Source organism: Nelumbo lutea, chromosome 5 (genome assembly GCF_056320005.1).
Source record: "Nelumbo lutea isolate HS-2025 chromosome 5, American lotus-T2T, whole genome shotgun sequence".
Taxonomy (NCBI): domain Eukaryota; kingdom Viridiplantae; phylum Streptophyta; class Magnoliopsida; order Proteales; family Nelumbonaceae; genus Nelumbo; species Nelumbo lutea.
The window spans coordinates 9,540,997-9,815,443 of record NC_142688.1 but is presented as its reverse complement, the minus strand read 5'-3'; the positions used below and the strand labels follow the sequence as shown (position 1 = coordinate 9,815,443).

The 274,447-nt window shown below is 37.7% G+C and overlaps 8 protein-coding genes and 1 pseudogene across 19 annotated transcripts in view; 4 read left to right on the top strand and 5 right to left on the bottom strand.

Moving 5' to 3' along the window:
- Window positions 1-8,899: 8,899 nt before the first annotated feature.
- On the top strand, window positions 8,900-14,856 carry LOC148850244 (protein WVD2-like 3). Of its 3 annotated transcripts, XM_088945120.1 has the most exons (7): window positions 8,900-11,539; window positions 11,659-11,751; window positions 13,106-13,194; window positions 13,306-13,399; window positions 13,528-13,599; window positions 13,925-14,318; window positions 14,460-14,856. In XM_088945120.1, exons 2-6 carry the CDS (start codon window positions 11,692-11,694, stop codon window positions 13,994-13,996), a joined length of 387 nt encoding a protein of 128 aa, XP_088801246.1. In that variant the 5' UTR covers window positions 8,900-11,539; window positions 11,659-11,691; the 3' UTR covers window positions 13,997-14,318; window positions 14,460-14,856. The 3 variants fall into 3 exon arrangements, with proteins under 3 accessions (XP_088801246.1, XP_088801247.1, XP_088801245.1); XM_088945121.1 differs by having other exon boundaries at window positions 8,900-11,751; window positions 13,925-14,210; XM_088945119.1 differs by having other exon boundaries at window positions 8,900-11,751.
- Window positions 14,857-25,935: 11,079 nt separating this feature from the next.
- Window positions 25,936-33,335, top strand: TIC21 (translocon at inner membrane of chloroplasts 21). 4 transcript variants are annotated; one of them, XR_016099267.1, is made up of 5 exons: window positions 26,135-26,707; window positions 26,929-27,186; window positions 29,016-29,219; window positions 30,545-30,737; window positions 30,813-30,891. XR_016099267.1 is itself a non-coding variant. In XM_088944787.1 (4 exons), exons 1-4 carry the CDS (start codon window positions 26,414-26,416, stop codon window positions 30,656-30,658), a joined length of 870 nt encoding a protein of 289 aa, XP_088800913.1. In that variant the 5' UTR covers window positions 25,936-26,413; the 3' UTR covers window positions 30,659-30,891. The 4 variants fall into 4 exon arrangements, 1 of the variants encoding a protein (XP_088800913.1); XR_016099268.1 differs by lacking the exon at window positions 30,813-30,891 and adding an exon at window positions 30,893-31,208 and having other exon boundaries at window positions 26,152-26,707; XR_016099269.1 differs by lacking the exon at window positions 30,813-30,891 and adding an exon at window positions 32,639-33,335 and having other exon boundaries at window positions 26,265-26,707.
- Window positions 33,336-35,186: 1,851 nt separating this feature from the next.
- On the bottom strand, window positions 35,187-41,182 carry LOC148850242 (Reticulon family protein). Of its 3 annotated transcripts, none has more exons than XM_088945116.1 (6): window positions 40,926-41,182; window positions 40,618-40,798; window positions 40,385-40,526; window positions 40,220-40,289; window positions 39,955-40,129; window positions 35,187-35,491 (listed from the first exon to the last, which is right to left on the bottom strand). In XM_088945116.1, the coding sequence occupies exons 1-5, from the start codon at window positions 41,029-41,031 to the stop codon at window positions 39,963-39,965; spliced, it is 666 nt and encodes a 221-aa protein (XP_088801242.1). In that variant the 5' UTR covers window positions 41,032-41,182; the 3' UTR covers window positions 35,187-35,491; window positions 39,955-39,962. The 3 variants fall into 3 exon arrangements, with proteins under 3 accessions (XP_088801242.1, XP_088801244.1, XP_088801243.1); XM_088945118.1 differs by lacking the exon at window positions 35,187-35,491 and adding an exon at window positions 35,781-36,125; XM_088945117.1 differs by lacking the exon at window positions 35,187-35,491 and adding an exon at window positions 36,615-37,130.
- A 21,425-nt stretch (window positions 41,183-62,607) lies between these two features.
- LOC148850241 (transcription factor MYB44 pseudogene) lies at window positions 62,608-64,871 on the top strand (annotated as a pseudogene). The gene has a single exon (XR_016099054.1). The product of XR_016099054.1 is annotated as a transcription factor MYB44 pseudogene (transcript).
- Window positions 64,872-66,999: 2,128 nt separating this feature from the next.
- HMA1 (heavy metal atpase 1) lies at window positions 67,000-168,497 on the bottom strand. Of its 2 annotated transcripts, XM_088943810.1 has the most exons (13): window positions 167,647-168,497; window positions 155,015-155,165; window positions 154,753-154,937; window positions 152,768-152,914; window positions 135,952-136,147; window positions 131,260-131,372; window positions 120,321-120,562; window positions 93,089-93,194; window positions 77,521-77,685; window positions 75,586-75,802; window positions 71,898-72,085; window positions 71,726-71,812; window positions 67,000-67,379 (listed from the first exon to the last, which is right to left on the bottom strand). In XM_088943810.1, the coding sequence occupies exons 1-13, from the start codon at window positions 168,163-168,165 to the stop codon at window positions 67,200-67,202; spliced, it is 2,496 nt and encodes an 831-aa protein (XP_088799936.1). In that variant the 5' UTR covers window positions 168,166-168,497; the 3' UTR covers window positions 67,000-67,199. The 2 variants fall into 2 exon arrangements, with proteins under 2 accessions (XP_088799936.1, XP_088799937.1); XM_088943811.1 differs by lacking the exon at window positions 93,089-93,194 and having other exon boundaries at window positions 120,251-120,562; window positions 167,647-168,380.
- A 13,005-nt stretch (window positions 168,498-181,502) lies between these two features.
- Window positions 181,503-195,664, top strand: LOC148850239 (UNC-50 family protein). 2 transcript variants are annotated; one of them, XR_016099124.1, is made up of 11 exons: window positions 181,503-181,956; window positions 183,622-183,689; window positions 188,887-188,912; window positions 191,748-191,838; window positions 193,413-193,508; window positions 193,711-193,779; window positions 194,146-194,204; window positions 194,299-194,421; window positions 194,890-194,961; window positions 195,044-195,150; window positions 195,246-195,664. XR_016099124.1 is itself a non-coding variant. In XM_088944282.1 (10 exons), exons 1-10 carry the CDS (start codon window positions 181,870-181,872, stop codon window positions 195,097-195,099), a joined length of 747 nt encoding a protein of 248 aa, XP_088800408.1. In that variant the 5' UTR covers window positions 181,503-181,869; the 3' UTR covers window positions 195,100-195,664. The 2 variants fall into 2 exon arrangements, 1 of the variants encoding a protein (XP_088800408.1); XM_088944282.1 differs by having other exon boundaries at window positions 195,044-195,664.
- Window positions 195,665-197,288: 1,624 nt separating this feature from the next.
- Window positions 197,289-242,022, bottom strand: LOC148850238 (MRG family protein). The gene is made up of 11 exons (XM_088944587.1): window positions 241,673-242,022; window positions 226,668-226,721; window positions 226,210-226,223; window positions 221,327-221,472; window positions 214,923-214,958; window positions 207,441-207,481; window positions 206,208-206,312; window positions 203,514-203,593; window positions 200,515-200,684; window positions 198,024-198,108; window positions 197,289-197,723 (listed from the first exon to the last, which is right to left on the bottom strand). The coding sequence occupies exons 1-11, from the start codon at window positions 241,817-241,819 to the stop codon at window positions 197,636-197,638; spliced, it is 966 nt and encodes a 321-aa protein (XP_088800713.1). The 5' UTR covers window positions 241,820-242,022; the 3' UTR covers window positions 197,289-197,635.
- Window positions 242,023-253,781: 11,759 nt separating this feature from the next.
- On the bottom strand, window positions 253,782-255,843 carry LOC148850237 (putative cinnamyl alcohol dehydrogenase 1). Its single transcript, XM_088944586.1, has 5 exons — window positions 255,475-255,843; window positions 255,242-255,355; window positions 254,883-255,110; window positions 254,301-254,740; window positions 253,782-254,193 (listed from the first exon to the last, which is right to left on the bottom strand). The coding sequence occupies exons 1-5, from the start codon at window positions 255,561-255,563 to the stop codon at window positions 253,988-253,990; spliced, it is 1,077 nt and encodes a 358-aa protein (XP_088800712.1). The 5' UTR covers window positions 255,564-255,843; the 3' UTR covers window positions 253,782-253,987.
- Window positions 255,844-269,004: 13,161 nt separating this feature from the next.
- LOC148850236 (Pseudouridine synthase family protein) overlaps window positions 269,005-274,447 on the bottom strand; it is an 8,203-nt gene continuing 2,760 nt past the window's right edge. The window contains exons 6-10 of one of the 2 annotated variants that reach the window (XM_088944584.1): window positions 273,031-273,144; window positions 272,649-272,744; window positions 271,330-271,441; window positions 269,735-269,781; window positions 269,005-269,652 (exon numbers count right to left, since the gene is read on the bottom strand). In XM_088944584.1, the coding sequence (XP_088800710.1) occupies window positions 269,299-269,652; window positions 269,735-269,781; window positions 271,330-271,441; window positions 272,649-272,744; window positions 273,031-273,144 (723 nt within the window). In that variant the 3' untranslated portion in view covers window positions 269,005-269,298. The remainder of the gene's footprint in view (window positions 269,653-269,734; window positions 269,782-271,329; window positions 271,442-272,648; window positions 272,745-273,030; window positions 273,145-274,447) is intronic. The other variant, XM_088944585.1, reaches the window with a different exon arrangement.

Genomic DNA, 274,447 nt, shown 5'->3' with positions numbered 1-274,447 from the left:
ACTTTTTGTCTTGATCGATCTTCTACCCTAAATTTTCATACCATAACAGCGAAAACGATTACACGAAACATCATCTTATTATACTCTTGCTTCGGTCATCATCTATTTCGAATTTCGATTGGGTCAAACTTCAATTATTTTCACTCGGTTTCATGCTTTGTAAGTTTGTGTTTTATTTAATTCTTTATATATAGAATAAAGAATCAAGTAATCGCCCAGGTCATTAGTTAATAATAGATTAATTGATAATCAAGGATCGATGAAGGACTGATGATGATCGATTCACAAACGTCCACATGGCTGTATTAGTTTATCTTAATCTGATCAAGGGTCAATAATTAAACCACGTGTTTGTATTATGTCATAACCACAATTTTCTTTTACAGTTGCGTTCAAATTCAAAATAATTAATTTGCCTCATCAACGCCAACACCAATACGCCAAGTTTCTGTGTCAACTGTCAAGATTTGTATGCAAGAATGTGATTACGGAAACACCCGTTACGACGGTTCTAGATAGTAAATACAATGTGGGGGGGACGGGCTGGGTCATTCATTTTCATTTACCACATATTGACTAATGGAGAATGTACTAATTAAACCATCTAGACTCTAGAGTCCATGATGTTTCACTTGCATCGGGCAAGTACAGCAAAGGCCCGACCGAACAAGGAACAAATCCGTTAAAATATGGCCCCTGTAAAAGAATAGAGCCTGGTTCCAACTTGGCGAACCTGTTAAACCCGGCCAGTTAGCTATATATTTTGTGGACATCAAAAGTGAGCAGCTTAAATCCATTCCACGAAACTGACAACTGATACTCATAAATAGAACAGGTTGGGATTTCGTAGTCTTCGTAGTGCAGTCACACCTCTTTCTCGATCATTAATTCATTATATATATATATATATATATATTCGTTATCGTTGTTGTTAGGCTGCTAGTGCTAGGTTGCATTGAACTTCTATGAGTCGTATAGCCTGATAAGTAGTATACGTGAAATTAATCCATATAACCTATATATATAGCAATAACACATTAATAACACAGTTATTGCACATGTATAGGTTTTTGGAGTATTGGGAGGGTGGTGGCGTACGTGATGAGCCTTAAGGATTCATATCTGTCAACCCAACGTTTTAAAAATAGAGGGCCGGCCCGGGGACCACTGGACGGGGCACCGCCCTGGTAGCAGCTGCTTATCTTTCTCCATTCTCCAGTCGCCATTGATAAACTGGCTCCGCCCTCGGCATCGACGGCGACATCTCTTGAAGATGAACAAATTGAAACTTTAGTTTAGTACTACGCATCAACGGGTCATCAGCATACTTTCAATCATTCGTTTAATTTCGTCAATGAAGAAGGAAAAAAAACAGAACCAATCCTAACCCGATTATTTAAATATTACCCGGTTAAAACTGAAAAAAGAAGGTTGGTTATTTAAATATTACCACGTAGTTTTACACTTTTACTAAACTATTTAAATACACTCTATGGCCTCTGAAACTACTTAAATGTCCCTTTTTAACGCTAGGCAGTTGACAGAGTATATTTAAATAGATTTGGAAATCAAATGGTATATTTAAGTAATTAAATGAAAGTTTATATAAAAAAGTAATTAGCCCCCCAAAAAAAAGATATAGCAAGTCAAAGTCAAATCATTCGAGATGAACGGTCAAATTCTTTAACAATGAATTCTTCTCATGTGCCAACTCAAACTTGGGAATTCGGAAATCAGAGCAAAAAAAAAAAAAAAAAAAACTAATTTTGTAGATTCTCAACTCACAGCTATGCACCTAAGGCTTAAAGGCTCAGTTGGGAAGGAATACAAATATAAATATGTAGAGTATAAAGCCTTATATTTTATATTATTTTGTATATATTTGTACTGTATATCTTTGTTTTTTTTATTTGTACATGTTATATATTAGGCTCAAATTGGAAGGAGTACAAATATAAATATATAGAATGCTAAACCTTATATTTTGTATTATATTGTATGTGCTTGCACTCTATATATTTATATATGTATTCCTTCCAAACTGAGCCTAAGGCCGTGTTTGGTTGTAGTGCAATTTTATTTGCATTAGTACAAATGCATGAGAGTGTAAATGAAAAAAAATATATAAGTAATTTAATTTTGTTTTAGGTTTTACTTCACTGTTTTATGTTTTAATTTACTTCATTTATAATGCAATCAAATAAAATAAGCTAAAATTTGAAACAAAAATAGGTCAGAATTTATACTCAAATCATTTGCACTGTCATAATTGTACATCAATGCAAATGTATTTTCATTGCAACCAAACACAGCCTAAGGGATAGAAGAAATTAATTAAAATGAAGTTTCTTTCCTGTATGTCAGGAAAAAAAAACAACACCCAAATACATCCTTTGCACTTGGGGGCCAGGTGGGGGTGGGGCTAAAACTAGCTGGCTAACGGACGGATCTTACTGCAGATTCAATGTAATGTGAGCCTATTAGCGGCCTACTGGCCATACTGTTGAATTCATGACCTTGCTTTCTCTTTTATACACCAAATTGCACAACAAGGTGGTTCAACCGATCACTTAAGGGTCCCAGCTAGAGTGTGGCTATGTTGGTGCTGAATCAAATTAGTGTGTCAAACGAAGAACAAAAGTTGAAGCTTCCACATTATAAATATATATATATATATATATATATATATATATATATATATATATATATATAAGAGAAGAAGAACAAGAGACTTTTCATTAGGATGTGTCCTAGCTCTTCACCAAGGTAGTGTGGTCCCTATTAGATAATAAATTCCTGGAATTTAATTTAACAGCTTAAGCTTTTAGCTAGGTTAAGTAGAGGAATAAATATATGTAAATATATTCTTCTATTTATATATATTTATACTATATATTTGTATTTATACTTTTTCTGGATTCAATTTGAAAAAAGTATAAATACAAATAATATTGGGTTAAAACTTTATATTTTATATTATTTTATATATATTTATAATGAACATATTTGCATTTATACTCTTTTCAAACCGAGATTTACTACAATAAGAGGAATTAAGGAGATGCAATCATTTAATCAGTATCATAAAAAAATTGTGACCAATCAAATGGAATTTGTCAAAATTTCATAGGGGTTTTGATTGGTGCAAAACTCTTCACGTATCATGTCTTTTTGACAGAATATACTTTTTCATAATAAATTAAATAAATAAAATGAAGAGGATATTGGAATGTTCTTTGTTGGAGGTTGGCGGTCCTCCTTTTTGGCTTCTTATGAATTTTGCGCTATTTGCAGAGTTTTCTTGATCACCTCTCCTCTCCCACTGTTCATGGTTACGTCCTTTGTCAGCAAGTTTGAACTGCTTATTTACAGTTTCTCTCTCTCTCTCTTTCTCTTTGCTGATTGTGTTTTTTAGCTATGTAATATTTTGAGCATGTATTAATGGAATTCACCTTTTTTGCTTACGAAAATAAAACTGCAAGGAATTGAATTTCTTTGTCGGTGAATGAAACCCGCCACCTCCATTACTGTAATGTGCAGTGGAATGACCTAGGGTGCAGCTAGCTGTCCTTAATGCAGATGAATGGGGTTTGACTCAAGCGGGGACCAGATAGGCTTACAAGTATTATATGACGCTCTGATAATTGCCAAGACTTTCTTTCTGTCACAAAAAGCTCTATCCAATCACCCATCTGATTCGGGGACCACCTGGATATATATGCCACGTGTGCATATAATGTCAACTCTCTCTATCGTGCTTAATTTGGAGGTTTTGCTACATGAACAGTAGTTTTCCCTGAAAAAGAAAGGAAGGAGCACGGGTCTATCTTTTGCCACGTGACCATGATCTGGAGCATTTCCTGTTTTTATATTACTTTTGTTAAGAAAGAGCAACTGAACAAGGAACTAAAGTAGTAAAGTGAAAGGAAGGTTGGGGGAAGGGAACCAACCATGCAAATAAGAGAACACTTTTTGTTGTCTTTTTCCATGTAAAATGCGCTTCATTATTGAAGAGATGGCAACCCATTACGTTCAACTTTGGACCTACATCTACATAACCTGAGCTGGCCCGCCTTAATTCTGATGGAGTAACAGATAACAAATTTAAATGCTTCTGTTCTGTATGGTATGAGCCTGTGGAGAGAGAGAGAGAGAGAGAGTCGGGACTAACTAGGTATCCATTAAAACTCAATACATTGAGTTTCCACTCAATTCATGGGACGTGGAATCCGGGAACAAGTGATAAAGGAGGGAAACTTGTATAATACAAAAAAAAAATTCCTTGTAATATTTTGATGAGTTAGTATTAGAGCCATGATCCATTAATACACCTTTCATTAATTAAATAATTTTATTAAAATGATTTAATTAATAAAAATATTAAGCAATTAAAATAATTTAATAGTTAATAAAAAATATTTAAAAATATTCACATTATTAATTAAGTCAAAATTTTAATAAAATGAAATAAAAAATTAATAAAATTTTGAAATATTAATTATTGTTAATTAATAATTAACAATAATTAATTAAAAAAAGCATAACCATATAATAAAAATGATAATTATTTACAAATAATTAATATTAAAAAAGAATCAGCAATTTATTCATAATGAATATTAATAATACAAAATACAAAATATGAATTAAAATATTTATTCTTAATTAATAATTAATAAAAAATGTAAATAAGAAACAGTATTACAAATTACCAAATTAATTAATTAGTTATTGTTGTTGGAATTGATTTTCCCACTATTTTTCATTTTGCAATCAAACGATGGAACATGAAAAATTTCCACCCATTTTCTCTTTTTCATTCCATGTCATCCCATCCTTTTAACTTTCCACGAAAATCACTCCTAACCATGGTAGGATGGATGGCAAGTTATGACCCTCCCAGTTCTGAGCAGGGGTGATCATGGGATGGATCGAGCCAGGCTTTACACCTTTAATAAGGGCTATAGCCTGGGCCTGGGCTTAATTCCTAGCCTGTCTTTTATGTATGCAATACAATATATGCATAATATTTTATATTATATGGCATAAAACATGCACATAGAATTTAATATGTGTATTATATAATATAAAATATAAATCGTAAGTGTCAAAGTTATAATATTTATATATAGTATACAATGTAATATAAAGTAACATACTTACACACACATATAAGATACATGATAAAATATGTGTAGGATGGGCTGGGCCCAAGTTGGGTTTGAAGTATTAGGCCCAGGCTCATTCCTCAAATTTGTGGGTGTGATGCAGGCATGGTCCTAGGTCACAGACTTTGTGAGCTGGGCTGAAAATGATCACCCCTATTTCTTAGCTTTTTTTTTTTTTTTTTGGCTGAACAAATTAGTTAGATTTTAGAGCAAGGGTTCCAAAATCCAATTCTAAAAATTACTGATATTCCTGTTTTCCCACTTCCATGAAATGCAAAACGCCAAAATACTAGAAGGGTAATTTATTTATGCCTCCCTGAGGCTTAAGACAAAGTATTTTGTTCTGAAACCTATTTTGAAATTTTCATTCTTACCTTAGGTTCAGTATGGAAAGAGTACAAATGCAAATATAAACAACGTAAATACATACAAAATATAAGGTTTTGCATTCTACATGTACTCCTTCCAAACTCAATCTTAGGGGTGTTGCAGTGTTGCCCAATATAAATTGTGAATAGTTTACAAAACATAAATTTTGTTGATTAGAAATTTTTCTTAGAAAACAAAACCATTTATATTGACAAACACCCCCATAAACTCATGACAGCAAAAATAAAATGGCTTGCAAATATTTAGATTTTTATTTTGTTTTTGTGCTTAGATCTCTTTATGGGACAGATCATGTGTTAGCTTTAGCTTGTCATGGTGTTGGATTCTCTTTTAGGCTGTATTTGGTTTAAAAGTTTCCCTGACTTTCCTTACCATTTCCTTGAAACCGAATACAACTTGGAGTTTGACGGAGATCTCCTATCTTGGTTATCCAAGTCTTCGGACATTGATACGTTAGTTGTTGTTTCTTAGTTTGTGAGCTTGTTTATAAAACATATCAACCAACTTTTGAAACTTTATGGAAAAACTTTCCAGTTTCCATCATCAGTAAGTCAGAAAACTGAGAACTATTTTAATGAAGGAGGAGGAGGAGAACAAATAATAATTCAACCCCGAATAAAAAAAAAGGTATACATAACTAACTTAGCTATTCTAGATATTGTTACAGGTGGGTTTTATTTCTACTATCATGTAAACTTAGTTATTGCTTATGGTGGATAGCTCGGGGACCTCTTTTGTGTTAAGACTGTCAAATCATCCTTTTTTGGTTAAAAAGAAATATTAATTATGGAGTCTGCATCTAGAATCAAAATTAAATGTGTTGACTTCAAATCTGAAATTATACGAATGCCCAATTGCCCATCCTGCCATCCACTCCAATCTACAATATTGTGTGGCCCAATGGGTCAAGTAAAATTAATATTCCACTGGGCCCGCGGTGTGGTGGAGGTGGTTATTATGGCAGTGTTGTGACTAGACTAAGGATCCACACATTAATTATGTTACATTCCTCGCATCTTATCTCCCCCGTAGTTCATGTAAACCAAACAAAAATTTGTTATCAATTAGTGACTATTGACTAATGGGTGAAATACTTACATTTTGCCCAAAAAAAACTTACCTTTTGGTTCAGAATCCGGATCACTCTACCACTTTTAGCCTTGATCCAGTGCTAAAATATCATTTTCTTCGTTTTCATATCTAGGACTACCAAAAGAGTCAAGAGTCCGAAACCCAATAAAAATCCGATCCATTTAATTTGGATTTGAGTCATATTTTTTGTATATAAATGGATCAGATGCGAGTTTTAATGTTAAATTAAAATCGATTTATATCCATTCCGCATACCCGATCCGATTAAGATTCGAGTTTTACTAAAGTTCATATAATATAAATTAAGCTTACGAATACATTATTATTAATAATATTATTATACTACGTTTCTCAAAAATACCAATGCCAAATTTTCCCCGGATACTGAATATTTATTGTTCTTCCGGCTTTTGGGTGTGACTCAAGCCAACTTCGCCCAATTGGGGTGTCTTCTTTTTATTTTTATTTTTTGCTTTTATTTTTCTTTTTCTCTCTTTTAAGCTATATTTCTTTTGATAGAAAACCAAAAAATAAATAAAAATAAAGGCTAATGGAACGTTCTTAAGGCTTAGTTTGAAAGGAGTATAAATGTAAATTTATAGAGTGTAAAACCTTATATTTTATATTATTTTGCATATATTTATACTGTATACATTTTTACTCTTTTCGAACTGAGCCTAATGCTCAGATTGAGAAGAGTGCAAATAATAAATACTGCCATCCATCATGTACATGCATATTTAAACACATTTATATTTGCACTCTTTCCAAACCGAGCAAAAAGATTCAATTTATTTGTAGTTCAAATTTCATTTGCATTGGAATGTATAGGAGTGCAAATAAGGTAAGTTTAATTGTGTAAATTCAACATATTATTAATTCTAAATTTATATTGTATCTTTTCACCAGGCTCAAAGTATCCAAACTCTAGATACCCAAATCTAGAGTTTTGCTCTGATCAAAACTAACTCACTTCTATTATCTTTATGCTGTTAGATTTTGACAGGGGCATCACATCAAAGACTTTTAAACTTCATCACTATTGAGAGTGATTCTATGCTTATGGTGAAGACCCTAAACAACAAGGTTCGACCTCCGTGATCTATTCTTGGTTGGTTAGATTCAATTCAGCAGTTATTAAATGACACCTCACTGAATTTCGTCCACATTCAGCAATTTTAAGTGATGCTCGATCACTTATCTTCTCTTCCAAGGGACTGTTATAACTTTTATTTTAATGATCTCTTGTATATTCCTCAAATCAAAATTGATTAGTTTATTGTTTTTGTTTATGAATTTGAGAGGTAAGGATGGGGTTATCTTGTATATGGGCTTTGGGGCCATGTGGGTAAGTCCTCCCTTTTTATTTTATTGTCTTTTAATAATTTTTTTCATTATTAATCAAATACATATTGCAAAATCCAAAACTGATTGCATAAATACTTCATCCAAATATGTTATAAACAGATCAAATTGTGAAGTTTCAATTATCTTTGATAGGCCTACCTGTTTGGCTAGACTTTTCTTTTTGTAGTGTTTTATCTTTTTGATGTATCTTTTTTAATTTTGCTCATTTATCAAAAAAATATAAGATATAAATAGAAGGAATTAAATGAAGTGAAAAGTAGTAGTTCAATTTACAAATTAAACCTTATAATTAAATAGGGACTATATTTAAAAATGAGTATTTTAATCACTATTTCAAAAACCGAATCAGAATAGCTGGTCGAACTGTTTGGCTAACTCGATCGGTTTAATCATTAAAATGTTTGACCCAATTAATGGTTCTCAGGTTGCTTTGAAATTAATTCCAATTTTTTTTTTTATTTATTTTAAAATAAAATTTAAAAGATTTAAAATAAAAGAAAATTTCATATCTCATAATCTTATTCGATTATCTTCAATGGACAATAAGTTAGGGTTTTTAGTTTTTCCATTTTTATTTTGAGTTTTCTCATTATTTTGATTCTTATTAAGTTATAACAGCAAAAAAAAAAATGCAATTCTGATGAAGAAATAAAAATATCGATATAATATATAAAAGATTAACACTAATTTTATGTTGAAATACGAGATACACCAATAAAATAAATGATGATCCTGCAGATAACCGTCCTCCTCTTCTTCTTCTAAAAACAACTCAAAACAATACATGGGCGTTTGTATTTGTATCCGGTTTATAATTTTGAACCGGAGTTATCCGGTCTATACCCCTTTCTATTCCAGTTAGACATATTGACATCAAGAAAAACACCAAAAACATTTGGAAAAGATGACCTCTTCCTGCATTCGTTGTATTCATTCGCGCGTTTAACAAGGCTATTTTTTTTCTTTTGGAGAGGAATTCAAGATATCGTGAAGTCAAAACCTCTTCACAGAAGGAATCAAGAGATTGTGTAGTCAGAAGTGTTTTTCCAAAACCTTTTCCAAGGAGGGAATCCAAGAAATCGATCAAGAAGAAGAAGAGACCAAGAGCTCTTCTACTTCCCGCATTCCTAAAAGCTTCAAACGATTGTTGTTCGTCTGAGATCGACTGAGAAATCAACGAGATACTAGTATCGCCTATTTGAGAAGATTCCATTTTTCTGTGAATCGGTGATTGAGGGAGGGGAAGATTTGTTTTCTTCGATTGGAAAAGATCCAATATCATTCTTGCATTTGTTCGTTGTTTGACCAAGAGAAATCGACGACATTCTAACCCTCTTAATAGTTTTTCATTATGTATAATGGGTACTAGGGTTTTTTTTTCCCAATCCTCCCTCTTTTGGGGGTTCTATGTTTGATTTGGAGTTATTATTATTTGTGTTTCTGGGTTTGTTTTGTCTAGGTACTAGGGTTTTTGTCTGATTAATTGGAATAGTCGAGGATGTGGCAAACTCAAACTCAAGGATTTTGTCTCAGCTATCTATGTCTGAGTCGAGTCAAGAAATAAAATAATCTAACATTTTGACTTTCCCTCTAGAAGGCTTAGTTGAATTCTTGTTTTTAGAAAGCAAGGTTTTGACGTGGTAGTATGCGCTTTCTCAGAAAGTTATATTCTTTTATGTCAAATTTTGATCCCTTAATTTCCGTTGGTTTATGCTTTATGCACGATGAACCATATAAATCAAAAAGAGAAAATGTTTCTGTTGGATGCCAATGACTAGATTATGTCTATAAATCTGATTTTAATGTTTCTGCTCACCGATTTTAATGTTTGAAATGTGCCCACTGCCCTACCTGCAAATGAAGAGAAAAAGGACATTAATAAATCATACCAAAAGCTTCATCTACATATATGCATTATTGTGATATGCTGATTACGATGTACTACAGTTGTATTGAGCTGCATTTTTGTACTTAGCAAGTTAAAGATTGTCCACTCAGCAACTTGTTGTGCCTGCATGTATGAGCATGTAGCAGCCAATAGAGTTAAAAAACAGAGTCGGAGCTATAAAAAAAATAACAAAACCTGTAGTTCATAAAAAGAAACTCCCGTAACTCTTAATTCGTCAGTTTTCCACAATTAGTTTATTGAAAAGTTCCTCTTGAAAACCTCAGTTCAACATACCACGTTACCAACTCAACATATAATCAGATATACATGCTATTGCTAACATGTCCATGCTATTGAATTCTACATTTTCAAAGTTCGCTCAGCACAATAACACCAACTAGTTAATAAAGGACATTACCCAATGTTGGTTACATGATAATTCCAACAGAGAATATCCCAACAAAATTGCCACATAAACCAATAGAAATCTTTTTTAATTGATAAAAAAGTTTCTTATTAAGAAATTACCAAACTTTGTACATAAAGGCATCCCAAGAGGCCTGATTGAATTTTATGAATGAGCAGATTTAGATAGCATCCTAATGGCTGGTTGAATTTTAGAATCAAGATTCTAAGATTCAAACTCTAGAATTGAACCCTGAAAATCCCATCTATTCAAATTCTAGAATGGAGCAAGTACATGATCATTGTATGTTTTATAGTATTTTCCTACTGATTATTATGATGTTAGTTGCATTTGATAATTCGCATTTTGTTTAAATAATTTCTAATTGTCCAACTGGAGCTATTGTACATTTTTAGCATTACTATAACTTCTTTGTAGTCTATAGTTTACACTTTCTGTATGGTCATTTGATTAAACCATTAAATAAATTTCAATGGAAGCAATAGCCAGTAAGAACTCTTTATAAAGTGTTCTCAGCATCATTTTTTCAGTTCATGGTACTTAGTTAGGAGAAGGTCGGAAGGGGATAGAGGAGAAAGAAAGGCTTGGGAGGTTCACAGTGGAGCCCACTATACATCTTGTGAAATTCAGCTTGCTTCTTTGTGATTTTGAATATGGAGAGGTGATGAAGGAGAGATGCCTTAAGAGTGTTGCAACTAGTTCATTGTCATGTAGAATGTCACTATGGAAGTTCTTTGGTGTCCAAGTGCTGAAATTACATCAGAACTACTAATAAGGAATCTTGTTTCATTGGGACAAGGCTTGCCAGTATTTTTGCAGATTCAGGATATATAATTGGGAATGCATGCACTTTAGTTTCAGTGTCAGCCTGAAAACCACTATTGACCCATTGAATCTAAATATTATGATTGACTTTAGTTAACTCCATATCATAGGGACAAGGCTTTGTTGAATTCAGTTGAGAAAGTTTATTCTTTCATCAAAGGATTGTTTATAGCAATTAGGTACTCTTACTTGTTTTGTTAATTTTTGTATTTGATTTTTTGTAATTCTTCAGATTTCCATTTTCTCCTTGCCTAAGCATATTCAGCAATTCTATTTGCTGTTTGTCAACAAGCTTAAGCCCAGTAACAGGGCTATAGTTGTTGAGGGAAAGAGAAGCTGAACTTTCAACATTGCACAGTACATTGGCAATGAAAGGACAAGGTAATGTGCATTGAGTCAATATAACAGAAATTTTATACTATAGTCATGTTGGTGTTTATCTTTCACTAACTTATTTGTTATATTACTCATTAAACATGCAAATGGGCATCACCTGTCAGAAGACCAAGTTCTAACACTCTTTGACAGAATAAATGGGGTTGGAATCCTTTTTGCAGAGACAGAACTCAGAAACACAGAGACCCATTATTCAGGTCTTTCCTTATTGCGATGTTCTCTCTCTCTCTCTCTCCTACCCATGATTTCATTACAGTAGGAAAATCCCAATTTTTGAATCTTTTATATATGGTGACTTGCTTGCTGAATAAATAAATTATTTTTCTTCTGGTGGATCAATGATGAAGCTGATTGGTTGGTTAAAAATAGAAAAAGCTTGTTGATTGATCTTTTTTATGATTGATAAGTGTTGCTTGATGTTGGATATCCGATATTGTGAAATTCTCTGTTCCATCGGAATTTATCAAGGACAATACAAGGCATTATCACTAAATAGAAAGCACCTAACCAAGACTTACAACCCAGCTTAAAGCTACCCCTTTTACCTATAAACCAATCAGTTTTGATATGGCGCTCCTGGGATTGAAGTCACCTACACTACAGAAAAAATGAAACTTCTGCTAAAAGAAGGATGGAGTGATGGGACCAGTAAAATAACAGCTCGGGGATGCCATATAATCAATTTTCAATTTCAGCCTAGAGTTACAGATCCAGTCCCAGGCTTGGTATTTCCCCAGATAAGTAGAGCTAGCTCCCATGATTCTTCCTGTGAGAAGGATTCTGTGTTATTTTTAATAAGAAGATTTGATATCAAATCTTATGATTTCATATTCTTATTAATAAACTTATGATTGGTTACCATTCAAAACAAGATGTTTTTTTTATAGTATTAGGTTACCAAAAAAATGGTCATTCAACATAAAAGTATGAAGCATCCATTCTTAAGAAAATTTAAAGAAATCTCTTTAAGTTATAAACTTATAATTAACTCTTCCTGTCTTCCAGGGTAGTTACCTAAAATAAATTCCATTTGAGATGATAATGGATATTTTACCAAATAGAATTCAGATATGATCACAGTAACTTTTGATCAGATTTAGGTTAGGCAATATTGGTTTGGAATGAAGACAAACATCAATGTGATTGGGGACAACTGAGGATTTCAACCACTTGTGACACAAATGTGGCACAAAAATAGGGAACCCAACCTTGTCTTGGTTGGGGTTCTCCAAATTCTAGTGGAAGAGCCAAAAATGAATTGAGAACTGAAGATTGGCAACTGAAAGAGTGACCTATCAAATCACAGACATGGAAAGAATGGACTAAAGAAATAGATGGGAGTGGCTGGTGTGGAAATGATCAGCAATCTGACTTGGAATTCAAAAGGAGCTCATAGTAATTCATTCAGCGGCATGTATGCCCTGATGCATAGGTCATTGGATGTAAAAATATTGGATTAGTTAGAAAATATTTAATACTTACTACTGAGTACTGACTAAATGGGGGACTTTTTTTCCATTGCTGATGTTGAGAGTTTTGTATCTTGTGCAGCCTAGTACATCTTTGGTATCAAGGAAGCCACTGCGACCTGATAATAAAAAGCATATTGATGAAGAAGATGCTTGTTCTGTTGCTTCCTTGTATCCTTTGACCCTTCTCAACCTAAAGTCTAAATAATTCTCTTTTAGTTATCTGTTTATAACTTTTTTTTTTTTTGTTTCTGGATCTGGGTTATCCTTGGCCATACTTAGTACTGCAGCATCTGTTCAAGCATTAAAATCCAGGACAACAATTGCATCAGCTCCTAAATTCCGATGCACTGAGCATGCTGAAAAACGGAAGGAGGTACTTCAGTTTTTAGACTTCTGAATATGGAATTTCCTGCTTCAGTGACATTCTCGACTAATGGTTCTTAGTTGCAACCCATATTTAAATTATGTGCTGACTCCATTCTCATTTCGTTTCTCTTCCAGTTCTACTCAGAGTTAGAGGAGAAACACCAGGCTCTGGAGGCAGAGAGAGCCCAAGTTGAAGCTAGGACTATGGTACATTACTTTCTTTAGTTTTCCCTAAAGCATTAGGTTACATGATGATAGAAGAAGACATGGGTTTATTTAACAGAGGATATATATTAGTATCTATTGTTTATGGGGTATTTTCTAGATAACATTTACTTTTTCTCTAACCAGAAACTGATTTTCATGCCTCTTACTTCCCAACACTATTCTTTCTTTCCCTCTACATTTTTCTTCTATTACTTAATTCATCACCAACTCCTTTTTTTTTTGCAAGCTCTATTAATTTCACCAACTGCTATCTTTATCTTGTATATCAATGTCTTTTGCCCTATGTTTCTTGAAATGCAAACAGGGGAGAAGTCTATACTTGGGATTGAATGAAGTGTGTTCCCTTCGGAAAGGTGTTGGGAGATCCAGCTACTAGCAGAAGCATAGAAAAGGATGTACTTGAAAGACAAATTTTATTATTGATTGAAAGACAGATTTGTGATGCTAATATCATTCATCATGTGCCACCTTTTCTTTTCCCACATTCGAAACTGCGATTTTCATATTAGCTGATTCATTTTCTTAATCTTTCAGCTCCATTCTCTTTAACGGGTACAAATAGGTGGTTTCAAGCTTCCATCAGATCTGGGGTAATTTTTATTTGTCAAATCAAGTTTTCTTTGTCAGGGAAAAATCCATACCTCTTGTCTTGTTTCAAAGAATTGCATCTTCCCAAGTGTGAAGTTTGCCTTCAATTTGTAAGCAAAGTTTCAGTATATTTGAACTTCATTGCTTGTTTTTACTTTATTGAAAGAAAATGAATAAATTTCAACCCCTAAACCCAACACTGACAAATTAGCATAAACAAGTCTTCCTATTAACTATTTTGCTTTCTACAGTGTTGCTGCTTCTTCAATGTCTGCTTTGAAACAACCAACCATTAGAGTTGTGGCCATCGTAGCTGAAGGTGTTCCAGAATCAGGTACCATGCAGTTGATTGCATATGCATGGTTGAATAATAAGGTGAAAAGAGATCATGATAGAAGACTTCGATTCATTTAAATTTCTCTTGCATCACATAATGGAATTCCAATACTTGGACATAGAATAACTAAATGTCGGATGCTTCATTGAATGACACAGTAAGTTGGCACGGTGTTCTCTAGTTAGTCACAAGCCGTGAATGAGTTTAAAAAGATAGTTTTTAGATTCATTTAAATGTATTTTGCGTCACATGATCAAATTCCAATATTTTGACATAGAATAAATGAATGCTCGATGCTTCAACGAATGACACAATAAGTTGGCAAGTGTTCTGTAGTTAGTCACAAGCTTTGGCTGTGTTTAAAAAGACTGTTTTGGGTTGGTGTTAGGGATTTCTTTTAGGTTTCAGTTGCAAACTTACAATACACTAATAAATTTGCCATGTCTTGTGTCTGTTAGTTACTTGTAATTCAGTGGCATACAACATATAGTCATGATTTAGTGCTTAATGTTTTGCTGAATTAAGTATACTTAATTTTAATATTGTCCTTCAGCATGAAACAGTCCAAAAATGTGATGGCACTAAAGTGTTTTCTAAAAATATAAAGGAAGGGAGTGGGTTTATTAGTCAGGTTGTTCATTGAAGTGCATACAATTCAGAAATATTCCACATCACAAGATAATTTGGATTGCATTCCATTGAAGTGATCTGCCTCTGTTATTCTCCATTGAGGTGCGTAAATCAAAGATTCAAGCTTATAATTGATGGCTGAGCAACATGTAGACAAAGGGGAAATTTGCAGTCCATTTAAATTAAAAATACATAATTAGGGATATCAACATGTATTGGTTTTTACTTTTAAATTTATTGGAAGTGATTTTTACTAAACCATTTGGATCAATAAAGTTCTTCTGTGTTTTCAAAAGCTCAAGAGAATGTATTTAAAAATCTGACTGGGTCGTGGGTTAACAAATCCAACCATTTGGTTTGGTCTGAGTCTAACAAGTTTTGAACAACATTAGATATTTTTGGATGATTTTGATGGTGGGTTTGGTTGCATTTGATGTATTTTTTATTGTTTATTTTTTACCTTCTTGGCACTAGAAGTGAAACCTCTTCAAGACTTCCATAGCTTGTAGCTCTTTTTTTTTAAGTTAATGATTTTTTACTTTATTATGGAAAAAATCTTGCCATCCTCCCACATAAAGTTTCAAGTGTGATATTACTTGGTGAATCTACAAGAAATTAGAACCTCTGGGATTTTTCATTTTATTACATGTATGTCTAAAATCTGAAGATGTGGATAAAACAAGTAGGTGCCAATCCTTGAGAAGTCTATTTAAGATGTTTGATACTAATGAAACATTTGGTATGAATGATAAGCAATACTGGTTCTCTTTCTTCTCTATGTCAACAGTAGGTCATCTCCTGCTTACTGTCATCATCTTGTAAGCTTTCTTTGGTTAGCATTGCATCCTTAAACAAGGGAGAAGATTGTTTCTGAAATATTTGGATTGGCCATGTGTACTTGCTTGTTCAGTGGCACTGGCTTTAGGCCCAATACTTGACCTAGTGAGTGGCTATTGGCTACATCTTTATCCCTGATAACAGAATTGTAGTGGTGTAATTTATTATTAAAGACAAAGCACATGCCATGTTTGGGGCTTGTGGCTTGTGGGTGTTATCTTTTTTGTTACAACTTAGAATTACAATTGAGAGGGAAGAGTTACTTTTGATAAGACGAGCATCAAGCAGGCCCTATTTCTTTCATAGGTCACAAAGTTTTAAAATTAAATGCAGATGAAGAATCTCCCTTATTACTAGTTAGATAGCATCAGAGTAAAGTAGTAAATACAAACAAACCAGGAGTCCTCCATGGTGACCAACCAATACAAGATAAGTAGCTTCATCAGCATAACCTCTGCTGAGCTCTGGCAGCTTCTTCAGAAATTATTTAGGGGGGTGGGGGTTTAAACTTCAAAGTGTAGGTTTAGTGGTATGAGATGAGTTTTGGGACAGAAAGGAACAGACCCAACTTGTTTTTTTCCCCTCTAAAATTTCCTTGTTTAAAACCAGAATGCTCATTACTTTGGTTAAGATGGTGATTTAAAGTCATTACTTCGGTTAAGATGGTTGCAAATTAAGAGATCCAGACTAGATGTAGATGAATCTATTGATCACAATTTATGAATGTACCAACAGCGGGAGAACACTCAGCTATCTGCTTTTCCTCCTAATGAGTCCAAAACTATGTATATTCTATTCCATTTAGCATCTATAATATTTATTAAAAGAAATCCTAAATCTCTCTCTCTAAACTGCTCTTCATATCTTTTATTTTCAACAACAATCCATGCTTTTAAAATTTTTAACTTTATATTGAATATTCATTTTCCTTTATTAATCCTCTAATACATTTGGCCATCAAAAGAAAACTCTTTAAAATTTACTTTTTAATTTGTGATCATTGTTCCAATTCCAATTATAAGTGATGAATTGCGAATATGCCCATATGGATGCTATAGAACTACTATTGGTATTTCAATTCCTTGGAATTCAGCCCGTGTAAATTTTATTAACCATTTCTATCTTTGCAGTTAAAATACTTGAATATAATTTTAATATTTATATGTTTTAATTTGCATGTTCAACCAATATGTTAAGTGGATTTGCATCGGAAGATGAACTACATAATTAGAGAATTTGAAATTTTTTAAAGTTTTGGTACTATTGAATTGGATATTATATTTGAACAATTTCTTTTGGATGTTTTAATATCTAATCTTTGAATTAATAGATTTCATTTTAAATTGTTTTTTATTTAAGTTGTCTAAGTTTTCATTTATCAATTGTCAAATGATTTGTTGTATTAATCAATAAAAAAAAATTCAGGTACCACAAAAATGCTAAAATTAAATTGGGCATATATATATATTTTTTTGAAAAAAATAAGTCTATGCCGACGGTCGTGCTTAATAAAATGGCAGTTACATAGGACTAAGGGCAGCGGTCATGCCTGCCGCTTTAGTGCTTAAATAGGACCTAAGGCGGCAATTTTTTGTTTGTTGCCTTGCTATTAAAAGGACTAAAGCTGGTGGTCCATGTCCGCCGGCTTTAATCTTAACAAGACCAAAAGTGGCAGTCATGCATATAGGACCTAAGGCGATGGTCATAAATAACATGGACTGCCGCCTTAAATAGGGATAAGCACTTTAGGAGATTTTGAACAGCCTTGGACCAAGCGGCAAAGCTGGCGGTTTTGTCTGCCTAAGCTAGCAGTCTTCATCTAAGGTGACGGACGACAGTGCTTTAGGCTGCGGGTTGATGGTTGCCGCCTTAGATATAAGATGGCGGTCTAAAGGCCTAAGTCGGCAGTTTTTGGATAACCGACTTGGGCTGTTTTTCTTGTACTGACTTTACAACAACAATCGGTGAACATGGTGACAATCATTTCCGATGATACTTCCCTTCTTTGTTTTCTTTTTTTTCTTTCTTTTTTCTCACTTTTCAGTTTTAACCAATCACATCATTCTTAAAGTCTTGCACTCCCATCTCATATATATATATATATATATATATATATATATATATATATATATAGTGGACTTTGACCCGCTCAAACTGGATGGTTGAACCGTTGGCCAGAAATTAAAACCTAAATTAGTTATGTTTCTAGGTTGTTTTTAAAACCTTGATTTCTTTCAAAAGAAAGTTTCACAATTTCATTCATATTTTTAGTGTAAATATAGAATTATAGATGTGTTCAATTTTTTTCTATATATTTTTGTTGTATTTTTGTGTGTAAAAATAATTTATGTATTTTTTATTTTTATATTTTATTAAATTTTATATTTATAATGACATTAAAGGTTAACATGTTTAACCCAAAAGTTGAACTATTTACTATTAGTTTTTATATTTCATTTTTGGTTAGTTCTAAAATATGAATTTTATTATCATTATCAATAAAAATGATGATTGTTTATTACATTTATTTTTTAATTTGATTAATAAAAAATATCATAAAGGTGTCTAATTTTTTGTAATTTTACATATTTATTTATATTTTAAAAATTTTATTACCCAACTATGACTTCATAGGTTGATCAATTTAGTTCATATTGTTGAATTGCTTAGCCACCACTTGGGATAAATAATGATTTTGTTTTTGAACCAATTCTAAAATATGAGTTTATATTGTTAAAAATATTGACATAGATCTAATTAGTAGCATTTATTTGTGAAAAATAACTTAAAATATAGGATTTAATTAGACAAAATGAGATTTAATATCTCAAGTATAAGACTTAATGAGAGGGGATTAAGTGAGCAAAAAGTAATAACTAAAGTTATATTTTCAACCCTTACAATTAGAAATGGATTAAATACACAAATATGGCCGTTATAGTAGCCATTAAAATTGACATTAGAGTTATAATAAAATGACTTTTATACTCTTTCTCAAATAAAGAAATAAAGGATAATTTTAATCCAAAAAAAAAAATTTCACACTGCATCCACACTTTTATATATAGTATAGATATTAGGGACCCAATGATACGATACAATACACATAATATAAAACATATTATATTGATATTTTGAACCTTGCCCCTTGATATAAACTATTAAAGTGTAAATTTCAAATGTATTTATTCATACTTATTTCAACTATAGATTTGGTGTTATTGATATATTTGTTAGATTTCTAAAAGTCTCTTTAATACCATCAACATATCCATATATTTCCACTTTTTCTATGCATTTTTCCAAAGTGTATTTATATCTATATCTAAGATTCTTAATTAATATTTTTGAATCTCCGATAGAAGGGTTATTTGTTTGCCAATAACTGCAGTGAAACACAGTGCAAATTTTATATCAACCAGGAGTGCAAATCAAAATTACGAATAAAAAACTGAATTGGATGCAAAATCTGTGTTCAGTTCAAATTTTGCCTAAGAAATTTTTAAGTTTCCAAAAATTTTCCCTAAAACTTTTTCTTTCTCTTCTATCAAATGAAACATATATAGTAGTTCATCTTCTCCTATCAAACTTCTCTAAAAACTTCAAGTTTTGAATGAAAAATGTCAAAATTATTTACAGTCAGTCATACTAGTCAAACATGTTATTTAAGAAACCATAAACTAAACAAGTGTTTGGCTTCGGTGCTGGGAACATAGCATGGTGCTGGCATGTCTGGGTGCTTTTTTTTGGAAGTGGTGCTGCCACATAGGCTGTTTTTTGGGAAAATAGCATTGGTTTTGTTTGGTACCAGTGTTGTAGAATCGTTTTCAGTATGGTCATATTGTCCAACGTTTAAGATGATGCTACATTGATACCACATCATTGCATCATTAGCAGTAATGGGTTGTTTTTTGAGAAAACATCGAATTTGGCATTATTTCATACCACACTCTCTCGATTTTTAAGGGGTAGTCTGAAGCAATGTTTTTATGGAAAAATGGTACCAAATAAGATGTCGTTTCTGAAACATCGCTTTTTATGTGGTGACTATATAACGCCTTTTTGTCAGAAAACGACATTGATGCCAAACACTGCATAAACTTGGATAAGAAGAACCAATGAAACCGGGTAACTATGGTATAAATTATCGATTATCATCTATGAGACTATGACTAAAAAATTAAAATGTTTAACTGTGGTCTATACTTTATTTTTATCTCTTATCATTATCACACAAGGGTGGGAATCGTGGGTTTGCATACATGTAAGGGTCCGTGTGGTTTGCCAAAAATAGGGGTATGGAATCGGACCATTCCAATAATTTAAGGATGCTGGGTGGAGTTCGTGATTTCACATTTGCCACGTCGAAAATTCTATCTTCATTCACCCTTTACGAAATGACCCCACTAATAGGGGAAAACATGGCTGCTTGGAAAATGAGCCTGGGCTGTTTTGAAGCTATTTGGTAGAACTGGTTTTCTAATTACATGGAGTATGTTAAAAAGAGTTCGATCAACAATGCAGGCTGTTTTACGAGCTGATGAATCAATTTTTGGTGATGTATCAATTTTTTGTGCTAAGTAATTCGTCATTTGGTCTGCTTCCAAGTGGCCGATGACTTAGAGGCCGAAGTGAACTTTTGCTGGATGAGGACCTGGATGCCGAGCTGACCAGGCCAAGTTGGGGGCAGATTAGGTGCCGAGTTAACTGGGCCGAACTGGGCAGGTTAGGTGCCGAACTGACTAGGCCGAGCTAGGCAGGTTAGGTGACGAGCTGACTGGGCCGAGCTAGGTAGGTTAGGTGATGAGTTGACCAGAGTGATGAGCTACCTATTAGGTGACGAGTTGACCAGAGGGTCGAGCTGCCTGGTGGCGAGCTAGATTGATTGTTGAGCTTCGTAGTTCTTTAGAGACCTGTAAGGAATCAATGTTAGAGGACCCGGGGTGGCTAACCCGGCGATGTTGCTCTGAATCTTAAGTCAGTATTCTCATAGTAGACTACGAGCTAAAAATCACAAAGTATGAGAGCCAGAATATGCTTATACTTGCCCCCCCTCATGTCATTGGGGGTGGTGCCTTTATATAGGCATTGTTTGGCGTGGGATTCACGCACCATATCCGAGTTTCTAAGAGGTCGCCTAAGTGGTCTGAGATTCTTGGAGGCAACCGCCATGCACTTTGACCACCCTCCAGATCGTTCGGTATGTGGGCCAACTTCCAAGGATTGTGGGAGTGTTGGAATATGCATGCTGAATTTGTCAGCAAGCACGTCTCGCAGGTCGCCAGGTCGGCGCCTGTGCCAGGCCGCCAAGTCGCACCAGGGCCAGGCCACTAGGTGGGACACCACCAACTTGGCTAAGGCAAGTTGTTGTCTAAGTGGTTCCGGGTGTCACCTAGTTGTTTTGAGGTGCCATGTGCCATAATATCATTGGAGGGCCAAATCCGCCCTCATCACGAGCGATTCTTTCATAAGTGAGGCCCTGATTCAAAAGTGTTTCGTTTCATATAAATTTTTGAAAAAATTGAGCATTTAAAGTGATTTGACTTAATATTATAATATATTTATAATGATAATTATGTGACATTTCTCAATTTTTTCAAATTCCAATGTGCCATGTCAATGCAATTTTCTTGTCAATTCCATTTAATTGCTAAAATGAGATTTTCTTAGGGGTGTCAATTGGACTGAATTTGGTTCAATATGATCCAGTCCAATGTGAATCCATTATAAATGGACTAGATCCAGTCCAATCCAATGAATGTTTTAGACCAATTTGGACCAATCCAATTCAATGTCTGGATTGTCCAATCTATTCAAATTCATTTTGTTTTAGATTGGTTTCAACCCAAACCCAGTCCATTGACACATATATTCTTATCTTATATCAATGACCAGATATTGGCTTAATCCAACCTAATCAAATGTAAATTTGTTATGGATGGATCAGGTCCAATCCACTCTAATAAATATTTTGGACTGGACGGGGTCCAATCCAAAACTGGTTCATTGATACCCTTAGATTTTCTTGCCGATTCAGTTTAATTGCTGATGTGACACGCATGATACATCAACAGAAATGGAACACTTGTGAAACGCTCCAATGCCAAACACCCACTTTGTGTTCATGACAGCAAAGAAAACCCTTGTACAAAATGTTGATAGCCACAATTTTCACCTCTCAGCCCACAAAGTAAATGTATATAATCAGTTTGGGTTAGCCAAGCCTGGTAGCAATGGGCTTTGATCATTTAATCCCAAGTTTCTGCTATAATTAGCTAATGAACTTACCAATTGAACCACCATCAGTTGTAATTTCTGTGCCCATTTAGATTGGACCAAATCCAGGGAGTTTTTACCTTGCTGAAATAATGGCTGGTGAACGAAACCCTACAGCTACTCTTACTCCCCACTGATTCTCCTTTAATTCATACTCTTTAGCTATAGTGGATGGATCCTGGGACTCTACCACTCATACAGCTTCTACAGGTCTTTATTTATTATCTTACTCCACAATGTTTGCATTGGAGAAGGACAGCCATGCCAGTCAAATGATTCCTCAGAAACTGAGCTCTGGGCAATCATGCGAGGCCTAAGAAGACTGATTTCTCTAGGAATTTTAAAAGCTACACTCATATCTGATGCGAAGGGAGTTCTCTTGAAGATAAAAGGAGCCACTGAAAACATTAGATCGATGGAATGAAAAAGTTTTGCTGGATCATGTCAAATATCTTTTGAGTTTTTTGAAAGCATAAATCTGATATTTGTAAGTTGCTGTAGCGCATAATCTAGCAAGGAAAGCTAATGTACATAGAACGTAACTCACTCTTTTTGCACTCGTTCACCCCCTCACTCTCAAATCGTTATTGCTGTAAGAGATAGCTCCTTATGTACCCTTGATGATTTTAATGGATCCTTTTCATTAAAAAAAAAAAAACATACTGAATTAGGCACTTCATCTGTAAAGATAGCATGGTTTCAGGCCCAGTACTGCAAACTAACAAAAAACTGAAACAACTCACTATCTTTATTTTCTGAGCTGGAACATACTTTCTAATCTTCAAACCAGTCTTTAAAACTTCCATTTTGGTTCATACCTTCAGCCCTCTACCAAATCAAACACACCAAGCATGCTCACACCTGAAAAGAGCATGTTCTGGAGACTTACCTTCAAAAGGGGTTTTGAGACTTGTAACATCTGCTATGTAAAGAGAGAGCAAAAGATATTGGCTCGTAATATAGCAAAATAGTATGTAAGACGGTAAGAGGGGTGTAGATGTCTTTTCATTTACCTCTCATTGGATTGGATGTAAACATTTTTCAGGAGTTCGGATCACCTGCCAACAAAACACGTTACAACCCTCTACCAGCATGATTTTACACCCCACATCTCATAAATGGCAGGTCTCAATCTCATAGTGAGATGTCTGAATCACCTGCTTCTTATTATTAGTTTAAAAAATAAAAAAATAAAAATAAAAAGACCAAGGGACATGTCTTCAGCAGAACTGGTCCCTCCTTGAGTAAGAACCTTATGAGAACTGGAGCTTTTTTTTTTTTTTTCTTCTTCTTTTTCTTTTTCTTTTTGCCTCAAAATAAGAAAATCTCAAATTGAACTTGCCTTTTAAACTCGGCAACCAAATCAGGGCCAGTCACAAGCTAGAAGGTTGATGCTAAGAATCATGTTAGAAACTTGAAGGAAAAATTTCCCTAATGATACTCTTATTCCAACTCTTGCTATATATTTTCATACATTTGATCATTTACATAGTTCAAATCAAGGTTCAAAGTATCAATATGTATTGGCCTGTATCGACCGATATGTATCATTCTGGGACCCCTCTAATATGCCCCTATAGTGGGTGTATCGGGAGTCTGACCGATTCAGCAGGTGGAGGAGCCCTAAACCAGTCCCCCTGAATCGGTTTTAAAAAAAATAAAAAAAAGGGTATCGATTTGCCCGATACACCCCATATATCGATATTTTGAACCTTGGTTCAAATTAGGATTTTCGATCTTAACCCATAGATCTTATAGACCGGCAAACCTGCTAGAATCCATAGATCATTCCAAATTCCTAGTTGAGACCCTGAACCAATGCTCTAATAAGCACCTTCTCTAATCATCTCCCTTCCTATCAAGATACTCCTCCCACCTAGAACCCACTACTATTCGATTCAGAATTCAAAACCAAATTAATGATTGTTAACCAGAGGGTCTACTTCTAATCTCCAAGCCGGTTTGGCTGGTAAAAGCTTTGTTAAATAAATTGGGACTGCCATCCAAAATGTTTTTACTAATTTGGTTCTATCTAATGATCTAATGTTTTTTTCTTTTCTTTTCTTTTTTTTTACACTTTTATCAGCAGAACCCACCAAAAATCCCCGAATCTCTCTCAAGACTTCACAAAATGTTGTTTTGAAGTGCAAAGTAGGACATGCAATAAGGGTGGACAAATGTAACAACATTCTTTACAATTGTTGGAATAACACAACGGATAATATTATAATCTGTATGTGCATAGAAAAAAAAAAACAAACAAACATAGATATTAAGAAAGCCAAAGAAAGAAGGAAGAGAGAGAGAACAACAGATTTAACGTGATTCGACCAAATTGTTTATATTCACGGGCAGCAGCTCAAAACTTTTCTCATTCACTATAAACAAAAGAAAATACAATACTAAAATGATTTCATCAGATTCTCACTCGTACCCAACACCAAATTCCTCTCAACACACTGTATAAAATCAAGATGAAATTAAAACGAAAAGAACATAGGAAGGGACCTCTATTTATACTTATAGAAAAAAGTATAAAAGGAACCGCATATTTAAGCAGTGAAGATAATCTTCACAACTAAGTAATTAAATAGGTGGGCTCCTACCAGTGGGCCACCGATTGTGATATGGTGGCTCATTCGGTGAGACCGTTTGTAATTTGGTGGGTTCAGACTGGCCCACCGAATTTTCTGTAACAACAAGACTTCCCATCATGGGAGAGGAATTTACTTTGTTAGTTCCTTGTTTGTTCTCCACTCTATCTACAAGCTTTTCTAGTATCGCCTTTTCGGCATTATAGTTGAAATTTCAACCATCACAGTGAAGATATCATGTTCTACTTCATGATTCAGAAAATATATTTACAATTCACAATATATATTTATCATTAAACACTTAATCATTGATAAAGATTCAACTATTACATGTTCTTCATTCTCAAATTAATTTTTTGTTTCATGGTGTAGCTCATGCACCAAAGGTTTTAATTAGAATGAGCCATCCTATCAGAAAAAATCAGGATTATCTGATCCTATTTCTATAAATTTTACCAAAATAAGCCATAAACAATTTAATACAGTAAATTCACAATTCATCAATTCAGTCATTACCAAACTCTGTCGAGTGTGAGACCGGATCTGCTCCTCACACACAGGGTGCCTCACACCTACCTTACAAGTGCAATGTGTGAGGAGCTGATCCCAATTCGTGGAGTAGAGTCCACCTTCGGTTAGGGTAAAGCCCGTTCTAACCTTTACAGTCTTAGGTTGGAAATATTTCTGTAATTATATGATTTATTTCATGTGAGATATTTTCAATGCAAGTTTGCAAGGGGGTGTATGAACAGTGCAAGCATCATATTTCCAAGCGGAACTCAATTGTCGAATTGTCTGTCAGCGGATCTATCATAATTCTAGGCCCTTAACCCCTCATCAGCTTAATGTTTGGCTCTCAGTATGATTATGTTAGGCCTCAATAATGTTTTACATAATATCTCAACCATGTATTAAGAATATCTACTAGTGATAAATACGGTAGATGTTTTCAATGCATACTGAGATGTGCATGTGAGGCATTTTTGGGGCGCATTGTGGGTGCGGGGGGCAGATGTGAACTCCATATTAGTGAATGCCTGAATGAAACTAACTGTAGGGTGTAGAGCCATTCTAATGTTAATGTATGTCAAAGTGGATAATAAGGGAGGAGTAAAAGCATGGAGGTTTGATTGGTCTCACCAGATGTGAACTCCAAGGCACGTGATGGAATCTGTTCCTCACAAATGGGCGCCTCACAGACACATCTACCGTGGATTGAAAATATTTCCCGTGAATAATAATTAATAACCATGGAAGATGTCCCAATGCATGATAGGATGTGCGTGGAAGACGCTGTGAGGCGCCAGGTGTGAGAAGCTGTAGGCGGTAGGCAGTGGCGCAAGAAGCCTTGAGCAAAGTGTCGATTGTCCGCAGCGTTTTGGCTTACAGAAGCAGGAGGCAAAGTAAAGCCGCGAAGGTTTTATTGCAGAATCAGGAAGGAATCTTATCACAAGTGAAAGAACAGTCCACGCCACTGTTTAGTCGCTCTTCCTCTCTCCTGTTTCCGGACGCACACCTTCCCTCCCGCACAATGCAGACGTTATTACTACCTGGGGACCGAGCTGCAGCAGTAGTTGGACTTGGATCAGCATTTTCTTCTCATCGGACTCGTCTCCCCCACCGGACGCTGTCCCTGAATCGCAACCCCGTTCTTCCCTTATCTTTCCCCAAATCTTCTTCCTCATCTCTTCTGCCTTTCGTTGAGTCTTTTTCTATCCTTTCCGGCAAGAGAAGGGCCATTATCACCCCTACCTCCGCCTCGGCTTCTCTTTCCCCCTCTTTCCCTTCCACCATCGACGAGTCCGAAAGGGCGAAACTCGCTCAGGTTCTCTTTCCTTCTATCTCTTTATTCGCTTCCTTTTACCTTTTAAATTGACGAATGTAAAGCCAAATCACTCGAGTAATCATGAATTTTGTTTCGTTCTGACTAATTTAAATCCCTAATTCGGTAATGCGATTTGTTTGTTTCTTGGAATGCATTAGCTTTCTAATGTGTATGCTTTTTTCCCCAGAAGACTTAGATTGTCATTTGAATCTCTACTCCAGGTTGCTAAACGACTAGAGAACACTTCGAGATATTTCAGGCGGTTGGGTGGTCTAGGGTTTTGGAGTCAGCTAGTTTGCACCTTGGTGGCCGCTGTTATTCTCTCCTTCTCTGTAGTTATTACCGGGAAGATATCATCACCAATTACATTCTATGCTACTGCTGGTGGCATCGCTGCTGCATTTGTTTCGGTCTTTTGGTCGTTTGGCTATATCCGTCTTTCCGACAGGCTTAAGAGAACTGCCACCGAGCCTGCAAAGGTAACAGAAAATTCTGTTCGGTATTAAGGTTCTTGAAATTGACTGGTGGTGTATCTGAATGATAATTTGCATTTGACGTGATTCTTTGTTTATTCTGGAATTATATTTTTACATTGAATCTACAAAAAATGAAGTTTGCTCTCATTTAGGTTCAATTTGAGAGCTGCTTGCCTAAAGAACAGATTATGCATAGAGTATCGGAATGGGTTTTGGGAAATCAAATTCATGCATGCATTCATGTATCTCTCGATAAAAAAAAAAAAAGTAATCTAATTCATGCAATTTCTTTGTTGTCTTCTTTACCGTGTTGTAATTGTAGATAATGTATCAGATTGCAAGTTTCTTGATTTGATAGGTCGTGGTGGAATCTCCCTATCAAATTGCATTCATGCAATTTCTTTGTTGTCTTCTGAACCATGAAAATCTGTGTTCTCTGTTTCTCTTTTGATTTTGGGTGCCATTTGAATCTGTATTGCTGGGTTTTGTGCAACGATAAAAAATATTGATGTAATCCTGTTTTGGTATGTCATTGTAATTGGAAAACAGTTGGGGTTAGCACAATTCACAAGTTAACCAAATTGTATGGTTATAGGAAACAAAGGTCATGGTAGTATATTTTGTAGTCTGAATGGTGTAAGTGCTAGAAAAAATGGGATTTTTGTTTATTTCTTCCCCACTGTTGTCTGTAGCCTTCTTCTTTTCATTACCAAAAAATGAAAAACCATCTGGGTTACTACTCCTTGGTCTTGTTCTCATGTACATCCCTTTTTAAATCCTTGTCCTCTAGCCCATCTATCCAAAAGGAAAATCCCTTTTTCCTGCAAAGTAGTTTGGAGAGGACCCACCTCACCAAAGGTGAGGGCTTTTTGCTCAAGTGTAGTTCTCTTGAAAACAAATAGTAGTGAGAATCGTTAAAAGAGAAAATTTCCTATACTTTTGTGTCATGCATTTGGGAGTTTTTTCTCACTCTTTTTGGATGCAGGAGGGATCTAGGGGACATGAGAAGTGTTTTTAGTACATAATTTTTCTCGGGAAGCCCTACTGTGGACAGTTTGGAAGGAAAGACATAATAGAGCTTTAAAGGATAGAATTCAGATGAGAGATGCATTAGTAGAAAGTATTTCTGTCAGAGTAATCCATTTGATGAAAACCCTGGGAGTTTTTCAGCCATGCTCTACAAACTCCATCATCAGGAATTGGCAAAACATGGCATCTTCATCTTTGGAAAGGGTGCAGCTTGGCTGCTTGGGTAATCCTGGAAGGTCAGGTATTGGTTGGGCATTTAGAGACAAAGATGGAAATGTTTTAGCTCTATTTTCAGGCCCTGTTGGCATTGGGAATTCTATTAGAACAGAACTGATGGCAATTTTGCTACAACAATTTATTGGTAGAGGGGGATTGCAAGGTTATAGTGTACCGGGTAGCATGACAAGGAGGATGCTTGTAACTTCTGAAGTTGGGTAGCATTGCTATCCCATAATAGGGTGCCATGAATTACTTTGATTTTTCATGCATTAATCACTTGTACATATTTACCAAGTTTCTGACAACTATATACTTAAATGAGAGTTTCCACTAGGAAGGGTAAAGAAAATATGGTGTATTAGATGCACATTATTTCCCAAATACTTATAAGTGATTAAATGGCGTTTTCTGATTGTAAATCAGTTACTGTAAATATCATTTTCCCATTTCGTTCATAAAAAAAAAATCATTTTCCCATTTTGAAATTTCTTTTGCACAATATCAGTTTATACTTGATGCCTAATTCAAACTGCAAAATGCTGTTAATAGGTTATGTGGTGAATTATTTAAATGTTGTTTCCCAGGCTCCTCCTCGAGCTGAAGTAGTGAAGAGCTTGAAGAATGGTATAGTGTTAAACCTTCTGGGAATGGGTGCTTCTATTCTAGGCATGCAATCCAAGGTTGGGTTATTGGTTGCTAAGGCTCTTACATCCTCAGCAAATCTGTACTACCAGGGTGGCTCTCCGGGTTACAGTCCTGTGCTAGCATTGGATGTATTCTTGGTCCAGGTACACTTACTACTTTCTGTTTTTTTTTTTTTCCTTTTTTATAGAAATCCCATACTTAAATCTGAATAACAACCTTTACCCACTGTATATTTCTTTGAACTTCATTGGTCATATTCAATGCATATTGTATTTTACATCTTGGGAACTTGATCTATTTAACCACCTCTCAATGTTTCTGTGAAGACAATGGCCTTGAATGGAGGAAAATGTGAATATATAAAGAATGAAGCATTTCAATTACCATTTAGCTTAACCCATTAACTGCAACTTTTAAATTGTGAAGTTATTATATTGCATGCAGGGGTGGAGCCAAGTATATTGGTGGGGGTCCTTGGCCCCCCCCCCCCCCCGAACTTTTTGTTAGAACCATTATTTATATGGTTACTAAGTGGAGACTGGGTCAAAAGAGCGTAATAAAGTGGGTCCTTGACCCCCCAAAAAAAACTTGAACTAAAATGTAAAGGATCACTCTCTAACGCTCCTCCAACTCCCAAAATTAATATATACAAATATATATATTTTTCTTTAAAATAATCGGTAATAAACCCAAACCTTCTTAGGTCATTTCACCCAAACTCTACTTCTACCCCTATCTCATTTTATTGTTTAACCCCCCCAAATAGAAAATTCCTGTCTCCGTCACTGGCTGCATGAAATTACAGTACATATAATCCCCTATGTTTTGTTACCTTGATCAAGAAGGAAGACTTTGTCTAAAGATTTTCAACAATTTGGATGGTTTTGGTTCAAAATCTGATCTCATGACAAGATCTAAACAAGCCATGTCTGCTCACTTGCTTTAGTCCATGCTCTGCTTTTGCTCTTGGATTATAAACGTTGGAAGTGCGATCTTCATCATTGTAATTAATCAAGATTTGCTACTATTGTACAATAATTTGCTTTAGTGCAATCACTTGTGAAGATTTCTTGAAAGCTAGGAGTCTAATTGAGTTTACAACCAGAATTTTCGTTTATGAAAGCCGTTTCATCTTTCTTTTTGTTATCAATTAATTAATTTGTATAAGACGCCAATATCACAAAGACATTGTTTTGCATTTGTTGACAGTGGTTTCCCATGTTCCATTCCAAGTTCTGGTGTGACACAAGTAGACAACATAGAAACCTGTATATCTAGTTGTGATGTTCTGGTGTTCATCTATGATTGTTATTGAAATGATGCTTAGGCAACTGAGCGTGAATACTTTAGTTGATGTTTGCACAAGGCAACTGGGCTGCCTTTTTTATGTTTGCATAATAGCGAAGATCTTAGTCTATGTAATGGTTTCACTTCACTTCCCTGCCTTGATTCCACCATTCTTTTGCAGGCTTCAGCCAATGCTATTCTTTCCCATTTCTTAGGGCTTGTTTTCTCAATCGAGCTCCTGCGATCAGTAACACTACCATCTTCCGAAGGGGTTCCAATTCCAAAAGTTGCTTGAACTTTTGGCTCATAGTTTTCGTTCTCGTGAGGAACATATGTGCAAGTGCAACCCGATTTTCTTCATAAAAGGGAACATTGTAAGTATTTGCGGTACTAATGAAAATATCTTCTAGTTTTCTTGTAATTTAGGGTGTTTTTCTTTGTATGCTTAGAAAGAAATCCGAGGTCAGCACTGCCAGTGTATTTAACTGTTAAGCTTATCTTGCATTGTGGATCACTACTTGGAACCAAGCCTGTGGATGGAAGGTTGTTCCCAGTTGGCACCTGATATAAAACCTGTCAAAGGAAAGTAATCGTGCAGGAGCATTCATGTTGAGTACAGTAAGAGCCTCACGTATTCTTCACTCGTTCTAAAATTAGAAAGGCCAACATTTTTTTAGTCAACTGATTTTTAATGAGGGTTCAATTGTTCAATTATGATATATGATTGCCGGAAACATGATACCTGAAAAACTTATAATCAAACAAGTGATATCATAAAATTGGTAATCATATGATGTCGGTTGACTGATTGTTAGGTTTTAATGTATCATACCTTTTCAGTACCATAGTCGGACTCCTACTTGAGTGATCATTTTCATTTATGAATCCTTTTGAGCATGGATGAATCGCGGTTTCTTATATGGGTGGGAACTTGGGATTTGGGAAGATCCTAGTGAAATCGAATATAGTACAGTATCTGAGATCTAAATCCCCAAAGATACCCATTCAAAAGTCACCATCTTGTGGGGGTGTGGCAATTGAACCACAAAACGGTTCCCATTTTTATAAACAGGGGAGGAGGCATCGGGAGATCTGATTTATAACGTGAGTTTAAAGACCATGGACATAGGTCGTGGGTTTCAAATGTCTAATTGCCCGAGCGCCTTCTTTATTTTCTATTTTGTTGATTGAGCCCAACAACTTCCAATAGGTTGGTATGCATCGTTTCCCTAATCTGGTCGCAGGGCTCCCAACCCTCCAAGCCCGGCACTGGTGACCTGGTGGGGCTCGGATGTAACTCTAGTGACAGATTTGCAAAAAAAAAATAGTGTCAGAGGGCTCAGGTGGATGTCCTCGATTGCGGTGAGCATTCGGTTTATTTGGTTAATAACCGAATCAAATAAACTGAATTTTTAAAAACCGAATTTGTAAAATATAAAACTGAACTGAAACCAAATGATTAAAAAGCCAAAAAAACCGAAACCTATTTTTTTTGGGTTTTTTCGGTTAAAATCGATTTTTATTAATATTATACTAATACATATTATATTATATATATATATATATACTAAGATATTTATATATTATAATATATGTATATGTTAATGTATTTTATATATTTTAATAGTTTATATAATATTATATATATTATGTATATAACAAATTTTGGTTAATTCGATTTTTTTGGTTAATCGAATATTCAATCCTAAAAATCGAAATTGAAAATTTTTAAAACTGAACTATCCAAATCGAAAATAAAAAACCAAATAAACCGAAATCGAAAATTTTGGTTTGGTTTTTTGTTTTAAGTGAACAATGCTCACCCCTAGTCCTATGCAAGGAATTTCGACGCTTAAGTTGGTAATTGTCGAACTATGAGGTGATAAAAAGTATGCAAGTAGGAATCATAGAGTAAGTATGACCATGTGTAAGGATACCTTGTGAGGGTGAGGGTTTATCGTGATATAAACCTCGAAACTCAGTTGAGACGTGTTTGGCACGTTTGGACTGTTAATGACTATGTGTTTACTGCTTTTGAGATGCATTCGCATGGCACAACGAGCTTATCGCTTTCAAGAAAAGGGTGCAATTGAGCCTAGTCGAGCTGAACTTTGGCACGTCTTGGCTTGGCTTGACTAAAATACTATTAGGTTCAAGTTCGAGCTCTCAATTTGATTAAATATTCAATAAGAGTGGAATTTATCATATTTTTATCCCCAATTATTATGTATTTTATACCAAATTAGCATCTAATTGGACTCATATTTCTGTTCAGGGCATGAAAGAAGGCATCAGGAGCAAAGAAAGACAAATCGGATGATTTTTCACAATTTCGACACCGTTCAGTAATCTGTGCCTAACTCGCATATCCGAACTCTGAATAGATTGATTCAAGATCCACTGGAAAGATAAGAGAAAACTTCACAACTTTCATGTTTTGGACTTTCGCAGATTTGGCATTCATTGAAGTCAAATCTGAGCCTAAAGTCGCGGCAAATTCATAGGAAAGCCTAATCCGCAGCTGAAATCCAACTTGTAGAAAAGCCTGGCTAAAGCACAATTCACAAATGAGGTCTAATACGAATCCAAGAACAAGAAACTGAGAAAAGTCATTTCAGATCTAAATTCTTGATGTAATCTTAGAGATATAAGAGGATTGAGTTCATTAGATAAAAAGATAAGATTAGAATTATGATAAGACTTTCTATTCTTGTAAAGATCAACTTCAAGAGGAAGTAGGAGACCAACCCCTCCCCTTTAAAGGTTCAAGAAAGGTTCAAGAATTCAAGAAACTTTCAAGAAGAAGGTGGTGGCAAGAAGAGGAGATCTCATCATCATGGACGAATTCAAGAGTTCTTTCTTTCCCTTTGTTTGCTTTAATTCTTCTATCATGAACTTATTTGTTTCTTGCTAGGGCTGAGGAAAGCCTAATCATGTCAATGAATATATTTTTATCTTTATGATTTATCCAAGATTGTGATTTCCATATAGTCTATGAATTATTGTGTTTAATGCAATTAAGAGTTTGGCCACCTCTTAATTGATTTGAGTTATGTGAATGAATCGAAAGAGAAATTCACATAATCGACTGAATAGTTCATAGTGTGAATTGAATGGTATATAGAGATATATATGCATGATTCATCTGAATTTAATGGTTTTTCTTGGACTTAATGCACTCCGATCTTGAGAGCTCTACTCGAGAGATCGAAGGGTTACCTGATGGGCGTAGGTTTAGTATATCTCGAGAGAGAATATTAAATAAATTTGGAAATACCTCAACTTATGGGAATGACAAATAATCTCGGTTAATCGAAGCCATTTATATTCGTTACATTGGTTAGGTGGACCAAAAGCCTTAGAGATTTCATCCATTGCATATTCGGTTAGTGATCACCCTTGTGGTTCTAATACTTATTTTGTTAAATCCCCGTGGGAACGATATTTTTTATACTACTTGATAACTAGTGCACTTATTAGGGTTATATATTTATAGCTATCAGAGAGGTCCCTCAGGTCGTGGACTACCCAGGTCGGATAAATAGGTCATAGTATGGTTAAAACGTACGTGTGCTTCGAGCCTATAGGCCAATTTATCGGGTGCTCTTATGCAATGTCAAGGTTCACTCAGGTTTCGTAAGCCAAACTATTGAGGTGTGCCTTTAAGCGATGTCCTGCCACATGTGTTGTTGAGGTTCCATAAAGTGTTTCTATCACCATGTGGCAAAGATATAACCAGAGGGGAAGATTATCCTTCATCAGAACATAAATACAGTAATAAATAAATTGAAAACTGTTTTAAAAAACAAGTGTTGGAGTCCTACAACCATAGTAGCAAGAGTTGTAACCTCAGGTTGAACTGTTGAAGCAATGTTTTAAAAACCAACCCAAAGATTGAATTGTTTTTGCCTCCAAGTTGCATGTCAATATTTCGACTGTCTAGGTTGAATAGGTAAGACCATGCCAATAAAAAAATGTATAATTATTTTTTAGATGCAATATATGAAATTATGAACATATAAATATTACTTTATGTTAATTTATATTTTTAATTTAATAAATAGTTTTTATTTGTAAAAATGTTAAAAATTGTGATTTGAAGTCTAAAAGGGATTTGTTTTGCAAAAAATATTGGGGCAAAGCACCCATGGCCCTTAGGATGCAAAGATCTCAAAAAATTATTCACATCAAAATAATAATAATAATAATAATAATAATAATAATAAAACAAATCACATCAATCAAACATCAATAGTAAAGTTTCGAGTGACCCGTAATGCAGTGGCTGGATCAAACAAGTAAACAATTCAGCCCCCCTGATCCATGAATTTTTACCAGCTTAACAGTTTTGACCAAATGACAAGTTTAAAAAATAACCAAAACTAACATTTTGACCAAAGTTCAAAGTATAGTATCGGTACTTTTTTGTTAATTTTTTTTAAAACTGGTTCAGAGGGATTGGTTTAAGGCTCAGCTACTCTCTGACCCATGGTCTGACCTGATACAAGCCGATACATATTGATACTTTAAACCTTTATCTTGACCATTGACTACAATTCAAACAGTTCAACCAGATGGATCAAATGGCAAGTTGAAAACACTGGATTGAAGTATACTAATGATATCTTTTTAAGACAGATAACATAGCCTCTCCTTCCTTGGAGGATTAAACCGATTTAAATTCACACCACCATCAGCATTCTATTAAAAAAAACTAAAAATCGTATCTACGTTCTACTAACCCTTGGCAGGATAGGAATATAGGATAGAACTTGCGGATATTATTAACGAGATTCCGATGGTTGGTAGATGTAGATGTAGCATTTGAAGGGATGGGAAAAAATCAAATACTGCGAGTGCATTGTCAACACATGCCAGATAACCCAGCAATCCTTAGCACCTTCACGTTAGCAGAAATTTTTACTACCGTGGGAGCCGAAAAAACGGAGCAAAAGAAGAATGATGATAGAACCCAAGACGATCAGAATTTGTGAATAATATGTTCACTCAAAGCAACAGTCAGAAATGAGTCTCCCACTATATATATAAAGTTGAAGATGAGACTCCTGCAGTTGCCACTGGCGGATAAATATGCTAATGCCGATGGTAGGATCCTATACAGAAAAACCTGAAATTGAATATATCATAAATAGGTTAATTATACAAAAATTTATTACGTTTCGATTAATACGAAATCAGCAAAACAACACAAGCAAATATAATGATGCAAAGAATACGGGGAGGGAGAATCAAGTAGCCACGTAAATTCCGTATCCATGCATTTTTTTTTTTGTATCTAACACAACGTTGATAGTATCGATCATATCATCGAGTATCGTAACATATGTTTCAGTTTTACCGATACTCGCAAGAATTAGGTGATTTTATCAGCTTTAAATTAAACAAAAATTGGGTTCTGGTTAATAAATTAAAGGGAAAAGCCTCACAAATGATTATAAATAACCTCATGTTTCTACCAACTAAATGGACAGTGGAGAGAAGTCTCCTAAAAGTAATTATACAAAAAACGCTCGCTCACTTGCTCAGAGAAAGCGTTATCTGGTTTAACTGATTTTTCGATACAACAAAGTTTTAACTGGGATACATTCAATGTTCAGTCTTTGATACTTGAAGCATCGAATAGCCGGAAAGTGATCCAGTTCACTCCCTTTCCAAAAATCATCATGATTAAACATCAGAAGTTCCATACTTTTATTACAGTCATCCGTGCCTTGCCTGAAGAATTAGGGAAAAACTGGTACCTGCAGGTGTGCTTGGCCTACTTGAGAATACATCCACATATCCAATATCAAATGAATTAAAAAAAAAAAGGCCATTACCCAATATTTAAGGTCTTGGTGTGGGTGGACAGAATAGAAACCTAAAATTAGGCATTTTTTGCATATCATAATAATATTCATATGGTACTGGGAAACTTGCGAGTCCAGATTGGCTGGAGACAAAAATCATACACAGTGGGCTAGGCAACCTATTACAAGCGAACATGCCAGTGTTCTGTATGCACAGTGTGGGTCCCACATAGGCCCATGTGTACGGAATGCAAGCATGTTTACTGGTGATAGGTTGCCGAGACCACGTGCATGATTTGTCCCCAGCCAATCCGGTCACTTGCACCATGATAATATTTATAATAGTCTTAGGTTCACTGAAAATATTAGCTGCACATTTGCACAAAGTATTGGTTTATAACAATTATTTCATGCACAAGAAAGAACCTCCACACAAAAAAATGTCCGTAAGCCCACAAATCATGCCTCATATTCATCTGTCCTCAAGTACATCACATGACTCGAATTCTTTTCAACAATTGTCTCACCAACATTATAGCATGCCCGCCTATGATGGCCTTCTGAGTCGCATGAATCAGCATACCAGTTCATGCTTATATGCATTGAGGTAACCTGTTGTAGATACATAATCAAAGGGTCAAGCTCCGCCCAATTATACTTGGATGCAAGAATTTTACTCCATGTTATGCTCCCTCTCTTTGAACCCTTAACACAAATGTCACTGCCTCCAAGTAGCCTACTTGAGAGGGTAGTTTCTCTTCTTTATACCTTGTAACCGTATCTACATAATCACCAGGCATCACCACCTGCTTTGACTTTACATTAGATTCATTACCTAGGTGTCTAGACCCAAATATCATCATCATATTTCACCATAGACCATACTCTCCATATCTGGAAAAAGGAGCAACCATATTCCTTGCTTGAAAAATAGATCTTGCTTACCTGGCATGAACTCTGCATACACTATCAAGTAGTTAACTTCAATCATTTTGCTTAAACGCAAGTGCATAACAGTACAAGCGTAATATATTTAAAATATGAATTCCCATGTAACCTAAGAATATAATTTACTTGAGCACAGACATTTTTGAGCTCCAGGTCTTGTCTTGATTTGCATACTTTACATTGATTGCCCATTAATATACAGACCTCATTCCAGCACTCAAGCTATAAATACAATTAGTACACCTCTGCCCATGTATCACTACTTCAATCTAGCAGAGTTGGTGAACTTTGCTAGTAACTATTTGTAAGGTACAACTGTGCCCGACAAAGAAACAGCTTAAATCCAATAAAATACCATGTATTGCTCAAATCAACTTCCAGACCTCAAGCTGCATCCAGAAGGAAGTAGCTATAATTCCATATATCACAACTTTATCTCAAGAAGTGGCTAAAACCTTCCAATATAATGCAGTAATATACTTCCATCTCAAGATTTGCACATTGCTAGCAGTAACTAAAGAAGTTAGCTTCAATCTTCTTTCCAAGCAATAGTCCCATGATCTGTTGGCTTTCAATGCCTCAACTCTCAAGTAGCAGAGGTTCGTTATCATCAGACATTCTCCAATGCCCTTTAATTTCTTTCCACAAGGATTCTGCATGTTATATGATGGTCTCCAATTACCTACACATATGGTCATCCTTTAGGGTCTCTATTACATAATTTGATTCTGATAAGAAGCATGAATTCAATCCATCTGCCCTCCTACTTCACCACATTTTACTCATAACTAGACCCTTAATTGATTCTAAGGTACTACAGCTCAAAGCCTTCCCAACCCAAGGCTACAACAAATATTACCTATGATAGTCAGAACACTGAGAAGAGCAGATGCTATAACTCATTCTCCAAATGTCCATGTCAAAATAAACCTCATCCTTTTGCAGTTCACCAACCAAAGAGCTTCTGAGACTACAACAAGGATTAGTAAGTATACTACCATTTACATAGATTTAAACAAAGGTATGGAACCTGTAACAAATATCTGCATGGACTATCTCAGCATTAAAAGAAAAGGCCATTATGCATTGCTGGTTTCCACCATCTGTGGTCCTTGGAGAGTGGATGAAACATAGACCCAACCTATGTAATTCTTCAATAAGTGCTCCCCTCTCAGACTTGAAACATGCATTGTCATGTCAGCCCAAGAATTTTCCATTGAACCAAGCAATTGGTAACGACCTATCTAAGCAACTTGCCACAAGGTACACTGCCTCTATCTGATCAAATCATCTAAGGAACCAAAGAGACTCACAAAAGAAAAATAAACCTACCTCAGCCCTTCCTTCCATCCATCCCCAGGGATTCATTTGCTAAGCCATCTGCCATAAAGTTCACAGATCTGAGACTTGACCTCAACAAGCTATTCAACATGATACAAATGATCTAGCTTCTCTCATAAGGTGATTAAGTGACCATAGGCTACTCGAGGGAATGAGCTCTCAATGAATCCCACCAAGATTCTAACTGGTCCATAACAAGCTGATAATGTTTCCCCCATGGCTCCTCTATTAGTATCAACCAATCACACCCGGCAGTCCCAGGTTACCAAGTAGCATCGATCAAAAGATTGTTCAATTCACCCTGTGGGTTGGTGGTTCCCACTCTTGTATAAAATGACATCTTTTCCTTTGGGGGGGGGGGGGGGGATCTCACTGTACATATCAACCCCTTACATCATTCTGGTAAAAAATATTAATGGCATAAAAATAATACAATAGCTGCCTGCCATAGCCACATTTACAGCAACTATGCAACTTCTTCATCAAAGTTCAAAATATCGATACACCCTGATACAGCAGAAGGAGTGTATCAGTGCTTTGAATCCCACACGATCTTTTTAGTTTTTTTTTTTTCCAAAACCTATCCAGAGGGATCAGTCTAAGGCCTTCCTACACCATGAAATGGGTCAAAACCCCAAAGGATTAATGTTTCTTGAAATGATAAAAAGGGCTTGCAAGAAAGTTTAATAATATTGCCAGCAGAGATGTTACAAATACAGATGAAATTGATGAGAGTATGATGGAATACTTGCACTTCAAGGAGCTATAGAATGTGCTGATGTGGATAGTATGGCCTATTGGCCCATCCAAAAGCTATAAATGGATGTTCCTATAGTAAACAGAGGCACTCATGGGCATTAGTAAGAGTTGGCTTGTTCCAATAGGGGGTATAATAGTAACTATAAATTTAATTCATGTCCAAGATTGTAAATGTAATTCTGCATTAAATTAATAATTGATTATTGCCCATTAACTCCATATATACTTGGGCTCTGAAAGGGAAGTCATTCATAAAATACAAACAATTATGGTTCTCCATCACGGGCTGATAGAACTAAAACACGGCCATGTCCTCATATTTTCCCAGACCAGCAGTCACATTTACTGATACAACTAAAACAAACTACTGAGAAAATAAAAGCAAACGTGGGACCGGGTATAATTCTCAACACTGACTTATCCAAGCATATTATTTGTATAATAGACCTAAAGTGAGGGTCCGAACCAAAACCACAATCCTCAAATGAATAACAAGAAATTATATCATCATAAAACAAGAAGATAACATTGACAGTGACACATTGCAATAAAACTCAACTCCTTCTCATCGTCCCTAACCCTTGAATTAAAAAAAAATAAAAAACTTGAAAAATAACAAGGCAAGAGAAATGTGCATATGAAAATACTGATGCCATGCGAGTATCACGAAGCTAGAACTCAATGCACACAACAGGAAAAGAGAGAGAGGCTGGAGTGGGGAGAGAGCACTGACAGTCATCTCTATTGGATCTTCTTTTCCTTGTTTGGCCTTGAAACCTTGCTTAGAATGCTGTCATCAAGTTTCCTGTACTGTGCCAGAAGGATTTTGTGTGTTATAATCAGCTTTTCATCAACTTGGTCCCGGTACTTGTCATACAAAACGGGAACCGTGAGGGAAAGAATAACACCTGTCGCAAACCAAAGAAGATGAGCCAAAACCTGGATGATGCGCAAGGATCTCCACCAAAACATGTGCTAACATGGAAAAAAGAACTCACCAATGTAGGCAAAAGTTAAGAAGTTTAAGAGACTCCCGAAACATGAAACAAGCCACAAACTTGAAGCAACCTAAGAAAGAAAACCAGAAAACGATTATTTTCACTTGAAAAGCCTGAACAAAGAAAATTTTCAGAATGGGAAAAGAAGGTAAAATCCAATCCGACCTGAAGAAATAATTTGACATCTCTCCCAAGGGCGATATCATGTGCAACTGCTAGTACACGATTGATCCAAACACGTGATACCACAGCAGCTTTTCCGACAAATTCCTCAGAAACTTCCAGATTAGGTAGGGGAGGAAGAGGCCTGGATATCAGTATTAATTATTTGCTATGAAGAAACATATGAAATGAGAGCGCAAAGTGCAGGTAATAATTGAGAATTGAAACCCAAATACCTATTGAGCATAGATGCCGATTTCGCCCAGAAGAACAATATGACAACCAGAAGAAGTAGCACATTTGCAATAAGTGTTAATGGACTGTATCCAACCCGTTCAAAAATGAACCAAACAGCAGTTGTGGAGACTAGTATAAAAGATGCAACGCTCCATCGCTTCCACAACAGCACATCCGCAACTGCGAAAACGAATATCCTCTCTCTCAGGTTTAGAGGCAGTAATGTTTCATGAAATTAGGGATTGGAAAAAGGAAGAAAAAGCAACAGATCAAAGAAATTAGGGAGGGGAGAGAAGGGATTGCAGACCTGCGCCTCCGCCGAGAAGTTGATGAACCGATTTCCGGGAAACGGGGTGAGAAACCGCGAACGTATCCTGCTCCGACGTAGAACGGTCTAGATCATTCTCTCCCATACTGGATGGCTGGAAAATGGTGGTTAGGGTTTGGGACAGATGATAACCAGTGAGGACGGAGAAGGAAAGTGTGAGAGAGCAACTGAGAAAGCGATCCAGCAAAGCCGGGCGATGGGCGATGATGGATTGTATTTGTAGTACCTACTGAATGATTTGAAAATGAATCCTCGTTAAATATAAAAGGTCCGTGTGGATTTGGGAAGGCAGTTGATTTGGGACTTATCGTCTTTCTATATTACTAACGTCAGATTGGAATCTTTTGTTTGGTTATGCAAGAGGTTTTTAGTATTCTGGAAAGATACGGTATCGGAAGACTTTTGACCAATCACGGGTGGAATTTATCAAAATTCTACCTGATAATTAAGGTTGGTTCGGCAAGAAATTGTCTAAAATTCATTATGATTTTTCAGCATTTTTCTTAGAACTTACCCTTACCATCATTAAAAAATAAAGATCACTGTTAGTGTATATTAAGAAAAGTCGTCACATTAATATAAATATAATTTTTATGACAAAATTATTATTATTATTATGGTTAAAATGTCCTTAAACGTCCAACTTCCTTTTATATATATATATAAGATTCTTATTCATTAATAGACATTTTATTCTCATTGTGCTGCTTGAAAATATTTAAAAAAAGCTTCAAAATGGGTTTTGGGTTGAATAATAACAGGGGTAATTTTGAATTATTGAAGAACGTTTTAAATATAACAAAGGGTAAAATGAGAATCTATTAACACCCGCTAATTTATTTAACATCAAATTACTGCATGCCATTAGTTTCTTTTGACGTTTTAAAAAATTATAATGAATTTAAGAAAAATACTGAAAAGTCATAAAGTTTTAAACAATTTCCCTTTTTAAATTGAATCCGATGGATTAAGATTGTGCGGTATATTATACATGCCCATTAGCATGTATAACCCACTACTTAATCATCTTTCGACTTTAATGGATAGCATAAGCATCAGAAAAAATAAAATAAAATAAATTAAAGAATAGCGTATCAAGTTTGATTTCAAAGTTTTTGTTTTTCTGGTCAGACTTGTGGACCATTATCGAAAGTTCGAAATTAAGTGGGACAAAGAATGCAATGAGCTACATAGCACACTGTGGAATCAATGATGACGCCCCATGCTACTCAATGCGTCTCACGACCATTCCGACTAAGAATGCAAATTTTGACTGGTGTGGAGTGTTATCATTGATTCCACAGCCAACAGCCGATGTATTCACTTATCTGATGTGCAAGCCTATATTATATTAGGGCTGTTAATGCTTAGATCTATCTAATAGAATTGAATTGATTGAACTGATTATCTTGATTTTGTCCCGATTAATAATTGGGCGAACTAGTTATTACTGTTTTGAATTAGTTATATAATTAATAATATATAAAGACGTCTTGATTTTTAGCAATATTTGTTATATTTCATGTCCAAAAGGTATATTTTATAAATTGTATATGAGATAGATTTTTTTTTCTTAAATTACTTGTTTTATTAACATGATTATTATTATTATGGCTTAACTATCAAAATTAAAGTTTTATATCACAGGTAATTATAAATCTCAAGCACAACCCAGTCTGACCTGATTGTCCTTACTTTTTTATTCAAGAAAATAGGACAGTTCTGGTTCTGGGTCTGTAGAATACTCAGTTCGGGATTGGTACCAGCCCCCGACCCATTGGCAGCTCTACTTGTGGCATTCATCTACAACGGAGCTGTAGTTTTAGTCCATATTGAGACAGAAATTCTTGAAAAGCAAAAACAATGTAGGGAGAATATCATCCATCCATCATAGAAAATATCTTCATATGATTTTTTTTTCTTTGAAAAGTATCTTCCCGTAAATTTAATATACAAGTATGGAAATTATTCTCACCGACTCTTAGGATGCATAATCGATTTCTGCTTTTCAAGATATCTGGGTTCATCCAGATCTGCTATGAACAAATGCTAGTCAAGACTGTGCTGCCAATCGGCATTTGAAAGCTACCTTCTAAATAGGGGATGGTCATGGACTGACAGCCTGGGCCTGGGCTTGGGTCTGGACTGGTTTTTATAGGGGATATAAGAGCACTATAATCTATCCAATCCTAGCCCGACCCTACCAGCTTAATTATATGCATTTAGGTCCACTTCTACATGGGTCATCAATTGGGCATTTGGACTTTTTTCTTTAGCAACAAAAAGAAGAGGTTATATTCATATAGAAAAGGGTTACATACGGGGAGTGTTTAGAATTGTAGTGTAAGTTGATCTGCCCCTTATAGGAAAATGTAAGCAAAAAGATGGGTTGTCTGATTATATTGTCTTAAAATATGTACAAAACATATAAAATCAAAAGAGCCTGTTAGTTGTCTCAGTTAATTTCTGTGCAGCTGTTGGAACCAGTGAGTTACTCTGTCTGTATTCACAAAATCCACTAAGACATCATTATCTGAGTGCACCAAAAGATGTGTTATGCTATTTGAAAGGGCCACATGCAGTCCTCTCAACAAGGCTCCAATTTCAGCATCATAGCTGGTGAGAGCTCAAGAAGACCTGCCTTCTGCAATGGTATATTGTTCATTGACATATTGGAGGATGAACCCTCATCCTGCGTTACCTGAATCTGGATCAAAAGATTCATTAGTAAACAAAGATGGAATATTGTTGAGATGTAACGGTTGACAACAAGGTTGCGGAGGCCTAGATGTTGGATACTCCAGTTGGAATTTTAATGCTGAATTTACCACCTGCAGAGGTTCTTGATTGATATTCTCAAATAATTGCTTATTCCTTGCTTCCCATATATGATAGATGATCAAAGCAAGATGGTCATTTGGACTTGTTCATGAGATTGAACTTACGGTCAAAAATAAAATAAAAATGTACATACAAATTTAAGGAAATGTTATATACATACAGGCTTGGTGGATTCCGAAGCAGGCCAGGAATCATCATCTTACACGTTACACCTAACCACGACATGAGGTCCAAATTCCCAGAAGTCCATATTACAGTGTTCAGCATTGGTTCCATTGCAATCCCGGCTTGTAGTTTGGTTCACACATGGGCTTACCTCATATTTCTTGTCATTGTCAACCATGCTTCCATGAGCCCCTTATTTTTATTTTGAACCTGTTTATGTTATGCCTAAACTCTTCAACTCAACTCTCTTTGGGTCCAAATCCAATCGATTATGCAAGCAAAGCTTTTTCCACCATTTCTCACCATGAACAATGCATTAATTTATCAACAGCCGAGATGATTCCCAACTTCACTTAAACGAAAACAATCATTCATGGCTTGACTTTCAAAAGGTGTATGACTCAAACCAAGTTAAATAGTTAGGCATTCTCAGACCTTTTATTTGAAAAAAAAAAAAAAGGTTGTCTGTCGTTCTTCAAATCAAACAAAGGCAAGAAATTGTGGAAAATCCCTATTTCTATTGCACTCCCGTGTCATTGCCAGCCTAATTTAGGAGGTCAATTGTCTCTCATTCCCTACAGAATCCATGCAAAGATTAATGGCTGGAACAAAAAGGTAACCTGACTTAGAAAAGATGTTTCACTTGCTACTCTTCTCAGTTAGAAATTATTTTCAATAGGTCTTCAAATTGTTGTGGATTAACATCTAGAAAGGAATCAATTTCTCTATCTTCTCTTTCTTTAAGCCAATGTTAGGTCCCACCCTTGATGGCTAATTGGCTAGCCACCTGTGAAGAGGATCCAATCATCCAATAGCAGGTGGGCTAAGGAACCAAAACCAACATCATAAAGATCCCTCATCTGAAATATTTAATTTGTATAAATAACCCAATTGTAGATCATTCAGTTGATGGCTAACTAAGGTGAGAAACCTATGAAAAGAAAACTTTCAGAGGCTTACCCAGCTTCTGATTTATTGATTTTTGCAACACTTTGTATAAAAAGAAGAAATTTATCTGTTAAATTGGTGCACTTTTTGCCAAATGGAAATGGATAGGCTGACAAGCAAGCAGAAGCGTGTGTAATTGAGACTGATTTAGATAAAAGAAGCCAAACCCAAACCAAGTGCGCTTAATTACGAGGCCCGACAATAATTGCATTCCAATATTTTTTTTACACATGTCATTCTTCTCCTATTTTCCATCTACTTTTTTGCTCCGATTTAAATTTTTTGTTCTTATTTCTTAGTTTGAAAGGAATATAAATATAAATACATATAAAATATAAAGTTTTACAGTCTACAAATTAGTATTTATACTCCTTCCCAACTGAGTCATACAAAATAATATAAAATAAAAAGTTTTGTGCTCTATATATTTATATTTGTACTCTTCTAAATGGAGCCTAGGATACAAAATATCATTGTCCTGTAGTGGGTTTCCCTCCTTAAATCTTCGTCCTAAAGTCTTAAAACTTTGAACCTTTCTGCTAAAATTTAGAGGAGAAGAAGCCAACAAGAAGCCCCAACTGAGTGGGGCCTAATATATTTCCAGCTTCACTTTTATCTCTTTCATTGGTGCCATTATTTAGAGAAATGGTAAAATACTAAAATGTCAAGCTGACAAGCATGAGAACAGGTTCCGAATATGAGAGATGCCACGTAATGTGTTAGGACTGTGCACCTCTCCCAAGTGTCAAGACCCCAGATAGCTGGACCAACATCCTTTCAATTCTTCCATAATTTATTTTGTTTTTCACCAGAACAAATTTTATACTTATTCTTAGGTAAATTTGTAAAACAACATAACATATTGAGAGAGAGAGAGAGAGAGAGAGAATTTTACACAAATTTCAGCAATATTAGGCGCTCGCCTTCACTTAGTTGGTGCTTATTCTATCAGATAGCTTTTCAGGGAACACCCAAATATGACAAAAGCTAGCTGTGCTCTTTTTATTTTTTATTTTTTATTTTTTGAAAATAGCCATTTATTAGAGTCCAGCTACTTAGATGCATGTGGACTCAAAACAAAGTTAGCTACTTGGTTCTTCTGTGTTTTTATTCAAACAAAATAATATTATTTAATTATAGGAAAGGCACAAAGCAATCATTTTAGCCAACATGATTGGGTCCCGCCTAAGAGGTTTATAACCCAAAAATCAACAAAATCAAACGACATGGAACTATTTGATGTTACTCTATTCCTTTGGCAGATGGATATTGATTGAAACTAATCAAATAAAAGCAAATCTTTTGGTACAATGGACGATTATGAATTGATCTTCTGACCCAATATAGCTTGTAACTTTGAAAAATTTTATGCTTAGGGACCAGACACAAGATTCTCCCATGACAATATGTCTTTAGACCAAGAATAAATATGTTCCTTGTTTGATTTGATGCAAACGTTCTCAGTTGCGCTCAAATATTTCGCTCTCTTGATGCTCATGGTCTTTGACACTTGAGACTTGAGAGAGGGTAACTCCAAGTAAAAGCAACTTCCCTTCCCAAAGTTTGAAGCATCATAGTCTCATTCTTACTATTTCTAAATGGGTTATCTCTACTTAGCTTCTCTCTTATACCATTCAAAACTTATTTTAGGCCAAACCTAAGTGGTTGAGCCATCACTTCTCATATATTCCTGTTTATACTTACAAAACACAAGCATCAAGGCTAAATAATTTTGTCTCTTTCAATGCTTATATAATCAGCTTTATTTAATTCAAGGGGGTTCTTGAGAGTTGAGATTAGGGGTAATTGTCGGGTCGGGTCGGGTTGGTTCAGAAATTTGTCTTGCTTAGGTTGATAAGGTTCTGCTGCGTGCAAAGTGAACGTAAGCCCAAGCCCATGGAAAGATAATTGTGTAAATGAGCCTAAAGCCCATTCAGAAAGGTAGTGTTGAACTATTTTGCACAAAGTACAAACCCAAGTCCATGCAGATGCAATAAACTTACATAGAATCGAAGTACACAGACATTTTCTTTTCCCCGAAATCAACAAATTGGTCTTCCGATGAGTCATATATGTACATTTAGCTTCAGATAGTTGGGAAGTTTCATCGCAAACAAAATCTGGTTTTATTGCTTCAACAGAAATGCAGGGAATAGTTAGTTAAGACTTAAAGAGGGAATAATTGCCGACGAAAATTTAACTCCTTTTAAATGTGGTTCAAGAGAAAAAATTTGTTGGTTGACTCTTTATCAAACTCAACGTTCGAAACTTGGATTACAAGGAAACCAATTCCAATTCAAAATTCAAAGCTGGGGCACAAACTGCCATAAACTTTCAATAAAATAGATGGAAAAGAAAAAACAAATAAATAAAAACAGAGAAAGAAAAGGAAAGAAAGGAAGCACCAAAAAGAAAAAGGAACCTCATTAATAAATAAACCAAAAGACTTCTTCTATTTCACACATCAAACACGCGGCGGCCCACCCGACCGCCTACTGTCCACCAACCCAATTTCAAAGCCTTAATTCTTCGATCTACTCATAATACATTCAAAGGTCAAACTCTATCACCATCTCCAACTATGAAGCCCAGATAACATATTTGTGGGGATGGATTTCAGCATCAGAACAATATTATTCTTTTCTCAGGTTTTGGGTTTCTGTTAATCTTTTTTCTTTTAAATTTTAATCACTATCAACACGTTTGCTCTAGTAGTATATCCCCAGTAATTTATGTGGCTGAAGAGGAATAGGTCATCTCATTGTTCCGGGAGCTAGATCACTATTCTCTCATTTAGATATACTTATCTGGATTACAATTTATGGTCACTAATACGTTTTTATAATTAAAACTCAGACCAGAATGGTGGAGATTGCTGACTTGGGGCTCTGATCCCAGCCCAGGACATAATATGAAACGAGGGCAACCTTTATAGATATATATATATATATATATATTTTAAGAAAGGGGAAGAGAATGGAAGTTCGTTCTTTACTTTTTCTTTTTCTGTTAACGAGTTATTGAAGAGCTCCGTCGAGTTTGTGAGTAAAATTAAGACCTAAAAAGGGGCCAATAATTCAGAGTTTCAGGCAAAAACCGAGTTGACTAACAGAGTTCGAGAAGAGTCCACACCAAGTTAAAACATCGCAATTTGCACGTTTAAATTGAGTGGTAGCCTGATCAAGTAAGGCAACATATCCCATATCTATTGTTTGTGGTGTTGTGTGGGAGAGGGCGGTGGCGGTACATAAGGAGGAGGAGGAGGAGGTGGTGGTGATGATGGTGGTTGAGGTATCAACTGGCCGAGATTTGATTTGAATTTTTGAATTGTGTTAGTTAATTACTACGCATACCCAAAAGTCCATTTTAGTCATAGTATTGCAAGTGTATTGGTCTTCTGATAATCCTTTGACTAGGAAATGGGAATTTTGTTCCCCGTAAGCTGTTGAGTGTCGAAGCTGATCCGTCGACCATAAATGACCTTAACCACTAAGGGAACATGAGGCTCCACACTGTTTGACAAAACCCAGATGATTGGGCTGTTAAAAAGGGGAGGCTCTGAAGTTTAGAAGGATGTGCTTTATAGATGTAAGACTCCATTATAAGACTTTTGTTACTTTCTACTTATACGTCCCGATAATTAATCCAGTTAAGCTGAGCCCAGCGCCGATCTGGACCATCAGATTGGGTTTATATGCTTGATTAAACTATTTGAATTAATTAATTAAGAAAGCTAAACAGCAGAGTCTTTTTGTTAGTTTAGTTGTCACCCACTGATTCATAGAGATGCATAATTCCAAACATCTTTCTTCTTCAAGTTGGCTGATTGAACCCGGATCCCTACGGCTCCAACTGCTCCTTGTCCTTTACTTTTCATTAGTCAAATCAATGGACCATTCTTTTGAAATGTAAAGTTTACACCAGAACTACCAGATTCCTTTACTATTTAAATTCTACGGATGTGGAAACTTAGTGACTAAGATTTACATAGGGTCAAAAACTCAAGAAAAAAAAAAAAAGACGGTCATGATCATCCAATTGGGTTCTACATTAACACACTCCCCTCAAGATCCGTCCGTTTACCAAAAGAGGGATCAGAGTTGCGTTGGTTGCTTCTTCTTTACAATATCAATTCAATAAAACATCACATGGGTCCAAACAGAAAATATCTATAGCACGGTTTGGATCTTTGCAGAGTAAAGCAGAGTTGGAAAAGGCCTAAAGAGAGTTTGTTGCATAGATTCCATCAAGCGTCACACATGAGTTCTTAAAAGAAAAGAAGTCATGTCTTTCAACTACAGTTTCTGTTTTGGCAAGTTCAGTAGAAAGAATTAATGGCCAGTGAGCTCCCGATTGGGGAAGTAAAGAATCGACAAAAGAAGAATTACTTATGAAAAGTAAGCTCCATGCTTTACCAACCTTAAGCTTAAACTTGATTAGTCCTTTAGTAAAATGAAGGTAGGATGATTAAACCCCATCACATAAAAGGGGGGGGGGTTGCAATTCTATGAGTGAGGTCCACCAGATGGGTACTAATTCTATACGGCCCTCTAGAGATTATTTTTCTTTAAGAGCATAAATCTATAATCCTGCTCATTTTAAAAGGGAAAGATTCAAGAATGTCCAAACGCCTCCTTAATTAAGTAGTACAGATTGTGGAATTGTACTAAATCTGTACTCACTAGTTAGGAATTTGGGTCGGTAATTTCCAAAAAGTTGCCTAGGACTCAAGTAAGCCCAGCCCACTGGCCATACCTGGGTTGGTACGGCCAGGTTTTGAACACAGGTCCTCTCAGAGAGGTGCCACATGCATGAACAATTCAAAACCAGCTCAACTTCTCTGCGCTGGCTTCACCTAGTTGGTTAAACTTTGGTAGCCAGAAAACGACATGAGCTACAACAGTTACTTTGACAGGGGTTACATTTTGGGAATTACCCTCTTTCTCATTTTCTTTTCCCAAATTTCACTCCATTATAATTTCAAATGTTAAAATTCTTGGATTTCCATTGTCATGGGAGTTGAACGCAGAATTGTTTTTTTTTTTTCTTTCTTTTTCTTTCCCATATGAATCCATTAGAATTTCCAATAAAATTTATGTACTCGGGTTTCCATTATCAATAGAGTTGAATTGAAGATGGTTTCTGATGAAGGACGATTTGGTCCGATCTAGTAATAGGGGTCACGTGGGCATGATCTAACTAGTAAGATGACAGCTCAGCCCAACATGTCAAGTCCGCAACAGATCGAGCTTGGATAATCAAACAACTTCAGGACAAGTTCACCTCGGTATAAGGTCGCATCAGGACCACCTTGGTCCCAAAGCACTTTGGCATTCGCCCTAGGTCGGATCTAAAGAGCAGTAGCTCGGGTAATACTGACAGATCACTACATGGCAACCTCGAAGATCTCGCCATCAGATTCTGAGCCTCACGGGATCACGCCTCGTAACGGTAAGCCTTATCTCCTTCCCGTCCAATTCGGGTGGAATTGATAAGCCTCATCAGTTATCCCCCATTAACACGGAAATGGATCTCATCGTGACGAGGATCCCAGAACCGCTCCGTGAAACCCGCGAGGACTCCACTATATAAAGGCTCTACCCCCGGAGACCAAGGTACGCGTGATTTCTCTGCTCTCTAGCTCTTAACACTCAAAAACTTCTCAGCTCGCAATCAAGTATACTGACTTAAGCATCAGATCGACCTCGCAAAATTAGCCACCCTGAATTCTCTTATTTTCCTTTTGCAAATCAACCTACTACGCCGTTTACCGGAAACCAGATCATCTCCAACAAAGAGTAGCTAAATCGCACTTCATGAGTTTCTTCTTTATCCTTCATTCTTTCTTTTGATTCCCTTTATGTGAATCCAATTAGTCATAAGGATTACGCTCAATCTTATCAAATGAAATTTCAGCAATATTAAATATTTGAATAAAGAGGGACTGAATAAATGTTTGTGTGCGTATGTGTGAATGTGGGGGTGGTGTCATTTATGCATGTATTGTTTTCAAGAGATGATAATAGCCTAGCCACAAAAATGTTGCATTCATGTTTGATAAGAAAGAATTTGTCAAAAATTGTATGCCGACCACAACGTAAGCAACAAATAATAATTAGTATAGCAATGATAATTTGTGGCTTCAAACATAATTAACAAAAGTCAATACTAAGGGAGTTTAATAAATGATAAAAGATGATGAATTAAGCTTTGCGACAAAAGATTCAGAGAAACGATGGCTTCTCAGTGTAATTCATTGTTAGGATAATGTTTATAGCATTGACCCACAAAGTAGATTGTTTATCAAAAAACAAGACCCACAAAGTGGATAATATAAATCAGTTCTTCAAATCAGTTTGATCTTGATGCAATAATGAAGCAATATTGGTTTTGTCAAACAGTGGTTATTATCATTAAGGCTGTCTTTGCATGCATTACAGATTTCATTAGCAATTGTGTATATGGGATGAAGAACGTTTAAAGTATCGAAAACATAAAATGTATCGAAAAGGCCATTTTAAGAGATATATTAGGATATATCGAAACCTTATTAATGATTGACACTTGCTTTCTTTTTGTATTTTTTTCATAGATATCACAATTTGGGAAAGAGGTTTGGTGTTTAGAGGCTTTTGGGGGTGAAAGATGGCTTCTTTGTAGGGGGGTTCTTTTCGCTTATATATACTAGCAGGGCCCTGTGTGATGCATGGGCTTTGTTAAGGAAAAATTAAACAATAAGAGCACATAAGAGTAGATAATTGTTTATATTGTAACTTTTAAAATAATTAATAATTATTTGTATTTATATAGTAATTTTGATTTTTTTTGCAATACAAAAACAATAATAATAAATAATTTCATCTAGGATTGTTATTCAAATTGATGAAACCGACCAACCTGATCCAACTCAACCCAAGTTGGTTGGTTTTCTAATAATTTCGGTTGATTTTGGTTCAACAATTTTCTAACTCGATTAGGTTGGGTCAATTTTGGTTTGGCCATTTGTAAACTGACCAAAATTGAATCGGCCTAACTATATATATGTATGTATGTATGTATGTATATTTTATGTTTTAAATATAAATTTTCTAATATGGGAAAGTGGAAAATTCTCATATTTTTTAGTCTAAAATATTTTATATTGTAAATTTAAAAATTTTAATTTATTTTTTCAATAATACCATTGTAATTTTTAAATTTAAAATTTTAAGTTTAAATCTTTTGAATCGACCAACCAAACCGAAAACCAACCCAAATTCATACAACCTGAATTGACTAGTTTTCATTAATGGTCGGCCCGTTTCAGCTAACCAACTCCCCAACCTGACCAAGTCAATTTGGTTGGCCAAACAATCTACAGTCGAATTGACCCATGAAAATTCATAATTTCAACTAAATTAATAGTTAAATATCTAATAAATAACAATAGTTTAATATCCAATGATTATTTGCAATTTATGGTGAAAATACACAACCATTGATAATAAATTTGTAACAAAAATATAATAAATAAATAACAATAATACAATAATACAATAATTATAAAATAAATATAATTAAATATTTAAAATCTTGTATGTATGTATGTATTTCCATTTCTACCATTTAGGAATTCATAGCATATCCCTTGATATGGTAGTGTATTAGGAAACGCCCCATTTTTTACCATTCCCCATATTAGTTATTCAAAGATATGATACAACACGCCCCGTTTTTAGAGTACAATGTCAATATTTTAAATGTTGGGCATGATTATTGTAACTTCTATTTTTTTTTATTTTTATTTTTTTACTTTTGCCTAAATTTGACTTTATCTTACTAGTAAATGTGCACATGTATTACACATGGCAATTTTAGATAAGGGTAAATTATAGATAAGTACCCTATCTACTTCACGGGTAGTGGCACTCAAGGGCCTAAAATTTCTAGTGTAACAACCAAGTACTCTGAACTTTTGAAAATATCCATACAAGCCAAACACTAGTAATTAAAATCACTATAGGTAGGGGTGTCAGTTGGACTGGATTTGGTCCAATCCGGTCCAGTCCAATGTGAGTCCATTACAAATGGACCTGGTCCAATCTAGTCCAATGAATATTTTCGACCATTTTGGACTGGTCCGGAGATTGTTCAATTTTTTCAAATTCCTATTAATTTAGATAGGTTTCAATTCAAACTTGGTCCATTAACACCTATGTTCTTATCTTCTATCAATGGATCAGCTCAGTCCAATATAAATTTATATGAACAGACCAGGTCCAATCCAATATATCATATTGGTCTGTCCAATCCATCCAAATTCAATATGTCTTATTGGTCTGTCTAATCTGTCCAAATAGATTTTGATTTGGACGGAGTCCAACCCAAAATCGGTCCATTGACACCCGTAACTATAGGTGGTAAAATCACCAAATTGCCTTTTATTTGCTAATTTATTTAAGATTAACGCCACAACTTTGGAATAAAAACAAAACAAATTACAAAGACTTTTCTTTACTAATTAAAGGCAAGGAACCCAAAACAAAGAACATGCTATATGCGCTGAACCTAAAATTAGCCTAAACCCCCAATAATTTGATGTAAATACATTCACTTAAAAGAATTTCAAAGTCCTAAAAGAAAACAAAAATGATCACCTTAAGTACATTAATGGTGGTTCCTAGGTTCAACTGGTTCTTGACAAATACACAAGTATACTACAACAATTATCTGAATTCACTTCCTCCCAAATCTTAATACATTGATACATTGAGAACCTCAGTACATGTATCATGTGTCTCATTTACAAGGTTGCGGCAACCATATAAGTGAACTTTCCTTGTTAGGATGGAATCTAAACTCTGTAGTATATGCTTTGCGCATGAGGTTATGCAAATATTAGACATATGGCACTAAAAAGTTGAACTATTTGTATTTTTTATTATTTATATGAGACAAATGTAACTTTTTTTTGCGAGTTACGTGTAACAAGACACCGGATTTCAATCAAGATTCAAGAGTTACCTACCAGTTTGGGCATTTCAGTATCAGAATAAAGATAGTTAGAGTTGTAGTTGTCATCGCTTTCTATGTAAGCTTCCTTTAAATTATTGTAGTTTTTTTAGTAGAATCAACTTGTGCTTAGATCTAGAATCTCAGCTTTTGATTTGGTACCAACTGGTTTGAATTTTGAATAGTAGATGATTAGGTTCGGGAAGAGAAAAGAAGGGAGGAATATGAGTGGCAGGCTCTTCAATGGATTGCCTTCTTCTAACCCACCTTCAAACCCAATGTTTTCAAGGTCAGCCAATGGTGAAGAAGATTATTGCTAGTGCTAGACTCATGGCAACAAGGAAGAAAAAGAATGGACGTTAGATGGGAGGTTGATGAGAAGGGTGTTTTTGGAATCTTAAATGTTTTAAACGTGCACATGACGACATCACCTGCCCAAAGTTCAGGGTATTTGGTTATTGCTCTTGAAAGTTCAAGCCCTCAAGTGTCACTACCCCCAAAGTATAGGTTACATATTTGTAATTTTCCTTTTAGATAATAGTAATTGTAATAACAATAATAATATTATAGGTGTGTCTATTTTTTTATTTTTCTATAATCTTTTATATTTATATATAATTTTAAAATTTTATTAGTTAATTATACACTTATATTTTGTATAATATTCGGAATGTTTCATAATTTTTCTATAACTTTTTTTTTGTTTTTCATAGATTTTATTATTTCTATCTATTTTTCATTTTTTATTATTTAACTATGACATCATGGGTTAACCTATACTATTGAATTCTTGAATCATTCTTTGAAAGGAAAACAATTTTCTTTTTGAAGCAATTTTAAAATTTGTATTCCATTTCCACCATCAATAAAATTAGTTCTTATTTGTCACACTTATTTTCTTTAATATGATGGCTATATAATATTATAAATGTGCCAAATTTTCTACTAAACTTTTTCTATTTTTTATGTTTTTCTTTTTTTAATTTTTATTATGCAACTATAACAACATGAGTGGACCCGTTTGGTTTTAAATATTGCATTTCATTACATCATGAATAATAATAGTTCTCGTTTATCACAATTATGTTTTTAATATGAATTGGTATATAATATTAGATATGTGTCTAATTTTTTCTATTTTATATATTTTTATGATTTTTTTTTGTATTTTTCTATTTTTTTTAAATATATTATTGAACTATGACATTATGGGTTGGTCCAATGATTTGAATAGTCGAACCATTGACCTACCACTTAGGGAGGAAAATGATTTCATTTATGAATCAATTTTAAATTTTGTATCCCATTTCTATCATTAATAAAAACACCTTTTATTTATTATATCTGTTTTTGTTTAATATGACAAATATATAATATTAGTAATATTCTTAAAATTATTTTCTAATTTTTATACTTTTAGTATTTAATTATGGCATCATGGACGAAATTGGCTTCGGTCGTGGCGAGCTCGTGCTAACACTGTCCCAACAACCTCTTGCAACCTTGCATTGGGAATATCTCCCCATGAAATAAAGCACATGAGTAGGGAGATATTCCCAATGCAAAGCTTTAAAAACTTCAGCCGAACTCATCATGGACTCATCTATTTGACCCAAACAGTAGAACTACTCACTTGTCACTTAGAAAAACCGGTTTAGTTTTTAGTTACTTTAAAAATATAGGTTTTATTCTATTAATATTAGTGCTCATGGATTAATCATTAAAATTTAATGATGATAGATAAAAATACCTTAAATATAGGATTCAATGAAAGAAAATGCGAGTTATAATGCCTTAAATAAGAGACTTAATGAGGGAATGACATACAATAAAATGTAATATATATTCAAATTACAATTTCTACCTTCACAATATAGAGTGACCAAATTCAAAAGGAAGGGTATTCTAGTCTAAAAAAATTCTAGAAACCCATGGGGATCTATTCCCACTTTTTATAGTAGTATAAATATAGATTTGTTTTGTGAGAAGCCAAATGAAGTGATTTTCATTTTAAATGAAAAAGAATGAAGATAGGAGTTGTTTAGAAATAAGGTAAGATGCACGATGATATGGTCCCCATCTCATCTAAGAAAGATTTGAAGTAGGACGAAGGTTGTGTAAATTTTGCATCAATTATCATAGTTAATGAGTGAGGGAAGAGACAAAAAGTACAAATTTTATATTATATAGAAATACAAATCATAATTACAAGCAAACAAATGTAAAACTGAATCTGATACAAGGTCAAGATTCACACCGCAACCAAATGTAGCCTAATTAACTTAACTGTTGAAGCAGAAGAAGAATTGGTAAAGGTACACAGAAGAGTTTAGTGCAATGAACAGAAACTAGGAAGCAAACTCCTGTCAAATTTGCCTGTCATATGTCAGATGGGTTCGGTTAATCATGCACCATAAAGCTCAGAATTTGAATAGGGTTCCTGTCTATTTCTACCATTCATTAAAAAAAAGGTGTTCATTTTAGCTAAAATTAGACAGCTCGATCGACTGGGATAGTGTAGAAAGTGGATGAGTTTATGTTGATAAGGAAGATGACAACCCAAGATTATATATTGACTCGACCCACATAGAAACACACATGGCAATAATCCAAAAGAGATTACATACCAAATTAACACAGTTTTTCATGGAACGGCTACTATTCAAGAAAAAAAAAGCAAAAGATTGAATTATGTGGATGGATTTTCTCCTCAATTTCGTGGCGGAGATGTAATAGCATGAGCTAATGAGGCTGAACAATCCAAAAGGTTCAATCAAATTGACAATGACAAGCACAGCCAAAACTATTGAAAGGAACAAAACAAGGAATAGAAAAAAGAAAGAAAGAAAGAAAGAGGAGAATAATATTGGCAATAGTGTAGCCTCTGCAGACAGATCTTAATGCATCGATCTCTAAGCTGCGACACAAGTTCATTGCATCTGACCATCAAACCCAATTTGGGAAACATCCAAACTGAATCAGTTGTGGTGCAAGCCGTATACAATCATTCTTCATCTATTGCTTTATCAATCATCCATAAACCCGTGGCAATGCACACCGAATTGTTTTAGCTGGAAATAGAACCCATGAAATTTAATTCACAAAATTCCTAAAATGGAGACATCCCCCCACCCCTTTGGTAGACTGAGGCCTAATCCAATTAATTTTGCTGTGGCTTGATGTGTTTGTCTGAGAGAGGGATGGTTTTTGGATTGCACTGAACATATTAAGATGGAAGATGAGTTGGGATGGATAATTTTGTAACTTCAATTGCAACTGCGGTGAAGTCCTTATTAGTGAACGCCAAATGAATGACATGTGACCTCTCTCCCAACTTGATTCTGCATCTGCATGCTCCTCACTCCTCAGGTTTTCTGGATAATCATCTTGCACAGCTCATGTGTAAATGAGCAAATCGTCCAACAAGAATCCAAGATAGGCATAGGGGGAATAATGTCAGGATTTCTACTCCATCTAGACAACATTATTTATTTATAAATTCACAAAACCACGGCATGACCTTTCTACCCTCTGTGGTGAAATGAAACTGCATTATCAAGTTGGGTGTAGTTCAGTCACGCATGCTACAAAAATCCATGTTGGTATATTTTTATAGCTACATGAAAGAAAAAGCATATATGTATTATCTAATACCCAATTGGTAAACTGAGAAGTAACATAATAATAATATCAACTGAGAGAGAATTCAATTGGAAACCAACATGAGAAAAGAAAAGATAAGAAGGATGTGGACGTTAACGACAGGAATTAAAGGAGGGGGAGAGAGAAAGAGAGAGATGAATGAAGAAATTTTGATAAATTGATATCGGCATATTGCTTCTCCAACCACTCCTTTTTTTTGGCTCTGAGAGTCACGACTCCCACCTTTATTATAAAATTAATTAACAACGGCTTTTCTTGTCTTGATGTTTGGTGGTAGTCAGTTGGAAGATGGCCGTTTTGAAGCAACACACGGCTTTCCAATTGAATGTGTGACAAAAGACGCCAAGTCCCCCACCAACGTAAGAATTAAGAAAAAGACATCTTTCTTCCCCCTGCTTCTATTTTTATTTTCCCTATAACCTAATTTAAGGTTATAGCTTTAGGTTTGCTTCCAGTTTTGTATTTTTATTATAAAGTAATCAACAATGTCACCCACCCTCCACCCCCAATTCCTATTATTTATTATTATTATTATGTTTAAACCGTTAAAAAATTAAATCACCCCCTCGACCAGAACAGCTTGAGCTTATCAATTGTCCTCAGTCCTCACTTTCATGACGCCATATACTTATTTTGTTAATTGTATTGAGACAGACGATACACATGGGGACACGTGTTCTTATTTCTTATATGTGTTTACTGTTCATCACCTCCCTCCCCCTCTCTCTCTCTCTCTCTCTCTCTCCTCTCTGACATTGTTTTTAAACTTTAATCTTTCTCTCTCCATGACTGCTTTTAAAAAGGAATGAACTCGGTTAGATGGACGGTCCTGATTTATCCACGGATTTACCTAATCCTAAATCAATAAATCATGGCTGTCGAAAATAAGAGAGCTAACATGCGCCGGTACGTTTGATTCGCGCCCGCATAGCTTGTCGCACGTTTACGTATATCGGTATATGGGATGCACGAGGGCTTAAAGAAAACGGAGGTGGGGTTTAGGGGCGTACGGTACGAAAGGTGCGATGCATACGGCTTACAATAGCGAGAATCATGGGAAAGGAGGCAGGAGAGGGGGAAGGGATCAAGGGAGAGGCATATCACATTTGGATTCTGGTATGGTCACCATATTGCGATTGGTACCCACATAGCGAATCCCGAAGAGGAGATGCCTATAATCTTTTTAAGAGGAAGAGTGGCTTATAGCTGGCAAACCATGACGTGGCATTCACCCGTCCTATCGCCTATGGAGAGAGAGAAGAGTATTCAAAAGAAGAGTTGTGGGTTGTTTATTTACCAAATTACCACCACGTCCGGAGCTACCCGACAAACGACTGATGGGCCCTACTCTCCTCTAAACAAAACAAACCCGACGTATGTGGCGGTGTCACAATTCCAAAGCAGCCAGACACGACATGATTAGGAGACCCCACTCCCTTCTCCCCTCCCCACCTTGACTTGTCATTCAGGTGTAAACGTGTCAACTAACGCTCCTACTTGAGTATGGCGCGCCGAGTCGACTTAATAACGTCCGATTCGAATCTGCTTTTCAGATGGCGATACCTCTTTCTCTACTTATTTTCCACGTGCACGTACCAATAATAAATGGGAAAGAAACATAAGATTACTACTGCGAGTCTACTGTCTATTACACGGAAAGAGAGGTCGACTCGACGACGGTGCCCCTGCTGCCCCCCCTGCCCCGTTCCCATCCATTCTTCTTTTTAGACTGGGTCGTCTTCACTTCTGCAACTGCAAGGCGGGCCGGGGCCGTTCAGAGAATTTTTTTTCCGACTCCAATGTATTTCGACCATACGATCAATTCGTGTTTGATTTGTTGTGCAACAGATTTCGGCTATTACATCTTGCCACATGTGCAAACTTCTTCAAGTACAAATAGATTTGTGCTCAATCCAATTAAAAATTTTCTGAATTTCAGATTGCCTTGGGTGGACCGGATTCGAATTCAACTTTTTTATCTCGTGTAGTTAAAAACTACATGAGATAAAAAAGTAATCACTGTAACTTATAATATTAATTACAAATCATATATATGTTATTCATGTAAGTGTTGTGGTTATACATAATTATACAGTTTAAAAATGCAAATCCAATCTAATTATATAAAAAGATCATCCGGATCTGATTTAATTGGATCCGATTAGTACTATGTATTTTGGGCCTAGTGTCATTTTGGTTCTCAAACTTTAAAATGCAATAATTCAGTGCTTAGACTTGTATCAATTTAATACTTTCTATTAGCAATCTATTAATCAGCCATTAAATAGTATTTAAAAAAAGATACAAATGTCCTTCAAATGTTATCAAATTTTCTTTATCAATCATCCAAACATTAACAAAAAATTAACAATTCCAAATCCTTGCCTCTTCGAAAAAGTTGGGGTCACATTTTAATAGTCATTCTGGAGACCCCAACTTTATTGAATAGAAGAGACAATAATTTAGGACTATTAATTTTTGTAAACATTTAGATGGTTAATTAAGAAAATTAGATAACACTCAAAGTATATGTATGTTATTTTCAAATGTCACTTAACAACTGATTAACAAGACATATGATACTAACGGAGAATTTTTCCTAATATTATTAATAACCAGAATAACTCCGAATCATACTTGAAATGGGAACCCAAGTTCCCCACCGAGACAGTAACCCCTTGGTTCATCAACCCTAAGTTTATATAATAATAGCACATTGCACGTGTATCGGAGTACACGCCTCAGGCTGATGTTAACCAGTTTTTTAGGTATCATGCCTTCTCGGTGTGATAGTGGGCTTTAAATTTACTTGTGAAAATTTGGGACGAAGTTAGTTAACGGTTGACGAGGAAGAAAGATAAAAAGAAAATTAAAAGATCTGAAATCTACTTCCACCATCATGCATAATTATGCTGAGAATGAAGGAGTCATAGACCAGGTATCGGTTCACTTGTTTCTTAACTGTAGAGGCAAATTGGCAAATTTGAACCATATATACCTTGCCATCAATTTGGCTTGTCACAAGGTGAAAACAGAAAAGAATCAAACTTTCGTAAAATCCAAAAATCCGTCACTTGGAAAATGCAAACAAAACAATCTGCCATAAAAAGAATGCAATAGAGTGGGAGGAGACACCGTGCTAGTTGATGCTATACACGTGGCAAATTCAAAGTACACCCCACAATTAGGTGGTTCTGACATGCCACGTCAACCATCCACGTTTCAAAATGCAAATACCTCTAATTAAGCAAGATGATGCATAAATCAGATGGTTAAAAGTTATTTAAACATGCTTATATTCAGTTGGGTCACGATCATATCATATATAGCACGTGGCAGGGTTTGAAGCCAAAGTTAAAAACCGTAATTACGTGTACTGAGGCCGATCGAGGCCCCACACACTTTCCCTCATTTTATATTCTTCTTCTGTTGTTTTACTTGTTAATTTCTGGGGTACACTAACACATGCGATTTTATTATTATTTTACTAACGTTTATTCGTTAACTCGTGTGGACGCGAAGAAGGCAGCGAGACGTGTTTTGCAGTGTCTCGGGAATGAAAGTTTTGGTTCCTATTATTGTTTCCATTGGTTCCAGAAAAAGGGATATATTTAATCAGCGGCTGCCAAATGCCAACGTGACTGTGAGGAGACATCTTCGACGCCCGTTTCCCAAATGACCATTGTAACCTTAACCCAGTCTCAGGAAGACTTACCGTTTGGACAGTTAAGGAACGAACACAGTCAGTGTTCACATCGTAGTATATTCTTTGAAAGACTGAAGTGCCCAGGGATATTCGCAGAGGTGCTATTTTTGACAAGGGTACAACTGTAAATATACGAGTAAATTATGTTGGAGAAAGGCGGTACAGACCGCACGGATTGGGGGTGGGTAATGGGTTAATGGGTTTGCATTTATAAAGTATAAACACCTCCGATCGGTTTATGAGTTGGAATCCTGTACGGGAGGAACTGGAGAAATAGAGGGAGAAGAGAAGAGGAAGAGCGGATCCATTGTTGATCTTCGCTTGAGGCTTGAGGGACAGGGATACAGATGGTAATGGGGCTAAAGCACGTGAGCAGGTACAAATTGCAAGTGCCGTAACTGGTGGAGGACAAAATAGGTTGAGCCGCGAAAGGAAAGGAAAAAGGAGGAAGCGTTTATTTGTAGCACGAAAACGGTGCTGCCAGTTGTCCCCTTGTAACGGCTGCTTGCTCCAAGTACGATTCCCCATATCTCGCTTTCTTTTTGTTGCTTTCCTTACTCTAGTCTCTTCTTTTTTTTTTTTTTTTTTTTCCTTTTCTTTTCAGTTTTTTCAGTTTTTCCTCCCAAACGTATTCCTATTGGCCATGTATTGAATGTATTGATGAGTATTGAGTGGAGTCAGTAGAGCGTAGAGTAGAGCCCCATACGCATCCATGCATTTAATTAAGATCCTGGCTCCGCTCCTTCCCCGCTCTCAAGACGGTTAACGCAGTTAGATGGTTGATTGAATCTGTGTCTGCTTTGCTGATAATAAGTTACCCAATTTTAAACGGAAAGAAGTTGGAAGTTTCCCAACCCACGCGGCAGTTTTGATTTTTTTTTTTTTAAGGATTTACCGCCCAGAAGATGTCGCCAGATTAGTTATCACCCACCGACCGAGAGCAACGTCTCAGTCAAACTTTCAAAAACAATAATAATATTTCTATGCAATTTTTTCTAAAATAAAAGATAGATTAAAATAATAAAGGGAAGGAGGGGGAGCCAAATAGCAAATTAGTAATCAATCCACAGGCAGAGAGGCAGCAACAAGTATAGAGAAGTAGGTACGACGTACGAGTAACAGAAGCGGATACGAATCGGTCTTAAATAATTAATCGTTTCTTAATACCTCTCTCTCGATAAATAAAAAAAAGGATCAGATTAAAATAAAAATAAAATAAAATAAAAATCTGAAGCATGCAGCAGCAGGAAGCAAGTCGGAAAGTCTCCAGTGGTGAGTGAGGAGAAGGAGAGGGACTGAGGACCGGAATGGGTGTCCGGTCCGTACAGGTGAACCCAGAAAGGGGTTGGTTTTGGCAGTTCTAAAAAGGGGGCCCGTCACCGGCTCGTGTCGGTGAAGAGAGGGAAGGCCGTTAGGGGGGATGGCAGGCTTACAGGCTGGACTGACAGGATGGCAGTAATGATCCGCCCTCCGATTCGGCGACCGCTCTTGTCGTTATTACCAGCTCAGCACTTCCGTGCGGCCGTTCTGATAAAGAAAAATCCCTCACGAAATGCTCTCCAGCCTGGCTCAGTCAAACTCATCCGCTCCCACCCAACCGTACTCTTCAAGTTATCGATAAATAAATATACGATTTTCCATAATTTATCGCCCCATAATTTCCCTCCCTCTTTTATCATCGGAGTTTTTAGTTTTAATTTTTTAACCACTATAACTTCCCAAAAAGAGGAAAGTTATTTGGAGAAATAATAAAAAAGAAAGAGAAAAAAATATATTTAAAGAGATCTGAGGGTGTGACTACGATGTAAATCAGTTCAGTGACGAGTAGACGCGTGTCCTGTGACAGCTGTATGCAACCACAACCGCCTGCCTGGAAGAAACGGTGCTCTTGACGCCTATGACCGGTCACGATAACCGGCTATTCCGGTAACCTCACCTCTTCCGTTATATACCTTCCCACTCCTCCCCCAACCCCTCTCGCCTTCTCCTTATAACGCCTCGGGGCGAGATTCCCCACCTCTCAGCTCTCACCGGTCACCCCTCCCCCCCCCCCCCTTCTCTTTCTGTACACTAGAAGTCTGGAGCTTGTGCTCTTATCCTCCCTCTCTCCTACCAGAAGCCACTCTTTCTATGTAATTGCCTCTTCCCTCTTTTTTACTTTATTTTATAAATTTTTTTATTCAGACGAATTCGTCTTCCAGACTTAGGGTTAGAATTTCAAACGAGAGGATCCATCGATCTTTCATACTCCATGTCTTCTTCAAGGAAGGATGTGGATCGGATCAAAGGGCCATGGAGTCCAGAAGAAGATGAAGCGTTGCAGAAACTTGTTCAGAAGCATGGACCTAGAAATTGGTCTCTTATAAGCAAATCCATCCCTGGTAGATCCGGAAAGTCTTGCCGTCTCCGATGGTGTAACCAGCTGTCTCCTCAGGTGGAGCATCGGGCCTTTACACCGGAAGAAGACGAGACGATCATCAAAGCGCATGCCAAGTTCGGAAACAAATGGGCCACGATCGCTCGTCTACTTTCTGGTCGCACCGACAACGCGATTAAGAACCACTGGAATTCTACTCTCAAGCGCAAATGTTCATCCGTGACTGAAGATAGCGGTGTAGATGGACATGCAAGTCAGCCGTTAAAGAGATCGGTGAGCGCTGGCGCAGCGATTCCACCCGTCTCTGCTCTCTATCTTAGCAGTCCTAGCAGCCCTTCTGGATCCGACGTAAGTGATTCTAGCCTTCCGGTGATGTCATCTTCTCACGTCTATCGACCTGTGGCGAGGACAGGCAGTATCCTACCTCCTCAGCAGCCGCCGCAACCACAGCTGGAAACATCGTCTTCCACCAACGATCCTCCAACTTGTCTGAGTCTTTCCCTCCCCGGAGCCGACTCGTGTGAGGTTTCGAATCATGTCTCCGGATCCAACCATGCGCCAAACCCTCCAAACACTAGCCAGCTAGTATCGCCACTATCTCTTCCACCGCCGGCGGCCGTACTATTGCAACAGGTGTCCCCGGCGCCTCACCATACGCAGTTCAACGAGTTCGCGTCACCTGCGGGCCCGGTTGAGAAGCCGTTCATGCCGTTTAGTACAGAGTTTCTATCAGTTATGCATGAGATGATCAAGAAGGAAGTTAGGAACTACATGTCAGGGCTTGAGCAGAAAGGCCTATGTTTGCAGGCTGACGGGATTAGAAATGCTGCAGTGAAGCGTATCGGCATCAGCAAGATCGAGTAGTAGGGAGATGGAGATATCGAAAGGAGTAGATGAAAGAAGACCCTGAAAATAGAAGAGGGAGGGCGAGTAAGGGAGAGAATGAGAAAAAAAAACTATCTTGTTTTTTTCTTTCTCTTCTCGTTTTTTATACAAATAATTTTGGTAATGTACAGAAAACAGAGATGGAGTAAGTTTCGGAGGTCGAAGATTGTGAATTAGAAAGGAAACACGAATCGAGAAGGAAGCGACGATCGGTGTTAGAAGAAGACTCGTGAAGGGGGAAAAATGAATTTCTTTTTTCAACAGACGGCAAAAAATGAACTTTCTCTTTCTCTGGCCTCGTTCATTAGATTTAGAAAGTTTAAAAGAAGCAAGAAAAATTTCTATCGAATCCAAGTTTTATTCTTTTTTTTTTTTTTTTTTAATTTACTTGAATCCTCTCGTTTATTTCTGTTTTGGATCTTGAGTTTTGAGGTATTTCTCCTCCTGAAATCTTTTGAACTTTTGCCAAGAGCAAGAGACAGGTTAAATTAAAATTTGAAAACGTAAACACCCCCAGAACTAAAAGCAAAATACTATTTAATTTTTATCTTGGAAATATATTTTATATATTTACCTATTAAGTAATAACTCTTAATATAAATGTTACTGTACTTGCTTCAATGCTTCTTACCAAAAAATGAATTAATAATTTAATATAATATGATGGGTTGAAGAGATGGATTATTTGGATTTTATACTACTGCTACTAATAAAAATAATAAAAATAATAAAAATATCAATAATAATAAGAATAATATAAATATCAATAATAATAGCATTCAAGGCAAATTTATAAGACCCTTTTAAGATAGAGATGAAGAATACAATGACAAGCCAATATCTACGGTGCCGGAAAGGTATGATACTGGAAGATCCTTAATTTAAAGAGCTGCAGCTGCCTGATTTGTTAGTTATTACCACTTTTATAATGGCAGATTGTTTTTAAGGTGTCATATATGTCTTTCCGGTATCATAGTCGGACTCCAATAACGATAGCCACATATTTTCGATGAGAAGAATTACTAAACATAAAACATGGAAGTAATGACACATCAATACTCATTTTCTTTATTTCCTTATCATTTGCCACCTTGTTTAGACTTTTTCTTTGCTGATTGATCTAGAATTATTGGACCGTTTTCTGAAGAGTAAACCAGCTAGGCGGAGAAGTATGACTCTCTCCTAACCTCTCCCAACTCTTCAACTAACCGAAAACCATTCATCCAACTGTCTAGCCACTGATAAACTAACAACTAATCTGAATCTTATCCCCTTAACCAATTCGTAAACGACAGCAGAGATGGGGGGCTCCTCTATCTCTAGTCTCGACTCTTGATGTTAACACTTGCCTTTAGCACTAATTAATTAATTCCTAGAATAGACGGTCCTCTTCACCAACTAACCACACGTTAAATGAATAGACCTACAAGCTACAACCATTCTGCTTTTCTTGTTGTTTCTGCCTCACGGCTCACCCACCCGACGTCAACTTTGCATCCCGGTACAACCTGGTGGAGTAGTTTTAACTTGTAGGAGAGATGAAAACCAACAAACTCGGTAGTTAGACAAGTATTGCTTACTCAGCATTGGTTTTTTATAACATCTGTTTCTTTTGCTGCTGCAGTGACAGTGATACGATCAACTTCTTTTGGTTTTTCATAAATCCTGTTGTCCTGCTGCTCAAGTGAAAGGCTAGTTTCAGCACTTGTACTGCTCGCGTCTTGCAGTGAACCCATTACTACCCGCTGCTATTTCTAGCTTTCGTTATTGTCGATTGCTTTGTCGTGGCTAAACCCTTCCAAACCTATATTGTTTTTATTTTTTATTTTTTCAAAGTTTGGCTGCTTTCACCTTCTACAATTAAGGTTGTCGCCATGTTGGTTTTGTCCTCTCATCTTGCAAGGGAGGTGATTGTGATGCTTCCATGTGTTGGACAGTGATTATGGATGCCCCCACCCAAGCAAATATTAAGAGGTTTTGAATTCGTTGACTTGATCAAAAAGGTTCTTGAGGCCATATACCCATCAGGTTTCTTGTTCAGACATTCTTGCACCATCTGCTAGAGAAGATGTCTTTTTTCTCCTACGATCATCTCCTTCCTCATTTCAAGTGCATACTAAAACGAAAACCATTCGTTAAGTTATCCCACGATCCAGGGCAGGTGCCACTAAACTGAAAATTAAAATGGTGTTATAGAATTGTTGTATACATAGTAGCTCCTTAAGTGACACACAAATGGATTATTCGTAGTTGCGTTTTATCTCCCAGTTGATAAGAATTTTTGCCATCTGGATGGGGGAACTTGACCTTGTTGGGACTTGGGAATGCGAGAGGTTCGGTGAAGCCATGATCCATTTGGGTAACACCAAGTGTGGGTTCATGACGACAGATCAAAAAAGAAATTGCTGGTGAAGAAACCAACTGCTGCCTAAATTAATATACGAATATGCAGTCTGTTAGGGAGAATGAGACATCTATTGAAACTTGAAAAAGGAAACTCATTAGATCTATCAACCTTTTTCTTTTGATAAATACACCTTTTATCAACTTCCATCTACAAGTAAACAAATTGCTTCAAGAAGTACATCAAATGGTAAGTTATTGGTACTTTATTTATTTTTTATACACACCATACTCAAGTAATGTAGCACAGTTACCAATAAATACATGTTACAACTTACAAGGGTGTAGCTTGTATGGTGCTCGAGGTGGGAAGTCTTCTACAGAAACAAGATATTGTAGATTTTAACCTGTCAAGTATGTGTTGCAGATCCTGCTTCCAGGACCAAGTAGGGTCATTTAGGGCACGAATTGAATTGAGGCAAACAAGAAGTGTGCCACCTTCATGCAAAAGAACCTGCATTTTAAACAGAGATTAAGTGTCTGAAGTAACGCATAAAAAAATGTGTCTGAAGTAGTTCCACATGGGTGGATGGGGAAACAGAAGTAATAGGAACTCAGAACTAGGTAATATCACATTAAGTTGTTAAATTTGCATTAAGCATCCAACCTCTATGCTTTTCCACATTGCATTTCATTACATCCTAATACCATGTTTAGTTTCATCCTTTGCACATAGACAAACCCTTTGCTTCATTCATAAATCTATCATTCTCACGAAATGTCACTTCATGGTAAGGAATGGTGTCCTGAAATCTAGACAAACTAAAGACTAAGTTGGAATATAACTTGTCAGAAGCCAGACCTCAAAATACTACAACGATAATCAAACTAGTCCAAGATTGAAACTCTGGATCTGGAGCTTAAGGACTCATAAGAGGGTCCTTGGATTACCTCCTGATGATGGGTGCTTAAGTGCATTAAGGGGTCAGAACCACTTCATCCACAAATGAAAACGAAATATTAAAGAAATAAATATATCAATTAACAATGCACTGCAGTGCTCATTCTTTTAGAGAAAAGATAATTTTCATTGCAAAAAGGAAAGGGAAAGGATGTATGAGCACTGCAGTGCTTACCTCCTCAGCCCCCACCCCCACACTCCTCACCCCAAAATAAATAAGAGATTTAGCTCTCAGCCTCGACACCATTCAAAGGTCATTATTTGTTGGATAACCAACTTCACAGGTGGTCCTTGGACTGTTCAACATCTCATAAGAGAAACAAAGTTATCAGAATCCAAAATGAACATTTGGTCTGGTTGTGTCTCCCTCGTAGGCTACAAGATTTCAATTTTTTTTAATAACATTCATGGTCATACTTGTAAAAAAATAAAAAAAAAATTCATGGTCATTCATGATTATTCATCCAAGAACTGGTCATTCGTACTTGTCAATTTTGAAGACATCCAACAAACTCTATCCATCAAAATGGTATCTTCCACTACTAACAATAGATTAATAGGGTTGTTGTCAATGAAGAGGATTGGACAATCAAAGAACTGGTCTGTAGAATAAGTGTAACCATAACAAAGGTGTTAAAATTGATGGGAGCAATATTGGCAAGATATAACTGGAAATAAATGCATTCAAGGGAGCCCAAGAAGTTGGTACGATGATAGAGGCTGAGATGTTCTGATCATGCATCATCATAAATTCATAACCATCTAAGCTTGTCCCAACTATACAGGTTGGCTACATGAAACCTGCTTCGCCATTACATTCTATTCGGTGCCACATACATTGTTAAATTATGGCTGCTTTAAATCATTTCTCATTACTTCCACCCAAGTCCTTTTAGATCTGTCCCCAGCTCTTCTAGCCCCTTCAACTTGTAACAGTAAGGTGATGTAGATGGTCTTCTATGCACGTGAACAAACCATCTCAATCTACTTTCTGCCATTTTACCACCTCTGGAGCTACTACTAGGTTCCTTCGTATGACTTCATTTCTGAACATGTCCTTTCTAGTTTTACCATTCTCCATCTAAAACATTTGCATATCTGCCACTCATTTTTTGGACATGTTAACACTCTTTTACAACATATCTGGCCTTACAACTATTTTATAGAATTTTCCTTTTAGCCAAAGTGGCAGTCACCTATCACATAAGACTCCAGATGTACCCCTCCATTTGGCCCATCCTGATCTAATTCTAGGGGCAACATCCTCTTCAATCTCTTCTTTTGTTATGAATTATTGAACCAAGGCAATGAAGGAGGTCACACGGAGTTATCTCTTGGTCTCCAATCTTAAGTTTACTCTGATTTTGCACACCTATTATTATTAAATTTATATTACATATATTCTGTTTTAGTCCAACTTACCTTAAAACCTCTTTGTTTTTATTGCAATTGTCCACAAACCTAATTCCACATTTAACCATTTGCTAGTTTCAGCAATTAATACTATAGCAAACACTAAGCATCATGACACCTCCTATTGAATATGCTTAGTCAAATCATCTATGACTAATGCAAATAAATAAGGACTGAGTGCTATACCTTGGTAAAGACCCGTTGTAACCAAGGTTCAAAATATCGATACGCCCGTGTATTGGCAAGGGCGTAATGGTACTTAAAATGGCACACTTCTATATTTTTTTAGTTTTTTTTTTTTCAAAATTTCGTTTTTGGGCCTATTTTTAACTATATTTTGCATTAAATAGAGGCCGGTTCCCAAAACACCTGTAAATAGGTGTATCGTGAAGTGCCCGATGCGGGGCATATCGTATCGAAATTTTGAACCTTGGTTGTAACTACAAAATTTGGCATCCCTCCCGCATGTGTTCTAACATTAGTTTTTTGCACCCTCGTATATATCCTTAATAGGTCCACATACCTATTTGGGACTTCTTTTCCAAAACCCACCATATTACTTCCCTACGAACTCTACTATATGCTTTCTTTAGATCAATGAAAACTGATGTAGGTATATTTAGCCTACTTACCAGACCCCATCGGCTAGGGATACTTCCATCAATTGACAATCCCCCAAAGGGCAGCGAGGTAACTCCCACCCTGAACGGTTGCGCATTTACTCACGGGTCACCAATTAAGGGGTCGTGGTTGGCCGGCGTCTCACTAACTCCCCCTATGTGACCGCAATCTACATGATGGTTACTCATCATTCATTACTCCTCTCCCAAGCGACTCCAACTATGAAAGGGACACTACAGCTAAAGGTACGATAGGCATACTTGAGCTATCACTCTCTTGTGGTGACCTTAGCTTACTCTAAGCCCTTGGCTAACTTGACAGTCCGAGTCCTTGCCCCTGGGAACACTCTTGGGGCCTCTGATGTCTTTTCACTCTTAGCAGGCAGGACCCGCAGCCCTCAGACCTCAAAAATTACCCCGCTGCCCTTGACTCCAAATTTGGCAGCAACAAAAACCATATGGAGATCTCCGTTCTTCACTCTAAACTTTTCTATCAATTATCATAACAAAAAGATGGCTTCCAAGGTTGATCTCCTTGACATAAACTCAAATTGGTTTTCTGAATTATTTGTTTCATGTTGTAACCTTTGCAGTTTGTACAATTATTCACTCCCAAAGTTTCATTATGTGGTGGTGGCTTATGAGTTTAATTTCACAATAATTATTACAACTTGTTTTAAATATAGGCACCATAGTGCTCTTTCTCCATTCATCCAACATTTTCTTGTTTTCATTATCTTATTAAATGGTTTAGCCAGCCATTATAAGCCCACCTCTCCCATGCCTTTCCAAACCTCTATTAGGATACCATCAGGTCCTAATGTCTTTGCCTTCATCTTTCTTTAATGTCTCCTTCACTTTGACGATTCTAACTTTACTTAGTTATATGTTGCATTTAGTTATAAGAGTTGCTAATAGCATCCTCTACACATTCTTCATTTAATAATTTTTCAATATAGTTTTTTTCCATCTTTCCTTAATTTTTTGATCATGCATCAAAGACCAATAACTACAATAATGAGTTGTAGGTAGAAAAGACTTCCCTTCAAAAGTTATGAAATGATTGAGGAGACTATGGAAAAAGGATAAACAATGTGCACAATTTGTTACCAAGCAGGTGAAAGGTAACAATGAACATTCATATATGTTCTTGCCTTAGGTAAACAATATAATTCATAGAACACCAATTGTATGGTCCAATGTGTCACTGTAGGAAGATTTCCTTAAATCATTTAAACATACTGCTAAATGCACAGTTTTCATGGTTCATGGCGCTAACACTTCCTCATGTATACCCCAAAAAGCTGATTATTCAAAATGAAAGTGCAATCTCTACAACAGATTAGACATCTATGAAGATCTAGAGGAATTTATATAGCTTTCAAAATTGGATGCAATTTGCATAAAAAATCCATAAGAAACTATCAAACACTTCTAGATGATTTTGCAGGTACAAGTGCAACTGAGGGAAGCTGGGAGGTATCAGTGATTCTGTGAATCACTTCATCATCCATTATATTATAGCTAGGTTGGCACAGGCCTTGTACTGGGACTTCTGGCTCAGAATGGATCCTTTCCTAGATCTTTGACAACCATGTATATTTTTAAGGACGGAAATGGACAATTAGAACCTTCATAACAAATCAGCATAGACAAAAGAAGTTTCTAACTATTGGACAACACCATTATGTTCAGAAACTCAGACATTTTTGTTAATACAACAATGTGATTGCATTATTAGTTAGAGCCCAGAGAGAATTCTTTGCATGCATAAATATTTTTCTCAATTTTCTAAACTATCCATGGGCTTACTAGTAACAGATTCAAATTGGTATTAGTCAACATCATGTACAAAATGAAACATACCGTCAACCACAGTGGGAGGAAACCCAAAACAGATGGAAGAGAAGCAAAAACAATGCAAGATAGAGCAAGAGCAACACTTTGCTTGACCTGTAAGAGTGCATTCACATTAGATTAATTAACATGATTTGCAGTTCCTGCAGAAATATAAATGGCAGCGTAGACTGATGAATACCAGTGATGTTGTTTGACGAGCTTTAGCAATGCAAAATGGTACACCAGAAATATTATCCTGCAACAACAGAACATCTGCAACAGCTATAGCAGTTGCACTGGCACGTTGAGCAAGTACTATACCCACAGTTGCAGCAGCAAGTGCTGGTGCATCATTGATACCGTCACCTACCATTATCAAACCTCCTCCTATGAAGAAGTTGCAGAACTTGCTCAGCTAAATTGCATATGACATCAAAGTTGATATAGAAGAATCAACGAAAAAGATTCTTTCTATAAAAGTAACTATGCAGCTGACTAAATTATGTCATATTTTGCTTATATGAATGGAAAAGAGAACTACCATGAATTATTAGAACAGAAAAGACCACAAAAGAGTAGTTATGGGATAAAAAAATTACAGCATGGATGGTTCAATTGTTTAACTGCCTTGCTGAAATGGTTTCATTTGACCCTGCACAGTCTTTTCCTTTTTTTTTAATATTTTCTTGTTTTGATCAATAAGATGATGTATGAACCCATGTTGGAAAAATATGAATATGGATCAAGTGATTGTTGAAAGATGTATTCAGGACACCAAATCAACCTTTACAAGTGTAGTACTAGCATTATCCTAGAGAACAGGTCCACAGAACAATTCAGACCTCACATCCCAACCCACCCTACAGGTTAGTCAAGATATTAGCAGACCATCTTCAAGTCCAGACAAATGATAGTTCAACTTAACCTCTAAGGATGGTTTGTTTTTTTCCCTGCTCAGTCTTTTATGACCTGAGAATATTTCTCATTGATGAATCTATTGATAATGCTATGCAAATCTCTAACAATCCAGGATTGCCCAAAGAGCATCCATTAAAATTTAGCTTGGTCGATTTTTCTTAAGAAAACGAGACGAACAAAATTGTGTGCCTGCGGGAGGGGGTGGGATTGGACCTTGGAACTATGGACCATCAACTAATAACGGCAACGGAAACATTTCCAAAAATCTGGATAACTCTGATGGATTTTACTCCACAGGCTACCTGACATGACTTCTAATTTGAAAAGTCCTAGTATTCCTCTATGCCAAATGCCCAAAAAATTATGTAGTAAATATTCCTACATTATCCTCTCAAGAGCACTATGGGCACCAGGCTTCAATACAAGGTACTACGTATCCTGAGAAAAATAACACTGAAAAACCACATAATGAGTAACAAGCATGAGGAGAGATAAACCTATTATCCCTTTTCCTTTCAAGTAGCTCGTGAGTGTTAATTTTCTTTTAAGCTGCCTCTTCAAAGGAAGTTCAAAGTTCAAACCTTAGGAAGAGTTCAGATCTTCTGTGGGGAAATGCTTCTATTAGAATTATTCCAGCTTAACATCCTGCCAAAAAGAGGAGCAAATGACCCCTCTAGTCCCTCATGATAGTTATTATCCTCTTCACTTAGTGTAAATTAACTATCTAAGAACATATTTGCCAGTTTTATTTTTGCTTTTTATTTTATTTTATTTTCCCATATTTTTGCAATGCAGATACTTTCAAAGTTTCAATTGTAGATCCATAGTTAGCATTAATACATGATCCAGACCTTTTACAGGTTGACAAATATTTGAGGTTTCAAATCATTGAGAGAATATTCTGTAATGGAACAAGAAGACTAAATGAAGAAGCAAGTTTGCTTCTGGTTTTGAAATGCAGAACAATGTCACCATATTCTATGAATCATTTACTAGAAGAAGATCCTATTTTCATTTATAAACAATTATAGTATATTAATGAAGTAATAATGAATGGGTTTTGATCAATAAATTTGAATATCGCAAAGTTCTAAACCATTAAATAAACATAGGACTTGCAAAAATAATCCTAAGACATGGTCATGATTTATTTCTGGATTGAGTACAACTTAGAAAAGTGGTTGGTATGGCTATACATTCTAGATGAAAATTCCACTGAAGAAGTTCATGTATTTATCATCAAGGTTGTCCATAGGTTTTATATTGTAGTTCTCAGCTTTCATATCTAACAAGTTTTAACCCAGTCAATATATAAGAAGGGAAGTTCAGTCATTTGATCATCCTGGATGGGAAAAGGAAAACAAGAGCTACACAAAATGGGGGTAGCCCTCCCCCAGGCATCAAGAAAACAAAAATACACAAAGCTGAAATCTTCAAACAAGTCACTTATTTCAACCCCTACCATGGCCTAAATGAGCGATATAGTCCACTAATTGATTTGCTTCCCTAAAATCATGGACATATCGAACTTCCAAAATTCCATCACTAATAACACCAAGGCAATCAAAGATTGACATTTCAATATTCCAAGGAGGGTAGCATTGACATTGAAGACAATCAATAACTAATTTAGAATCTCCCTAAATAATTATCTTCTTGAAAGTTGAAACCGAGATCTCTTGCTAAGTTGATGGATTCCTTTTCTGCCATGGCTTCAGCTACATTCATTGATGGTAGTAAGACCTAGAGGTCTTGCTTTTCGAAACAAGACCTTACCAATTGTGTTCCCTTCCAACACAGGAAATTGCTGTGTTTCCATTATTTAACCTTGAAGCATTGAGATTTGCCTTTATTACTTCTGCTGGGGGTCTTTTCCAAGAGACCCACACTTGATTTCCTTTACTTTTGGAAATTGAATTAATCTGATCTTCATAGATAAATTACTTAATCATGTAACATGCACGGCCAATGATCTTAGCAGGATTTGTCTTAGTATTTTGAGAAATTTGTTCATTTCACGATTTCCATAAGGCCCATAAAATGAACGAGACTTTCCCTCAATAGAATGGAATGATGTCATTGTTGTAATTATTTTGTTTATCAAGCCACCACTGCTTTATGGAATTATCATTTCCATTCGGGCTCCGGCACTGGGCTTCAGTAGTATTGCAGACTTTCCTGGCCAGGGGACAATTTAAAGAAGGTATGATTCTGGCTTTCTACTTGCCCTTCACAGCTTTGGCATTCGGGGTTAGTGTAGTGTGGAGGCCCTAGTTAGAAAGAAAAGATCTTGTTGGTAATTTTTCATTAATAAGAAGCCAAAGGAATGTTCTCATTTTTTTTCTTTTTTTATTATTTTGGGAGGGGTATTCATTTTCCAAATTTTCTTAATGCCTCTTCAAGCTATGCCATTTTAATGCATCAGGTTTGCAGCAATCCAACAGGCTGTCTTAACCATGAACATACCTCTGGTATCTCCATACCACAGTCGGTTGTAGGCTCTCTAGGGATTGGAAGCTAATAACCTTGGTTTAGGTACTGAAGATGGACTTTTGAAGATGAGAAAAGTTCTGGTCTAGTAAACTATGATCTACTCCACGACTCTAAAGAGGGCTAATTTGCCACCATCACCAGGCAGTACAATTACTTCAAATGTTAATTTATAGTTTTTTAAGCATTGATATTGCAAGTATGTCAAGAAAATTTAACATATTTGTAAGGGGAAAAAATGAAGGGCCAATTGCTCGGTGCAATTTTAAAATCTTAGGATGGCAAGTGTGAGGGCGTAAGTTTTAGTCTGACAGCACCCACTTTGTGTAAAAATGCTGGAGGTTAGGTTCATATCTTTGTCTACCCCTCCCAAAACCTGGATGACCAGGGCCAGCATTGATTGGGTAATGACCTTAAGTAGAAATAAAACTAAAACTATTAAGTCAGAATGTGCCAAGATGATGAAGTAGAAAACCCACCTGCATCTCTTGAGATGGTTTTAACTTGATTGAGCTTATCCTCAGGCTTCAAGCCACTGTAGACTTCATTGATGCCCACAGAATTTGCAACTCTCCATGCAATTGATTCATGATCACCAGTTAACATCATTATACGAAGCTTTGCCTGATCTTTTAATGCAGCTATGACATCTGCAACACCTGATCTAGGCTTATCCACAAAATGAAACAATGTTACCTGCAAAAATCAATTTATTGCTTCAGAATTTGCATCACCAGAAAATAGTATGAATGCAATAGCAAACAGAATACAAGGTTTTCTATGCAATTTTGAGATTGTAGCCACAACTGACAAAAACTTCAGGAAAAAAATCTTAGTACATATGTATTATCCATATCTGATCACTGTCTTACCAATGCAATGCACACTACTAAAATAGTGGTTTGTTGAAACAATCACCGCATAAATAAGTGCATCAGATCACTTTGAGATCAAGTAATTGAGAAATTTGGAAAGGATGTAAAAATATGCTCTTTCTTTTGGTAATAGAATAAATGCAATCAGATTCCCTGTGTCAAGCCATCCAATTTAAAATTATACCTCATTGAGCTTAAACAATTTCAGATGTATCTGTTGTTTTCATTGGTAATTTCAAAAGTATCTTTCTACAAAAGAGAAAACAAATAGGCACAAATTGCACATAAGGAGTAGAAGAACCAAAAAGATAGAAAAAGAAAATAAAAGAAAGAGAAAATTGAAAAAAGTGCAAGAAATCTTCAAATCTAAGAAGAATGGAGTAAACCTTGAATTAGGAAGGATAGAGAAGAATAAAACCTAATTAAATAGGTTTAGTTAATTACCATAGAAGATTGTTTTTTTTATAACATGGTAGCAGTTAAACAACATAGGCAAGGTTAAGGTTAAAAAACCAAAAACCAACCTTTATAGTTGAGTTAGAATGGAGATAAGGCGACGGGTAGGGGTAGGGAATAGGGCTAGGTTTTCAAATAGGTGATTATGGGTCAGTGCCATATGCAATGGACTATAGTGTCATTGAGTATAGGGAACAATGATTAGGGTTTTGAGTAGCAAATAGAAAGTGCTTGCAGCACATATTTCAAAGTAGCAGTGTAAAGAATAGAAAGTGTGACGAAATTTATGCTTCATAGATTTAAGATTGTTTGGTACCTATTTTCACAAAATTATTGCGAGGATAACATTGACATTTTTGATGTATTAGTTGAAATCAGTGAGAAGATGTCTGGTTTTCTTGTACCAAGGTTGGATGGAGATTTTACAAACAACATATTGCAGAGCCTTCATAAGATACTTCGAACAAAACAAAATTCATGTACTATTTCCCATATAGGAAGCTACATTTCCGAAGCACATGCAATAATATACAGGGAGTATAAGAAATAGTCCAACTATTCCTCCATTGCAAGACTACTCTGCAGTTTTGAGCCATAAAGTTATGTTTGTTTTGATAGAAAATAAGAGGGAATCAAAAAGTTGAGGGAAAGTTTTTATAGAGTTTTATGAAACTTCTTAAGAGTTTTTGCTCAACTTTCTGTTTCTCTCATTTTCTATAAAAGCAAGCACAGCCTAAAAGTTTGTTGAATTTTTCCCAACAAAGGAAGTGAATGTGGTGTAAACATGTAAATTGAACTGTGATTCTTTGGTTTAACAGCTTAATTGCTTCATAGAGTACTCTGCTGTATCATATACAAGGAGACAATGACATATTCCACCTTGCAAAGAAAGGAAAGTTCACATTTTCAACAATAAACCTAGTCTTAGCAATAAACATACACATAATAAACCTAGCCTTTAAGCATAAACAAAAAACAAGTAAGTTAAATCAACAATGATTCAATTATCTGCATTTTCATTCAAACAAAGATGTTTATCTATAACCAAGGTAAATAAGAGTCATAATAAGACAAACAACTTACCTTTTTATTGACAGATAGAGCAGCTTGAACAAATTCACTTCCATAAGCAGATGAGTTCACAGCTTCCTTTATCTTTCTTGACTCATCCTCAGACTTACAAAGTGACATAATGTACTCCAAAGAACCAAGTGAAGCCTTCAAGGGCTTACTACCAACTATTCCTGACTATAACAAAATAAAAACAGAAGTAGATTTGTGTTACCACAACTATAGACTTAAGAAGCTAAAGCATGATTTAAAGAACTCCTTCCTACAATTAGAAAATGAAAGCAGATTAGTTTTTAAGCAGGCATGGCATCATGTGGAAGCCTATTTTCAAGAATTGATACCTAATTCTGATGTTCTGATACTTGTGCAAAATCAAACTAATGTTAAAGACAAATCTAAAAACATATTCTTTTTATGACAAGCGTGCATATGAGTGTTTATTCACATGTATTCATTTTTTTAAAGTTTTATACTTTATAATGACAGGTTACAGTTTTCTGTACATAGTGCCATCAATCCATCATTAGAAAATTGATATGCAGATAAATACAACTTGGATACAATCCATTGCGGAGAAATCTAGAGACAACCATTATATTTGACTACGAAAGCTTTCTGCACTTGATAGTCCTTGTCAGGTGGGTTCCAAGGATTGCCAATTGCTTGGATCTTCTTCCTTTTGAATGACAAGTGACCAAGTTTGTGGAGAAGCCAAGAAGAGATAACTGATATATGGCATGCTCTCCAAGAAGCTCCAAATAAGAGGAAAAAGTGGTTCCATGCCTAGGTGGCAAACTGACAAGTCACTAAAAGATGGTTTGCACTTTCCCGCTCTTGAGGCATAGAATGCACACACTTAAGACAGAGACATTTTATGTAACCTTGTTTGCAGCATTTGTAATGTTTCCAATGACCAGCTTCTTTTCGGTATCTTTATGTATTTTTGTTGTTTTGGAGCAGCTACAGTAGTCCGAACCAGTGAAGAAGGAAGAAGAAGATGAGGAAGAAGACAAGAGAAAGAGAGAACAGGAGGGTTTAGTCGAACTGATTAGTCTTCCCATTCAGTCGACCCCCTTGTGTTTATTAGGTTCTAATTACACTTACAAAGACTAAACTGCCCTCACTTAAGTGTGGGGCAGAGTACTCTAATAAAACAGCCACATAAGCAAAGTACTTAACTGACATAAGATTACTAAATTACCCTTATTCGGCTCACTCTAACACTCCCCCTCAAGCTGGAGAATATATGTCATATAATCCCAGCTTGTTACATAGATGATTCACTTTCCCTGAGTTTAGAGCTTTTGTAAACAAATCTGCCCATTGATCATTCGAGCCCACATGTTCTGTGTTTATCTCTCCAGCAAGGACCTTCTCCCTCACAAAGTGGCAATCAACCTCTATGTGCTTTGTTCTCTCATGAAATACAGGATTGGATGAGATATGGAGTGCAGCTTGGTTGTCACAATACAGTCTCATAGGTTTATCCATGTGAAACCCAATTTCTTGTAGAAGATTCCTCAACCACACTAACTCACAAGTAGTATGTGCCATGGCCCTATACTCAGCTTCAGCACTATTTCTGGCCACAACCGTCTGCTTTTTACTCTTCCACGTCACAAGATTTCCTCCAAGAAATGTGCAATAGCCCGTAGTAGATCTTCTATCATTCACTGAGCCTGCCCAGTCTGCATCTGTATACCCCACTACTTCAAGTTTTCCTCCTGGTTTATACAATAGTCCACGGCCTGGAGCTCCTTTCAGATACCTCACAATTCTAAGAATTGCATCCCAGTGAGGTATACGAGGATCCTGCATGAATCGGCTCACCACACTGACTTCAAAGGATATGTCGGGTCTCGTGATAGTTAGATAGTTCAGCTTCCCCACTAGTCGTCTATACCTTCCAGGATCTTCAAATATTTCTCCTGTATCACTGCTCAACTTAACATTTGGTTCCATAGGGGTCTCAGCCGGTTTTGCACCTAACAGTCCTGTTTCTTCCAATAGATCAAGAACATATTTTCTTTGGCACAGATTTACACCTTGTTTTGACCTGGCAACCTCTATTCCCAAGAAATATTTCAATGTTCCAAGATCTTTTGTTTGGAAATGGTTTTGCAAAAATACCTTTAATTTGCCAATCCCCAATTTATCACTGCCAGTAATGACAATATCATCCACATAGACCACTAATAGAATCTTCCCAGCTTCTAAGTCATAGCTGAACACTGAGTGATCTACCTAGCACTGCTTCATTCCAAAACTCTTCACCACTTCACTGAACTTCCCAAACCAAGCACGCGGCGATTGTTTCAACCCATAAATTGCCTTTTTCAATCTGCATACCTTACCATCCTCCCCCTGAGCAACAAACCCAGGTGGTTGCTCCATATATACCTCCTCCACAAGATCACCATGGAGAAAGGCATTCTTGATATCAAGCTGAAACAGAGGCCAATCATACATAACTGCCAGGGAAATTAGTACACGAACAGAACCAATCTTAGCCACCGGAGAGAATGTCTCCATGTAGTCTACTCCATACAGCTGGGAGTAACCTTTAGCAAAAAGTCTGGCCTTCAGACGCTCTACACTACCATCTGGCAAGTATTTCACAGTATACACCCATTTACATCCCACAGCATGCTTACCAGGTGGGAGAGTAGTAAGTTCCCACGTTTGAGTATGTTGAAGAGCAGAAAGTTCCTCCTCCATTGCCTGCCGCCAATCAGGTGAACTGAGAGCTTCTTGGACATTGTTAGGTATGGAAATAGAGGATAAAAGGGAAACAAACTGGCGATGTGATGTAGAAAGACGAGATAATGAAACGAAATTGGAAATGGGATGGAGGGTAGAACTGCGTTTACCTTTCCGTAAGGCAATGGGTAGATCAAGGTTTGAGGGTTCAACAATAGGAGCCATGAGAGGATCCGCAGATGAGGTAGAAGCTGGAGGAGGGGCCGGTGCCGTTCGACGTGTATACACTTGCCGGATTGGTGGACGTTCGGTGGTGATCTGCATGGGATGAGGTGATGAGTCTACTCCAACAACAACATCTGGAACTGGATCACTGACAGGGAGAGGAAGAGGAAGTGCGGGTGGAGACGAGGGTGCTTCAGGACTTGAGAAGAAGGGGACTGACTCAAAAAATGTGACATCAGGACAGACATAGTACTTCCGGGTAATGGGATTATAACACTTGTACCCTTTCTGAGTCCGTGAGTAGCCAAGGAAGACACATTTAATTGAGCGTGTATCTAGCTTGTCTATTCCAGGACTCAGATTGTGGACAAAGCACACACAACCAAAGACACGAGGAATTAATGGGAATGGAGATAAAGTGGGAAACAAGATAGAGAAGGGGGACCGACCATGAAGAATGAAGGAGGGCATCTGATTAATGAGAAAACATGCAGTGAGTACAGCATCACTCCAAAAACGTTTAGGAACATTCATGTGGTGAAGAATAGACCGAGCAGTTTCAAGAAGCTGACGGTTCTTCCGTTCAGCTACCCCATTTTGTTGAGGGGTGTATGCACATGATGTCTGATGAATAATGCCATGTTGTTCTAAATACTGTTGAAATGAAGTAAGAAAGTATTCACGACCATTATCTGAACGGAGAATTTTGATTGGAACACCAAATTGTGTGCGTATTTCAGCATGGAATTTTTGAAAAATAGAAAACAATTCACTTATTTCTTTCATTAAGTAAATCCATGTCATTCTTGAACAATCATCAATAAAGGAGACAAAATACTTGTACCCATTATAAGACTCTATTTTGATTGGACCCCAAACATCTGAATGAACCAAAGAAAAAGGACTCAACATACGACTCTCAACTCTTGGACTGAAGGACACACGACGATGTTTCCCAAACTGACATGACTCACATTGCAAAACTGACAAATGACTCAATGACGGGACCAAAATCTTGAGAGCTTTGAGAGATGGATGTCCCAGTCGGCAATGCCATTGTAGAGGAGTAAGCGAAGTCTGAAGAGCAATTGAAGATCCACCACCGTCAAGATAGTACAGTCCACCAGCTTCATGCCCCCCACCAATCTTCTTCCCCGTCTTGAGATCCTGAAAAACACAGGTGGAAGGAAAGAAGGTAACGGAACAGTTAAGAGCTTTGGTTATTTTACTAACAGACATAAGATTGAATGGAAACTTAGGGACATATAAAACAGATGATAAGGGCACAGGAGCCATGTCAATATTACCAACACCACATATGGGAGATGAGGACCCATTGGCAAGTGTAACAGTTTGTGATGTGGAGGTTTCAGAGAGAGAAGAGAACACACCTGGAGTCCCGGTCATATGATCTGAGGCTCCAGAGTCAATAATCCAGGGAGAGGTTTTAGATGACATGCAAGCAATACCTGATTGGGCAAGTGTGGCAGTGGTATGCTGTGAAGCAGTTTGAAGGAACCGTTCATACTCATCACGCGGTACGCTCACCATTTCCCTCCCAGAGGTAGATGTAGATGTGGGATGAGTTCGATCTGCCGGTTTACTGTCACTGATATCAACCTCACCCGCTACAGCATGATTAGCCCATTTAGAGGGAGGGCCATGTAGATCATAACAGAAATTCACTGTGTGTCCCTCTCTACCACAATGAGTGCATTTCCTTGTAGAGTTATTCTTCCCTCTGCCACGACCTCCCCCTGAGTCACGACCACCCCGACTAATCATGGAACTGCCACGGCCTCCTCGGGGAGCATGACCTCCCCCTCTTGTACTATATCCAACCCCTCGAGCTGTCACAAGTGCTGATCTATCAGACTGTGTGGAGTTCTCTGTCTGTCCCAAAGAGATTCTACGAAGCCTTGAGAATACTTCCTCAAGTGTAGGAAGAGTAGAGCCCCCCAATATTTGGGCTCTAACTGGTTCATATTCCGACTTCAGCCCCACCAAAAATCTTGTAACATCTAGTTGCTCCCTTTGCTGTTGCTGAACTTTAATATCTGGAGTAAGGGGGTGATAGACATTGAGTTCATTCCTTATATTCTTCATGTTGGCATAGTACTCTTCTAGTGTTTTGGTTCCTTGTTGTAAATCAAAATACTCCTGATAAAGCTGATACACTCTTGTTGTGTTATCTTGTCTAGAATATAGCTTCTTAGCATGCTCCCATATATCCTTAGCCGTATCAAGAAACATGAAGTTGGCATTAATTTTAGGTTTCATACTATTCCACAGCCAAGTCATGATTTGAGCATCTTCTTGCTCCCAATCATCAAACCCTGGAGAGTCCTCCGATGGCTTTTCATCTCTTACATGCTTTACTTTCTTCTTTGCCTTGAGAAACACTTCCACTGATTTGGCCCATGGAACATAGTTCTCCCCATTCAGCTTAATTGAGGTCATTTGTATCCCTAGGTAGTCGAAGGAAATTACCACATTAGGTTTCTGATCATTGTAGCCATCTCCTATTGCTGCCATTGTACTCTTTCACAGTTGCCTCTAACCTTACTTCTCAGCTACAAGCTGATTAATGTTGTTCACAGTTTGATACTTCAGCACCTATTGCAGCCCCTAAACACAACAGTGGGAGCACACACTTGTTCTTCTTTACACTACTGCTGACTTCACACACCTACGACCCACATAAGCATCACAAGCACCACAACACAACAGTAGGCCCTCTTACAACCACTCAATAATAAAAAAAATTGCGCATCACAAGCACCACAACACAGTCAAACTGCTACACCCAGTTCAGATTTGTTTAACACACTTAAGAGGGCATTACACGACCACAAGGAGCTTGGCAAGGTCACTGCATTCCACCTTACACCACTCGGCCACCTACAGCAGCCCTAACACCACTCAACAACTCACAGCAGCCCTACACCATTCGGCTACTGCACACACAGCCCTTTTAGGGCAACAATGAACCTAGTTCTCTAGGTTCTAATCAGTACTAACTGATTCTTGAAGGGTTCCTACCCAGAAATACCAGCAACACAAGAGGACTAAATAACCAACCTTCCTTTGAGAGTATCAGCCAACCATTCACTGCTGAAATCACCTTCCTTGATGAAGAAAACTGTGCGCAGCAGAGAGCAACGAACTGTGATATCTCAGACCTAGGGCGAACCAGCTCTCTCCATTAACCAACTAGAAACGAAGAGGAGGGTGTCACGAACACAGCTGAGATGCTTTGCAAGCGGAAGCAGGTCAGAAACCTTGCTCTGATACCATGTTTTGGAGCAGCTACAGTAGTCCGAACCAGTGAAGAAGGAAGAAGAAGATGAGGAAGAAGACAAGAGAAAGAGAGAACAGGAGGGTTTAGTCGAACTGATTAGTCTTCCCATTCAGTCGACCCCCTTGTGTTTATTAGGTTCTAATTACACTTACAAAGACTAAACTGCCCTCACTTAAGTGTGGGGCAGAGTACTCTAATAAAACAGCCACATAAGCAAAGTACTTAACTGACATAAGATTACTAAATTACCCTTATTCGGCTCACTCTAACATTTGTATTTGTAGAAAATATCATATTCTAGGTGTTAACCTGTGAGAGAGAAGCCAGCAAGAGAGAGCAAAGCAACTCCAAATCTGTTAGGGTTGATCTGAATGGTCAATCCAACCCAGAAAAGATAAATTTATGCTCAGTTTGGAAGGAGTACAAATACAAATTTGTAGAGTGCAAAACCTTGTATTTTGTATGTATTTGCACAGTACATATTTGTATTTGCACTCCTTCCAAACTGAGCCTTATATTAAAAGGTAAATGGACAAGATTGTCCTTACAAAAGAAATAAGGAGACAAAGTTGTACAGCAAAGTACACTAATACACACGCCTAATAATATATAACAAAGAGAGTAAAAGTACAAAACTACCCTCCATCTTCTCTACACTCCCCCTCAAACTGATGTTAGGTAATAAGCATCAGTTTGTCCATAAGAAAATTATGTTGGGCCTTAGTCATAACTTTGGTGAAGAGATCTGCAAGCTGCAAGCCCGAGGAGACATGTGGGAGAGAGATGTGGCCCACAAGAAGGTGGTCCCAAATGAAGTGAATCCACCTCAATGTGTTTAGTACACTTAAGGAAAACCGGGTCGGATGCAATCTTGAAAGCACTCGTATTATCAACAAACAAAGGGATGGAGGATGAATGATCAATGTCCATATCACGAAGTAGAGTCTTGAGCCAAACTATTTCATACAAAAGACATCGCTCTATACTCCGCTTCCGTAGATGACTTGGAAACCATTTGTTGTTTCTTGCATTTCCAAGAAATCAGAGAATCCCCAAGGAAAATACACCAGCCAATAATAGAACGACGAGTGTCAGGGCAATATACCCAATCAGCATCAACATAAGCTTGAGGCTGAGTAGAGGACAAGAAAAATAAACCATGAGACATTGTTCCCTTGACATAACGGATGATCCAAAGAATTGCTGAAAAGTGGGGCTGGTGTGGAGCAGAGACAAATTGGCTAACTAGCTGAACTACATAGGAAATATCCGTTCTAGTCATAGTTAGGTAGATAAGGCTACCTACAAGTTGCCGGTATAACGTAGCATCTAGAAGGAGCTCATCCTCATCCTTAATCAACTTACGATTGAGCTCTAGAGGTGTATCGACTTGTTTAGAATCAATTAGGTGGGCCATTGCAACTAAATTAGAGGCATATTTATGTTGGTTGACAAAATATTCCTAAGGACATCACTAAATTTCAAGGCCTAGAAAATAGGTGACCAAGCCAAGATCTTTCATTTTGAAAGAGTTGTTGAGAAGGGGTTTCAAGTTATTAATACCCTCCACATCATCTATTGTGATAAGAATATCATCAACATATACCAGGAGGGGAGTCAATCTTGGTGCTCACTTGAGGGTAAAAAGAGAGTAATCTGATGCACTTTACTGAAAACCAGCCTCTAACAAAACTGTACGCAAGTGGTCAAACCAAGCTCATGGAGTTTGTTTAAGACCATACAAAGATTTCTTCAGCTTCCACACCAGGAGGAGGCTTCATATAAACTGTCTCTTGTAAATGCCCATGCAGAAAGGCATTCTTGACATCCATTTGATGAACTGTCCATTGTCTAAGAGCAGTAACAGCCAAAAGTAAGCAAACAATATCATTTTAGCAACTGGAGAAAAAGCTTCACCATAGTCAATCCCATATTCTTGCTCGTAGCCTTGAGCAACCAAGAGGGCTTTATACCTATTATCTAGAGTACCATCTAATTTGAGTTTAGAAGAAAAACAGTCCCAAAAGAATGAGAGAACTGATTAAAAGATCTGAAAACAAAGTAGATATCAGCAGCAAGAAGAAGAAGAGTTTGGCTGTGAGAGGGTTAGGAGAAGAGTTGTTTGAACAGCTCCCCCTTCCCTAATCTTTTCATTAAGAAATAATTACAAGTAGGCCCTTAATTGGGCGGCCAACTAATTAACAACAAAAAAAGGTTTAACAGGCCCATTAGTAAAGGCCCACTAACAAAAAAGAAAAGAAACATAAAGAAATAAAAAACAGTTGTGGGCTATGGGCCATTCGGCCCATCCTCTCTACACTCCCCCACAAGCTGAGCATAGATGTCCATCATGCCCAACTTGCTTGTGTCATGTTATAGCTTGGCCTTGGAGATTCTCTTGATAAGAATGTTAGCTAATTGTTCTTCAGATGTAATGAATGGTAGACAAACTTCTCCAGAAGCCAATCTTTCTTTGATGAAATGCCTGTCAACTTCTATATGTTTAGTTCTATTATGTAGCACTAGATTGTGGGCAATGTTAATGGCGGCCTGGTTATCACAATATAGCATCAGTGGATTATCATACTCAACACCTAGTTCCTCCATCAGGGATTGGAGCCAAAGCAACTCAGAAACTCCATGAGCCATAGCCCTATACTCGACCTCAGTTGAAGGTCTAGCAACAACAGATTGCTTTTTTGCTTCTCCAAGAAACAATATTACCTGCCACCATACTACAATATCCCAAAGTTGACCTCCTATCATTAATGTTGCCTGCCTAGTCAGCATCTGTATAAGCCTCCAGTTTCATATGACCATGCTTAGTAAAAAGAATCCCCTTCCCAGGAGTACTCTTCAAGTAGCATAAAATCCGCTCTGTTGCTGCCATATGAGTATCTCTAGGAGCATGCATGAACTGGCTAATGCAGCTAACAACATATGCAATGTCAAGGCGAGTCATATAAAGATATAGTAGTTTCCCTAGTAACCTTTGAAACACTCCCTTATCCTTCAACAGTTCTACATCAGTGGTAAAAAGTGTGACCCATATTAATAGGAGTAGCCACTTGTCTTGCACCCATTTTGCCTGTTTCAATGAGCAAGTCTAGCACATACTTGTATTGAGAGATAAAGATTCCATCCTTAGACCAAGCCACTTCAATACCAAGGAGATACGTCAACTCCCCCAGGTCTTTGATCTCAAACTCTATATAAAGGAAGGATTTAAGATCATCAATCCCTGTCACATCAGTGCCAGTCACTACAATATCATCAACATAGACTATAAGATATAGCACCAATGAACCTCTCCTCTTCACAAAGAGGGTATGATCAGACTGAGTTTGTCTGTACCCAAAGTTAACAAGAGCAACTCTAAACCTTTCAAACTAGGCTCTAGGTGACTGTTTGAGCCCATAGAGAGACTTCTTCAGCTCACACACTTTTCTCTCCATGTCTATGTCATGCATCCTTAGTGGAAGGGACATATAAACCTCCTTATGTAATTCTCCATTCAAGAATGCATTTTTCACATCCAGCTGATAAAGGGGCTAGTTTGAATGAGCTGCCAAAGATAGCAAGACCCTCACGGATGTCATCTTCGCAACAGGAGCAAAAGTCTTCAGATAGTCAATCCCATAAGTTTGTGTATAGCCTTTTGCAACCGATCGAGCTTTGTACCTCTCAATAGATCAGACACCAAGTACCAACCTTTATGAAACCTTATCCGCCAGTTGCATCTCACTCGAAACTCGAGAGAAATAGGAAGAATGCAAACACTCCATGTAGGCTTCATAGAACTACACAAGGCTTGGTTCGATCTTCAAGATAAAGAAAGGGAACCTCTTCAATTGAGCGCCAAGGTGAAGCTCCCTGTGGGACCTGCAATCAAAATTCTCTAGTTAATTAGGGTTTTGGGCAAAATCTCCAAGGACTATCAAAACAATGAACAAGACATCTTCCTTTTCTCCAAAAGACCACTACCAATTGGGCTGAATACCTTCTTCAATCACTCATTCGATTCATCTCTTCATACACACTGTGTATGGGAAAAAAAAGGGAAAAAAAATGGGAAGAAAGAGGCTTGCTCTAATACCAAGAAGAAAAACAACCCCAAAAGAATGAAAGGACTGATTAAAAGATGTGAAAACAAAGTAGATATCAGCAGCAAGAAGAAGAAGAAGAAGAAGAAGAAGAAGAGTTGGGCTGTGAGAGGGTTAGGAGAAGAGTTATTCAAATAGCTCCCCCTTCCCTAATCTTTTCATTAAGAAATAATTATAAATTATCTGAAATTACAAGTAGGCCCTTAATTGGCAAGCCAACTAATTAAATAAGAACAAAAAGGGTTTAACAGGCCCATTAGTAAAGGCCCACTAACAAAAAAGAACAGAAACATAAAGAAATAAAAAACAATTGTGGGCTATGGGCCATTTGGCCCATCCTCTCTACAAGTTTCACTAAATAAACCCAACGACTACCGATGATGGAGGCATTTGGTGGAGGAGAAACAAGTTCCCAACTATCATTCTCTAATAAGGCCTGAACCACTAAGTCCATGGAATCTTTCCGATGCTTAACCGCTATAGCCTGGTGATATGACTTAGGAATGTCTTTAGAGGACAGAACAACAGAAAATGAGTTATGACTAGATAAGAAACCATAGCAGTTAGGTGAGCAAGAAATACGCGAAGATCAACGTAAAGGAACAAGTGAAGGCAAATTAACAGAATGAAAAGAGGGGCTTACAGTAGTGATGGGTGGAGAAGGATGATCAATCACTGGTGCTAGAGGTGGAGGAGGTATAGGCATTGAGTGAACTAGATGTTTCCTGAAATAAACCTGAAATTGTCGAGGACTGAGAGGAAGATCACCTGCAGAACCAAAATGATGTAGGCAATTTACTAATGTGCTCAAAGAAGGAAAGATTCTCAAGAAGAATGACATTATAGGATATGCGTAGTCGACGGACCTTGGGATCATAACAAAGAAACCCCTTGTGTTCCATACTATATCCTATGAATGCATGCATAGCTGATTGAGCAGTTAGCTTTATGTGTTCATGGGGAGGGAGATGGACAAAGCAGACACAACCAAAGACACGAAGCATGGACAAATTCAATGAACGATGAAACAAAGATTGAAAGGGAGATGAGTTTCCAAGAATAGAGGTAGGAAGAATATTAATAAGGTATATAGCAGTGCGGGCCGCCTCCGCCCATAAGGTAATGGGAACATGAGAGTCTTGTAATAGAGATCTCACCATACTAGCAATGTGATGGTTCTTGCACTCAGATACCCCATTTTGTTGAGGTGTACCTAGACCAAAACCTTTAGGACTGAATGCCATGTTGCTTGAGATAGGTTTGGAACTCGCCATCCTCACCATCAAAATACTCTCCCTCTGAATCAGACCTCAAGATGCTTATAGCACTTTTAAATCAGGTCATAATCATGGCATGAAAATTCTTAAATATAGGAAAAACTTCTGATTTCTTGCGAAGAAAATAAACCCACGTGTATCTAGTGCAATCATCAATAGATAACACAAAATTTTTATAACCCAAGCATGAAATAACAGGAGATGACCAAACATCACTATGAATGAGGTAAAAAGGTGTAGAGCATCTTTAGTAGAAGATGGAAAAGGCAAAATATGACTTTTACTATGGCAGCAAGTTAAGCAAGATTTATCAACATTTTTAAATGAAAAAAACAATCATAGGAAAAAAACTAGAAGAAAACAAATAGTCTAAGTCTTTAGAATGAGTGTGGCCCAAGAGTCTATGCCATAAGTGCCACTCATTATTACAAGAAGTATAGGAGAAACTAGAAGTAGTACACGGCAAACAAGAAACTGATGAAGCTCTCTTATTCTCAATTACGGGGCAAACAGCCTCCCAAGCCTATGCCCCTTCCCTTTCAGCTCTCCAATGTGTTGGTCTTGGATAAAACAACCATCACGAGAAAACAGGACATTATTGATGTCATCAACAAGTTGTCCAATAGAAATAAGACTAGTAGTCAACTCAGGCACAAAAAAGGTTTTGGGGAGACGCAAGGGAGTAGACTAAGGGTGGACAGAAACAAATCATCACAACCACATATAGGAAGAGAATCAACGTTAGCAGTAACAATGTGACTAGCAGAAGTGTAAAGTTTAGAAGACTAACTAAAGGAAGCCCCAGTCATATGATTTGAGACCCTAGAGTCAATAATCCACATATGTGAGGAGAAGAACACAAGTAAGCAGACTTACCAGCCAGCCCAATAGTAGAAAAAGCAGAGGAAATACCTGAAGATATAAGCTCACGGATCATATCTTTAGTCAAAGTGCCTTGTGAATAGAAGTAAATCAGTCCTCTAAAACTGATATAAACTTGATTAAAAATAGAGAAGAAAGTGGAAGAAACGTAGAAGACAACAGAACAAAAGAAGAAGATGGAGAAAAGAAGAGGAAGACGAAGAAGAGTTCGATAATCTCCTCCCTCACTAATCCTTTTGTTTACCTTCATTTTCTAAGTTAATTACAAGTATGCCCTTAAGCGGGCAGCCAGCTAAGCAAGAACTTAAAATAAACTTATAAAAAGAAGTAATAGGCCCATTAACAAACAAAATAAATAGCACACTACATAAATAAAAGAATAGATACTAGGGCCCATTCGGCCCAGTCTCTCTACATGAATTAGTTTTGTCAGATGGTGGGGAGGGAGAAGTATCAGTTGGTTCAACTGAAGCTTGATAAGATGTTGTCCTTTCTTGGGAGGCCTAGTTGGGCATTCCACAATAACATGTCCCTGTTGTTTATAGTAGGTGCAAAAATTTTTCTTCTTGTAGTAAGATGCCACATACCCAAATTCCTTGTACTCATAGCACTACATCTTCGAAAAATCCTTCTCCCCTTTTGTTTGGTAGCTACAAAAACAGCATCTATTCCATGTTCTTTCTTCTAATCAAGAGAGGACAGAGTAAGGAGTCGAGTTTCCTCTCTTAATAACTCTCTAAGAATCATGTCAAGATTGGGTGCAGGCTCTCTACTGAGTATATTTGATCGCGCCGTTTCATAATCTGGTCTAAGGCGCATAAAAAAATGCATAATTTTCCTCTTGTCAAAGTGTTTCTTCATAGATTTCACATACCAAGCTGTAGATAGATCTCCAAAGTGAACCAACTCATATTCAGTCCAAAGGTTCATGAAACCAGCATAATACTCTTGAATTTGTTTCTCCCCTTGAGCATACAAAAATATATCTACCTCAATTTGATATTGCCTAGACATGTTTGATTGTTGATATACCTTTTCAAGATATTCAAACATGTCATGGGTAGATTTGAGTCCCCTCATTGGGATACTAACAGCCATTGTGACAGATCCAAGGATCCAAGACATAGCCTATGCATTCTCGGTTTTCTATTGTTTCAGTCCTTTGACATCACTGGCATCAAGCATGGCTATAGAACCATCAATATAGCCCCACAATCCTTTCACTTTAACAAAATATTGGAAGTGAAACTTCCAAAGTGCATAGTTGGTTCCATCAAATTTTACTGAAATGATTTCACTCTTTTCAAGTCCCATAGTGAACAAAACATAGAAGAAACGGCTGATTGTATAAACACAGGAACCAATCTGGAAGAGTTTAAAAGAGAAGAAATAAAGCCTCTTACAGTTGAAGGAAGATGTCCACAACACAGCAAGACTGAGATCTGAAATAGCAGTCTAGAAAAGGAAAGAAAAGTTGCTGCTGCCCAGAAGAGATGGAGAGATCTCCTTCAACCCTTGTCCAAAGCTGATGGGACTTTCTGAATATGAAGAACAGGACCAGGCGACACTTCCTCCGAAGTTTTATCATGAACTTAAGTATTTCAAGAGAAATCTAATGCTGGTTGCGCAGAACAGAGAAAACTGGTTCTTGGATTGAACAAAACAGTCCAGAACCAATCGCAAGGGGAAAGAAAACCCAAGCAATCTGAAAATGTTGAAGATGAATCAGAGCATAACCCGCTCTGATACCATGTTAACCTGTGAGAGAGAAGCCAGCAAGAGAGAGCAAAACAACTCCAAAGCTGTAAGGGCTGTTCTGAATGGTCGATCCAACCCAGAAAAGATAAATTTATATTAAAAGGTAAGTGGACAAGATTGTCCTTACAAAAGAAATAAAGAGACAAAGTTGTACAAGGCAGTACACTAATACACATGCCTAATAATAGAAGACAAAGAGAGTAAAAGTACAAAACTACCCTCCATCTTATCTACACTAGGAACCCTAGAAGTGATTTGGTTCCTAGATTTTCTTCCATTCCTCTCTTTTCTCTGATATTCTCTTATAAGTTTTCTGAGTTTAGCCATCAACAACAATCCAAGACATGGGAAAAAGCCATCAAATGATCAAAATCCATCATTCAACATCAAATAAAGGGCTAATTGCTCTTGGGAAAGTCTTCTCTCATTGTCCTTTAATTCTCAACTTACACATACTTTCTCTAGATAAAGAAACTTCTGTCTCTAAATTATCACATCAATACAGTTTTCAAAATTTTCCACCAAAAGCCTTAGTTTTCTAAAGTTCTAATTTTAGGAATTCTCATTCTTTTCTCCAAACTATCTTAGAACTCCTCCAATATCAGATACCTTCTTTAGTCATGGCACTTATCAAACTCGAACCAGGGCAAGGAAATCAGTCCACTGGTACCCGAGTACAATAGGATAAATAATTAATCATCCCTCCTGAAGAATCAATCAAAAGTCATTTAGTAACTCTTGTATGAGGAAGAATCAATCATGAGCAAGATCCAGTATGGCTATCAAAAAAAAAAGGTCAAGATCCAGTACTGAAACTGGGGCTAAAGAACCAACTGATGGTGGCTCAGTTGGTGGGATCTCCAACTGTTTATAGCAGAGACTTGGGATCAAATCTCTCTGCCACCAGGGTCTGGGATGTTAAGGGTATGGGGATGGGCTACCCCCGTTGTGTAACCTCAAGAACACACAAGTACCAAAAATAAAAAACTGGGGCTGAGGCTACCATGTGCCAGCCTCTGGAAAAATCAAGTGAAATGCCCTGAAATTCCGCCCTAGTTAAAATCCAATGAGCAACCTTGATAGTCATTGACAGTCACCAAGTCAATAGCAACTTCGGGAATGGTAGTATTCCTCCCACTTCAGATGCTCCACAAATAGAAGAACATGTACAACACTATGTGACCTCTACTCTCATAGCCACCTGGGGATGGGAGAACAGTATCAAACGGTCTAAGGAAATGTTACTGACACTTATTGATCTTCCAGAACATATTTCTAGCAATGAATAAAAGACCGATATAATGCTACTAGGGTGAAGGCATAGGGTACATTACCTCAATGCCGGTCAACGTCGCAAAAAGGCCTCTACCCGGTAAACTCTCAAAACTTTCAACTGAAACAGAAGGAAGGTCTTTGCCTATACTGTGGTCTACAACAGCTCTGCAATAAACATAAAAGTAAAGTCTACTTTAGAAGTGAAAACAAAGTTTAATATTATGATGTTTGGCATCATGTATGTAAGCAAACAGACAAATATATCAAAAAAAAGAGCAAGGAAAAGAGCACTCATTATTCTAGAACATTTACAAATATTGGAAGGCTTATATGATAATTTACTGGTTGAGATTTATCTATACAAAAAGAGAGCTACTAAGAAATTCCATAATAGGATAAGCTCCAAGTAATACTTTTTACCAAAATACGAAATAAAAGAGACACAAGAAATCTTTTTTTTACCACTGACAAGAGGGATCTTTACTAGAAGACGCAGTTACAAGGTATGTCGAGAAAAGAAAATATATAAATAAATACAGACACATGTCAAGACCAACATCAACCTTGTACCAAAGATGCCTCCTTCAGCTAGGTCTCCTTTGCCACCAAACAAGGGCTTGCACCTAAACAAGCCAAAAAAGAAGACCCAACAATCACAAATGCCTCCAAAAACCAAGATTATCATCCTTGTTTATTCATCATTATGAAACCCTTCCATCTCAAAGTCTCATAGCCCCTCTCTTTTATTTTGTTTTGTTTTTTTTTTTTCATTAAGGCAAGGTATTGTATTAAAAAACAAAAAAGATTTACATCCCCAAATTCAAAGAAGTTGTGCCACCATCACCTCCGACTCTCCGACCATACAAAAGGTAAAGTTTAGAAATTACAAAAAAGTGCATCAGTATTCAAAAAAAAGAGTTGTTATAGACTGAGAAGCATCCGTGCACTGCTACCCAAGAATGAATTCTGCCCCATAAGTCCTCAACAACTTCCTCTTCTATCTTTCCAATATCTTCAAAAATTCTGGCATTTCTTTCCAACCACACCGTCTAAAAAATTGCCATAGTAAATATTCCCCGCACCACTTTTCCTTTTCTGTTCAGACCTTTTAACTGCCAACTTGACAAAAACTCCATCAAGGACTTCAGGAAACACAAATATAGCCCAAAATGTCTAACACTTCTGTCCACAGATTTCTAAGAAATGCGCAATGCAAAAACAAGTGATCAACAGTTTCTACATCCCCATTACAAAAAATACAATTAGTATCACCAATCAAGCAACCCCTCTTTAATCAAGTTGTCCCTGCTTAAACACCTGTTAAGAGAAGCAGTCCAAACAAAGGAAGCAACCATGGTAGGTGCAGCTCTACACAATATACTTGCCCATGGGAAATTCCATTCCCCCTCTCCACCAGTTTTCTGTAAAAGGATTTAACAGAAAACATACCATCTCATAGGTGCCTCTCCATCAATGTGTTCTTAAGCTAATGCTTATCATATTGAGTTACCACACTCTTCAGTCCACTACTCCACCTTCAAACTTCAGCTATTTCCTTACCATCTCACTACTACAAAAAAGAAATAGAAAAAGAACAAATACACCAAGTTCTATTATTCTGTTTGACTATCTTGCTAATGATTGCCTCATCCACTACCTTCTTCTCCAGGTATATTTTTCCATCTAGAGTTCTCTTCACCTGTTCCAACCAATCCATCTTTCAAACATGAAAATCTTTTGACACGTGAACAAGATGGAACTTGCTTGACTCTCTTACTTTCTTCAATGTCTTTGGAACAACATCGTCCCTTTCCTTGGTCTCAGACTTCCTTCATCAACCTAAATCAACTCCAAGCCTTCCAACTAGGACTTCAAATCTTAAACACTCTTCTCGAATATCTGGCCCACCACTCTCTTAACTTCCACCCACTTCCTCAAATTGACTACTTGATTCCAACCTCTTTTTTTATCAATAACCACATTTCATTAATTAATCACAAAAATAATTACAAGGAGGAAGATAAACTTTCTTATCTTCCAACTGGAGCTTGAACTCCCAAGAACAGAAAAAGGAAAAAATTACACTTGTGCCCAAAACATTAACTCCCTCTCAAATCCTTGCTTAGCTAACCCATCAGCAAAAGAGTTAGCTGATCTTTTCACCTAGCTGATCTTAATTTCCATCTCTTGAACCAGCCACCTAAATCTCCTCCTCTCATTATTGTACATCCATAACCTGCTATTTTCTTTATTCAGCCACCCTACCACCACCTCCTAGTCCCCTTAAATGATGAGTTTTCTTATATTCATCTCCTTAGCTCTTTGGACTCCTTCCAGAACTGCAAAGATATCAGCCCTAAGAGAGTCACCCACTCCAATTGGGCCTGAAAACATGGCTGAAACAAACCTACTCTCATCCCTAAACACACCTCCAATGCCCGATTGTCCAGGATTCCCCCAACTACCCATCAAAGTTTAGTTTTAAAAAACCGGCCGGTGGGGGGGTCCAAGACACGCTCAATACTGTTTTTGGCTGGGTTCAATTAGCAATCTCACCCCATTTCCTCAATAAATCATCCACTGTAAAGTCTGTAAACACCTATGAAGATTTCAACCACTGTACTACCCTTATATGGATCAATTCTCTCAATTCTTCGATGTCTCTCTCTACTTCAGAGAAGATCTTGGAATTTCTTTCCTCCTACAAAGCCCAACATACTGCAGCCCTCAAGCATATCCACATGGTCCTTCCCTTTTTCATACGACACCTAAAGAAGGAAGGGGAAAAAAGGCTTTGCAAATTTGGAGGATTCCATCTACCCCTAAAGAGGGATAATTCCCAAACTCAAATGGACTTAGCAAACTGGCAAGTCACCAATAGATGAAAACCAGTCTCCCCATCCACTTTACAAAGAACACACCAATTAGGGGATAAACATGTCTTGGGTCTCTTCTTTTAGAGCATATCACCAGTATTGATTCTTTCCAAAAAAACTTCCTAGCAAAAACTACCAACTCTAGGGGGAATTGGTCTGCACCAAACCTCATTAACCGGGAAGGGAGGGGGAACAGGACTAGGGGGCTGACTTAGTACTTTGAAAAAAGAGGCACAAGAAAATGAGCCAGTGGGGGTGGGGGTCCATATTCTAGAATCCAGCTTAGTAGGGTCCAAGAAAACATTATCAAAGATACCAAGGAGGCTCAAGATACTATCCAAGTCTGTGTCTCTCACAGCCCTTCTCAAACCCAAATTCCACCCAAACCCAGAAGATGAAAATGAAGGGGTAATGAAAGAAGAAACTGATTCATTCTTTAATTCAGAAAGGGCATACAAAGAAGGAAACAAATCCTTAAGAGGGGCATTCCACACCCAGATTTGTTCCCATAATTTTATGGAGTTACCTGAGTTCAAATCATACCTGATGAGAGGGAAGAAAGTTGGAAGCAAATCGTGAATGGATTTCCAAGGTGACGCACTTGTGGTCTTAGCTCGGATCCTAGCATCCCATCCATTTTGCTCCAGCCATGTATGCTTACCACTACTTTAGCCCATAGTCTCTCCTTTTCTATTGGGAGTCTCCACAGCCATTTCCCCAAAAGAGCCAAATTCCTTTTCCTGATGTTCCCAAGCCCCAAGCCACCTAGATTTTTACTTCGGGTCACCACCTCCCAACTCACCCTATGGTCCCTTTTATCCTCCCCCGGCTCCCATAGGAACTCTCTCATCATCTTCTCCAATTTGTTGGATACCTTTGCTGGGATTTTGAACACTAAAAGGAAATAAATGGGTAAGTTAGCTAAAGTAGCCTTAATTAGTAATCCTCCCTCCAAGGGAAAGGTAATTCTTCTTCCAAGAGGCAAGTCTCTTTTCAAATCTTTTTTTGATCAGTGTCACTTTTCAAATCTTTCTACCGCCGAATTCCAGAAACTCTCTTTCTTTGGGTTATCACCCAAGGGCATCCCTACGTAATTCAATGGTCATCCTGAAACTTCACAACCCAGCAATTCTGCGCTTTCCTTGATCTCACACTCCTCCAAATTCACACCCACTACACAACTTTTCTCAAAATTCACCTTTAGGTTGGACATTTGTTCAAAAAGTTGTATCACCAACTTCATGTTCCTGATATACAACCTCTTAGCTTCACCTCCTTTGAATTCTTCCCCCCTTACACCCTCCTCCTCTCCTTCCTCTAACCCAGCCTTCTTTCTCCCTTTTTTTGATAAATGAGTGAGATTTTATTAAAAAGCAAATAACAATTACGTGCAACCCGTGGAAAGGCATGAGATGCGACCTTTCCTTTGTAAGTAAACCCTATTCAATTCTATGTTGAAGTAGAGAAGAAGAGAGGAAAGAGAAAGAAGAAGAAGAAGAAGAGAAGAGTCCGGCTAGACTAGAAGAGAGGAAAAATCACCTCTCCCTAGCCGACCCACTTGTATTTATTCCAAATAATAGAGTTACGAGAAAGACCATATTGTCCCTCATAAGAGATGGGACACATAACTTAAACTTAGATAAAATAGACCTTTCACTCTCAAATAGATAAACCAAAATGACCAAAATACCCCTGATTCGAGTATTCTAACACTCCCCCTCAAGCTGGAGAGTATATGTCATATAGTCCCAGATTGTTACAAATATAATCTACTCTGCCCCGAGACAATCCCTTTGTAAAGAGATCTGCCCACTGATTTCTTGAGCTCACATGAGATGTGGTTATCACTCCACTTGTCACTTTGTCTCTTACGAAGCGACAATCAACCTCAATATGCTTAGTTCTCTCATGGAAGACTAGGTTGGAAGAGATGTGAACAGCAACTTGGTTATCACAGAATAGTTTCATGGGCTTATCAACTGAGAATCCCATCTCTTGTAACAAGTTCTTCAACCATATTAGTTCACATGTGGTATGAGCCATAGCCCTATATTCAGCTTCTACACTACTACTTGCCACCACTGTTTGTTTCTTGCTCTTCCAAGTTACAAGATTGCCACCAAGGAAGGTACAATACCCTGTAGTTGATCTCCTGTCTGATATAGAATCAGCCCAATTAGCATCTGTGTACCCTACTATCTCAAGGGTCCCTCCACTTCGGTATAGCAAACCACGACCCGGAGCACCCTTCAGGTACCTAACAATCCTCAGAACAGCTTCCCAATGAGGAACCTGAGGATGTTGCATAAACTGACTCACCATACTCACAGCAAATGATATATTTGGTCGAGTAATGGTCAGGTAGTTCAACTTTCCCACCAACCTCTTGTATCTTCCAGGATCATCAAACTCTTCAACTGCATCAACACTCAACTTGGCATTGAATTCCATAGGAGTCTCTGCTGATTTAGCACCTAACAACCCTGTTTCTTCAAGTAGGTCGAGAACATATTTTCTCTTACATAAGTTAATTCCATGTTTTGACCTTGCAACTTCTATTCCTAGGAAATACTTCAGCTTACCCAAATATTTCGTATTGAAGTGGTCCTGTAAGAATTTCTTCTACCTGTCGATTTTGTTACTATCACTCCCAGTTATGACAATATCATCCACATACACTACTAGCAAGATTTTCCTATCTTTTGAGTCATGGTTGAACACAGAATGGTCTACCTGACACTGTTTCATCCCAAAGGCTTTCATCACTTCACTGAACCTACCAAACCAAGCACGTGGAGATTGTTTCAGTCCATAAATTGCCTTTTTGAGTTTACAAACCTTACCATCCTCCCCCTGAGCAACAAACCCTGGTGGTTGCTCCATATACACCTCCTCAATGAGATCACCATGTAGGAAGGCATTTTTTTATGTCAAGTTGTACAAGAGGCCAATCATACATAGCAGCTAATGAAATCAACACCCGAACTGAACCAATCTTAGCCACAGGAGAAAATGTCTCCATATAGTGCACACCATACAGTTGAGAATAGCCCTTGGCCACTAACCAGGCCTTCAATCGCTCCACACTGCCATTAGGAAGATACTTCACTGTGTAGACCCACTTACACCCAACAGCATGCTTATCAGGAGGAAGAGCAGTGAGTTCCCACATGTGATTGTGTTGTAGAGCAGAGAGTTCCTCGTCCATGGCTTGTCGCCACCCTGGGGAGGTAAGGGCTTCCTAGACAGTCTTGGGAATGGAAACAGATGAGAGTAATGATATAAAAAAGCGATGAGAAGCAGAAAGGTGAGTAGTTGAAACATAGTTGGAAATAGGATGAGAAGTACAAGTACGTTTACCCTTCCGTAGAGCAATAGGAAGATCAAGATCTAAGGGAGAAGAAGCAGTAGCAGGATCTGTTGACGAGGGCTGAATTGGAAGAGGGTCTGATGCACTTCTGTGGGTATACACTTGTGTGATTGGCGGCCTCTCAGTAGTAACTGGCATGGGATGTGAATCTACAGCAGGAATAGGAGCCACGGGAAGGGGATCCGCAACAGAGATGGGAAGAGGAACTACGGAGGAAGGAGAAGAACCCACAACAGCTGAGAAAAACAGGACTGATTCAAAGAAGGTGACATTAGAGCACACAAATGACTTATGGAATTTAGGGTTATAGCACTTATACCCTTTCTGAGTCCTCGAGTAGCCAAGGAAGATACACTTAGTGGCTCGTGCATCTAACTTGTCTAAACTAGGCCCCTGAGTTTTGAACAAAACAAACACAACCAAAGACTCTTGGGGTGAGAGGAAATGGAGACAAAGTGGGAAACAACACCGAGAAGGGTGATTGACTTCCAAGGATGGACATGGGCATCCGATTGATCAGAAAACAGGATGTGAGGGCAGCATCACTCCAAAAATGCTTTGGGACATTCATATTGATCATCAAGGACCGAGCAGTTTCAAGGAAATGTCGATTTTTTCGTTCAGCTACACCGTTCTGTTGTGGGGTGTAGGCATAAGAAGTTTGATGAATTATCCCATGTTGCTCTAGGTATTGCTAAACTGGTGATGAGTTGTACTCTTTGGCATTATCGGAGCAAAGAATCTTAATATGAACACCAAATTGAGTGCGTATTTCAGCATAAAATTTTTGAAAAATAGAGAACAATTCACTACGGTCTTTCATAAGATAAATCCACGTCATCCTTGAAAAGTCATCAACAAAAATTACAAAATACTTATAGCCATTGTATGACATCACTTTGATTGGACCCCAGACATCAGAATGAACTAAAGAAAAATGACTTGAGACACGATTATCAACTCTTGGACTAAATGAGACTCTATGATGTTTTTCCAATTGACATGACTCACAATCTAAAGATGAAAGATGACTCAAGGAAGGGACCAGCAACTTCAGAGCCTTGAGAGAAGGATGACCAAGTCTGCAGTGCCATTGAAGAGGAGTAAGAGACGACTGAAAAGCTACTGGAGGGCCACCACCATCAAGGTAATCCACCTGCTTCATGCCCTCCACCAATCTTCCTCCCCGTCTTGAGATCCTGAAACACACAAGAAGTACAAAAGGTTACAGAACAATTAAGAGACTTGGTTAATCTATAACAGACATAAGGTTAAAGGGGAGCTTGGGAACATATAAAACAGATGATAAAGACAAGGAGGAGAGATCAACATCACCAACACCACAGATGGGAGATGTAGAACCATTAGTGAGAGTAACTATTTGAGATGTGGAGGAGCGAGAAAGGGAAGAAAATACATCAGGAGTCCCAGACATATGGTCCGAGGCTCCGAACTCAATGATCCAGTGTGAGGCTTTGGAAGCTAAGCAAGCCATACCTGAATGGGCAAGGGTAGCGGTGTTCTACTGAGATGTCTGAAGGAACTGCTCATATACTGCATGTGGTACACTCACCATTTCTTTCCCAGTAGATGTGTGTGTGTGTGGGGGGGGGGGGGGGGTTCAGTTTGCTGGCTTTCAGTAATTGTACCACTACCCTTAGTCATAGCATGGTTAGCCCAAGTGTTGGGTGGACCACGTAAATCATAGCAGAAATTAACTATGTCCCTCTAAACCATAGTGTGTACACTTTCTCTAGGCATTACTTCTTCCTTTACCACAACCTCCCCCTAAGTCTCGGCCTCCACTCCAGCCACCAGCGCGGTTAAACATGTGACCACCACGGTTGCCTGGAAGTCCACTACTACCACCACCACTTCTATTTCCACGGCCACTCCCTTTAGTCACCACCAGACCAGATCTGTCAAAGAGAGAAGAATGCTCTACAGACTCAATAGATGTCCTCTTAAGACAGGCAAAAACTTCTTCAAGTGAGGGAAGAGCAGACCCCCCCAACATTTGTGCTCTGACAAACTCATACTCAGCCTTCAAACCCACTAGAAACCTTGTCACATCAAGTTGTTCACGTTGTTGTTGTTAGATCTAAACATCCGATGTTAAAGGATGATACACATTGAGCTCATTTTGGATATTCCTCAAACTTGCATAGTATTCCTCCAAGCTTTGACTTCCTTGTTTCAGATTAAAGTATTCTTGATACAAATGATACACCCTAGTTGTATTGTCTTGTCCGGAGTATAGCTTCTTAGCATGATCCCAGATTTCTTTAGCTGTATCTAGGAACATGAAGTTCACACTAATCTTTGATTCCATGTTGTTCCATAGCCATGTCATTATTTGTGCATCTTCCTATTCCCAGGCACTGAACCCCGGAGAATCAGAGGAAGGTTTCTCCTCTCTCACATGTTTTACCTTCCTCTTGGCCTTTAAGAACACCTCCACAGATTTTGCCCGTGGTACATAATTCTCACCATTCAGCTTGATGGATGTCATTTGAACACTTTGGTAGTCTGGAGAAAGCATGTCACCTGTTTTATTGTCATTCCCATCTCCAATCGAAGTCATCTTAATTATTTCACCTTCAAATATGCAACACAACCTCACACACTTTCACAAGACTTATCTTACTTACAACACCACCAACTCCAACTTCTTCAAATGCACATTGCACATCAAATACTAAGACTGAAATCACTCAGACATCACATCAAACACCTGTACTGCACGCCGCAGAATCATTCACCCACCAAAAATACAAGGGCCGAAGTCACTCAGTCATTACATCAAACACTTGTTCTACACACTGCAGAACTATTTACGCACAAGGTCTAAGAGTTCATTTTTAAATATTCAGAATCATAGATACACCAATCAAGACGACACAACCACCACCACACCACTGCTGTCGTGAAATTCAGCAGTCGACAACTCTTCTTTCAGCACACATATGAGGTAAAACGAAGAACATGATTGATATGCATATCAGTCACTCCAAACCTCCACAACAAACAAATTTTGAAGCAAAACACAGCATTCACAGTCCCTTACTTGGGCAAAAGACAACAGTGTTCATATATGTCCACATACAACCCTCTTCGTACACTGAATAGAGGGTGTTTAGTACACCACTTCAACGACCACCACCACAACAACTGGAAGCATTCTCACCTCCAAGACCACAAAACGACAGCTCCTTTTCAGCCCCTTGTCAAACTTCCACTCAGGTCAGCCGAAGAATGAAGATGGCTGTAATAGTTGGCGGCGAACCCAGAAAGAAGACAACAGCAAGAAAGAATGAGAAAAAAAAAAAAAAAGAGAACAAGACTTTACTGCTCTGATACCATGTAAGTAAACCCTATTCAATTCTAGGTTGAAGTAGAGAAGAAGAGAGGAAAGAGAAAGAAGAAGAAGAAGAAGAAGAAGAAGAAGAAGAAGAAGAAGAAGAAGAAGAAGAGAAGAGTTCGGCCAGACTAGAAGAGAGGAAAAATCACCTCTCCCTAGCCGACCCACTTGTATTTATTCCAAATAATAGAGTTACAAGAAAGACCATATTGTCCCTCATAAGAGATGGGACACATAACTTAAACTTAGATAAAATAGACCTTTCACTACCAAACAAATAAACAAAAATGACCAAAATACCCTTGATTCAAGTATTCTAACATCCTTTAAAGCTAGTTACAGAATTATAAGTACAAAAGAAATTACACAAAAGCCCAAAATAAATTATCCCAGAGAACCCCTTGTTTTGCAAGTGAATCAGCCAATAAGTTTGCTGATCTGCCTACCCACTGAACTCTGATTGTCATATTCCTTGTTAATCATTTAACCTTTTTGAGAAGATCTCTAAAACCCCAAATCACAGTGTCTGGATCCTTCAGCCAACCCACTATCACCTGGGAATCCCCTTCAATAATCAGATGCTCTATGCCTAGCTGATTTGCAAGCTGGATTCCTTGTACATCAGCAAGTAATTTGGCCCTTAAAGAGTCTCCCACACCCGCCAGACCTGAGTACGAAGATAATAATGCTACTATCTTTGTTTCTCAGCACTCCTCCTATGCCCAAAGGTCCTGGATTTCCTTGGCTACTTCCATCAAAGTTCAGATTGATAAACTCCTCCCCTAGTGGCATCCATTCAACCCCATGTTTGTCCTTCCTAGGAGAAGTATTAGCCACTGCTAACCAGCTTCTCCATACGTCATCAAAAGAGTATGCATCAAAGAGCTTTAGAGTTTTCAGCCACTGAATTGCCCTTGTTAGAATACATTCTTTAACTTCCAAGAAGCTTCTTTCTTTTTCACAAAAGATTTTGGTGTTCCTTTCTTCCCAAATTGTCCACAACAAAGCTGCTCTTATGCACTTCCACATAATTCTCCCTCTCTTTGTGTGCCATTCAAAAATAGACGGACTAAACAACAGGGTAGTATTAGATGGCAGGTTCCATCTACACTCAAACAACGTAAGAATCCAATTCCATAAAGATGTAGCAAAGGAGCAAGGATCAATAAGTGGTGACAGTCCTCATTCTGAGATTTACAAAGAACACACCAATTAGGGGATAAGCACCAATTTGGTCTTCTCTTTTGTAGGTTTTCAAAGGTGTTAATCTTACCATAATAAACTTCCCAACAAAAAACAACAATCTTTGGGGGAATGGGCCTAGTCCAAAATTCTTTAACTGGGAAATACTGAGGTGCAGAAGTGGAACAAAGGGACTTGAAGAAAGAGGAGCAAGTGAAAAAACCTTTCGGGTTAGGGGTCCAAATTCTTGTGTCGGGTTTGAGGGGATCTAAACAAATAGACTCAACTGAAGACAATAAATCTGAAACAGAAGCACTTTCATCATCACGTAACCCTCTACGGAAACCAAAATCCCAGTTTAAGGGACTTGAAGAAAGAGGAGCAAGTGAAAAAACCTTTCGGGTTAGGGGTCCAAATTCTTGTGTCGGGTTTGAGGGGATCTAAACAAATAGACTCAACTGAAGACAATAAATCTGAAACAGAAGCACTTTCATCATCACGTAACCCTCTACGGAAACCAAAATCCCAGTTTAGGGCCACAGAAGAATCTAAGTAGGAAATAAAACCGGAAACCGGCTCTTCCTTATAAAAGGAAAGAGAGTAAAGAGAGGGAAAAAGGTCTTTAAGAGGCTGGTTGCCCACCCAAATGTCTTCCCAAAAAAGAACATTGTTTCCAGAATTAACATCATACCTGACCAGATTGAGAAAATGGGGTAGAATTCCGCGAATGGCCTTCCAAGGTGTTGCAAGAGTCGCCCGTAGTGATACCCCGGCATCCCAACCATTCTGCAAACAGCCATGAATACTATTCACCACCATGTGCCATAACCTCTCTCTCTCTAATGGCCATCTCCAAAGCCACTTCCCTAGTAGAGCTTCATTCTTAAGTACTAGATTTCCCAATCTTAATCCCTCTTCTTCCTTACTCCTAGACTATCTCCCACCTAATCAAATGATCCTTCTTCTCTTCCCATGGTACCCACAAGAAATCCCTCATCACCTTTTCTAGCTTCTTGGCTTCCCTTGAGGGTATCTTGAATACAGAAAGAAAATAAACTGGAAGACTAGCAAGTGTCGCCCTAATCAAGGTCACTCTACCCCCTATTGAAATGTAACTTTTTTTCCAAGCAGCCAACCTCTTTTCAAACTTTTCCACAATTGGATACCAAAACCGACTTTCTTTTGGGTTACCTCCTAACAGAAGACCCAAGTAGGTTAAAGGCCAATCAGACATGGAACACTCTAGAGAACCTGTTATAGCCTCTACCTCCCAATCTTCCAAATTGATTCCCACCACACAACTTTTGTCAAAGTTAATCGATAGGTTTGAAACGGACTCAAAGAATTTAATAAGATCTTTTAAGTTCCTCACTCTCCCTAAGCCTCCCCCTTCACAAAAGATGATGATATCATCAGCAAACTGAAGATGAGTCACTGTGACATTATTCCTGCCTATCCTCCAACCTCTTATCAGCCCTTCCCTATCTGCTTTAGAAATCATTCTACTGAGCACATCTGCCACAAGTGTGAACAAAAAGGGGGAAAGAGGATCTCCTTGCCTAAGCCCTCTACATGCTGGGAAGAAGTCCTTAACCCCTCCATTAACTAGAACTGAAAATTGGCAAGATGTTATGCATCCGCTCACCCACCCACACTATCTATCCCTAAATCCACATTTCCTTAGCACTTCTAATAGAAAATCTCAATCCACTGAGTCATAGGCCTTCTCAATGTCTATCCAGCTTTGAACAAGATGGATTCTCCTGGAAATTGGACCAAGTGAAGCTAGCCTGTAGCATAGGGAACTCCTCCAAAGTACAATTGTTGATAAATTCATTGAATATACTCATGCTAGTTGTTATAGATTGCTGGGGATTATTTGACTCATTGAGAAACCTTATTACATTGAAATCTCCACCCAAGCACCAAGGGCCTTCCCAAAGTCCGTGAATTCCATGGAGTTCTTCCCATAGTTCATTCTGCTCTCTATAATTATTCAGCCCATACAAATTGGTTAACACCCATATGAAAACCATCTTCCACCATCTTGAACTTTCGTGATACAGAAAAATTACCTATCAGCTCCTCTAATGGTTCTACCACATCCTCTCTCCAAAGAGTAATTATCCTCCCAGAGGCTCCCAAGAGGGAGTTGAGCGCCAACTCACACCTCTTGCTTTCCACACACTTCTAACCCATTTTCTGTCTAGATCAGCTAGTTTGGTTTCTTGTATCAATACAATGTCAGGCCTTTCCTTCTTTAACAGATCTTTTATCACCCGCCTTTTTCTCACACTTCCTAGACCCCTCACATTCCAGCTAATGATCTTCATCAACTCGATTGTAGAAAGATACCCTCCACACCTTCCGTTTCCCTTCACTTTAGAGCCCTCCTCCTCTCCCCTCTTCCACTAAATTCTAAGTCCCCTTCTATGTCTGAAATTAATCTTTCCACCACGGACCTTTTCTTTTTCTTTTTGCTTTTGTTAATTGTTTCTTTTCCTAACATCACTGATGTACCCCGTCCTTTCTTCTCACAACAAGTTACTCTCTAGGGGTTCTAGTTTTTTTGGTGTTGCCTCCAACAACTCCTCTGTCTGTTTATATTCCTCCAACAAAACACAGATTTTCTCCCAAATTCTCTCCACTTCCTCCACCTGTCTTTTTTCTAACAATGAAACTTCTCCCTCTGTTTCTGACCTCACCCCTTCAACTTCTATTCCTTCACCTCTGGCTGTTCTCTCCAGTTGTGATGCCAAGATACCTGTTTCAGGCACAAAACCCCAAACAAAACCTGAATGGACAAACATACCTGGCCTAATAGGAGGGGAAAAATCAACAGGTTGTGTTGGGAGATCAGTAATAGAATTCTGACCAGAACTCCTTTCCCTCTGATTGATTTGGTTGTTGGGATAAACTTGGTTCAATCAAAGCCTTATCAGTCCCTACATCTGGAGGAGAATTTGGTACAGTTTCCTTTCTGGATGTTTTCTTGTAAACCTTCAAAGAAGAATCCTGCCTCTCCAAGCCGAAACTCTTTACCTACCTGTTTTCTGGAAAGCATTTGTTTGCAAGAATGGGTGTACCCTGATCATCCTTTAAAGCTGCTGCTAAGTCCCCTTCATCCTTGTGTGGCACATCAGTTGTTGAAGTCTCTAACTTGTCAGCCTTGTCTTCCACCTTATTTCGCTTCTCCCCTTTTCCACAATCTTTCCAGAACACATATTTCTTCCTCTGGGAATAGAATAACAGTGTTTAAGCTTTCATCTTCCCACAAGTCCTTTGAATCTTTCAAATTTACACTTCCTATACTGATTGTGTCGTCTGTGTCTGAACCAAAGTCACTTTCAGCTTCAGATGACATCTCTGTATCCAGGTTTTCCAGGTCCCTCCTTCGAACTGACCTTGGATTGCGACGACCTTTGGAAGGTCGTGACAAATTTTTCAAAGGAATCCACTGTAGCGAACTTGTTCTCTGGTTCGACTTCTTTGAAGCCTTAGAGGAGATCAAAGAGGATGATGCTAGATGAATAGACTTGTCTAGCATCAGTCCATCCTCAGTCACGTGAGGTTTTTGTAGAGAACACTGATGTGGGCCCCACTGCAGTGGTCCCCACTGTGTTCGTAGGACAGCATGTGTAGTTATCTGTTTCAGTTATAGTAGTGTCAGTTTGAGTCAGTTTGTTAATTCAGTTGTTATTTATTTCAGCTTTTATTTACTTTATTTATTATGTAAGTACTAAGGGCAGATGTGTCCTTTCCATTATGTACTAAACATAACCTATAAATAATAAGAAAGTGGCGGCGGCAGATCAGTTAGAATCTCTCCCTCCTTTTAACCACTTGTGTTCTCCTATTTCTCTTCTATTCTCTCTCCTTTCTCTCATTCTTCTTCTGTTTTGTAAACCTAAAACCTATTAGGATTCAAGACTGATTACAGTCTTGATCTTCTACTTGGTATCAGAGCTTATCTAGGGATTCTCATGTGTGTCTAGTCCAGCCGACCACATGAGGACTAGCTAGGGCTGGAAGTTTTGAAGAAGTATTCGGTGGCTGAACCTTGGAGATTACCAGGAGAGGTTCGCAGCAGTTGAAGACTTGTCGCGACTTGCAGAGAGGTAGTAATCAGGAAGAAGTAGCGAAGGTTAGGGTTCAGGTAACCCTAGAAGATAGTAAACCGAAGTACATAAGTAAGTTTTTTTTTATTGAGTTTCAGAGATTGCAATCAGTCGAGATAGGTTGGACCTATCTAGGAGGGGCCGAATTGTGTTCAAGTTTGTTTCTAGGGTTTGACTTGCCGAACTATGTTTAAGTTTGTTTCTAGGGTTTGACTGTTGGGCCGAACCCCCCCTCTCAGAGGTGATTAGTTTTTGGGGTCTCATATTGCCCTACAACAAATCCCACTTGTGCGGACTGCTTGGAGAGTGCAGCTGAGCACTTATTTCAGACCTACAGTTGAAACCCTAATTTTGCTCTCGCAGCAGTGGGCCCCACAGTAGCAATTTCAGAAAATAGCATCTCAGATTGACAGGCTGCCTGGTACTATGCATGCCGATTGATTTCAGATCAGATTTGAGTTGATTCCTTGCATATACCGTGATAAGCGGTTGGTTTCAGATCAGATTTCGGATCAGATCAGATTTCATATCAGATCAGATTTGTGTTGGTTTCGGATCAGATTTCAGACTTGCTTGTTTGACTATGTTTTCTGGTATAGTGGCTCTAACAGTTTGTAGCCACTGAATCTTGATCAAAGATGGAGTTTAAGGGTCAGGGAGAAAGTAGTTTTGGAAACCACAGTTATGGTAGTGTATCTGAAACCGGGTTTCAGATTACAACTATGAGATTTGATGGGTCAAATTATTTGGAGTGGGCTCAATCAGCCATGATGGCTATTGGAGGAAGGGGAAAACTGGGTTACCTCTTGGGAGATGTGAAAGAACCTTCCAAGGAGGACCCAACATACACCAAGTGGGTTCAAGAGAACTATTTGGTTATGGCATGGCTGTATAATTCTATGCAGCCACATGTCAGCCGAAATTACTTGTGGGCAAAGACAACCAAAGAGATATAAGATGTTGTGAAAGAAACCTATTTCCAACCCCTTAATGTTGCCAGAGCCTATGAACTGAAGTGTGAGGTGAACAGCCTTAAACAATGAGAGAAGCCAGTTTTTGTCTACTTCTCTACCTTGAAATCCTTGTGGCATGAGATTGACCATCTAGAGACCCTTGAGTGGGAGAGTCCCAAAGATGCACAGACTCACAGAAAGCAAGTCGAGACAAATAGGGTATTTTGAGTTTCTGGCTGGTTTGAATTCAGATTATGACATTGTGCGACAACAAATATTGACAAGAGATAGTGTGACCCTTTCTCAAGCGTACTCCCTGGTGCATAGTGAAGAGACCAGGAGGAAAGTCATGGTGCAGCCTCAGCCCTCTTTCCCAGCCTTGACAGTTATTAAACCTAAGCCAGGGGGTGACTCAGAAAGGGACCAAAAGAAGGATAAACGGGATCTGGTATGTGAACATTGCAAGAAACCCAAGCACACAAAAGATACTTGTTGGAAGCTACATCCTCACTTGGTCCCAGTAAAACTAAGAAATAAGAAGGGTAATGCTCATGTGGCCGTGAACACTGATTCAGCATCCTCATCAGGCACATCCCTAGAGACTTTAGTTGTTGTTCGGGCTGCCCTCATACAGTTGGAAAAGGAAGTTGGGAGTTCAGCTCAGCCATCTCAGTCACCATCAACTCCTGCCACATCTGCATTTGCACGTTCAGCTTCTCGGGCCTCATCATTCCAAGTTTGAACCTAAGGCCTCCAAATGCATTTTCCTTGGTTATGCACAAACTCAAAAGGATTATTACTGCTATGATCCGGTTTCAAGGAAACGGTTTGTCTCCATGGATGTCACCTTCTTTGAGGAGACACCCTATTATCCTAGGGTTTCTCCTCAGGGGGAGAGCAGTGAGAGTGGAAGTGGGGCTGGTAGAAGTGGGGCTGTTCCTTTACCTATTCCATTGGATAATGAAGGCTGTAGTGGTGAGGGTGGTCCGAGGGAACCGGAGTTGAGAGTCTATCACAGGTGATGCAGGCAGGTTGATCCTAGTCATCGGCAGTCCCGGCCAGCTCCAGTTCCTTCTGCGGCTCCATATCCAAAGCCTACTGAGATACCTCTCACTGTTGCCACTTCCTCTTTTGTGGATGACCTTGATCTCCCTATTGCCATTCGCAAAGGGAAACGACATTGCACCACTTCTACAGCTCACAGCATCTCACAGTTCTTATCCTATGATCGTCTGTCTCCATCTTACCGGTCCTATCTCACTTCCATTGCCGATGTCCCTATTCCAAGAACAGCGCAAGAAGCCTTATCAGTTCCAGAATGGAAAGATGCAATGCAAGTCGAAATGGATGCCCTGTTGAAGAATAATACTTGGGCACTGGTTGACCCACCAAAAGGAAAGAAACCGGTGGGATGCAGATGGGTGTTCACTATGAAGCATAATGTTGATGGCTCTATTGAAAGGTACAAAGCCCGGCTGGTTGCAAAGGGGTTCACTCAGACTTATGATATAGACTACTTGGAGACCTTTGCCCCAGTAGCCAAGATGACCACCATCCGAGTTCTGTTATCCCTTGCAGCAAATCATTCTTGGCCCCTGTTTCAGATGGATGTTAAAAATGCCTTTCTGAATGGAGACTTACAGGAAGAGGTTTACATGCAGTTGCCTCCTGGATTCTATGATACAGAGACAGGTAAGAAGGTTTGCTGACTGAACAAGGCATTGTATGGTTTGAATCAGTCACCTAGAGCCTGGTTTGATAGGTTCAGATTAGCCCTTGGAAAGTTTGGTTATGTACAGGCCCAGTCAGATCATACACTACTCATCAAGAGGATGGAGTCCTCTCTGACACTACTTGCAGTATATGTTGATGATATTGTGGTGACAGGAAATGATAGTCATGAGATTGAGTCCCTCAAACAGCTCCTTCATCAAGAGTTTGAGGTGAAAGATCTTGGTGCACTACGGTACTTTTTGGGTATTGAGGTTGCTAGATCCAAGCAGGGGATTTTTATCTCTCAGAGAAAATATGTTCTAGATCTGTTGGCGGAAACTGGAAAGTTGGGTGTTAAGCCGGCTGATACACCCATCGAACAAAATCACAAGATTAGTGCAGAGGGCGAGGAGCCTCTTGAAGACAAAGTTATGTTCCAACGGTTGGTTGGAAAGCTCCTATATCTCTGCCTCACTCGGTCGGATATCAGCTATGCAGTTAGTGTTGTTAGCCAGTACATGCACTCCCCTAGAACTTCTCATCTTCTTGCAGTAGAGAGAATATTAGCATACTTGAAGAGATGCCCGGGTAGAGGTATACTGCTCAAGAACAATAATCACATGAGGGTGGAAGTCTATACAGATGCCGATTGGGCTGGGAGTGTTGATGACAGAAGGTCCACCTCTAGATATTGTGCCCTTGTGGGAGGTAACCTTGTCTCTTGGAGGAGTAAGAAGCAGAGTGTTGTTTCCCGCTCCAGTGCTGAAGCAGAATACAGGTCAATGGCTAATGGAGTGGCTGAAATCTTATGGCTGAGGTCACTACTTGAAGAGTTGGGTATTGACTATGAAAAGCCCTTAATGCTGTATTGTGATAATCAGGCAGCTATTAACATAGCCCACAACCCAGTGCAGCATGACAGAACTAAACATATAGAAGTTGATCGACATTTTGTGCAAGAAAGGGTCACATCACAAGAAGTGTGTCTTCCGTACATCACATCTAATATGCAGCTCGCGGATATCCTCACCAAGGCTGTACCAAGGAAGAAGTTAGAGATAGACCTATCCAAGTTGGGAATGATAGATATTTACTCCCAACTTGAGGGGGACTGTAGAGAACATTGATGTGGGCCCCACTGCAGTAGTCCCCACTGTGTTCGTAGGACAGCATGTGTAGTTATTTGTTTCAGTTATAGTAGTGTCAGTTTGAGTCAGTTTGTTAATTCAGTTGTTATTTGTTTCAGCTTTTATTTACTTTATTTATTATGTAAGTACTAAGGGCAGATGTGTCCTTTCCATTATGTACTAAACATAACCTATAAATAATAAGAAAGTGGCGGCAGCAGATCAGTTAGGATCTGTCCTTCCTTTCAACCACTTGTGTTCTGCTGTTTCTCTTCTATTCTCTCTCCTTTCTCTCATTCTTCTTCTGTTTTGTAAACCTTGGATTCAAGACTGATTACAGTCTTGATCTTCTACTGTTTTAAAACCTCATGCGACAACTTAAAACATGGGCCAAATTCTGCTGGTCCATTTCCTGTTTGAGAAGGCCCACACGAATTGTTAAGTCCAGCCCCACTTAACTGTTCAGCCACGTGAGTTTTTAAAGAACCACCCCTTTCAGCTTGACCCAACGGCTCAACCTTCTTACAAACCGGTTCAAAGTCCTTGGCCCGACTGGTTTCTCTTTTTGGAAATGACAGTTGTAACTTTTTTGAATTTTTGGCTCCAGAAACTAACACCTGGGCAAAAGATCTTTTTGCTGTCAGTCCCTTGCCTTGTAGCCCACGTATTTGACCTTCCTTAATGCCCAAATCTTTTGAATAGTCGAAGTTTGGCTTGCCTATTTTAGTAAAACTTTCCATCTTCTTTTGAATCTCCAATCCTAGACAGCTGTGCAGGGCCTGTTCTTCCACCTGTACATCTTCTTCCTGTCTGGCCTCTAACCACAGAGAAGCTTCAATGGAGGAAGCTAACCAAACCTGTAAAGACAGTCCTTCAACCTGAATAGTAATCTTCCTAGGTATCTCTTCTGGTTTAACTCCATTTAACAGTAGAGCAGAAGATCTTAAATCTCCTCAGAACTCCCCCACCAAACGAGCTCCACATAACAATGCAATGGAGACTGCAACATCATATTTCCACAGGTGGAAAGGCAACCCAATCACCCTGACAGTCACTCCATCTTCAATGGCAAAAGGTTTCGAATTTGATGAAGGGAACCATCTATACAAAGTAAAGGACTCCTTGTCCTCTTGAATGCTTAAAGCCTCAACTTCCACCATGTTTTGAAGAGGATCAAGCACTGCCTTCGTACTGTCAAAAGGGGTTAGAATAAATGTCTTCCTCATTCCAGCTTACTAATCAACAAATCTGCCATCTTCCTCCAATCCTTAATCTGATTTTTAGCTTCAACCACTAACATATTGTTCCAGTGATCTCTACTGAAATTTGCATTCAGTATCGGATTGCTGTTTCTGTTTGCCATGGCTAATAAGTCCTGGTTGAGTCATTTCCTCCATCGATGGTGAGTTTCCAACAAGTACTCCCTCCACTACTTCTGCAGTTTCAACCATCTTCATCATTTCTTGGTTCCTTCGAACTAGAAAACTGGTCAAAATCTCAGTCACACCTCTCCATCCTTGACTATTTTTCCGGGAAACAGACCATTTGTTTCCTTCCTCTGTCAAAAAACTATGAGAGAGATGAATAAACCTTTTGCATTCTGTTTACTTTCTGATGAGGGCGGATTTGGCCCTCCAATGACATTATGACACCTGGCAGCCTCTTGACAACTAAGTACAGCCTCTTGACAACTAGGCAGCTCACTACAGGCAGCTCACCACCAGGCAGCTCGGCACCAGGCAGTTCGCCACCAGGCAGCTCACCACCAGGCAGCTCGGCATCAGGCAGTTTGCCACTAGGTAGCTCGCCACCAGGGAGCTCCACTTCAGCCTTTGAGTCACCAACCACATGGGAGCAGACGAGATGACAAGGTACTTGGCTAAAAAATTGATATGTGACCACTAAAAGAATGGTAGGATCCATCTCATGGACGCCAAGATAGGTGCGGAATGGGGGGCGAATTTCAAAAAAATTTCCTACATTCTTCCAACTAGGAATCATATTCCCTAAATTTAGAATACATTATTCAAGGATCATACTTGAACCATAAACAAACCAAATCTGAACCAAAAGGAAACAAGAAGGATTATGCCTGATCCGGAGAAATAATATCTCCCAAAGTTGGTGTTCACGCCCAAAGAAGTGACCAAGATCCGCTCCTGCTGAAGATGACACAGCTGTGGATGGAACGGAACCAGCAGGGTGCGTCCTACACACTGGATTCTTCACAAGAACCCTCTAGAAACCTTGAACACCGAATCCTAGTGTCTTTCTTGCAAGACTATTGTCAAGAACTGCTTTCTTGACTTCCTGTTGCTGCAAAGATCCAATCTTCCAACAAGTAGTGGCGGCGGCTGAAGGAGGAGAAGTCCAGGGACGAAGAGGGCAGAATTGTCTCTTCTCTCTGGAGTCTGTGAGAGATCAAATCTCAGATTGCAGGATGTGTTTCTTGCTTACTCAAAACCCCCTAGTTCGAAATCTGATATTTCTGCTAGGGTTTTCTCCTCTTTCTTCTTGATTAAGAAACCTCCCAATAATTTGGGAGTTATCCCAATCCAAATCAGTATTTGGATAGAGGTTAATCTTAATCCTATCTGCAGATTAAGTTAGTTAACTCCTGATCTTATCAGGAGGTTACCAGATTCAAATCTAATTTGAATTTGGTCTCTTAGAGTGGATAAGGTCAAAGACCCAATCCTTTTACTAACACTAATCTCAGATTCGCCCTATGAACTGGTGATCATATCAGCCCAGTTCGAAATGGGCTTTTGGCCCATTAAGTGTTCAGTGTTTAACTAGTTTCCAACCTGCTGCCCAGTTGGGCTTCTTTGTATGGCATGGGACCCAAGCATTGATCTACACACCAGCCACATGGGTTCGCCTAGCCTTTATTACAAGGCCCAGCCGAATTCACTGAAAGACTCAGTGACCCCCTTGAGCCCATCACATGGACCCTATGGGCCCAACACTTATATTAAGTGGTCCCTGGGCCAAGCCATCTTATAAAAACCCAGGGACTGTGGGCAGGTGCAAGATTAGCCCATCAGGTATTACCCTAAATGGTCTTACACTTAACCTCTCAGCCCTTAACGATCAAGCACTGCCCAACAAGAGAAGACCTCTCTCTCGGCTGCAAGGAACAGTGCCGCACTCTCTACTCACATGGATCCCGGGAATTAAAACTTTTTGCAAATCTTTTAAAACCGTACATATACATATATATATATATATATATATATATATATATATATATATATATATATATATATATTGCAAAACAAAATTCCAACGATTGAAATCAACTGCCGACAGTTTGGTTTCCATCAGAGAGAGTGCATTACCGATCATTACCATTGTCCGACAAAGGGGCTGATCCTGTCACTATGACCACTCACTCAGATGAATTCTCAGACTGCCCTAACATGTCCAGGTTTTGACCCCCACTAAGGATCTCACTGATTGACACATCAAAGACAGCCCGATCCGACACCTAGTGATGTGTCATAATCGAGTCTAGGGGTCAGGTGTAACTTTCCAGTTTTGCCCATCTGTCTCCAAGGTCTAGGGCAATACTGGAAATCTGGTCCGGTTCAAGGGTTCAATCAATCCCATACTGCATGTGCCTTGGGTCTTACCCTGATGGCCGAAACAAGCCATCCCAACACTTGGTGGCACACCCATATCAGCCTTGGCAGGATAAATCTCCCCAGACTTATCCAATGGCTGTGAACATTTAAAACTAACACAAGTTTCTATAAGTGTCCAGTTTTAGGGTCTTACATAGAATTATACCAAACAACATGAATCAAACATGCACTTTAATTTATTTCCACTAAATAACAAAAGTACATCAAATCCGATTGAAGCTAAGGGCATACAAGACTGTCTAACAACCACAAACGGTTACATCATTTGGCGCTGTCTGTGGGAAACACACTACAAAAAGCCCAGTTCTCATCCTACAAAAAGCCCAGTTCTCATCCTACAAAAAGCTCAGTTCTCATCCTACAAAAAGCTAAGTCCTCACCTTTTTAGAAACTGAAGCTCTCGCTTTGTAGTTTCCGTTTTTATGAACTCAAAGAAACTAAAGCTCTCGCTTCATAGCCCTAAGGAACCCCCTCGGCGGCCCTGGCGCGGCCTGGCAGCCTGGCACATGCGCCGACCTGGCGCGACCTGGCACGGGCACCGACTTGGCGCTACTTGGCACGAGCGCCGACTTGGCGCGACCTGGCACGGCTGCCGGCATGGCAATCTGGCCCAGGCGCGAACTTACGAACAGAAAAGGCACCAGCCTCATAAACAAGTAAGCAAGCTCTAGCTCTCAAATTGTGATTTCTAGCTCGCAATCTACTATGAGAGTACTAACTTAGCCATTGGAGTGACCTCACCGGATTAGCCACCCCGGGTCCTCTGACATTTAGTTCCTTGCAGGTCTGTAAAGAGTAACGAAGCTCATCAATCCAGCTCGGCACCTGGTCAACCCAACGCCTCACAGGCAGAGACCTCGGCGCTACAGCAAGACCCAATCGCCTCTTTGGCATGGGCAAAGTTCAGGAGTGGACTACGAGTCGCTCCCCGAAGCCTAAGGGCCACAATACTACTAAAAGACTCATTCGCCTCTTCGGCATGGGCAAAGTTCATGAGTGGACTACGAGTCGCTCCCAAAGCCTAAGGGCCACAATACTGCTAAAAGACCCATTCGCCTCTCCGGCATGGGCAAAGTTCAGGAGTGGACCATGAGTCGCTCCCAAAGCCTAAGGGCCAATACTGCTGAAATACCCAGTCGCCTCTACGGCATGGGCGATACTATTGCTGAAAGACTCAGTCGCCTCTTCAGCATGGGAAAAGTTCTGGAGTGGACCATGAGTCGCTCCCAAAGCCTAAGGACCACAATACTGCACAAGAGCCGCCTCATCGGCATGGACAAAGTCAACAAGAGTGGACTATAAGTCACTCCCAGACCCTAAGGGCTAAAGTACCGAACTGGCAGAGACCTCAGCACCTTACGGGCAGCTCGCTTCCAAGCAGCTCCCAGAGCCTAAGAAACTGAATCAGCACTTACGAGCTCGTCGACTTACGAACCAAAAGGAGAAATCTACTCCCTTCGCCAAATTACTTTCAGCTCGGGAGTGGGGGGCAAATGATGAGGGCGGATTTGGCCCTCCAATGACATTATGACACTTGGCAGCCTCTTGACAACTAGGCAGCTCGCTAGAGGCAGCTCACCCTCATGTAGCCTGGCACCTCAGAACAACTAGGTGACACCCGGACAACAACCTGCCTTCGCTAAGTTGATGGTGTCCCACCAAGCGTAGCCTGGCACAGGCGCGGCCTAGCACAGGCGCGACCTGGCCCTGGCCCGAGCTGGCAACCTAGCCCTGGCACAACTTGGCCTTGGCACGAGCTGGCAGCCTGGCCCTGGCGCGACGTGGCCCTGGCACGAGCTGGCGGCTTGACACAGGCGCCAACCTAACAACCTCAAGGTCGCTCACCACCAAGCAGCTCATCCAGAAAGCTAAGTAGCCCACTAGGTAGCTCACCTCCAGACAGCCCATCAAGGTAACTCACCTCCAGGCAGCCCACCAGGTAGCTCACCACCAGGCAGCTCACCAAGGTAGCTCACAACCAGGCAGCCCATCAAGGCAGTTCACCACCAAGCAGCTCATCAAGGTAGCTCACCTCCAAGCAACTCATCAAGGTAGTTCACCACCAGGCAGTTCGCCACCAAGTAGCTCACCACCAGGCAGCTCGGCACCAGGCAATTCGCCACCAGGTAGCTCACCACCATGCAGATCGGCATCAGGCAGTTCGCCACTAGGCAGCTCGCCACCAGGCAGCTCCACTTCAGCCTCTGAGTCACTGACCACATGGGAGCAGATGAGATGACGAGGTACTTAGCCAAAAAATTGATACGTGACCAGAAACGGTTACATCACTTTCCACCACGTATTTCCTTCCAGACTTTGTGTTATTTTCCTTCCAGCATGTCTGCTTTCCTTTTGTTGTTGCTTCTTGCAAAAACTCCTTCAGCCATTCAACTATCTCCAAGCCTTCCACCAGAACTTTACCTTTCTTCAGCTCCCTTATCTTCAAGCTATGACACCATTTGATTCTTATTTCTTCAAACATAAAGTCCTTAGCCTCCCTTTCAGGGCTTTCCTCCACCTTGTTGCCTCCACAAAGCCCTGTGAGCTTCCTATTGGCAAAGGAATAGAAGAAAAAACCCTTTCCTCACACTACAATAGGGATGAAGATGTTGTTTGATTGAATACCATTTTACCTAGTGGATCCTTGACTGAGAATAGAACTATGAAATGGCTGGCTAGACCATAGTTACTTGATTTGGTGGTTCATCTAATTCGAACATGGGTTTGCAGTTTGCAAAAACCTAGCCTTCTTTCCTCCCTTGTCTCCCTCAAACCTAGCAGCTTCCTAGTCAAATAAAACCAGCCACCCCACTTGAGATGGATCAGCATGGATCTCAACCACAAAAGAACCGAAAGAAATAAACTTACCTTTTAGCCGATTAAGCTTGTTTGCTCCCTCTTCGATCTTCAAATACTCTTCTCCCCTAGATTGAACTTAGCTTCACCACACACAAGACGGCAATGCCCCTCATCAACTCGACTGTCCTCATTCTTTAGGCTCACAGTTTTTATTTCAGAACTATCAAATTTAATGACGACCCAAACCCAATCCTCCACCTTGCTAGTTCGAAGCCTATAAAAATCTCTCTTTCTCCTTCTCCTTAACCTTGGCACCTATTTGTCTATGTGCCTTTAATTTGTTGCATTGCACCTAAGATCATTGCTAACACTCTTAAATCTCAATCTTGGAAAGTGGTTCCTACTTCCAATACCCGAGATCTCATTTGAAATTTCGAACACTGTGGCCCTCAAAAACCTCAATCTAAGAAAGTGATCCCCACTTCCAGTACCCAAGATTTCATTCAAGCACTGTGACCCTTCAAAAGCCTCACTTAAACTCCCACCCTCTAAGTTGTGCCTTCCTATATTATCCTCACCAACTCCATCCACATGCCTCTCATTTAAAGCCTCGATCCCACCTGAAATTACAACTTTGCCCATTAAGTCCCCCCCCCAATCGTCCCCCTCTTCAACAAAGCAACCATCCTGAAACTCCAATCCTATCTCAGTCTTCTCATCCTTCCTTCCTTCTCTCCTATTGGTCCTTGCTCTAAAAACAGTGTTGTCCTCTCCCTCAACAAAAATCCTTAGGTCATATTTCTCAGCTGCAAAAGCCAGACCTAAAGAACTTGTAATGGCAGAGACCTCATCAACCTCCACCAGAATTCTCACGTCAATTTTCTCCCATCTCCTAGTCCTTTCATCAATTTTCAAGAATTTACCACAGGCATCCTCAATCACTCTGAAGGATTCAACACTCCATGCATGCAGGGGGATACCCAGAACTCCAATCCACATCCACCTTCTATTATCTTCTTGTACAAGTCTTACCACTGGAAACCACCAGCCTAAACATAAATCACAGCCCCTACTCATCTTGCATTCGGACTCCAGAACCCACTCTGCCTCCTTTCTACCATGAAACATAAACAAAAACAGTCCCCCCGTTCAGCCTTCCGACACCCAAAACTCTTTCCTTACCCCATTCAAATGAGGCCCAGGAAACCACTTCCTTCTCCAAATCCACTCCGACGAACCTTCCAACCAAACTTGCATTCAGAGTTTTCATCCTCTCGTCAAGCCTTCATATTGATTGAAACCAATTTAAATCTCCCTGCAATGAAAACCTGGCATGCTCATTGAACAATCATGGATTGCAAACAGTCATAGTGCTTCTTTGATACAGAAGGAACTCGAAGAAGATCTATGTATCCTCTTACACCTTTATTTTGTTACATGCGCACCAGTTGCTTTAAGCATTTGTGTTGGCACATGGTTGGGTGATGGCATACTACATAGAAATAAGGAATTAGGTAAAAGAAAATCAGTGGAGTTCTTTTAGGTATTCTTTCAATTTGCAGGTATGGAACTGCCAAAACAAAGGACCACATCAGACGGTCAACATTGCAGTAGTACTTTAAAAAACAAAGATTATCAGATCCCTATCTCAGTCCATCCAGCCATCCTTTTTATGTTGATGCCTAAAGCATATACAAACAATCAAACACATGAATGGACATGTAGCAAATAGTAGAAAACAAGAAATTGATAAAAGCATACTTCCTTGTTATACATCGTGACATATCACAAGAAATTGGAATATATCAATTAATGCCCTGTATTATAATGTTGCCAACTCAAAACCAGTTCAAACTCAAATTACCTTCTCACACCAAAATAACTGATTTCTAGGCATACCAATTTACACACCATGAAAATTCACAAACCCTCAAGTTAATGTTGTAAGTAGCAACACAAATGGTCCTAAATAAGAGAAAAATCTGAAAATTATCAGCTTAAATAAATCTAGCCAATAAATTATGCTTCGTGTGTCGGTAACCAATTCCAAAAAATGAAATTCTGTAAATTTTTACCTGGTACCAGCAACCACTGTACTGAATAAATACATATAAAGTGCTAGGATCCAATTTCAACAATAAATACCTCCCAATAGGGTGGGTAGTCCCTTTCTCCATGGCAGCAGCTACAGCAAGAGCTTCTTTTTCACAATTAGGGATACAGCAGGAAGCAACTTCTGATTTACCCCTTCCTACTGAATGTCCATGTATTGGCTCAATTGCTTTGCACATAAGCTCCCCAGTTGTCAATGTCCCAGTTTTATCAAATGCAACAGTGTGACAAGATGCCAGAGCATCTAATACTTGCCCACCCTTAAGCAATATTCCCTGCAAACAGAAGGCAATAGTTTGTTAAAGATTGTGAGAGGTCTAACAGACTCAAGGTGAAATCCAATTTAGCTTAAGTTTGGGAAGGTATGAAGTCCAAAAAACTAAGCAAGCCATCATGTCATCTCTCCCATAATTGCATATATTTCTTGCTCAGAATATCTTTATGCTCTAATGAAAAGGATATAACAATCCTTTGGTGGAATACACATAAAATCTACTCATACGGATATAGTATTATATCTTTTGTATATGGGACTACGCTTTTTGTGGCATATGTCCTATTATCCTTATCATATATACATAAAAAAAATATGTATATAGCATAAAGCTATCAGCTTACAAAAATAAATTGTGGCCACAGAATTAATGTCCAGACTAAAGCTTTTACATTTTGATCCAAACAGTTTGCTATATGGAGATAAAGCATATTCTCCTTTAAACCAGTGTCGTTGAGAGATTCCTGGAACTGAATCAAATAAAGAACCCCGCAAAAGAGTACATAGTTCATGGTTTATCCCCTACCATTTATGTGCATCAGCATCCTCTAGGAAACTGATAAAACTATGCTACATTTTTTTTTCTGGATAGACAACAGGAATTTAATAAGGAAAAGGAATCTTGAAATTAACTGTAGAAATTGGATGGAACCGAATTCTTTATATCAGCAAAGAAAAAATTATTAATTATATGAAAGTTTAGTACAACATATTGGAAAATTACAACAAACCAAAATACAATAAAGTTCACACCAAAGCCCAAAACAACTGTTGCCTATTAACCCCTTGTTTGGCTAGTGAATCCGCCAACCCATTTACAGTTCTTCTAACCCAATTATAGGTGGTATTCAACTCCCTTGGTAGACATTCTCTATCCCTGAATGTGTACCTGTAGATCCAAGGGACTTCACAGTTGCATTTTGCCCAAGAGATGATCCATTTTGAGTCCCCCTCTACTTCCAATTAGTGGAATCCAAATTGTTTTGCTAATCATAACCCTTGTAGCAAGGCCACCAATTCATCTTTCAAAGTTTCAATGAGTCTCCCACTCCAATAGATCCTGAGAACATAGCCACCAACCTTCCCGAGGAATCCCTGAACACACCCCCATACCTGCCAGCCCTGGATTGCCCATAGAACTCCCATCAAAGCTCAGCTTTAATTTATTGCTTGTTGGAGACTCATTCATGGGCCGGGCTCAGGCTTGGCTTTTGCCAAAATTTGAATGGGGCCTGGCCCGAAGCCCGAGCCCAACACAGTGTAAGTCAGGTCTGAAGCCCGGCCCGTGAACAGGTCTTCCATTCCACAACCACCCTATCGTTTTCCTTAGAACATTCTGCCACTTCCGTCCCTGTTCTTATTATATCATTCACCAAGAAAGTTCGAAAATTTTCCATTTGTCTTTACCCAATGTGCAATTTTGATCTTTATGATGTCTGTTGACAGATGTTGTTGAACAGGTTTAGTACCGCAAGGGTACTGTTGTAATTTTCTCCTTCTTTATGTTGTATGACTAGACTAGTATAAATAATAACTTATGCACTCGCCTACAGTGTTCTGTAGGGGCTTTCAGTCCTCTCGACTCTCCTCTCCTCCCTCTCTTCTCTCCTCTCTTCTCTTTCTCTTGCTCAACATGGTATCAGAGCAAGTCATCCACGCCTGAAGGGTGGTGTCAAGCAAACCTGTTGTTCAATGTCGAGCAGATAGTCTCTTCATCTCCCAGAGCTGTATCCATTGAACTGCTAATCTGTTGTATTCAGTTCGACCTAGAAGTTATAGAGACTTTTCATCTCCCAGAGCTGTATCCATCGAACTACTAATCTGTTGTATTCAGTTCGACCCAAAAGTTATAGAGACTTTTCATCTTCCAGCCCAGAAGTTGTATTCATTGTCTGTTCGACTGTAGAGAGGCTATCATCTGAGGTTCGTAGAGGGAGTTCTGGTTTACAGAGAGGCTATCATCTGAAGTTAAAAGAGGTACTGTTTATCTACCGTTCGGATGCCCTGTTGATTGACTGTTTATTAATTGACTGTTCAGCCGATTGATGGACTGTTGATGGACTGTATTTCTTTAACAAAGCAGCTGTATTCAACTGAATCTTTTTTGTATTTCTTTACCCCTTTGATGGATTGTTGATGCCCTGAAGCTGATGTTGTATTGATCTCAGTCATTGACTGTTCGGCTACCAGGCCTGCCGATTAGGGGGTGGTGAACTTCACCCTGTATTTTCCATTCTGTTGGGGGTCATATGAACTCTGTACAATGGTATGTCATACAGACCTGGTTATGTACTGCAACTGCAGTGTTGTTTTTTGTATACTTACAAGACCGTAGGTCATTCAGACCTGTTCCAGTACTGCAACAGCAGTGTTCAGTCTTTGCTCCCAGTAAAACCGTAGGTCAGAAGGACCTGTTTCTGTAATAGCCCTGTACGGCAGTACCCCTTTGGTTGCTGTTTTTTCTTAAACCAGAAATCATGAGTAGGAGTTTCACCAATGCTGAATGGAATGGGTGGGGGTGACCTATCCTTTCCTATGGTTGTTGTCCCTCTTGATGGTTTAAATTACCTAGAGTGGTCAAGAGGGATCAAGTTATACATCACTGCAAGGGGGAAGATAGGCTATATTAATGGAAGAATCAAAGAACCACCCTCTGGGAATGCTGAAAATGATAGATGGAATCAAGAGAACAATATGGTTATGTCTTGGCTCTTGGTTTCCATGCAACCTCAAATAAGGAAGAAATTCATGTGGGCTGAAACTGCAAATGAAATCTGGGAATAAGCAAAATCTACATATTCAGAATTGCGACACTATGCCAAGATTTATCAACTGCATGCAGCATCATCTACTTGTAGACAGGGGGAGAGATGTTTATCAGTATATTACTCTGACTTGACCTTTGTCTGGAGGAGTTGGACCATTACCAGAGTGTGGATTGGAAGTGTGATGAGGATGCCAAAATGTACAAGAAACTTGTCTCCCAGCAAAGAGTGTTTGCCTTCTTACATGGTCTGAATCCTATGTATGAATCTGTCAGAGTACAGATTCTCAGCTCTAAGGATCTCCCATCAGTTCAGGAAGTCTGTGCTCTTGTACAATCTGAAGAGAGTAGAAGAAATCTGATGAACAGCCCTGGTGGGGATGCAATTGTATTGGCAGCAAAAGGGGGTGTCTCTACTAGTGTGGGATCTTCTTCCAGGAAAAGAGATCTCCAGAAAAAAACAGAAGATAAGGACAAATTGTGGTGCACTCATTGCCAGAAACCCCGACACACCAAAGATACCTGTTGGGATCTTCATGGGAAACCAAAATGGGCCCAAGATCTGACTAAAAAGCAAGGTTCAAACGTGAATAAGAGGTCCAGACAGCAAGGTACGAAGAAACACCACATGGCCAACATGGTTACTCGGGAGAATTAGCCCCCCATTTCTACTGTGACTCAGACACATCTCACTAGATCTGACCCGAGGGAGGATATTATGAATTCCTTCCGTGACCATTTATAGCTCTATGGTAGAGCAATTCGTTAGATGGATGCTTCTCCCTCAACCTCATTTGCATCTATGTCAGGTAACCCTGCCATAGCTTTCCATGTTGCTTCTCACACCCCTGACTCTCCATGGATCATTGATTCTGGAGCGTCAAAACACGACTGGTACGTCCTCTTACTTTCAAACCTATCACCTTCTTCTGGAAGAGACAAGGTGAGACTAGCCGATGGATCATACACTTCCATAGATGGTCAATGAACCCTCTCTCTTCCTCTTGGTCTTACCCTTTCTGACGTCCTTCATGTTCCAAAATTTCCCATTAATTTGTTCTCTGTTAGTAGTGTTACTAATTTCTTGAATTGCTCAGTGACTTTTTTCCCTTCTCATTGTGTGATTCAGGATCTAGCCTCGGGAAGGACGATTGGTAGGGGACGTATGGTTGGTGGACTTTACATGCTGGAGAATAAGGCTGGTGTTCATGTTACAGAGTCTATGAGTCAGTCCTATAAGAGTAAAGTCTATTTATGGCATGGATGTTTCTCGGAAATTCTCTGTCTCCATGGATGTTTCTTTGTTTGAAGATGAGACTTTTTTCCCTTTTTCTCCTCAGGGGGAGTGTAGGCATGAGGAGAAACTGGTTCAGCTCCCTTCTCTTCTTGATCCTCCGCCTTTTCGTGTTTTTTTCTCGTCGTCGCAAAGGCCAACCAAATTCAAGAGCTGTGGAGAATCCAGAAGTTGTACCCCCAATGCCACCAGACTCCTCGGGGGAGGATCATACTCACTCAGGTAACTTGGCTCCTAATAATGCTCCTGATTCTATTGAAAATGATTCCTCTAATGCTAATGACCTTGACCGTCCTATTGCTCACAGGAAAGGTGTTAGATTGTGCACCACTAAACATCCCATTTCCAACTTTGTTTCCTATGAGAACATTCCACCCTCATTCCGTGCTTTCCTTACCTCTATTGACAATGTCCCTATCCCCAAGAATGTGGCAGAAGCTCTTTTAGTTCCTGAATGGACAAATGCCATGAAGGAAGAAATTAATGCCCTTCATAAAAATGGCACATGGGAACTTGTTGATCTTCCTAAGGGAAAGGTTCCAGTTGGATGTAAATGGGTGTTCACTGTCAAGCATAGGGCTGATGGAACAGTGGAGAGGTATAAAGCTCACTTAGTGGCGAAGGGGTTTACTCAAGTGTATGGAGTTGATTATGCAGAAACTTTTACCCTTGTTGCCAAGATGAACTCCATTAGAGTTCTTTTCTCTCTTGCCATTAATCTGGATTGGGATCTACACCAGCTTGACATCAAGAATGCATTCTTGAATGGTGACCTTGAAGAGGAAGTTTACATGATTCAACCCCCTGGTTTTCTGGCTCAAGGTAATGAACAGAAAGTGTACAAGTTGAAGAAGCCCTTATACGGGCTGAAACAATCACCAAGAGCTTGGTTCAACAGATTCCATGTTGCAGTTCAGCAGAAAGGATACAAGCTATGTCAATCAGATCACACACTGTTTGTGAAAAGATGAGAAGGTAAAATTGCTGCCCTAATTGTATATGTGGATGACATAAATGTTACTGGTGACTGGGAGGATAAAATTCAGAGGTTGAAGGTTTTTCTTGCCACTCAGTTTGAAGTGAAGGATCTAGGACCTGACAGATACTTCCTTGGAATTGAAGTTGCCCGATCAAAGAGGGGTATCTTCATTTCTCAAAGGAAATATGTCCTAGATTTACTTCAGGACACTAGGAAGATGGGGGTGAAGCCAGTTGACTCTCCCATTGACCCTAACCATAAATTAGGTGACAACCAAGGTGAACCTCTCAAGGATGTGAAACAGTTTCAGAGGCTTGTAGGGAGATTGTTATACCTTTCTATGACTCACCCAGACATTGCATATGCTATTGGTGTCCTCAGTCAGTTCATGCATGCTCCTAGGTCCTCTCATCTTGACGCAGCAGAAAGAATCCTCCGATATCTAAAGAAGTTTCCTGGTGTTGGCCTGTTATTTCGAAAGCACGGGCATTTAAAAGTTGAAGTTTATACAGAGGCAAATTGGACTGGATCCCAAAGTGACAGAAAGTCTACTAGTGGCTACTGCACCTTTATAGGAGGGAACCTTGTTACATGGAGGAGTAAAAAGCAAAATGTGGTGGCTAGATCTAGTGCTGAAGCTGAATATCGTGCTATGGCCCATGGGGTAGCTAAAGGCATGTGGATAAAGAATTTGTTGAGTGAGTTAGGTTTCCCAGTGGACAAACCTATGACTATATTTTGTGATAACAAAGCAGCTATAAGCATTGTTATCAATCCAGTGCTACATGATAGAACAAACACATCGAAGTTGAAAAGCATTTTATCAGAGAGAAAGTCATCACAGGCGAAGTGTGTACTCCCCATGTCAACTCTGAGAACCAACTTGCAGACATCTTTACAAAGGGTCTAAATCATTCCAGACATCATGATCTCTGTGACAAGTTGGGCATGATTGATATCTATGCTCCAACTTGAGGGGGAGTGTTGATAGATGTTGTTGTACACAGGTTTAGTACCGCAAGGGTACTGTTGTAATTTTCTCCTTCTTTATGTTGCACGACTAGACTAGTATAAATAATAACTTATGCACTTGCCTACAGTGTTCTGTAGGGGCTTTCAGTCCTCTCGACTCTCCTCTCCTTTCTCCCTCTCTTCTCTCCTCTCTTTTCTTCTCTTCTCTTCTCTTGCTCTTGCTCAACAATGTCTATTAAAAGATCTATGGAGGTTGTTAATTGAATATATTCTTTTGAGGGTAGTAATATGGGTAAAGACTTAAAATTTAAGCATCTTTGACCATTTCTCTAATGATGACATTTTAAGGGGTTGGGAATACATGTGGTGGATTCATCAACCACAAGGTCAAGCATAATAAGTGAATGGTTTCTACCACCCATGAACCTTGTCAAACTTAATTTTGGTGGTTGTAGTTTGGTAATCCAGGGACCCCCTAGTACTGGTGGAGTTAGAGACAACTTAGGCTCAGTAATTTAAAAGGCGTGCCTACGCACACAGGCGAGGCACATTTTGGGGTATGTGACTCGCCTAGATCCTAAGCGCATGCCTGGTGCGCCTAGACGTGCACCCGATGCGCCTTGCACCTCAGCCCAAGCGTGCGCCTTTTTAAAATTTTGTGTTTTTGCTTTTTTTTAATCTAACAACTAGGCCTGGGGCTCCGCCCCCGAACCCCCGACCACGCCCCTCGAGGCAAGTCTGAACAAATCTATGTTAGGGTCTAAATTCTTATTTCTCACAAAAAATAATGATTTTATAAATTTCATTGCCTTTTAAGAAGATATTTTATTGCAATGAATGAATGAACAACATTAGCAAATAGGGGGTTCTCGGAGCCTTCCTCCAAAAGTTCTCAGTTTCCCATTTCCACAGCACCAAGAACTCCCAGTTTTGAGTGCTTGGATGTCCACTTGATTCAATACCTTAAATTTATTCCCTCCAGCTTATGAAAACTCCCTTTGTCCTGTTCTCCCTTGAACATAGCATTCCCAGAATTCCATTATACTCAGGTCCCCCCCCTTCAATCTTTGGAAGATGTATGCTCATCACATCCCCACAGCACCCACCAAAATGAATTAGCTTCTTCCTGACATTGCCATATGGACTGATATTCTAAAAATCATAATCAGACTGCAAATTCTAAAGAAAGGTTGATTGAGATCATATCACAAATAGTGAAATTTATTTATGTTTTTATAAATTTATCATTTTTTATGAGTGACTTGTTTTATTATTAAAACAAAGACCAACCTTACACTATCGAACACCCCTTGGAGGTAGCTAGCCTTGGATAACCACCTCTAAAGTACAATTTTTTATAAGTGAAATTTTATTAAAAAGAAATAAAAATAGGTAGTACAAGCAACCCCATGGAGAGGCATGACTCGCATGAGGTGCTACCTCTCACAAATTCAAATATGAATATAATTGCTAATTACAACTGAGTCCAATACAAGTGATCTCTATTTACCCCTTGCTTAGCTAGAGCATCTACCATCATATTAGCTGATCTCCTAACCCAAAGTATCCTCAAATTCATATTTCTAGTAAGCCATTTGAATTTCATCTCATACCAAAAGCACCAAAATATAGAGTCCAGTCCCTTCAACCATCCTACAACCAAACTTGAATGTACACAGAAATTACAACTCATAGGTCATAGTTGTCAAGGCGCCTAGGCGACCACAGGGCACTCAGTCGCCTAGGCGATGGAATTTGAAAGTATAAAATAAATATCCCTACCCCTCTTAAGCTACTTTATTGGTTTTTTATACTAACCAACATACATGTATGCTAGCTATTAGCAATAAAATCATTTGAATAAAACATAAAATGCCATAGCTAGCATCCAGGCCAACAAAAATGGGGGAGTGCAGCTAAGAAAAGAGAGAAAAATAAGGGGGCAAAGCCCCTGTTTCGTTCCCAAAATAAGTTGTCCAAGAGGATGACGTGGACTATGTTTAAGGGGGTGGAGACCCTGTTTCAGGCTTAAAAAAATGGAGGATTGTTTAAAGTAAGAAAGGAGTACCAGTGTCCTCGCTTTCTCTTCTCAGCTCTCAGTTCAAAACTCAAAGTCTCAAACCCAAAGAAACTTTCGTAGTTTTAATGTAAAAGAGAATTACTTTAATAAAAAATGGTAACATACAACAGGGTGTATTCTAATAAAATAAAACAAACCAATAAAATGATATAATACATATGCACATTCAAAAAATAATATAATATATATGGGTGAACGCCTAATACAAAAACACCTTGGCGGTGGATGAGGCGGACCTCTAAAAATCGCCTAGTCACCTTGACAACTATGTCATAGGTTAAGTAGGAAGAAGGCTATTTTTATCTTGTCCTTTTGTTACTCATATCTGGGAATGCTTTTCTTTCCTCTTTGGTTGCAGTTGGACTCCCCCCTCAAGAGTGGCGGAACTTTTTTACTCTAGTTTTTTTCCGACAACCAAAGAAGAAGGGAAGGGTGATGTGGAAAACAACGAGAGCAGCAATTTGTCAGCAGTTTGGGAAGAGAGAAATAGATTTTCCAATGGCAAGAAAAAACATTGCTTCAAGTTAAAGAAGGTATCACCATCAAGGCGATACATTGGCTGAAAACTATGGATCTCTTCAAGGATTTTTCTGTAGATGACTAGCTTAGAGGCTGGAATGTAGTAGCAGGCTCCTCCATCCCTCCTACTATTGTTAATGACGAGTTGACCCCACCCATACAGTTTTCTGTGAAACTGAACTTTGATGGCAGCTCCATGGGAAACCCTTTCCTTCTGGAATCGGGGGTGTGTTTAGAGATAAGGAAGGAAGAGTTTTGGCCCTATTTTCTGGCCCTATAGGGGTGGGTGACTCACTAAGAGCAGAAATAATGGTCCTTCAGGGGCTCAGATTGGCTAAACAGCTGGGCTTCCAACAGTTAGAAGTGGAGGGGGATTCAAGATTGGTCATAGGCTGGATGCAAACAAGGAACTTGGGTACTTGGCCCCTTAGACAGCATATAAGGGAAATAATGAATTTGACACAGGAGTTAGGAGCACAATTTAACTGGGTTAGGAGAACAGCAAATGGGTTGGCTGATGTTTTAGCAAAGCAAGGGGTTAATAGGGAGACTTTATTTTGGGCATACTTATAATTTGATTATGTTATGAGGGGTCACCTTTTAGGAAGGTGGCAATTGTAATTTTATAATGTCAAACTTAATGAAAGTTACCATTTCCTATCGAAAAAAAGTAGGAAGAAAGCTATTGCTATATATCCATATTTGTCATACTCAACTCACTTGCAATATGTACCTCAAAAAGTACAATTACACCTCCCCCCCCCCCTGGAGTATTTGACCCTAGTACATATGATTTCTCAATGCCCCTTGCTTTTCCAAGCCATGAACTAATCCATTAAGAAAATGAGGTACCCACATAAATTTTTCCTAAACTTATGCATAAGTTCTTTGATCTCTCTGAGAAAAGGTCTATATTTCCAAGAACTCTCCTGATTCCTTGTTAACCACCCTGCTACAACACATGAATCACCTTCAATAACAAGAGTCCTATAGTTTAAGGATTTTGCCCTTCGAAGTACTGTGCATAATTCTGCCTTAGTTTTGTCATCACTCTTGAAGGACCATAATAAATAGCTATTAGCTAATATATTTCCTTCCCGGTTTTTAAAGACTCCCACAACTTGAAAAGGGCCTAGTTTTCCTAGATTGCATCCATCAAAATTCATCTTTATGAGGCCTAGGGAGGGAGAAGTCCATCGATCTGAAGGAGCCAATCTAACAAGGAATCAGCCACCTGTTTTCAATTTCTAATGATGTCCAATGTAAAAGCTGAGAACAGGTCCATAGTCTTCACCCAATGAATGGCCTTGATATATACATTACAGGAGTTTAGCAAGTGGAAAGTATTTTCACCATTTAGCAAGCACAGACTATAGGTTTAAGTGATAGAACCATGACACAAGGAAAATTGAATCTCAATTCAAAACCACATAACCCATCAGAGAACACACAGGCTAGAAGAGCTAGGGGCAAACCAGAAAGGACATGGACTAGAGTCTAGAAGAGCTAGGGGTAGGCCAAAAAGGACATAGGTCAAAGTGGTAAGAAATGTTTTAAGCGCCCATAATTTAACAATGAATATGGCATTAAACAGAATAGAATGGCGATATAGCTGGGATAAAGCTTAGATGATGACGATGATGATGATAGAACTAAGGGCTACAGGTTTAGGTGAATGACAAAAGGAAAATTGAACCTCATTTCAAAACCATTAACTCATCAGAGAACATATGTTCTCTTGAGTCTACTGCACCTTGGCAGGTATCATCTGACATCTGTATTATACATACCAACAGACACCACCTCAGCTATTGTTCCAATCACATAATAAAGACCTCATAGGAGGAACAAACTACGGAAAATATCATTTCACAAATTGCACAAGGTTAGATGGAATACTAGAAATATAAACTTTCAGATCAAGTCTCAATAAATTGGAAGTGTACCTATAAAAGAAAATTTATTTACATGAAACCTGAGCTATTATACCCCTTTTCTTCATTTTCTGCTGATAAACGCCCTGAAGAGTTGAGGAAACAAAAGAAGTATTCCAGAGCAAAACAAAAGACTAATATCCAAAACAACCATACCTTACTTGCACAGGCACTTATTGCAGTAGCATATGCCAAAGGAGCTACAGCCAGTGCACATGGTGATGCTGCCACCATAAGCCCTAATGCCCGGTAAACCGATCCTCGGCAAACTACAAAATTAAATCATCATTAAAGAAAGAAGGGTCCTCCAAATGGATGTAACAAGTACAGATATTTTGAGTTAAAATAGTACAGAAATCAAGTAAACTAGAACAATTACATAATAATTAAGACACTAAGGCAAAGCTAGGCAACACAGAAAGCATCTTATTGCCTAGGCAACCAGACACTCTCTTAGGCTTTCCAAGTCTGAACTCTGAAGTTGCAACTAACAAACAATAAAAGTGATTTAACATGAAATAGTCAAACACCAGAAGTAGAATGAAAGCAATATTAAATAATATATGGAGAAAAGGAAATAGAGAGAGGAGCCCTATTCTGTTAACCCAAAAAGGAGATACAGAGAAAATGTACTTGTATCACAAATAAAAAATGGGGATAGAAAAAGAAAGAAAGGGATGATGTCAGGAAACCCTGTTAAATGCACATAAATATAGAAGAAAGATAATGCAAAAAACATGGTTTTGAAGGCTCTTAGGTTGGATGGAAAGAAAAGGAGTGTGCCCCAAGGAAAGGCAAGGTCAAACCATCTTGTCCAAATAGCCCCTTGAACTTCACAGAACCCTTATGCTCCAAATTTCACTAGGTGTATGCCTTTATCCATTAACCTTAAGGTGTAAGAGGCATAACCTCCATCACTGGTCTTGTAAATGATTAGGACTCTTAGAATGTGGGATTTTTAAGGGCAAAACTGTATTAACAACCATGAGAAAATAGGAATGTGGAGAAGAAAGCTTCAATGAAAATAGGAGAAGATTGAAACAAAACCGGCAAGCTAAGATCTCTGAACTCCCCAGAAATGGAAATCCAAGAAATCAGCTTACCCACAGCTCTCTGAATTACATCATCAAGACCCTTAGACCTATTACAGAAGACTCTACTATTCCTTTCAGCCCAAATGGACCACAGAACAGCAGCTGGGATTGTCTTCCACATTAGCTTCCCTCTCTTACTTAGCCCCTTCAACTTCCAGCTACAAAGGTGTTCCTTAACTGATCTTGGCATTACCCACTTAACACCCAAAGCTATAAGAAAATGCATCCAATTGGGATGCCTCTCCTCAACAGGTTAGACCTGGAAAGGCATTTGTCAAGGACCATCGTCCAAACCAAGAAATTAGATTTTGAGAGGCTCACAGGATTCCAAATCTGAGTAGCTGGGAAATCAGAATGCCCCACACTACATAATTTAGCAGCCATGGACTTCACAGAAAAAACACCATCCGGCTTCCATTTCCAGCACCACATATCATCCCCAAGCACATCAATCTTCTGATTATGAAGAAGAGTCATCAGTTCCAAAAAATTCATCCAGCTCCCAATCAAACAAATTCCTCCTTAAGAGAGGGGACCATGACACTGAATTCTCAAGCAAAGAGAAGCAATCAGCCACAGTAGCCTCTTGGTTGATAGCACATCTAAAAAGATAAGGGAAGGAACCAGCAAGGGGGCCTTCCAAACACCATTTATCCTTCCAGAATTTTGTTCTATCACCTTTACCCACATTCACAGAAATCCCTTCCCAGAAAATAGGAAAGTTTCTCATAATTCCTTTCCACAGAGAATTACCCCAATTTGGAGGGGGATCTCTAGTTCTCCAGTTTCCCCAATCAACCCCATATTTTTCAGCAATAAGAAATCTCCACCAAGCATTCCTCTCAGCCGAAAATCTCCAAATCCACTTGCAGAAGTATTGAAATTCTTCAATTTCCTTATTCCTAGACCACCCTCAGTTTTAGGGAGACAAACTTGGTCCCAATTAACTAAATGAACCCTGTTAAATGTATATAAATATAAAATATTAAATTTATTAAGTATAAACTTTATATAATTATACACAATATATATACATAACCATACTACATATATACACAAAATAATAATCTTTACCAAACTTGGTTTTAATCGGATCAAATGAGGCTAAATCCACATATGATCCAATTATTAATTGGACAAGTTCTAACATCCAAATCCGACACAATCAGATTCGGACTCAAATCAAGTATCAAACTTTTGGAGTCCATTGATAACCCTACTGATGAGTGCATGCCTAGGTGATTTGATTTTCATGAGTTGACATAGTCACAACAATTTCTTGTGACCATCCAATAAAAACACAAACAAGCCGCTATCAATCAAATGAAAAACCAAATACCTGCAAAAGTCGTGTCTGCAATTGCTACACCAAATGATACCAAAACAACCTACTATCATATAAAATAGAGACTACCTCTAGGATATTGACAGGTTACTACCTATCTCAGGGTCCTTTCGAGGAGAACCACCTCTAGAGAAGAGAAGAGAGGCCAAAAATGATAAGGTTCTGATATCTCATCATTATTACAGGGACATATTTATATGTATCCTATCCTGACTGTTACAAGGGATCTGCTAATTTGCGCCTAGGATCAGGTCCCCTCCATAACTAACTGGTTTACGTGGCCTCCTACTGTAGACTTGCTTGTTTGTGGGCAGATCGCAGGTGAGAGGTTGATGGGCCAAGCCCCTTGTCAAGGGCATGTTGCTTGTCTTAACAATTGCTGCTCCCTTAGGATGGACCTTGTCCTCGAGGTCCAAGTGAGGTAATTCCTCTTGTAGCTTAAGGTAAGGCTCCCAAGTGGCATCTTCAGCTGGAAAATTCTTCCAAATCACTAAAGCTTCTGGGATGGCAAACCCCCTGTGTTGAACCCAACGGAAGTCTACAATCTGTAGGGGGTTCAGTTTCGAGCTTCCCCTTGTCAGTTAAATGAGGAAGAGTGGGGCTCGTAATGGCTCCTGACTTCAAACAACATTGCTGCAAGGATATGTGAAAGACTGGGTGCAGCTTTGACAAGTGATGAAGGTCCAATTTGTAAGCAACCTGTCCAATCCTCTCTAGTATTTTGAAGGGCCCAAAGAACTAAGGAGCAACATATTCCAACTCCTTCTAGCTACTGATACTTGCCTGTAAGGGTGGAGCTTAAGAAAGACTATATCACTTACAAATCCAAGGGCCTATGTTTGGCATCATAGTTTCTCTTCATGAGTTGCTGGGCTCGAGCTAGATTGGATTTGAGCTCCTATAAAGTAGAGTCTTGCTGCAACATATGCTCCTCAAGGGTGGCAACCTTAGTGGGCCCCTTCTCGAAAGGCAACACTGGGGGACGGTCTTGGACATATAGGGCTTTTAAGGGACGCATACCTATGACAGAGTAGAAGGTGGTGTTGTACCACTATTCAGCCCATGGCAACCATTTCACCCACTATTTGGGATAGCTTCCTGTAAAGCAGCGGAGGTAGGTCTCCAAGCAACAGTTTACAACCTCTGTTTGTATATCAGAGTATGGATGGTAACAGGTAGGCTTCTGTAAGGATACCCCTTGCAACCTGAAACATTCTTCCCAGAATCGGCTCATAAATGGTGGGTCTCAAATCTCAATCAATCACTATACTTCGGTGAGTGCCATGGAGTCAAGATATCTCCTTGATGAAGAATTCAACAACCATGGGGGCATTGTATGGGTGGGGTAGACCTACAAAGTGGTTGTACTTGGTGAACCGATCCACCACAACCATAACTTAGTGTTTTAAAAGCGCAAGGCGCAGGGGTCAATTGACGCCCAAGGTGCAAGGCGAGGTGTGTGCCTTTTTGAAGCAAGGCACAAAAATTAAAAAAACGCTAAAAATCAAAAAATGTCAGAAATTTTAAAAAAAATGCCAAAATTTTCAAAAAAAAATTAAACATAACATTAATAAAAATATATAAACTTAAATTTTAAAATAAATGTTTTAAAAAAGTAAAATACCTATTATCTAAAATTAAAATACATAAACATAACATGTAAAGCATATTCAAATGAGAATTTAAAAATAAAATCAAACATATAAAACATTTTCAAGCATGTAAAACCTACAATCTCTTTTTTTCCTCAATTGCATTACTTGAAGTAGCTAATGTGATGTAAAACATATTACATTCCTGATTCCACGAGCCACCTTTGTGCCATGCCCCTCGAGGCAAGCCCAAACAAGTCCATGTTAGGGTCATAAATTCTTCGCTCTCACACAAAAAATAATGATTTCAAAAATTTAATTGCTTTTTAAGAAGATATTTTATTAGGATGAATGAATGAACAACATTACCATAAAGCCCTTGTTTTCACGTGTGACTTTGTCACATGTGTTCGCTATATTAAAAAGACATAGCGAGAATTGCATTACCTGAGAATTGACAATTCTCAAAAGTGAATTTTTTTCACTTTGCAGAATTGTGCTTCAGGAGAGAATTTTTCATCCCGTTTCGAATGAGAATCAATCATCTTCTTGAACCAAACATAATTCTCATCCAAAGAATCAAAAGAATCGATAGAATCGCTTCTGGGGAGTGATGCCAAACAGGGCCTTAATGGTTGAAAATATAGGTACCATACCATTGCTCATCAGCAGTAATATGCAATGATTATTATGCATAGAAGCATGAATGTACTCTTTTAGGCTAATAAGTTGGACAAAAAAAGCTAACAAAAACTCTGACATAAGGCATTAATTGGTTTAAGCTTTTGTATAAAACAAGTGAACTTCCATAATGTACCTGATGTGCCAATAAAGGGCCACTTGAAAAGAAATGGCCCAACAAGAGCAACTGCAAGAGATAGAGCCACAACAACCTTGCTGTAGCGCTCACCAAATTCATCCAGCCACCTTTGTAACTTTGGTTTATTTAGTTGTGCTTCTTCTGTGAGTTGCACAATTCTGCTCAATGTTGATTCCTTCCATCTTTTAGTTGCCTGAACCAAAAATTAAACCATTAACTCAGAAAGGGAAAAAGAAAGCATGTGCAACTAAAAACTTACTTTTTATTTTAATCAATAACAGAAACTTCCACTCAAAATTAAATCAGTAACACAGAAAGAGAGGAAGAAAACATGTGTAGCTAAAAATATCACATGTTTATCACTGTTAGTGGTGTTAGTGAAGGGGTATTTTGGTCTTTGCACTTGTTGAGAATGTTGATGTGTACTGTTATGTTAGTTCGAGTGCCTCTTACTTAAATAAGGGCACTTAAGTCTTTTCCAATAAGTTAATAATATAATAACAGGTCTGGCCGGATCTAGGGATAACTTTTTCTCTAATTTGAACCAGACCTTCTCTCTTTTCTCTCTTCTTCTTTCCTCTCCTACTTCTACTTCTTGCTGTTCACTTTACTTTACAGTCAACGAACAAGACAGAATTCTAGGGCAGGTCGAACTTCAACATGGTATCAGAACCACATTGAACAAATCAGACTTGCTAGAATTTTGTCTTCTACGCATTCGAACTAGGGTTTCTCTTGGGTTTCTCAGTTGTGAGTTGGAGACTGGGAAAAGGGCTGAAAAGGAGTGATCGCCCTCTTCCCTTGGAGGTTCCTATGCCTCCGATTGTGTCATTGGTGATTGGTTGTTGTGGTTTCTAAGCCCTAATTAGGGCTGCTACGTGTGGTGCAATGGTGTCTCAGTCCTTCGTGTGGTTGGCCTTCAGGCGATGAGGTAAAGTTTTTTTTATGCATATTTTCTGTTATGGAATACATGAGAGGTGTAGTACAGTTCGTATGATGGGTTTTCAGATTGCAGTATGCTAGGAATTATTCTGGTTTGTGTGTGATTCAAAGGGCAATAGTGTCTACTTAATGGTGAAACTTCCAATAGCTGTGGATTAGGGTTTGTGGTGTTACAAGTGTGGTTTTCAGCATTTAATATTGCTGAAATCAGGGTGCAGATTTCGGTGAGTAGGGTTTGTGGTGTTGCAGTTCTCAGCATTTATTACTGTTGAAATCAGTGTGCAGATTTCGGTGAAGTGTGCAGTGTGTAGTGCTCAGAATTCAGTGATAAGGGAGTTCGGCAATGGCAGATAACAGTGATAGTAAACCTAGTGTCATGATATCTACTAACTACCTGAATGTTCAAATGACCTCCATTAAACTGAATGGAGAGAACTATGTCCCTTGGGCCAAGTCTGTAGAGGTTTTTCTGAAGGCAAAGAAGAAAGTGAAGCACATTAGAGAGGACAAACCCCCCGCTAATTCTCAGGAGTATGAAGAATGGGAACAGGAAGATGCATAAATCATCACATGGTTGTAGAACAATATGGAACCCAGAATCAGTGTGAACTTCATGTTTCTTGACACAGCCAAAGAGGTGTGGGATCATGCTAAGAAACTGTATTCAGGTCAGGATAATACCACTAGGGTATATCAACTGTATCAGGAATACTTCAATCTGCAATAGGGAAATCAGAGCCTTGAGGAGTACTATGCCAGTGTGAGAAATATCCGTAATGAGTTAAACGTCTATCATCCTCTCACTTCTGATGTCAAAGTTCAACAGCAACAGCGAGAGCAGCTTGATGTGACACGGTTTCTGGTGGGGCTGAAGTCTGAGTATGAACCAGTACGAGCCCAGATACTAGGGGGATCTGCTCTTCCATCTTTAGAGGAGGTGTTTGCTCGTCTTCAGAGGGCTTCCACTGGATCTATGGATTCTAATGTCTCAGATAAATCAGCATTTGCAGTATCGAGAGGTCGAAGTGGCAAAAGTGGGGCTCAAGGAGCCCAACCTGGCAAGAGTGGTAGTGGTGGACCTACACATATCCGTGGTGGTGGTCGTACTAGAGGCAGAGATTCAGGGGGAGCTCGTGGTAGAGGACGTAGATCAGGTCCACGGAAGTGTACTCATTGTGGTTTGGATGGACATACTATTAACTACTGCTATGACTTACATGGTCCTCCCTCGACGTGGGCCAACCATGCCATGACTAGTGACACCAGTTTCAGCTCTAGACAGGAGAACCGGTCAGCTGACCCGATGCCTTCTACTCCCTCAGATGGTCCAGGCAAGGAAATGGTGAGTGTTCCTCGGGATGAGTATGAAAGGTTTGTTCAATCCAAGTCGCAGCAGAACACAGCTACCTTTGCACACTCAGGTATGGCTTGTTTGGCATCCACACCCAACCCCTAGATTATTGACTCTGGAGCCTCCGATCACTTGACGGGAACTCCAGGTGTGTTTTCATTTCTCACCCATTGCTCAACATCACAATCTGTTACCCTTGCTAATGGCTCCACATCATCTATCTGTGGTGTTGGTAATGTTGACCTAGACCCTGTATCCCTATCCTCTGTTTTATTTGAACCTAAGCTTCCATTTAATCTTATGTCTGTTAGTAAGCTGACCAAGTCCCTCAAGTGCTCCATCACATTTTACCCCTTTATGTGTGTTTTTCAGGATCTCAAGACGAGGATGAAGATTGGAGGGCATGAAGCCGGTGGACTGTATTATCTTGATGGTGGTGGAAGAACATCAACGGCCCTTCAGTCATCCATTTCTCCTCTCCAGTGGCATTGTAGATTTGGTCATCCTTTGCTAAAAGTATTGCAGTCCTTAGTCCCTTCATTGAGTCAACTTTCTGTTTTAGATTGTGAGTCATGTCAATTTGGGAAACACCATCGTGTTCCCTTTCGTTCTAGGGTCGATAACCATGTGAGTCTTTTTTCTTTAATTCATTCAGATGTTTGGGGTCCTTATAAAGTGATGTCATATAATGGATACAGATATTTTGTTATTTTTGTTGATGACTATTCAAGAATGACGTGGCTCTATTTAATGAAGGAAAGAAGTGAATTATTTGCCATCTTCCAGAAATTTTATGCTGAGATCCGCAATCAATTTGGCGTTCACATCAAAATTTTCCGTTTTGATAATGGTCGTGAAAACTTGTCTTCATCTTTTCAAGAATACTTGGACCAACATGGCATTATACACCAAACTTCCTGTGCCTACACTCCGCAACAAAATGAGGTTGCTGAGAGAAAGAACCGACATTTTGTAGAAACGGCACGCTCCCTCATGCACCACATGAATGTTCCCAAAACCTTTTGGAGCGATGCAATGCTCACCTCTTGTTTCTTAATTAATCCGATGCCCACGTCTATTCTTGATGGTCGTTCTCCTTTTAGTGTCTTATTCCCCAACATGTCTCCATTTCCGCTTCCTCCTCGGGTATTTGGGTGTGTCTGCTTCGCTCATAATCTGGGTCCCGGGACTAACAAGTTAGATGCACGTTCCCTGAAGTGTATCTTCCTTGGCTATTACCGAACTCAGAAAGGGTACAAGTGTTATCATCCCAGTTCTCGTCGTTCCTTGGTATGTGTTGATGTTACATTCTTCGAGTCTACTCCGTTCTTCGTGGGGTCCGGTGATGCTGCTTCCTCCACATCACCACCTCCTCTGGTTTCAATCATGCCTACGTCCTTGCATCCGGTGCCACCGTTTGTTGACCGTCCACCCATCCGTCACGTGTATACACATCGCCCGCGTGTACCGGCTGCAGCTCCTCCGGCTTCATCACCGTCGATAGATCCAGCTCCAGCTCCGACACCAGCTTCCGACCTAGATCTTCCTATTGCCTTCCAGAAAGGTAAACGTACCTGCACCCTTCACCCTATTTCCAATTTTGTTTCACTTACTCACCTCTCCGCCTCCCATCGCCAGTTCATCTCTTTGTTATCCTCTGCGGTTGTTCCTAAGGATGTCCAGGAAGCCCTTACCTCTCCAGAGTGGTGTCGTGCTATGGAAGAAGAGCTCTCTGCTCTGCATCATAATCACACTTGGTACATCACCGTTCTTCCTCCTGGGAAGCAGGCTGTCAGTTGTAGGTGGGTGTATAGTGTTAAGTACTTGCCAGATGGTCGTGTTGAGCGCCTGAAGGCGCGGCTGGTTGCCAAAGGGTACTCCCAAACCTATGGCATTGACTACACAGAGACATTCTCCCCGGTTGCTAAGATAGGATCAGTTTGTGTCGTCATCTCCCTTGCAGCTATGTATGATTGGCTATGCAGACTTAAGAAGGCTATATATGGACTTAAACAGTCCCCTCGAGCATGGTTTGGTAGGTTCAGTGAGGTGGTCAAGAAGTTTGGTATGAAACAGTGCCAAGTTGATCATTCTATCTTCAGTCTTGACTCTTCGGTAGGCAAAATAATATTGGTGGTGTATGTGGATGATATCATTGTGACTGGGAATGATAAAATGGGCATTGACAGATTGAAGGCATTCCTACAGGAACACTTTCAGACAAAGGACCTTGGCAAGTTGAAATACTTTTTGGGCATAGAGGTAGCAAGATCTAAGCATGGCATTAATTTGTGTCAGAGGAAATATGTGCTTGATTTACTGGAAGAAACAGGGTTGTTGGGTACTAAACCGACTGAGACACCTATAGAAACAAATACGAGGCTGAGCAGTGATATAGGTGAAGTATTTGAAGACCCTGGCAGATACCGACGACTTGTAGGCAAACTAAACTATCTAACCATTACTCGGCCAGATATTTCATTTGCGGTTAGTGTGGTGAGTCAATTCATGCAGAAACCTTTGGTCCCACATTGGAATGCAGTGCTAAGGATTGTGAGGTATCTGAAAGGAGCTCCTGGTCGTGGTTTGTTGTACAGGAGTGGTGGAAAACTGGTAGTAGAAGGGTACACTGATGCTGATTGGGCAGGTTCTATGTCTGATAGACGATCTACCACAGGCTATTGCACCTTTCTAGGGGGTAACCTGGTAACATGGAAAAGTAAGAAGCAAACAATTGTGGCAAGAAGCAATGCAGAAGCAAAATATAGGGCCATGGCACATACTGCTTGTGAATTAGTGTGCCTAAGGAACCTTCTGCAAGAGATAGGATATGACATCAGTACTCCAATGAAGCTCTATTGTGACAATCAGGCAGCGCTTCCAATCCGATGTTTCATGAAAGAACCAAGCACATCGAAGTTGACTGTCATTTTGTGAGAGAGAAGGTGCTGAATGGAGTGATAGAAACTGCATATGTTAGTACAGGAAACCAGTGGGCAGACTTGTTTATAAAAGGTTTGAGTCGGGGGAGAGTGGACTACATATGTAACAAGCTGGGATAAATAAGGGCACTTAAGTCTTTTCCAATAAGTTATTAATATAATAACAGGTCTGGCCGAATCTAGGGATAACTTTTTCTCTAATTCAACCAGAACTTCTCTCTTTTCTCTCTTCTTCTTTCCTCTCCTACTTCTACTTCTTGCTGTTCACTTTACTTTACAGTCAACGAACAAGACGGAATTCTAGGGCAGGTCGAACTTCAACAATCACGTTATCCTAGGATCATCATCATTGCCTTTTCCTACAAACTTAGGTAATCAACATGGATAATGTTCCTGCTTTCCACTCTACCAAAGATCCCAATCATTTTTAACTTTTGCAACAAGCTTGTACTATGTTTAGGTGGGGAGTAAAATGCTCACAGTTTTCAAAGAATTCATCAACCAGTCAACTCTAATACTAAATATTCGGGAAAAGTGTCTTTGACCAGTAGCCACTTTAAACAGCCCCTTCACTGTTTCTTAGCTTGACCGTTGGTGTAAAACTATACCTAAAAAACCTGATTCTTGGACCCCTAATGCAGATGTAGTTGGTGAACAAGCTAGTGGTGCTGGAGTCAGTTGTGATGAGTGTTTTTTTTTTTAAATCAGTAATCAAAGGAATTTCATTTCATTATAAGGAAGAAAAATAGTACAGATTAAAATGAAATTTAGACACATGAGAAGCAAAGCTTTTCAAAATTTACAAGGTTATCCCAAATCTGCCCAGAATAGTTGATCCCTATGTACCCCTTGTTTTCCCAAAGTATCAGCCATCCCATTTGCTGTTCTCTTGACCCATTTGAAGCTTGCCTTGAGATCCCTTGCTATGCTCTTTATTTCTCTAATTAGATGTCTGAACTTACACACCTGGATTGTTGTCATTCATCCAGGAAATTACTAATTTTGAGTCACCTTCTATTTCCAAATTCTTAAACCCTCGTTGTTTTGCTAGTTTCAGGCCTTGAAGTAATGCTGTTATCTCTGCTCTTGCCAAGTCCCCTACTTCATTGTTTTGCTAGTTTCAGGCCTTGAAGTAATGCTGTTATTTCTGTTCTTGCCGAGTCCCCTATCGGTCCTGAAAATGGTGTTACCATTTTCCCTGCATCATCCCTGAACACTCCTATTCCTGACAGCCCAGGATTTCCTAAAGAGCTTCCATCAAAGTTTAGCTTTAGTCTGTTAGGCTGAGGAGGCTTACTGTCCAAGACTACTTTGTCTTTCACAGCTACTGAATTTGCAACTTCATACCAGGCTCTAATAACATCATCTACTGCACCGAATTGAATGCTTCCAAAGTTTTTACCCAGTTTGCTGTTTTGATCTTTATGCTTTCAATAATGTCCTCCATGATCCTTGCCTTTTCTTTGAACAGTCTTTTATTTCTTTCCTCCCATAGTGTCCAAATTGTTGCTGCTCTTGCTGTCTTCATAGCAATCTTCCTCCTTTTTTTTTCTTGCCTGAAAAGAAATTGGGTTAAACAGAGTTGTAAAGTCCTGTGGAGGATCCTCCCACCTGCAGCCAAATAGTGAAGAGATGCACGACCAAACACAATTTGCAAAAGAGGAGAGTAGTAAGTGGGGAGTTATTTCACCATTTTCCTTACATAACATGCACATATGAGGGGATAAACATTTGTTTGGCCTTCTTCTCTGGAGCAGATCATAGGTATTTATCTTTCCCATGAAAACTTCCCAACAGAAGGCTTGGACTTTGGGAGGAATAGGCTTGTTCCATATTTCTTTCACAGGAAAAGAACCTCCCCTCCCTGATTCTAAGGAAACTAGAGTGTCAAAGAAAGAAGCACAAGAGAAAGATCCAAAAAGGGAAGGTGTCCAGACTTTGTTGTCTTCCACCCTTATATCCAAGAAGGCTGACCCTAAAATATGTAACAAGTTTATCACAATATCACACTCTCTGTCCCTTAAACCTCTTCTAAAACCAAAATCACAGTTTAGCCCTGAAGAAGAGAGACTCCAAACAAGCAATGGGTTTCTTTTTAAGATTAGAAAGTGCAAAGAGCAAAGGATATTGAGATTTTAAGGGGTACCCCCGCCCAAACATCCTCCCATAAAAGGACTTTATTACCATTTCCTACATCAAATTTTGATGTTCAGAAAGTAGGAAGCACTTCATTTATGGCTTTCCAAGGGGAAGAAGCTGATGCAAGAGGCAAGATTAGGGAGGGCAGGTTCTTTTTGAAGGCAAGGAGCACTTTGGATCTATCTATGGCTTGATCTTATGACAACCTAGCCTTCACATAGCTCAATTACATCATGATAACCATTTCATTTTATTCTATACTCTATAGTAACACGTCAACATCATAACTAAGCAGAAGTATACAATAAAATTATTTGGCTCTTGTCTCCTCAAGGAATTCAAAGCTAGGAGGTTCATCATGAACCATCCACCATCAAGTCCAGTGGTTTTTTCATTAACTTGACCATTAGAGGATTGCAGGAAGTCCTTGTTCCATAATAAAGGCACCATATTGCAGCATTTGTATCCTCCTACTCAACTAACCATGAGACTTAATTTAGACGGGCACTCCCTTGGGAAACCAAGACCATTGAGGCACTGGAGGAATATATATATATATATATATATATATATATATATATATATATATATATATATATATATATCAAAGGGGGGGGCATTGTCATGATGTCCTCAAGACCAATTAAGCATGGCAACTACTCATTAAGTCCATCATTTCATCACAGCCTTCAACTTTTATTCTCATTGGGCCATGAAAAAGTGGAAACCTAGGGAGATTCACCAGTGGTTCTCAGATGAATGTTTAGCAGTTCCATTGATCCATGGCCCATGTGCACTCACACCTTGAACACCAATGTGAATAGTTTGTTCGACTAGATACCAAAGTCAGCTAACTCATTAACAGATAGTTTGGTCAGGAGTGTGGTTGGGACATCAAAATTGTCTTGGAACACTTCTCTCCAAGCTAATGGCTTTGTATTTCTTGCCATTTTATTATCAGTAACAGAAACAATTTTATTAATTAAAATTCATGGAGATTTACAAGGGTATGCAGTGCATAGAATCATTTAGAGATAAAACCTCTTATCTCTATCCCATTCCCAAATAATTACAATTATGCCCAAAACATTCGTTCTCTCCCTACCCCTTGTTTTGCTAGATAATCAGCTAACTTTTGGTTGCTCTTTGAACCCATTGTACTCTCACTTACATTCCTCTAGTTAACCATTTCAACTTTTTTAATTTCATTATTGTAAGCCCATAAAGCACCATCCTTACTCTGAATCCACCCTATTACTAGCTTTGAATGTCCTCCAATTACTATCATATTAATGTTCATCTTCTTTGCTCTTTGTAGACCCTCCATTACTGCCAAGATTTCTGCTCTTTGTCTATATTGTCTTTTGGCATTGTTGTTCATTAGGTGTTGGGTTCTTTTCTTTTGCCCTACTCATGGTGGTTTTTTCTTTTTTTTTTCTTCCTTTTTTTCTCTTTTTCCCAAGGCTTTGGGAGCTCTGTCCCCCTTATAGGGACCTTATGACAATTTACTGTGATAACAGAGATTACGATTGCTTGGTTTTCAAGTGTTTTCTTGTTATTTCTTTAATGAACATTCTGCTAGTATGCTTGATAAGTGTGTTTAATTCTTAAGTAAATCATCTTTTGTTTTTGGTAGAGAGATGTTAGTTTGCAAGGTAGCTGCCCACAATTGGACATGTTGAAGATTAATTAGTTTTATGATTTTTTCTGAGTAGATGTTTTATTTTAGTTGTTAGATAGGAGGTGGGGACCATAGTAGTTATGTGAGTCCAAATTTTGTTATGTTTTTTGAGTGTTATATATGCTGTTTTATGTTTTGCCGCCCTATAAGGGCATAGTTGTCTTTGTATTGTTCTATTATTTTAATATAAATAATAAGTGAAGGGGGCGGCCAAATTATTTCTCTCTTTTCTTTTCAACTTCTCTTCTTCTCTTCTTCACCTTCTATCCTCCTCCTCTCTTCAAGAAACTACTTTCTTTCATATTTTTTAATTCAGCAAATTCCTACTTGGTATCAGAGCATCGGCTAGGGTTTCTTGAAGCATTCTCGTGCAGCCCTAGATCAGCCGACTGCATGAAGTAGTAAAGGGTGATCGATCTGTTATAGACTGCCCAGTTCTTGGAGTTTTTGGTGGGATCTAGACATCAGGAAGATGATCTACTGTTCGGCATCAAAATCAGGAAGAACTAGAGTATGGGGAAGAGTCCCAGAAAAGTTTGACTCTTTGTTTTTTATCTAATCTTGGGCGCCCAAGTATTGTTAGTTTTCTTTTGATTTTCTAAAGAGGGCGGTTTGGTTTCTGAAATTTTCTAAGCCTCCCGGAGTGATCGATTCACGTTTCTCTCTGTTGGGAGGTGTGGGGAGGAGAGAGATTTCCCTCTAGCTAGGGTTTTCTTCTTCCGGAAGGGTTGGTTTCTGTGTGTGTGGTATTAAATTATTTTTTGAAGGTCTCCAATCTATTTTTTCTTACGGTTAAACTGTTTGAAGTAAAATGGAGAGTTGGAATACCGAGATGAAATCTATCGGTACTGTGGGACTGGGTGTTGGAGGTAGTAGTGATATTTTTTGGTCTGGGATCATTATTATAGTAAAACTTGATGGTACAAATTATTTGGAGTGGGCACAATCAGCTAAGATGGCTATTGGTTCCCGTGGAAAATTAGGGTATCTCACTGGGGAGGAGAAGAAACCTGATATTGACTCTTCCCGATGGGTGCAAGAGAATTACATGGTAATGTCCTGATTGTGTAATTCTATGTTACCTCATATTGCAAAAAATTTCCCATGGGCTAATACTGCTAAGGATATTTGGGATGGAGTGACTGAAACCTACTCTCATAAGCAAAATGAAGCCAAAGCCTATCAGTTAAGAAATCAAGTGATAAGTATGAAACAGGGAGAAAAACCTACTGCTGTGTATTTCTCCATGCTGAAAACCCTATGGTAAGAAATAGATCACTTAGAAACTGTGGTATGGGAAAGTGTAAATGATGCAGCAACTTATCACAAACTGGTAGAGAGGAATAGGGTTTTTGAGTTCTTGGCAGGGCTGAACCCTGAATTTGACATTGCTAGGCAGCATATTCTTTCTAGGGAGGGTGTGACACTCTCTCGGGCCTATGCTTTTGTCTCTGGAGATGAGAATAGGAGGAATGTAATGTTGAGACAGCCTGGGATTGACCAGTCGGTTATGGTTGGTACAACAAAACCTAAGCCGAATGGAGACAGGGGGAATAGTGAGACTAGAAGGGAAGATAAGGACTTGGTGTGTGATTGTTGATAGAGGCCTAAGCATACCAGGGACACTTGTTGGAAGCTTCATCCAAATCTTATGCCTGCTCGAATAAGAAACAAGAAGGGAAATGCAAATGTAGCCACTACAGGAGACTCTTCAACCCCTCTCTCCCAAACTGATTGGGAATCCATTGCAGTAGCAGCAGAAAACAGAATTGGAGAGGTTTGGACAGCTTATGAGTAAGAAAGATTCACCCAGTTCTAGCTTTCTAGATGGACAGCATAATGCAGGAGCCAACTACACCACTTCCTTTGCACATACAAGTAGTTCATATGCAACTGCAAATCTTGCATCCACTTCAGGTAAGGAGGGACCTCCCTGGATTATAGACTCAGGAGCATCTGAGCATATGACTAATGCCCCTACCATTTTCAGTTCCTATCAGTTGTGCTCTGGTAGAGACATAGTCTATACGGTAGATGGTTCACATATGCCCATTGCTGGGAAGGGGAAAGTTAGAGTGACCTAGACTTCATACCAACCTACTGTTTGTTAGTTCTTTGACAAAAAATTTGAATTGTTTTGTGACCTTTCTTCCTGGTAATTGTGTTTTGCAGGATCTGGAGTCAAAGAAGATGATTGGGAGTGGTCGTGAGGTGAATGGAGTCTACCTTCTAGATGAGATTCCGAGACATCAGGGCCATCATGTTAGCAACAGCAGTAGTAGTGGGTCAGAATCAATGAACCAGATTATGCTTTGGCACAATCGCTTTGGACATCTTTCTTTTAGTTCTTTGAAATGTCTTTTCCCAAAGTTGTTTCAGTCTGTTCAATTATCTACTTTGGAGTGTGAGATTTGTCAGTTAGGAAAGCATTACAGACAATCTTTTAAACCAAGTAATAAAAGAAGTACTTTTGCCTTTAATATTGTTCACACTAATGTATGGGGGTCATATCAAATCCCTTCCATGGGAGGATTTCGTTACTTTCTCTTGTTTGTGGATGATTATACACGATATTCTTGGATATATTTGATGAGATTACGTGATGAGGTTCCTAACTTAGTACGACAATTCCACCAGATGGTTCTCACACAATTTGGAGTGAGAACTAAGGCTTTTAGATCAGATAATGCCAGAGAGTACTTTGAGAAGGACCTAACCACGTATCTCTTAGAACATGGTGTAGTTCATCAGAGCAGTTGTGCATATACACCGCAACAGAATGGAGTTGCTGAGAGGAAAAACAGACACATTGTGGAGGTGGCAAGGAGTCTTATTGTGTGTGCTTCAGTTCCTGTGCAGTTCTAGGGAGATGTAGTTCTTACAGCCATACATGTGATTAACCGTGTTCCTTCATGGACTTTGGGGTTTAAGGTGCCATTTAGCCTTCTTTTTCCAGAATGAGAGATATTTCATATACCTTTAAGGGTTTTTGGTTGTTTTTCTTTTATTCACATTCTTGGCCCTCATCGCAAGAAATTGGATCCTAAGGCCAAGAAATGTGTTTTTCTTGGGTATGCTTAGAACCAAAAGGGGTATTGCTGTTATGACCCAATGTCGAGAAGCAGATTTGTCACTATGGATGTTACTTTTTTCGAATCCACATTCTTCTTCTCAAGTAGTTCTCCTCAGGGAGAGAGTTTTGGGGAGGAGAACTCACAATATGTTCCTCTTCCTGTTTCTATGGTGCCTCCATCAGTTCAGCCAGCATCTACATCAGTTCAGCCACCACCTGCACTATCAGTTCAGCCAGCACCTGCACCTCCAGTTTCATTACCTAAGCCACTACGGGCAGCCTCACAGCAATATCAGCGCCGGCAGATGATGGTTGACTCCACACATCTTCGACCCACACCACTCTTTGTCAGTCCTTCTGAAACTCCAGATTCGGCAAATACAGTTCCGGGTATTCCTCTTAAGCCTGAACCTATTATGTTTTCTAATAATAATGTTTTTGCCCCTAACACCATTGTTGCAGCTAATCCCACTGACCTTGGTCTTCCCATTGCACTTCGTAAGGGGAAGAGAAAGTGTACAATCCACTGCATTTCACACCATCTTTCCTACAGTGCCTTATCACCCTCCTACCGTGCTTTTCTTTCTTCCCTAGATTCTATGTCTATACCCAGGAATGTTACTGAGGCTCTCTCCAAACCTGAGTGGAAAACAGCCATGCAAGATGAGATGGATGCTTTGGTCAAAAACCAAACTTGGGAAATAGTTGATCTCCCCCCAGACAAGGAGACAGTCGGATGTCGATGGGTATTCACAGTGAAATGTAAGGCCGATGGCCAAATAGAGAGGTACAAGGCAAGGTTAGTAGCAAAAGGGTATACTCAGACCTATGGTGTTGATTATATGGAAACCTTTGCACCAGTAGCTAAGATGAGTTTAGTTCGTATCCTTTTATCTCTAGCAGCCACCTATTCATGGCCCTTGTTCCAGCTTGATGTCAAAAATGCTTTCCTCAATGGTGACTTACAGGAGGAAGTATATATGGACATTCCAGCAGGCTTCTGTGAAAATGTTGGTAAAGGAAAGGTGTGCAGACTCAAAAAATCTCTATATGGACTGAAACAGTCACCTAAGGCTTGGTTTGACAGGTTCAGAGGGGCACTCGTCGATTTTGGATACACACAGACACAGTCTGATCACACCCTCTTTGTGAAGAGGAGAGATGCTTTGGTCTCAATTTTGATTGTGTATGTGGATGATATAGTGGTGACAGAAAATGATCTAGAGGAGATTGATGATCTCAAAAAATCATTGCAGCAACAATTTGAGATCAAAGATCTTGGTGAGCTCAAATACTTCTTAGGGATTGAAATTGCAAGATCCAAGCATGAGATCTTCATTTCACAGAGAAAGTATGTGCTTGACCTACTACGAGAGACTAGGAAGTTGGGGACCAAACCAGCAAACACCCCTATTGATCCAAATCACAGAATTAATGGTGCGGATGGTGAATTGGTAAAGGATGTGGGGTGATATCAAAAAATGGCAAGCCGACTATTGTATTTATGTATGACACGACCAGATATTTCTTATACTGTCAGTGTTGTGAGTCAGTACATGCATGCACTTCGGGTTCAGCACTGGGAAGCTATTGAGAGAATACTTGCATATCTGAAAAAGCACCCTGGCAAAGGCATTCCTTTCTCAAATCATGAGAATCTGAAACTACAATCCTATACAAACGTAGACTGGGCAGGATGCTTAGATGACAGGAGGTCTACATCAGGAGTGTGTACTTTTGTAGGTAGAAACTTGATCTCCTAGAAGAGTAAGAAGCAAGCGGTTGTGGCAAGGTCAAGTGCAGAGGCTGAGTATAGATCCATGGCTCATGGTGTCTCAGAACTTCTTTGGGTTAAATCTCTTTTGAGTGAGATTGGGGTGAAAGCAGAGGAACCTATGATGTTATACTGTGACAATCAGGCTACAATCAATATTGCCCACAATCCAATTCAGCATGATAGGACAAAACACATCAGGAGTGTGTACTTTTGTAGGTGGAAATTTGATCTCCTGAAAGAGTAAAAAGCAAGTGGTTGTGGCAAGGTCAAGTGCAGAGGCTGAGTATAGATCCATGGCTCATGGTGTCTCAGAACTTCTTTGGGTTAGATCTCTTTTGAGTGAGATTGGGGTGAAAGCAGAGGAACCTATGATGTTATACTGTGACAATCAGGCTGCAATCAATATTGCCCACAATCCAATTCAGCATGATAGGACAAAACACATTGAAGTTGATAGACACTTTATAAGAAAAAGGGTAACAATCGGAGAAGTTTGTTTGCCTTATGTCTCTTCAGAGTTGCAGTTGGCTGATGTTCTCACTACAGGGGTGGCAAGGAACAAGCTTGAACATGACCTACGCAAGTTGGGAATGTGTGACATTTACTCCCAACTTGAGGGGGAGTGTTGAAGATTAATTAGTTTTATGATGTTTTTCTAAGTAGATGTTTTATGTTAGTTGTTAGATAGGAGGTGGGGACCACAGTAGTTATGTGAGTCCAAATTTTATTATGTTTTTTGAGTGTTATATATGTTGTTTTATGTTTTGCCACCCTATAAGGGCATAGTTGTTTTTGTATTGTTCTATTATTTTAGTATAAATAATAAGTGAAGGGGGCGGCCACATTATTGCTCTCTTTTCTTTTCAACTTCTCTTCTTCTCTTCTTCTCTTCTTCTCCTTCTCTCCTCCTCCTCTCTTCAAGAAACTACTTTCTTTCATATTTTTTAATTCAACAGATTCCTATTGTACAGAAGGGGAAAAAATAGTGCAAGCATTTCTACTTAGCATTTTTAAGAATGATCAACTTGAGAAAAGATTAGGATGTGAAGTAAATTATCACCGGAAGGTTTGACCATGGCTGAGTGGTGATCTGCACACTTGGATTTCCAATATTTGTACTTTTCTTTTTGATCAATAATAGATAATTTATTAGAATATAGAGGATATGGACTAGGGGTGCAAGTTGGGTGGGTTGTGCTGGGTTTAAGCTAAACCTAGGCCCAACCCTAGGAATTGGGCCTACGGCCCAAGCCCGGTCTATCCAACCCAAGCCCAACCTGCACTAAAATTTATGTACTCGGGTTGGGCTTGGGCCTAGGTTGGGATTGGGTTGGTCAATCAGCCCACACTAAAATTTAACATAAATGTGTATGTTTATGTATGAAAGTATGCAAATATGTATGCATATTATACTGCTATTAAAAGTGTGGATGAGAGTGTGAAACTTTTGTTTAACTAAAATACCTCAATTTTTTAAGTTGGTTGGTCTCTAATTGTAAGGATAAAAATATAATTTGAACAACCACTTTTCTCCTCATTCAAATCCCTCTCATTAATTCTTATATTTAAGGTATTAACTCTCATTAACATTCATTGAATCGTATTCTTGACTACAATACCCTATTTTTGAATTTGGTCCCTCTTTAATTGTAAGGACACAAAATGTAATTTGAACTACTATATTTCTCCTCATTCGATTCCCTCTCATTAAGTCTTATATTTAGGGTATTAACTCTCATTTTTTTTATCAGTAAGGTATTAACTCTCATTCTTTCATTGAATCCTATATGAATTAACCATATTAAAGAAAAATAAGTTTGACAAAGAATAATTGATTTTATTGATGACAAAAATAAAATGCAAATTTAAAAAACCAACACAAAAATGGAGTTGTTTTTCTATTTGGTAGTGAGTCAACAATCCAACCGTTTTTGGGTCAAATGTGTAAAACCTTTTATTTCATAATTAAATAATAATAATAATAATAATTAAAAAGATGAAAACACATAAAAGTATAAAAATACAAAAAAAAATGTAGAAAACATTTGGGTGTATCTCCAATATCATATATTCATCATATTAATTAAAAGTATCACAAATAAGTAACTTTTATAGACATAGAAATATAAAAAGTTGTAGAAAATGTTGGAAATCTATTATTTACTATCATCATTATCATCAAACATAGCCATGGCCAAAGCACATGCTCACTTACTAGTACATATATATGTGTACAAATATGTGTGTGTGTGTATATGCAATATATATATATATATATATATATATATATGCATGTATGTATATAGTTGGGCTGGGTTGGGTTCGGGCCGGGCTCAAGCTACCGAAGGGCTAGGCCCGGGCCCAACCCAAAAAATATAAAAGCCTGAATTTTGGGCCCAGGCCCAGCCCGTGCAAAATTGCAGTTGGGTCGGTCTTGGCTTGGGTTGGGCCCACCCAAGTTGCACCCCTAATATGGACCTAAATAACTGAAAGGGGGGAAGGCAGTTCTGAGAAGATCCTATTCCAAATTCCAACCTCATTCATCTAACTCTTTTCACAACGAAAAACCACTGTAACATTTTAAATTCCTCAATTCCCTTCTTTTACTGGAATTTGAGAGAAGAAATCAGAGAACCCAAATATCATGAAAATATACTTTTCCTTTTTCAAAAAAAAAACATTAAAATATTATGTAAATATATAAGGAAATTATCCAAAAACCTAATTGCAGTAAGCATCAGAATCTTATATGTGCGTGTGAGCATTTGTGTTTTCAGAAAAGAACGAAAAATAACCAATCTAATCCTTTCATATTTTAGTGAAATTCTATTTCATTTCTGTTTCATTTTTTTAATTAGTCACTGCTTAAAAAAGAGCATTAGATCTGCAAATTTCATGGATGAAATACCTTGACTATCATCATTCCATCTAAGTTTCTTGCACCACCAGGAATTCTATCCCCAGCTTTCCTCTCTATTGGTTTGGCTTCCCCAGTCAAGTGTTCAATGGTAATTGTTGATCTCCCTTGTAAAACTTCACCATCTACAGGCACCGACTGAAAACCAGTACAAGATCCAATTATCAAAACCTCAGCTTACAAACATATGAGGAACATTATGCATAATTATCCCTGTTAAGAATGCTATCCTGCAATTACAAATGAACATATAGAAGGAACATGATTAAATTTCACCAAGTGAAAGAGGTACTTTTTTACACGAGTTGCTGTGAATAAAACTTGATGGTTTCTTGCCATCACTTCTTTTATAGATAAAAGAAAATTGATACCATTATACAAATTTCATTATCTGAGAGCAGAAGAATGCATATAGAAGCCCTCAAATATATGAGTGTCATCTGTATATTGGAAATTCAATATGCTAACCCAATGGAATGAGAAGCAGTTTCATTAGGGAGATGAAAGCTTTGGCTTCTAAAGTGAAAAATTAAATTCAGATGGACTCCAGGATCTTTCAAATTAGTGGCAAGATAGCATAACTAGGAGGGAGTTCAAAATAGTGCATTATAGTTGGATTTGATATTCAAGGGTAGTTTGGTTTGATGTAATGGTTGTCCTTCACTTTCTTGTATTGTTTTCCACAATTTTCTGGTAAATAGCAAAAGAATCACTAAAACAAATTTATAGAATAAGATGACAAAACACCCCAAAAACCAAAGTCTTACCAAAATGAGAGGCAAGAATGCGTAATTAATCATCACTAATAAGAACTAAGTCATTCCAAAAGTTTCTTCAGAAGAGGACTATCCACATTTTGAAGTTTGGAAGGACCAAATTCCAGTCAAGAATAAGTATTCAACATCTCTGCACAACCTCTTTTTTGGCCTTCCCTTTCCGTCAAAAATTCCTATTCTTGTTCCTCTAAATATCCCTCAACTGCGAATAATAATAATAATAATAACAACAACAACAACAATAATAATAACAAAAATAATAAAAACAAAATACCGTTACTAGGCTGCTGCCATTGCCCCCAAAAATATGGGTGCAACTTGGGCCTGGTTAGTCCAACCGAAACCAACCCAGGGTCAGGTTCAAGGTGCAGGCTTAGGGTTGGAAAAAATGAGCCCAACTTAACTTCAGGTTGGAGGCCTTGGGAAGGTTTGTTGGGCAACTATCCTAGCAGCAATTTTGTGAGCCATATGGCAAGAGAGGAACAGCAAAATCTTTGAAGAGAAGTCAAATTCTGAATCGAGGGTGATCAATATGGCAATAGAGGAACTAAAGAGTTTGCTATCTGCACACAATATATTAATGGATGATATGTTTTCTTCTTCTTTCTTGAGGGCAGACTTTTTTGGGGTCCCTAATTGGCTTATGCATGTACAGCATCTCATTGAACAGAGGACCAGACACTTTTTGATATTAATATAATACATTATGCTTTACCTTTCTAAGAAAATCGCATTAGTATTCCAAACCACGGTTATGAGAACATTTACAATCCTTTGTCCAATTTTCAGAATATAGCACACATTCCAAATACTTGTTCAACAAAAGAGATATTCAGGGGCGCAGCTATGTCCTACACATGCTTCATCCCTGTATTCATGTAAACTTTTGCTGACAAGAGTCTAGAAAATCTTTCAAAATTTTTTTGTTTCACGGTGTCAGACAACACCATAACCATAAAATGAAAATCGAAAGTAGATCAAAGGTTCACCTCTCTATCTCCAAAAAGCAATATAATCTAGCTACATCATGCATGTCATGAGAAGCTCAAACATCAATGGGTCTCAGAAAACAAATATTGAAGATGGTCCCTGCTTCTTGCTCTTGGGTGTCTTCATACCGACAATATAATGCCATTGAACTAAACATCACAAGAATGGACAATGATAAATATAAAAAATAATGGTTTCATGCACACAGACCTCACCAGCTCTGACCAAGATATATGAACCCACTTCTAGGTCATGCACAGGAACTCTTTTGTATGATAAATCTGAAAAATGAGGCACTTTGTCACCTTCCACTTCCAGGACAAGAACAAAATCCGGATAGTTCTCTTTCAACTCCTTAACATCAACCATTGAGCGACTTGTGAAATATTCTTCGGCTGTCAATTACACTACAAATAAGACAGCAAGCCTATAATCTTGAAATGTAACAGAGGATCTAGTGTGAGATGTTTACCAATATGGGCCAGATTAAACATAGCAAGAAGTAGGCCTCCTTCCAAGGAGTTCCCCATGAATACAGATGCAAAGGCAGCAAGAGCCATGAGGACATGAATGTTCACTCTGCCAGCAGTAATATCAGTAAGAGCATCAAGTGCTGCTGAGACCTGACAAATAGAAGGATGTAAATTACTAGCTACGAGGCCAATAAAATCATTAACCAGATGATAAAGGAGCACAGCCTGTTATTGCTGTTCAAATGACTAAAGAAAAATGATAAAGACCTATAAACATGCTCATAAATTATCTTGTAAAAAGAATGATGTAAGCAGAAATTCAGGGGATAAACATTTTACCGTCAGAATGATACAAATATAGAAAAGGGAACTCAAATAATACGAATAGTATACAATGAAACCTACTCAAGGAAACCTAGATTTTCCCATAACAATAAAAGCTAAAGCAGATTACAGATACACATTGTGCCTTTTGCATATTCATATGTTTTTTTCTACTATACTTATAAGAATAACAATAAAAAGAAGATAGTAAGACAGTGTAAGGCAGAGGTAACACCTTGCCTAAAATGCTAAGATGCCCAGATATAGAAATGATAAAGGAAATGGGTAAGAGCAAAACCATATACAACTCTCCAAGGATATCCAGCACACAGATATGAATACAGGTTTTCCACCAGATATGTCGATGCCACGCTTTCATATTTAGCTTTTCAGGCTAAAATGTTATTTCTTAATACTTGTATCTTGTCAAATTCCTCCAACATCCACAAAGTGTTTATAATATTATACATTAATAAAGACAAATGCATGCAATGAAGAACAGGTATCCAGGTACATATTGCAACCAATACAGTTAAGCTAAGCACAAATAGACATCCAGGTATCATATACATACAAATGTCTAAATGAAAAGCCAATTCTCACTGTAATATCATGCTTAAAGCTTTAAACTTCTCAAAGAGAGTGCTCCCAATGAGGATATTGATTTCTCTCTCCAAGACTCCAACAACAAGCCTCTATCTTGTGACAGAAAGAAAAGAGCTTCCTCTTCAAGCCCTCCTGAACTACCACCTCCTCAAAAGTCCCTTGAATACTTCTGTCTCATCAAGAGATTTTATACCCTCTACCACCATTTATGTTTTTGCTTCCACATTGCCAAACACAATTCCACCCCTTCAGTTTTATTTTTTGCAATCTCAACTTCTTATGGAATATCTTAGCAATATACTTTTGGACCACAGAGATCATCAGCACAACAAAAAACTCCCTTAAAACAATAAACATGATATAACAAAATACGCCTCCTGAACCATGCTATCAAAAAAAACTCCTTGTAGTCCCCCAAAAAGACAAGGGAAAAGAAAAGTAAAGATCTAAATCACTTTAAGTGCATCAAAAAGCATATTATAGAGTCCCTAGAGAAGTAATTGACGGGTTTGGAGGGGGGAAAGTAGGAATATTTATGGCATTAGAGTTATGGATTAGCAATCAAGTTAAGAACTCAAGGATAGGAGACAAATGAATTTCCAAATACAATGGGTTTACAGCAAGGGTCAGCACTTAGTTCATACCATTCTACATTAGTTATAAATAAACTAACTACGAGTTTACAGGAGGCGTGATCCAATGATGATAATATAATATTGATTGACAAAACTAAATATAAGTTGAATGTAAGGCCAGAATAATGGAGAGATGCTTTAGAGTCAAAAGGTTTCAAAATGCAGGGTCTGAGCTCAGCTCATAAAGTCAGTGGTTTTATGTGCTTTAGAGTAAGGAATTCTGATTTTATGGAATCCTCCAAAATGTTGGTGGTTTTATAGAATCCTCCAAAATGCAAGGACTGTGCTCATAAAATCAATGATCTTTTTTTTATTTCAGTGGAGGTAGAGTTCAAAGAGGGGGTTAATTGCCAAATTACCAATGTATACAGGCCTACATAAGATGGCAGCCATGGTAAATTCTGGGAAGAGTTAGCTGAAGCTCAGGGTGATTTGAAGATTCCGTGGGTGCTTGGAGGTGATTTAAACACAATCACATTTTCTAGAGAGAAGAATGGGGGTAGTCATATCACCAAAGCAATGACACAGTTTGGGGATTTTGTCCAAGGTTTTGAACTGATTGACCTTCCCTCTAGCAGGATCCCAATTCACTTGGATGAACAATCAAGAAAGTCCAATCTTGGTCATGCTAGATAGATTCTTAATCTCAAATCATTGGGAAGAACCTTTCCCTGTTACCTCCTAAATAGCTCTTCCTTTCCTAGTTTTAGATCATGCCACACTTCTGCATACTAGTAACTCACAGGTGAAGAGGAAAGTTCACTTCAGACTGGAGAATGTTTGGCTTGAAGGGGCTGGGCTCTGTGATCTAATAGCCTCAAAGTGGTCTGAGTCACAACTGAAAGGAACTGGTTTCTATATTTTGTTGGTAATAAAATAAAATTTATTAGAAGAAAAAGAGATTGATACAAGCAAGGTGACTAGAGATCACCTAAGAGAAAAAAAACAAAAAAACAAAAAAAAACCTCCAGACTCCATCCAAACCTCCCTAACCAAAAACAGTCAAAACACGCCAACAACCCAAAAAAAAACAGAATCTCGAAACACCAAAAGGCACCAACAAACCATGCAAACCACCACCCACTAAAAACCAGGTCAGGAGCTTTCTACGTCTTTACAAGCCTCCTAGATTTCAATAACTTCTTGTTTGGCCCAATCCTGAAAAGACCCTTTTTCAGTCTAGTAAAGACACTTGAAACCAACACCTCTCAATGCTTCCTCTTCCTTCTAAATCTGCTAACTGCAAGAGAGTTCTTCCTACGCTTCTTTGCCTCTTTAAAATCCCCATTGATTCTTTCCAATTCTAACACCAAATTCCTCTCAAAAACTGGCTTGGTTCAAAAACCACAATATTTTTCTCAACATCTCCAGTTATACCAAAGCACCAAACAAACTTTGAACATCAAGACTTACTTCTGAGATTGAGTAATATCTTCTCCAAGACCTACATCATTTTCCTTAATTGGTATAAGATACTTTTCTGCCAACTGTTTGAGCATCTTCTTGACACAACCCTCACCCCCTAGAACAATTATTCCCAGAGCTTTGCAACCTTCAGCTTTTGTATTCATAATCTTTTCCAAATCAACTGAAATTTCAACTACATGGGTTTCATCACATGCAATATCCTCATTACTTGACAATCTATCTTCTTCTTCATCCTCTTTTCCTCCTTCATTCTCTTCCACCATTGTATTCTCACTCCTCTCTAAAGCTGGAAATGTTCTGTACTTCCTTTTCCTTTTAAAAGCCTTTAAATTCTGTGATTTTTTCCTTCTCCCCAGACTTCCTGCTTTCAAATCCTTCAGGCTGACCCCCTTGCTTTTCTCCCTGTAACACCTCCAAGATTTCCTCGTTGCCTTGGTTCTCTTTTCTATTTGTCAACACTCAACACCATATCACCAACACCTTTACCGCTAACCATTTCTTCATACAAAACTAAATCGCTTTTCTCTGATGAGTGGTCCCTCTGCCTCCTCCCTTATGACCTCCCTTATCTCACCAACTTCATCTCCTGCTTTTCCTTCTACCACATTTTCAAAAGAACCTTCTGAAACACTATCCAGATATGCAACTTCTTCGTTTATACTTCGCTCCACAATTCTTCTATCAGCCTCCCCTCTTGTTAAAATTTCAAAAACTTCCTTTACTTCAGTCCTAACCCTTTCTTTGTTGTCCTCATCAATACCCCCACTCCTACTTGAAAACTTTGAGAATATTGAGAGTGATCAAAGTTTCCTGCCTCATTTTCACTGAAACCAACACTTGAAAAAAAAAATCCCCAAATCACTCTCGACTTGCCAGACAACATCTTCCGTGCCTTTTTCTTCTTCAAGGAGAATCTTGCTTACTTTTTCTTGAACGATTGTCTCCTTACCACTGTTATTTCTAACAGCCTTGAAAGAACCTTCCTCTTTGTAATTGTACCTGTGATGTGCCAAAGGAACTCACTTTTCCCCCTTACCTCAGTCTGTTTGCCTGCCAAAACCCTCAAGCCACCAACACTTCCTCAGAACTCCCTCTGTTCCAAATGCTTCTCCTCTCTTGAAACATTAACAGAACTTTGGGCCAAGGGTTTACTTGAGCCGGCCCAATTATCTCTTCTTATTGGCCCAAAATAATTAATATCTGACCCACACCCACACCCCATTCTAAACCCATAAATTACAACATGGTCCTTGTTTTGGAATGGTAGAATACTGATATGTTTCATTCTATTGCCAATGGGCATATTTATACAGTAAGCTGCTGCAATAAATAAAAAGAAGGAAAAATAGAAAGAAAAGAAAATAGAAAGAAGAAAAAATAGAAAGAAGAGAAAATAGAAAGTAGAAAAATAGAAAGAAAAAACTTTCTAAATCAATCCTTCCACAATCCTAGGAATATATACAATTCTATTTTCAGATCTGAACCAATAACCCCACGTTTTCCAACACTCCCCCTCAAGCTGGTGAATAGAGATCCTCCATTCCCAGCTTGGCTATAATTCTCCGAAAGTCTGTACTATTGAGCCCTTTAGTAAGTACATCGGCCAGTTGTCCTTTTGTAGACACATAGGGAGTGCAAATCAACTTGTTGTCCAGTTTCTCTTTTATAAAGTGTCGGTCAATTTCGATGTGCTTCGTCCTGTCATGTTGAACAGGATTGTGAGAAATATTGATGGCTGACTTGTTGTCACAATATAGTTTCATAGGCTCTTCTCGTGGAATCTTTAGGTCTTCTAAAATTATCTTCAACCAGAGTAATTCACACACTCCTTGTGCCATAGCCCTGAATTCTGCCTCTGCACTTGACCGAAACACTACATTTTGCTTCTTACTCCTCCAAGTGACTAAGTTTCCTCCTAAGAAGGTACAGTAACCAGAAGTGGACCGTCTATCTACTGGAGATCCTGCATAATCGGCATCTGTATATGCTTCAAGAGTCAGTCCTCCATTTCTTCTGAATAAAATTCCTTTTCCTGGATTGGCTTTCAAATAGTGTAGAATTCGATGAGCAGCCTGCAGATGAACTTCTTTAGGATTATGCATAAACTGACTTATTACACTTACAGCATATGCAATATCCGGTCGTGTATGTGCAAGATAAATGAGTTTTCCAACTAGTCTTTGGAACATTTCCTTGTCTACACTTGCACTCTCGTGGGCTTCTCCAAGTTTATGATTGGGATCTATAGGCGTGGAAGCTGGTTTACATGCCATATTTCCTGTTTCTCTCAAAAGATCAACAGCATACTTTTGTTGAGAGATAAAGATGCCTCGTTTAGAATGTGCAACTTCAATTCCAAGAAAATACTTTAGTCTCCCCAAGTCTTTTATCTCAAATTCTCTAGCAAGGCAGTTTTTCAATGCTTCCTTCTCCTTTTTATCATTCCCAGTAACGATTATATCATCCACATAGACTAATAGTGCAATAACTCCCCCTGAGGCTGTGTGTTTGATAAACAATGTGTGGTTGCCTTGACTTTGCTTGTAACCTATACTCAGCATTACCTTCGTAAACCTTCCAAACCATGTTCTCGGAGATTGTTTGAGACCGTATAGTGCTTTCTTCAACCGACAAGCTTTGTTCCCTTTAATGCCTTCTCCAAAACTCGGTGGAATGTCCATGTATATCTCCTCTTCTAGATCACCATGGAGAAACACATTTTTTACATCAAACTGTTGCAAATCCCAATTATAGTTAGCAGCCAACGACAGTAACACCCTTACTGTATTCATTTTAGCTACTGGGGCAAAAGTCTCCTGATAATCTACCCCATAAGTCTGTGTATATCCCTTGGCTACCAGGCGTGCTTTGTACCTTCCTAATGACCCATCAGATTTGTACTTAATTGTGAACACCCATTTACAACCTACCGTCTTCTTGTTTCTTGGTAGATCCACAACTTCCCATGTGTTGTTTTTTTCTAATGCCTCTATTTCCACTCTCATGGCTTTTCTCCATTCCTTATTAGAAAGTGCCTCGGCTAGAGTATTAGGAATTGGAATGGTGTTAAGGCTGGCTAGAAAACTTTTATGGGATTTAGAGAATCTTTGGAATGATACATATTTGGCTAAAGGGTACAATGGGCATTTGGTACATTCTCTAGTTCATCTTCTCAGTGCAATAGGTAGGTCATACTCATACTCAGACTGTGAAGGTGTAGGTTCAAGATCTAAGGATCCCTCAGTTCTAGGATTAGGAGTTGAATCTTGGACTTGCACAGGTTGAGGATATGGATTTTCCCTCCTAGAGTAAACCTGCATATATCTCACATTATCATGCACATCATTCGTGAGGTTAACAGTGTCCGAATTTGGTTCAATGGTCAGGTTGTTTGACTCTTGTTGAGACTCGGGAATGTGGGGCTCAGAGGAATGTGACTTAGAGGGATGTGATTCTTGACGATTGAATGTCTGTGAGGAGGGTAAAACATCTAGGGAGAGTAGATCCGAAGCCTTATCTTCCATTAATGAGGGTTTCCCCTGAAGATAAGGTTGAGTGAAAAAAGATTTTCCTTCCTCAAATGTGACATCGATGGAGGTGTAGAATTTTCTGGTGGCTGGATGATAACATTTATAACCTTTCTGAGTTGGGGAATATCCCAAGAAGACACACCTGATTGCTCGTGGGTCTAATTTTCCCTTATTATGGACATGAACAAAGGTAGTGCAGCCAAAAATTCTTGGTGTGAGATTATTTGAGACTCGAATATCAGGGTAAAATTGAGAAAGGACTTGTATTGGGCTTCAGTTGTCAAGAACTTTAGATGGTAGTCTATTTATGGTGTAGGCAGTATTAAGGACAGCTTCACCTCAATATTGTTTTAGCACTTGATTTTGAAAGAGAAAGGCCCGGGTGGTTTGCAAAAGATGGCCATTTTTTCTCTCAGCTACCCCATTCTGTTGGGGAGTGTTAACACAGGAGGATTCATGCACAATGCCTTCTTTCTGAAAAAATGGGGACAAATTCTGATTAAAATAATCTGTAGCATTATCAGATCGAAACCTTTTAATTCTCACACCAAACTGAGTTTGGACCATGTTATGAAAGTTGGGAAGAATCGTACCCACATCAGATTTAGACTTAAGAAGAAAAATCCATGTGACCCTAGTGCAATCATCAATAAAGGTGACGAACCATCTGGAACCAGTAATGTTGGGAATTTGATAAGGGCCCCATATATCCGAATGAATCAAATAAAAAGGAGTTGAAGATCTTTTATTGTTGATTAGGAAAGAAACCCTTTTGTGCTTAGCAAGTTCACAAACATCGCAATGAAAGGTTTCAACATCAATTCCTTTAAACAAGGAAGGAAGCATTGTTTCTAAAATAGGAAATGAAGGATGATCAAAACAGAAATGATGACACCAAATTAAATATTTATTGGAGGTAGATAAGAATGACTCGTGTGTGACATGCATAACAGTGTGAGATGATTTGTTGGTTGCTTCAAGGTAGTAGAGTCCATCTCTTTCCTTAGCAAGTCCAATATTCTTCCCCGAAACCTAGTCCTGAAATACACAGTAAGAAGGGAAGAACACAACATTGCAGTTCACATCCTGGGTGAGTTTATGTATAGAGATAAGGCTAGTGGATAACTTAGGAACATGAAGCACATTTTTAAGTAATAGGGATGGAGTAATTTGAATATTCCCAATCTCTGCCACTGTGGTGAAAGAACCATCAGCAACAGAAATTTTTCTATTACTAGGACAGGGTGTATAGGTGAGAAAATGTAGTGAAGAGGGTGTCATGTGGTCAGTGACTCCAGAATCAAGAATCCATGGAAAAACACTAGTCGAGGCATGTAATCCTAGAGATAAAGACTCACCTGAGAGAGCAAGAGAGGTAGAACCACTTCCAGGTTTCAAGGATTTCAGGAAGCACCTTAGCCTTTCAATTTCTTCATCATTAAATGGTCCCTGACTAGATGTGGGAAGTTTCCCATGAAGTTTCCAGCACCGATCTTTCGTGTGTCTGGGCTTCTTGCAATAGGTGCACCAGAGGTTATCGTTAGAGTCACGGGTGGTTGTGTCACGAGCCAAGTTGTGATTGTTCTCACCCTTTGAACCACTGTAACTTCCTCCCCTTGCCACCATGACTGAGCCTTCGGGATCTTTAGGCTCAAGCATGATTCCACGGCGGCTTTCCTCAGCTCTGACAAGGGCTATGACTTCATTCAATGGAGGCACTTCTTCTTTGCCAAGAATTTGTATTCGGACCTGATCAAATTCAGCATTCAGTCCAACCAAAAAATCATACACCCCATCTCTTTCAATAAAATTCTTCAAGATCACAGCATCATCTGCGCACTTTGTCTCAAGAACCTGATAATGATCAAGCTCATGCCATAAATTTTGCAGCAGATTTGCATACTCTGTAACACTCCTGCTCCCTTGTTTGGCCGCCACAGTCTTCACTTTGACCTCATAGACACGAGCAGCATCATGGGCTTTGGAATAGGTTTGTCGAACAGCATCCCAAATAGCCTTTGCAGAGGGAAGAAACATACAAGCATCACTGATCTCGGGTGTCATTGAACTCCACAACCATGACATAATCATGGAGTCCTCTTCGTCCCAAGCATCAAAATTTGGCTCGCCCAACCTTGGTCCTGTTCCAAGGAGGTGACTAATTTTTCCTTTTCCCTTCAAATAGGTATGCACTAGTTGTGACCACTTCAAGTAATTCTGGCCATTCAGTCTATATGTTGCCTGAATATTCTGCAAATCACCAGTGTGAGGATGAGAATTTGTTGCTCCTTCATCGGTTTGGTCGGGAGCACTTGTTGCAGTCATGTCGGACATTGTTAATGGAGGAAAAATAAGGCTAGCAGGAAAGGAGAATAAAGGAACACTTCTGGTTACAGATCAACACTGGAGGCCAGAAGAGAAAAACACAAAAAACCGGCAATGAAGGACGAAAAAATCTCAAGGTTGACAAACCTAGAGCTCTGATACCATGTTTTGGAATGGTAGAATACTGATATGTTTCATTCTATTGCCAATGGGCATATTTATACAGTAAGCTGCTGCAATAAATAGAAAGAAAGAAAAATATAAAGAAAAGAAAATAGAAAGAAGAAAAAATAGAAAGAAGAGAAAATAGAAAGTACAAAAATAGAAAGAAAGAAATAGAAAGAAAAAACTTTCTAAATCAATCCTACCACAATCCTAGGAATATATACAATTCTATTTTCAGATCTGAACCAGTAACCCCACATTTTCCAATAGTCCTTCAAGTTTTCCAAAATTACAGATTCACTCTCGTGTGATCCCAACCCCTCAACTTCCTCCTCCCCCTGTTGCCCTAACTATTAATCTTCCCTTTCCTCAGCAAAATCCTAATCTTCATTACCTCCCCCACTTTCCTTCCTCTTTCTCTATCCATGCTCTTACACGAAGTGAAGGTGGGATCACTACTTCTCACCACAATCCTTAGCTCGTATATCTCCCCAGAATAAATCAAGAAGCATTGGAATTGACCTGGTATCTCTACTTCTCACCACAATCCTTGGTCTGTTGCAAAAGTCAAAACGCTTGAATGTCCCATAGGCATTCCCAATTTCTATAAACACTTGAGTGCTCCACACATGCAACGAAATACCAAACACCTCAATCCAAACAAATGTCTTCTTGACTGCAATTTTCCCTACCTTTGGAACCCATCTATCTAGTCTTTAGCTCTAGGCATCTCTGTTGCCTTCTCTACATCAATCATGAGAAACCCAAATGAAACCATTCAAATCCTGGCCATCTCTCAACATATACACTATCAGGATCTAAAAATAAAAATCTTCCAACTAAGCATCTATGAAGAAATTCCAACCATTCCTCTAAGAATCTCAAATCCTTCACTACAACCTTTTTCAAAGCCATACTGTGATACTGATTAGCGGTCACTGCTGCGACATCAACCGTTCCTCTAAAACTAATGATCAGAAGTCACCATTGCAACATCAACCGCTCCCCTAACACTCCAAGACCATCATTGTAGTTCACTTTTCCTTCTTTTGTTTACGTTTCCTTCGTATATTGTAGCAAAAAATAAATAAAGCAGTTAAAGAGGGTATCAGAGTATAGAGGAAGAACCAACATCTTTCTGATGAAAAGGAAATGGAAGAGTGTCTAAGGCTATTAAGGAGCTTCATCTAGATCAAGAGAGGGGAGATGTGTCTAAGGATGACAAAGCTATGAGATGGACTGTGAAGCAAAAATTTGACCGATTGGCTATAAAGGTGAAATTAGATGGAGGCAAAGAGCAAAAATTAAGTAGTTGAAGGCAAGTGATACAAATTCAGCCTTCATTTATAAGATGGTGAATGCGAGAAATAGGACCAATTCTATTCACTGCTTGAGAAATGGTGAGGAAGTTGGGGAGCCTGAAGCTACCATCAAAAAAAATAGCTATTGACTAGAAGGGATGGGAAATGATAGCACTTGATGTGATGAAGGGTTTGGTGATTTTTTGTAGAGATTATAAGAGCTGATCTCTTGTTTGCGAGTATCTTTATATTGTGTATCCTATGTACTATATCATTGTACGTTGTTCTTATTGTTCTTTTATTTTTTCTTATACTTGAGAAGGGTACAATAGTCCTTTTTCATCTTTTGTATCTCATTAGTATATAAGACAACTTGCTTGGGCATGTGACACATGAGACACACCTATCCCTAAGTCAGAAGGTGCTACACATGCAAGGGATTTTAGGCCAATCGGCTGACATAACAGCTTCTATAAAATAATTGCTAAGGTGTTGGCTCAAAGAATGAAGAAGGTTCTTGGGTCTATAATTTCAAAGTAGCAAAATGCCTTCATCTTAGGTAGACAAATGATGGACAATGTCTTAGTGGCAAATGAGATTATTGGCTCAAGGAAAAGAGAAGGGAGACCATGATTGTTGCACAAGATGACTTGAAGAAAGCTTATGATAATGTTAACTGGTACTGATTGGACTATGTCCTCGAGAGGATGAATTTCAGGCAAAAGTGGAGGAACTGGATCTAGGAATGTGTCACTACTGTGAAATTCTCTATCTTAGTGAATGGGCAAGCCTCCAGTTTCTTTAAGAGCTCAAAAGGACTAAGACAGGGGGATCCCCTCTCCCCTCTGCTTTTTATTTGTGTGAGGGAGGCGCTTACTCAATTCATTAAGAGAGATGTCAATTTAGGGCTTTTGGAGGGCTTTGGTGTTTCACCAACTGGAGAGAAGGTTCAGGTCCTACATTTTGCCAATGATACAATATTTTTCCTTTGCAACTCACTAAACCAGCTTTCTATCTTAAAGAGAAACTTAACGATCATGTCGCTTGTAGAATTAGAGCAAAGTTGTTGAAATGGTTAGGTGCATATGGTATGTTGTATGACCAGTATAACTAGTGAGACTAAAAGGAAAAATGAGCACATTAGAGAGGACTTTAGAGTAGCTCTGATTAGTGATAAGATGCAAGAAAGGTGAACTGAGATAGTTTGATTGTGTGCCAGACTGACAACCATTGAATGCACCAGTGAGGAGTGGTTTAGTGCAAGTAGAAGGCTTTAAAAAAGCAAAGGGAAGGTCAAAAAATACAACATAAGTGTTGTTTAGATTTTTTTGTCCTAATCATAGGAGGTTGGGACTAATATTCCCCTATATAAGATGGTTGGCTTTGTGATTTTGGTGGCAGTTTGTTTATTTTATGGTTAGGGATTATAAATCAATTGTATTTTTATTGCCTATTTAGTGGAAAAAGAGATCTACTGAACCTTGAGATTTAATCTTTGGAAAAAAAAAAAAAAAAAGAAAAAAATATCAGCAAGTGAATTTAATCAATGGCAAAGATAATTTGATAAGGGCAAAGGAAGAGATAAAATCAACCCACAGAATTGAGACTTAATCAACCGAAAGATCTCCATTTTCCTAATACAAACCAAACCTCAACCTGAGTGCCAGCAAGCCCATCAGCCATCAAATTGGCAGGTTTACAAATCCATCCAAACAAGATGTTCAACATGATAGCTAAAGATGTAGGAATTAGTTTTTCTTTGAAAATGGTTACATTCACATTAATATAATGACGTTTGAGAGTCATCTCTTCTATAACCAAATAAATTCCTAAGAGGAGCCAAAGATCTTCTCTATAGAAGCACTAAAAGCTCCATTCTAAAGAAAAAAAAATGTAATTTTGTGATAACTCTTAAGCACTAAAAGCTCCATTCTTGGATGTATTTATGTTCTTGGACGTGTCTTTAACAGATTGGGTAATCACTGACGCAGCACCTTACAGTGATTCCATTGCAGAGCTACCCTCTTTTATATTTGTTTATTTGCTAAGTTGCCGATCATATAGTAACTTCCTTACAATAAAACTAGAACAATTTCGAAACTCTCAGGCGACTAATTAATCTTGCCAGCATTTGTTCAAAGAATGCTGGCGGCCCTGTATATAAGTGATCGTAATCTCATCAGTATCTGTGAGGCTTCTAGTGATAGAGTCGTTACTCAACTAACCTACATTCAAAATATATGCATCAAAATAGCTAATGATCCAGATAACGAATCAAAACGATAAAGAATAATTTTTCTTTTTGGGGGGGGCATACTCCAACAAGAGGAAAGGCGATGGCGATGAAGGCATTCTGAAGAGGTTTCACTGTCGGTTTGGGGAGTAAATATGGGCAAGAAGCGGCAGCAAGAAGCAAAGCCGTCGAACAGCAGCACAACTGCAAATGCTCCCGAAGGAAATTAGCCAGGTCATACCATCCAATTGCTTTAGCGAAGCGGAGAACGGCTTCCTGTGATTTATTTAGCTTGGCATCCTCGCCGTGATGATGATGGCCGTGGTGATGGTGATGGTGATTGTCACTGTGTTGATGGTGACTGTGGTGGTGATCGTGGTCATCGTGATGACGATTGTCTTGGCCCTGAGCAACACAATGGATCGCCCAGTATCGCAGTGACGGAGAATTAAGCGAGTAATGGAATGGTTTGCGAGGTAGAGAGGAAAATGAGATTTGGTTATATATGGAATTGATCGAACAGACGCCCCTTCTTCTTCTCCTGGAACTCGGTATACAGAATGTTTTACTTGCTCCGATTGCAAAAGAAACAGCTTCCATCATCTCAAGTTCGAAAATTCCCTCTTTTTTTTCGGGTACAAATTTCAAGTCATCAAGTAGCAGATGAAAGAATACGGGGCAAATTTAGTGGAAAGAGAAGCCGGCAGCGATGACTCGGGAGAGCGAATTAGAGACTCTAGCTCTGGGGAGCCCGGAGAGCGGAGAGGTGGGAGTGGGGACTTTCGGTACCTTTCAGCCGTGGCTTTTGTTTATTGTTTGATTGGGTGTTGTCATATCCTCCACATCATGTGCTCATGCGACTTCAAAGAAGACGATTCACGATGCTCCCATCCTTCCGAATTCACATCACTCTCTTGCGACTCCCAATCAAACATGGGCACGTCGACGTCGCAAGGTAATCACTAAAATCGGAAACCAGATCTGCTCCTCATTCAGGGCGCCTCACACCGACCTCACAGGCACATCTCACTTTACATTGGAAACATCGTCCGTATTTATACGTTATTATTCACTGGAAATATTCCCCATACATGGTGATATCTGCATGTGAGATCGGTGTGAGACGCCTTGTGTAAAGAGCAGATCCCAAATCCTCGCAACAACTTTTCTCGATAGAGGAAGGGGTAATGAAATCCTCATAAGTCATTCGAGCCAGTCAAAAGCTCTGGCACGAGATAATTTCTTCTTATTAGCGAGATAAAGATCTATCTATCGTTAACATTGGGAGAAGCATGGCTCGGTTTCCTGGTGTGAATCGGTGTTGGATGCCGAGTGTAGAGTTATTAGACGTGGCATCAAGTAATAAGTTCATTAACAAGCTCTGGTTGTGGATGGATATTCGGGAAGCAGTCAATGTAGTGAAAGACAGCCTCTCCCTGATCCCTCAGATGACTAACCAGCTGATTAGTGATTAGTAACTTTCAAGGTTTCAACAATTCATCGATGAGCAGGAAGATGAACGGCGTGGCTTATGAGGCAATATAAAGCATGAAATACCTCGGGGGATTCTCTTATTTGAATCCCGGGAGTAGTCCTCAATGGCTCATCAACATTATTTGATTATTGTACAACATACTCCGCGTCTGATTTCACAATTCAGTAAAGCTTGCTTTATTATCAAAAAAATTTATCTTTCCAAAAAAAAAATCAAAAAAAAACAAGTCTTGTTGATCATGGTTGCAGCATATATGCTCTGTCTTGATAATCTTGTAAAACTTAAATAAAGTCCTTTTTGCAACAAATAAACAAATATAAAAAAATATTTTTTATACCCATAAAAAAAGTCTTTGAACGTCAAAAATACTTAATTTATTACGTGAACCATAAAAAGAAAATGGTTGCTTTTGGACTAGGGATGGAGAGTGATATTAGCTCGGCTCAACACTTTAGTTGTTAAGAGAGACCTGAAATCATAAGAGGCGTAAAAGGCCCCGGGGTGATATCATAGGGAAATGGACTTTGACGGTTAAGTCAATAACACCAAGGGAAAATAAAGTGAGTTGAAAAGCCTAATGAGTTGAGTTGATAGCTCGTGTTGAGAACTAGAAAGCTCTATGTGATGAATTTGAATAGCTCGTAGGGGGAGCTGGAGAGCTCCGTGTGATGAGTTGAAGAGCTCATAGGGGGGAGCTAGAGAGCTCCATGTGATGAGCTAGGTAGCTCGTAGGAGGAACTCGTGAACTCCATATGTTGAGTTGAAGAGCTCATAGGAGGAGCTGTTGAGCTCCATGTGATGAGTTGAAGAGCTCATAGGGGGGAGCTAGAGAGCTCCATGCGATGAGCTGAATAGCTCGTTGGGGGAACTCGTGAGCTCCATATGTTGAATTATAGAGCTCATAGGGGGGGGGGGCTGTTGAGCTCCATGTGGTAAGTTGAAAAGCTCGTAGGGGAGTTGGTGAGCTCCATGTGATGAGCTTGAGAGCTCGTATAGGGAGCTGGTGAGATCCATGTGACAAGCTGAAGAGCTCGTAGGAGGAGCTGATGAGTTCCATGTGATGAGCTGAATAGCTCGTAAGGGGAGCTAAAGAGCTCCACATGCCAAGGTGTTCGGCGTATCTTGTGCATAGTAGCATTATGCCCCTCCCGCCAAATGAATGAGGGCTCACCTATTTAAAGGGAATGGTCTTCATCCAAGAACCGACATGTCTCACACGTGATCGGAGCTTGGTCCACTTGTCACACCCTTGATTTACACGTTATATGCACATAGTAGGTAGTGAGCCTGCATGGATTGCGCTAGCATTGATGTTCTAATCAATTTGGCCACGTGTTGCTTTTGCATTCTATGAGTTGGTGTCAGTCAGCATGTCAAAACCAGATTATCTCATTAGGACTAGGTCAACTCATAGCTCGTTAGGGCCTGGTTAGCTCGTTAGGGCCTGGTTAGCTCGTTAAAACAAGTTAGCTTGTAGCTCATTAGGATCCGATCAACTCGTAACTCGTTAGGACCAGGTCAACTCATAGCTCATTAGGACCAGGTCAGCTCGTAGCTCTTCAAGACCATGTTCAATTGACAAGCCCCCAACATATTGCCACTTGACGGTTTCTAGCTGGTGGTCGATTCTGGCCTTATCAGGGACTGGGAGTGAATTCCCCGCCTCGCCCCAACCCCAATTATATATATAGCTTTATTTTATATTATTTATATCAAAATATATTTAAACTATTTTTATATCTTAAAAAAATTCATTAGTTTAAGTAAATCTAATTTTTTAATAATTTTAGTTTAAATTTCTGGAGGATTTGGTTCCCCAACAGAGACTCTGAATCTCCTGTTCGCAATAACTCCACCTATGCATACCCACAAAATACTAACTTTGTGTATTGGGAACATCTTTCCCCCATGATAATAACGTGTAAGAGGATGAGATGTTCCTCATGTGTAGCTGCAATATTATGTGGGTAAGTGTGTATAGAGTTGTCATGGGTGGGAAATCTAGACTCCCTAACAGGGAACCCATCTCCATCATGGATTGGGGATGGAAAGTCCTTTATCCCTGGTGTTATAGATGAGGATTTATTTCAAAGTCAGGGTTGAAAACGAATAATATAATCTCCACCCTGAACCATCCCCCATTGCCATTCCCATTTTGGGTAAACCTCAATATTTGTGTTTTTAAAGCCTGGAATTGGTTGAAATGCTTTAAAGCCTAAGTTTTAACAAAAAGTCTTTGTCATAAATAAAATACAATAAAATTAGGCCTTTGCACCAAAACAATCAAAATTGCTTATAAAATGTTATGGTGAAAGTCACCTTGCACCGCCAAAAGGCTACAAGAATTTTGTGTATTGAGATTTAAAAATGGTTTGGTTTCAAATTGTCATGTCTTTTTAAAAAGCAACTATCACCCAAAAATGCTTAAAAACACATATAGCTTCCTTTTTGTGTGTGTGTGTGTGTTTCCCATGGCCCATAACTCGAACAAACGAAAACTTATCAAACAGAGCCAATTTTAAAGCTTGTGTTGATTGCCTATAAAGCACATGACAAATTATTTGCTACTTAATCATGCACAACAATTGGATGAATATGTTAAGGGGGGTGATCGGAAACACACCCCTGATCTCCTACCCACAAAGTAGCTGTTTAGGAACGTTGTTGTTTCTTCATAAAATAACACCACATAAGAAATATGTTTTATGAGAAATTACATGCTTTTTGATTGGTAATTTTTCAAAAAAAAAAAACATTTTCTCATACCACGTCCAAGAAATCAAGAAAGTTGTGTCATGAGAAAACATCATTTTCTGGTGTTTTTCCGTTTTTATACAATTACTAGCAACGATGTGTTGATATGGTGTTGAAAAACACCCATGTGGCAGCAACAACAATGGTACCAAGTAGAAGATCTAAGAAAACATTCTATGAGAAAATGCCTCTCAAGAAACAACATCAATCCCAAACATTGCCAACGTTATCCCACATCCCTCTCACAAGATACTACCACTTGTATTGGGAATATCTCCCCGTGAATAACAAAGGAAACATTCCCAATGCATGCTTCTATTGTCTTGTATTCAAGGATGTGAGAAGTGTGGACAAGAGATCTAAGTTATGAACAACTTGGTTTGTTTGATTTTATTGATGTGGCTATTATTTTTGTTTATAAACACAAACCAAGTATGTTGTTCGAGTTCACATCAACACCCCATAGAGTGTGCCTCATGGGCATCCCATAGCACATCTGAACCGTGTACTAGAACATATCCCAAATGAAAAGTATGGGAAATGTTCCCTATGCATGTTGAGATGTTCATGTGGGGCTCTAATGTGATCTCATGTTGTTCGGGCACCCCCTAAATAATTGTAAATAATTTTTTTTTATGATTTCCCTTTAAATTTCTGCAATCTATACTATGTTCTAAAACTCAATTTCCACTTTAACTATTCATATTGCTTCTCAACCCTATTATAATTTTGTATATTTTTTATCTTTAAAAAAAGTTATAAGGTCATAGGTCTATTAAAGCTCACCCATAATCAATTCAATTAAGAAACTGAATGTAACATGAGCGCTCTTTTAAAACTGGTCTATGTATCACACAAGCTTCTTTTAGTATATGCATATTTCTAAATTGTATAAGGCTACTTGTTTTATAAAGAAAAAAATCTACGTTGTTGTCAGATTGACATGATATTGGAAAGGTTTTGACCAATCTCTCCATGCGCATGAATTTGATAAATACCACTTCATTGGTTAGCACTGTTATGATGTCAATTTTTTGTTACAAGTTTGTTTTTACTTGGTATCATAGTCAAACCTATTTTTTCTAAATTAAGAAAAATGTGAATTAAAGTAATTGTTGTGAGTCATTATCATTAAATAATAGTGTAAGGACAGAGAATTTATGCACTAGGTCCCTACAAAAATATTTATTGTCAAAAGTGGTGTACGATAATTGAATACCCCATACCACGAATGGAGACGAGATCTAGTCCTCACACCTTGCGCCTCACTAGCGCCTCACACGCACATCCTACCATGCATTGGGAACATCTCCCATACTTATTAGTGAATATTCACGGGCGATGTTCCCAATGCATGGTGGATGTGCCTGTGAGGCACCCATTTGTGGGGATATTAAAACTCAATTCACTCTACTAGCCCATCTACAAAAATGTCACGTTATCCATATTTTATGAAATACCTAAAGTGCCCATCAAGAAATGCCACTTTACCCATATTCTAAAATCCCCAAAATTTCCATTTCACTTGTGACTGGTAATTTTCAAATTTTCCTTCCCTATTCCCCATGTTCACTCCCGCCTTAATTTTCACCTCCGTTGAACAACCTAAATGTCTTCACTAAAAAATCTACAACACAATGCCTTCGACACTCTTCACCAGCATTGAGTTGTTGTTGCTTTTAGATTTTAATCTTTTTATAATGCACTTTCATCATATCATGCATAATCTATGATGCTATTTTTTATTCATTTTTTTTAAATTACATTGTTGATTATACACTAGCATATGATGCATTGTTACATGCAAGATCTATAAATACAATGAACCATGTCTAACTTGCAAGCAACCAGGTAGTCGAGCATGTCTTAGCCAACATTTAGGGATACAATCCGTACTAGTCACTAAAAGCAAGTATCCAATACTTGCTAACGTTTGACCACTTTCAAGTGTGTATTTATTGTTTATTAGTGTAATTTACCAACTGCATTGTCCTTAGTTTCAATAAATAAAACTATTGAAATCATATAACTCACCTATGACTCCATCCAACATGTGTATCTGTGAATTATGCCAGATGATTAAGAAAAAACTGAATTTAAGAAAAAAATCTAATAATGAATCTGATTATGTGAGTTTCGTCTGCCCCATCCTTTTACGGGTCGTGGCAAGGTTGTAGTGAATGGGTCCTGATATCCCCTTGTAAGTGTTAGAGGTGAATCTATGCTAGAGGAATCAAATTAAGTGAAAAGGGAAACTTAATGCATGTAAACTTTTATAATGATAATCTGATTTTGTGAGCGTCATTTGCTATTGTCCATGCGTATTGTGCCACAAGGTTGTGACAAACGGGTAAGTAAATCCCTTTACACTTTCGATATCCCATTGAGAGCATTGGAGGTGAATCCATACCAGAGGAATCAAATTATGTGGAAAGGGGAACTAGAGATACATCAAAAATTTCACTACTAATGTGGTTTTTGTAAGTATTGCTCGCCACTTTTCATGTGTATCCTGTCGTGGGGTTGTGACGAAGAAGTAAAGTAAAACCCCCTTATCATCCTGATATATTTTCGGAAGCATTATAAGCATGGTTTTTAAAACTAGACCAGACCAGACATTCAAATCGAAAAAACCGAGAATTGGTCCTCAAAAACTGGACTTCCCCCCCAAAACCATTGATTTTGGTCAGCGAACTGCTGAACCAAGCGGTTAACCGTTTGAACGGTTTTGACCATTTTTTATTTATTTTTGTTTTCTTGTCAAAATGGGCCGAGTGTTTGATTCGAACGGTCTGACCATTCGACTCGATAACTGGACTCTTGACTAGTTTGATCATCGGATCGGTTTTAAAAGCCACGGTTAGAAGTGAATCCATGTTAGAAGAGTCAAATTAAGTGCGAAAAAAGATTGACTGCACATAAACTTTTGCATAGTTGATATGGTTTTCTAAGCATCGTCTGTTGACGTCCATGCGTATCCCGCCACGAGGTTGGAATGCACTAATCATGTAAACCCCACTTACCATCCCGATATCCTTTCAAAAACGTTGGAAGTGAATCCGTGTTAAATGAATCTGATTAAGTGGAAAAGAGAAACCAGATATACATAAACTTTTTGCATCGCTAATATGATTTTGTGAGTGTTGTATGTTGCTATTCATGCGTATCGCACTATGGAGTTGTGACGAATGGGTCAATTAAACCCCATTACCATTCCAATATCCTTTCAAAGCATTTAAGGTGAGTAAACTTTTACACCATAGTTTTGATTTTGTAAACGCCATCTGTGCGTATCCCAACGTGAGATTGTGACGAATGAATCAAGTAAACCCCCTTACCGTCCTAAAATATTCTTGGAAGTTTTGAAGGCGAGTCCATGCCAGATGAATCAAATTAAATTCGTATAAATATCTCTATATTATCATCTACTACAATTTGAAATAAAAATAATATAAATTCAATTATAAAGAGGATTTTTATTGTTGGACAAATTTATAAGGCATATAAATGTTCCAAACAATCTAGTGATGGTGGTTGCTATTAACTTCAAGGTATAACTTGGCTTAACTTTCATAATTCATGTGCCCAAGGTCACATGGTCAATGAAAACTTTGGAATTTTTTAGTAATTTCACAATTCATCGTAATTCCTACCATTTGAGCCAAAGTTGTCGAACCGTTCGAACCGGAAACCATTTAGGCAATCGGTTTCGTTTTACCCCAAACATGGTATTCGATAAAAATTGTTGAATTAGTCAATGAGTCGTTGACCCGGACGGTTTGACTGTTGAACCATTCGACCCGGATAACGGTTTGCAGTTTAGGGCAATAATGAAAAGAGAGCGAGTGAAGAACTCTTAGATCTGAAATCTATTGGAGAAAGAGAGATAAGTTGAGGAGTTAAGGGATGCGTAAGACTGAGAGATCTGAGAGAGCATGTCATAGATCTAAGAGATCTGAGATATACTAGAATCTAGATGATAGATTTGAGAGAGAGAGAGAGTGAGATTTGAGATTGAGAGAAATCTCATATCTACTTTCGTCGCCACCACTGTAGTTCACCATTGTCATCGCCGCCGTCGCCATCACCGTTGTAGCCTGCAAGTGACCTCCTCCTCCTCCTCTCCTTCTTCTTCTTCTTCTAAACTCTTTCAGCCATCGACAACTTCTCACATCTCTCTCACCCTCAAACACTCAAACCTTTTTTTATCTTGTATTTATATGCATCTTACCCTAATATTCCAATCTAATGGATAAGATGACATATCACTAACTACAATATTTAAATCGTTCGAACCGCTGACCCAGAAATCGGTGGCCAAAACAGTTCCGTTTCTATGTCATTTTTTAAAACCTTGATTTAAGCCACCTAAATTAGTCACTGAAACTACTAAAGACATTTTTTCCTATTTGGCATTAGCTTCCTTGGTTAATAATTCAATAAAAAAACTGAGATTAGCAATGTACATTGGGCGAACACCACTTGGTTGAACAACCAATTCATTTCATTGATGACTTAATGTACAATCAATGCCAAAAATCGAATGTAGAACATATATTCAATTCCAAATGATGTTTTAAATGAATTCGACATAAACCCTATGTAGTAGAAATTTCAAATACCTTGATTTTGAGTTACAACAACTCACACTTCTATGCTCGTTGTCCGAATGGGGTCTAACATAGAAGACACAACAAAGGAATAAAGGGATATATCTCCACTTCCGTCAGTATGTGCCAATAAAGAATATCAAATGTGTTGTAGATTTTCCAGCGAAGCCATTGTATTTCAAGCTATTCGATATAGGTGAAACAAAGATGGGAGTCAACAGGAGGACGAGGGAGATGTATCCACTTCCATCAATGTGTGCCGATGAAGAGGATCGAAGGCAATGTGTTGTAGAATTTATGGCGAATGTGTTCAAACTGTTCAAAGGAGGTGGGAATGAAGATGGTAGTGAACAATGGAATAGGAAAGGAAAATTACTACTTGTATGTGAAATGGACATTTTGGGGATTTCAAAATATGAGTAAGGTGGCATTTTCTCGACGAGCATTTTAGGTATTTCAAAACATATGGATGATGTGGCATTTATGTAGGTGGGCCAGTGGAGTGAATTAAGTTTTAATATCCCCATTTGCAATGGGGATAATTCAATTCTCATACATCGCTTTTTGATGGTAAATATTTCTTTGGGGGCCTGGTGCATAAATTTTCCTTCTTTTTACACCATCTCATGCATCACTTATATCTCTCATAGTACTTATATTTTCCATTAATTTAGGGTTGGGGGATACCACTTTATTGGTTAATATTTTCACAATATCGATTGATGATTATAAGTTTTCCAATATTATGGTCAAACTCTTTTATAAATTAAGCAAACAACTAGATAAATAATTATTGCAAGTTGCTTTTTATTAAATATTAATATAAGAGTAATTGCATGTAAAAAAAAATAGAAAAAGATACAACTTAACATTATATACTGAAATTTAAATTTTATGGGACTGATTAAAAATAAACTAAGGCAAGTATTTATTTTATATAATATAAATTACAATATTATTTTCTCAAAACAATTTTTTTTAAGTTTGAGAGAATTGCCCAATCTTCCATTGATTTTAAATCAAAGGCATCAATGTGTTCCATCTCATTAAAATACAAATGGAAGTGTGTGATGATGTTAAGCCTTCCAACAAATGATCCAAATACAATTATATGCAGAGATGACAATTTGACTTGTCCTTATGGGATTCTACTCTGGTTAGGGTAGTTTTTTTACCACTAATTAAGGGTTTGGGTGGACTTTGGGAAATGTAAAACTCTGGGGCATTAGAGATGGTGTGAAGATGGACTCCGGATCCCATGTCCATGAGAACCCTGCCCACGCTTACCCACAATACACCACCCCTCGTGAATTGGGAACATCTCCCCCTGCATAATACTATGTAGAGGATGAGATGTTCTCCATGTATGGCTGCGATAAATGTGGCCAAGGTCCTCGTGGACAGGAGATCCGGGCTCGTGAAGATGGTATATGTCCACCTTGTCCCCGAACTTGCCCAACTATCTTATATCTTATATATTAAAAGGATATGGGTGCTCTCTACACACATTAAATGGAATCTACTCGTGCGAATAGATTCCACGTGCGAGCACCCATTTCCAATAGTTAATTATTAATTAATAACAAAAATTACTAATTAATTACAGTAATTAACAGTGTAATAACATGCACCCATTTCTAGTAATTCGTTACTAATTAATTATAGTACTAACTAATAACAATAATTATTAATTAATTATAGTAATTAAAAGTGTAATACATTTCCATTAATTAGTTACTAATTAATTATTAATTAATAACAATAATTACTAATTAATTATAGTAATTAATAGTGTAACTATATAATTGCTGTAATAATATTTATTGATAATCACAGTAATTTAATAAATATATAATTAATAATTATTGTTAATAACTAGATATTTACTTTAATTTTACTTTAAATTAAAATTATAAATATTATTATTAAAAAATACTATTAATAAATCTAGTAACCCAATTTTAATAATGACTGATTATTACAGTAATTTAATAAATATATAATTAGTGATTATAGTTAATAATTACTGTTATTATAAATATTGTTAATAAATATACATTTACTTAAAATTTGCTTTAAATTAAAATTATAAATACTATTATTAAATATAGTAATTATTCTTATATTCAAAATAAATAAAAATGTTATTAAAAGTATTGTTATTGATTATTTAATAAAATATTATAATTACTGACTATTACTAATAAATACTATTAATTTAATTTAATTTTGGTAATTATTAATTTAATGAATAATAATAAATCCTATTCATAAATGTAATAAATACTGTTATATTAAAAATAACTAAATAATATTATTAAAACTATCATTAATGGTTATTTAATTAAATAGTATAATTACTTACTATTATTGATAAATGTTGTTAATAACGTTCTGGCAACTGACTCTTCGACCATTTAGTTCGAATGGATGGCCCGTTCTGACAACAAAAATGACAAGCAAAAAATTACAAAACCATTATGGCCACCGGTTTTTGGGTCAACGGTTTGATCATCCAGTTCGAACAGAGAATCTATTCTGACAACAAAAATTAAGAGCAAAAAATTGAGTTTGTGAGGCTAGTAAGTAGTATCATATGTGTTAATGTCATTTGAGTGTGTGATTCATATGACCCGAAAATGGAACCGTTTTGGCCATCGATTTTTGGATCAACGGCTCGGCCGTTTGGTTCGAACAAACGACCCGTTCTGATGACAAAAAATTATAAGCAAAAAATTACGAAACCACTTTGGCCACTGGTTTTCAAGTCAGTGGTTCGATCATCCGATTTGAACGGGTAGTCCATTTTGACAACAAAAATTATAAGCAAAAAAATAAGTGTGTGAGGTCCACTGAGCAGTATCATACATGTTATGTCATTCGAGCGTGTGACTCATACGACCAAAAAATGGAACTATTTTGGCCACCGGTTTTTGGGTCGACGATTCAATCGTTTAGTTCGAACGGATGGCCCATTCTGACAACAAAAACTAAAAATAAAAAAACCGAAAACCATTGAATGGGTCAATGGGTTGACGGTTCGACCACTCAGGTCAATGGATCGTTGACTAGTTCAATGGTTTTTGGCCAGAGACTAGGATTGGGGTAAAACGCACCCGGTTGCCTGGATATTTCCAAATAAAAAAAATGGACGATCCATTATGACAACAAAAATTACATGCAAAAAATTGAATGTGTGAGGTCCATTAAGCATTACCATATGTGTAACGTGTTATGTCATTCGAGCGTGTGACTTATACAAATTGAAAACAAAATCGTTATAGCCACCAAATTTTGGGTCAATGGTTCGACTATTCAACGGGTCCATGGTTCAACCGCCCTGGTCAATGGGTTGTTGATCAATTCAACGATTTTTTGCTACGAATCGAGATTAGGATAAAACAAAACCGATTGCCTAGATGGTTGATTAAAAAAAAAAACAGCAAAAACCATTGACAGGTTAATTAGTCATTAATTCAACTGCTTAGATCAATGGGTCATTGACCGATTCAACGATTTTTTGCCAAAGATTGGGTCAATGGATCGATAGGCCGACAATTCCATTCCAACCCCTTCGCTAGTATATATATTAATAGCATTAGGATGCGCTCTTCGTGTAGGAAATGGAATATACTCATAAGAGTAGATTCCCACGTGAGAGCAACCCATTTCCTAATTGTTAGATAATTATCTAATTATATTGTTATATAATTATATAATTATATAAATATACAATAGTTTTTATAAATATTGTTAGATAAATATATAATAGTTATTATATATAATTATAAATATTGTTTATATAATTATCTAATTATATAAAATATATAATAATCATTATATCGAACCATTTGAACATTTTTGTTAGAATGACCGACCGTTCGGCCCAGTAACCGGACCCCTGACCGGTTCGGTCTCTAGGTCGGTTTTAAAAACCATGATATAATGTCATTCGAGTGTGTGACTCATACAACTTGGAAATGGAACCGTTCTAGCCACCGGTTTTTTGGGTTAACAGTTCAACCATCTAGTTCAAACAGTTGGACCATTCGACCCAGTGACAGGACCCCTGACTGGTTTGGTTTTTGGGTTGGCTTTAAAAACCATGATGTTATGTCATTAAAGCGTGTGAATCATACCACCCGAAAATGGAACCGTTATGGCCACTGGTTATCAGGTTGACGGTTCGACCGTTCGATTCAAATAGATGGCCTGTTCTAACAACAAAAATAAAAAAATAAAAAAAATGCCAAAAACCATTCAACGGGTTAATGGTTCAACCACTTGGGTCAGTGGATCGTTGACCGATTCAATGGTTTTGGTCAGGGATCGAGATTGGGGTAAAATAGAAACTAGTTGCCTAAAAGGTTCCCAATAAAAAAAAAGTACAACCCATTATGACAACAAAAATTACAGGCAAAAATTTGAGTGTGAGGTCCATTAAGTAGTACCATACGTGTTATGTCATTTGAGCGTGTGACTCATACAACCTGAAAATAGAATCATTATAGCCACCAGTTTTTGGGTTGATGGTTCGACTGTTCGGTTCGAACGGATGGCCCATTATGATAACAAAAATAAAAAAATAAAAAAATGACAAAAAACCATTGAACGGATCAATGGTTTGATTGCCCGGGTTAATGGATCATTGATCGATTCAACGATTTTTTGCCAGGGACTGAGATTATGATAAAACGGAACTGATTGCCAGGATGATTCCCAATTAAAAAAATAAAAAATGGTCAAAAACTATTTTATGGGTCAATGGATCGATAGTTCGACTGCTCGAATCAATGGATCATTGACCGATTCAATGGTTTTTTACCATAAATCGGGTCAATGGATCAACAAATCGATGGTTCCATTCCAACCCTTGCGAAGCAGGTCCCTCCGCTAGTATTATATTACACTATATATAAGTGTTAATATATATAATAGGAATTTTATTATATAATATAATATAAATTATAAAAGAAATTAAAAAAATAAGTTTATAAATATACATTTAAGAATGACTAGCGCATGAGTGGCTTCCAGCCGAGCCGAAGCGAATATCTAGCTATTCCAAATCGGCTCGCCTTAAATATTTGTACAGCATTTGTTCATTAGCATTGAGGAATTGTCTAGTAGACATGCACCTAACAAGCCCACTTCTCTAACTGGGCTCTTTGATCCCCAGGCCGGGTCATTCGGGTATTTGGGTAATCAAACTCACAGACTCGCACTGGGTTTGTTGGTCATTTGCAACAAAGCGGGGAAACTCTTCTCTGCGAGGGAGGAGAGAACGGAAGAGGAGATCGCCCGGTGACTGAATTTATAAATGAACGCATCAAACGTATAGGTTTTGAATCCGAATTCTAAATTGTAATCCACTCAAATCGAATCGAGAGCGTGGTAACAGAAAAATCTGACGGAAATCGAAGCTAGAGCGGGAGAGAAGAAGACGACATGCTGCCCACCGTCTCGAAAGGGCGGACGCACTCTAACGTGCGCCAGAATCCTGTGTTCCCTCAGTACCTCCGACGAATTGTCAAGGTTGTATTCTGATCCCTTAATCTATATTCCTCATTTCCCCCTAATTCCGTGGATCTCGTGTTCGATGAATTTTTTTTTTCCCCTTGTTCCCGTTATTTTCCAATTCAGTTTAGTCAAGATTCGATTCCTTTCTCATAACTGTGGACTTGTTCGACTTAACTGAGAGCTGCCCCTTGATCCGTTTGGGATGGTTGCTGATATGGGGGTGGGAGGATTTAATCGGCTAGTTTCAATATTCTACTAGATTGTAGTAAAGAGTGATTTTAGTTGTGTCCAGAATGGTTTGAGATTTCATTGATACGACTCGGCAGTTTTGAGATTTGTTTGTGGGTCGTCCGGAGTATTTCCTATTTGAGGGCGTAGCTGAATTTTGGCTTGACATTTTTTTAACGAAAAGAGAAAGTGGGACACTCTGCAAATTCCAGTGGAGATGAATTTGGGCGGTGCGCTTATTTCTTTGTGCGGATCAATGCAACGGATTTTTGTTTTTGATAAATGCAACGGAATTGTGACGGATGTTTTTTAGAATATACGACCTTACCCCCTTTTCTCGAGGCCTTGGCTATATACCTGCACCACAACCATGGGATCATCAGTTCGATACTTGGTGTCTATTTTATAGTGTAGAAAAATAATATAAAAGGCCTCTTCTATCAATGAAGAAGTTCAATAGAAAAGTATTTGGCCGACTATCATGAACTGGAATATGGACTGTCAACATTTGGTAGATGAGAAGGAAAAACGCTGAGGAGATATCTGGTCTTGATTTTGCAGAAGAAAAGCCATGCTTATTACTTGATGGGATGGGAAGCTAACCAATGCCAAGGTGTTTTGGCCTCCCTAAGTAGGTCTGCAAGTGATGTTACCCAATTTGAAAAGTTTCCACTACGTTAGCCTTGGGTTAGGGTTTAGACCTATTGAATATTTGTCAAATTTCCAACCCAACCTGACCCAAGTTGCATCCCTATCCCTAAGTAAATGATTCTTTGGCTATAAAAAATGTTTAACTCAGTAAATTTAATAAGGAAACATGGAATAAACTAAAAATCTGTAAGAGATATAAGGTATTTAGGCCTACGCTGCGTGCCTAGAACCAAATTTGCTAACTATGTACTGTCAAATTAGACTTTACTGGCAGCACAAATTGGAAGGAGCAAACTGAATAATATATACTTCTAATACTTGAATAGAACTACTGAATTTGAGTTAAAGCAATCTATTAGTACTCTATTGGTGATAAGGGTCTGGGATTGCTTTACGTTGACTAGACTGGTGGCAAGCCCAGGCCAAGGATATTTGCCTTTATCTTCATATGTCTTCTTCATTGAAGTATTTGAGTTTTACAGCTTTTTATGACATCTGACACTCATTGAAGTATTTGGAATTGTAACTTGATGTTCACTTGCTGAATGCTGGCTTTATTCTGTCACTTAAGATTATTATTATTTTAATGTTTTGAGCAGTCAAAATGGAATATTGCATATTTTAGCATTGGAAATTCATTTTAAAGTACATGTTTCCTATTATAGAAACTGAATGTTTGTTTGTGAATATGTTAAAAACTAAATTCTTAAATGAGTGACATGTGATTTGTTCTTCTCTAGTTCTGGTTGATACTGTTAGTTCGTTATAACTAACTTAAAATATCATTTTCTTCCTTTGCAGTGGGAACAAATGGATATTGAATATACTTTCTGGCAGATGTTTCATCTCTGCACCTCACCAAAAGTTGTGTATGTATATATACTTCTCCGTTCATGATAAACAATAGTATCAAAAGAAAATGTTTTCTTTGACTGGATCCAAAGATCAGCCAACTTGCTGGCTGAAAGTTTGGACTTTGGCAAGGGAGGGCATAAACCCCATCTCTAGCAGGATATTTTGCTAAGGAATTATTAGTCTTCCTAATCCATCTGAATAAGGGATTCAGCCTGCTTGTAATAATTCAGCTTCCCTTATTTCATGCCTATAGGCCCATGGAAGCCCCCTTCACTTCCATCCTAGACTGACTCAAAGAGCAACAAAGCTTTAGTTCTTGCAGTACAGAAAGTAGACCCACTCTGATTCAATTCCCAACACCTATAGGCCTCAAGTTTGCCAAGATAACTTTTCAATTGTGATTTCTTACTTCTTCCTAACCTCTGGAATTCCCGAATTACTAATGTGATAGCCATCAAATTTCAGTTTTAGAGCTCCTCTAGATGGTGACACCCAATCCATGGAGATAATAGGTTTTCTTTTAGAATGGGCAGCTGATGCTTGCCAGTTCTTGATATTGTCATCTGTGTCTGTGCTCAAATCTTTAAACTCTTCTTGTCTTGTCCCAATGAACCACCCACTGTTTCCTTATATCAGGCTTCTGGTTTTTCCATTGGTCACCAATCAATTTATCCCTTTACTTGTTTTTGAAAGGTGATATTTCATTAATAAGAAAATGACAGACAAGGAGAGGTTCCCTCAAATACAATTGAGAAGAAGCAAAAGCACTAAGGATCAAATTTTATAGCAAAGTTTTCTTTCCAAATGAAGCTGCCCCAATGACTATAGAAATGATTCCACTTCAGACCCCAAGAGAGACTGTCAATGGAGACCCATTTAACCAGCAACCTTTCTATTTTGCCATAAATCCTCTCCACCGTCATCGACTGGTTCTGAAAGTCCTGCTATCTCTTTCTTTCCAGACAACCCAACTTATAGATAAAGGGGCCAGCTTCCATAAAACTTTACCTGTTTAAGACAGACCCCCAGCCTCCAAGAAGATAACATGGTTTCCAGACCTAGGGTTCCACCCAATTGGCACCAAAAAGCTTCAAAACATGAGTCCAAGCTGCATGAGAAAAATTGCAATAAATAAGTGTATGCTGAGCATTCTCTTCTGCTACCCCACAGACTGCAAACGTTTATAAGAATCATTCCTTTGGATTGTAGGACATCAATAGTTTGAATCCTGCCTGCTACCCACAAAAAGAAGATCACTTTAGATGGAACTCTTTGCTTCGAAATCCAGTGTAAAGAGTTCAGATTTTTCACTCGACCAACCCATGCTGTCCTCCCTTGAAGGCTGAGGTTTAGTCATTTCCAAAAGTTGCATCAGATAATAAGGCTTCTACATTCCAATCATCAATTTATTCCTTTACAGTAAAAAGAAAAATAGCATGGGGAGAGAATTGAACATAGATAGTGCAAACATATAAATCACTCACATAAAGAAATCAATTAAGCCAAAGTATTAGCATGATATTTTAACATAAATATTTTGTTACTGGTAATGGATATCCATTACCATTAGAAATGCAAAATGTACAAGAGGTACACACAGAGGAGGAAAAGCCATGGATAAAGCACAAACAACCGTGCACCTCTACTCCTGAAAAGAGGCTAAAGCACCTCTCACATGCACACAATTCTAGTTGTTAATCTCTTGAGGTATTTGTTCCCTCTCCCCTCCCAGTGCCTGAAGAGAAGAAAATAATGTGGTTGTGTCAATGCTGTCTTAACTGCTTAAGCATTTTGTTTTTGCCTCCTAAAGTTAGTGGACTATTGTTTTCCCCAGAGAATCATAAAAAATGCTATGCCAATTTTGGTTTTGCTCAAGATTCTAATGCAGTAGTCTGAATCATGGTTGGAAAACTCAGACTTGGCTGAGATGCCTATGAACTCACTCTTTAGGTCCCTATGTCAAAAAGTAAGATCACTTGGTTAGGTTAAAAAATGACCAGACTTGGCCTAAATTACTCTAAATCTTCTTCCATTACAATGAATTAAGCAAGCCGTCCAGATTGAACTGACCTTGGGGTGAGGTTAAAATTATCTAAAAATCTTCTATACTATTTCAACTTCAAAACCCTAATAACTTCCTATCTCTCATATATGAGAGATTTTGTAGCAACCTTGAAAAGCTACTCAAAAGTCTTGAACCTTTGTGAGATCTGATATGCCCTTTGACTGGTTCATCTATTTTTTCCATCAAAAGAGACTAAAAAATAGAATACTGAAACCAATATGATTAAAATAAAATAGTCATGGAAGTACATGAACCTTTTTCAATTGGCACTACCCTTTAATTTATTCTCTGCCATCACTGTCCTTTTTCTGTTTAAATCTCACCTTGTTGGTTGTTACTGTTCCTCTTTTGTGGTTCTTTATGGTAAAATGAACTTGGTAAAACCCTGAGGTTTTTCTAAACTACTTAATTATACCTTGTGGTTTCTAAAACAACTAAAATATACTATGTCAAAGCATTAAATCATTGAGATTAACGGAATTAAAGGTTGGTTTATTACAAAGGTAGGTTGTGGATAAGATCGTTGATTTATGCCAAACACAGTGAATGTGGGCATTGTCTGATCTCTTGGTTTTAAGCCCATAAAAGCAGAGTTCTCAGAATTTAAGCATCATCATACAGAACACTATAACATAGTGAATGGTGGGATCTACCATGAATCTCATCGGTGGTGCAAAGTGGTGACCCACTATACACTAGCACTAGGTAGCAAGCAGTTTTCCCGATTTCCCTCCAGAAAAGAAAAAAAAAGTTTTTAGAAAAAGAAGATCCATTTAACCCTAAATCCAGATAACTCTTGTCCATTTCTACAAGATGTCGGCATTCTTTGTCAATCTGACATATTCAACCCATGGGTCCTAATCAGAAGATTCACTTTTTATGCACATCATTTGATTGAAATTTCAGGGTTCTACTGAATGAACATTTGAGATTGAGGATCATATATTTCATTGGCCAAGGTTGTCATATACTACCTTAGTTGTATAGGTGCTAGAAGTCAAAAGGCATGTTTTGAAAATTTGAGAAATGGGCAAGGACACTTTTGAGCATCAAAAGGCAAAGGGCAAACAGCCCAAAACGTTTCATTAATGGAGGGCCTATTTGTGTCAAGTGGGGCCACCTGACAGGGTATATTTAAGTTGTTTTGGAAACAACAGGGTATATTTAAGTAGTTCCATGAAGCCACAGGGTATCTATAAGTAATTAGTCCAAACTAAAAACTTTCATTTTTCCTTGCATCTACTTCCTTCTATGTGTGTATGTGCTCAACTAAAAGATATTTTCATAAAGTTAAAAAAGCAAAGACATGAGTAATATATTGGTGCTTAGCTTCCAGCTCTTCTTGTCATGGAAATAGTGTTTGATATTTGATGTTCAGAATCACACATTGTGGTGAAGATACATTTACATGCAAGATATATATTAAATTTTACCTGGTTACTTGATAAAAAACCTTCAGTTGCTGTAACTGGCGAGGTTCATTAGTTGAGTCATCTTTTTGAAGGCTGGATAAGGCAGACCTGAGCCCCAAGTTTCCAATAATGGTCTGAAGTTATTTCTTCTACATCAATTTTAAACTTCCCAATCCCAAAATTAAATGCATGAGACTTTAAGGCTGCTTTGGCTTTGGTAGAAAATAAGTGAGATACAGAAAATCAGAGGGAAAGTTCTTAAGAAATTTCAAACAATTCTTTAAGAACTTTCCCTTAACTTTCTGTTTCCCTATTTTTTCTGTCAAACAAAACATAGCCTAAGTGGCATCCTGTGATAGCCAGTTAGTTAATTATCCGTTTTTTATTGGTAACTGCTAAGCTTTATTAGATCATTAAAAGAATGAAACAGGTGGAAAATGCCTTACATCACCGATTATAGGCTGGCAACATGACACCTATCCATGAATTCATCAAATACAATTACACTTGTTCCAAAAATAAATTTCCCTTTTTCATCCCTTGCTTAGCGAAAGAATCATCCAAAGCATTTGTTCATCTTTGTACCCATGGAAAGCTTGCATTTAATTCCTTGTCCAAGTAACTTCCCTCGTAGTGTTCTGGTATTGGCATCGTCCTTGAGTGCAACCTTTCAACCAAGAGATCACCTCCTCTGTGTCTCCTTCCACTATTATATTCCTTAAATTTATTGCTCTCCCAGTCTCAAGCCTGTAATACTGTTGGCATTGTATCCCTCAGTGAGTCTTCATTATCTGATTGGCCCGAAATAAATCACAAGAGTGACACAATTCTGATCACTAAAAGCTCCTATACCTGAAAGCCCAGGATTACCAATGCTGCATCCGTCAAAGTTCATTTTATCACATTATCACTTGGCATCTAGAAGAAGATGAAGATTGATAAAAAAAAAATCTAGAAGAAGATGAAGAGACTATCAACTCCAACCCTCTATAGATGTTCTCCAAAGAGAATGGTGGAAAAGAGATCCAAAGTTGATAATAGGGTGGCTGAAGGAACCAGAAACAGTGAGTTGGAAGTACAACGAGTCTATGAAAAAGTTCAAATGGCTAGTTAGAGACATGACTGTTCTTGTGAAATGGGAAAGGCGGTCTGCAAATGGAATGGCTGATTATTTTGCGAAGATGGGAGTGTTTAAGTCTGAACTGTTCTTGGCTCGGTTGTAATTTGGGTCATTGTAGAATGGGGTCACACCTCGCGTCCCTATTGGGATAGTTTGTCTTCTAAATCTTGATGTAATCCCTCTTTATTAATAAAATGCTATCATCTATCAAAAAAAAAAAAAAAAAGAGATCCAAAGTTTTCATCCAATGCACCACTCTGATACAACCTATGATAAAGTTTTTACTGGCATTGATTATTTAAATAGTGTAAGATTAAAAACAACCCTTCCTGGAAAAAGGGAAGAATTTACTTAAACATTTATTATAGATTTTAATTATTTTCTAAGTTTCTAACATAAAATATACCTAGAAGACCAATTGTCATTCCATGTAGCAAATATAGGCTAATGGCATTTTGAAGAATGCAGGCAAGTGAAATTGTGTTGTCTCACCAGAATATGGATTTCATATAGTACCTAAATGTCTTTTTAAGAGAATATGCAAATATTGTTGAAAGTTATCTAAATATTTTCTGTCATTTGCATGTGGAACTGAAAAATGGAGCATGATACAGCTATCAGCACACTAAGTACCACAAGCGTAAGTCACCTTTTATGCATTTTCTATTTGCTATAATGTTGTCAATGATCTGGTTGATGTTCTGAAGCTTTAAGTGGTATCTTCCTATTATGATATTTGGTGCATTTTACTAGCATATTCTTCTTCTGCTGTGTGCTTTTGGTTGTAGTTGTATACATTTTTATATGCGTCATTGATTTGAGAATACATTCTTCTCAGAAAATTATGGTTGGACTGTAAAATTGGTTGCATTTGTAATTAAAGACACACAGTAACCCCCAGAGCAGTGCAGCAATGATATTGAAATTCATATATGGATACAAGCTGTTGTCCTTTTCTTTAAATGAAAAGGCACAGTAAGCCATCATGCTCAGATGGATGTTCCCTTGTAGGCTGGATCTATCTGCTTATTTGAGATGGGAGATATCTTCAGAGGTAGTGGAGGTGAAGTTACCCTTGTGCACTTTGGTCCTATTGAAGAGGGGAATTCAGCTCCAGTGGACTTTCTTCTCCCTTCAGGGTTATATTGGCTTTTCAATGGGTTTTGTGTGCTTCATGGTAGAGGGTAATTACTAGATTGTTATTAGTTGATGACTGGATCCTTTGAGGTTGAGTCACCTTATCATAGAGGCAAGATCCCTGTCTTTGAGGCTAAAGCACGTATTCTGCTAGATCTGGAGATCTGCCTACTTGGCTTCCAATAGCTAGCCAGAGGGTGTAGAGAGACTTCTTGTATCGGTGCTAGGGGCTTTCTTGTGTGTTTGCTTAGTTTTGTTCCCCCCCCCCCCCCCCCCCTCCCCCATTTCACATACATACTTATATCTTTGGTCATTGTTAGTGATAAAAAAACCACTTAAACAATATTTTATAGTTTTGCTATTTTGGTTTCTTTTTCCGTTTTCAGCATCTCTCTTGTTAGAGTTCCTTACAGTTTCTGTCAAAATTTCAGACCAAACCTGTTTTATTATTTGTTTAGTTCAGGTTTTAGACTTTTGCAAGTAACATTTATATCTTGCATCAGACTTGATTTGATATATTTTGTTCATCAAGCAAATTAAAATAATTTTTAATGAAATCAGTTGTATCTTGGGCTCAACTGTAACCTAACTTTAGTGTTTGTGGAGAGTTGAGAGATTTTATCTCTGCTCCTTTGTAATTTGTCTCTTTTTATTAATGAAAATTTCAGTTGTTGATCAAGTTATTTTTAATGTTCTTTAAGTTATATTTTCATCATCTTGGAGTACTTTTATTGAAAAAGATTGACAAGTGGAAGTATGAAGAGAAGTCGGGGAGGAATGGAGATATATACCCAACAAATCATGTGAGAAGATTTTTACACAATACGAAACTATATTCTTACCTGCACTCTTGAAACAACAAAATATTCATGGAGTTGGCTGGTTCTTGAATCTCTTCAGCAATGTAGAATTCATACGTCCAAAACTGCATTTAATTACCATTAACATAAGCCCCTATCTACCATAACTTACCTTACAGATAACCTTTGTTCTCTAATTACTAATCAGAAAAGAAAAATTATTAATGTATGTGTGTATGATATTATAGTACTAAAGTGGCCCCAAAGACAGAAGACTCTTTACAGTGTACCTCTACACCCAAGACATCATACTGATTATAAATAGGGGTACATTTGGGTACCTTATTTGAAGAATTTGCAGCGCATTGAGCTCTGGCCCTTTATAAATTTTAACAAATGTTCAAACCAGTCCCACCCAAGTTGCATCCCTAATTATATGACAACATCCCTTACTCTTAAGACCTTTGAATTCATTGAGAGCTAGAGACCTATGACCTATCTACCAAGAAACCTTCCACATTGGAACAAAGACGTGCCAAAGGTGTCTCCATGCTGTCAAAAATCCTTCGGTTTCTTTCTTTCCGAATAGCCCCCCCCAAAAAAAAAACAAAAGGGACCAAAATCCAAATAATGGAACCCCCAGATCCCACTGAAAGCAAGGCCAAGAAAGAATCATTTCCATCATAGAATGGGGGTAGGACCAAGAAATATGAAGCAACAAGCAGAAGACTCCCCAAATGAAAGATAAAAGTGATTCATTGGTTTTTCTTAGATGATTATTAGCGAGCACCTTGTCCAGAAAGGGCAGCCACATAAAAGCCTCAGCTTGAGGGTGGGAGTGAGGGGAACACCTTCACAAGTGAGAATTTACTCTTAATTGGGATATTTTACTTTTTTCCTTTGTCACTCATGAAGGAAAACTGAAATTTTCACTTTACTAGAATCTTATTTCATGATTGATCTTGATATGCGAATAATTTACTACTCATATTTGTGAGGGTGTTACTTTCTCAGAGTTACCCAGATATCCCAATGAACATCTATGAGAACTTTAACTTTACCTCATCTCCCTCTGCAGTAGTCCCTGTAGCCATAATATCTTGGTAATAAGGGTATGACCCCTTTCTTCCTTGGAATTTCCATCATCAATTCCTTGGACATGGTAGAAGTTAAAAGCTGATTTTTTATTTATTTTTTTGATTCCTTTAAGTTCAATGCTGATTAGACACATCTTATTTGTTGGCAGTTGTCACAATGGTGGCAATATGAAGGAACATGTTGTTCAAATATTCTTTTGTTGTTTTCTTCTCATACCTACAACTACAAGATTTTTTCTCCTTTGTCTGGGCAATTGGCATGTAGAGAGGTTGTATATATAATATTCTAAACCTATTTCAGTTAGAGTTGCTACTTGAGAATTGAGATTTCTCCAAGTCCTGTTTCCTGATGTTTATGCAACAATTGCAAAAGCACAGGAACTTTCTTTCATTCTTATGGTAAATAGCTGAGTTAGAATTTGGTCTTATTTTTTGTTTCAGAAACAAAAAACCAATGGGCACGAGATGATCCTGCTTTTGTTGTAATCTGCAGTCTCCTTTTGGTAGTTGCAACTTCGGCTTATTGTGCTGCGTAAGTTTCTCATATGCTTGCTTCTCATGGATCTTCATCATAAAAGTACATATTTTTCACTTATTGTTTATAAAATCTTGTTTATTTTTCTGAGATCACAAAATGATAAAAGAAGTAAATGAGTCTTTGCACATTGATATTATTTTTAGTAAGGGAAAATTCCCGATTAGTACCCTGTACTTTGGGTCTAGTGTCACATTGGTCCCAAAACTTTAAAATGTGACAATTCAGTACCTGAACTCTCAAAATGTGTCAGTCCAGTACCTACCATTAACCAGCCATTAAGTGGCATTTGAAAAAGACACAAATGCCCTTCAAGTGTCATCTAATTTTCTTTATCAACCATCCAAACGTTGACAAAAAATTAACAGTCCCAAATCCTTGCCTCTTCTATTCAAGAAAGTTGGGGTCAAGTCTTAGTGGCCATTCTGGTGACCTCAACATTCTTGAATAAAAGAAGCAAGGATTTGGGATTGTTAAATTTTTGTTAACGTTTGGATGATTGATCAAGAAAATTAGATGACACTCGAAGGGCATTTGTGTCTTTTTCAAATGACACTTAATGGCTGGTTAATGATAGGTACTTGATTGACACGTTTTGAAAGTTCAGGTATTGAATTGTCGCATTTTAAAGTTCGGGGACCAAAATGTCACTAGACCCAAAGTACAGGGTACTAATCGGGAATTTTCCCTTTTAGTAATTGATGAAGTGACAAGTATAATTTGTTATTTAAGAGGTAACCTGTTTAGATCATTAATGTGTGTACTTTTAGCCCATTTTTAATCATATTTATTTTACTTCACATTTTTCAATAAAGGCCATACATTTCTATTGTTCCCCACTCACCATACTGGTTTCCTCCTTTTTATATAAAAGAACATTTTTTTTTCTGATAAATTATGAAAGAACAAAAATTTCCTTTCTCTGTTCCTTTGAAACTAAAGCTTTATTTGTTACTTATCCTCTTTTCCATTTTTATAATTATTATTGTTCTTTTAATTTCTTCTTCAAATCACTTTTTTTCTGTTTTTTTTTATTTATTTTTTATTTTGTAGTTATTTTTGAATGCCATTTTGTTGATGATGTATCACATCTTTACATTGCTTGCCACATCATTTTCACTTTGTGCATTGCTTCCAATTTGTTGGATCATTTCCCATTTATCATTGTGTTTGTTTTTTATTAACATGATGTCCAAATTGTTTTGCAAAATATTTCCATAATAAATAACTTTCTCTTTTCAAATGTGTTTCCTGGGAAACAAGAAACTATTATTATCACTGCCAACCTGACACAACCCTCCCTTATCTGGGCTTGGGACCGGCAACATAGGACAAGCTCACAATGGTGGATTTGGGACAAGGCTTAGATAATGATCATAAACTAATAGGATGTTAAGTTATGGACAAAACCCATTTCACCAGTTCACATTTCATGGCCAAATTCTTTCTGTCAAAATTGTGTTACCTCTAGGGTTTATTTTAGATTTTACAAAATTGCTTTCTTTCCCATAAAATATGCATTGCTCTGTCATATCAACTCTAATTTTTGTTTTGCTTTTTATTCATTTCAGATATGATCACAGTATGGCACATGCTATTTTTACTGTTATTTCAGTATTGATTTTTCATTTCTTGGTAACTGGAGTAGTTCTGGCTACAAGTTGCTGGTAAGCCTCAAAATCTAAAAATAGAGTATAATATACTTGCTTAATGTTTAATATTACTCAATGGTCAACACAAAATAAATTACATCAGTCGACTCTCCTTTGTCATGGTTATCTATCTGCATATATTGGTTTAATTCTTGACTTATTGTTAGTGCATAACTGTACTCAAGGATGGATGGATTGCATGCCTATTATCTTGCAGGTTTCTCACAAATTCTTATCTTCGTGAAGAGGCTCCAAACAGCCATGTGGTTGAACAACGGGTTGAATGGCAAGTCATGAAACTTTGACTTTATTTCTCAATCAGAAAACATACTAGTTATGGGAGCTCAATTAATGCTCCACAAGATACAGAATTTATTTGCCTTGTTTATTTAAGTAATTATTCTCTTAGGGTCATCCGCGGGCCTGATACAATCTCAGATATGAAAGTGACATTGTTGAAACCTGGCTGATAAGGATCAGAAAACACGATGAAGCAAATTAAGCACATATTGGTCCATTTAGTTTTATCTGTTATTGTATTTATCTGCCTACATTTGATTTTTATGTGAAAAAGGATACATTTATATTTGCTAATGAACTGAGTTTAACATTGATTTCTCTTTGCTGATCCCCTCCCCAAAACGGAATGAAGGCTGTATGCATTTGATGTGCACTGCAACTCTTTCTTTCCACTGTTCATCATGCTATATGGTAATTTTTATACTTACCTTGGAATGCTGCTAATATAATTGACTTTTATTACATGGCATCAAGATTTACTGATATATCTTTCTGGTTTTGCTAGTGATTCATTATTTTCTGTCACCTCTATTGGTGGCACATGGTTTCATTCCGCTGTTGCTATCAAATTTGCTTTTCATGGTGGCCATCTCCTATTATCATTACCTCAACTTTTTAGGATATGATGGTAAACTTAAAGTCACTATTTTCCTTTTCATACTTCCGTATATGGATGAGAATATGGGGGTGGAAGCAACTATTTACCTGTATCTGCTACACATGGCACACTTAGGTGTTGCATGCTTCATGTCAGTACCATGAGTCAGTCAAGTAGATCATAGTCCAAAAAACTCAGTAGATACTCCAAATCTTTTGATTTAATGAAAAACTGTCAGAAAGGTCATTAAAGGTTTTGGAATATCCTGTTCCTAGAGTTTTGGTTGTCTCAGATATAATTGGAAAACCACACTGGATTTTGGATCTTGACTGGCATGTGGCATGTGTAATTGATGCAGAGGGTAGTCTTCCTTTCCTCAAATATTCCTTTTTTTTTTTTTTTTTTTCTTGAGTGTTCAACATTGAAAAAATTTGAATTCTGGTTTTCAGATTTCATGAGTAATATTTTAACTATGCTCTTTATTGGAATTGCTTACAGTACTGCCCTTTTTGGATAAGACCACCTTCTTCTTGTATCCTATTGGTCTCGTCTTCATCATTTCTCTTCTATGTAAGTGTATATGATATTTGATAAATATACTTCTGATGGAGGCATGACTGCAAGGAATTAATTTGTTACTCTTGCTTTGCAGTGATTCTGAGTGGCTTCAACCCTACAAGATATGTTATGAATATTTACTTCAGTTAGAGGCTTTGATTTGCTTGAGTCTTAACATTGCCTGTGAGCACACGGTGCAAGGTGACACACTAATTCAAGACTGGCATGAAGACAGCTTCAACAAATGCTTTATTACTTGCTTCTTATAGGACAGGGTTGCCTAAATTGTGTAACAGTTATTCGTTTTACCTTTCGTGTGGAGCTATTACAATTCAGTGAGACTGGAAGAGGTGCAGAACAAGTCAGGATGCTGCAAATCGTTTTTGGGGAAGAGAACGCATTAGGCCTGGTCGAAGTAACTCTTCTCAAGTTTTGATATTTGCATGCTGTCTTCATTTCTAAGTCGAGCTAGCTCTGAACTAAATCTGAGAACGGAAGAAAGTATGAACACGTAAGTTTCAGGTGCCATCAAATCTCTCTTGCTGGAGAGATCTCAATGATTGCCAGTTTTTCTGTGGCAAAATGCAAGTATCTTTATATTGTTGAACGGCTATTGACACTACTTTTTCGTTGCTCTGTAAATCAAATGAAAATCGGATCTAGACAACTTCAAATTGCATGTCTTCCAACAAAAATCAAATGAACCTTTTTCTTATATTGGAGTCTCTACCCGCGTAAAGCATGCAGAAGCAGAAATTCGAATAAAGATATCCAGAGCATAACTCGAAAATTTTCTAGAAATATGGAAGTGCGCAGGGATATAGCCATGAATAAACATCTTCATTCAACGGGGCGCAGCGTAGGAGCTTGCAGTTGAGTTGTAGAGCCAACGAACCTCACAAGTCGTAAGTGCATGTCATAAACTCAAAAAACACGTTCTCATTCTTCCAATGGCGGATGTCACTTCTGTTAGACCCTGATGCTCGTTTTTAATCTGATGATTTGAAGAGATACTCATTAATCGGTGAGAAGTGGGATACTCTTCCGAGTACTGTCCGTGATTGTGAGTTTTGTGGCTGTCAAAATTGACACAACAAAATGAAATTGCATATTTTTCTACTTTGAGCAGCAAAGTTAATTCACGTATCAGCAAAGTAGAAGTTTGGCTTTCACTCTGTCATGTTCTAATAAACTTTTCACTCTCTATCAACTGTAATTTTGTTATTGATGCACACAATCAGGATTTAACAGTTTCTTTAGGGATGTGATTTCCATTGTTAAGCAGGTAATGCTGATCGGTATCCGGGTGCAATATTGCCCTTAGGATCCGAGCTCATATTTACTTGTTACTAGTATGCATTGTTTCAAAAACTGATTTGAAAATGGAGTCGCTTTGGCACTGGTTAGTGGTTACCAGGTCAAATGGTCCAACCGTCTGGACTGAACCCCAGTCAGATGGTTTTGGGGTCCAAAGCCGGACCTGGAGCTATGATGATTCCTGGGTTAACTGGCTCAAGGTCTGATCTGGTTTTCAAAACCATGATAATATGAGACACGGTTTACTCGCATAGTTTCAGTCATGCATTAGAAACATCTCCCCATTAAAGACAACATACAAGGAAAGTAGATGTTCCCAACAATGTTTTATAAACTGACCTGGAGGCTGGACCACTTTTGCCTCTAGGTTGTGGATCACCAGTTTGATTGTTTGGGTCAAATGGGTCAAACCGTGCCACATCAAGTCATCAATATATATAATAGATTGGCATTAACATGATGCTATTATATTCAAAGTTCAAAATATCAATATGCCCAATACGCTGGTAGGGGTATATCGGACGAACTGATACTGCACTTTTGTACTTTTTTTAAATTCTTTTCGCAACCAATTCAGGGGGGCCGGTTTACATCTCCACCCCCTGAAGCAGTCAGACTCCCGGTATACCCATTGTAAGGGCATATCGGAGGGGTCCTGAAATAATATGTATGTATTGGCCAATACATGTCAATACTTTGAACCTTGATTATATTATATGACCGTTTTATCTGCTAAATGGCAAAACATAACCCCCCACCCCCCCACCCCCCACCAAAAGAAGCCTCAAGAATTAAGAGTGGATCCCGATTCAGCTTCGTCACTTCGTTATTTTATTTGATGAGCAAGGAAGAGCCACTACATGAGCAATGAGTTTCAGACACCGTACATGTTGCTTTATAGCATTGGACCTATAAACCGACTCAATTTCAAGAATGATCCTATGCCTGGCTTCGAAACGCTATCCTAAACTCATTGCTCATGTGGTTTTGCCGAATCAAATTATATCCAACATGCAGTTGTCTTGGGTTCATGCAACTGAAAAACTTTAACAACGTATTTTAAAATCTGTCAGGCAACTATAAACTGCAAAAGACCTCATCCATAACTTGACCAGAAACTCCCAAAATTACAACAATTACAGAAAAAAGGGGACCTTGACGAGAAAGTCCAAACATGTACAAATACAACAATTATCGCTGATAGAATACACTAAACTTGGCTGCTTTATCAACAACAAATGAACCATCTTCCCAGAGAGCTCTAAGTCCTAAGAGAAATATGCAGACATATTAATGAGATCTCTTTACTTATGCCTTTTGCAGTTCGATGGTAGTATTGGTACACAGTCGACTATGTTGTCATGCTGAGTCAGTCATTTTGTTCTCCACTTCCTTCAATACCTTTTGGGCCATCGTAAGTAGAAAGAAAGAAGGCACTTTGATTCTTTTGCAGGAATCTGTATGACAAATATGGTTTTGTTAAAGATGGAAAAACTAGTTGAAACTTGTTTGTTTGCAGAAGCACAAAACAAGTCAAAGAACTAAGCGGTATATTTTATTTGTTATTCAAGATAAAAGACAACTGCCTCGCCAGCAAAGCCAATATTGTTTTTGCTGGTGAGGCAGTTGACTTCGTTTTGAAAAACATAACCCTACTAATCAGAGAAAACTACCTAAATTAACATCAGATTCTTCCTAAAGTATCTTCACGTAAAAAAAAAAAAAGGAAAAAGAGGAGAAAAAAGATAGGGATATACTTGAGAAAATCAAGCAATTTCTGCTGCAACCGTGTCATTGTCTCCTCCTCGATGCTTGCATAGGCCAACAATTCAGGCAACTTTACTGTAAAAATCAAAATCTAGTTGAACATTACCAAACCTTGAAAATTATCAGCATAAAAGGGAAGTTTTTGTGGAATACCATGGATGCTGAATAAAACTAAGATGTGGATATTCAAACAAATGCCATCTTGAATGCCTAACTTATAAGATTTTTAAAGGTTACACCTTGGATAGGCTTTAAGGTGAGGCTTATTTTAAGTAGTCTGACTAACCTGGCTTGTTGCTATGTTTTGGTGAATTGACCTTGAGTTTGATGTTGAATATATACTACACTATAGGGTGTATCTATGACGTTTACAGTTTAAAAAGTGCTTATGTTGGACTTCAATGTACTAGGGTACGACCATTGTATAAATAACACGATACTCTGAAACAGTTGATCTAATAGACTACTGAATATTTTATTTCTTTCAGATTTTTTTGATCAATTATTTCTTTCTTTCTTTCTTTCAGAATTTAAACTAGTATAAATATTAATTTTTCTTTTGTTTCTTTTTTAAAAATGATGCCTTGTATTGTTCAGCTGTGCACTTTTTTCTTTGCACTTCAGGCTTTAGGAACACCCATTTCACCAATTTGCCTGGTTAACCAATCATTTTTAAGCTACTTTCATGCACCTATATTGTGGAACTAAGCTTGTAAAATTTGTTTTTTGCTTAAGTTAGGCTTTTACAGCTGTATGGGATTGAATCTTACCTTTTGCTTTCTTTGGGGCTAGATGTCATGTACATAGCTTCCAACTAAGAATCTTCCTCTTTAGGATGTGAGGAGGATCCACAAATTATTCCAATGCTGAAAAAATTAAAGTTTCTACTGGGAACCACTCTATTGGCCTGATACAAGGATGGTGAAGAACTTGGGGGGGGGGGGGGGGGCGTCTTTAAATAACTTTGAAACGTGAAGGATTTCCGTTTCTTTCTTGGTTATTACAATGGTCACAAAAAGGAAATAAATTATTTTTTCGACTTAGAGAGATAGCAGAAGCCATTGTCATTGTAATAGGGCGTAGTGTATGCACAAGATTAAGCAAGTAAAGAAGTTAAATAAGATGCTCTATTAATCATGCATTAGAAAAGGAACGATATAAACAGAGGGAATAGAACATCTATATGAAAACTATATTAAACATACATGCATGTGCATATAACAGTTAGTGAGTAGTTCAGGGGATAAAACAAGTCACTTGGGTATCCATATAACACTATCTGCATTGGTTGTATAAACTGAATGTTGATGGCTGCAGCATAGGTAATCTGGGGCCATTGGGCAATGGAGTCTTTTGAAATGAGTATGGAAACATAATAGCTTTGCATTCAGGATCAAAATGTCAAAGTGACTCTCTATTAGGCCAAATTGAGTAATATTACCGTTCTCAGCCCTTGTAGAACAGCAAACAACATCAGACGCATTTCAGACAGGATAAAATGATGTTAATGACCTCATTATTGTCATCGATTTAAGAATAATAATAATATTATCTTTTACTTAAATAAATAATAACAGTTAGAAATATATTTATTTAATAACAATAATATTATTATTAGTATTGAATGATAATAATAATGTTTATTAATATTTATAGTAATAAGAATATTTAATAGGGTTCGACTATGATATGGAAAAATAACTGACCAATAAACTGAAATCAGAAAACGTCGGAGCAAATAAGGTGTTATTTATCAAAATTCATGGGTGAGTTTTGATTGGTCAAAACTCTTTCCATATCATATCTTTTCCGCATCATAGATTTTCCCTATTTGATAATACGTTTATTAATAATTAAAATGTTATTATTTATTATTAATTAACTAATTAATTATTTAAACAAATCATAATATTTGTTTATCAATAGAATACCATTTTATTTAATATACTTTTTTAAATTATTTTCATTATTTATAATATTATCAATCACTTTATAAGGGTAAAACAATAAACTTCACAGTTTCAGATGTTAGAGAATTGCTCCAACTTAAATGATCTTATCTTTTTAGAGCCTTTAAAAAGCAGAAAATCATTTCTACTTCTTTTCAGATTTCAAACCCAAATCATAGCTTTTTGACTTTTCAGACATCAGACTCCAGATTTATCAAACGCCAGGTGATAGTGGGATGGCTGAGTAGAAATCCAGGACCATGGAGGCCTAGACACATGTGACGAGAAATCAAATTCCTAGAAATAGAATTGGAGGCAGCCTTTAGATATAGATCCAGAGGTCTAAATGAATAGGAACCGGTTCTATTGGGCATGATTATAAAATGTATTTAAGATGAAAGGTGAAGGGATAGGTGACATGGCCAGCCTACCTCAGGGTTTGCTGTTATACATATCTTTTCTCTTGATCATTAACAAAATTCTAATTTCATTTGATAAAAAACTAATCTACGTTGGGAATTGTTGAATATACCAAAGAGTCGCAGAAGATGTTCAGCACCATATACAGTAGAAGGTGATGTGTTATCTACAACTGCTTCATGATATTGTTGGCGCTCTTTTTTGTACAAGAGCAACACAGGTAATGCTTTGTCAAAGTAACAACGTAACCCCTTCAGAATCTCTCCAATTGATTCAGCTATCCTATATCCACAAAAAAAAAAAAAAAAAGAGAGAGAGAAACAAAATATAACAAAGCAGAACTATCATCATATAAATATAAATATGTTTACGGAAATGTATCATATATCCTTAACAACAAATAGGTAGAAAAAGGTTATCTTGATGCATGACTAATTCTATAGTGCATGGCCAAAACAGACGGATAGAATTTTAATGAAAGACCATAGCCAAATTACAAGTGCTAATGAGATCAACAAATCAAGAGTGCAAAAAACTTCATAGATAAAAAATGCTTAGAGATGCTGACAATTATTCACTTCTGTTTGCACAAGTGTTACAAATTAAAAAATTGCGGTTATTTGTAATCTTAAGCAACACCCATAATGGAAGCAAAGCTTAGAAAATTACAGGTAACTCAAAATAGTAAAAAAAAAAAAAAAAATCAAATGGAAACATTTCAACTAAGTGCCCATTTGGGAGGGCTTTCATGCATCGGCTTCTGGCTTTGCAAGGTAGGCCTCACCAGGACAGCCTATAAGCTATGTCTGGTGCAAACCTGGAGAGCCGAAAATGACTGCCCAAAAGCCAAAAACATGGTTTTCCATTGAAGCTTCTTTTAGTGGTTTCTCCAAAGCAGCTCAACCAATGCTTCAAACCCTCCAAACAGGCCCTAAGTTCAACTCAATGAAGCCTCATGCCAACTATAAGGTAGTTGGCTACAGCCACTGCTCAAATCTTGTTTTTGATTCCACTCTATCAAGGACAATATCCACTATAAAGCTATGTGCCCTCAAATCATTTTCACTGTTCCCCTTGCAACAAAAATCACTCAAATATTGTATGATGATATACAAATAAAAATATAAGTATATAGGAGTCATTAGAACAAAATGGATTTGTGGTTGGTGAAGGTTTCTTTTCTCAGGTGACTTTTAGTCACCTTTCTTGTATCTTCTTTTTCTCTTTGAATAAAAATTTATTTTATTACCAAAAATACAAGACAGGAAAAATGTGTGCAACATAACTTATCACCACTCCAAAAAAAAAAAAAGAACTGTTAAAGAGAGATAAAATGCAACTTTTATCCTCTGTGCAGAAGAAAGCTAGACAAGTATTCCAACATGTTTAGATAATCATATTGTCATCTTAACTCAGGTTTCCAATAAGAACACGAAAATAAAAACTACAAAGCAATCAAGTACTTTTATTCTAGTTTGAAGACCTGAAACTCAACTCATGCAACTATGCTGAGTTTTGTGGTATTGTTGACCTTTTCTTAAAGATAAGACATTTTATGTTAGCCATACTCCTGAATTTGCAGCTTCAATTATGCCAAAACTTGTTGCACCGTTGCATCTTTGGCTATGCAATTGGGTATGGTCTGCGTCCAATGCATCTGCATCTAGTACGCAGAGATTAGATTGATACAACAAGGTATGCTGCACATAAAGACATGATGGCAGCAGTGATTATATTGGAGGGCCTACAATTTTTTTTTCATCAGTAAAGAAAGGATTTATTAATAAAATCAGGAGCAACCCAAATTACAATTGGAACCAAAACATATGTTCCCTATGTACCCCTTGTTGGAGGGCCTACAATTAAACAATTCAAAACCAGTAGCGCATTGAAAATGAAGTTTCAAATCAAATTACCGATGTTCCTGAATAGGTATTTTTCCTAAAAAAGCAGTTGGACCAAAAATATTAACAAAGCTTCCCAAAAACACATTCCTAGTGTTACCACACATCATCCTCCAGTTCATTGTACTCTAAACACTAACATGCAACAGCACACGTCCCCAAATTAATTTTCAATCCTAAAGCATCTACGGAACTCTTAAAAGCTGTTCCTAAATACAATGTCTAACTGACTGAAGATTATAGAGTGATTAAAAGGTCATCTGCATCATAAAAATGTGAAACAGTTTGCTGTTACCCTCCAACTTCACAACAGTCTGCTAAGCTCTATTTGGAAAGGCTATTCTGTTCAGAAACTTATATACATGGCTAAGAAAAAGGTTATGGAGATGCACAAGGGCAGAAATTGTGCAGACAATATGGGAAGAAAGAAATGCAAAAATCTTCAAGGAGGAAAAAAGTCAGGAGGCAATATTTGAATGCATCATGGCTAGGGTGTTGCATAGGATCAAGTCCATGGAGCTATTCTCTTCCTATTCATATGATGATTTATGAAAGTCCATAAACAACGGACACCACCTGATGAGGCATTTATTAAAATAAACTCTGACGGAAGCAGTGCAGGAAATCTGGGTCCATCAGGTGTGGGAGGTGTTTTTAGGGACAAGCATGTACACATCATTGCTATGTTCCCAGGGTTTTGAGGATTCTACAAGAAAGCAGTGTGGGGCTATAGGAATGAACTAAGACAGATCAAATGGTTGGAAAGGAGCATGATTATAAAGATACAATGTGTGCTGAGATCTGCAAATGGACTCTTATGATACTCTAGCTAAGCAAGGGGTTACCAGAAATCAATTGTAGTGGGCTTACTTAAGACATGCATGTTCTTGAAGTTGTAGGGTAGTAATCACCACCCTATCCGAGGGTTGATTGTAATGATTGTATGTAACAAGTGTAATATTTCTGATCATTATTAATAATAAAAAAATAGTGTGCTAAGTTCTAAGCACCTCCATCACCCAAAAAGAGGCCAAATAATAACCTAAAAAAAACTGTAGAACACAATAGAATCATTTATCTTAATAAAAGGTTAAGTGGCATAAAATCAAGTTAGTTTGGCCAAGCAGGAAAAGAACCAAGATATAGTAAAGCAGACTACATGCAATTATAACACAACCTTCACCAATGTGAACTCATGTGAACTTACATGCCGTCCTTCTTTGACTTGTAATCAAGGTACTTTTTCAATATATCATCAACACTTGGGGAACGTGGAAGCTTAACAAGCTGCAGAGACAACACGGCAACTCATCAGTAACAAAAGACAAGAGGGACATGACCACTGATACATAGCATGAATGAACACAAAAAGAAAAGTAGACATGGGATACAATGAAAGAACTTGTTAAACTTTTTGAGAAAAGGTAAGGTAATATTTTGTATTATCACTATACCTATAATCATCTCAAGCATAAAAAAGGCATAACAGATCTGTTCTAGTTATTTTTACGGTAGAAATCACGAAAATTAAGTGGAAAATTGAAATAGAAAATATGGAAATCGAGCCGGCAAGCTGTTGCAGTTTTTCTGGGTCAGAAAATAAAACTTCAGGTCTAATCTAATTATGTGCCAGGCAGACCAAGTAAGGGGAAACTAGGGAGGATTTGTTTTGGGCTCAGCTGTAACGCTTGTTTCTTCTTTCTAGTTTCCTTGTAATCTGCTGGGAGAGGCTGCAGCTCACACCTCTCCAAAGGCTGTTGTATGAGTTTAAAGTTCTATATTAAGTTCTGAATTAATAAAATTTTCTCATTATTCATAAAAAAAAAGTTCCAGGCAGATGCCTTGTAAAGTAGGGCAAATAAAAGCTTCAAATAAAGTATAAAGAGTACCCTATAGCTTAAAAAGAAAGTACAATATAACCCAGTCCAAAAATCACCAAAATAACCTTGTTTTGTGATTAATAACCCTTAATAACTAATTCAAAGATCCTCTAGCAGCAATATAACAACTAGAAATGCAAGAACATCTAGAAATCATAAAAATAGAATTGATAAACAATTGATTAGTGAAATCAGAGTGACTGCTTCCCTTTCTTGCAGTTTTTAGATTTTTCAGATACCCCTTCATACTTGAGTGCTCTGGCTCTACGTTATCATCTAAACTAAGCAAAGTTCCCCAATGATATGGGGTTGTTTAAATAAATACTGTTTCACTATTTTACTCCACCAATGTCCATACGCATGCTTACATTGTGAATCCTTAAACAGTCCATAGTTTCCAAGTGCAGTTGAACAAGAGAGGAAGAAATTCCACTGGGTGAGGTTCCACATATTGATGAATTGGCTGCAACATTGGGTTGTAGGGTTGGCTCTCTGCCCATCTAAGTTCCTTGGAATTCAATCGGGGGCATCCTATCAGTCCAAGGAGATATGGGACCCATTTTTTAGAGGTTTAAACACAAGATATCCAGATGGAAGAAAACATATTAGCTGAACGGGGGTTGGGGGGATCACTCTACGTCAATCAGCATCATCAATTTTCTTGAGATTGAGGAACATAGACAATTGGGAACCAGATAGTCTTTCCTTATTGCTCAAACAGGTTCTGCAGGCCCGTCTGAACTTGTTGGCTATAGATTGCAAGTGGTCAAAGGTTGACAGGTCAGGGATCTTCTCTGTTAAATCCTTCTATAATGCCTTTACCAATATCGGGGAGGAGGCCATCCCATGGAAATGGATTTGGAAAGTCCATGCCCCACCCAAGGTGGTTTTCCTTATGTGGACCACTATTTTGGAAAAGACTCTCATTGTGGAACAGTTACTTCACAGAGGGATGATTTTGGAAAACGCATGCCATGCATGTGGTGAACCATTGACCAATTGTTTATTCACTGCAATTTCTCCTACTGCGTCTGGATTCACTTTCTGGCTTGTTTCATACTCGGGCTTTTCCCTCAAGACCTCAAAAGTCTGATCTTCTTGGACAGCTCATGGTTTCAGGAGGGGAAACATCTTATGGAGACTTTTGTCCTTGGCCTTGTGCTGGAATCTATGGCAGTAGAGAAATTACAGGAACTATGAAAACAAGGAATGCACTAAGGAGGATTTTACGGGGAATATAGCAAGATACTTAACAAAATGGGCATGCATACACCATAGGTACAGCCTATTTGCTTAACAGGAAAAAAGAAATCTAAAAGAAAAAGTACTTCAAAAAGCTTATTTGCTTAATTGGTTAGAGTATTGACGCAAAAGTTGTGGGTTTGTACATTATAAATACTTTATTGTTTAAACTCTAAGCACCATAGGTACAGCCTACAATATAGTAAATTATGTATCCAACATTAACTTCAAGGTCAAATCATCAAAAAATGGCAACAAGCCAGGTGATGCACACTTGGGCTCAGGTAAGGCAAACCCCACACAAAATGAGTCTCGCAGCATGCTGTGAACCAAAGCACACCCAAGGTGCACCTTTTAAAACACTTGACCATGCCCAGGAGTTCCAAAGAGGGATCTTTGGGTTCTTTCTGGAAGAGCTAATCATAACAGAAAGGTCAATAGGTGATGTTCAAGTTGTTTCAAAATCTTGATTGATCACTAAATTCACAACTCAATTCAGGGAAACTACATTATTCCTTATTCTAGACTATGATACTGGGATACTTGCACATACCTTGCTTAGCTTGTTAGAAAGGATACTTATCAGATACAATACCAGATACTGCATGGATACTTCTAGATGTATGTTATGGTATTAACACTTTTAAGATGCATGCTTAAAAGTATTTTGAAGAATCTAATCCAGTGCTCTAAGGTGACTCCAAACTAATAAAATGTATTTTTGAGGAATCACTCATAGTAAAACTGAGAAAGTGATTATAGTAGTGGAAAATAACTACCTTACCCAGCTGAGTAACAAATTCCCAATCATCCACAAGTTGCTTCTTTAGGGTTGATGGAATTTGGACCTTCACAAGCTTCTCAACAGATTCAGTATCCTTCTCCTAACAATAATAAGACTATTAAATTACCAAATGAAATCAAGAATAGTAACAATAAACTGATAAAAGAGGAGATTTAACACTCATCAAATGAAATATCATAGCCAATAGAAGGAAACTCAAATGCTTTTATCAACTTCAAATGTTCCAACTCTAAAATACAACACAATAGCTTTTCACAAGAAACCTTACTAGTGGAGGCTCACTTGTTGGTATTTATTTAATCATTGAGATGATAACTGTTTTCTCAGTGTATGCATCACATACTTCATAAATATCTAACCATCAACAGTGTATAACTTGTTAGGAGAGAAGCCGGATGTGCTTGCTTCTGTATGATTTTTTTTTTATCAATAACAATTTCATTACTTGCTTCTGTATGAATGTACCAATAAAGAAGTATTTTTCTTTATTGTGGTTCAAAGATCACCTTAGAAAGGACATTAACTTGGTCCCAGTTATCTGGGGTCTTGGGAGGGGTAAACTGGATACAGTCCTACCCTTTGACATTTTTTTGCACAAAGCGGCCACTCTCAGATTCAAACCTGCACTCTCACACTTGCCAGCACAAGATTTTACATTAAACCAAGTAATGAACCCTGTTTTGCAAATCCATTCGATTTAAAGCCATATCCATTGTTAAATTATTAGTGCTTAAACCATTTCTTACTACATCTACTCATGTCCTTTCTGGTCTACCCCGAGCTCGTCTTATTTATGGCAAGCCTGGGGAACTGAGTTGTTAGTTCAACTAATGACCATGATAGGTGACATGATAAGTATTTCCTTCAATTCACAAACTTAATTTTAACAGAAGATGCAATAGCCACTGGTGCTTTACAGGTTTCTCTCTGGACAATGCCACCATAAATCATTTCTAAAATAAACTAAATTACAAGTGACACTGCATAAGCTAGAGAATGACCTTGTAAGTAAAACTTTTTAGTTCAGAAATCATATAACAATTGCATTAAAAATAGTTATGCTTAATCAGCAAAATGATTGCAATACTGCGAACAATGCACATTTATTGTGAATGCATAAGCATATAAGAGAGGCAAAGAGAAACAGACTAGAAATAAGAAAATCTGAAAATCAAAGCACTTTAGATAAATCATAATAGAAGCACACCTCAACACCAGAGTCACTCTTGCGCTTTTTGCCTCTAGACACTGCATTAACATTCAATGTGTTAATTAAGTGGTTGCTTCAAAATAATATGTTCTTTTCTATTTTCCAATTGAGCAATAAAACCCAAAGCCCAATGAGTAAGACAAGGACAATGTTACAAGTACTTCTAATCACACTAAATCATCAAGTATTTATGTGTATCTAACTCAAATCTTCTCACACCTCAAGTGATAAAAAGAACTGGATATCTTGGAGATTCCCATGAAAATCTCCACGGTTAAGGTTATAATAATATGCATTACATACAACTTCATGATGTAAAGAGGATGGAACTTGTGGTATTGGCTGTTTAGCTAGAGACGAGGAGGGCCATGTTGAACCTAGAAGTAAGGCACTTGGATCATGTTCGATAAATGTTGCTCAAGCGTGGACAGCTGTTGAAGCCCATTCTTTGGCTACTTTTTTCCAAGAAAAACATATTGTTGTTGAGGGTGATTCAAAATTAATTATTGATGGTTTGAAAGGGATCGTTTCTCCACCCTGGAGCATAAACAAAACTTAATTGAAGAATGCAATTGCATTCTGGTGGATTAGTTGGGTAATGAGGGTCATGTTGCTAATTCTGGTGGATCTCCAAAGACAAGCTCATTGTTCTCATCCATTTGCTTAAGCAATTCCTGGGGGAGGGCTACCCCCCATGTTGCATAGTCCTCTTCTGAAAAAAAAATGCAACTTCATGACATATTTATGTAAAGGATTGACCCTATTCATATCACAAAATACTGCATATTGCTATGTCCTTTCTGCTCCTTCCCAAACCGGTGGTTGCTTCGAGAGGATTGGCCCTATTCATATCGCCTGTCACCATATTTTCTGGGAGAATGGAGAAAGAATTTCCATGAACACAGACAAAAGAGAAAGGAGAATTGAGTTCTTCGTAAGCACTTGCATGATCATATCTGGGAGAGTGAAGTATGTTTTAGTTATGTGCCGTCATAATCATATAAGCCATGACCCAACTATATGGAGTTGGCTACATGAATCCTGTTTCGCCATTCCATTCTGTGAAGTAAAAAACTCTTTTACCAAGGGTGCCACTATTCCGTTTTATGTGAGAGAATGAAATAATAATTGCAGGAAAAAAGGAGAAAGATAAAAGAATAAACCGCTTTTATCCTTTCCTTAAAACTTGGATCTTTTATGCTTTCGCTCTTTTTGATCAGTAACAGTGAAATGTATTCATTGTAATTGGACAGAAAAATAATAAAACCCTAAAACCAAACATAAGAAATATATATTATATGATAATATCATATTGAGGTTCTTCCTTGTGACTTTTTATGCCTATGCAGGCTAGGCAACTTGCCAAGGGTACCTTGATGTCTAGGAGACATGTAGTGTCATGATTGAGGTCTGTGATTTGGATGATATCTTGATTAAGGAATATGCTACAGCTTTATGTTTAGGAAAGGCCTTAGGGAGGGGAAGTTCGCTTCCTGTTGGAGTTGCTATCCTTATTGGAGTTTCTTTGGACAATTTGGGTTTGCATAGTCAGATTTAGTCAACTTCCTTTTCCAAGTTATTTTCTTGTGTTTCCGTTTCTTAGTGTTGTAATATACTTTTCCCATTCATCAGTTCAGTTCTTGCGAAAAAGGTATGGAGCAATAGCCACCTAAGGTTTTAAGGCTTATTATTGGGAAGTGGTTCTAGGGAAAATATATATCTGTGCAATGCTCCAAAACAGTTTGTCACAAGTTATGGATCAAAGCTAGGGTGAGACTTCACCCCATTTACTAATTTCTTGCTTATTATGTCACAAGTTTGGGAATACTTTTCTACTCTTTGGTTGCAGATGGGTTCCACCTCAGGATGTTGCTTGCTTATTCAGTCCAGGATTTATGACTTGAGCAAAAAGAAGAGGCAAAGCAATATAGACAGCCACTAAACCTGAAAATTTATGGAAAATATGGGAGAAGAGGAATAACAGGCTGTTCAAGGAGCAATGCAAAACCTTGAAATCCATAATTGAAAACATCACTTTGGAAAAAATTTTATGTACTCTCTCAGGCATTGGAGGAGTTCATAGGGATGGAAATAGATCAATTCTGGCCCTATTTTCGGGTTTACTAGGTTATGGAGACTCAAACATTGTTGGAAGGTCTATGACTAGCCAAGTAGAATTTTAGGTGCGTAGAGGTTGAAGGGGATTCCATGCAAATTTTAAGTAATTTAGCAACAGAGGTTGATGCCACTTTAAGATGGGTTAATAATAGATCAGCAAATGGTTTGCACCTGAAGTATGAGTGAGGTGCACACCTTTTTGAAGCAAGGTGCAAATTAAAAAATAAAAATAAATAAATAAATGTAAAAAACAAAATAAATTAAGAAAACATTAAAAATGCAAACTTTAATTTTAAACTAAATATATTAACAAGCTTATTAGCTCAAATTAAAATACAAAACCATAACATATAAAACATATTCAAGTATGTCGAACTTTCAATTTCTTTATTTCTTTTTTAATTGAATTATATTTCAAATAAATAGCATGATGTTAAACATGTTTCTTCCAAATTCTAGGAGCTGCCTTTGTAACAAGTCCCTTGATGCAAACCCAAACAAATCCATCTTAGGGTCTTAAATTCTTAATCCTAACAAAAATAAGGTTTAATAATTTTAATTATCTTTCAGAAAACATCTTTTAAAGGAAGAATGAAATGAACAACATGCAGCATCACTTGTAAATTATCTTTCTACCCTTAAAGGGCTGACAACTTGCAATCAAATGGAGAAAAAAGGATTTCCTTTGGGAAGGTGGGGATAAAGGAAAGAGTGGCATTTAGTTAAGGGGAGCAAGTTTGTAGGGGAAAAAAGGTTCAAAGGACTGAATTTTAACAAAATGAGGAAATTGATGAACAAGGCATTATTGGAAAATGGTTATGGAGGTTTACCAAAAAAAGAGAGAAGAAACGTGGAGCGGAGTGGTGGTATGGAGTTGCAAATTTTCTGCAAGAATATATAGGCTGAATTTTAAAATCATTACAGTTGGTCAATGTTTTGATAAGAGGGGTGAACAGGTTGTCTGGTTCCCAAAATTTAGTCAGCCATTATTGGACAGAGAGGTAGAGGAATGCATCTTACTGCTTTCAAGATTGGAGAATATGAAGATGGATGCTGATGCACCAGACATAGTATTGTACAGATGGAAAATTTTCTGCAAGTCCAATGAAGCTGTTACCAGAAATCAAGTTGGCAGATCAAGCGTTTGTGGAGTTTAGGTTAACCCAATTCCTCCTTAAGTTGAAACCTTTGCATGGCTCCTTCCTTTGGATGGTATCTTAACAATTGATCACCTGAATCAAGATGTTTTTAGATGCCAAGCATATTATTTTGTGCATGAAACAGGAGAATGTAAGTCATTTACACATTGTTGCTGGACAGACTTCTTAAGGGGTTCCTTCTTTACCATGTAGGAATGGCAATTTTCCCTATTTCCCCGACCCCCATGGGGATCTGCCCCGAATGGAGCAGGGATGGGGATGATTTCCCCCCTACAGGGACGGGGATGGAGAAATTTTAATCCCGGTTGGTGGGGACAGGGAGAGCACACCCCACCCCGTGGGATCCCCACTAATATATATATGTACATATGTATGCATATGTTTATATATGTATATGTGTACACATACATCTATATATTAATATTTTTAAAAACATGTTTAAATCTTTTCTAATAAGATTGCAAATTTTAATTATTTTAGTTTTATTTTATTAAATCTATACTATCTATAAAAGTGTGAATAGGTGTCCATGGCTTCTGGAATTTTCATTAGACAACAAAAGCTTCCTCTCTAAAGTTTAAATTGGAAAACAAATAAAGGCAAAATTGTTATTTTATATCTTCACTTAGTAATTAATTGATAAAAGGACACAAACTACTTTTCTTCAATAATTGGAAAACAAGATATAGCGAAAATGTCATTTTACATTTTTCATTTAATGCTTATTTATATTTATACTAATATTAAAAGTATGAATAATGGTATAGAACTTTCGTTTGACTAAATTACCCCAATTTTTTAATTTGGTCATTGTCTAATTTTAAGGACAGAAATGTATTTTGAAAAGCCACTTTTCTCCTCATTCAAATCCCTTTCATTAAGCCTCTCATATTTAAAGTATTAACTTTCACTAACATTCATTGAATCCAATTCTTGACTAGAATACTCTTATTTTTGAATATGGTCCCTCTTTAATTGTGAAGGCACAAAATGTAATTTGAATTACTACATTTCTCCTCATTCAATTCCATTTCATTAAATCTAATCTTAGAGTATTAACTCTTGTTTTTTTATCGAATCTTGTATCTAAGATATTATTTTCACAAAATAAAAACAAATAAGTTCTATCGATTAAATCTATACATTCAATATTTTTAAATTTTAATGATATAAAATACATGCTTTTTAAAATTTACCCAAAACTGGAACTGTTTTTCCATCATGGTGGTGAGTAAGCAATTCAAAGAAAAATTTTGTAAATAACATTTAGGTGCCTATCTAATATTTCATATTGACCATATTAAATAAAAATATGTTTAATAAATAATAGTTACTTTATTGATGTTGGAAATAAAATGTAAAATTAAAAACCAACCCAAAAATGAAATTATTTTATTAATAGTAGGTCAACAGTTCAACCTTTTAGGTCATGTGTGTCTCCCATTGATTTCATAATTAAATAATAAAGATAAAAAATTATAAAAATACAAAAAATATGACAAAAGATAAAAACTCTATAGAAATCATTTAGACACATCTCTAATATTTTATTTTAATCATATTAAAAATTATACACAATAAACAAGAATTGTTTTTAACTTTTGATTGATGATATAAATAAAATACAAAATTGAAAACTAACACAAAAATAAAATTAGTTTCCTATTTGGTGGTAGATCAATTCAACACTAGAGGTGATCAAAAGTGTCAACTTATGAAGTTATAATTAAATAATATTTTTTTAAAAGATAAAACACAAAAATATACAAAAAAATATATAAATTATGTAGAAAACATTTAAGCATATCTCTATATTAGTGAATCATAATAAGTGTGACAAATAGCTTTAACAAACTGACAAGATATTAGTAAATGGTATTTACTTCTCTGTTTGGATGCAGATGGATCCCCCCTTTGAATGTACCAAGCTTATTTTCCTCCATGCCTAATTGGCCAACTAAAAGGGCTAAGATCATATGGAGGTGTGGTAGAGCTGCAGTTTGTTGGACAGTGTAAAAGGAGAGGAATTCATGGATTTTCTCAAAAAAAGAGAGAAGTGTGGAAGAAATCATGGAAATCATCCACATTAGGATGGTTCATTAGTTGAGAACATTGGAATTGTTCAAAGTGTTCTCAGTTGATGAGTTGTTAAGGAACTGGAAGGAGATTGCAGAATCAGGCTTAAGTAGAAAAAATTTAAATGCTTGCTGGATGACTCCACCTCATGGGTTTACCAAATTGAATTTTGATGATAGCAGCATAGGCATCCCAGGGCCTTCCGGAATAGGGGGAGTGATAAAGGATGAAACAGGGAACCTGTTAGCCATGTACTATGGGCCGATTGGGGTGGGAGACTCATTGAGGGCTGAGATTTTAGGAGCTATTGAAGGGATACAAAAGGGTCAAAGAAATGAATATCAAAAAGGTGCTTATAGAAGGTGATTCTGAAACTGTGGTGAATTGGCTAAAAGAGGACAGTTCTATGATTTGGAAATACAGCAATGAAAAGAGGAAGTTTAAGTGGCTAACCAAGGACATGGATAAAGAGAAGTGCAAATGCATTGGCTGATGGTCTAGCTAGGCAAGGGGTAAACAGAGACACCTTATTTTGGGTTGTTTTGTAATCATTGCATGGTCAGGATGTTTCTTGGGTTGGTGGGAGTTAAGAATTTTTAGTTCCCTCCCTTTGTAATTCTAACTTTATATATCAATAATAAAACTTCACTGTTATTGATAAAAAAAAATAAGTGTGTCAAATAAGAATAATTTTTATAGACAGAGAAATATTAAAAAATTGTAAAAAAAATTGAAACATATCATATACCATCATCATCATCACAAAACTTCTCATGTGCAAAGCACGTACACACATACTAGTAAAATAAAAAACAAAAACAAAATGGTTGACATTATAAAAAATCATGGGGAATGCGGATGGAGAGAGGCTCCCCACCCCTACCCCGCCCCGTTGCCATTCCTAATTTAATGTTGGAAAGTTTAGTCCAACAGGACCAAAGAAGATTTGTCGATATGACCTATGTTGGAAGGAATGACAAAGCCAAGATAGTTTGTAGTATCATTTCATTTGTTTTTTGTTAGGGTAAATGGAGAGAAAGAAACAAACGGATTTTTGAAAAGAGTGCCAACATAGAAGAAACAGATGGTTTTTTGTTCTAACTTGAATATCATTCTCAGGGAGGGTTAAGAGATTTTACCCCTCCCTCCTTTCTATTGTATCTTATGCTTTCATTTTGTCACCTTGACCCCTCCCAAGGTGACTTAAAATGATGGAAGGAGTGGTTAAGTGGTCAGTTTACTCATTGTATGATCCTCCTACGAACCAATCATTCAAAATCAGGTGGAGCATTTTGCTTTAAAGGGTGTTTGGGGTAATCTAGTTCTGCTGACAGTAGAAGCCTTTGCTTGGCTAGTTTCTTTGAATAGCATTTTGATTATTAATCGCTTGAAGCCAAGAGGATTTCAGATGTGAAGCTTACATTTTATGTGCAAGAGATGAGATTCCTCATCTGTTCATTCGATTTAAGGTAGCAGATTTTATTCGGTCCTTTTCCACTTTGATTAAGCATACAGGGGGGAATCCTTCTTTTCCATATGGGATGTTTTCTGAATGGCCTACAATTACTGGTGCAAGAAAGCTAAGATCTCACAGAGTACCATTCTATTGGGGGATTTGGAAAGAGAAGAACAGATAAACTTTCAGTGAAATGATCATGTCTTCAAGGAAAATGGTAGCTGGTGTCCGTTCCATGATAGTGGAGTGGGTTTTGGTGCATTCTCAATTCAAGGGAATGTCTTGAGAGACTCTTGGTTTGAAATCCTTGTATATCTTATTTTCAGATTAGTAGTTTTTTCTTTTCCCTTTAGTACTGGTGGTTGGAATTGAAGTCTAATTTTCTTATTTTGGGTGAAATCTCTTCAGCAATAGATTATAATATCTCATTCTTTGTGATCTTCTACAGTGCTATCAAAAAAGAGTACAACATTCCATCTGTCAAGATGTTTCAGGACAGCATCAAGACCACAGAAGAGACAAGCAAGTATTAATGTAGGCAATATACAATTTACAGAAAGTGATTATGCAATGTACTTAGATAATTTTGTAAAGGCAAGAAATCACTTTAGAATTATTTGGAAAACCTAAAACACAAATTCCAAAACAGAGATAGAACATTGCTAATACCATGATTCCTAAGATCTTCTTTGTCCACTTTTGCATCTGCAAAATTCAAGAAAAGAATATTAACATTAAAAACAAGTTACATGTGAAATAACACGCATACACACACAGAGAATGATACAGGAAGATCTTTGACCAATCAAACCCCTCCCCCGAGAATTTTGATGAATACCACCTGATTGGCTACCACATCCATGATACCAGTGTGTGTGTGTGTGTGTGTGTATAATGAAAGGTACATAATTGTCTAAAGGACAGAAAAAAAATAAAGAGATATGCAATTCTTTTAGGATCATTTTTTCCTTTCTATTTCAAAAGGAAGGTTGTAATAATTAAGGCGTAAATAGGTACAATGAAAAGGATGCAGTGGCTTCCAGAAGATAACAAATAGAAACAAGAAGTTAATTTAGAGCATCACTGTGAGAGTGGCTCCATGGATTGAGACAATGAAGTTCTTTGGGTCATTCTCACTAGAAGACATTAGTAGAGGGTGGTATTTGGCAGCAGCATGCTCATCATCCGTCACAATGGAAACCTCTGCAAATAGACATAGTACAACTACATTTTGATGGCTGTAGCGGGTGTAATCCTGGCTGGCTGGGTACAGGGGGAACATTTAGAAATGACAAATGAGAGATTCTTGCCTTATTTTCAGGGCCGGTAGGTCAAGGAAACTCAACAAGAGCAGAGTTATTGGCAATACTTGGTTTCAAAATAGCAAAGCATCAAAATTTTACAAAGCTCATAGTAGAAGAGGACTCAAAAGTAGTGGTTGGATGGTTGGGAGAGGAAAGATTAGTTTTTGGTTTTTTTTTGAATCAATAACATAACCAATTTTATTAAAGGAAGAAATTTAGTACAAAGAAGGGGTAGGGATAAACACTCTTAGCCCTCCCGAAAAGGAAGATTACAGAACAGCCCAAAATAACTCATTCCTTCCCACCCCTTGTTTAGCAATCGTGTCAGCAACAGCATTTGCGTCTCTTTTAACCCAATTACAAGACACCTCTGCCCCTTGCAGCAAATTAACAGCTTTTCTCTTTTCGTAAATGTAGCAGCACCATCGCTCTCTTTTCGTGAAAGATTAGTTCCATGGCTTTTTTATGAAATGCTGAAGTATGGAATTGTATTAAGCTGTAGAAAGAGCAATAACATCAGGACCCCTATACATTGCTTATTTACTTTTACTTACGAAAAGATGCTAATCAGCAAAACAAAAGCGTAAGACCAGTCATATCTTTATAATCGACACTCTTTAACTCATGTACTGCCAACCAAGAATACAACAGGCCAAATATCTTCCTTCTTGATACCTCCTTGGCACTACTCTTCTGATTAAAAATGTGAGGGTTCCTTACTCCCCATATCACCCAGATGGCAGAACAAGGCACCATGTTCCACACTAAAGCATTTCCACCTTAAATATATTTAGACAGCTCACAAAGATGCTCTGTTCCAGAGCAATGAATAAAGTGGTTCACTGTCTCAGAAATTAGTTCCACGACAGTACAAGAACAGTTGGAGGGAACTTAAGGAGATAATGAGGGGTATGGAGATTCAATTTAGATGGACGGACAGATCATCCAATGTGCTAACTGATTTGATTGCTAAGCAAGGAGTCGAAAGATAACAGCACATTTGGGGGGGTGCCTGGCACTCAGTTTTGTACATGAAACTAGCCTTGCAGTCTTGAAACAAAGAGACAAAAAGAATGAGGCCAAAAAGGAAGAATGACAACACCCACACCTTATTTTAGTAGAGAGAATATAATATAAGATGAAAGGACCATTATACCCCTATATTAGGGGTGCTGGGCCAGGATGGTCTTAGCACCTGTACTAAGGGCTTTAGTCTAGGCCTGAGCCAGAATATAAGCTCAGGCCTGATCCGTTCTGGGCATATGATTAAATGTGTGATCCAATTTTGAATGCCAATGCACATTTTGAAAATTTTAAATTTAAATGCATGTAATTTAAATTTTAAAAAGCTAAGAAGATGAAAAGACATTTAAATATCTTGCAGATTTTGAAGTATTTTATTGTAAATTTTTAAATGCTTCACCCAAGTGATTAAATATAAAGATTAAAATATTTGAATCATTATTGTTGCAAAAGGTTGACAAGACATTTAATTGTACTTCTTCTGAATGTCTTAAACCAATGAATAGATTTAAAGATTAAAATATTTGGACAAGACAATTATGGCAGCCATCAACATTGTTACTAAGAATGAAAGTCCAACATGGAGAATTCTCCACTGGATTTACTGGATTAATGAGCTGAAGATAGGAATGGATATTATGCTTTAGCATATCCATAGAGAGGTAGTTGTTTGGGCATCGGCCAATTTTGTCTGTGGAGAGAAACAATCTTTTGAATTTCATCGTTACCACAGGATTCCATATAAGACTTGTCAGAACATTTGTGATGATCAGCTACAAATTCCATACCTTAGGGTGCACTGAGTCTTCTACTTTTGAAGGCACACCAGACCGCATGTGTATGTTCAACATTCAAACCACACCCCCCTAGGAACCAGGATGGTTTTATTGAATTACTAATAAACTTAATGGTAGCTACCTGATGTAGGACCAGCGCAGTTCTAGTCCTTAGAGAACGTTGAATAGTCTTCTTAATCAGAATTTTATGGCTGTTGATGGCTGTAATGGCTTCTTGAAGGAATAAGAGAGAAAATGGTGATAGAAAGAAGAGAGAAAACACCTGGAATCACTCACAAGTTGTCTACAATCACTCACCATAGTTAGCATAAGCTGAAGAAAACTCATAAACTTCATTGCCTTTTGTGTAAAACGTCATTGCATATTTATAGACTCTAAACTCGTAATAATCCTAGGAGTCAAACTGTTAGACTCATAATAGTCTTAGGAGTCAAACTATTAGACTCAATAATCCTAGTAGGACTCAAACTAAGTTGTCATCCTATTTCAATATAACTCTAATACAATTTTGACTCTTCAGCTCTTGCATCATTCTCCCCCAGTTCAAAAAAAAACCGTCCTCGAGTTTTAAAGAACTTGAGGATGAAAAGTTGACATGCCCCAATTACAAAAGGAGTATGACTTCCCACAGCTACATGCTTAGACTGTAGAGTAGAGGCCACACACAGATGACAGAACTAAAAAAGGATCTTGAAAGAAAGGTATTTCTGAAACACTTGATTCATCAACCAGCCTTTGTAATGAATCTTCCCCTTGCTTATCCAAATTCTCAACTGCAACATTTGGAACTTTTCCTTCAACTTCTAGCTTAGGAATCGCTATCTCTCTGTGTTTGCTATCCTTGGTTCTTCAACAAACTCTAGGACTCCTTCCATTGTTGATGTTAGTGGAACTTCTACTATGCCAGGTTGTAATTCTTGAATTAGTTCTAGTTGAACTTGTAACGTAAAGTCACTTTCTTCAGTACTAGGATCTACTACAATCAGCACATCTGTATCTTGCACCTGAATTTCTTTAACTTGCTCCACTTCTATTTCTTCTTAACCATTAACCTCAAGCTGGTCATGGGTGTTAGAAACAAGAAGTTAATTTAGAGCATCACTGTGAAAGTGGCTCCATGGATTGAGACAATGAAGTTCTTTGGGTCATTCTCACTAGATGGCATTAGTAGAGGGTGGTATTTGGCAGCAGCATGCTCATCGTCCGTCACAATGGAAACCTCTGCAAATAGACATAGTACAACTACATTTTGATGGCTGTAGCGGGTGTAATCCTGGCTGGCTGGGTACAGGGGGAACATTTAGAAATGACAAAGGAGAGATTCTTGCCTTATTTTCAGGGCCAGTAGGTCAAGGAAACTCAACAAGAGCAGAGTTATTGGCAATGCTTGGTTTCAAGATAGCAAAGCATCAAAATTTTACAAAGCTCATAGTAGAAGGGGACTCAAAAGTAGTGGTTGGATGGTTGGGAGAGGAAAGATTAATTTTTTGGATCAATAACACCAAAATTTATGGGCATGATGTAGGTCCAGGCCAGGGCCAGGTCAAAAGACAACACCTAGGCCCAAGCATGGAATTCCCAAGCTGGACCAGATCAGGCTTTTATGCCTCCCCCTGCCCCCACACCAACAAGCCATAGGATGATAGGACAAAAAAGTTTAAAACCTATACTTGCACTGTAATCTAAGATTTTAATGAATTCCAAAAGCCAACCAAACTTGCGGCAAATAAATAAAACCTCCTGTCCTACTCTCAACTGCCCAATTTCCTCGGAAATGGTAATTGCATATATCGATAAAATTCTTAAAAAAAAAACAAAACTATATTTTTAAGACACCTGCAACTAGAAAATAAAAAAATAACTAAAACAATACCAATATCACATCAGCCCAAAAATTCTGAAATCGGTGTACAAATTGGAAAACTGATTTAATTCTCCATGCATTCTTTCCTTTCTTTTGTATCTGCAGCACCCTCACTAATTTTAACTTGGATGGCCAGCTTCCCAAACTCTCCCGCTTGATGCAATACTCTCTCCATGGCAGATTACATTCCATGACTTTCCAAATAAACAGCAATAAGGTGTGTTTTGGGCCACTTTGTAAATGTGTTTCAGGCTTGTGTTTGTTTAGTGTTTATGACTCAGTCCTAGGGGGAGGTAACACCTCGTGCCTCTTCCCAGGCTGAATGTACTACTATTTTTTGAATTAATAAAACTACTCTCATTTATCAAAAAAAAAAAAAAGAACAGCAATAAGGTCTATATGGGAAGAGAGAAACTCATGACTATTTTCAGACAAGGAAAGAATCACAGAAAACCTAATAGAGTTGATACACTCAAGGGTAGCTCACTGGCTGAAATCTATGGAGATATTCTCTGCATTTTCTATGGCCGACTTGTTGATAAAGTGGAAAGAGGTAGCTACTGCTGCTCTTTGTAAGAGGACCTATAGACCCTCTTGGACCCCCACCCCCTCCCGCTGGATTCATAAAACTGAATTTTGATGGAAGTAGCTCAAGGAATCCAGGGCCTTCTGGGATTGGGGGTGTGTTCAGGAATGAGGAGGGGTTTATTATTGCCATGTTCTCTGGGCCAATTGGAGAGGGTGACTCTCTTAGTGCCGAGATTCTAGCAGTTCTTGAAGGAATCTAAAGAGCAAGAGAATTAAGCATCAGATGCTTAATTATTGAGGGGGACTCGGAGGTGGTGATTAGGTGGCTGAAAGAAGACAACAGTGATTTGTGGAGCTACAGTAATGAAAAGAAAAAATTTAAATGGCTGAGCAAGGATATAGAGGTAAAGTACAATTGGGTGAAGAGAAGTGCTAACTCAATGGCTGATGGGTTAGCTAAGCAAGGGGTGGCTAAGGAATCTTCGTTTTGGGCTAATTTTTAGTTTTGTTCCTTGTCCTTTTGTTGCTGGGGTGATAAGATAGTTTACCCCCCCTTTTCTGTAATTAAAGTTTCACAAATATTATTCATTAACAAAGCTTTCTGTTATTGATCCAAAAAAAAAAAGAAACAGCAATACGACAATAATATTTCTCTGAATGAGTATCAAATTCAATAATACATATTAGGGTTTTTTTTCAAAATTCAGATGTATGAGAAACTATGGACAAATTTAGAATAATGAATTGGTTTTCTTGCCACATTTAGCATATAAAGGCAGAAAAAAATGAGATGCCAATGAACAAAACCATAACCTAATCACCAAAAAGCTCCTAACTTGCTCTAGCACATCTCATTGAATTCCAAGAGCCTTGTACTATCTTCAGAGAAGCCATCTCAGAAAATCTGCACTCTGCAGACTTTGATAGCATTCGCCATAAATTAAGACAGACCTACTTGTAGACCTATAATTGAATATAATGCCCTCTACCTAAGATGCAAATCTTGGGTGAGCACTCTCTTCAAAACTGCATGCAAACACAGGAAAGGGCTATGTAACCCAAGGATAACAGCATAAGCATACCTAGATTACAGAGAATAACAACCCCCCACTTCCCAAGAAAGGCACAGAAAAGGAAACATGAAAAGAGATGGGAAAATAAGAAAACAAGAGAACAAACATATTTATAGGCCAGAAATAATCTTCCTTCCATTTTGTTATTCTTCTCTTTTTTTATTTTGTATCAGCCTCTGAAGAACAAAGGCATGATTATTCTATTACAATACCAAGTCAAAATGGTATTTTTTATCAATAACTGAACTAAGTCATTAATGTAATTAGAGTGTACAAGGAAGAACAGAGACATAAACCCTATTAACTCTCCCCAAGCAGTATACAAGGACTAAAACAACCAAGTCAACATGGATTGGAAATTAAGATATGAACTAAGGAAGTATGCAAAAGAAAGAGAGTCGTTAGTCAACTACCAAAGCTCAAAGCAATTATATTAACTTAGTTCACAAAGCAATGATATCAATTTAAGTAAAAGAGAACTAACCAGTAGAGTTTTTTGGCTTGATTTGAGTTGAACGTCCTGACTTTGGATTTTTATCCACACCCTGTCTTTTTTCAAGTGTCTGTTGCTTCCGAACATTCTCTTCAGTGAATTTCATTAAACGATCCGCACCTACCCATTCATCCCAACTGTTGATAATAGATGCTCAAGAAATCAATGCACATATAAATGTCATTAAAAGAATCATAGAGAACTTGGTAAAGAAGAAAATTACGATTGACCTTCTCTTTCTCTTTTCTTTTCCCAGAACAAATAATGAAATTGATTAGAAAGATCCAGCTCTCTTTAATCTTATTAAACATTAACCTAGTTCTTTGATCCCAATCCCAAATACTTGGGATTAAGGCCGAGTTGAGTTGAACTAAGTAAAAGCTAATACCTAAGCAGCAAGAGCAAAATTAAGAATACAAAATTTCATGTAATAAGTCAAAGAATCAACCAAATATGCTAGCACAATCCATGAATAATTTGAAGGCAATGCAATAAAATATCATGGAATACCAAGCTCTTAGATGGAAGAATAGTCAGTGAACCAGTCCAATATAAAGCAGTTCACAGCTGGTTCTAACTCTACTAACTTTGGTTTCATATAGCACACCATCAATACCAATAGACCACTTTCAAGGGTTGACCATGCATTTCTTGTGTTACTCCAACTCTTGGATATCACAATCTCCTGACACTCCAAATAAGAGCCTCAAATATGTTGGTTGCCAAGCTCAATGCCCAACCCCAATGCTAGGTGGCACAAAGAATGTTCAAATAACATGCTTACTGTGAGTCTGTGAGGTCTTTTTATAAAGCTATAACCAGAAATCAAATGGAAGGAAATATCTGGGAAATCTTTTACGGATTGTTTCTTGAAAGGTGTTTCAACAATAGATCACTTGAAGGCCAGCAGATTTGTATGAAAATTCTATTTTTGACGTATAGAAGATTAGAGGAAGATGGTTGTCATTTACTCATCTCCTACTAGGCAGCCAAGTATATCATTTTATTTGTTGCTCTTCATAAAATCAAGCCCATCTCTTACTTTTCTTTCAGAACTCACAGGACAGTCTCCCATGCACCACATGAATAGATCAAATAACCAGAGATATCTTATTTGTCCCCTTTTGTGCCAGTAGTCAGGCAGCTAAAGTTTTTTTTTTGTTCACCACATTGGTGAACAGAAATAGTTTGTATTGGGCACAAATGTAAAATGCAATTTTCTTGGGAGAGGTAGCATCTCGTGCCTCTCTAAGGGATGCTTGTAATGCTTTCAGTTATTGATTAATAGTCTTGGAGGATGCTTGGTCAAGTTGATTTTGTATGGTCTCCAGTTAAGAGATACGTTCATCTTTTCATATCAAAGGGTCCTCTCAACATTCTTCCTTAGTATATTCTGACCATCTTTTCTATTTACAAAACTTGTTACTTCAACTGCCAAAAAGAAAAGCCTCAGTTCAAGTAAAGCATCAAACTGTAACTTCTACATTTCAAAATAATTAATTTGAAAAACAGAAAAACATTTCAAAACATGGCTCTGGTAAAGAAGAAAAGCAGCAGAGAATTCATGTACCCAACCTAAAATAGATATGATTTAGGCTGAGGCTGAGCTGAATCGAGAAGTGTTATATTCAGAAAACAAGAGCTTTGCTTGAATGCTAAACAACATAAAATAGCTCTGATACCATATCAACCAACATAAAATAGAATAGCAAATCAAGGAGGAAACGAGAAGAAATGGAGAAACACCAAGGTTTAAAACAGTCCAGCTTGGTAGCCTAGGAGAGGAAAAATATCCACTATGAGAACAAGATATACAACTCTCTCTCTCTCTCTTCCTCAAACCTCAACCTCACACAACCACTAGCTTAAATACCAATAGACAGAAATATATCAGAATTGCATAGAAACCCCTTTTCTCTCATGAATACATATAGGTCCCCATAATTTATCAATATTACAAATATACCCAAATACAATATTTCTCTCAACACACCCCCTCAAACTCAAGGAGGGAAAACCAACTTGAGTTGGAAAGTAAGGATGTCGAAGCAACCTTCATGGAAATAGGTTTACTATTGAAGCATCAGCAACCATGAACCTTGAGATGTTGAAGGGACCTTTGAAGAAACAGTTCACCGATACACCAAGGGAGCTTCACACGTTCACCAACAAAGTTATCGCCACACCACAAACCATTACCAACTCACAAACATCCACAACTTGAGGCATCACAACCTCTTTTCCAATTCACAAAACCACCACCAACAAACAACCACAACTTGAGGCATCAAAGACCCTTTTCCAACTCACAATACGACCACCAACAAACAACCACAACTTTTTTTGATCACCAACACGAAAAGATTCATTAGATTATCAGAATGTGTACAACAAGAAGTTGTGGGTAGACATGAAGTCCACCTAACCCCACTAATCAGAATACAGACCCAAGCTTAACCCAACAAAGAAATTCATTAGTTACAAACAAGCCCCAAAAGGACCCAAGGGATATCCCACTAGCTACAACATAGCTCAGAACATAGATTGCCTTTGGACTCCTTGCTTAGCTAGACCATCAGCTATGCTATTAGCTGACCTCATAATCCATCTTATCCGAATTTCCATATCTTTAGAAGCCTGCTTAAAGCACCTAAACTCATTTCTTAATCTCCAAATCGCTCCTTCCTCTTTTTTCAGCCAGTTTACGACTTTTGAGTCCCCTTCAATAATCAACCTGTTAATCCCCAACTCTTTAGCTTTCTCAACACCAAAAATTGCTACCTTAAATTCTGAATTCACCACATCACCATGCTTGGTAGGGCCTGAGAACATGGCAATGATATTTCCATTCTCCTCCTTTATTACCCCACCAATGCCCAATGGGCCACAGTTTCCCAAACAGCTCCCATCAAAGTTTAGTTTCTTCAACCCAACATCCGAAGGGGACCAAAATTCAATTACAATAGGTCTTCTAAACAAACAACCACAACTTGAGGCATCACAACCTCTTTTCCAATTCACAAAACCACAAACAACCACAACTTGAGGCATCAAAGCCCCTTTCCAACTCATAAACAATCACAACGTGAGGCATCAAAACCCTTTTTTCAACTCACAAACAACCACAACTTGACGCATCACAGCTTCTTTTCCAACCAAATACCAAACAACCACAACTTGAGGCATCAAAACCCCTTTTTCAACCAAGTCAGAAATAACAACAAATTGAGGCATCAAAGCCCCTTTTCCAACCAACCACCACAACTTGAGGCATCAAAACCCCTTTTTCAACCAACTCACAAACAACCACAACTTGAGGCATCAAAGCCCCTTTTTCAACTCACAAAATATTGCATCATGAGGCTAGTAGTCAACTACTACACAGATTTCATAGTAATCAACTACTATCAGTACCATGTTCTTAGTAGTCAACTACTACTGAACATGAAATAGCAGCAACGGAACACCTTCACAGAAAAAGAAATATCCACTATGAGAACAAGAGATACAACTCTCTCTCTCTCTCTCTCTCTCTCTCTCTCTCTCTCTCTTCCTCAAACCCTAATCTCACACAACCACTAGCATAAATAAGCAACAGACTGAAATATATCAGAATTACATAGAAGCCCCTATTTCTCTCATGAATGCATATAGGTCCCCATAATTTAACAATATTACAAATATACCCAAATACAATATTTCTCTCAACAAACTCCTCAGTTGAGTGCCATGATCAGCCGATGCTCTCATGGATCCAATTGCAAAAGGGGATGGATGTTCATAGACAGGAATTGCATCATACTCAAACCACCAGGTTAGTCATTGCTTAAGTTTGGTGGCAAGCTAGCTGAGGAAGAATAGAAAGGACTAGCTCTTTTACTTACTACTTTGAAGAGGGTTCAATATGCCCTAATATTTCTTTTAGTACATCATTTTTCTACTGTTTTCTGCCCTAACAGAAGTCTCTAATCAGTTACAGATCAAAATAATAATAACAATAAAAAGCTTCGATAATGATGACAAAAGTATCAACAATGAGAATAACAACAATGATAATGCCAAAGACGATGAGCCTAGTTAGCAAAATCACTAGGAATGATCCCTAATGATTGCCTTTGTTCTCCACTTCTCCTACATTTATAAATTACTGACACCTAGTTAACAAACAAGGTTTATTTAAAAAAGAAGGCAGAAAAGTGAGACAATCATCAAGTTGCCATTCACATGATGCATAATGGCAGGGATGGGCCATGGATTCTATTATACCACATTAGAGCCATGAATACTTTGACTACCAAAGTGAACATCTCATTTTGGTGGATCATTTGCATCGGGGAAACATGTCGCCTTGGATCAGAAATGTTTTAACTTGTAAGAGATTGGATTAGAGCCTAAGAGATAGGTGTCAACCTAGGATTAAAAAGGGTGCCACCGTGCTAGGCGCATTCCCTATATTCACACACTTTCTACAAATTCTTTTCTCATAATTAATAAATCTTGATTGTTATCGATCCAAAACAGAAGATATATGTTGACAAATGATCTAGCTACGTGTTGTCCACAAGAGTAAACTGCACAGTGGATAAACATTCAAGGTAGTTGATGTCATGTTGTATTGTAACATTTATTGGTTTACAATTTTGGCCCTTTGGGGTTCTAGAAATGTCAACATTTTTCTTGCATCTTCCATTTATTGCTGTTTTAATAACATTTCATTTGATAAAAAAAAATGGCGACACTCAAACATAAGAATTTTCAATGCAAAATGTAAGATGCAGAAGTAATAAGACTAACTTGACCTTTTTCAACAAATTAAAATCGAATTTAGAAACTTCCATAAAATAAATCATACATAGATCAGATGCTATACTCACTTTTTGCTCCAGCCCTGCAAAACAGAAGAATGCCATAAAAAAAGTAAAATCAGAAAACATTCGGTTATGTTACACACTTGGAGGGTATTCACCAATAGGTATGATTTTGTTTCTCAAAAAAAACTAGATCCTATAGGCAAATTAAATGTGATTCTGATAATGTAGAAGTTGTTTGCATTTTGAAAAACAAAACCTAACATGTTGAACACCGTCAGAGTAACTTTGATAAGAAAAAACAATGGATCTAAAATACAAATGGCATCAGTGATTGAAAAGCATTCTGTAACTAAATATGTCTAGGGAATACCTGAAAAAAATGGACAAGGAGAAAGAATGACGACAGAGGAAGTTGATATTGAAAAAATAGTGAACAAAGTACCCCTCAAAGAGACAGATGGACCCAGAAAAAAAAATTAAATAAAGGAAAATTAACATATGAGGTAGAAGGCTATACTTACAAGATAGTGAACATAGTATTTCCATTCCTTCTTCCCAAGCTCTACTTTTAGAACCTTAAGAATAAGAGGATGGAGTAAAACAAAAGTGCGGAGCAAAATAAACAAAAAAGCAAAATATGATGCCAACAGGATGAGTACGTCTAGCATAAATAACAGCTCCTATAAAGCCAAAAATTGGGAAAAAAATAGAGAGAAAAAAGGGCAGAGACAATAAATAGAATCATATCATATTCCATCTATGACATAAAACATTTCAACTGTCTTCATAAAATAAGAAGAGAAAAAGAAGATTTCAAGTCTTTCATATCAAGTAACTGCCACATCTTGGAGGACTATCAGGTAAAAACATGGTAATTCCTTGCATTTGGTAATGATGTATTTTTTAAAATATTTAAGGGAACTAGATTTGAGTCTTCTACTTGTCTTTCTTTTCATCACCTTTTTTTAGGAGAGACTGTGGCTTTTGTTGGCTGCTTCTTTTCTTGTTTTTAGTTTTTCGCCTCTATAAATGGTTTATATATGAAGTTACCTAGATATGTTAAGGGCATAGCTGGGCAAGGTGCTGGATATGGAATTTACACTGAAGTAAAAAGTAAAGTATGCAACGTGATATGGCACCCTTGTAAAGGTACCCCAGGTATCATGGCCTCTATACTTTTCATGATCCTGATCCCTGATGATGTTTCTTTTTTTCGATCAGCAAGAAAATATTAATTATATTAATATGTTAAAAAGCAAGTTACAAAAGATCAAGTGTCCAATCACCCAAAAGGTAGTCTGAAAAGCAAAACCCACTAATAGAATTACAATAAAACCCAAAACAGCTGCTGCCTATAGACCCCCTGTTTAATGCGTCAGCCATCCCATTTGCAGTCCTTCTTGCCCATGTAAAAGTGGCATTTAGGTCCCTTGTCAGGTTTTCTGTTTCCTTAGAGCATGTCTATAAATCCAGGGTACATTACACATAATGGTAGTCTATGATACAACCAGTTTTGAATCCCCTTCAACATCCAAGTCTTTGAAATTGAATTGCTTAGCAAGTTTTAGCCTTTTAGGCCCTGTAAGTGCCATCATTTCAGCCTTTAGTGAATCCCCTACCCCTATAGATCCCAAGTACATAGCCATCACTTTGCTTGAAGAATTTCTAACACACCACCAATACCTTCCATTCCCTGGGTTCCCATAAAGCTCCCATCTGCTGGGGCTTCCATTCCATCACCTTCCTTTCCTTTTCTTTGGAGGAATGATCCTGATGAAATTTTATCAATAAATAGCTAGAAATTTTATTAAAGAGAAAAGATAACTGGTAAAACACTATTCAAGTTAATTTGCAATCTGGCCAAGTTAACTTGTCAACTGATAGAAATAATTATAAAATGTAAGAAATAAAAATAGAAATAAATACAGACAAACTGAAGAAAACAGAAAAAAATAACTAAGGAAACCAAGGGTCTCCTGTTAACAGTTAATCTTTCTCATCAACAGAAAAGAAAGAAGAAAATTAAAAAAAAAAAACAAAACAAAACAAAATATTCTGAGTTTTTTGCTGCAAAGAAAATATTCAAGTTAGTTTTTGAGTCTTTCTCATTTTTAGTATATAAAACAGAATAATAACCCCACATTAACAATGGCATTTCATTAACAAAAGAAAAAGAAAACTAAATGTATTATGATAATAACCCTTGTTAAGAATACATTTTCAGATAATAGATTCATTTCTCCATTGTCAAGCTGTTTAGAGCTACAATTCTCTAATGAAAGAGAAAAGAGTCAATTATGCTGCACTCATGATAAATAGTTTTTAAGGATGCTATGGTTTTGTTAATCCCCACTGCTTACTGACAACCATGTATATTGATATTCCCATTGCACTTTTTAATTAACCTACGAATTTAAAAAGTTTCTGCCCTGAATCGGTAGCAGATTTTGTGAAGAGTTGGAGAATCAAGGGCCTCACAAAAGAGGGAAAGTTGGTGTGGGACCTGACTCCTGCTGCAGTTTTTTGGTGCATATGGCAGGAGAGGATTGCAAGGATTTTCAAGAATAAGCACAGCTACACAGACGCAGTTTTCAGAAAATTTTGGAGAAAATGTTCTCTTGGTTAGCAGTAAACAGTGTGTTTAAGGACAGAAATTTTAGCTCCTTTTTTGCTGTTGGGACTCTTTTTGTAAATCAGGGTTTAGGGGTATAGATCTACTTGGGCAATTCTTTGTAAATCCCTGTGTACAGCTCCTTGTTGTACATGTTTTTGGCCTATTAATGAATATTATACTTTACCTGTTTCAAAAAAAAAAAAAAACTCACTAATCCTGGTTGAGAACTTGAGGCTCCGTTTGGATTGCGGGAAAGGGATGAGATAAGAGGAATATTCCTAAATGATACCTTTTTCCCATGTTTGATTGTTGGGATACAGTGGTTTGGGATGAGAAAAGAATGAGATGTGGGATCCCAAAAACAAGTGCATGGGATCCCACCAAAATAGCATGACCCCGGTGAGAAAGGAAAAAAGTGAGACGCGTCTAAGAAAAGTTTGGGCTTTGTCGGGACTGAACTTGAGAATCTCTTCTTCCTTCAGCCAAGTATCCCAACAGTCGTATCTCCAAAGACTTCTTTGGTAATCTCGAGCAAAGGAAAGACAAGATCTGCAATCCTCTTGCGTTGGCGAGCCATTTCCACTTTTTTTTGTATATTTTGATGCATAAGAATGACTTTATCTGCAATGAACGAACCCCCTTTCATCTTCTTCACTACTTCTGGCAAGGAGAAACTCCATTCTCCTTGTGTAGGCAAGACTTTCTTTATTTTTCTTTTACCTGTGTTCTTAGTCTAACCTGTGTTCATATTTTCCTTCTTTTCTGAATAAGCCTCTGCTTTAGCCATCTCATTTCATGAGATTTGTTGGGGCATAGGGGTTCTCTGAGATTCTAGTATGGCACCCATCCGCAGCTTTGCTTCTGTCTAGAGTTTTTGCATCTTTCAGTCTGCTACAGTTGGCCACTGTGTTGTGGTGCTAGTCTTTGGAAATATTTCTGGGAGTTTTGTGGGACGTACGCAGTGAAGAGGAAGGCTGTTGGAACTCTAAAACTCTTTGGTTGTTTTCATTTCCATTAGCAACTCCAAAACATTTTTAGGGATTTTTCTATTTGATTTCTAAGATCCCAGCTAGTTAGAACTTGGATTTTTCTATTTGATCTCTAAAACTCTGTGTTCATTTTGTTTATCACTGTTGTTTGTGACTATAGACACCTTGCTAGTTCTTTTTTTTCAAGGACACCTTGCTAGTCAATTCATATAGCTACGTTAAATGAAACTTTGTCACTGTTCAAATCTTAATGCTCAACTTTCATTCAAAAATTATATTTGTGCGTCATCTCTTTTGGATGGAAGATGATGGATGTCATCAAGATACTACTGCTGGATTCTCATCTGGGCTGCTTGGGTGATTAACATGTCTGATAAAACTAAACCTATCAATATGGGTTCACAAATGTATGTCCTTTTCCTTTCTATCTGTCGGCAAATTAAGAAAGACAGGATCTGCGGCAAATTAAGAAAGATACGATTTGATTGATTAAGAGATTTGAATAAATTTAGGAAAGATTAGATTTGAATAAATTTAGGAAAGTCATATCCTAGGATTAAGGGAAAGATTTAGTCAATCCCTGATTGAGAGAAATTCTAGGGGTTTGTCTTTCCTATCTTCTCTTATTTAAGGTGTATGCTCAATATGATTTGATCATCAATAAAGAAAATCTTCTTCTTTTCTCCATCTATATTTCGCAACACTATCTTATTTTATTGTTTCTTTTTATTTTTGTATTTAATAAGTGGTCTTGGCAATAGTTATTCAATGTCAATTCATTTTTTTATCTCAAGATGTATGTATCAGAGAAAGTTCACTGGCCCGATCTGTGAATTTGTTTTATGTTAGTTTGTTGTTTCAAAATGATAAAGCTCTCAATTTTCTCTCTCCTTGAAGTGCTATTTGTAATCCTTTTTATTATTAATCTAGGTTTCTGTTATTGATAAAAAGAAATGATAAAGTTCTTAGTTACTAGAATATAGTTAGAGCATATTTCTTGAATTTTTTGACCATCCTCCCCACCTTGGATATGTATTAAGATATTTAGTCAAATGTAAGTAAATGTAAGAGCATTTTTATTAGAAGCTCTTATTACTTCTTTCTTCTATGACATTGGTTGATAGTGCATTGAATCAAAAAGAAGGCTAGGATTATATTGCAAATAGAATAGGTTAGTAGTTAGTTTTAGGGCAGGATTCTTAAAAAAAAAAAAAAAAGAAGTGGCCAGAGAGGGGAAGTTCTAGCCTGGTCTGAGTTGGTATCCATAGAATAAAAGAAGGCTAAACTAGGTGTGTTTGGGCTGCAAATAAGCTGCCATTTGTAGTAAGGAGCAAGACCACAATGATTAGGTTTTAGGGCTGAATTTTGCTACAATAACTAGGTGGTTGATGCGTACAGAATGCATGTTATATACAAGTTTCACTAGGATCCTTTTTTTTTTTTTTTTTGAGAATTGATAGGTTTCCACTGAACTTTGTAGGAGATTAAATTAACAAAATTTGGTAAATTTTTCAGACATTTAATTAATTAGATTAGAGGATAATGAAGGCTGAATGCAACTAGAAGAAAGAAATAAGCTTCATCTCTTTATCATCTTCTCTTCTCTATCTACTATTAATTTTTCTCATACTTTGTAATTTTCCAACTTAGATGGAAAGGGAAAGGCATCTCATACTAGCATCTATTGTCGGTGCTGCAATTTCTTCAATATATGTTGTGCTATCAGTCTTAGAAGAATACCTAAATTATATAGACAGAGAACCCTCTACTAACCGAGATATACAAAGGGTTGATTTGTTGGATCGACTTTATAAGAAAAGAGAGATTGATTGTTATAATCAATTAAGAATGGGGGAAGGAGGCATTTGCACGACTATGCAAAATACTTCAAAAGATCGACAGAGTAAGTGATACAATGAGGAGTACTATAGAAGAATATGTTGCCAGGTTTCTCCATATACTAGCAGACAATGTCAAGAACTGCACAATGAACTTTCATTTTGGCAGATCAGGTGAGACAGTAAGCCAACAATTCAATAGAGTCTTAGATGTAATCTTAAGTTTAGAGGATAGATACTTAGTACAGCCAACTGAAATAGAGATACCTCCAAAAATTAGTTACAAGTTCGATCTCTGGCCTTATTTCTAGGTAATCACTATTCCTCGTGAATACTTTTTATTTAATCTTATAATTCATAGTGAAACAATAATACCTAAAGTGGTGAAACTTGTAACTGGCAGGACTACGTAGGAACAATTGATGGCTCACATCGCCCTATAAAAGTTCCAAATACAGATATTGCTAGGTTTAGAGGTCGTAAGTCATATCCTAGCCAAAACATCTTAATTGTAATGCTCATTAAATCTAAGGTTTACATATGTCCTGCCGGGATGGGAAGTAAAGCACTAGATTCTAAGGTGTTGAGTTTTGCCCTCACAAGAGAACATAGACTTCACGTGCCACAAGGTACAATATAAAAAATCACAAAAAAATGCAAACATACATTTAATTTTGCTAGTTTACCATTATATTAATTTCACGTTTTTGTAATTAGGTAAATACCACCTAGCTGATGTTGGATTCCAACTAAAAATGGGCTTCCTCACACCATATAGGAACACTCGATATCATTTGAAAGAATGGGGGATACACACTAGAAAATGTAAACGAACTCTTTAATCATCGTCATTCTTCTATGAGAAATGTAATTGAAAGGATTTTTGGAGTGCTCAAGAAACGTTTTCCCATCCTAGTCTTTGAACAACATTATCCTTTTAAGACACAAATTAAAATTGTGAGTGCATGTTGTATCTTGCACAATCATGTCATGGGTGTTGATCCATGTGATTACATCATGAAGCAATTTCAACGAGAGGACCACGCACTAGAAAGTGAAGGAGTAGATGATGATGATGATGAGTGTGATGAAGAACAAGAATTATCACAAAGCTATATGCCTTCCAAATGTGCAAGTAGAAAAGCATAGTGTAGAGATGGAGCTCTTCTACGTGAAACCATTGCAAATATGATGTGGAATGACTATCACTTGGCTTAGTCCTGCAATAGATGTGGATGAATTAGTTGCTCTTCATATATGTTTTTGTAAGTATTTTTTGTATTACTTTATAATGGACAGCTTTATATATGTGTATATGAAGACTTTATTGGGTGTTTCTATTATTAGTTTAAGTAAATTTACTTTTTTATTTAAATTCCTTTGTAAGTTTTAGTACGGATGCGTAAATTTATTGCATAGATAATAAATTTTTACTTGTTACATAATTAATAGTGATGGGAGTAAAACCGACCTCCGAATAACTGAACTCATGGCAGCTATAGAAAAGATGCAGCCTGGCCTGCAGACAGGACCTTAGCGGCCTATCACAGTCTCGGGTCAACAGGAATTGCCTCGGGGTCAACAGGAATTACCTCGAGGTCATGGGCCCACCTCGTCGTGACATGCATAACCTAACAAACGAGCTACCCCGAGATTACGTGAAGTCCCGACTAGACAACGACCTCAAAGGACTACCGAGCTGCAGTCTAAGGAGGCAATTCCTACCGAGATGAGCTGCCACAGAAGATAAGTACCGAGCTCCACCATGTCTCCAAAAGGCGCCTACTTGGCAGCCCATGCAAATGGGCCCGAAGCCCACTCCATGCATTTGCAGCATGGTGAACAAGTCAGCTAAGCATGATTACACCCGAGCACCAGGTCACTTGATCGTTTGCCAGGTGGTCCTGATCAAGCCCAGGTGTCCTAAATGGGTTCCAAATGTCTTGAACGAGTTCCAGGTGGCATAACCAAAATTCGGGTGTTTAAAATGGGCTCCAGGTGGCCTAACCAAGGTCCAGGTGTTCAAAGCCAAATAGCAAGTGTCTCGAGGTACAACAGGTGTCCTACGACTACACGACATGTGTACTCCCAACATGCATCTGAAACCTATATAAAGGTCATATTAGCATTTAATTCACACTTTATGATTCATTGAATTCTCACCTACCCCCTTTCAAACAGCCTGGTGATTGACTTGATGTCTCGAGGTACAACAGGTGTCTTGCGACTACACGACATGTGTACTCCCAACATGCATCTAAAACCTATATAAAGGTCATATTAGCATTTAATTCACACTTTATGATTCATTGAATTCTCACCTACCCCCTTTCAAACAGCCTGGTGATTGACTTGATGTCTCGAGGTACAACAGGTGTCCTGCGACTACACGACATGTGTACTCCCAACATGCATCTGAAGCCTATATAAAGGTCATATTAGCATTTAATTCACACTTTATGATTCATTGAATTCTCACCTACCCCCTTTCAGACAGCTCGGTGATTGACTTGACTGTCGGAGTTCTGCCTCGTCTTCCTCCTTGTAAGTGAATTCCAAGCTACTCCGAAGACCTTGCCAACTTTGATATGCATCAAATAGTATCTTACAGGAATGGGAGGACAAGGCAATGGGAATGATGCTAAAATCAATAAGACCAACATGACTTGGACTGTAGAAATGGACAATCACCTAATTTATGTTTTGGTTGAGCAAGTCAACTTGGGAAATAAAGTTTACAAAAGCTTTAAAGGCATCGCTTATATAGCTGCAAGTAGAGCTAGTAGCTCTAAGTTTGGAATAGATTGCACAAAGATAATATTAGAAATCGTCTAAAAACTATTAAGAAAAAAATTGTTGTGCTCAAAGCTCTTCTGAATCAAAGTGGCTTTTCATGGAATGACCAAACAAAGAAAGTGGAAGCAGAGCCAAAAGTATGGTCAACCTACATAGAGGTAAGTGTAATTTTGACTACTTATGATTTGTATTGCATAACTTGAACTCTAGAAATTGTGTACTAAATGTATTTTGATCATTAAGGTCACCCAGAAGCCCAACAATTTCGAAGGAAGTCAATAGCAAACTATGATCAACTGGCTTTGGTCTGTGGAAATGACCAAGTGACAGAAAGCGGTGCAGCAACTCCTTATACTCCAACAGTTGAGTTACTGAACAACACAATGGATGACATTGAGGATGATGACATTATAGGAGACCCTTCTTTGTAGGCAAAATCAACAACTCCCGATGGCCCCAACGACTATAGGCAAAGGAAGAAATTATGGGAAGAATTGAGTGATATTAGGGGCCTATGGGAAGGGCCTTAGTGTGTGTGTGTGGGTGGGGGGGGAGGACTTTAACAATAGTGAGAACCACAAAGGAAACTAACAACCCCAAACAGAGAGTGACAACCAATATGAGAAATTTCAATCAATTTGTGGATACTTTTGGGCTTAAGAAATTTCCAATTCAAAGCAATATCTACACTTGGTCCGATCTTCAATCTAACCCAATATGTTCTAAGTTAGATAGGTTCTTGTTCTTGACAGATTGGGAAAAGCATTGGGGTAACCTAACTTCTAGGGCACTCCCAAGACTCACTTCAGACCATTGGCCTATAGTGTTGTGTAAGGAGGATTTGAGAGGAGGTGAACCTACTCCCTTTAGGTTCAAGAATATGTGGTTGATCCATCTAGGATTCATTGAGAAGATCAGAGAATGGTGGGAACAACACAATCCGTTAGTAGAATGGGAGGGTATGAGATTCCACACGAAGATACAACTCCTAAAATCCCAAATAAAGGAGTGGAACCGTCTGGAATTTGGAAGAGTGGAGGAAAGAAAGAAGATTCTAATGGAGCAAATTGAGGAACTGGATTTGAAGGAGGAAAGGGGTTCATTTGGAGAGGTAGACAGAGAAATGAGATGGAGTGTTAGAAAGCAACTGGAGGATCTCTTGTTGCAAGAAGAAATAAGTTGGAGACAAAAGTCTAGATGTAAATGGTTAAAGGAGGGAGATAGAAACACTAGGTTTTTTCACCCTTTGGAAAATAGTAAAAGAAGGAAGAATTTCATATCTAAGCTAGAAGTTGAAGGAGTTGTTCTTTCCCACCCGACAGAAATGGCAGAGGCCTTTGCAAATCATTTTAAATCTATTTTTGGAAGGCCTTTAAATGCGAGGGTTTGGGTGGAAGGGCTAGAATGGCCAACTCTTAGTCTAGAGAGCAGAGAGGGGTTAGAGAAGAATTTTGATCTAGAGGAGATAAAGGAAGCAGTGTTTTCAATGGATAGGACGAAAGCTCCAGGCCCAGATGACTTCACAATGGCATTTTATCAAGATTGTTGGGATATTGTGAAATAGGATCTAGTGTCGGTTTTTGAAGAGTTTCAAAGAAGGGGAATTATTAATCGGGGTTTAAATTCCACATTCATTGCATTGGTCCCAAAGAAGAAAGAGGCATCACAACCAAGGGATTTCAGACCTATTAGTTTGGTGAATAGTCTATACAAGATAATTGCAAAAGTGTTCTCTAAGGATCAAGAAAGTTCTTACTACTATTATTACACCCAACCAAGGAGCTTTTGTGAAGGGAAGGCAGATCACTGATCAAATTTTGATTGCGAATGAGAATTTGGAGAGCTTTGAGAAATCCAAGAAGAAGGGAGTGGGATGAAAATTAGACTTAGAGAAGGCTTATGACCTAGTTGACTGGTCCTTCTTGATGGAGGTGATGAGGAGTTTTGGCTTTGGAGACAGGTGGTGTAGATGGATTTGGGGTTGTGTTAGGAGTTGCCATTATTCGATCTTGGTGAATGGAACTGCGGTGAATTTCTTTCAGGCCGTGAGAGGAATAAGACAACGTGATCCGCTCTCCCCCTTTCTTTTCACTCTGATTGCAGAAGTCCTGGGGAGACTGATCCATAGAGCAGATTCTAGAAACTTAATAAAAGGATGGAGAGTTGGAAGGGGGGGGGGGGGGGGGGGGGGAAGTACCACTTACACACTTGCAGTTTGCAGATGACACAATCCTGTTTTGTGAAGGTGGGGATCTAAATTGGATTAGAAATTTAAAATTGACAATACAACTCTTTGAGCAGATGTCTAATCTTAAAGTGAACTTCGATAGGAGTTGCTTAGTGGGAGTGAATTTGGAGGAGAGGGAAGTAAGTGAATATGCAGGTGTGTTAGGGTGTGCAATCTCGGATTGGCCTATCATTTACTTGGGCCTCCCCCTAGGAGATAACCCCAGGAATGAAAGCTTTTGGAACCCAGTAGTAGAGAAATTTGAGAAAAGGCTTGCTTCTTGGAGGAATAATTATCTTTCTTTAGGGGGGAGAATCACCTTGATTAGGTCTACCCTAATTAATCTTCCTGTTTACTTACCATCAATGTTTAAAATTCCCACAAATGTCTCTAACAAGGTGGAAAATTTAATGAGGGACTTTTTATGGGAACCGTGGGTGGAGAAGAAAGACCATTGGGTGACTTGGGAAGTGGTAACTAGAAGCAAGAAGCTAGGGGGCTTGGGATTGGGAATATTAGGAAAATAAACATGGCGTTGTTGGGGAAATGGTTGTGGAGGTTTCCATTGGAAAGGGACAAATTGCGGACAAAGATTGTGGCTAGCATACATGGGCTGGACAAGAATGACTGAGATCCAGGAATTTTGGCAAGAGTTACTGCCGCTTCCCCGTGGAAAGCCATTCATGACCTGCTTCCAGTTTTCTCCCCTTTGATCAGGTACAATATGAACTCCGGTAATCGAATAAAATTTTGGGAGCAAATTTGGGTTGGGGACTTACCACTGAGAAACCAATTTCCCTCTTTGTTTGCTTTGTCAGGTTTGAAAAATGAACACACATCCACTTTCTTAGCTCCCTCTGATTCTTCTTCTGGTTTTGGGTGGAATTTGGGCTTGAGAAGGGCAATTAGGGACACAGATTTGGGTTGTATTTCATCTCTGCTAGCCATCCTTCAAAATGTTTTCTTGAACCCCAATAAGGAAGACGCCAGAGTCTAGACCCCTTCCTCCTCTGGCTCCTTTTCTTGTGCTTCGTTTTTTGAGACCTTAGTTCAACCTACTATTCCTCTTGGGTTGTCCTTTCCTGTTAAAGAGATTTGGAGCAAACCCATTCCTCCTTGGGTTGGTAATTTTTGTTGGGAAATTTTCCTTGAAAGAATTAACACAAATGATTTGCTTCAAAGAAAGAGGCCCAATTGTTGTTTACTTCCCAATAGGTGTAATCTTTGCAAAGTTGATGGGGAAACAAGTTACCACATTATGGTTAATTGTCCAGTTACTAAGACTGTTCGGAGTGGGTGTTCTCCCTTTTTGGGTGTACTTGGAATCCCCCCGTGAGTGTGCAATGCTTGTTCTCTCCCTCGTTGTTTAGATGGCCTAAGAAAAGGGGGTAGGTAATGTGGAGAAGCATTAGGAATGCAGTGTGCTGGTCAATATGGGAAGAGAGAAACTCACGACTATTTTCAGACAAGCAAAGAACCACAAAAAAACTAATAGAGTTGATACACTAAAGGGTAGCTCGCTGGCTGAAATCTATGGAGATATTCTCTGAATTTTCTATGGTTGACTTGTTGAGAAGGTGGAAAGAGGCATCTACTGCTGCTCTTTGTAAGAGGACCTATAGACCCTCTTGGACCCCCCCCCTCCCATTGGATTCATAAAACTGAATTTTGACGGAAGTAGCTTAAGGAATCCAGGGCCTTCTGGGATTGGGGTGTGTTTAGGAATGAGGAGGGGTTTATTATTGCCAATTTCTCTGGGCCAATTGGAGAGGGTGGCTCTCTTAGGGCCAAGATTCTAGTAGTTCTTGAAGGAATCCAAAGAACAAGAGAATTAAGCATCATAGCTTAGTTATTGAGGGAGACTCGGAGGTGGTGATTAGGTGGCTGAAAGGAGACAACAGTGGTTTGTGGAGCTACAGCAATGAAAAGAAAAAATTTAAATGGTTGAGTAAGGATATAGAGGTGAAGTACAATTGGGTGAAGAGAAGTGCTAATTCTATGGCTGATGGGTTAGCTAAGCAAGGGGTGGCTAAGGAATCTTTGTTTTGGGCTAATTTTTAGTTTTTTTCTTTCTCCTTTGTTGTTGGGGAGTTAAAATAGTTTACCTCCCCTTTTCTGTAATTAAAGTTTCACAAATATTGTTCATTAATAAAGCTTTCTGTTAGTGATAAAAAAAATGTCCCAAAGAGCACAGGGAAGCGAAAGGCTTTGGAGATGGTTGCGGACAAGATTGAGGAAGTGGCTATGAATATTGGACAACATTCTTGAAGCCCAAGTAGAGCTCAGCTCAATCTTTCACCTTGCTTGAAGCCCATATTGCTAGATCCAACCTACTAAAAAACTTAATAACAAGACCATGTCAGGTTGTGTTAAATTTATCCAACCCAATTCTCATCATTGCAACAAATTGATATTTCTACAAATTATAAAGTGGACGAAACATGGAGGGTGCAAGAAAATTTTAGTTCAGCTCTAATGATTTTCCCACAAAACAAACATGGGAAAAATAATTTTCCCACTATTTTCCCTTGCATAACCAAACGATGGAAGTGAAAATTTCACACTTTCTCACCCCAGCCCATCCCATCCAAATCTTCCAGCAAACCAAACGAAGACTAAAGTTTCACATATGTTTATAAAAATTCCAATTATAGTTATCAAAAGTCATATTGAGTTGCACTCCTTTATCAATAACATAACTATATATTAAAAACAGAGAACTGAATATAGAAGTTGCATGCAAAATACAAATCTCCCCACAAAACCCATCTCACCCACCCATTGGACCTCGGCCAAAAGCAAGTCAACAAAAAAAGATCCCCCAACCAGGGGCAGAGCCTGAATTTTTTTAACCTATATATTTAAACAAAGGATTCCACATATCTTTTGTAAAGTACACCCCCCTCCCAAATCCTTTTCTTGTCTCTGCCTCTGCCCCCAATTCCTACACACACAAACATACAAATCAATTGGACCTAAAAAAATACCCTCAAATATGAAACCACAGCCCCCTACCAGGCCAAGAAACCAAGCACAAGCTCAAATACATAAAATCGTAAAGACAGATATTTCAGCTATAACCCCCATGAAAAGTAAGCAAACTTCTACATGTTTCATCCAGTGTTTTAAAAGGTGCAGCAGGCATTAGTGGAGGCATGAAAATTTCTGATTCAAGACGCTATTTCATTTGGGCTCACTCTGAATTTGTACAGTTTCTCATTGTATGAGGCCTATGAGCTTTTTGTTGGCCTGCAGGGCTTTTTCTGTTTTGATTGTGGAATGTCTCATGTTACTCATCCACGTTTGAAAACAATTGTCCCATCCTAGAGCCATCAAATACAAGATGTCAATCCCAACATCCTCATCTTCAACAGATCTTAAGTCCAGAATCTCTTATTCCTCCTTTTCTTTCTTGGACTCCTGAAATACCATGGGCTATAATTCAACCCTAATAAGAAGGACCCTAGTTCCTTCCTTAGGTGATCATCCCTTAGACCTATCTCTTGCCCACACTTTTCTACCTAACACACCTAGCTCACTCACCCCTCACCTCAACTCCCCACTAGCACACCCTCCATTTCTACATCAGAAAAACAACAACAACAACAACAACAACAGGAACAGGAGCAGGTCAACCATCAGTTTTGCCAAAACAATTCATCGTACTTCCTGCCAATCAAGTTGCTCCCCACCCCAAGTGGACTAGTATTAAACCGGTATATTCACACCTTTAGAACTCCCATACCTTCTGGAGAAATACAAAATGTTTTTGAAACACATCATTCCCTCTTGCTTCCAATATCTCACTGGCATGCACCAAGTGCCCTCTACCCAGCTCCTATCATCCACCCTCCTTGAACCAAGTGGAGGCACTGCCCTGCAATATAACTAGAGTCCCTCATCAGGGATGGGGGAGACTTAAGAACAGTGCACCGTTTGAGATCAAGTAGCCAGGTAATATGAACCAACTACCACAAGAGGTAATGAGTCCAAGAACATCTATGGAAAGGGTTCAGAACCAACATTGCTACAACATGAAAAGGCATCCACAAATGCTTTTACCTTCATCCTCAGACAATGATCCCCTACCTCTGATAGTCTAGTTAATTGACTGGCACATAGTCAAGCAAATTGCATTACTTTACTCCATAAAGCTCCTTCAGTCCCAACATTCCCGATTATCATTATGAGAGGACTAGGCCATTGCATTTTGGAAGGATAAAATGTAGACAATCAAATTTATTTGGATTTTAAGTTCTCTATCAAAACCAGATATTTTCCAGACCTGCAGCACCTGCTAGACATCATTGGAAAGAAGGTTCTGATCTACTTACTACCAGAAGCCTAGTATTGTGCTACTGTATGTGATACAATAAATGAAACTTCAGAATTCTGTTGCCTGGTAGATATTTGATTTTACTGTCTTTGTACTTATTGCTACTTCCTCTGATTCAAATGGACTCGATAGGAGCATGTCAGGTGCTCAAATTCCCATCGCCTAGCTACCGGCCTGCCGCTAATCCCCCCACCAGGCACCCAAAAAAATCTAATTTTAAGAAGATCCTGCAAGTAGAACAGATTCAATCTGGGCTCGGTTAGCAATGAAACCTCTCCTTGCAACAAAATGTTCAACTACATTAAGCCTCTAGAAACCGTTAGCAACCATGAGAAATTCCTACTTTCTGTTATTGAACTCTGGCATAGTAACCGGAGTAAAACTACTTCTCTTAATCAATAATATATTATGCAGTTCTTCTTCCCTATTTCCGATATTGGACAGTGGCTCAACCTCTTATTCCCTTTTTCTCCAATCTCCATCTGGACTATGATATAGGATAATAACGCCGGTAAAAGGTATCTATCTCATGTTGTGAACCACGAACTTTAACCTCCAAAATTTGATAAGCAATACCCATTAATGATCTCATATCAGCGATCAGAAAATAAAAATAATTACACAGTGGGCATAATCAGATACGGATGGTTAGATAAATGTGAAACAGGCGACAAGACAATTCTCAAAATTAAAGAGATGGTTGTGGAGAGAAAGAGAGATGATTACTTTGGCTTCGTAGATTCGGGGGCCGTGGTAAGCAAGGACCTTCTCTCCTTCCGAGAAAAGGCTGGAATCTGAAGCAGAAGGGTCCCCGTTGGTGTCGCCGCCGTCGGTGGCTGTATCGTCCTTGGTCCCTGCATTCGGACTTCCCATCTGTGTACGTGTGTGTGATAGGCGACCAGCGACCCTCGCGCTCCTATTACTGTCGGTGTTTACGATTGCCGTTCTTCTTCCCGGTTGTTATTCTACTTTCAAACAACAATAGAAAACAAGATGAAATTTTGTGTTGCCGCCTTGCGCCTAGTGCACGGAAACCCCAGTCCAACCGAATGTGAATTTTCTTTTTCCCCTTTGGGAGGTGGAGTGGAACCGGGAACGGTGAAATAGCCCGCGGTGAATGGTACGAACGCAACTCGGACGGGTTGGTTCGAGTCGTTCGAGTTGATGGTCAACCCATGCCTAACCATAAAGATGTATTAGGAGTGCAAATCCGGCTGGTTGGTCCGGATTTATACTCAACCCAAGCCCAGCCCTAAGATTTGGGCTTAAAGCCCGAGACCGAGGTCAAGTTCGACCTTTCCAATCCAATCCAAGGTGGTTTTGGAACTATGTCGGGCTTGGGTTGATCAATGAACGCATTCTATCTATTTAAATCTCTCTCTCTCTCTCTATGAATGTGTATGGCTAGAACTTGGACCGAGTTTGAACTACCTAAGGGCTAGGCCCAAGCCCAGCCCAAAATAATTCAAAATATTGAAGTCTTTGACTCAAATCCAGCCCAATGACCAAAAATCCAAACCCAACCTGTGTAAAGTTTTGGAATGGGTCAGTCTGGATTCGCCCTAGGAGTGAGCATTCGGTTTTTCGATTCAAAATCGAATAAAAAAAACCGATCTAGTGAAATGAAAAACTGAAACCAAAATGTATTAAAACCGATTAAACTGAACCAATATTTTTTCCAGTTATTTCGGATATTTCAGTTAAAACCAAAATAATGGACATGAGCATGAAGCACTTATGTGCTATGTGAAACTGATAGAGTTATCAAAACTCAAAATCACTTAAAAGTTAAAACCAAAATTGTCTAGGCTGATGTCTGAAATCGATGGGAGTGAGTTGAGTGATGAACTAACAATAGGACTAACAGTCTAACACTACCACACTGGGCACTAGGCACTTGGAGTCTTGGACAATAGGATTAAAGTCTGGATTTGAACTCTAGACTGAAGTTGTTGACTCGTTGCTGACTCGCTGCCCCTCTCTATGTCTCTTTGGAGTCTCTGAGATCCTAAGTGTCGAAGGCCAAAGGTGAACTCATAAATTAAAAGTTACAAAGTTTATAACAGTAAAACTAGAAGGAAGGAGTGAAGAAGAATAAGAACTACTGTTTTGTTGATCGGTTTCTACGAAAAGGGAGGGAGCGCTGCGGGCTGCGGCGACTGCCTATTCGTATTCCCTCTTCTATTGGATTTATTTAATTGTTTAATATATTTTGGCTTTTGGAAAACATTAGATGCAAGAGGGACCACAATTGTATTGTGTCACATCGAATGACCCAATGATTTATAATTTCAAAACTAAATCGATTTTTTCGGTTAACCAATCTGTCAATCATGAAAACCAAAACCCAAAACCAGTTTATGTATTAATTGAATTCCAAAACCGAAATTGACCGAAACACCAATTAAACCAAAACCAAAATTTCAGTTTGATTTTTCGGTTTTAACCGAATTGTGCTCACCCCTAGCTCGCCCAAATTGCACCCCTAAGATGTAACACTGTTAGACCCAACCAAAGGATTAAGCTCAAAATTATCAATCTAGCACCAAACTAAGCTTAACCTAACACAATTCAAGCTGCACTCAAGCTTGGGTTAATCAAAGTAGGCTTAATTGAGCTTGGGTAAGTTGGTTGGGTTTGAATAAATTTATGAATATACTTTTTGTATAGCCATTTAGAGGCTTTATGGCCCCATTTTGAGAACATATACATGTGGTACATACATACATATACATATAATTCTAATTGAGCCTTGCGACATTTTTAATTGAGCCAAGCCAAGTCAATCAAAGCCAGTTCAAGTACTATATTTTGAGTTATGTTTAGTTATTCTAATCACAACCCAAATTGGAAGCCCTACTAAGAGTGGCTAATCTTGTATAGGGATGTCAATGAGTCGAGTTAAATGATAAATTCAACTTGAAGTGGAAAAAATAAAAGGTACATTAAACTTGACTCACGCCTACATAGTCAGGTCATGGGTCGAACTTATTAGGTTGTAGGGTCAAGTAAGAGTTTTGGTTATTTAACCCAACTCGATGCAAGTTTGGCTAACACAGCCTATCAAGTTCTAATACCCCTACACATATAGGCCTCATTTGTGTCTGAGTGAATGATTGGATCATGTAAATGCACTTATCGAGCAAGTGTTTCTTATGAAACACTTATCCGGATAAGAGCACTTACAAGTGTTATTTTATTCTCAATGTAAAAGGTGTATAGTGACTAATTTATAAAAAAGTGACATTATTAAAGAGACAATATTGTCCCATCATGCATTAGTGATTTTTGGCATACATGGTAATTAATTTACCCAATTGTTTTTTCTGCATAAGCCACTAATACTAGGAAATGAACGTGCTTTTTTTTATGTGAGGTTTACCAATTCACCACCCCTACTTCCCACAAAAATGAACAAAGCCATAAGGGTATTCTTGTAATTTAGTTTTACTTCCAATCGCTAACATTAAAGTTTCCCAATCCCTATCCCGCCCCTGATTGGGTATCATTATTAATCCCCATCCCCGCCAAGGCAGCCTCCATACCGAATCTATTGGGTTAGAGAAATAGATTACCTAGCAGAGATGGAGGAAATTGCCATGCCTAACAAAAGAGCTTTGATTAATCAATACCCACTTGAATTCCATTGAATATATATCGCATGCGTTTTGCCGGTTTTGAATTTTGAGTTCCTTAAACTTTCTACTTATTGCTTGTAATATGAGCACTTTCAATGAAGGTTTGCCATTTGGCCTAAAAAAATAATATACACCATATGCTTAATTACCACTATTATGAATTGATTGTTTGGTTATATATATGCTATCATGTCATTTAGATATCAATATGTCATAGTCAAATCCATAAAAAAAAGATACATATTATATTACCATTAAACATGTGAATGGGAGTGTGAAAATTTTTATTTGACAAAAATACCATTTTGTTTAACTTTGTCCATCTTTAATTGTAAGGGCAAAAATGTAATTTGAACAATCACTTTTCTCATTCTAACTATTTTCGTTACGTCTTATATTTAAGGTATTAACTCCCATTAATATTTATTGAATCATATTCTTAACTAGAATACCCCTATTTTTGAATCAAGTTCATATGTGAGGTCGCAAAATGTAATTCAAACTACTAATTTTCTCATTATTCAATCTATTATCATTAAGTCTTATATTTAGGGTATTAATTCTAATTCTTTCATTGAATCCTATATACCATTTTAAAGAAAATTTAAGTGTGACAAAGAATAATTATTTTTACTGATAATAGAAATAAAATGCAAATTTAAAACAATCAAAATTTGGAGATGTTTTCTTGTTTAGTGGTGAGTCAACAAAATGTTTCAACCGTTGATGCCATAGTTAAATAATAAAAAATAAAACAAAAGGAAAATACACAAAATGTATACAATAATTAAAAAAAAAAACTTATAGAAAAAATGTTAGCACCTCTTTAATATCATATATTAACCATATTAAACAAAAAAAGTGTGACAAATAATAATGATTTTTATAGAGAGAAATATAACAAATTTTGAAAAACATATTATTTACTATCATTATTAGGGATGCAACTCAGATAGGTACAACTTGAGCTCAACCCCACCCAATTTGAGTTTTTTTTTTCATGGGTTGGGGCTGAGTTTTCAAGTTACGAGTTGGGTATTGGCTAAAAAACTTGGGTTAGGCTTGGTTGAGGCATTGGATAACCTAAGCCTGACCAAAACCTAACCCAACCCGAGCCTACTCAAAAATAGATGCATATGTGTATTATGCTTATATAATATATATATTTTCTCTAATTATGTATTATGCACGTATATGTATAAACTATGTAAATGAAATTTGTACACATTTTCAATTATTTATTCTCTTAAATTAGGTCACCAATCTCATTAAAAAGATAAATACATAAAAATAAATACATAAAATGATTAAATTATTTCAAATCCACCCAAAGTCCAACTAACCTGACCCAACCAACCCGAGCCCAAGCTGAGTTGTGTTGGGTTAAGCTTGCGTTGGGCATGAGTTGACATTCACCCTGACCCAACCCGAACAAGTTGCATGGTTGCACCCCTAATCATCATCATAATCGTAAAAAATTTCCACATTTAAACTTACTAGCATATAAAATGGTTCAATTATCACATTTGAAAGGCATGGTGTCTCAAAAGAGGTCGCGTTCTGTGCACCCGTGAATGAGAGGCGAACATGTGTTAACTACAAATTAACGGAAGTTTTCTCCGTTATTACTAATTTGGCTGGTTGAAATAAAGGATTTATTTCAAAGGGATTTCATTCGAACTCCCTCAATCCCTCCTCCCATTTCCTCCAGTTCTCTGGTTCTACCAGTCCTACAAATTTGAATGTGTATTCCTGATGGAGAAGATGAATAAGAGAATAGGAGGCTATAAAACATTTCGCCGTCGATGCCCGCCGGTGTGTGGATAGGGTTCAGTGCAGGAAAGCAACAAAAACTCTGCAAAATGGATGGAGAATGAGGAGGAATGTGTGGCCTGCGTGTTAGTCATGCTTTCTCTTTATTCTTCTTCCCATCTTCTTTCTTCTTCTTCCGAGAATCATTACTCCTCACACCGGCAGTCACTAGTGGTCAAAACAAAGCTAATCTCCCCAAGCCCTAAACCCTGTTTCGGTAGATCAAACACCCCTATTACCATATCCTTTTAAAAAACCCCTGCTTCTGGTTGACGTGTCCTACCTGTTCGTCCTTTAGATCGGACCTACTACTAGAGAAGTCAGAGAAGAAGAAGAAGAAGAATAGAGAGTCGAAGAAGAAGAGAAGAAGGATACGTCACCGCCTTCGGAACTCTGTCGTCGTTGATTTGCCGTCGGAGCTCTGCCACCACCGGTGGACAAGGGTTACTCTGTTTTATGGGTAGGGTTCGGTGGAGAGAATGAGACGATCGATGAAACTGGGAAAAAGGGGCTTTTCGATTGAACATTCGATCACTCGTCTAGTGCACCCACAGATGCATAGAATGCGAACTCGTAGCCAATCAATTGATACTCATTAAAATCCAGAGGATATTCCATTATCTTACCTTTCCAACGTGATGGATTTATCCAAATTTAAAAAAAAAAAAAAACAAAGAAAAAACTTAACCTAAATTTACAATGTAGACGAGTATAAAATCAGAACATTGGTTTCCATACTTACTGAGTATGGGATCTCCTACTAATCATATTATGATTGCCCTTCCTACCAACCCAATGATATGATTATAATTGTTCTATATTTGTGTGACATCCCTCCCTTGTTTAACATGTTCTCTCGATTCCTTTTGTCCTTCATTTCTCTCTCCCATAGCTTTTATTGAAACCCTAAATACACCAAAACCCCATTATCTATCTTAAACCAAATGGAAGCATTGTTGAAAAATTTTGTCGGTAGGGGCAGACCTGTCAATATTCACTACAAAACAAAAATACCAAATTTGGTGCTTCCAAACGAAAGAGAAGTAAAACCCAATTCTGCTCGTGTTTGTTATAAATATTGTGTTTGGTTGCACTGCAATTTTATTTGCACTAGTACAATTGCATGGGAGTGCAAATGAAAAAAAAAATGCAAGTTCTCGTTTAATTTTGTTTTGGGTCTTACTTTATTTTCCTTCATGTCCTAGGTTAATTCATTTGTATTGTAATCAAATAAAACAAGTTTTGCAACAAAAATAGGCCAGATTTTACACTCAAATCATTTATATTGTCTTAATTTTGCATCATAACAAATTTATTTGCATTGCAACCAAACAAAGCCAATGAAACATCAAGGCTCAATTTGGAAGGAGTACAAATGTATATATTTAAAGTGCAAAACCTTGTATTTTGTATTATTTGTTTGTATTTATACTGTACATACTTGCATTTGTACTCCTTCCTAACTAAGCCTAAGAGGCTCAATTTGGATTCGCTGTGAAGCAAAAATTTCCAAATGAATAAGAAAAAAAGACCCTCCATCAAATTGTGAAGAATAACCTTGACTAATCTACAATTGGCAACAAGGTTTAACCATTATATAAATGAGTCTTTTTGTTTTTAATTTCTCATAACATTCATTTAATTTTAACCACTAGTAATTAAGCACATGCGTTGCACATGAGAAGTTTTTCTTCATATTAATTACTTGGATTTTAGATATATTATAGTTAAGATAGAAATTGAAAATTAACAAAAGTAACAATATGATTAAAAATAAACTTAAATGCTTGTACCAAACAACAATTATTACTATTATTATTATTATTATATTTTGTGTTCCATTTCTATCATAAATAAAAATAAATTTTATTTTAACAATTATTTTTATTTAATACGATAAATATATAACATTAGAAATGTTCTCAAATGTTCTTGACAAAATTTTGTACATTTTCATTTTTTGGTGTTCTATCTTTTTTAAATATTTATTATTCAATTATAACTGATGAATCAATTTTTTGTGCTAAGTACCTCGTCATTTGGTTTGCTTCCAAGTGGCCGATGACTTAGGGGCCGAAGTGAACTTTTGCTGGATGAGGACCTAGATGCCGAGCTGGGGGCAGATTAGGTGTCAAGTTAACTGGGCTGAGCTGGGCAAGTTAGGTGCCAAACTAACTGGGCCGAGCTAGGCATGTTAGGTGATGAACTGACTAGGGCGAGCTAGGTAGGTTAGGTGACAAAATGACCAGAGTGCCAAGCTGCCTATTAGGTGCCAAGCTGACCAGAGGGCTGAGTTGCCTATTAGTTGTAGAGCTGACCAGAGGGCCGAGCTGCATGGTGGCGAGTTTGATTGATTGTTGAGCTTCGTAGTTCTTTAGAGACATGCAAGGAATCAATGTTAGAGGACCCGGGGTGGCTAACTCGGCGAAGTCACTCCGATGCTTAAGTTAGTACTCTCATAATAGATTACAAGCTAAAAATCACAAAGTATGAGAGCTAGAATATGCTTACTTGCCCCCCCCCCATGTCATTGGAGTTGGTTTCTGTATATAGGCATAGTTTGGCGTGGCTTCACGCACCACATCCGAGGTTTTCAAGAAGTCGTCTAAGTGGTTTGAGATTCCCTAAGATAACCGCCATGCACGTTGACCACCCTCCGGATCGTTCGGCACGTGAGCCAACTTCCAATGATTGTGGGAGTGTTTGGATATGCATATCGAATTTGTTAGCGAGCACGTCTCGCAGGTCGCCAGGCTGCCAAGTGGGACACCATCAACTTGGCTAAGGCAGGTTGTTGCCTAAGTGGTTCCGGGTGTCACCTAATTGTTCCAATGTGCCATGTGTCACAATATCATTAGAGGGCCAAATCCGCCCTCATCAATAACATCATTGGTTTCTTATAAAAGTTGGATCATTGACCCACCATCTAGATAAGAAAATAACTTTGCTTTTGGATTAGTTTTAAATTAGGGAAAATTATGGTTAGATCTGGCTATACATTTAAAATAAAGGTACATGTTAGTCTATAAATCAACAAAACTCTGACAATGGACTCTATTTCTCAAATTATAAAAAAAAAACCTTGCCATGTCATTGCTTATGTGGCTATTGCCAACATGGGGCTCTTAATCCATGTTAGACACAACAAAAAGCTTATACTGAAATTGCCCTTTAATGCTAGGTGATTGGAAAATAAGAAAATGGTTTATAGTTTATCTTGCTCTCACTCACTCACTCACTCTCTCTTTCTCTCTTTGCTCAACAACTGTGTGATTTGAAAATAAATAAAAATGGTTTTCGATTTTTGTATTTATGTTTTCTCTATCAATTTCTTTCATCCTTTCTCTACCTATTGTTCTCCCCCAATCTCTCTCTTTCTCGGTCAATCTCTTATTCACTTGTAATTTTTGTCGTTCTCCGACAGTTTATCTTACACTCATTGTTTTGTTTTTTTTTTCCATTTTCATATACACTTATATGGTATTAATTAGACGTTTATACCATATAAAAGAACATGAGACCAACTTGGTATAGTAAAAAATTCATAAGAAACTATTAGCTATGAAATCTATAGAACTTGATAGAAAATCATAATTTGATTGTACAAGTGGTTGGTCCCTTTAGTTCTTTTATACACTTTGATTAATATTATAAAAGTTTGTAAGAAAAAAAAAAGAGAGAGAGGTAGCGAGAGAAAGACTGAAAGATAAGGAGATATTAACCGAGATGGAGAGTGAGGAAGAAGAATGTGTGTGTGTGTGTGTGTGTGTGTGTGAGAGAGAGAGAGAGAGAGAGAGAGAGAGAGAGAGAGAGAGAGAGAGAGAGAGAAATTGAGGTTTTGATTTGCCTACATACCAAATCTGAAAGAGTGAGAGATCGAGAGATGATTGAGAGAGTGAGAGAGAATGGAGGGAGATCGAGAGACAGAGGGAGCATGAGAGAAATTGAAAACCTATTTTCGGAATAGGCTTTTTTTTGTGTGTTCAACATGGATTAAGAGTCCCATGTTGTCAACGACTACATAAGGCTCTGATGACATGGCAGGGTTTTTTATAATTTGGAATATAGAGTCGGTTGTCAAAGTTTTGTTGGTTTTTGGACCAATCTACAACCTAATTTTAAATGTGTAACCGGCTTTGACTATAATTTTCCCTTTAAATTATATATTTCATTTACATTATATAAATAAATTTTATTTATAATACTTAATTTTTGTTTGTCTATGATATCATTTGACCCAAACCACTAGCCCATCACCCAATAAGAAAAATAGTTTGATTTATAGGTTGACATTAAATTTTGTATTACATTTCCATCATTTAAAGAATTTGTTATTATGTATAATACTTATTTTGTTCAATATAATGAATGCACAATATTAGGGATGTACCCAATATTTTATTTTTTATAAATATATAACATTAGATATGTGCCAAAAAATGTCTCTTATCTTTTTTTTTTTGTGATTCTTTGTATATATAGATATATATATATATATATATATATATATATATATATATATATATATATATATATATATATATATCTATATATATTATTTTTAAAAATTTATTATTTGACTATGACATCATTTAATTTATTGGCATATTTTAAATTTGGCATTCCATTTTCATCATTAATAAAAATACTTCTTACATTTTCCTACTTATTTATTTTAAATTTTATTTTTTAATTATGGAATTACTTATTAATCCATTTGACCCCAAATAATTGAATTCTTGCCCACCACCGGTAGGGATGAAAATAGTTTTATTTTCAAATTACTTTTCAAAATATTTATTTTTATACTATTGAAATTAATATTATAGATTTAATTACAGGAATTTCATGATGAGAAAAATGTATCTTAAATATAGGATTTAATGAGAGTGAATAGGAAAATATTTGTATTTCCAATTGGTTTTAAATCTTACATTTAATTTCCTTCATTAATAAAATATTTTTTATTTACCATTCTTATTATTGTTTAACATGTATGTTAAAAATGCTTCCATTTTTTTTTAATTTCTATTTTTTTTGAATTTTATTATTTAATCGTGGCAACATGGATTAACCCGTTTGATCCAAAATGGTTTAATTTCTTACCACACCTAGATGAAAACTCTATTTTTTTAGGTAGATTTTAAAAGTATATGCTTTTATGTTATTGGAATTAATTATTTATTAAGTGTGGATTCAATTAATAGAACTTAATGATGAGAAAAAACAAAAATAACTTAAATATAAGATTCATTGAACATGAATGCAAGTTAATAAATTGAATATTGGATTTATTGAGAGGGAATTTAATGCATTGAATATCATAAAATTACCTATTTTCAACTAATTTAATATCAATAACCGATTACCCTATTCGCCCTCACTTCTTATCAATACATTTAAATGTAGAGGGGTAAATTTTGTTCTCAAAAAATTTCAGAAATATTCTTGAAGCCATTCATGCTTTTTAAAGTAGTATAGATTAGTTGAACATTAAACAACAAGAAATGAATTTGGGTGCTAATTGAACGCCAAAAAGTAAAAAAAAAAAAAAACTATTAATGGTTCACATTTATGACTAGATAAATGAGGAAAAATTGTTTTATTAATAAAACTCCCAAAATCATATGCTTTCTATCCCATTTAACATTGTTTTGAATAAACAGATTCCTTCACAGTTAATCAAATTTCTAGATTAGAATTCTCCTGCAAGATACAAGCAAACTCTATAATTAAAAAAAAAAAAAAAAACTAAATGGACATTGTAGAGCAGCGGATGATTATGATTTATTAACTAAAAGGGTCTTTGAAACCTTAATAGTAGAAGCTAAGAATAATTTCGTTGAAATTGAATTCTGTAAGGGAGAGAGATATAATGGCTAAAATAGTATAGAGATGGAAGTTTGTGATGATAGAAACTATGAATAAGAACAAAAGAGAGGGGTCCGGATGTGGTAAGTACGTTAGGTAACGGGACTTTCATCCAAACGTTTTTACGTGTAGTGATTAATGAATACAAATGTCATAGGAGTGTAGTAGCTAGCCAATTTTATCGGTCAATGATAGGTTAGTGGCAGATCTAAACGTCCAATCCTGATTTGACACATGCCCCCTTACTGTCCTCCAAAGTCCAACACAAATACTTATCTTTTACGTTACACTTCACTGAACTTTTCTTCTTTAATTTTTGGGTAAATTATAAAGCCTATATATGGGGTTTATTTTGCAATAAAGACGCCTGTATTATTACCGTGAGACAAAAACCCCTTTTGTTAGTTTTTCGTTCAAAAAGACCATTAGACTATTTTTTAATCCTTCAAAAAGACTATTTTTGAATCCTCATACTACCTTTGTAAATAGAAATTTAACCCAATAAACAGAAATTTGAACTAAATCTCTAATTCAACAGTTCGCTTGAACAAGAATGTTCAAGTTCGCTTGTATGCTGTTGAAATGTTCAAGCACACGACTCTTGAGTCCATTTCAATAGAGATCTTTGTTCAACAGATATCCCTGTTGAACAGTTCGCTTGGCAGAGATCTCTGAGTTGAAAGCCTAAGAATGGCCAGTTCTGGCTTTTCACGGCCAATGCTGCCATGTCGATTCTGTTCTCTCCATTAACACTTAAACAAACGAGTTTCTGAATCTGAAAGAACAAACAGCGAAACCGACTTCTCATCGTCAACATCAATGATTATAATATTGTAATCATGTTAATATGAGGTAAGAATGAGTTTAGTCCACGAAACTCAATTAATTCGGTAACAGAGTTAGTCCTTGTTAACTCAAAATCCCACTTTTTTTTCTGGTTACTTATTTTTTTTTATAAATCATCACTGATTCTGACATTTATGACCATGAATTGATACTGAGTAGTAGTTAATTGGTTGGGAGAGAGAAAAAATGAGAGAGGAGAGTGAAGGAAGGGAAAACAATAGGTTAAATAGGATTTAAGAGAAAAAAAGACAAAAGTAGAAAATAGAAAAAGTTTAATAAAGTATTTTGGTAATTTAACGCATTCTGTCATCTGATTTAACGGTAGGGGTCTTTGTCTCATGGTCATAGTACGGTAGTTTTTGTCACAAAACAAAGTATATGGGGTCTTTATCACAGACCCATAGTACCGGAGGGTATTTGTAATTTACCCTTATTTTTTTTCTTTGAAAAATACTTTTAACTACACTTTGAAAAATTCAATTTCAAACTACAGAACAAGACACTTGTGGCCGGACTCAATTTTGCTGCTGATCAATGGAGCCGACCACCATTAAAGAATAATATATAGCCTTTGTGGGAACTGGAAGCCAATAATATCTCGAAATCTGCTACCAATAATCTTCCGGATAACCTTTGATCCTTGATCAGAATTCAGAAATAGAAATATATACTTCAATCACGCTTGAACAGCTATCATATCGTATTATATTATTGGGAAGGCTGAATATGCCATACATTGCAGTGATCAGACTCTCAGAGAAATCACAGAAGAACAAGGAAGATAACAAAATTATATATTTTTTTTAATAAGAAAAAAGAAGAGGAAAAAGAAAGAAAGAGGGCGTGGTGGTGGACTGGTGGTGAGTGTCTGTATTCATTGCTGATCGAGCTTGCTGCCGGCCACATCCACCACGAACCTATACCTCACGTCGTTCTTCTCCAACCTCTCCATGGCTGTGTTTACGTAATCCATTTTCACCACTTCGATCTGCGAAGTCAGCCCCTTCTCCTTACAGAAATCAAGCATCTCTTCTGTTTCCACCATGCTGCCTATGAAGCTCCCGGTGATCGTCTTCCTCCCTTTTAAAGAAACATACAACAGAACCATAGACAAAATTTTAACATATAATAAATCAACAGAAAGAGAAGTGAAAAGTGAAAACATACGATATATATTACGTACTCACCCAGCATCACCATGGGAGATACGAACTGTAGAGGCTTCGAAATGACACCCAGCAAGATCAGCTTTCCGTCGATCTTCAAGAGAGAGAGATAAGGTTCGAGAGGATGATGGGCAGGGATGGTGTCGATTACGTAGTCAAGGCTATCAGCGGCCTTCTGCATCGCGTCAGCATTAGAACTCACGAGGTAGGCATCGGCGCCAAGATGATCCAACGCCTCATCTCTCTTCTTGTCAGAGGAGCTGATCACGGTTACATGATGGCCCATCGCCTTGGCTATCTTCACACCGATGTGCCCAACCCCTCCAAGGCCCAGGATCCCTCCTCTCAGCCCACTCTTCTTCAGCCCAAAATGATTCAACGGGCTGTACACCGTCAACCCAGCGCATAGTAGCGGAGCCGCTTGTTCCGCTGCCAATCCATCTGGTATTTTCACCACAAACCTAACCAGGAGCATTCGAATCGAGAGGGAAAAAAAAGGGTTAAAATAGAAATGATCAATTTTCCCTTGGACTGTGGGTAGAGAAGTAAAGATAGAATGAACAATAGAAGTACTTGACTACTTGCAGGGTTTTATTTCCTTACTTCTGATCAACCACCATAGCATCGGCAAACCCTCCTTGGGTGGGTTTCCCATCTGGATAGACATCGTTATAAGACCAAATCTTCTTGCTACAGTACTGTTCTATGTTAGATTTGCAAGGAGAGCATTGCCTGCAACAGCCGACGATGACACCCACTCCGACGCGATCACCAGCTTTGAACTTGGTAACATCCGATCCAACCTCTATTACTTCACCCACGACTTCGTGCCTTCAGATTCATCATCATGACAAAGCGTCGAACACATAATCAACAAACAAATTTAATCTTGCAATCATTATATGCTAATGTTATAGCGAAATGAAGAGACTAAAGTTGCAGAAACCGTGGCCGTTTCGTACCCAGGAACCATGGGGTAGTTGGACATGCCGAGGTCGTTCTTGATTTGGTGGATATCGGTATGGCAGATGCCACAGCATATTACCTTGATGAACACGTCTTCCGCCCCTGTGTTTCTGCTAAGACAAAATTCGAGATTGGGGCGTGAATAAAAGGAAAAGAGAGAAGATTTTTAGTCAATAAAAACTTTAGAGGAGGGGTTGGGGGATTCTATCATCTGTGTCTACAACTTCACCTTAGACTGTAAGTGTAAGGTGATAGGAAACCAGTTGGGTCTTTTGCTGCCCAACCGGTCGTAGTTCTCTCCTTTTCCAGGCTACCCATGTCGCACGTGAATTCTCACTCGTTCGAGAAGGAGGGGATGATTCCTGTGCTCCTTCTTTTCGGGTTGAGAGGATGAAGAACCCGGGAGAGGAGGAGCCTGAGAGTGAGGAGTCTGTAGATTTCACCTTTAAATAAAGACAATAGGCCAGACCGCAAGAGTGGAGCCGTGGAGGTGGAGCAAAAGCAATTGAAGCGACATCCCAACTCAGGTCGGAACTCGGAAGGTGTGGTAGGTGAAAAATGACACGTCATCGTTCCCTCACTGTGACGTAATCTGCTCCTCGCGATGTTAAATTACGGACTTATATATATTTTGTGAGAGGTTCCCACTATAACATTCCATTTCGGCTACACTAGGTAAAGCCCATTCGAAAAGCGTTTATTACCTTACATCGAGAATGTAAGATTACAAAATGTTGATAAAACATTATGTGCACAAATTTGCCCAGATATAAGCCAATCTCATAATGTTCCTTCATCCATCTTATGGATAAATACTTTTTTTTTTTAAGTCTTATTTTTTTATGGATAAATACTTGATCTAATGGGATTGAAGCATGTCTACCTTGATAGGAGGGCGGATTCAGTGCTCACATCGTTCCAATTGCACAGTTGGAAAGGATGTGAGAACAGTGTAGCATAGTTTTGTGAGGATTAAGCGTCTATTTGGTATCGATGTCGTTGCTCCAGAAAATGGAGAAACATCAGTGCCATGTCGGAAAAAAAAAGATATTCTAAGAAGCATCTGTTTGTTTGGAATTGTTTTTTCATAAAAAATGGTGTTCTAAGCCACGCCTTAGAAATTGATAAGATGTTATTTGGAGTAACACTGAATTTGGTGTTTTTTTAGATTAGAAGCTCATTGCTGCTAATGAGGACTCAATGTGGTAGTGACGTGGACTTTTTATAATGGGTGCCAGTATTGAAAACAAACATGGAGCACTGGCATCAATTACCAAACAAAGTGTTTTTCTTGCTCTAGGAAACGCCCTACTTGATAGCAACATTTCCAAAAAAAAAAAAAAAAAAAGGCCATTTTATTAGAAAACGATAGTTCTAACCCACACATCAGCAACACCGTTTTCGGTGTTGTATTGACAACATGGATGCCAAACATACACTACGGGGTGGATTTGGTGTTCAGAATATTGTACTCAATATATATAAGGTAAAAACTTAAACCTAGTTTAACTTTTCCATAAAAATTGAAACCTCTCCTATCCTTTTAACATGGACTAAAAGACATCTCCCCTTTGAAAGTTTTGGAAGTGTCATTAGGGCTGCATTTGCTTGCAATGCAAACGTAAATATGTACATTACATATTTACCCATTTTTCGGTTCATGAATGCAAACACGATTTACATTTTAAATCGATTTTGCATTCATCATGTTTGTTTGAAATCGATGCAAAGGTGTGGGCCCATCATTTACTGTTCCAACTATCTTATGTTTCAATGCCTCAATTTTGGTAAAAAAGTTAATTATCAAATGAATACAAATTTGTATTCAAAAAATAGGTACAATAAAACTCTCTTTTTAGAGTACAAAATGTTAGAAAATGCAATTTTACTTTGATAATCATTACTTTTTAATGTTTCAAACAAACGCTCGCAAATGGGAACTGGGGTGCATAAATACCCCAGTTCAGCGTTTGTATCGCAAACAGACGCAACCTAGACAAAAACCTTCAATTCACTATCAATCTGTCAAGAACCATTACAAAGTGACACATGTGAAAAGTGGTTTTTTTTTGGGAAAATAGCGGTTCAGCCCAGGGTCAGAATTTTTAGGCCCAAAGTACAATTAGGGTAAGTGACGGCTCGGAATTAATACCAATTCATGGGTGGACATTGATGCATAGAATAGGATATTTGACATTTTAAATGTTTATGTAGAATTCAGAAAACTGCATTCAGCCTGTCCTACTTATCTGTTTTTTTCCTCTGAAAAACTAATTTTGCCCCATTTTATTCCTTTGCTTTTTCGTTCATTGTATTTATAGAAAACTCACCCTTTATTGTGTACATTGTGATTCATTAATTGATATAAAGCTGAAAAAATCAAAACTAAACAAATTTTATTGAGTAATTAATTGCAAAATAAAAAGGCAAATAAATGAATAAAGTCATCAAAAACTTAACTAGCATGACAAAAGGAACGGCAACTCTGAGCGAGTAGGGATTACATATGCAAGAGCCGATAAAGTCAACGGTCACACCTACACCTGATCATCTTGTTGTTAATGAAGGTTGAAGTATACATATCCAGATTTTGTATTTTCTTATTTAGATTAATTGAGGTTTTCATCTATTTAAAATAAACACCTAAAGTGTTATACAAGAAAACACATCTGCTGAACAAAATGCTAGCTAGAAGCTAACCTACATGGCCTCTGTGTAACATGCAAATGCAATCCCTACTAGGAGTCCGACCTCACAGTTATATAACACGTGGCAAAGGCAACAGCTTGGCACAAAAGTACGCTTAAGGCGCGAGCACCAAGGGGAGAAATTAGCGGATCGAACTCCCCTACCAGCAATCCGAACTCCCTACTAGGAGCCCAAACTCTCCCTTAGGCCCCAAGCCACTGACAGTAATCCGAATTGGCCTGCCATGTAGCAGTTCGGGACACACCTTGTCGAACTGGCCCGCTTGCAGTTCGAGACACACATCACCGAACTGGCCTGCCTTATAGCAGTTCGGGACACACCTCGCCGAACTAGTCTACACTATGGCAATACAGGACATACCTCCGAACTCAATACTTCACCTCGCTCACCACTCCAGCACATCGCCTCCAGGACGCCAAATCGAACAAATCGTACCATGCATGACATCGAGGAAGTTCGTACCCAGGGGCGGCGCACTTGATTGACTTGGGATCTAACACTTGACGGCCGCACTCCAAACGGCCACTTGCCACCGCCACCTAACACCGCCATCTCCAGTTACAGAGACGGCTCCGACAAGGAGCAGTGGCGGTTCTGTCCCAACAGAAAGAACGACACTCGAACTGGCAGAAACAAATGTAATCATACCCAACTTAACAGGGGCTTCGGAGTGAGTACGCGAAATGGTTATAAAAGGCCCCTTACCCCCAACAACAAGGTATGTGAACTTTACGCCATCTGGTCTTTACTTTGCCATTGAGAGAATGCTAACTTGAGCTTCGGAGTTATCTCACCGGGTTCCCCCCGGAGTTCCCTCATCTTCTCCGTTTCAGGCTCCCTGTCGCTCAAGTCAGAAGCGAAATCGTTGATAGCTAAGACCGACCGGATTGCACTCCATCAAGAAGAATCATAGTCAGAAAACTTTGGTGAATTCCTGTGAATTCCTTTGCTCTGGTTATTGGGTTATATTTTTATTCTGGAAATTTGAATAACAAAAAATGGTAACATTATATTTTTAACTCCTTAGATTTAAAGGTTCATACATATGATAGGGGAGGTCTTAATCCATTAAAAAAAAACAAACAAAGGAGGTTCAAGTCTTTTATCCTATTATAAAACACACTTTACACTTTAGTGGATGGGATCGTATATTGTTCCGTCTATTTTAGTAATTTCCCGTCAGAGAATGAAGTCTGTCATAAAAGGCTAAAATACTGAGCGTCATGAACTCTGTTACATCTTTTCTAATTTAGTATTAGGTCTCAGTTTGAAATGAATACAAATATAATTATGTAGAGTGTAAAATTTTATATAATTATTCATATTTATACTGTATAAATTTGCATTTATATTGCTTCCAAACCGAGCCTAGATTCGTTCCTCATTTTCTCTCAAGAAACACTGACCCGATTGACCCCATCTCATCTTTCTGGTCTCTATGATGTAACGCTCTCCAATAATCCAATTATCGATGCATATCTCATTCTCACCTCAGGAACAGGGACCATAGCTTATTAGTCAAAAAGTTATTGGGAGGAATTTGGAATTTTGTCCTGAAAATCTGTCATCGCAGATTTGCTGCCCTTAGCACCTGTAGATTTGGATAACGTTGTTCCCTGGTTGGGTCAATTTAGTAGCGTTTTTTCAATTGATTCAGCATGCATGATCGGTTATTTATAGGTCAAACTGAAACCGATCCTCTTAGAATATATTTTCTAGAAATATATATTTAAAATCAAAATATATAAACAAATATATTGAAATATATATTTTATAATTTTTGGAAATATATATCTGATTTATTTCAGAATATATATATATATATATATATAATTATTATTTAAGACTAAAATATCTATATTTAACAGGTTTGATACCAAACCGAATTATCAGTTTATTCATCTTTGCAACTCGAAACCAACCAGTAATAAAGAAAAAACGGCCAACTCAAATTGAATCGGGCCGGGTTGATCGATTTGTTCGATTTGGATTTATTTATGAACAGCACTTAGATTTGAGAACATATTCTTATCTGTATGTTTTTAATCACAAAGAGAGGTGATCGTTTCAAAGCTCTTACATTGTGTATTGGGTTTTTAATGCACAGCTATAAGTGGCATAGGATGGTCTGTACACGGATTTTATGGAGAGAAAATCCGAATTCATCCAAAATTCAACAGTTCTTACATCCGTGCAGTTGAACAACTCCATACTTGTATGTTGTTGTTTATGGCGAAGTATTCTGTATTCCCAATGCATATAAAACGGTGTGAACACGAGTGATGAAATCGTAGTTGCTATCAGAAATGAAGAAAGTCGGCTTAAAGCCGATATCTGAAACCATGTACCAATATATCATACAAAATGATTTGATAAAATTTAAAACTTTACAAATGTAGGCCCTAGCCATATATAGTGATTATAAAATGAAAAGTTTGAAGAAAAAGGAGTATACCCAACTTTGGGTATCAAATGTATAGATATTATAATCCTTCCCTATAGCTAGACCACAGGACATGGCCAAATAAAGGAGAAAGATTTTTTAAGGGATCAGTTTAGTACCTCAGGTTCTTGGGGGGTGGAAGAGCATTTTAGCCGGTAGGAATATAATCCTAAAGGGAGCATCATGTCTAGTTAACAAAGGAGATAAAATCTCAATCTCGAATGATTAGGGCTGTTCATAAGAAGACCCAACCCGACCAACCCGTACCAATTCAATCTGAGTCGGTCGGGTTTTTTTCAGTATCGGTTGGTTTTGGTTATAAAAAATCATAAACCGATGATTTGGTTTGGTTTCGGTTTTCATGTGTGAAAACTGAAACCGATTCGAACCAAACGGACTTAGTAGTTACAATCTACTTAGTTCCTACTTAACTAAGTTGTCTCTATCCTAGTTAAAACATACTTAACTAAGTTGCCTCTCAAACTCTGCTTCCTCCACAACTGGATCCATGGATGGGCCACAAAATATTAAGGAAATGCTGGTTTCATTTGGGAATGTAGAGCCATAAATGAACACTTGAACAACAACTAAGTCACCACTAAGTAGAGCCAAAACCGACCCAAACTGACTCAAACCGGTCAAGTCAGTTTTGCTTAACATAGGGTCGGTTTTAGTTTTAATTTCAGGTAACCCGACCAGGTTGGGTCGGTTGGAAAAAGATCAGTAAACCGACCCAACCAGACCCGTGAACAGCCCTACGAATGACCTTTGGCTTCCCTCAATAGAGGGGTTTAGAGCATTGTTTTCAAAACTGGACCGGATGGTTGGACCTTAAAAACCAGGAATCAATCACCTGACTGGTTCTGTTTTCCTCCAAAATCGCTTTTCCCCTAAAACCGTTGATTTTGGTCAGCAAACCACTGAACCGACTGGTTAACCGTTTGAACGATTTTGACTGTTTTTCAAAATTTTCAATTTTTTATTTTTTTGTCAAAACGGGCCAACCATTTGGGTCGAACAGTTGGACTGTTCAAACCAATAACCGGACCCCTGACTAGTTCGGTCACCAATTCATTTTTAAAAACCATGGTTTAGAGTAATAGGTCCCCGCCCAAACGAAGACTCTCCCTCTAAGGTTTGGGAGCTGATTGAGATTGACCAAAAGAGAAGAGTAAAGAGGACTTGGTAAGGAGCCTGTTTACAGACCATTTTGCAAATACCATTATTCTCAGTTTGTCCTTAGCTAAAGGTGAAATAGATGATAAACTTATATGGGCTGTAGATCCAAAGGGTGTTTTCTCTTTGAGTTCTTGCACTCCAGGCCCCTCCCAGGCTGGAGTTCTAATTTTGGCCCCGCTCAATGGATTCCTCCTTCTTTTGGCATTATAAAGGCGAATACGGATGGAGGTTCTTTTTGGGTCTAAATAAAGGGAGTTTTGGTGCAATTGTCTGGGATCACCATGGTCGTTTTGGGAAATGCTAGGTCCTTTCTCCCCTCTAGGTAGTGATGGGATATGCTCCTCACAAATGGGCGTCTCACAGGCACATCCACTGTGCATTGGGAACGTTTCCCGTGAATAATAACAAATAAGTACGGGAGATGTTACCAATGCATGATAAGATGTGCATGTGAGGCACTAGGTGTGAAAAGCAGACCTGGTCTCCTTTAGGCAGGGGTGAGCAAAAAAATTGAAAAACCAAACCAAAAAATTGGTTAATCGAATTGGTCGGTTTGGTTTCGGTTAACCAATATAAAAAATTGGCGGTTAACTGAACCGACCGGTATACATGTTTTTCTATATATTTATGTCTATTGTATATATTATAAATTAATAAATATGCATTATATAAATATATGTTTATAATATTTTATATATTATATATTATTTAAAATCTAATATTTGATATATATTTATAATTTTTATTATATATTTATATATTATATATTACAAAAACTAAAAAAATGACAAATCAAACTGATGGTTAATTGAACTAGTCAACCGGTTAATCGACTGGTTTCTGTTATTAGTTTTCCAAAAATCCGATACTACCGGTTTGGTTAAAAAAAGCCCATGGTTCAGGTAACCGACCGTGAGCAACCCTACCTCTAGGTGGAAGCTTTTGTAGTTAGAAGTAGTCTAAATTTAGCTCGCTCATGTGGATGCTCCCAGGTTTAGGGGTGTCAATGGTATTCAAAAAATCCAATTTTGAATTTGATATTCGACATAATTGAATTGGATTCGGATAATTCGAATATCTAATCGATCGATTATTTAATTCTTATATATAATATATAATAATTAAGTTATATAAATAATTTATATATTTATATACTTTATATCAATAAAATATTTATCTTATATATTTGTTAATTATCTAAAATAATTAATTAATCGAATTTGAATCGAATCGAACTCGGATATCAGATTTTATAATCGAATTCAAATTCGGATATTGCCTGATCCGATTTGAATTCAATCCGTTTACACCCTGCCCAGGTGGTTGTGGAATTTGACTGCTTAAGTCTAATGCTGCTAAGGCTGTGTTTGGTTGTAGTGTAAATTTATTTGCACTAGTATAAATGCATGGGAGTGCAAATGTAAAAAATGCAAATTCTTGTTTAATTTTGTTTTGGATTTTACTTTATTCTGTTCCATGTCTTAATTTACTTTATTTGTATTGCAATAAAACAAAATAAGCTAAAATTTGAAACAGAAATAGGTCAGAATTTACACTCAAATCGTTTGCACTGCCATGGTTTTGTATCAGTGCAAATTTATTTGCATTGCAACCAAAAACAGTTTAAGGCTCGAAATCTGGAGATAGATGCTAAAGCCAAAGTTCAAAGTATCGATATGTATTGAGAGCTTCTTGATACACCCTTACAGAGGGTGTATCGGGGTTTTGACTGGTTTAGGGGATGGACGGACCTTAAAATGGTTCCTCTAATCCGGATTTGAAAAAAAATAAAAACTAAAGAAAAAAAACTACCAATACATATCAGGCATATTGATATTTTGAACCTTGGCTGAATGTTTCTTTCTGCTGAAGGACATTCAGACCTTGGCGAATTCTCTGTCCTGCTCCTTTAGGTATACAAGGCGGCCCCTAAACAGAGTTACGAGTTGGCAAGAAAATGTTTTAATGATCGGGGTGTTTTTGTTCAGGAGTGCCTGATCTAGCTTCGGGAGCTTCTGGTTATGGATTATAATGCCTAATTTTTGTGTTTCTTCCTTTTTTCTCTGTTTATCTTCTTTGTTTACCTGTTATCTCTTTGTAACCTTTCGGGCCTTTGAATGGAAAGTCTTGATTAAAAAAAAAAAAAAACCCATTTTATTGGGAGGCAAATTCTACCATTTGCACGTGTGTGCGTTTTTTTGTTGAAAATAATTTTGTAGTGCCAATAGGCCCGGAGGTTGGATTTAACTAATATTCGATCCATTAACAGAAGATAAATTTATACAAGTGCCAATGTGGCAGATTTATCGAATTGGAGCCATCTATAATAGACTCATGTTGGAGTAGGTCGAGTTGAACCAATATCTGGTCCATTGACAGCCATATACACAACTGGGAAGGGGTACCCCATCCACACTAAGTGGCAATAGGATTTGATCACAGGTCACCACTGCAACAAGTCAGGGATCCTACCAGCCACCATCAATTGGTAAGTTTCTCGAAAATTATATCATACCCAAGAAACGAACCGGAGCGCTGAGTTCGTGAAGTCTCGATCCATTTCCATTCCGCAGGCAACGCTACCAACTCCCCGCCGTATTCGTGTCAATGGAGTCGCCCCTGTTTCGACCTATTATCTCCTTTAAAAAAAAATGTGAATTATTCACAACTCGACAAAGGGAGTAGGTTGTGATCGTGACGTTGTATTAACGGCAATTTCTACGCAACCGAAGTTAGGGATTCGAAACCCAAATTAACCCCACAAAACTGCCCTATAACGTCCCACAGCACATTACTACCGTGTGTTAGAAATATCTCTTGATAATAAATAAAAAATGATAATGTCATCATCATGAAATATTTCCAATATACGGCCGAGATGTGCTATGGGGGCTGATTCGGTCTCCAATTGCTTCCGTCGATATTCAGCAGTTAACTTATTACAAATGCAGTATAGAGCTCCACGCCTTGGTTAGTATGTACTTTGTAGCAGGTGTTTTGTGTTGATGATTTGTTCTCCGATTTATTCTAGGTATTTAAGCCTTATCGGCATCTCATGCTTTCATTTCGATACTGACGCCACCTTGCCGGCAACAAAACAAACCAGCATAGACCTTTTCTTCTCTGATGGCAGAAGGTTGGTCAGTGGTCGGTACAATTTTGAAACTGGACAGTTCGCATAGAGCGGAGTGGGTATGAGGGCTTGACTGCTCGCCTCACAAGTCACAACTCAGAAGCAACGAAGCAGTTAGATGTTAATATCCACCTTCCCCGATTAGACAAGTCTATGCTTTCCAGTCCGGGAGGGACGGGGTGGGTCCCGGTCTCACCCCAAAAACCATGATAGTTGCAAACTATATCCAATTAGATACTGTTAAAGGCAATCTCTTGGGCAGAAACAAACCTATTTAGCAGTCGATGCTGATGGAATAATCACCCCCGACCTTACCATCCTGTAGGTAGAGAAAATGACATTCTTATTTATTACAATTAGGACTTAGAAGGCAACATCTGATAGTTCAAACTTCAACTAAAATAGTTTGTATGAATGTGTACTATATTCCTAGGCAACAAACATGATTAAACCCGCCAAGTTGAAAGATTAAACAAAGAGTACTGGAATATCAATCTCAAGAAATTTTCAGCTACAATTTACTAAATCAACACCAATGACTAAGGGTGTCAATGGACCGGTTTTGGAATGCACATCTGGACCCTGTCCAATCCAAAATCATTTTGGACAGATTGGATGGACCAAAAAGACATAATAGATTGGACCAATCTGGTCCAAAATATTTATTAGATTGGACTGGACCTGATCCATCCATAATAAATTTATATTGGATTTGATTGGATTAAGCCAATATCTGGCCCATTGATATAAGATAAGAATATTGGTGTGAATGGGCTGGATTTGGATTGAAACCAATCTAAATTAAAATTTGAACAAACTGGATGGTCTGAACATTGAATTGGACCGGTCCAAAATGGCCCATATTATTCATTGGATTGGATTGGACTTGGTCCATTTGTAATGGACCCACATGGGACTAGATCGGATTGGACCAAATCCAGTCCAATTGACCCCTACCAATGACCAACCACAATATGAGAGATTAAGAGTATGAAAAATGGCAGGTAGGGACGCCAATGGCCAGGTTGGATTTGGTACGGGTTTACCTCAACCTAGTTCAGCCCTCCAATGCTCCCACCCAAATCCGACCCAACCTAATAGCGTGTAGTCTGTAAACCTGCCCCCAACTGCTGTAGCCTTTCAATTGTTGTTTTTTAATAACAAATGTTGAAAATCAAGGGCCAATTGTTTAAATTGGAATTTGATTTATGGGTTCCAAAGCTCACTTTCTCCATATTCAAAGAAGAAACCAAATCAAACATGAGAAGAATTCCTAAACTTTTAAAGTTGATGGAGTTAGAAGTCATACCAAATTAACAAGGATACCCTCTACATATGTAATGACTTGCAGGGCTAGGACAATGAACCTGAACCTGACTTGGGTTGAAGTATCAAAACCCAAACCCAACCCTACACCTCAATAAACCTGACCCTAACTCCACACTATGGGTCAAGACATGCCAGGTTTACATTTAATCTTATCCATTAACATCCCTATTGGCAGGGCTTTGGTCATGTTGACTTCCCTGTGTGGAAGACCAAATTGCTGAAACCTCCACTCAAGTTTCGGATTGTTGCTGAAACCTTCCCTATAGTTTGTTAATTGCAAATCACCTCCCCTAAACTTTTTGATACAGTTACAAATAAACCCCTTGGTTACTAATGAGGTTGGTTTCTACAAAAAAATAATACAAACTTTACAAACAACAAAAAAAGAGTTTAAAATTGCAATTTTACCTTTGAACGGTTGATATTCACGGAAAAAGAGAATGGGTTTGGGGTGCAAATTGATATGAAGAGAAAAATTGGAAAATAAATATGTTGTTCAAAAGTAATTGCGTGTGTTTTGGTCATTTTGATGCATTTTACTAGAGAATTTTAAAAGAAAGGGTTTACTTGCAACTGTGCCAAAAAGTTCAGGATAGGTGATTGAAATTAACAAACTTAAGGCAAAATTTCAGCAATGGTCTGAAACTACAGGGGATGTTTTAGCAATTAACCTTTTTTCTTGATAAGTGTGGTAACCTGTTCATGGGCTGGGTAGCCCAATGGGCTGGCCCATTATAAGTCAGGCTCGGGCCTAAAGCACTGGGCCCGATTTTTTTCAGGGTAGGCTCGGGCTTTCTCCAAAAAGCCTGGCCCAAGCCCAACTTGATATCATATATTAAATAATAAAAATATATTTTATTTAATAATATATTATTTACAATATTTTTTCTTTGTTCTTCTCTTTTTTCCAAGTAATAGTAAGATGTTTATTATTTTTGAGTTTTGAAGGTTTTTAATATAAATAAAAACACTTTTTTATTGAATAAAAATATTTGTTTTCAAATTTCTGGCCGGGCTCGGGCCTGAGTGTATTCTGTTGATACAAAGCCTGGCCCAAACCTGGCCCAGCCCACGAACAGGTCAGTGGTATGTATTACCATAAAGAGGGAAGCCCCCAGGTGTAAACAAAAGGCGTATTTGAGAGTATACAAATTACAAAGGCATGTACAGGATACACTATCCAAACAATAAAAAAAAACTAGCCATCTCCAAAAATGATGGATGACCAGTTGGTGCCAATCAAATCTTATCCCATTGGAAGAAATGGAGAATCCCAGCTCATCAAACTAATAACCATTCTGTCTCACTCATAATCTCCTTTATTGAGGATGAGGCGGCTTTCGACTAAAATAATTCCTCGAGAGGCACTCCTTCCATAAGGCCCAACAGAGTCCGGATCTCCTGCCCACACAAACTGCCCACGTTTGTCGCAGCCACACATGGAGAACATCTCAACCTCTGCATAATATTATACAGGGGGAGGTGTTCACCGGGGTAGTGTGTTGTGGGTAGACGTGGGCAGGAGATCCGGAGTCCCAACAACACGGCAAATAGAAGTGGCTTTCATGGGAGTCACCCCTATGAATGAGAATTGACATCCCAGGCAGCCAAATTTTAGTTTTCAATATCAACCACATTGACTCCTCATCCTCGGTGTCCTCAAAACCTTGAATAACCACAAAAATAAGAAGTGGATAGCTCTAATCTGCAAGTTCGCTTGGAGTATTTGGCTAAACAGAGAAAATGATTTTTAACTATTCACGTGCTGATCCTCTTAGTGCCTTTAATTATGCATGCAGATCCATTCTTGGAGATAGATTTGCAGTTTGCAGAATTATGGAGAGGAGTGTTGGTGATCATAAAATGGCTTTCTGAAAACCTCCAAAACATAACTGGGTGAAAGTGAATATTAATAGAGGTTTTTGAGGTCATTGTGCTGCTTTTGGAGTAGTAACAAAGTCTCATAAAAGGAAGTTTTTTTGGTTGCAAAATATGGTTCATGAAGATTGAAGCATTTCCTTTGAAGGAAGGAGCCCTTTGGGTTAAAAAGCTAAAGGTAAACAGCGTCTATTTTGAAAGTGAATGCTTGGAGATGATTCATAACGTTACCCATCTAAGAATGCAAAAAGGGATTATTTTTGTCTTGAGAGATACATCTCATATTTTAGAAAATGTCTGTTTTTCAGTCCTGTTTTACATCCAGGGAAGGAAATGAGGCAGTTCAAATTGCTGCCCAAGGAGGCTTTACAGGTGAAGGAGATTGGCAGAGTTCTGCCCAATGGTTGAAGAATGTTCTTTTGATGGGAAGTGAGGCTTGGTCAATATCTGGTAAGAATGAATTATGCTAGTTACCTAGTATATGGGCTGTGTTTGTCTGTTTTTGTTTGTGTGGTTCTCTTGTTATCATTCTGGATTGCTCTCTGTTGTTGCTCATTACTGTTTAATGAATTCAGTTTAGCAAGAAAAGAAAAATCATTGCACAGACTGAATCAAAGCCAAAATAAACAACATAAATTCTCTGTTTTCAGAAGCAAGATCTGTTTCATTATAAATATCATAAAGCTCAAAACATCATTATTAGACTTTGAAAAGATAGAATCTAATAGGATAGTTTTAAATTGTAGCATAGAAGAAATTTCTAAAAAAACATTGTCTTGAACATGGTATGAGAGGATGTAAAAAGAAAAATAAAGAAAGATATGTTTCTAGAAAAGAAAAAAGTGAAATTCATAATGGTCTTTACTTCTCTTCTTTTGGGGCCTTGTGATTGTAACAATTTTCACCACATTCAATAAATTTCTCTATTACTAACAAAAAGGATATCTATATGGGACATCACACCCAGATCAATGAAAGACAAACAGGAGATACCTGTCCATTGTTAGTCTTATCATGGTTCCAGCAAAACTAGTATAACAACAAAAAGGAGAGCCATAAGCACATGACAGAATGAACCCAACAATGTATGATGTGCAATATTTCTTGCTATTGAGTAAAGAATGCATCCGAACAACTCTCAAGGGTTTCTCTACCAAAAAAGACCTCTTTAAAGGAATAACAGAAGGGTATGAATCTCAATAACTTGTACCAAAGAGAAAAGGTAGCTCAATCTCCTAAAGGCTTCCATTTAGAAGAAATACTCTTAATATTTTAGATATAATTGCCTTAAAAGTTAAAATTTCACCTGATGGTTGATGAGAAGCAATTGTTAGAAGTTAAAGTCTACCTCCCATGAAGAACCTGAGAGGATCTTCTTCATCTCAAAAACATAAGATTCCCCAGCTTCTTTGCATGTGTGGAGGCAAAGGTGCAACCAGATTGAGGCTCTCCAGTTCTGAAAGATCACAATTTGAAGATGATTGCAAATGTTGTAGAGCCAGGGCTATATTAGGAAAAATCATCTGTCTACAATGAAGATGCAGGTGAGGCTGCTTCTCTGCAATGCTTCCACCCTCTGAATCAAGGCCAAATGGAGACTCCTTTGACCTTGGAAGTTCCTTGTTCTTCTGAGGATTTGACCAAGAAAGAGGTTTCCATTTCCTGTGAACTTGCCAACCATACTTGTAGTCTCCAACTATTGGTGTCCCCAGGACCTCAGCACAGTGGACACGGAGCTGTGTTATCAGGGAAGGGGTTAGAAAAAAGTGTACCATAATAGACAGATTACTATCACTGAGTACAGAGATCAGACCTGACCTGGTGTTTTCTACCAGTAAGTGGACACAACTCTAACCATGTATATCCTGTGGCATAGATAAGCAAACATAAATAGACACGTAAGACCAACATTATGTGTGACTAATAAATAAAGGTGCAAGCAATGCAACACACAAAACAAACTGGGAACTTTGCCATGCACAAGGGCACAGCATCAGGTGGAGTTGGTCCAAGTATTCCAGCAGCTCTCTTGAAAGAGATCCCAGGTTGTATGAGTTATCTCAACTGTTCAAGACCTCCGTATCATCAGGATCTCACATTGCCTTTGCACTTGATTCCTTGAGATTGGAGGCAGAGGATGATGATTAACATGTTGTAGTGAGATGGTTGCAAGGGGAATGAGGGCACTTGGGTTTATCAGCATTGTATTAGAGAAGAAAAATCATTTGCATCCAGAAAGAACATATCATTCTTTTGGATTAGATTTGCTAATGATTTAGCCGATTCATTTTGAATCCCATTCAATGATGTCATAAATTGCTTTTCTTAGTTACTCCTATCACTTCTCTCTTTTAGAACTGTTGTCACTTTACATCTTTTCATGAAATCCTGGATAGCATCTTAATAAAATCCATTGTATATTTCCTAATGTATTTAAATATGAAAGATAATGAAAAAAAAAAGAATATTCCTAAGTAAATGGTCAAAATAACTTTGAGTGAATTAAATGAAAAATGACCTATAACTTTAATTACAATTATTTAGTTTGTTGAAATACATGTCTTTTGGATATGGCTTCATAAATTTCCTGTTAAGAATCACTTAACGTTTTTTTTTTTTTTTAATTTTTGCATCTCTTTTCAAATGGAATAAAGGTTTAGGTCAACAAGGAGAAAAGACTGGTTCAAATCTTCTTCATTCCTTGGAGATCCTTCTCTCTCTCTCTCTCTCTCTCTCCTTATTTTCTCTTTTTTCTCTATCGTATCAAGAACCTTTTCAGTGCAGTGAACTCAACTGTCTTCCCACTGTTTATAGAATCTATTATATTTCTTAATGTATTTAAATATGAAAGATGATGAAAAAAAGATTAGTCTTAAGTAAATGGTAAAAATAACTTTTTTTGAAGATCAAAATGGTAAACATAACTCCAGTGAATTAGATGAAAAATGATCTATAACTTTAATCTACAATTATTTAATTAACCTAAAAAATGACTTTTAAGTTAAACATAAAATTCAATAAACTGAATAAGCCGTATCCCAACTATATCAGGTCAGCTACAAGAATCCTCTTTTTAATCATTAGCTACATCATTGTACTCCATCAAGAATTCTTTCTTTAGTCAAATTGTATGTACACGCATCCCCTTTGGCCTTCCCCTTGCTCTTTTGAGCCTTGTATAATTTTGATAAATCTTTTCTATATTAGAATTACATCTTAATAGAACAGTACACTTTTTGTTTAATGCATTCAATCTGGCCCCTCTAAAAAAAAAAAAAATCTGGATTTACCCTGCAAAGTATGCTACTGATCTAGAAGTATGCACAGCCACATGCCATTTATAAAGCTTTATTGACATCATTCAATGCCATAATCTTCTACAAAAGGTCACTGTAGCCAAGTTTTTAGCTAACCATGAGCTGAAGATTTCATCACTTGATATTTTGTTACTGCATGCTGAGATGAGATGGCATTGTCATTGGTATCAACGGTCATTCGTTCAGATTTCCCATCATCCAGCACCACCTGTAAACAATAAATTAGTTGCTGCAGAGCACATTTGAGCCACAGTCATTAATCTAAAGAAATATATTAAACAACATAACCGGAAAATCTATACCATACATTGTATGCAATGGTGATACTTGCCTTGGCCTCACTTCTTTTGATAGAGAGGCACAGGAAGTAACATGTTACTGGAACTTCTCTACGCAACTTTGAAGAAAACAGAGTTTATGCTCTCAAACTTACCAGTATTAACAAAACCTTCCAGTATCGACAAAATCCTCTCTCTCTCTCTCTCTCTCTCTCCATCGTTTTTATTTTATTCAATGTTTAGGAACTGGACCAGGATGGACGGTCTGCTATCACCTGGATCCTAAAATAGATTTCTTAATTCACAGTTCCTAAATCCTAAAGAACCATTTAACTCAAAATGAACCACATGGGAGGACCATTGATCCCAAGAAATCCTTATGGTTTTCACAAAGCCATATAGTTAAAAGGGAAGGCTTTTAGTAGCATCCAACAATTTGCATCAATCTTTGCTGGGAAGAGGAGGGGAAAAAAGAAAATTTTGAAAATACTAAGTAACAAGACACAAATCTAGGCATCAACCCACAAATCAATGAAACACTGATTCAAATTAAAAAATATAAACAAATAATTAAATGAAAAAAAGGAAAAAAAATTAGGAACCATCAAGTGTCAAGAAACAGATCATATCTAGGCATCAACCAATTGGTTGCAGGGGAAGGAGACAGACAGATTTATAAGGAAAAAGAATACAAATTGTTCTTGTAGTGAAAAGGTATAGATGATTGGAAGATGGCATTCTATTAATGAAAGCTTGCATCTTTTGAGGTGAAAGTGGAAGTTGTGGACAGATACAATCAAGAGATGTGAGATCCGAGAATCCTAGGTCAGAACTTCAATCAATCAATTTATCATTCCAAAAAGAAAAAAGAATTATAAAAAAACAATGAATTGTTTAGTTTCATTTTGATTTTCTTCTTCCCATGCGAAATTTATTCCTTTGTATCATCAGATATTCAATGATAGAGTAAAGGGCATCTCAAACTTCACAAGACCATCTAGAAAGAAGGCAGAAATGAGTTTTCTCATTTAAAGCCAATATCCATTTGAAATTATTAGTGCAGAAATGAGTTTCCTGAACTTCGAAAATAAAACAATAAAGGAAACTTAAAAGGCTATTCATCAATAATAAACTAACCTTTCCTAATGGGGCAGAAATTAATCCGTTAGCCCGTTTTGGAGTTCCAATGACAAGTGCCCAATACCTCCTTTGCAAGATCATTTTATCATTGTCCTTAAAGGTGAAAAACAAAGAAAACAAAATATATGGAGGTTTGAAGTTGGAATTCAATTCAAAACATAAGAAAAATGTAAATAACATAAAATATATGTAATCTGTTACTGTGTATGTTTGGCTTACACTATACAAAGACATGGAAACTATAAAAAAATTGGCATACTCCTTTGTACATATCACACATTCTTTCCATATATTAATAAAGAAAGTTTCAGTTAGTGATCAAAAGAAAAAAATTACATACACGGAAACTAGAGGGAAAAAGGATTAAGAACTTACTCACATTAATTGATGCTCCAAAAGTTTTCTCTCGGAAAATAGAATGCAGAATTGTCGCACTTGTTTGTGTCCTCCCCATAACTAAAATGCCACTGCTATCTCTGTCAAGTCTATGAACCTTGTGTGTGGCAAGATAAGCAATTACTTCAAAAAGTTAGTAGTTGTGGTGCTGACAAACATAAGAAAAAATTCAAGTAACTTTGAAGATCTTATAGAAAACGAAGAAGTAAATCCAAATTAACCTTATTTTAAAATGCAATAATCAGTTAAAGAATCTCATATTGCTTTTTTGAATCCTGATTTGGTATTTTGTGGTTCTGAGGTCTTGAGCCGTTTTCATATACCTTGTCTTTTTCTTTTTTTGGTAATAAAATAAAATTTACTAAAAGGAAAAAAAGAAGATACAAGAAAGGTGACCAGAAGCCGCCCGAATGAAGAAAAAGAAAACAATCCCAAACTCTAAATACAACCCAACAACAAGCCCACAACAATGACAACCAAAAAACCAAAGGCAACAAACATCCAAACCCCAATAATTGGACTGCAAAAGAGCAACAGGCTCCATCAGAACTCCAACAAAATACCATACGAGATGATCCTCTCTTTCATTTTAATATATTTTTGGATTGAAACCAATAAGAAAATCTAAGTATGAACTGGCCAAAAATTGCATCTCTTCTTGAATGGTGCAAGGATAACCTTAATGAATGTAAAGATGCTACACATGGCAAAATAAGGATCAAGCAATTAGTCTGAAAAAAAGTATAAAATGTACAAAAAATAATGAAAGATGCAAAGTCAATGATTGGCAATCTATTTGGGGGATAGGTACAAAACTTATAACTTTATATTGTTTTAATATAGAAAAAAAGGTGTACCCAAGACAACATCAGAAGAAGTGCTATTTCAAGAAGAGAATTATAAAGCTTCTGAAGCTTTTCCATTTCATAAGTTGTACTTTTCAATGTAGAAAACATTAAAGGATGTGTCTTCCCTATTTATACATACGACTATGGTACCTTAATATTCACGTAAGTATTATAAATCCCATTTTAGCTAGTACATGCCACTTCTTGCAATTCTAACATGTGAATCTGCCATTTTAATGAAAAACTCCATGTTTTTTGACACTAGTATTATAAAATCCCATTTAGCCAGTACATGCCACTTCTATGACAAACTCCCCAGAGTAGGGCTGTTCATCAAACCGATGAAACCGACCAACCTGACCCAATTCGACATGATCTGGTCAGTTTTCTAATTATTTTGGTCGGTTTTGGTTCAGCTTTTATGCTAACTTGAGAGGTCGGGTCAATTTCGGTTTGGTCATTTGTAAACCAATCTGACCAGACCATAGATACACATTAATTTTTTATATTTTAAATTTATATTTTTTTAATATGGGAAAGTGGGAGGTTCCC

Coding starts and splice junctions, on each gene's coding strand:
- LOC148850237 (XM_088944586.1), bottom strand. CDS start 255,563: ATGGGTAGCCTGGAAAAGGAGAGAACTACGACCGGTTGGGCAGCAAAA. Junction 255,356..255,474: donor CCTTACACTTACAGTCTAAG/GTGAAGTTGTAG, acceptor TTGTCTTAGCAG/AAACACAGGGGCGGAAGACG. Junction 254,194..254,300: donor ATCTCCCATGGTGATGCTGG/GTGAGTACGTAA, acceptor TTTCTTTAAAAG/GGAGGAAGACGATCACCGGG.
- TIC21 (XM_088944787.1), top strand. CDS start 26,414: ATGCAGACGTTATTACTACCTGGGGACCGAGCTGCAGCAGTAGTTGGA. Junction 27,187..29,015: donor CTGCCACCGAGCCTGCAAAG/GTAACAGAAAAT, acceptor GTTGTTTCCCAG/GCTCCTCCTCGAGCTGAAGT. Junction 29,220..30,544: donor TGGATGTATTCTTGGTCCAG/GTACACTTACTA, acceptor ATTCTTTTGCAG/GCTTCAGCCAATGCTATTCT.
- LOC148850244 (XM_088945120.1), top strand. CDS start 11,692: ATGGGGTTGGAATCCTTTTTGCAGAGACAGAACTCAGAAACACAGAGA. Junction 13,195..13,305: donor GCTTGTTCTGTTGCTTCCTT/GTATCCTTTGAC, acceptor GGCCATACTTAG/TACTGCAGCATCTGTTCAAG. Junction 13,600..13,924: donor AAGTTGAAGCTAGGACTATG/GTACATTACTTT, acceptor AAATGCAAACAG/GGGAGAAGTCTATACTTGGG.
- LOC148850239 (XM_088944282.1), top strand. CDS start 181,870: ATGCTGCCCACCGTCTCGAAAGGGCGGACGCACTCTAACGTGCGCCAG. Junction 191,839..193,412: donor ACTTCGGCTTATTGTGCTGC/GTAAGTTTCTCA, acceptor TATTCATTTCAG/ATATGATCACAGTATGGCAC. Junction 194,422..194,889: donor CAACTTTTTAGGATATGATG/GTAAACTTAAAG, acceptor AATTGCTTACAG/TACTGCCCTTTTTGGATAAG.
- LOC148850238 (XM_088944587.1), bottom strand. CDS start 241,819: ATGGGAAGTCCGAATGCAGGGACCAAGGACGATACAGCCACCGACGGC. Junction 214,959..221,326: donor CAAGCCAAAAAACTCTACTG/GTTAGTTCTCTT, acceptor TGAATTTTGCAG/ATGCAAAAGTGGACAAAGAA. Junction 207,482..214,922: donor AGAAGATCTTAGGAATCATG/GTATTAGCAATG, acceptor ATGTTAATGCAG/TGTCTAGAGGCAAAAAGCGC.
- LOC148850242 (XM_088945116.1), bottom strand. CDS start 41,031: ATGGGAGAGAATGATCTAGACCGTTCTACGTCGGAGCAGGATACGTTC. Junction 40,799..40,925: donor ACTTCTCGGCGGAGGCGCAG/GTCTGCAATCCC, acceptor TCGTTTTCGCAG/TTGCGGATGTGCTGTTGTGG. Junction 40,527..40,617: donor TCGGCATCTATGCTCAATAG/GTATTTGGGTTT, acceptor ACTGATATCCAG/GCCTCTTCCTCCCCTACCTA.
- HMA1 (XM_088943810.1), bottom strand. CDS start 168,165: ATGATGGAAGCTGTTTCTTTTGCAATCGGAGCAAGTAAAACATTCTGT. Junction 131,373..135,951: donor GCCCTTTATTGGCACATCAG/GTACATTATGGA, acceptor TTAATTTTGTAG/TTTGCCGAGGATCGGTTTAC. Junction 93,195..120,320: donor ACTACCCACCCTATTGGGAG/GTATTTATTGTT, acceptor TGTTTATTGCAG/AGCTGTTGTAGACCACAGTA.